General features: G+C 38.6%; 8 protein-coding genes and 1 pseudogene across 11 annotated transcripts; 5 read left to right on the forward strand and 4 right to left on the reverse strand.

The window, feature by feature from the left end:
* The first annotated feature begins 10418 nt into the window (after positions 1 to 10418).
* LOC104089918 (3-hydroxyisobutyryl-CoA hydrolase-like protein 5) lies at positions 10419 to 28375 on the forward strand (annotated as a pseudogene).
* A 7818-nt stretch (positions 28376 to 36193) lies between these two features.
* LOC104089919 (DEAD-box ATP-dependent RNA helicase 9, mitochondrial-like) lies at positions 36194 to 43240 on the forward strand. The gene is made up of 8 exons (XM_009594935.4): positions 36194 to 36643; positions 38112 to 38239; positions 38865 to 39276; positions 39379 to 39477; positions 39628 to 39852; positions 40882 to 41043; positions 41754 to 42193; positions 42808 to 43240. The coding sequence occupies exons 1-8, from the start codon at positions 36245 to 36247 to the stop codon at positions 42842 to 42844; spliced, it is 1902 nt and encodes a 633-aa protein (XP_009593230.1). The 5' UTR covers positions 36194 to 36244; the 3' UTR covers positions 42845 to 43240.
* Positions 43241 to 43489: 249 nt separating this feature from the next.
* On the reverse strand, positions 43490 to 58657 carry LOC104102373 (uncharacterized). Its single transcript, XM_070177135.1, has 12 exons — positions 58521 to 58657; positions 58131 to 58262; positions 55918 to 56000; positions 55751 to 55826; positions 55563 to 55630; positions 48729 to 48813; positions 48266 to 48384; positions 47993 to 48076; positions 47215 to 47361; positions 44884 to 44992; positions 44682 to 44801; positions 43490 to 43957 (listed from the first exon to the last, which is right to left on the reverse strand). The coding sequence occupies exons 2-12, from the start codon at positions 58216 to 58218 to the stop codon at positions 43884 to 43886; spliced, it is 1053 nt and encodes a 350-aa protein (XP_070033236.1). The 5' UTR covers positions 58219 to 58262; positions 58521 to 58657; the 3' UTR covers positions 43490 to 43883.
* Positions 58658 to 60674: 2017 nt separating this feature from the next.
* On the forward strand, positions 60675 to 70662 carry LOC104102372 (WD repeat-containing protein 26 homolog). 2 transcript variants are annotated; one of them, XM_009610074.4, is made up of 5 exons: positions 60675 to 60769; positions 63571 to 64454; positions 67478 to 67579; positions 68974 to 69603; positions 70307 to 70662. In XM_009610074.4, the coding sequence occupies exons 2-5, from the start codon at positions 63669 to 63671 to the stop codon at positions 70526 to 70528; spliced, it is 1740 nt and encodes a 579-aa protein (XP_009608369.1). In that variant the 5' UTR covers positions 60675 to 60769; positions 63571 to 63668; the 3' UTR covers positions 70529 to 70662. The 2 variants fall into 2 exon arrangements, with proteins under 2 accessions (XP_009608369.1, XP_009608368.1); XM_009610073.4 differs by having other exon boundaries at positions 60744 to 61020.
* A 21521-nt stretch (positions 70663 to 92183) lies between these two features.
* Positions 92184 to 195246, reverse strand: LOC104094997 (polygalacturonase). Of its 2 annotated transcripts, XM_070177136.1 has the most exons (5): positions 195169 to 195246; positions 96483 to 96566; positions 95436 to 95735; positions 94149 to 94664; positions 92184 to 92744 (listed from the first exon to the last, which is right to left on the reverse strand). In XM_070177136.1, the coding sequence occupies exons 1-5, from the start codon at positions 195211 to 195213 to the stop codon at positions 92496 to 92498; spliced, it is 1194 nt and encodes a 397-aa protein (XP_070033237.1). In that variant the 5' UTR covers positions 195214 to 195246; the 3' UTR covers positions 92184 to 92495. The 2 variants fall into 2 exon arrangements, with proteins under 2 accessions (XP_070033237.1, XP_009599317.1); XM_009601022.4 differs by lacking the exon at positions 195169 to 195246 and having other exon boundaries at positions 96483 to 96691.
* Positions 195247 to 208923: 13677 nt separating this feature from the next.
* LOC104096347 (polygalacturonase-like) lies at positions 208924 to 212437 on the forward strand. The gene is made up of 4 exons (XM_009602715.4): positions 208924 to 209129; positions 209723 to 210034; positions 210523 to 211038; positions 211688 to 212437. The coding sequence occupies exons 1-4, from the start codon at positions 208998 to 209000 to the stop codon at positions 211931 to 211933; spliced, it is 1206 nt and encodes a 401-aa protein (XP_009601010.1). The 5' UTR covers positions 208924 to 208997; the 3' UTR covers positions 211934 to 212437.
* A 2188-nt stretch (positions 212438 to 214625) lies between these two features.
* Positions 214626 to 229111, forward strand: LOC104096356 (reticulon-like protein B8). Of its 2 annotated transcripts, none has more exons than XM_070177137.1 (6): positions 214626 to 214768; positions 225131 to 225319; positions 225407 to 225587; positions 225717 to 225858; positions 227288 to 227357; positions 228662 to 229111. In XM_070177137.1, exons 2-6 carry the CDS (start codon positions 225136 to 225138, stop codon positions 228829 to 228831), a joined length of 747 nt encoding a protein of 248 aa, XP_070033238.1. In that variant the 5' UTR covers positions 214626 to 214768; positions 225131 to 225135; the 3' UTR covers positions 228832 to 229111. The 2 variants fall into 2 exon arrangements, with proteins under 2 accessions (XP_070033238.1, XP_009601019.1); XM_009602724.4 differs by having other exon boundaries at positions 214657 to 214764.
* A 297-nt stretch (positions 229112 to 229408) lies between these two features.
* Positions 229409 to 237059, reverse strand: LOC104096372 (probable transcription factor KAN4). Its single transcript, XM_009602738.4, has 5 exons — positions 236677 to 237059; positions 235854 to 235930; positions 230736 to 230806; positions 230052 to 230166; positions 229409 to 229752 (listed from the first exon to the last, which is right to left on the reverse strand). Exons 1-5 carry the CDS (start codon positions 236828 to 236830, stop codon positions 229603 to 229605), a joined length of 567 nt encoding a protein of 188 aa, XP_009601033.1. The 5' UTR covers positions 236831 to 237059; the 3' UTR covers positions 229409 to 229602.
* An 18682-nt stretch (positions 237060 to 255741) lies between these two features.
* Positions 255742 to 256656, reverse strand: LOC104096379 (uncharacterized). Its single transcript, XM_070178239.1, has one exon. The coding sequence runs from the start codon at positions 256654 to 256656 to the stop codon at positions 255742 to 255744; it is 915 nt and encodes a 304-aa protein (XP_070034340.1).
* Positions 256657 to 288358: the final 31702 nt, after the last annotated feature.

A 288358-nucleotide genomic window follows, 5' to 3' on the forward strand; every position in this document is an offset into this window, starting at 1 on the left:
TCGAGTGTAGATGTATGCCCTCTTTCTACCTTGCAAAGAATGAAGATCAATACATACAGGATACGACCCAGCAATGTTCTCATCCGGGCTTTTGATGGCTCAGCGAGGGATACCATTGGGGAGATCGACCTGACCATGACGATTGGGCCTGTTGATTTTGAAATTGTCTTCCAAGTATTGGACATGAAAACTTCTTATAACTTTCTTCTTGGAAGGCCATGGATCCATACAGCCCGACCTGTGCCATCCACTTTGCATCAGATGCTCAAATTCGAGCACGACAGGCAAGAAATTATTGTTCACGGAGAAGACGAGTCATCCATTTATAAAGACCCGTTAATCCCATGTATTGAGGCCAAGGAAGGATGCGAGTCCATTGTCTATCAGGCTTTCGAAGTGGTTGTTGTGGACCATGTTGAGGAAGGAAAACCCATTCTACATCCGCGTCTCTCTGCCACATCTGTAATGGTGGCTGCACTTATGATGAGACAAGGTTATGAGCCAGGAAAAGGTTTGGGGGTATCATTGCAAGGAATTTCAGAACCCATTTCTCCGTTCAGTAACAGGGGTACTTTTGGTTTAGGCTTCAGGCCAACACAAGCAGACAAAGACAAAGCCAAGCACTGCAAGAAGCAAGGGTGGGTCTTGCAGCAACCTATCCCTCACATTTTCTACACTTTTGTCAAGCCACGATTCAAATATGGTCAAAATTCCGAGGCGCATGCAAACATTGATGAAATTTGCCATGACCTCAAGCAGATGTTTTCTGAAGTGAACATGATCCAGGCGGGTGAAGGCACTAGTCGTGCAGATATGCAACTAATTGGCCCAGAAACCATGCTCAATAACTGGGAAATAACTCCTCCTCCCCACAAGGAAGGAGTTTTGGTAGTTGACTTTTGCAGCTTCTTTCTTTTGTACTTTGGGTTACTTTCAGGGTTGTAATCCGAATATCTTAGTATGATTGTTTTATTTTGACGTTAACCCTCCTATCCTTTCAAATTCAATGAAATGCAGTTCAGTTTTGTGTTAAACTTTGTATATTTTCCTTTTCCTAATTCCTGCCATTTTATTTCCATTTCAGTTTTGTTAATGCCGGCTTTAATAACATGACATGCATGCGGAATTCACGCCCAGATCTCTAAAGGCTGTCTAATTTCGAAATAATGCATCAAGAGGTCGAATATGATGAAGATAAGGTTTTTGATGAATTAAAAAGAGAGTTGGAACAATTTGAAAACAAGCCTAGGCCCAACCTCAATGAAACTGAGCCAATTAATATCGGAGGTCATGAAGAAGTCAGAGAAACAAAGATAAGCATCCACACTGAACAAAAAACCAGAGATGCCTTGATTCAACTTTTATTTGAGTATAGAGATGTGTTTGCCTGGTCTTATGATGATATGCCTGGTCTAAGCGCCGATTTAGTTGTTCATAAGCTTCCTACGTATCATGATTTTCCACCAGTCCAACAGAAGCAGCGTAAATTTAAAACGGACATGAGTGATAAAATCAAAGAGGAAATAATGAAGCAATTGAGCGCCAATGTTGTCAGAGCCGTACGATACACCACCTGGGTGGAAAATGTTGTGCCTGTGCCAAAGAAAGATTGAAAGACTAGAGTCTGTGTTGACTACCGAGATCTGAACAAAGCAAGTCCGAAGGATAATTTTCCTTTGCCGAACATCCATATTCTTGTAGATAATTGCGCAAAGCATGAGATACAATCGTTCGTGGATTGCTATGCTGGGTACCACCATATTCTAATGGATGAGGGCGATGCAGAAAAGACTGCTTTCACCACTCCATGGGGCACCTATTGTTACAGGGTCATGCCATTCGGTTTAAAGAATGCAGGGGCAACTTACATGAGGGCCATGACCACCATTTTTCACGACATGATGAACAAAGAGATTGAAGTATATGTCGATGATGTCATCATAAAATCAAAGACACAGACTGACCACGTGAATGATTTGAAAAAGTTCTTCGAACGTCTTCGAAGGTATGACCTTAAGCTCAATCCAGCCAAATGTGCGTTTGGGGTTCCATCTGGAAACTCCTCGGTTTTATAGTCAGTCGAAGAGGCATCGAATTGGATCCATCTAAGATAAAGTCCATTCGAGATCTGCCACCCCCGAAGAACAAAAAGGAGGTCATGAGTTTGCTCGGAAGGTTGAACTACATCAGTAGGTTCATTGCTCAGCTCACAACCACGTGCGAGCCCATCTTTAAGTTGCTGAAAAAGGATGTTGCAATCAAGTGGACAAACGATTGCCAAAATGCTTTTGACAGGATCAAAGATTATCTATCAAAAAACCTTGTACTGGTCCCACCTGAACCTGGTAGGCCTTTGTTTTTGTATCTATCAGTGATGGATAATTCTTTTGGATGCGTTCTGGGGCAACATGATGCGACATGCAAAAAGGAACAAGCAATATATTATTTGAGCAAGAAGTTCACAAATTATGAGGTTAAGTACACCCTTTTAGAAAGGACATGTTGTGCTTTGACTTGGGTCGCTCAGAAGTTGAGACATTATCTTTTGGCCTATACTACTTACCTCATATCCAGAATGGATCCTCTGAAGTATATTTTCCAAAAGCCAATGCCCACCGGCAGGCTCGCAAAATGGCAAATCCTGCTTACTGAGTTCGACATCGTCTATGTCACTCGCACTGCGATGAAAGCACAGGCTTTGGCCGATCATATGGCGGAGAATCCAGTTGATGACGAGTACAAGCCACTTACCACATACTTCCCAGACGAAGAGGTCAACTCAATAGAGGAAGTAGTTCCAGATGACAACCCTCTATGGAAAATGTATTTTGATGGAGCTGTCAATATCAAAGGAGTTGGGATCGGGGCAATCCTCATCTCACCTATTGGACAGTATTACCCTGCAACATCCCGACTTCGGTTCTTCTGTACCAATAATACGGCAGAATACGAAGCATGTATCATGGGTTTGAAAATGGCCCTTGATCTGGATGTGCATGAACTATTGGTTATGGGAGATTCTGACTTGCTTATCCGGCAAGCCCAAGGTGAATGGGAGACTCGAGACATCAAGCTTATTCCATACAGACAATGTGTACAAGATTTGAGCAAAAGATTCAAATCCATCGAGTTCAGGTACATTCCCAGGTTTCACAACGAGCTAGTAGATGCTTTGGCTACTTTAGCCTCGATGCTCCCTTATCCGGGAAACACCCATATCGATCCACTAGAAATCCAAGTTCGGAATCAACACGGTTACTGCAATACAATTGAGACAGAACCAGTTGGTGAACCATGGTATCATGACATAATTCGATTCCTGAAAACGAGAGAATACCCAGAGCACGCTAAGGGAGATCAAAAAAGAACTATAAGGAGGCTCGCCAGCGGTTTCTTCCTGAGTGGGGAAGTTTTGTACAAAAGGACCCCAGATTTGAACTTGTTGAGATGCGTAGATACAACAGAAGCTGAGCGGATCATGAGTGAAGTACATTCGGGGGTATGCGGACCTCACATGAATGGATATGTTTTGGCGAAGAAGATTCTGCGGGCAGGGTATTATTGGCTTACAATGGAGCGAGATTGCTTCAGTTTTGTTCGCAAGTGTCACCAATGCCAGATTCATGGTGACCTGATTCACTCGCCACCTTCAGAGTTGCATCCCATGTCCTCTCCTTGGCCTTTCGTTGCCTGGGGAATGGATGTTATTGGGCCAATTGAGCCAAAGGCTTCAAATGGGCATAGATTCATTTTGGTTGCAATTGATTACTTCACGAAGTGGGTGGAAGCTGTCACTTTCAAAGCAGTCACCAAGAAGGCAGTGTTAGACTTTGTTCATTCCAACATCATCTGCCGTTTTGGTATCCCAAATACCATTATCACTGACAATGCATCCAATCTCAATAGTCATTTGATGAAGGAAGTATGCGAACAATTAAAAATTATGCATCACCATTCTACCCCTTACCGGCCAAAAGCCAATGGAGCCGTTAAAGCGGCGAACAAGAACATCAAGAAGATTCTTAGAAAAATGGTCCAAGGCTCGAGACAATGGCATGAAAAGTTGCCTTTTGCTCTTCTGGGATACCGCACGACTGCTCGCACATCGGTCGGTGCAACTCCTTATCTGTTGGTATATGGGACAGAAGCTGTAATACCGGCCGAAGTCGAAATTCCCTCTCTTCGGATCATTGTGGAGTCGGAGATTGAAGATGCAGAATGGGTAAAGACCCGATTAGAACAACTAATGTTGATTGATGAGAAACGGCTAGCAGCAGTGTGCTTTGGCCAATTATACCAGCAAAGAATGGCACGCGCTTACAACAAGAAAGTGCGTCCAAGGTACTTCGAGGTAGGCCAACTCGTCCTGAAATGCGTTCTTCCACACCAGGTAGAAGCTAAAGGAAAGTTCGCCCCAAACTGGAAAGGACCCTACATCATCAAGAAAGTGTTACCAAAAGGGGCCTTGCACTTGGTAGACGAAGAAGGACGGGTACCAGATATGACTATTAATGCAGATGCAGTCAAAAGATATTATGTCTGATATATACCCACTGTGGAACTTTCGCCCATGATTTTCTTAGATCGAGATGACGAAGGCTACCATTGCTCGCTATTCCAAGAAAGTGTCACCCTTTTGTTACCCCTTTTAAGTTGTATTTTTCTTCTTCATTTGTTTTCCACCTTTTGGAACATGTGTACTTGAGCAAATTTTTTGAGTCATTGAACTACGTCCGACCTGATTCCGAAAGGATACGTAGGTAGCCTTACCCTAGGTTCGGTCCCATTGCAACAAAGATCCATATTCCCAATACTCCAAAACTGGGGCAGAAATTTATTGTTATCTTACGGTTTTTCCTATAGAAACAGTTCCAAAGGTTGTAATTCAGTTCAAGGTTCCTTTCACATTTTCCTGTTAAGAACTTCTTATCGATCTTTGAGAATACTTGAAGTCCCCATGCCAGGGGCATCAGCCAACCTTCCCGCGGGTCGTATCTTAGTGAAAAAAAAAAGAAGAAGAAGAAGAAGAAGAAATGAGAGAGTCTTATCGGTGAAAACCCGTATGGGCACTGTAAGGCGCCAGTGATTATAGAAATGAGAGAGGTGAGTTAGTGAAAACCCGCAAGGGCGCTACTAGCCGAATGAGGGTCTTCCATGCTCCGACATGAGCACAACTAAGACAGTTTCAAGATGAACATTTGCGACGTATTTTGAGAATTAGACAGCTCAGACAGATCAGGCGTCCAATCCAAAATGCATGTCATGATTCATTGAAGTCGGCACATGTCTTCAGATAAGTCTCCTTATTTCTCTCCGCGAAAGGGACACCTTTTATTTAGACACAATTCCTTTTTCATTTCCAATTGCTCTTCTATTCTTTTCCATAATTTTTCTTAGATTCTCTTTCGGTCTAATCTTGCATCAAAAGCAAAGCAAAGCAAAGATGGCTGCAAAATTGGCTACAGCTTTCCCGTAATACCAAGCATAATTTGGAGCATATACGGCATTAACGAAGGCAAGAATCCATATGTGATCTCTTTTGATAAGGCGGACAAAGTGTCTCAAAGAAACTGAAAAGGTCTCTTAAGCAAGACTTGCTTCATGGGAAAAGTTGATAAGCACTATAGACAAACATTGGTTCTAGGTGAAAGACCACTAAGTTTGATTTTAAAAGAAAATTTCCTTGACTTAGGGACAAGGATTAGCGGTACCATGGACATCCGGGTATGAAACAGCCAGGGGCACCGTCAGAAAGACAATGTCTCTAGAAAGTGATACAGAGTATTCGGGAACCTCGGTATCACACTGACAAAATCAGTTCTTCGACAGCGGAGGGGTGAATTCGAACAACTAAGGGCATCAAGGCCACAAACCGACCACCACTTTAAAAACTCATAAATTTTTCTTTGTTTGAAGCAGGATCAAAGCAGTGCAGAATGGGGATTTTCAACGGGCGAATGTTACCAAAGGTAAGTTTTCGCGAAATCTCAACTTTCCTTTATTTGCAGCATGCATCATTACTGTCCATACCTCCCATTTTCGTAGTTTAAACCGGGTAGAACCTTTTCGCCTATGGGGACCCAGTTCATATTTCCGGGTAGAAGTACCTTTCGCCCAGGTTACTTTTCGTAGCTTAACCCAGGTAGAACTTTTTTGCCTAGGGGGATCCAGCTCATAGTTTCGGGTAGAAGTACTCTTCGCCCAGGCTGTTTTACGAAGCTTAACCCAGGTAGAGCATTTTCACCTAGGGGATCCAGCTCATAGTTCCGGGTAGAAGTACTCTTCGCTCAGGATGTTTTTCGTAGCTTAACCCAGGTAGAACCTTTTCGCCTAGGGGGATCCAGCTCATAGTTCCGGGTAGAAGTACTCTTCGCCCAGGCTGTTTTACGAAGCTTAACCCAGGTAGAGCATTTTCACCTAGGGGATCCAGCTCATAGTTCCGGGTAGAAGTACTCTTCGCTCAGGATGTTTTTCGTAGCTTAACCCAGGTAGAACCTTTTCGCCTAGGGGGATCCAGCTTGTAGTTCCGGGTAGAAGTACTTTTTGCTCAGGATGTTTTACGTAGCTTAACTCGGGTAGAACCATTTCGCCTAGGGGATCCAGCTCATAGTTCCGGGTAGAAGCACTCTTCGCCCAGGTTATTTAGGTAGCTTAACCCAGGTAGAACATTTTCGCCTAGGGGAATCCAGCTCATATTTCCGGGTAGAAGTACTTTTTGCCCATGTTGTTTTTCGTAGCTTAACCCAGGTAGAACCTTTTCGCCTAGGGGGATTCAGCTCATAGTTCCGGGTAGAAGCACTCTTTGCCCAGTTTATTTTCGTAGCTTAACCCAGGTAGAACATTTTCGCCTAGGGGGATTCAGCTTGTAGTTCCGGGTAGAAGTACTCTTCGCTCAGGTTGTTTTATGTATTTTAACCTAGTTAGAACTTTTTCGCCTAGGGGATCTAAATCATAGTTTTCAGGTAGAAATACTATTCGCCCAGGATTGGTTTTTGTAGCTTAGCCCAGGTAGAACCTTTTCGCCTAAGGGGATTCAGCTATTAGTTCCAGGTAGAAGTACTCTTCGCTTAGGTTATTTTCGTAGCTTAACCCAGGTAGAACATTTTCGCCTAGGGGGATTCAGCTCATAGTTCCGGGTAGAAGTACTCTTCGCTCAGGTTGCTTTTCGTAGCTTAACCCAGGTAGAACCTTTTCACCTAGGGGGATCCAGTTCGTAATTCCGGGTAGAAGTACTCTTCGCCCATGTTTGCATAATTTGGTTTAATCCGGGTAGAAGTATTCTTTGTCCAGTCTTGTTTTTCATATTTTAACCCAGTTAGAACTTTTTCGCCAAGGGGATTCAACATTCTTTTTCCCAGTAATATAGGGCATCAACCTTTGGTTATATTTCCTTTTAAGTAATACAGGGCGCCCACCCCTGGTTATATTTTTCTTTTTAGTAATACAGGGCGCCAACCCCTAGTTACATTTCCTTCTCAGTTCTACAGGGCACCAATCCTTGGTTATATTTTCTTTTCAGTAATACAGGGCACCAACCCCTGGTTACATTTCCTTTTCAGTATAGGTTACACCAATCCCTAGATGTGTTATCCAACATAGGATACTTCATTCCCAAGTTGATTTGAGTTTAAATGCATGGTGCACCACTCCCTGATATCATTGCTAATATAGGGTTTCCCATTACCTTGCCACGTTTTCCCAACATAAGGTACACCAATACTTAGTTGAGACATTCTTTTGGGATCATGACTTTTTCAGGATACACCATTCCCGTTTTTTTATTTATTTATTTGCTTTCAATAAAGAAGTAGTTTAGAATTTTGTTACAATAACTCACGAAATTTTCCTAGTGAAAACTGGGGCAGAAAATTTTGTTCGTTTATTTGTTGTGATGTCTAAGCAGGTTTTACCTCGAGGCACATGGTTCGAGATGAACAAAAGAAAAGTCTCAATCCAAAATAAAGAAAAGAAAAGGAAAAGAAAGTGAATCCAAATGCAGAAGCAAATGTAAAGGATATGGACTGCTTAAAACCTGACTGATGTTACGAGCTTCACATTTCTCGCCTTGCTCAGAAGAAGCCGTAGAAGAATGAACTAGCACCTACAGCTAGCAAGCATCAAGGTTCATATCAGAGTCCGCATGAACAACCAGCCAAGACTCAAGATCAAAGTTCAGAAGACTTATAGATAGGAATTCTGTAACTCATAGTTGATAGGCTTGTCTAGTTTCTTTCAATTTTGATGTAATAGCAAGACCACAGACCGGAGCCTCGACGGAACCTCACTCGACACTCCAACTCATCATTCCATCACTATCCTTGAACTACACGCGACCTGATTCCCTTATAATCCGGGATATGTAGGCGGTCCAAAACCAGGACTCGGTTGCACCCTTACTTTTTTCTTCCTCTCTTGAATAACGATAGGGTCAAAACTTAAGTCACTCGGCTCACTTTATCTTTGCCCGAAAACCTTTAATGTTTCCAAGCAAAGAGGGGCATGCTATGAGCACCTAATTTTTTACCGTATTTGAATATTTCCCGCTCCCGTCTTTCCGCGCGTGTCTCCACCATACCGGTCCCCCATGTCTTGTCCCCCCATTATTTGTGTCCCCCATGTTTTGTCCCCCCATTATTTTTGTCCCCCATATTTTGTCCCCCTATTGTTTTTGTCCCCCATGCTTCCCCACTCACAACCCCCCATATCTTCCCTATTCCCTAAAGAAGAGCAGCGACCCCCACCTCTCGGAGGCCGAAGATAAAAGAGAGAGCACGGATAGACCCCCCCCCCCCAAAAAAAAGCAGGGGGATCCGCCGATTTCTTCTTATCCATTCCGTCCGAATAGTTGCTGACACTCTCACCTCAGTCTCAGCAAAGGGACCGAAAGCTCACACATACATACACACAAAGACAGACATGTTCACAGTCTCATCTTCTCGTCAGCTTTGCTATCCAAAGTTCCATTTCGACATTCCCTTCTAAGCTTCCTCTTTGGGTCACTCAATTGAAATCTGAAGATCTCATTTGGTCACTTTCTGTCGATTTCTTGTTTGAGGTACGCCATACTCATATATGACCCTTTGTCGAATTCATAATTGAAATATGAGTTTATTCTTGTTACATGTTTGTTTTGAATTCACAGAGCCATCATGTTTAGCTATTAAATTTGTTTATTGTTTTTTTTTTTCTGTTTGGTGTTTACTACTACCTGTGTGTTTGAAAAGCCAATTGTCTGTAATTTCAATTGTTGAATTTATGATATTTGGATTTGGATTTGCTGAAAGCAGTGTTACTATTATGATAGTTTATTTATATCACATGTAAGCTTTATGGCTCAATTTGTTTTGGACTATATGAATATAGGCAACTGGTCTTTGGCATTTTAAGAATCATGAGCCCAAAGTTAATTTCTACTGCATTTGTACATGATAAAGAGTTCATTTTGTGTATTAAAATGGAGGATATGTCGAATATTAGTAGTAGATTTCTGGCGAAACTAAATGACTATTATGATGAATGCACTGGTTGTGATTTCTTTCTTTTTTCTAATATCAAAATATCTGAATGGGATTGTGACCATGTATGCAAAGGTATTAAATTCGCAAAATTGAGATGTCGGTGCTCTGCTTTCAGGCACCGCTCTGAATCAGCCCATATTGGAGACTGATAATGATTAAGTCGAACACTGATTTTAGTTCAAATTAGATTATGTGAATAAAAATCAAACGTAGAAAGAAATAATCATGAACATCGTAGCTTTGCTTTAGACACGATTAATAAATCATCGTGGCCATGAGCTCGGTTTCCGTGGCATGGTCACGATACCTAAACCCCAACTCGAGTGTGTGTTTCACGTGACTCGACCACAACTTCTGATAATACATGTTGTAGTTCGCGGGTGCGTTTCACGTGGCGCGATTCGCAGTAAGTACAAAAAATAAACGAGTATGCGACATCGCGACTTGTTCAAACAAGTTCCATAAATTATTAAAAGCGGTTTTAAAAGGTAAAAATGAACAATATGTCTCAAATATGTATTAAATCAGATAATTAAGCCAAGTATTAATTGTTAAGCGACCGTGCTAAAACCACGGAACTCGGGAGTGCCTCACACCTTCTCCCGTGTTAACAGAATTCCTTACCCAATTTTCTGTGTTCGCGGACCATAAATAGAGTCAAATTTCCTCGATTTGGGATTTGAAATAAACTGGTGACTTGGGACACCATAATTATTCCAAGTGGCGACTCTGAATTTAATAAATAATTCCATTTCGAATATTGTCACTTTAATTGGAAAAACTTCCTTATCCCCATGTCCCCGCAGGAAAAAAGAGGTGTGACAAATATGTAAGTTGCACATGGCTACCAGGATTTTATTGATATTTCAAAAGCATATATATAAGGATTAAGGTCCTCTTCTTTTCTTGTGCATTTTCTTCTTTGTTTTACCAGCCAATTTCGAAGTTCTCATTTGAGCCAGCAAATGATATTCTCTGCAGTTAAGTATCCCATGGCTCAAGCAATGCTAAAACCAGATCAAGAGGTAATCTTTTATGTGTGTGAAATTTGAGCATTCGGTTCAAAATCTTAAGACATTAGTTGAAATGATCTAAGAAATTACTCTTTTGGAAATCTTTTTATAACTAATGAGGGATAAATGTATTTCTTTAACACCCTCCGGCAGGTGTAACCTAATTCTAGGGTTATAGGTGAAGTGGTCTAAGACATTATGTATAAACCCCTTTGAAAAGTCTTTCACAATCAATGAGAGACAACTATATTTATCTTACCCTGGTATATTAAAAATATAATTAAGTAAATAATTATGTGTTTTCTTTAACAACTTAACCTTTTAAATGAGATCATACTTCAACGGACAAAAAATAATTTTGTAATACAGATAAAAATATGTTACTTTACATCAATAACAGTTGCGCCTTAATCCCAAATAAAGTTGGAGTCGGTCGATATGAATTCTCACTTCTTTCTTTAAGCTTAATTAACTCATACCATCATCGTGCCAAAATTTTATTAATTTAATATGATAAAAAGTTAGTTTGTAGTAAGTTTATTAGTGAACAAAATTGGGTGACCATAGGTGAAATATATCTAAGATGTTCGTGTGCACTATCGTAAAGATTCAACTTATATCATGACTCAAGACAAGTAACTTTTTACCAGGTTGTTATTGCTGAGGAAATTGGTCGTGTTAGAGTTCTCACTTTAAATAGTTCTAACCGGTTAAATGTCATCTCTACAAAAGAAGTATGTTTTACAAAATAGCCAGAAGGAAATTAAATCTGATTATTCAATTCAAGAATTGTTTTAAATGGCCTCTTCCCAATTAACAAAAACACATTTTAATTTCCTTGTACAAGCCATTGGTTCTAGGTCAAAAACTCGAAAATTTGAGAAAGATGACAATGCACAACTTGTTATCATCAAGGTAAGTATCTTTTTTTTTAACCATGTTTTTTTTAATAATCAATCAGAGGTTGGTGACTCACGTTTTAAAACTCGATTTGTAATGAGTTCACTCATCTACCCTTCTTCATTTAAATTTCAAGTTATTTGTCTACAAAGGAGTTTGAAATTTCGGAACTGTTTGTCAAACTTGACCTATTTTTTGATAGGAATTGTTACACAAATAGCCAGTTATATTCAATGTTTACTTTTCTAGCCGGTATACATAGATTGTATATTAATTGTATACAGTTATATATATACTAGTCTTAGAGTACGCGCTTTGCACGGATACCCATATTACTGAGCACACAAGTTTTTTTTATTATGAAATACATATTTAAGTTATCTGATAACATTATCTAAATGTTATTAGATAATGTATTTGAGTTACTTAAAAATATATATCAAAAATTAAAGAAATTCCTGAAAACGATGAACGTTGTTCTTATTTAGCAAGTTTAATATATGAAGAAGTCATTTTTCTCCGAAGTTAAGAAAACTTATTGTGATTTATGAGAACTTAAAATATTTCATGAAAACTGTTGTTATTTTTGCGACCTAATACTGAAAATAAAAAAAATAAAAAAATTAATCACGCTTCTTTAAAGATTTGTCAAGTAACACAAATTAAAAATTAAATCCTTTGGTCATTTAGAGATTTGTGTATGAAAATGTTTGCCCTATATGTTTGTGAAGTTGTTATGCAACGCGGTTCAAATAATGAAATGATTTAGATATGATAATTGAAATCTTAATTGATTTTAAAGACTTCCTACCTACTTCAAATAAATAAGCATTTAATAAATAATTTTTCAGTTAATTTTGAAATATTAAATATTAAAAAAATTACCTTGGATGTATTACAGTTGACATGTTGATCCATCTTCACCTTTAAAAATACATTTTACCATTGAATAAAATTATATTTTATTATTTTTATTGTATTTAGAACTTTAAAATCAACTAAGATTTTACTTATTAAATGTTAAAAAGGTGATTTAACCAATTGAATAACAAATCAAGTGAAACACATTTATGTTATCTTTCTCACCATATAATATATATGCATATATAAAATATACTTAAATATTAAAAAATATCTGTTTTTGGCTTAGACGTCTTAATTAACTATTTATGTATGGTACAGACTCGCGTTAGTTTGGTGTTGAATCTTCTCGATCTCTTACAAACTTTAATAATTTTCCTATAAGTTGATTTTAAAATTCAAAAATTAACATGTAAAGTATTATATTTATATTACATTATTCAAATAGAGAAATAATTTATGACTTTAAAGTCCTTAATATTAGGACCTTTCTACCTAATTCAATAAGGAAAGATTTTAATAACCAAATTTTAAATGATCTTAAAGTCCTTCATGTTAGGAAAATAACTTAAATTACATATTTGTCCAATGTGAAATCTATTTTAGAAAGGTAAAAAGGGCGAACGATATTTTGCCAAAGGTATTCGTGTTTTTAAAAATATAGATATAGATAAATTATACATGTACTATAGTTACTTTTAGTTTGAGAGATTAGTTGGGCGGTTCTTCGGTTTAATTCTTCTTTTTGATATTGGGTTGTATGTAATGCAAAATAGGGAGCTGGCCGAGCGTTTTCTGCTGGTGGGGACTTGAGAATGTTCTATGATGGCAGAAAGACAAGTAACTGTCTTCTTTTTTTCAATTTTTGGGGTGACAAAATATGTTTAGTTGTATACTCTAAAACTATTAAATGATTGACATTGGCTATTTGGCTGCCTGTACTTCTTAGGGGATTCTTGCGTTGAAGTTGTTTATAGAATGTATTGGCTTTGCTACCACATTCATACATATAAGAAACCACAGGTACAAGTTGTGTGATGCTCCTCTACAATTCATTAATTAGTACTATATGATATGAACAAAAACAAAAGGAGAGATCATAGATTAGGTTAATATCACGTATGATTATTGGTCTTTATTCATCATAATAGTAAAGTCGTAAAATAATTTCTGTCACATTAAAGTAATTAAACATTATCCATTATAATAGTAGAGTCACAAAATTATTATTTGTCACGTCAAATACATTACCCATTATAATTGTAAGGTCAGAAAATTATGTTTGTCACATCAAACTAATTTTATCCTCTACAACAATAATGTTACCTTGATGGATATATAGGTTTGTTGACAGACTGTCATATATAGTTATTGGATAAAGTTTAGCGACTTTATTGGTAGAAAAAATCAGAGTAACTTTAATTTGAGAAAACATAGTTTTGACTTTACTATTACTTGGTAAGATTTGTTGAATTTACTAATAGTAAATAAAGTTCAGTTATTTTAACGTAACAAATGGAATGGTCATACAATTTTATCACTTTATTGTTATAAATAGATAAATTTGAATAATCATACGTAAAACTAACCCGGTCATAGAGAATTTACCCTTTCTAATTACTGTTGATAATATACTTGACAGGTTGCTCTTGTTCATGGAATGTGTATGGGGGGAGGTGGATCTTTAATGGTGTCAATGAGTTTCTCTGTTGTCACTGAAAAATCTGTTAGTATACACTATACACATACATCTCCATTACATGCAATATAATTCTGACTTAAATCTCATAAGTAAGAGAAGATATATCATAATATATATATCTAACAATTATTTCATTGGTATTATAGTATTTTTCGACTCCTGAAACAAGATTAGGATTCCATCCTGACTGTGGCTTCTCATATATGCTTTCACGGCTTCCTGGTAGACTTGGTAAGCATTCAAATATCAGTGGACATGTGCGAGCGAGCGCACATATATATATATATATATATATATATATATATATATATATATTATGTATAATCTTCCCATGTTTAAATTGATCATTACATATGTTCTTTTTCTTCTTAAAAAAAGGTCCAAATTTACCTATTACTATATGAAAAACTTAGAGTTATTCATTCGCTTAAAGTTAGTAAATTATCTTGTATTTGTCCTTGACTTTAACGGAGGACCAAGATGGACTAGATAGATGAATTTAACGTGTCAAAGTACTCTGGAAAAAGGTCCAAATAAATTTGCCCAATTACTTTTGACTATAGTTTAAAATTACCTCCAGTTATATATACTTCACGTAGGAACACAGTTAGGGCTCGTTTGGTACGAGGGATAAGGGATAATTAATCTCGAGATTAAATTTGAGATGAGTTTATTTCATATTTGGTTTGGGATAAAATTGCGGTATTATACCGTGATTGTAGTGTTATTTTTATCCCCACGGGAAGAATGAATAATAATCCCGGAATAATTAATTTTGGAATAACTTGTTTCCCAACCAAACGACCCCTTAAGGTATAAGGGAAAATATGAGATGATTTGCTAACACCAAAGGTACGAATGAACTTAAAATATAACAAGGATAAAATTAAGATATTTGTATAATAGGAGAGTATTTTTTACCTTTTTGCATTTCTTCTATGATGAACTAAGAGGAAAAGGTTGATATATTCAACTGATATTTTGTATATGTAGGAGAATACTTGGGCTTAACAGGGGCAAAGCTGAAGGGTAAAGAAGTGGTTGCTGCTGGACTTGCCACTCATTTTGTTCCTTCTGATGTCAGTTCAAGCTTCATTTTTCTCTGAACTTTTTCTTTTCTAGTTTCAATTGATAGCATAAGATAATCAAAATAGAGATGTTTGTTAGCCTTGACTTTATAGTATATGAAGATTGTACTTTTTGTTCCAAGTGTAAAGAATTTTTACACTATCAGTGTAATTTAGCGTTTGAGAAGGGAAGTCTTGGAACAACTGTAAAGTAGTCTCCGTGTGATATATAGGTCACGGATTTGAGTTGTGGAAGCAACCACTAATGCTTGCATTAGAATAGACCGGCTCTTTCCCGTACCCTGCGTAAACGCAGGATACTTCGTGCATTGCCATTTTTTAGGTATCATGCATATTAGGCTATGAAAAGTTACACCCATTATGCAAGTCAACTTTACCTGATAGTCGGTACAAAGAACATAAATATTTTATAATAATTTAATTTCTTTAGTCATTCTTTATGTATTTTCTGTTCTATGAATGTTAGAAATTGGTTTACTTGGAGAAGAGCTTGTTGAGCTTAAGAACTGGAGAAGAGAAGGCTATCAGATCAGCCATTCAAGAATTCTCAACAAAAGTTGAGATAGATGAAAGATGTATCTTGAACAAGTAACACATTTATATTAATTAATGCAATCTTTATTTATATAATAAGAATCTTTTTGAGGATATGATGCATTATATATATATATATTTAGGCTTTCCATAATCAATGAGTGCTTTTCCAAGGATTCCATGGAGGAGATTGTGAAATCACTTGTAAGATAACTCTTCAGCCTTACCAAAATATATATAAACTTACTCTGAGTTATGTGCCTTGTGATGACCAAACGATTTAAGTTATATATACTGATAGTGAAATAATTTTACACTATTTAATTTAAACCATAGTGATCTCATTAATTAGTTGATGCTTATTTCATTTTCAGGAATTTGAAGCAAGCAAAGTAGGAAATGATTACCAGTGCTTGGAAGCCTTAAAAGATCATCCGCAACAGGATTGAAAATAACACTGAGATCGGTAATTCTTCAGCTGACCAAAATAAACTTGCTTTGATATACACGTAGAAGACCAAAGGATTTAATTATATGCATTGACGGTATAAAGTTTTTGTACTATATTAGTGTAGTTAACCCGTAATAGTAGGGTAATTGTCATTTTCACGAGGTTGCCAATCACACCTATCCTAAAAATTTGTATATATGTAATATCTTATAAGTAACCTAATTATGTATAATCTCGAATATTTCAGATTCGAGAAGGAAGAAAACTAACGTTGTCTGAATGCCTCAAGAAAGAATTCAGACTTACAATAAACATATTAAGAACAATCATATCTGGAGATATCTATGAGGTAATTATTTGCATATTTCTAAATAATTTGTATGAAGAAAGTTGAATTCTAATATTCTCTCCCTTTTAAATCTAAATCGAGTTTATTTTCCCATTTATAAGGGCATACGGGCTGTCACAATTGACAAGGATAATTCTCCAAAGGTATGTTTTGTTGGGAATACCCCCCACAAATAATATTCACGGTAATAACAACGGAATAATAACGTAGTATCGAGATACGGTAATCAACAAAAAGTACAACAAGAACAAAAAGATTTTAACGTGGAAAACCCTTCTTAATAAGAGAAAAAACCACGAGCCCAAGAGGAGCAAAGTAATCCACACTCAAAAAAATAACCTTCTTTTGAGATTCCGGCCTCACTACAATATCGCTCACACGTACTCTTTATTTTTCCTCACATACTGCACCGCCTATGAATACCTCACACTGCTCTATATGCTCTCAGATATATTTCTCTATGAGATTGGTGTGTACAAATGAGAAGCTGAAGGCTTCTATTTATAGGAAGAAGTGTTGTAGCTCTTAACCAATCAGAAGTTGGTTTCCTGCAACTTGCGATTTGCAAATTGCAAATCGAGAACCAAAACCAATTTTGGCCAAAATTGGTTTTCGCATCTGTTTCCTCCTTTTTGTTTTCTTGATGGGGATGGACCCCACAATCTCTCCCTCCAAACCCATTCACCTGAAGGAGATAACACCGGACTTCTAGTTTGAGTGCATGCCGACAGGTTCTTTGCACAACTCGAACTTGTCTCTTGGTACCACCTTGGTCAGCATATCTCTTACTTGTGAAAATCTTCCGGACTTGCAGAGATTCACTCTCTACCATTTCTCAGATCCAGTGATATCTCACATCGGTGTGTTTGGTCCTTGCATTACATAGAGTTCTTGCTCAAGTCTATTGCACTTTGACTATCACAATAGACAACATACTCCTTCTGATGTAAGCCAAGCTCTTGAAGAAACCGTTTCAGACATATCATCTCCTTGCCTGCTTCAGTAGCGGCAATGTACTCTGCTTCAGTTGTAGAGAGTGAGACACACTTCTGCAACCTCGACTACCATGATATAGCTCTCCCTGAAAATGTAAACAAATATCCAATAGTGAATTTTCCGTTATCAATGTCACCTGCCATATCCGCATCTGTATAACCCTTCAAGACTAGATCAAATCCTCTAAAACACAAACAATCTCCTACGGTACCTCTCAGGTACCTGAGTATCCACTTGACTGCTTCCCAGTGTTCTTTTCCAGTATTTTCGAGTAATCTGCTGACAATACCAACTGCGTGAGCAATATCAGGTCTAGTGCATACCATTGCATACATCAAACTTCTGACGGTAGAGGAATAAGGTACTTTGGTCATGCTCTCCTTTTCCTCTATTATTGTAGGACACATCTTCTTGCTCAACTTCAGATGACTAGCAAGAGGTGTGCTGACTGGCTTAGCATTCTTCATGTTGAAGCATTCCAGTACACGTTCAATGAACTTCTCTTGAGACAGCCACAACTTTCTGCTTATTCGCTCTCGAACAATCTCCATTCCCAGAATTTGTTGTGTTAGGGCCCAAGTCCTTCATATCAAATGACTTGAACAAATCTCCCTTCAACTTTGCGATCAGCTCCTTGTCTTTTCTACAATTAACATATCATCCACATACAATAACAAAATAATAAAGTTATTATCAGAAAATCTTATGAAGTATACACATGGATCAAAATATGTCTTTATGTAAGTTTGACTTTTCATGAATGAGTCAAACTTCTTGTACCACTGCCTTGGTGCCTACTTCAACCCATAAAGACTCTTATTTAGTTTACACACCATGTGTTTCCTTTCAGCTACTTCAAATCCTTCTGGCTGCTCCATATAGATCTCATCTTCCAAATCTCCGTGAAGAAATGCAGTTTTCACGTCCAATTACTCCACTTCAAGATCTAGGCTAGCTGCTAAGCTCAAGATTGTTCGAATAGAAGTCATTTTGACAACGTGTGAAAATATTTTGTCAAAATCAATACCTTTCTTCTGTTTGAAGCCTTTTACCACCAATCGAGCTTTGTATCTGACCAGCTTGCCATTTCCATCTTTCTTGTGTTTAAAGACCCACTTGTATTTGAGTGGTCTTTTACCCTTTGGAAGTTCAACCAGCTTTGTACGTGCCATTTTTCTACAGAGATTCCATCTCTTATTGCATGGCTTTCATCCACCGTTTCTTTTCTGGATGGGACAACACCTCCTTAAGACTTTTTGGCTCCCCCTCATCACTGATTAGGACATACTCTGTGGAAGGGTACCTGCATGACTCTACCTTTGGCCTTTCTGATCTCCTCAGAGATTGAGGTTGTTCATCTTCTTGAGTGGCGTACTCCACTTGCTCGACATCATCATTAAGTTTCTCCCCCTACTCAATAAACTTACCAAGTTGCACCCCCTGCTCAATAACCTCACCAGGTTGCTCCCCATGCTCGGCAACCTCGTCGGTCCTACTTTCTGCACTTGTGGGATTGTTAGAAGTAGAAGGAATAGTAACAAGGTTAGTGATCATACCATTCTTGGCCTTCTTTGACTGATCATCCACTGCCCCAACTTCACTTTCACGGAAGATTACATCTTTGCTTCTAATGAACTTCTTCTTTATATGATCACATAATCTGTACCTGAACTCTTCATCTTCATATCCAATGAATATATAGGGAACATATTTATCATCCAGCTTTGTTCTCTGCTCCTTTGGTACATGTGCAAAAGCTCTGTAACTGAACACCTTCATATGTGAGTAGGACACCTCCTTGTTGGTCCAAATTCTCTCTGGAATGTCAAACTCCAATGGAATTGATGGACTCCTATTGATCAGGTAACAGGTTGTCTGAACTGCTTCACCCCGAAATGACTTAGGCAGTTTAGCCATTCTGAGCATGCTTCTCACCTTCTCAACAATGGTGCGATTTATTTTCTCAGCTACACTATTGTGTTGTGGGGTTCCAGGAACTGTCTTTTCATGTCTAATCCCACGGCTCGAATAATACTCTTCAAATTCCCTTGAAGTGTACTCACCTCCATTATCACTTTGAAGACGCTTTAGCTTTTGGCTTGTCTCCCTTTCCACCAAAGCATGAAACTTCTGGAAAACTTGAAACACCTGATCTTTGATTTTCAAAATATAAACCCACAATTTTCGTGAAGCATCATCAATAAAAGTAACAAAATATTTTTTGCCGCCCATCAATTTAATTTTCATTGGACCACAAATATCAGAATATACCAAATCAAATATATTCAATTTTCTTTCAGACGATGTCTGAAATTAGACTCTATGTTGCTTACCAAATAAACAGTAGTCACAAAGTTTTACCATTGTACCTTTGGCATAAGAAATGAGTGATTTCCTGGTAAGATTTTGCAATCCCTTCTCGCTCATATGGCTCATTCTTTTGTGCTACAAATATGCAGAAATCTCATATTGTACCGCATTCAATTCACCTTGGCATATTTCTGTATTTGTCCTGTACAACATGCTACGAGCAACTCCCTTTACAATCACCAATGATCCCTTGGTAAGTCTCCACTTTTTATTTGAAAAATAGTTATCGTATCCATCTCGGTCTAAATCAATTCCCGAGATCAAGTTCATTCGCAAATCAGGTATATGTCGCATGTCTTTTAGAACCAATATGCATCCAATATTTGTCTTGATACAAATGTGTCACGTCCCGAACTTGGGCCTGGACGTAACACGGCACCCGGTGCCTGACTACATGTGATCGAGTGAACCAACTGGCTGGCTGAATCAACATATGACATCATAACATACTGAATGCGGAAGATAAACTACACATGCCGATATACTGAAAGTCTGAATGATATAAATCAAGTGTGGAAATACTAATATAATTCTGAAACATATTTGTAGCCAACATAGCTTAACATGAAAAGTCTGCGACTCTATCTAACTATTACTCTAGTCTATGAAGCCTCTAATGAAGTACTGAAAACACTGACTATCTGTAATTACTGAAAGACTATTAAGTAATGATATTTCCCCAAAAGAATTGGGGCTCACCAAATAGCTGGTACGAGAATCCTAGCACTCTGAATCGTCAACTTGTAAATCATTACCTGCATCGTGAGATGCAGGCCCCGGGAAAAGGGGACGTCAGTACATTTGAATTGCACTGGTATGTAAAGCAACTGAAAGAAAGAATTATAAATGCTGAAACTAAGCTGATAATTGAGAATTGATGATTGATAACTGAAATGATAACTATTGAAATTGAAACTGAAATTATAACTGATAACTGATAACTGATAACTGAAATGATAACTGATAACCGAACAAAACAAAGGAAGTAAAGATATGAATACTCCCTCTTCTGAATGGAACAACCTGTTTATCTGAACAAACTATGGCCTCTGGCCCAATATATATGTGCACAAGCTACAGCCTCGGTCCCAAGTATACGTATACATAACTACGGCCTCAGGCCCAAAAATGTATAAAGCATAAACTAGGGCCTCAGGCCCAAACATGCATAAAACATAAACTACGGCCTCAGCCCCAAATATGCATAAAGCATATAAACTACGGCCTCAGGCATAAATATGCATAAATCATATAAACTACGGCCTCAGGCCCAATTACAGGTGTTCAACATTCAAGAATTTAAAATAAGGAACTGAGAATCATACTGCAATACATGATGATGAAATATTGAATCATATTGAGTTATATGATACTGGAATTATGAATATGACTAGACTAAGACAAGTATTCATGAACTGATTATGAGAACTAAAGCTTTAACTATTTATAACATGCTGAGTAATCTAGATTGAGACTCATGAGAATCAATCACAAGTCTACATTGATTACGCACTGAGCTCACAATGTTCAGAATGAAAGTCATGAACGAATTATGAAGCTAGAGAATAGAAGTTCTGCAACTATTCAAGGAACTAGGCTTAACTATATTTGTGAGACAATTAGTAACGTCGTAAAAGAAACGTAGTATAGGGAGAATCGTTAACACTCCCAAACATAGAGAGTTAGCCTCACATACCTTAACTTCGTACTCTTGAGCGTAATACAACATTCGCCAACCCTTTCAACTTTAATATATATCAATACAAGTCAAAGGGATTCCATACTAGCAATAATACTCATGTTTTGGTCACTTAGGCATTTTCTCAAACACTTGGTGGGCATAAAGCCTCATAGCCCTTATAAATGGTGTTTCTACACCCAACAACCCATTCTCTTGCTCATAGATAAATTCTAAAATCTCAATTTGCTATAATCAATACCATTCTTCATCACTCATAAGATAAACAACACCCTTAATAAATAATCAACAATCAACAACCCAAATCTATAATTGTTCATGCTTTTTTATCAAAACTATCAACCTATATCTCATGAACTTGTAGTCTATAATCATTAATCCAATTCTATAATCAATTAGAGGGTGAAGATATTACCTTCTTGATGTTCAATCTTCTTGAATTCGAGTTCTAGGGTTTTGTCTCTCAAAACTGATGTCCCTATCGAATATCTAATGATTTGGAGGGTTTACCCATGTTAATAAAGTGTTGGGAAATTGAGATTAACTTAGAATCACCATTAGAACTTACCTTGGATGGTGGAGGGACCTTTGAGGACTTAGGTTCTTGAGAGCTTCCCTTTCTAAAGCAAGTTTTTTGTGTTTTGGGGTGTGGGGACGAATTAGGGCTTTAAAAATGACCCCGCGGGTGTGCTCCCATGCTCCTGGATGCGCATCAGGGCAGTATCACTGCCACAAGTGCGCGGCCACGCACGGGACCATCTGGGCGCGTATTTTATGCATTGTCCAGTACAATGCACATAACATTTTTCTCAGAAATCCGTTCGAGTTCTATAATATATCGTTGGAAAGATATTTCAAAGTGCTACAACTTTCATGTTTTAAGTTTTCCCAAATTCCTTACATAGTTTCACGATATCCCACTGGAAGACAGACTTTTCGTAAACTTAGTCGATTTTATTGGATCTTATGCTCCTCACTCTCCGTATTGATTATAAAATAACTATTTCCACCCATAATCATCCCGATAGGACTTCACATGTCTAAAATATCAAATTAATACCCATTTAACATATCCACACCTAGTCTGAATGTACGTGGTGTTACATTATCTTCCCCTTGGGATCATTCGCCCTCGAATGATTGTCCTGACTGTAACTTCGACTAACTTTGGACCTTAAATGGGTTTAGTAAAAACATGAAATTTCATGAATACTTGTATACTAAACTGAATGAATACATGATTACTGAACTGCTAAGATACTGAACTGAAAGACTACTGCCTTGACTGAATACTGAGTTGATTGAATACTGAAGGATGTGGATATTATAATATAAGGTATGAAATGAAAAGGTTAGTTACCTTCAACATTTCTCCAAAACACATGCCAGCTATCATAGTATAACACAAGCCTCACAGTGCATCATAATGCGCATAACATGAAATATATATGTGAATACTGGTCTGCCATGGATACGTGAATACTGAACTAACATGGATATATGAATATTGAACTGGCACGAATATTTGAGCTGAACTGACATGAATATCTGAGTACTAAGCTGGCATGAATATCTGAGTACTGGACTAATATCTATCTAAGTATTGAACTGACATGAGTATCTAAGTACTGAACTGGCATGAGTATCTAAGTACTGGAACTTGAATGATAACATGATACGTGAGATATTGGTTGTAAAACCGTTAATTCTAGTGGCAACTACAACTCATAAGTTATTTGTTCGATCCTTCATAGGATCATATACGGCCCGATGTATCTGCGACTGAGCTTTCCTTCCTTCCCAAATGTTATAACACCTTGTATAGGAGAAACTTTTAGAAATACCCAATCATCAACTTGAAACTCTAGGTCTCTATGTCGCACGTCCGAATGGGACTTTTAGCAGCTTTGAGCCGTCTTCAAATGCTCTTGAATCAACTTGACTTTCTTCATAGTCTAATAGACCAAATTTGGTCCCAACAACTCAGCTTCACCAACTTTTAACCAACCAATTGGCGATCTACACCTTCGCCCATACAGAGTCTCGCACTGTGCCATCTTGATACTAGAATGGTAGGTGTTATTATTAGCAAACTCAATGAGAGGTATGCGATCATCCCAGTTACTTTTAACATCAAGGACATATCCTCAAGTGTCTGAGTAATGCGCTCTACCTGGCCATCTTTATGAGGATGAAAAACTTGTGCCTAATCCTTTCTGAAAGAACTTCTAAAAGTTCATTTTAAACTGAGCACCACGGTCTGAAATGACGGACAACGGGGTCCCATGCAATCAGGCAATTTCCTGAATGTACAAATTGGCATAATCTTCTGCTGAATCTATAGTCTTTATTAGCAAGAAGTATGCTGGCTTGGTAAGTCGATTTACAATCACCCAATCAAATCATGCGTTTAAAATGAGCAAGATAATCCTGTTATAAATTCCATATTTACCATATCCACTAAAAAATATGTGTATTCTATGGTAAAACAATGGGCTTTCTGTCGCTCGACTTTCACTTTCTGACAATTGGGACACTTGGCCATAAAGTTTGCGATGTTCTTTTTCATGTCGCTCCATCAATGAATCTCCTTAAGATCATGATACATATTTGTGGAACCTAAGTAAATAGAATACCTGAAATTCTGGGCTTCAGACATAATCTGCTCTTTTTATGTCTGAAACGCATAATCTGCCTTGGTACCTCAAAGTACCATCATCTCCCCCTTGTTCAAAAGCCATAATCTTATGCTTGTGAATCCTCTCTTTAAGCTGTAACCAGTAGGGATCATCAATCTATTTCTCTTTCACTTCAGCTACTAAGAAGGAATAAGTCCATTTCTGGACAACAACTCCACCATCTTCGGTGTCCGAAAGTCGAACTCCTAGCTTGGCTAAGCGGTGAACTTCTTTCACTATAGATCTATTGCCTGCCTCAATCATGAGTTGTACTTCCCATACTTGATTATATTTTTAAGATACTTCCTAAAAACACTTATAGAATTGTTGTGAGCTAAGTCTATACTCCGAATATTAGAGTCACGTGCAATGGCACTACCCTCGTGATACATAACTGGTCATGATTTTATAGTTTTTTTATATCCCATGCTAATTATGCGGGTTTCAAATCTCTGACTGGACTTACTGACGATTTTCACATCTCCCCATTAGACCAAAGGTTAAGGTCTTGTACATGCTGATCCTTCTCTTTTGTTGGGATCCGAACAACTTTTCTTATCTTCCGTAATTCTTTGCACTTTACGTCAATAAAGACTCACCTTCTGACTTACTTCTAAGCAATCCTTCTTACTAAGAAAAACTATATTACCTACGTAAATTACAGCTAATGTATTCACAACTATCATACACAATCTTAATGATTTAACTCTACTCATACTGTCAATCTTGGGGAGACCCCTTTTCGATAATTCTTAAAGGCTATTATTCTGTAGTTGGCTCTCTTACTACCTAGCTGATATTTTTTTCTCAATATCACTATACTTCGGGTTTAACTTAAACTCTTTGGGTTCTAACACGTGTTCAAAATTTCAAACTGTCATCCACTCACTAGAGTTAACCTGGCTAAGTAAATCAAATCTTACCTCTACTAGCTCTGCTGAAATTGCTAATTCACTGTATCTACTCAAAACTTACTTAAGGACTTAGAATCACCATTAGAACTTATCTTGGATGATGGAGGGACCTTGGAGGACTTAGGTTTTTGAGAGTTTCCCCTTTTAGGGCAAATTTTTGTGTTTTGGGGTGTGGGAGACGAAGTAGGGCTTTAAAAATGACCCCTCGGGGTGCTCCCATGCACCTGGACGCGCATCAAGGCAGTAGCACTACCACAAGTGCGCGGTCGTGCACGAGACCATCTGAGCGCGCACATGGGCGCGCATTTTGTGCATTGTCCAATAAAATGCACATAACCTTTTGCTCAGAAATTTGTTCGAGCTACATAATATATCGCCGGAAAGATATTTCAAAGGGATACAACTTTAATGTTTTAAGTTTTCCCAAATTCCTTACATAGTTTCACGAGATCCCGTTGGAAGACAGACTTTTCGTAAACTTAGTTGATTTTATCAGATCTTATGCTCCTCACTCTCTATCTTGATTCTAAAACAACTATTTCCATCCATACTCATCTCGATAGGACTTCACATGTCTAAAATATCAAATTAATACCCATTTAACATATCCACACCTAGTCCGAATGTTCGGGGTGTTACAAAATGTCACTGATCCCCGCAATCTTTGAGTAACTCGTGTTACCCATTATCACAGTGCCAAAATCACCTGCTACATATCTGCAAAAAATTTCTCTTACCGCTGTGGAAGAATAAGATGTTATTGTATCAACCACCCATTCCGACTCTGGACCTGCCAAGTGCATGCATTCCTCTTCCTCATTTACGAAGAGAAGAACATTATCATTATTTTTCACCATGGCGATTGTGTTGTCGTCATTCTTTTGGCCACTTCTTTCACCTTTGCCCTTTCTTAGATTTGGGCAATCTCTTTTGAAGTGCCCGGTTGATCGCAATTGTAGCAATTTTTGGCTTTTGATTTGGATCGGTTCTTGGACTTCCCACGACCTCCAGATCTACCATAGTTGCTTGAACTCCTTTGGTAACTCCTGCCTCTACCTTATGTGATAAGAGCATGTCCTTGATTTCCAGGCTTTATTCTCATCTTCTCATTGAGTAGAAGAGCCGATGTGATGTCCTTCAACTCAATAGTGGTTTTATCGTGCAGGATGGTTGTTGCCAAACTATCGTACGAAGATGGCAACGAGTTCAAGAGTAAGATGGCTTTATCCTCTTCCTCGATCTTTACTCCGAGGTTGGCAAGTTGCGTGATTAATCTATTAAACACATTTAAATGTGACAAAAAATTTGTACCTTCACCCATATGTAGGGCATATAACTGCTTCTTCAGGTACAATTTATTTGTCAGCGTTTTAGACATGTATAGGCTTTCTAACCTTGTCCAAATTTCACATGATGTATATTCATCAATGATGTTATTTACCACATTATCTGATAAATACAACCTGATTGCACTAGCAACCTTTTCATCCAAGTCAACCCAATCCTCAGCTTTCATGGTATCAGGCTTCTTGGCATCATTGTCTAATACCTTGTGTAATTCTTGTTGGATGAGCAGATCCCTCATCCTTCTTTGCCATGTTGAGAAACCGTTATCTCAGTTGAATTTTACTACCTCGTGCTTTACTCCGGACATTTTATTCACTGAGTATAGTACTACCGACCGTGAATATTATTTCTATGAACGAGCAGAACCTATTGTTATGAATACCTCCCCCCCCCCCCACAGAAATAATATTCACGATAATAACAACTGAATAATAACGTAGTAACGAGATACGGTAATCAACAAAAGAACACCAAGAACACAATGATTTTAACGTGGAAAATCCTTTTGAATAAGGAAAAAAATCACGAGCCCAATGGGAGCAAAGTAATCCACTATAATGAGAAATTTTACACACCGTATCCCCGAGTAAAGTACTCTAGGGACCACTACACACTCAGAAGAATAACTCTCTTTTGAGATTCCCACCTCACTACAATATCGCTCACACTCTCTATTTTTCTCACAAACTACACCGACTATGAATACCTCATACTGCTCTATATGCTCTCAGATATATTTCTCTATGAGATTGGTGTGTTCAAATGAGAAGCTGAAGGCTTCCATTTATAGGAAGAAGTGTCGTAACTCTTAACCAATCAGAAGTTGGTTTCCTGCAACTTGCGATTTGCAAATTGCAAATCGAGAACCAAAACCAGTTTTGGCATATGTTTCCTCCTTTTTGTTTTCTTGATGGGGATGGACCCCACATGTTTCTCTTCATCTTGAGGGGAGCCTTAGAGCGACAGTAAAGTTATTTCCGTATGACATGTAGATCATGAGTTAGAGTCGTTGAAGCAACCATTGATGCTTGCTTTAGGGTAGGTGTCTATATCATATCCCTTTGGGGAGTGACCATTCTCCGAACCCTGTGTGAATGCAAAATATTTTGTGCACCGCGCTCCCTGTCTACATCACACATCACACATCCATACTTGTTATTATCACCAACCCAATTTAAATGTATTATGCTACATCCAGTCTGTATTATCTGTATTATAAGGTTATTGCATACACTTAAGAAAGATATCTAATAGCCTTAATTATAATAGTATATGAACCAAACCACCTTTTGTCTCTCTCTTAAACATTTCACTTAATTAACACTCATTAATTGGACCAGTAACGGGAATCCAAAGAAGAAAAGTAACAAATACTTATTTTTCTAAGTCGTCAGATATTTTGAAACAAAATCAATTTGTCAAAACAACTAATGATTGCTGAGACTGGAGGAAGTATTGAGTCGTGCAACGATTTACGAAAATAAGAAAGAACAACAAACAAACCTGGTGCAATCTCATAAGTGGGGTTTGGGGGAGGGGAGGGGGAGGTTGTATGCACGCAGACCTTACTCATACCTTGAGAAGGTAGAGATGTTGTTTCCGATAGGCTCACGGCTCAAGGAAAAATGAGAAAGAAATGACAGAAATATGCAAACTATGGTTTGATGAATTATTCACTATAAAAGTGCATTAGAATGGATTTTGTCCAATCTTTTATTTAAACCATTACAGAAGAACCTTAAACTAACTTATGTTACTACTTCATTTGTCCTTAGTGGTACCCTCCAACTCTTGAGAAGGTGAAAGACGAGCAACTCAACTTGATTTTCAAGCCATTTGAAGAACATTTGGAGCTCCAAATTCCAGATAAGCAAGAGTTCAGGTTTGTAAGCATTCTAAATTGTTCTTTTACTTCTTTGCTTAAAAAAATCTCTTATTTACCTTACATTATATGATTGTGTAGTAATTCATATAATATGATTAACATGTGGGATGGAAAATATGAAAATTCAGTATATTATCAGCTTGATTAACCAAGAGAAGAATCAAAAGGAATATCTCAATCAATTGCTCTTGGAACTGGTCGTATACAATCTGTATTGTGAGAGGCTTCTATTTTATTCGTACAAATGTACGTTAGAAATTGTTGGGATTGTAAGTTTGTGTAGCTTAAAGAAGGTGAATGAGAAATGAAGGGAAAATGAAATATTCGGCTTCGGCTTCGGATTTGGATTTGGATTTGGTCAAAGATCGATTGATTGATTAATCTTTTTGGACAAAATTTCTTTCAATTATTTAATTAATTAATTAAATAATTAATGAAAAATTCAATCCGGAATAACCCGCGACCCGGTTCGGTCAGGCCCGTTTTCTTTCCCAGATTATTTTTAATATATTTTTCCCGCAATATTTCAAACACCCCTTTTTTAACAGCCATGGCTGTTTCTAAAAGGTTGCAAACCTTTTCAGAAACATTGCCAGCAACTCTATAAATAGAGTTTGAATCCCAGAATCTTTCCTTACAAAATTTTCTGAGCTTCTTCTTCTTCTTCTTCTTCTTCTGCACAATATTTTTCAGTGTGTTTTACGCCCATTGAGTGGTTCTCAGTTCATCAGAGTTTTTGGTACCAATACACTGGTGAGTTAAATCGTTCTATCCTGGGAGGATATATTCAGTGGGCTCGATTTATTCCTATACTGTTTTTTATTTTTCAGAATCTATTTCGTTAAACAAGTATTACTAACTTTCTGTTTTGTTTTTTCAGAAAGTTTAATTATTTATTACAGCAATACAGAATTTATAACATTCTTAAGGAAATTAACTTTTTTTTTTATATTCTGTATTTTGTTTGTGGAGATTAAAACCTGTATGGTTTTCTACTCCTTCTGAATTTTACTCTTCTGATTTGAAGATATAAAAAACTTCATCAGAGTATTGAAATTCGTAAAACTATTTGAAGAACATAACAGTATATAAAAACTTCGATTTTATTTATTATACATATTATTTTTGTTAATAACAGTATTGTTTACTGTTTTGATTTTGCCATTAATTGAACTCTTCTGTTGTTTACAGTGAGAAATGGCAATTGATAACGGAAATTCTTCTGTGACTATTGCGGCAACGACGATAGCCTCGTCAAGCCGGACTGTTGTTCCACCAACAGAGAAATCGGGGAAATTTTTCGGAGCCAACTTCAAAGGATGGCAGCAAAGGGTGTTCTTCTGGCTTACCACACTTGGTATGCAGAAATTCACTAGTGAAGAACCTCCAGTGCCTGCTGCGGACATGCCGGACAACGAGAAATTCATGATTGTTGAGGCGTGGAAGCAGGCAGATTTTCTTTGCAAAGGCTATATCTTAAGCGCTTTAGAGGATGACTTGTACAATGTGTACAGTGCGATGAATACTTTGAAAGAATTATGGGACGCACTTGAGAAGAAGTACAAGACTGAAGATGCATACTTGAAGAAGTTCGTGGTTGCCAAGTTTCTAGACTATAAAATGATAGACAGTAAAACTGTTGGAACCCAAGTTCAGGAGCTTCAACTTATTTTTCATGACCTTATTGCTGAAGGTATAGTCGTGAATGAAGCATTTCCAGTGGCTGCAATGATTGAAAAATTGCCTCCTTCGTGGAGAGATTTCAAGAACTATCTTAAGCACAAGCGCAAAGAAATGAAGTTGGAAGATCTTGTGATTCGTCTCAAGATTGAGGAAGACAACAAAACAGCCGAGAAGAAGTCTCGTGGAAATTCAACGATCATGGGAGCTAATATCGTTGAGGAGACTGCTCCAAAAAGTAAGAAGAGAAAGAGGTCTTCTGGACAGACTAAGGAGCAGAACAAAAAGAAATTCAAGGGCAGCTGCTACAATTGTGGAAAAACCGGTCACAAAGCCCCTGATTGTCGTCTCCCAAAAAAGTATAAGAAGAAGGGACACGCCAACATAGTGGAGAAGAATTATGACATTGATGATCTGTGTGCAATGCTTTCGGAATGCAACCTAGTTGGAAATCCGAAGGAGTGGTGGATTGACTCTGGAGCCACTCGACATGTTTGTGCTGTCAAGGAAGCATTTGCGACTTACTCTACTGCTGGTCCCGAAGAAGAGCTTTCCATGGGAAATACTGCAACAGCCAAGATTGAAGGTTATGTGAAGATATTCCTGAAGATGACTTCCGGCAAGGTATTAACGCTCAACAACATTCTTCATGTTCCTACTATTAGGAAGAATTTAGTTTCTACTTCTTTGCTTGTTAAGAACGGATTCAAATGTGTATTTGTTTCTGATAAAGTTGTTGTAAGCAAGAATGAAATGTATGTTGGAAAGGGCTACCTCACAGAGGGCCTCTTCAAACTAAATGTAATAGTTGTTGACAGTATGAATAAAATTGCAGCTTCTTCTTATTTATTGGAGTCAAATGATTTATGGCATATTCGTTTAGGACATGTCAATTACAAAACCTTGTGGAAGTTAATTAATTTAGAAGTGTTGCCTAAATTCGAGTGTAATAAATCAAAATGTCAAATATGTGTTAAGTCTAAGTTTGTAAAACATCCTTATAAGTCTATTGAAAGGAATTCAAACCATTTAGACTTAATTCATACTGACATTTGTGATATGAAGTCGACACCATCTCGAGGTGGGAAAAAGTATTTTATTACTTTTATTGACGACTGCACTCGATATTGTTATTTTTATTTGCTTAATAGTAAGGATGAAGCAATTGAAGCATTTAAGCAATACAAGAATGAAGTGGAGAATCAATTGAATAAAAAAATCAAAATGATTAGAAGTGATAGGGGTGGAGAATATGAATTTCCATTTGCAGAAATATGTTCGGAATATGGAATTATCCATCAAACTACTGCACCTTACACACCTCAATCCAATGGAATTACGGAAAGAAAAAATCAGACATTAAAGGAAATGATGAATTCTTTATTAATAAGTTCCGAATTACCGCAGAGTTTGTGGGGCGAAGCTATCTTTACAGCTAACCGAATACTCAACAGAGTACCCCACAGCAAAACGCAATCTATTCCATATGAAAAATGGAAAGGAAGAAAACCCAACTTGAAATATTTCAAAGTGTGGGGGTGTCTAGCAAAGGTACAAGTTCCTTTACCTAAAAGGGTTAAAATCGGACCAAAAACTGTTGATTGCATTTTCATTTGATATGCTATAAACAGTAAAGCATGTCGGTTTTTGGTTCATAAATCTGATAATCCCGAAATTCACATTAATACGGTAATAGAATCAGATAATGCTAAATTCTTTGAAAGCATCTATCCGTATAAAACTGAATGTGAGTCGTTAAGTGAAAGACCTAAACGACCTCGGGAAGAACCAAAGGAAAATACTCCAAGTATAGAAGATCCAAGGCATAGCAAACGTCAAAGAACATTTACTTCCTTTGGACCAGATTTTGTGACATTCTTGCTTGAAAATGAGCCTCAAACTTTTAATGCAGTTATGTCATCTTCTGATTCAGCATTTTGGAAAGAGGCAGTCAATAGTGAGATTCAATCAATTTTGGATAACCATACATAGGAATTGGTAGATCTTCCTCCAGGAAATAAGCCTTTAGGTTCGAAATGGATCTTTAAAAGGAAAGTGAAAGCTGATGGCACTATTGACAAATATAAGGCAAGACTTGTTGTCAAAGGTTATAGACAAAAGGAAGGCCTTGATTACTTTGACACTTACTCGCCAGTAACGAGGATAACATCTATTAGGGTGTTAGTGGCAATAGCGGCCGTGTATGGTCTTGAAATCCATCAAATGGATGTTAAAACAGCTTTCTTAAATGGAGAATTAGAGGAAGAGATTTACATGGAACAACCTGAGGGTTTTGTGGTAACTGGTAAAAAAAAGAAAGTGTGCAAACTTGTTAAGTCACTTTATGGACTTAAACAAGCACCCAAACAATGGCATGCCAAATTTGATCAAACAATGTTGGCAAGTGGGTTTAAAATCAACGAGTGCGACAAATGTGTTTACATTAAAAACACTCCAGGTCATGAAATCATTGTTTGTTTATATGTTGATGACATGTTGATAATGAGCAAAAACATGGCAGATATAAATTCTACTAAACACATGTTGGCTAGCAAATTCGATATGAAAGACTTAGGAGTTGCTGATGTGATCTTAGGAATCAGAATTCACAAGACTCCACAAGGTCTAGCATTATCACAGTCTCACTACATTGAAAAGGTACTTGACAAGTTCAACTATTTGGATTTCAAAATTGCCAAGACTCCAATTGACGTGAGTTATACACTTCAAAAGAATGAAGGTGAAAGTGACTCACAATTGGATTATGCAAGAGTATTGGGAAGCTTGATGTATATCATGAATTGTACACGACCAGATATAGCATGTGCTATTAGTAAACTGAGTCGGTTTACAAGTAATCCCAATCACATACATTGGATGGCAATGAAACGAGTTTTGGAGTATCTCAAACATACCCAAAATTATGCTTTGCATTATAACAAATATCCCTCCGTGATCGAGGGATATAGTGATGCAAATTGGATCACTGGATCATCTGAAGTTAAATCCACGAGTGGATATGTTTTCACAATTGGGGGTGGAGCAGTATCTTGGAAATCATCCAAACAAACATGCATCGCCCGTTCTACAATAGAATCTGAATTCATAGCTTTAGATAAGGCCGGTGAAGAAGCTGAATGGCTCCGGAATTTCTTGGAAGATATTTCATTTTGGCCCAAACCTTTGGCACCTATTTGTATACATTGTGATAGTCAAGCGGCAATAGGTAGGGCAGGGAGCGTTATGTATAACGGAAAATCTCGTCATATACGATGGAGACACAATACCGTTAGACAACTACTCTCTAGTGGTGTTATCACAATTGACTACATAAAGTCAAGAGATAACGTGTCGGATCCACTTATAAAAGGCCTATCTAGAGAGGCAGTTGAAAGATCATCAAAGAGAATGGGGTTAAGGTCTAGGACAAGTCATCATGACGGTAACTCTACCTAGCAGACTGGAGATCCCACGAGCTAGGTTCAAAGAGATCAAACAAAGTTATGAATGACGGTTCAACATTGTCAAATAACTCAACCCACTCTCGTGATGAAGACAATGTTCAGAAATCAAGGTAAAGCATTAAGGCTTTTTGATGAGTCAACAAAGCTTAAAGATTTTTTAATGATTTGCTAAGTCTGGCAGGATATGACCAGATAGTGTGTCTATAGGATTACACGTTTAGAAATCACCTATGTGAGTGTGAAGTGTAAGCCGCTTTAAGGGGAATGAAAGTAAAGGCCCATTATCTAAGCACTCATGAAACCAGGCGGTGTTCATGGCTGAAACGAACACAACCGTGAGAACCATAGATAGTTAAGGATTGATTGTGTGACTTATGTTGTCTAGGTATACAACAAAGCTCGACGGTTCAAAGATATCAAATCTACCGATTGACCGAGTATATCCGATATAAGTTTACTACGAAAAGTTCAAAGGGAAACCTACTTATCCGGATGCAATTAATTCTTGCATGTAAAACACACACGCGTCTGTGCATTCCTTTATTTTATAGCCATTCCCCATTCATGTGGGGGATTGTTGGGATTTTAAGCTTGTGTAGCTTAAAGAAGGTGAATGAGAAATAGAGGGAAAACGAAATATTTGAGTTTCCCTTGGGAAAGGGACATTGTCCCATATCGGAGAAAGAAAAGGCTTTTGATGAGTATATATATAATTGCTCTTCTTCTAGCTCTTAAAGAGTTAAGAAAAAGGCAAGCCTCGCGCCGTCGTCGTCGTCGCTCGCTCGGCTCGGCTTCGGATTTAGATTTAGATTTAGATTTAGTCAAAGATCGATTGATTGATTAATCTTTTTGGACAAAATTTCTTTCAATTATTTAATTAATTAAATAATTAACAAAAAATTCAATCCGGAATAACCCGCGACCCGGTTCGTTCAGACCCGTTTTCTTTCCCGGATTATTTTAAATATATTTTTCCCGCAATATTTCAAACACCCCTTTTCCAACAGCCATGGCTGTTTCTGAAATGTTGCAAACCTTTTCAGAAACATTGCCAGCAACTCTATAAATAGAGTTTGAATCCTAGAATCTTTCCTTACGAAATTTTCTGAGCTTCTTCTTCTTCTTCTTCTTCTTCTTCTGCACAATATTTTCCAGTGTGTTTTACGCCCATTGAGTGGTTCGCAGTTCATCAGAGTTTTTGGTACCAATACACTAGTGAGTTAAATCGTTCTATCCTGGGAGGATATATTCAGTGGGCTCGATTTATTCCTATACTGTTTTTTGTTGTTCAGAATCTATTTCGTTAAACAAGTATTACTAACTTTCTGTTTTATTTTTTCAGAAAGTTTAATTATTTATTACAGCAATACAGAATTTATAACAGAAATCAATGGCAAATTAAAGACGATTTGGCAGGGGTGTCATATGATATTGCTTCGAAAAAGTTTCTTTTGTGTTTGTGTGTAAATAATATTTTTCCCAAGAAACAGTTTGCTTATATGTACAATACGTCTAATTAAGATGATAAACGTTTGTAATTGTGAAGGGAAATGGAAAGTGCCTTATTGTGGATCTACCATGTAGACACAATTGTGACATTATATTGCTCGGTATAGTAGAGACTAGTATTTTCATTTTAGCTAACAACTTGGTTGGATGGTTGTTACCTATCGTATTGTTATTTTAAATATAATGTTTGTTTTGATTGTTACTTTAATTTTATTTTATCGTATCATTAAATCCATCGTTATGTAATGACGAAAAATGTCACTTTATGAAACAATAGATTTGGTGTGGTGGCGTCATTTCTTTACTTTTTTCCTCTCATCTTGCCATTCTTTATTATTAAATAATCATATTTTATTCTTCCTACTTTTTTATATAATAATTCTATTTCGTATCTTATTTTTTCTTAGTAATGTTGCAAGTTTATTTTTCATATTGTTAATGCGTGACATCATGAAACGACGGCAAACAATACAATCTATCTAAACATTGTATTCATTAAACAATACAATACAATACAATATGATACATTATGAAACAACATGTAACAACAATCCAAACAAGCTGTAATGTAGTTAGGTCATACGTTATTAGACTGAATTGGCCGAAACGGAGCAATATTAACTAGTCAAACAAAGAAGAAACTAGAAACCTGGATGAACAACTTAAGCAACAATTAATAAATTAGTTGATCGTCCAAAGAACGATAAAATAGAATCCAAGATATAAAGAAGCAAGAAGAAGATTACCTTCGAGAATATCAATTCTTCAAAACACTTAATTTGTGAGTCAAATTCAAACAAAGAGGTCCAATTCTCCAAAATAAATTTTCTAATATCTCAAAGAAATAACATAAGAATTCTAAAAAAGGTAGTAGTTTTGAAAAGGGAAGAAGTTGATGGTGGTTTACGGTCGAGAATGGTGGTAACACTGGCGATAAGTGGTGAAAATATAAGATTCGCATAACAGTTCAATCTAACACGTAATTTATCATGTCAGCACGAGGTGTTCACAGAAATAATATTTTTAATTAGAAGTGTCTATTTGATCACTAACTAAATCAGAATGTCTAACTGAAAAATCGTGTCAAGTTTAAGGGGCTATTTAAGTATTTCACCTTATATATACGATCATTTTGAATGAACTCCAAACTTGGGGGACTATTTTAATCTTTTCTCTTTAATACAGCCCCTTCCAACCGTATATAAATGTTCATTGGGGGGCTTATCTCAAACACTCTCTCTATTCTCATAAACCCTACCAAAAACCTTATCACCAAAGGGAAGAAAATGGCTTCCCTCTCCACTCCTTTAAGATACAGCAAAATGAATAGTCTTTTTCTACTGAGAAACACTTCATCTTCACTAACCTCAAAAAGGGTCACCTTAAATTCAGTTTCCCATATCTTTAGTACTGATAAATTCATTCCAAGAAATGCTCTTAAAGTTTCACAAATTCACAGCTTTACCACTTCTGTAACTCCATCAGCAGCAGTGTCGAATTGGGTTAGTGGTAATTTTGGGTATAGTGTGAGGGCATTTAATGTGGCTGCTACTGCATTTGCAGATTTAGAAGAAGAGTGTGATGTTGATAATGGGGTTGGGCTTGAGATATCAAAGCTTGGTATTTCTGAGGAAATTGTTTCTGCTTTGGCTCAAAGGGGAATTACTTCTCTTTTTCCTATTCAGGTGTTTTTATTGAATTGTTATAATTTATTTTTATGTGATAAAAAGACAGCACTTTTAGCTGCTGGTTTTTTCTATATTTGGCTGTCTATTGATTGATGATATTCAAGATTCTATAGGAAAAAATACAGCATTTTTTTAATAACCGTGGTGTCCGGGCTCGGCTCATTCTATGTGTAATTGTGTCCGCCAAGGCTTGGACAAATGGTGAAGAAATCACCTAGTGTTTCTGCGTTAAAAAAAGACAGCATTTTTAGCTCCTAATTGTGCTATATATGTCTGTTTTTCATTGATGGTATTCAAGATTCTATCTGAAAAAAGGCATCTTTAGCTCCCAATTTTGCTGTATTTGTGTGTTTTATTGATTGATGGTATTCAAGATTCTATCTGAAATGAGAAGGACAGCATTTTTAGCTCATGGTTTGCTATATTTGTGTATTCATTGATGGTATTCAAGTTTTTTGATAGAAAGAGTAGAGATTAGACTTAGAGGGGTTCTCTGCACATGCGTCATTTCCGTCTGAGGAAAAAAACATTTTTAACTCCTATTTTGATGTAAAATTGTGTGTTTATTGGTGGTGTTAAAATATCTTTGAGAGAAGAGTAATTCAGAATATGAGGCTCTCTGCACATGTGTCATTTTTTTTGGAAAAAGATAACAGCATTTGTACCTCCTAAATTTCTCTCTGTGTGTGTTTATATTTTATATAGAAAAGAGTAATTTAGAATTAAAGAGGGTTTTCTGCACATAGGTTTTATGCGGCTGTTCACTTCAGCACAGTATTAATGCAGTTTGCACTAAAATTTGTACAAAAATCTGTCCAGGATTTCCTATGACTTCCATGAGGTTTTGTTTTTGCGTTGGACAGTCTGAAGAAAGGGAAATGACTTGATGGAGGACACTCTCTCCGCATGTGAAGTTATTTAGGACCGATAAGTTAAAGTAGGCAATGACATTAAGCCTTTAGAAGATATTGTAGTATATTCTTGTAAAGAATGTTGAGGTGTCAAGTGGGGAAGATTGTTCCTTACTTCTTATCGTTATCGTTTTTTGGCGAGCTTTCTGTAATTCTGTTTAGTGTTTTGGTCTCCATATGCTTAGATTAATTTGGTCATATAGTGCAATGCAGGCCCTTAAACGCAGTGGCAGAGCTACCTTTAGTGAAGGGGTTTCAGTTGAATCCCCTTTGCCGAAAAATTGCACTGTGCAAAAAGGGTAAAGACAAATTCTTTTTTATACATAAACTACTGAATCCCCTTGACAAAGGTTTATATCTTAGGTGTGACATTTTTACATTTTTTTAATCCTCTTACTGAAGTTTCTGGCTCCGCTACTTTTGAACACACAAATGGGGAAATTTAAGTTTGTCTTTCCAGCATATGTATTTTCATTTGGTTTTGGTTTCTAGTCAAAAGAAAATCTGCGGAACAATTTCTGATTCTAGAATCTTTTCATTTTGGGTTGTATCAGAAAGCTGTTTTGGAACCAGCAATGCAGGGGTCGGACATGATTGGCCGAGCTAGAACTGGAACTGGAAAAACACTAGCTTTTGGCATTCCTATCATGGATAAGATCATCAAATTCAACAATAAAAAAGGGTTTGTTCCATCTGTTTTTCTTTGTAGGATTTATTTTGGTACTCCCTCTATTTCAATTTATATGAGTTAGTTTGAGTCGACACTAAGTTAAAGAAAAAAAAGAATATTTTTGAAACTTGTGGTCCTAGAAGCTTAATGGGTAAAACTTTGCGGGGCCATGAGATTTGTGTAGCTATAAATGCTTCTCACTAAGGGTAGAATGGGTAAAATAAAAATTATGAAGTTAAATTGTTTCCAAATATTGAAAGGGATTGTTACACAAATAGCTGGTCAGATTTAATGCTTTCTTTTTTTAGCCGGTATACATAGATTATATATAGTTATACATATATTGTACATGAATTACATATATATTATACATCCGCCGGCTATTTTAAGTTTAAGAGATTAGGTGGACAACTATTTGGGTTAAATCTTCATATTGAAATCTGTCATTTTTTGGAACAGACTAATAAGGAAAGTGTGTCATATAAATTGAAATGGAGGTGAGTAATAGTTAAATATGTAGCAGCATTAAATATTATCATGTCGTAAGTTTGTCAGAGAGTTATTGATGATTCTTTATTTGTTGAGAATGTGAAATTCGTTACAAGTGAAATCTTTTTGGTTATTCTGAACTATACAGACGGGGAAGAAACCCTTTGGCATTGATCTTGGCTCCCACTAGAGAACTTGCACGGCAGGTGGAGAAAGAATTTTATGAGTCTGCTCCTGTTTTGGATACGCTGTGTGTTTATGGTGGTGTCCCCATTCAACGCCAAATGAGTACTCTTCAAAGGGGTGCAGACATTGTTGTTGGGACACCTGGTCGGATCATTGATCTGCTTAAGAGGGGGTCCTTGAATTTATCAGAAATCCAGTTCGTTGTTCTAGATGAAGCTGATCAGATGCTTAATGTGGGCTTCGCGGAGGATGTTGAAACCATTCTTGAAAATGTTCGGCAGAAACATCAGACGATGATGTTTTCAGCCACAATGCCAAGTTGGATAATGAAAATTACCAACAAGTTCTTGAAGAAGCCAATTCACATTGATCTTGTGAGGCCGCTATTCTCACCATGTGGACAGGAACTTCTGTCTTATTTTTATTTGACCCTACAGGCTTTTATGCTAAATAATTATGTGTGAATGTGTGTGCAGGTAGGGGATTCTGACCAGAAATTAGCCGATGGCATTTCCTTGTATTCAATTGCTTGTGAGATGCGTCAGAAACCGGCAGTTCTTGGACCCTTAATATCAGTATGAATCTATAACCTAAGTCTCTTTTCAGTTCTACTTCATATCTAACCTATTGATCTAGTGTCATTGCATGTTGTTGCTATACCTAAGGAGTAAAGTGATTTCTTTTTTGTCTAAAATTTCAAGACTGAGCATATATTTGTTTTTCAGGAGCATGCAAAAGGAGGCAAGTGTATTGTCTTTACTCAAACAAAGCGTGATGCTGATAGGTTGGCGAGTTCAATGCAAAAAACTTTGAGATGTGAGGCTTTGCATGGGGATATCACACAAAGCCAGAGGGAGAGAACTCTGTCCGGTTTTCGACAAGGTCAATTCAATGTATTGGTGGCCACTGATGTTGCTGCTCGAGGGCTTGATGTACCTAATGTTGATCTGGTTGGTCTTTCATTCTTTTACTTGCCTGATTAGTTAACTATGCTTCAATCATTTCTCATTCCTTGTCTTCCCTTCTGTGTCCACTTTCTGATAAGCAGTGCACATAGATACTTACATATTTTAGGGTGAGCTACAGGGCATTGTATCTTGAGACAAATTTCACATCACGTACAGGAGTATACAGACAAAAGCATTTTTGAACATCCTTTGAGAAACAAACCAACCATTTTTTAAGAATATAAGTAAATATTTTATCAGCAAGAGAAGTGTGCACCAAGAGAGTGCTACGATGTCTTAACAAAAGCTGCTAGTCTAGCGAGCTCGAAAGGCTGTGAAATCCTCTTGGCCGTCTACCTTTTTCAATTTTAAACCAAACGTATGAGGTTTTGTAAGCATCTACATTTTATTCTTTGGCTAATCAAAATTCAAAACCAACCCCTCGAATCATATCCAATTCCTTTTTTCCCAAATTTTCTTCTCTCATACCTGTGGGTGGCTTACAAACAACAACAAGTATGCCTCAGCCCTAAACAAGTTGTGGTCGGCTATATGAATCCTCAAACCGGTGAGTGGCTTCCAGATGAAATATTAGTAGTTCTTCCTCTAAGGCATCCCTCCAATACTAGCAACTCAACTGTCGTCCGAGGCATTATCCACTCCATTCCCAGCAAAGATAGGATATTTCCACTGTTAATTAGTTATTTTACAGTGCCATAAAGCTAGTCACTGCCTCCTCCCTTGTTTCCCACTTGAAGAATTGATTTACGTAATGATCTGCCTCATTTGAAACACCCGTGTCGGATCCTCCAAAAATTCATTAATACTCATCCAATTCTTCATTCAGTGATTATTCAATGAGTATAAAGAAAAAAAGTCTTTTTGTGCAGTTATCAAAAACCGAGAGAGAGAGAGAGATAGAGAGAGAGAGAGAGGAATGTGTTCATGTCTTAAGTTTTAGAGTCTTCTTTGATTGCAGTTTGCTTTTTGTCTTTTGCTAGCTGAAGTTAAAGTAGAGATTTTGGTGCTCAGGTGATACATTACGAACTTCCAAACTCTTCAGAGATCTTTGTTCATCGATCTGGTCGAACTGGACGTGCTGGGAAGAAAGGAAGTGCCATTCTCATGCATTCCTCAAAGCAGCATAGGGATGTGAAAGGTATTGAGCATGATGCCGGATGCAGATTTACTGAGGTAAGGGTGCTTATACCTTACAGTTTTTACTTTTTAATATCTTCATTAAGATTTGTTAACATTTCCGCTTATGGAAACGGGGGGAGAATGCAATAGATGCATGTTGAACTGCTATAGCTGTTAGAGTAGATTGTTATACTTGTGTTCAAGGAGCCTGCTGTGGGTGTTTTTTTTGTTTTTTCTTTCTTGTCCCTTTGTTAATAAAGAAAGAATGGAGTTTGAACTTTGAGTCTTCATAGTTTTGTGTTTTTTAATGCATAAAAAAGGAATCTCCATAGCGTTGTGGGCGTTCAACTAAAAATATTTCAATTATTAACTTGTTTTATTACTTTTTTCTTCTATCTATATCGCTGGTTATTTAAAGTTAAATTATATGTATAATCCAATCACGGGATTATCTGAATTGGAAAGAATGCTGAAAATCGAATTATTTGTCACAGGATCCACTTATATCAATGTCTAATTGAGGGGACACAAACTTCTGACTTTACACTACCTTATCAGAAACTTCCTACTTTGAACTAATCTTGCAAAGGAGTTGCAATCATATTCCTTTATCTTAGCATTGCATTTGTGATAATCTTTGGTGCTTCTAATTTTCTTGAATTGCTGAAGTCGAACATGAGCCAGTTGGAATATTCTGTATACACTGGTATATAGAATTATTATCTCATCGAACTATCTTCTCTGCATGTACTTGCTTAAAATAGCTCCCAAGTATTAAAGTAGAGGCTGGAGCAGCAGACATGTATAGTGACATGGGCAAAGGCAGCGACCGCTTTGGTTCCTATGGAGGCACCATGCGTAGTCGATCTGGTGATTTTGGTGGAGGTCGTTCTGGTGGCTATGGAAATAAAGGCAGCAGGTTTGGTGGAGAAGGTGCTTCATCTTCTCGAACAGGTGGATACAGTGGAACTGGTTCAGGAAGATCAGGGGGTGGCTATGGTGGAACTAGCTCGGGCCGCTCAGGAAAGTTTGGTGGTTCTGGAGGCTCAAAACGTTTGGGTGGTTTCCGTAATTTTGGTTCGGGCCGTTCTAGTAGATTTGGAGATTCACAATCTGACCGCAATAACCGTTCAAGCCGTTTTGATGACTTCGGAGATGGCAAGGATAGTGGTGATCAGAGTTCAGGGAGGAACTCCATTTCAAGGCAAGTTTCATTCTCCTTTCTTGATTAATTTTAAATGGATCTGCTTAACGGTGACTTGTATACTCCGCAGAAGCATCTTCCAACACATGTAGATACTTTAACCACTGAACACAAAATGTTGAAAAGAAGATTGAAAAAGCCAAGTCTGTAGGATGTTACACTTGTAATGGGTGGTTTATTATAGGGTCCATTACAGTAGCGTAGCCACATAGAGTGAAGGGTTTGAACACCCTTCATTCGAAAATTATACTGAGTATATAGAAAATACTATGTATATAGGTCAAAAATTACTTTTTATAAATATATAATAAATCTTGAACACCCTTTGCAAATATCCAGGCTTCGCCACATTATGCACGTATTGGAGGGAACTAACATTGGTGATGTGATGCTATTAGGGCCATATGCATGTAATTGTTTCGTCTACTATGCTGTATTTCATTATACATTGGAGAGGAAAAGTAAATTGGGGGTGGGGTGGGACCCGAAGAGAAAATCTGATCCATAATACCACAGTAAAAATGATGTGATAATGTCATGCTGCCTCCATCATAGGCTCCTTAGGTTTTAAATGAAGGATTAGGTTTTCATGTAATTTGCTTTGGTTGGTTCAGGAGGCGTGCCCCCTGGGACTTCTCCATTAATAGATGAAGGTGCAGCTGAACTCCGGCTCTGAACTGTGTGTGTTGATTACAAAGGTGCTGTATTTAGAGTGCAGATGATACAACTCTTTACTATATTTGAAGTCCATATAAATAGCACTTTCAGTATCCACTTGGTCTCAAAAGGCACCCACGCGATCTATAAAGTAATGTTGTTCTTCGCTGTGTTTATGATTTTTTCATCTCAAGCTTGAGATGCATCAATTTTGCCAGAGTTCATGATTGGTACTAGGTAGTACTTATTGATGTTCTGTATTCAGTTTCTATAAATTCTGTACTAGCCTAGCCTTTGTAAAACTAACCATTGTATGTTGGACGTACTGAATTCTCATGTCAACAGGAGAAAAGGTTCACAGTGGAAAGTTTACTTTGAGTTTTTCTATTCTATTGGAATACTGACTATTGTGAATCTTTACACAGAGAACAAATTAGCTACCTACAATTTATATAGTTATCATGTCAAATTATGTTTTTAAAATTTATTTTTTTCCTGGAAGCATTTGTTTTTTTTTTTGCCTAACAAGTGTCTGGTAATTTTCACTTCAAAATTTGCCCAAAAAAGATTTATATTAAAATTTAGAATAAGAATGCTCATTCAACTGGACAAACTATTCTCAGTAACCCAAAATCGCAGTTAGAAAAAAGAGGGACATCATCTTTAGGAATTGAATGTACTCTCAATGCCACGTTGAGCACAATGGCTGTAGTAAAGCACAAAAATAGGTCAACATACTCATTTATGATAGTTCTCAACTAAGTTAACAAAAATGAGAAGAAACGTACAAAACCTTTGAGCGGCGTCCTAAATTTTTGTTACATTGACCAGTGAATGATTTTTTTCTTCTCAATCAGCCAGAATAAACTTGGGTATAGTAGGGTATTTGTTCTAGTGCTACCAAAGAAGCAGGAAAGCGCATTTGTACATAAACTTGCTGTTGATCTGCTTTGTTGGCTAAAAGCTCCTGTCCTAGTGCACCAGTTCTGCAATTCAGCTTGGCTGAACTATTAGTAGTGCAACGTCTCTACGTTTAGCGCAAAATAGTTCTGCCGTTTTTCTCTGTAACAGCTTCAAGAAGCTTGTACATCCATCTATCTAGCATGCCTATCACAAAATGAATACCGACATGTCAGTGTGTTTGATTATATGTAGAAGATTTCTGACTGAGGCTACTAACAGTTAAATTTCTTCTTCAAGAAACAATTTACAGGGTAAATGCCAGTCAAGAAAAGATTTTAAGACAGACGTACACCAAAAGCATTATGAAAAAGTGACTCGTCGATTCTTAATTAGTAAACGACTTCTTAGGTTAAGTGTAAATAAAGAGAAACACTGCATTCCCAAATCCATCACTGCCATAAAATCAGCAAAAAAATCTGTATCGTACTGGATAGCAAGAATGATATATAAACCTAGTCGCCTCCAGATGCTGTGGTCTATAAAAATATCAGGCAAATGATCACAACACAAAAAGTTTAAATACAGATTCCTTGCATGAGAACTGGGAAAAAGAGATCCAAACACTTGAGACTATTGGAGAGGGATTTCCCCTAGGAGTTAGCATTCAGCTCTTGATATATGGGTGGTGAGGAAGAATCAAAATAAAACCCAAGATTCACAATTTCTCACACCAAACATTGCTAAACACTTTTTGTACACCTGAGAAAATGATATTTAACTTCTTCAAAGATATTCAAGTCAAGAGCCTTCAGTTCAACTAAAGGAGGAGCATTTCAAAAAGAAGAACAAAACAAATTCGCAGGGATTGATGCCTTATTAGTGGGGTTTCACCTTATCTAAATCTTACAGCTAAGTGTTAAAGGCAAACCTGTTAAGGCAAATGTCCCACCCAAAACTGCACAGAGCCGAGTGATTAGGTGCAGAAAACTGCGACGTTCTTCTCTGATGGTCACAGTAATTGGTGATAAATCATATAAGAAGTATACAGCTGCATATAGTCACAAAAGACATTCAGCGAACTATAAACAGAGCAAGATGAAAAGGGAGAAGGGTATCTGAGGCTCACTCACCTGGCCAGGTCCGATCAAACTCATTGATGGGAGAAAAGTACTCCGTCACGGAAAATTGATTAGTTGGTAAAACTTCTTTTGATATATACCTATACTCAGTTGGAACAACCTACATGACAAAAACAAGAGTCAAAACATGCAAGCACGAGAGCACATCCAGAAGAAAAAATCATTGTGACTCAACACTAATCTTCTGGCCAAAACATTCACAAGGAAAATCAAGCCAACCAGGATACATGCTTCAACTAATGTTCCTTGTCAACACTGTCAGATTGTTTGAACCGTCTCATCCAAGTCTAAGCTTGCTAGGAAGGAGACAGTTTATTTTAAGTCTACAAACACGCTTACTGTCATGGGCTGCTTTCCATCATCGACCCATGACCCCTTGGACGCGCCCCGTGGCGTCTCAGCAAGCCTCCCAACGCCTAGCGCCACGGTCGGCCCCGTGGTCTCGGCAGCGCCAAGTGACAAGCGCACATGCGCCTCTGTCACCCCACCGATAATCAGTGCCAGCGCCTAGCGGTTGGCAAATGCCATCAGTGCCGCGCGCACCGACAATGCCGCGCGCACAATCCATCATGTTGCCAACAGCGCCGCCCGCACAGACAGTGCCCCGCGCGCAGACCCAATGCTAAGCACCAGCGCCCAGCCGCTGGCAGATCCAAATAGTGTCGCGCGCGCCAACAGCAATGCGCGCGCAGACCCTGATGCTCAAGACAAAGTTGCTGCCATCGGACTTACTTCCATAGAAGACTAAGTCCTTTTCATTGTAATTATAGAGTAGTTTTACTTCATTCATTTTCAGTGTGCTTCTACAGCTTTCTTGGGTCAACTCATGTAACTTTGGTTTATTTTTTTTAAGCATTATTATGGGGGACCAAAGCATTCAAACATTCAAGCATTCAAACAATTCTCTGTACTGGTGTCTTTCCCCCGACACCGCATTGCATCTTGTAATAGCTTTCATCATCATCAATACAATCATCAGCTTTCATCATCAATTGCTCATTTTTCGCTGCTCAATTGCTCACGACATTGGTTTTCCCGTACGACACTGACAATCTAGTCTAGCGTACGGCGAGGACCTCAGTTGGCGCATAGCAACCGCACTGACATCGGTTGCTTAGCCTTACATCGCCCTTCCAAGGAACTTCAGAAAGGCGCCGTGTAACATTACTCACGTTCAGTCTTGATTTTTTTTTCTTGACCCAACACATGGAAATATTTTTGTGGAGGAGCGGCAGTTATACTTGAAACCAAGCCCTCTCTCGATTTTGTAAATTGTCTCGTCTAAGATTTTAAGTCGCTAGAGAGGAAACACTTTATTTGTTTATCTTAGCTTTGCATCATAAAATCCCTAAATGGATTAAAGGGGGTTGGCCTACTGGAGAAGATCTTTCACCTCCAATCGTAAGGTTACTAGTCCAAGTCATCAATGCATAAAAAGTGGAAAAAATCACTGATGGCCCATGGGAAGGGAGGTTTGGGTGGGCTTTAACATTTCAAAAAGAAGTACAAAATCCACCAAATGAAAAAAATTTGGATGCTGAGGGAAGCTGGCAGCAGGAAAAAGTTCCCTAGTCATAAAACCGTGGCCTTAAACGAAAATAATAATAGACATTGTTAACAGTGACATACCCCGATGCCATAAGAATTGTCACCTTACTTTTTCAGTTGATAGTGGAATTTTTTTATTTTTTTGACGAGGTTGTGTAAAGCAGCAAAGCGGTGAATCTATGCACTAATTAGATGATCCATCGAGTATTTTTTTGCAAGGAATATTAAAGCTAATAAACTGCTTTGGACGGCATATTTCATGCTATGTAATTAATTATACAACAAGGTGCAATAGCATGATTCCTTTTCTTCTCTCATTTTGTTCTTATCAGTAAAAAAGCTATAATACAATTCATGCTATGTGATTATACAACAAGGTGCCATTTCATGATTCCTTTTCTTTTTTCTGTTTTTAGGATAGTAGGTTTGGTGCCATTTTAATCTTTAAAAGCCAAGAATTGCAGATATTTAGCCTTTGGTGGAGAACAAGGATAATTAGGTCCCTATTATAATGGAAAAGGATGCAGATTTACAGACTTAAATTCAAGTTACTCATATTCCACAACATAAACCAGACAAATAACTGAAGCATGCAACCATAAGTACAAGTTTATTCATCTCACCACTTTAAGAAAAATGGTCACGGGTCCATGCTAAAAAATAAAAAAAGAAAAGAAAGAAAGTATGTCAAGGCTATGTTTGAATGCTCTAAGAGTATTCAAACAAACACTAGATTAGATCTCCATAACTAACAATGAAGGCTATACCACAAACCTTAATGAAATATTTGAATGTGCCACTTGCTCCACGCAGAATTCGTGATGTTCCATCAAGCGGGTTATGAATACCTGGATATTTGGGCCCAAATGACAAATCATGAATGATATGGCTTACATTGACATGAGTAGACCCTTCAAAAATCTGCATTTTCAAAAGATACAATTAAGAGTGAGAACATAAACTGGAAGTAAGAAAAGAGAGAAAAAGGATCCTTTAAATGCCTCTGTAACATGCAAGCTTTGAGAAGAGCTTGATGTACTTCAGAACAGGGATTAAAATAAAAATGAAAAGATTTCTGCAATCAGACCCTTAAGAAATGTGGTATTCCTAATTTCTCTATACCTGTTTCACAAGCTATCTAGGAGCTCGTTGTACAACTAAATGATCATAGATCAAACCACAAGCAAAATCTAAAAAGTAGCTTCAGCACAATCTCCTTTTGTCATGCACCAGTACAAAATAACTAGCAAGTTTTATTGACAAAGCAGAACTTCCACTTTAGTTGAACCACCTATATAATATGATAGAACACCAACAACCGAAGTAAAAAACTCTCAAACGGAGGGTTATTGCTCCAGTTTCTTAAATGAACTCTAGCATCTTCCAACTATACCATCAAAATTTTACGGATTAAAACTTCTCACACTATTTAACCTGATAGCTGATACCTTATAATAGAACAAAGTTCAATGGAGTATGCACATTTTCCAACAGTAATCATGTGTGTCCATCAAATCTACAAGAAGAATTTTAAAATATCAACAGAGCTGACCATTTGAGCAACAAAAATGTTCAATCCGTGAACAGATATATGGAAATTCCCAGCAACTCGCTGTACATCCAAAACCCCATACACCTGCACAGAACAATGTAAGCATCAGTAAAATGCAACACCACCATCACTTAGTTGGCCGAAGTGGCAGCAGATTTTAAGGCGCAAAGAGAGAGAGAGAGAGAGAGAGAGAGAGAGAGAGAGAGAGAGAGAGGGGGGGGGGGGGGTTACAAATACGAGAACAAGCATAAAATAGAACTTCCAAAAACATACCCTGCATCCTTCCCCAACAGCCATTGCTTGCTTAACCTTCTTGATCATATTTTCAGATTCTTCATCAATGCCCTGAAGATGGATCTTATCCGAATCTTCATGATGGTCTTTGTGCGCATCTGGTAGAAATTGTTTCTTAAAACAATTTAATCAATATACTGAAATGTGTTAAGCAAGTTAGAGCACAAAAAAATCAACTGATATATCTCTATAAACGGAATTTCTGAAGTTATTTGTTTTTTGCAAGTTGGATCCATCTATCCACTCCCAGAAAAAGAAAATTTGATAAAAGTCATTGAGGTCTAACAAAAGAGAAATTAACATTAACATGATCAAGGGCCAAGGCCGCACTAAGCAGGTTTAAAGCATAAGCATACAAGCATACAACTTGGACTCAGATAAAGGAAAAGTGGACAGTTAAACTAGTGTTACGACCCAAATGCAGAAGAACCAAAGACATTACCATGTTTATGAGCTTCATGTTCCTTCTCAACAAGGTCTGACAAATATTCAGTGCCAATGATATGGCCATCACTGTTCAAGCGAAGCTGCAAAACGTTCAACCTTAATCGCCAGAAGAGCATGAATAAAAGGATATGCATGGACATGCATATGCTGTGGTCTGCATGTGAAAATAAATGCCAATTCGAGGAAAAAGAAAATTACAAAATCTTCTACTCCTATAATCTATGAAACAGAAGATAAATGCTAAATATTTTCATCCTCTCTTTCAGAGTTACAAAGCTTGCAAAGAAAAATTTGGTAGACTAACAGAATGAAACAGGGAAGGTGGGGAATGATGGGGCATGTCTTCAGATTTGTAAGTTTAGGACTTCCAGAAGCTCTAGACAGCTAATACCAACTACCAAGTTAAGAAAGAATGAGAAATGTTGGGTGAATTACACTGACATTCCTAATTGTGGGGTTACAACGAGAGACCAGGTGATAGAGAATCATAATAGTTGTCCTAATATATTGTGAGGCATCACGTTTTTCTTAGGAACAGTAAGGTTGTAATTTAATTACTAGAGTAAAGCCTCTACCACCTCTCTCATCTCCATATCTACACTAAACCAAGAATATTGGTGTTTTGGACAAACCTCCCACCCAAAAAATTTCTAGTTAGTATTGCTAGAAGATGCTTAAATCTTTTATGAATAAACTAGCTTAAGCTATTGACAACAAATATGAATTGTTAGTGCGAAATATAAGAAAAGTAAAAAGGTAAATATTTTTAACCTATATCTCTTTTTGTTACAGTATCAATACTACTTGAAGAAGCTACTAATCAATGTAACTTTAGTAGGTAGAAGGAAGATAAGTAACCTATATGTCTTTCTTTCTAGTAAAGTAAGATTGCTCTCTATATTTGCTTTTGAAATGCTCTCAGGCACTCTTTTCAAGACTCTTCTCTCTCCTCCCCTCTAGGAGGGAGAATCTCTCCTTCTCCGGTTTTCTCCCATCGGAGATACCTCTCTCTTTCTCTTTCTTCCCCTCCCTTTGTTCTCTCTTTTCAAGGAATCACCTTTTGTGGTTGTTTTCTCCATTCTTATCCCTATCCAAGGTTTTGGAATGGGCGAGAACAGGATTTACTTTAATGCTGGGTTCAAATCTTTTGATATTACAAGGTGGTCTGCTAGCAACTCAGAGTGGTACGAATGGGTTGAGAGAAGTCGCAAGATGATAAGGAGATCGACCATGAGCAAAAAGATCATGGAATGGATTTGCTTCACTCTTCAAGAGGCCTCAAAGGACCAAAATAGAGTGGTCAGGAGATGGAAAATTTCAGAGCAGGGCTCAGAGCACTTTTGCACCAGAAAATTTAACGAGCATGGGAGATACATGCGTATTCTGTCATTAAATGGTGGAGGAAGATCAATACTTATTATTCATGAACCAGTCTTTAATGCAGGTTGGAATGAGGTAGCATTTAAGATCAACAACTTCATTAAATACTCAAAAAAAGTAGCAGTAGTTGCTCCCCCAAGATTAACTGAGGCCAACTATCCTTGTAAGAAGGTTGTACAAGATAGTAAATGGCAGACTAGGAGTCTTCGAGTAGCAGAGGTGACTTGCAACAGTGGAAATATTGACATCTCTGAATTTGCTAATGCACAAGAGAATGGGCCTTTGAAGAGATGTTTAGTGGGGAGTTTCGGAGAAGAGGCGAAGGAAAAACCCACACTTGCTAACATAAGAAGGTAGTCAACTTCAACTTGGAAAAATGTTTTTGGGGTGAACATCTATGAGATGTACGGGGATTTGTTCTCATTCGAATTCCTTAATAGATACATGGCTGAGAGGACCATCCAAGGGTAATTGGGGCAACAGAATATATGGAGGAAAGAGAAGATGAGAGCAGGGGAATGGAAGAGCAAACTATGGAATTAACACAACAAAATACAATCATAGCTATAGAAAATTGGGAAGTGGAAGAGGCTGAACCTCTTCTCATTCAGCAACAACAAGTCATTCAAGTCACAGCAAAGGAAACATCACTATGGGTCCAAAAGAATTTGATCAAGCTGGGCAAATTACTTGGGCTAGATTTCCAGGGGCATGAAGAGGAGGCCTTGGAATTGTTGTTACAAGTAGATAGAGTCTGACAATGTGTGTAAGAAGACAAGATTCAAAGGGGAATAAGAATTAAAAGGTCTAGTTAATTTCGATGTTAAATTCAAAAGCGAGAGGGAAAAGAGTAAGGGGAGGAAGATGCTTACCTTGGATCCATGCAGTTCAAAATAGTTTCATGGAATGTAAGGGGATTGAATGACAAGGATAAAAGGAGAATTGTGCAGAGTTTGGTAGTTGACTGAAGGCATATATCATATGCTTCCAAGAGACTAAACTAGAGGGGGACATTAGAGAGATTGTCAAAGAAGTGTGGGGAGGAAGATGGATCAGATTTGCTCACTTGGAGGCTAGTGGCACTAGAGAGGGTATCATGATGATGTGGGATTGTAGAAGCTGGGAGGGGGAAGTTCTGGAAACAGGTTGCTACACTTTGACTTGCAAGATTGTGGCACATTTTCAGAATTTTTCATGTCATATAACTGGGGTATATGCTCCAAATAACTACATTGAGAGAAGGATAGTGTGGGATGAGATAAGTGCAGTAAGGGGATTGATGGAAGGGCCTTGGGCTGTGTGTGGAGACTTTAATGTCACCTGATTCATTTCAGAAAAAAAAAAAATTGTAGGAGGAGAACAAAGGGTATGGTGGAATTTTTTAATTTCATTGAAGACATGAACTTAATTGATCTACGATTAGAAGATGGTAGCTTCACTTGGTTTAAAGGGGATAATCAAGACATGGCTTCCAGAATCGATAGGTTCCTGATTTCTGAGTGGGATGATAGTTTTAGTAATATAAAACAGATTCCACTGCAAAGACTAGCATCTGATCACATTCCAGTAGCTCTACAGGGGGCACTTGGAACAGGAACAAAAACTATTTTAAATTTGAGAATTGGTGGCTAGGAACAGCTGGTTTCAAGGACAGAGTCAAAGAATGGTGGAGTTCTTTCAATTTTTCAGGCAAGCCTGACTTTATATTGTCCTGTAAATTAGAAGCTCTCAAATCAAAACTTAAGGAGTGGAGCAGAAGTGAGACGGGGAATCTGGGATATCAAAGGAAGAAATTGTTAAGTCAAATGGCAGAACTGGATGAGGTGCTTGGAGACAGAATTTTAACAGAGGAAGAAACTATCAAGAAGGCAGCATTATTCGTGGAGTATGAAGAGTTGATAAAAAAATGAGGAAATCTCACGGAGACAAAAATCTAGGGCTCTATGGTTGAAAGAAGGTGACAAGAACACTAAGTTTTTTCACAAAGTAGCAAATGCACATAAAAGATTCAACAATATTGACCAACTGATGATACATGGAGAATTAACAGAGGAGCCATCTAGAATAGAAGAGGAAATTATTGATTATTATCAGAAGTTGTACAAAGAACAATGGAGACCTGCATGCCACTATGACAATTGCCCAGTTTTAACTGAGGAGGATAAGGAAGCTCTACAGGGTAACTTTGAAGAGAATGCAGTGCTAAGGTGCTTGAAGCTATGTACAATAGATAAAACTCCTGGCCCAGATGGTTTTACTATGAGGTTCTTCATCAAATGCTTGGAAATAGTGAAGTATGATATCATGAATGCTTTTCAAAATTTTATGACAAAGAAGTTTTTGAAAGAAGCTTCAATGCAACATTTATTGCTCTTATTCCAAAGAAGAAAGGTGCTAAGGAACTAAGGGATTTCAGGCCTATCAGCTTGATAGGTAGCATTTACAAATTGTTTTCCAAAGTTTTGATACAGAGACTAAAAAGGGTAATTTCACAATTGGTGGACTATCAACAAATGGCTTTCATTAAAGGTAGACAGATCATGGATGCTGTAATGGCAGCCAATGAAGCAGTTGATTCTAGGTTGAAACAAAAGAAGCCTGATATCTTGTGCAAACTTGATATTGAAAAGGCTTATGACCATGTCAATTGGAATTTCCTCCTGACCCTGCTAGAAAGAATGAGTTTTGGCCAGAAATGGATAAATTGGATTAAATTCTGCATGTCAACAGCCAGATTTTCAGTTCTTATAAATGGATCCCCAACAGGTTTTTTTCAAAGCAGAAAGGGGCCTAAGGCAAGGTGATCCTTTATCACCTTTTTTGTTTGTGATTGCTATGGAAGGTCTTAACAATATGATTAAAACAGCCAATCAGTATGGGTGAATTAAAGGTTTTGATGTAGCTAGAAGGGGCAATGATAGTTTAGAAGTGACTCATTTACAATAAGTTGATGATACCCTCATATTCTGTGATGCTGAAGAAGATCAACTGAAATATCTCAGGGTGATTTTTGTTCTTTTCGAAGGAATCTCTGGTTTGCATATCAACTGGAGGAAGAGTTTTCTTTACCCTATCAATGAAGTCACAAACATGGATATGTTAGCTGTTGTTCTGGGTGGTGAAGTAGGGGCTTTACCAACAATATATCTTGGAATGCCTTTGGGAGTTAAATCTAAGTCAATAGGGATTTGGAACAATGTTATAGAGAAGTCTGAAAAGAAATTGGCCAGGTGAAAAACCCAGTATCTATCTCTAGGTGGCAGAGTGACTCTAATCAACTCAGTTCTTAATGCACTTCCAACATATATGATGTCCTTGTTCCCCATTCCAGCAGGGGTCATCAATAGGTTGGATAGCATCAGGAGGAATTTTTTATGGAATGGGAACAAAGAAAGGAAGGGCTACCACTTGGTGAAATGGAAAGCACTCACGTTTGGCAAGAACCTCGGAGGGTTAGGGATCAAGAACTTGAAGATTCATAGTAAAGCTCTTAGAATGAAATGGTTGTGGAGGCTCAACAAGGAGAATCAACTCCTTTGGGAAACATTATTAAAGTAAAATATGGACAGGAAAACAAATGGATGACTAAGGAGGTCACTACACCATATGGGGTTAAGTCTATGGAGATCCATTAGATCACTGTGGAGTGAGTTGAGGGATGATTCCAAGATCAAAGTATATAATGGGAATAAGACTAGCTTTTGGAAGGACAATTGGCATGAAGTTGGCAGATTGGATGTGGCTTTTCCAGAAGTCTTCAGTTTAGCTCTACATCAGCAAAAGACTATAGCAGAGATGTGGACACCTCAAGGATGGAACATCATTTTTAGATGACGTATCAACGATTGGGAAGCACAAAGAGTGGTTGAATTCTTGTGTGCACTAGAGCAGTTTAGTGGATTACAAGCAGGTGAAGATGTACTAGGGTGGCAAGGCAGCGCTAAGGGTTTATTCAAAGTTAATGCAGCTTACAAGAGGATGAATTACTCCAATCAGCACATAGCTAATTGGCCTTGGAAACACATCTGGAAAATAAAAATTCCTCACAAAGTTGCTTGTTTTGTGTGGCTACTGGCTAAGGAAGCAGTCCTTACACAAAATAATTTGATGAAAAGAGGTTTCAGTTTATGTTCTAGATACTTTTTGTGTAGGGAAACAACAGAGACAATTAACCATCTCTTCCTTCACTATATGATAACATCTCATCTATGGAGAAATATTCTTAACCTCAAAGGCATTTCCTGGACCATGCTTGGGAAGGTTATAGATACTCTTAAAAGTTGGGAGGAAACAGGACTACATGCAAAGGACAGGACCAGATGGAGAATTATACCTGCTTGCATTTGGTGGACAATTTGGAAAGAGAGAAACTCCAGATGTTTTGAGAACGTGGAGAATGGGGTGCAGAAGATCAAGTTAAACTTTATTTAGCTGTTGTGTTTTTGGTGTAATCAGATCTACACAAATGATACTGACACCATTATTGATATTTTACAATCAATATAGAGAGTGATAGTGATAGTTAGAGACTCTTGTATATATGGTTTCAGTACTACCTACGTACTGTTTTGCTACATATGAAATATAGAAAAGTTACCAGTTTCAAAAAAAAAAGTTAAGTAATTATGACAAACTAATGGACATCAAAGTATTTTACCCATAATCAAAAGCTTGGCACAGTCAATGCTACAAGTTAAACCATCAAGACATTTCGCATTCATTAACTAATTCACTAGATTGCCCTTTTCTGGATAAAGATAAAACCCGCCTCCAAAAACCTCCCCCTTTCACCCCCAAACCAATGACTAGATAGCGGTAAATTTACAAACATGTCTTTGAAGAAAATAGAAACAATAACAAAAGGTGAAATCCAAAAATACAGTAAAACAGAACAATTCTTTTCATCTTCCATTCCCCCAACCCCGTACAAAACTAAGAAAAATAAGAAAAAGAATTGCTACATGAAAAACCAAAAACAAGTTAATAATACTTTTGACTGGAAATGCACCAGAATAATCTATGTTGACTACTGTAGCTCCAATAACAAGATAACAAATTTATTCATCCCATAAAATTTAGTCCATCTATGCAGTGGCGAAGCTAGTAATTTCATCTAAGGTGTTCAAACCTGAAAGAAGTAAAAACAATTCCCGATAAAGGGTGTTCAATATATGTTATATACCACTAAAATCTAATATTACCTATATATAGTGTAATTTTTTACCACCCTTGGGGCTATGTAGCTTCTCCCCTGCATCTATGGTTTAAAAGTTTCTCTATTAGAATCCCTAACTACCTATGATCCTAATCTTTCTTTGAAACAGTAAGAACACAATATAATAATACTAAAAACTAAAGGTGTTATGCATTACCCGGTAGTGCAAAACATGGTCATATTGTTTTCAGTTTGATGGGCAGCAAAAGTTTTTCATCAATCTAGACCAATTACCTTCCATATGTTTGTATCAAGATCTACTTCATGCTTCCCCGACATATCAATAGCATCCACACTTAGAACTACCAAAAAGAAAAAATTGATCAACCGCCGAAACATTACGAGCAAAATATTAACTGAGAAAAGCGAAACTCGAATTAGAATAAACAAACATGGACAGCAAGTAGAAAATATTATCTTACCATCACAAGGTAAAGAGGGGAATGTCATGTTTATGTGAATGGGAAGAGTTTCTCCACGTCTCAAGTCAACAGCCATCTGCACAGACGAAGTCGAAGCACAAACTTACTTCAGATGAGCTAGACTAAGCTAAACCTGAAGAAATTATACTAAAAAAGACGTAAAATACCTGATGAACCGTATCTATATTAAGATAGTAACTCAGTTCATGCAAGAATAATGTTGCCATGATAACTAGCCCCACAACGGAAACTGGTAATGAAAAGGAGGAAAGAGTAAAGTTATTAAAAGAATCAAACCCAAGTAAAATACGGACAAAATAACCAAGAAATCTTCTAGTTGTTCATTCAAAAGTAATGCTAATCAATGAAAAGTTAGAGAGAATTGTTCATGATATCTCATGGTAAAGCTGGGCTATAGGTAAACAGATAACTCAGAAATATTTAGTGGTTAGCACCAGTCAGGTAAAGATTAAGTTCCAGTTTTCTCCTACAAAAACTTTGTAGCATGCACCATAGACAGGCTGCATTCTCATAATCTTTTACTTACGATATACTCTCCCTTTCCCAATTTATGTGGCACTGTTTGATTAGGCACAGAGTTTAAGAAAGAAAGGAAGACTTGATATTTATGTAGCTATAAATCATCTCATTAAGCGTAAACGGGAAACTTTAAAGTTCAATTATTTTCAAATATAGGAAGGTGACATTCTTTTTGGGACAGACTAAAAAGGAAAGAGTACCACATAAATTGGGATGGAGGGAGTAGTTATCTTTTTCTTTTATTTAACAGTCACATCATCACGATACAACAACAACAACAACCCAGTGAAATTCCACAAGTGGGGTTTGGGGAGGGTAGTGTGTACGCAGACCTTACCCCTACCCCGAGGGAGTAGAGAGGTTGTTTCCGATAGACCCTCGGCTCAAGAAGACGAAAAGAGAAAATATATCAGTACCAACAACAGAAACCAGAGAAATAATAGCAGCATCGTAAGAATCAGAAAATAGACGGAAAAGCAATAACAATAACCAGTAAATACGGCCCGACACTATGAAACGGAAGAAAAGGAATACTAACCACTAGCAGTTTAAGACAAAACACCAGACTATCCTCGCACCCAATACAAATTAGTAAAATGCATAACTACCTCCAAACCTACAACCCTAATACTCGACCTGCACGCCTTCCTATCAAGGGTCATGTACTCTTAACCTTCACGGGTTGGCCTGGTGGCAATTGACTTGAGCCTTGGGGTTTGCTCCCTTTCAAGGTCTCAAGTTCGAAACCCACTGGCTACAAACAATTTCTGAGGGCCATCGGACTGGGTAAAACTTGAATTAACCGTGGTGCACTTGCGGGAAACTCCTTGCCGAGGGCCTATGCACCTCGGGATTAGTCGGGGCTCAAAGAGACTCGGACACCCGGTGCAAATTAAAAAAAAAAAAAGGGTCATGTACTCGAAAATCTGACATGATCACCTCCCCCAATACTTCTTACGCCACCCTGTACCTCTCCTCGTACCCGCCAAAGCCAACAGCTCACACCTCCTTATCGCGACATCTAGGCTTCTCCTCCGCACGTGCCCTCACGATAATCGAAAGAAAAACAAATGCGGAGGGTGGCAGAAAAATCTATGCTAAAATAAACAACAACAACAACAACAAAAAAATCCAATGAGTTCCCATAAATGGGGTCTGGGGAGCGTAATGTGTACGCAGACCTTACCCCTACCCCGGGAGGGTAGAGAAGCTGTTTCCGATAGACCATCGGCTAGAGAGTAGATGATCTGTGCTAAAATAAATCTACCTAAAATCAGATGAAAGCTCTCCAATATCTAACTGTTTTCTCATCTTTTTGGGATTAGCTCCCTCGGGTATCAAAAATATAAAAACAATTAAGAATGAATACAAAGAATCAATCTACTATACCTCAATGAACTATACCTCATTCTCAGGTTAGTTAAGGTTGGCTATAAGAATCCTAATTGTATCCATTCCACTCACTACAGGCTCATTTTATACCCCAAAGAAGAGCAAAGAAATAAAAAATGATTTAAGTTATATACACCGATAGTGGTAAGTTCAATTTAACCGACCACAGGGATCCCCTCCTGTTTACCCACCCACCATAAACGATTACTAACGGACTCGGAATACGAATGAGATGAAAAAAGGCCATCATTGGGGCAAATGATACAATAGCTTCGGTTATGGCATAACCCATTAATTGTTTTGCCAATGATGGATTTCGCATCACCTAATGAATCGAGGAACTAAGGACGTTTTCGAAGAAATTTTACCTGTTATTGTGAATCAACTTAACCAATGTAACAAAACTATACACTGACAATGCGCAAAACTAAAGGTTAAGAACGAATACCGAGGGCGCCAGACTTGGTTTTCTGCAACAAATGATCTTCAGCACGTGGAAATGCATCAATAGCTCTTAATGCTTGCTTCACTCCCATCTTCTTCTTTTTTCTCTCCTTTTTGTTCCCAATATTTGATAATGCTGTTCAAATTAATCAAGCAATCAATTAACAATTGAACTATACGAAAACATTTTGGTCTAATCAAGCTCAATTCGTTACAACCCCTAGCTTTACTTGTAAATAACTACGTCATTTCAAATTAAAACTAATTTAGGAAATAAAATGAAGCTAAAATTCCATCATTTTATAAGAAATTGAAATTAATTAATTTGCAATAGCCAATGGACCAAACTCCGTTGAATTTTACACACAGAGAGAGAGAGAGAGAGAGAGCGCACCTGTAAGAGTGAGAGAGACGGAGAGAGAATGGGGGCCCGGGAAACAGAGTCCGATCTCCGACGGGAAATTCAGAAAAACGACGAAGACAGAGAGATTCGAAAAAGACTTTTTACTTTACTGGGCCCCTTTAGTGGCCACAGTTTTGGGAAAAAAGATATTTTATATTATATTCATTCTCAAAATAATAATAATAAAATATATATTTTATATATATATATATATATATAAATAAATTTTATATACTTTTATACTTATCGAATATAAATAATTTCTAGTGATATCTCGAAACTCTAAAATCCGTAAGCCCAATTGAAATGTTGTATGTTTGTATGATCATTTCTCACCTAAAGTTGGAATATCTAGAGACTCCCTAAACTTGATACATTTTATCTAATGCATTCTTGAATTAATTTTTATCCTTATTTTACCAAGAACTTGGCCATTTGATATAATGATGCCTACCAAAGTAAATGGTACATTCTATAGAATATTTATAAGACCAATAATGTTATATGTGATAAATATTAAATCGTTAAAGTTCAATTTATCCACCGGATGAATGTTGCAGTGATACGAATACTAAGATGAATATGTTCATATAAGATTAGATGGGATTATAAATGACCGTATTCATCAAGTGCAAATAAAGTGATAGAAGATCATTTGAGATGGTATGAAGATCTTGTGTTCAATCGCCAAATGCATTGATTAGTCCATGTGAAATAATAACGAGTGAAGGTATTATACGGGGACAAGATAATTAGATAAACATAAAATCCCATTGAAGGAATTTGTGGAATGACCCCTAAATTATAGGGATCCATTCATACTTAGAGCCCGTTTGGATTAGCTGATTGTAAATAGTTGATAAGCTTGTAGTGTTGAATTTTTTTTAAGTGCTGAAACTGATTTTTAAAATAAGCATTTACGTGTTTGGATAGAAGTGCTGAAACTGATAATAAGCAGTTTATGTGTTTGATTAAAAAGTGCTGATAAACTATTTTTTGTTAAAATGACTAAAATACCCTTGAATGTTTTTCAAAAAATTATAAATTATAAATTTCTTTGTAAAGAAAAGAATTAATAACGAATATGGAATGAAGAGAAAGTCAAGAAATTTATTTTGGAACAAGTATTTTGTGAATTAGAAAATATTATTAAGGATAAACTAGTAAAAGTGTTGGTCAAACTAAAAGTGTTTATAACCTGAAAAGCCATAAGTTGGAGGTGATCAGCTTATGATTTATGGCTGATTTTAGCTTATAAGCACTTTGAGTATTTACCAAACGCGTAGATAAGCCAAAATGTGCTTATAAGCCCGTTTGACCAACTTATAAGCTTAGCCAAACACTCTCTTAGTGAAAGAGGGACTTAATGAAAGAAGAATGTATATGTATAAAATACCTATTAGTTGGAAATATATTTTAGACATCTTAGCAAATTTATTGTATGTCCTATGATTTTTAGGAGTGGTTTAGTCTTTCTTATAATATAGAGAATTTCTCATACTCACTATTTGTATTTGCATAATAATATTGAGATAAGTTGTAATAGAGTAATATGGTCAGAGAAAAATTATATAAACGAGTCCAGCTTTTTTATAATTACAATTAGAAGAAATGCCTATTCAATTATCGTATAGAGTAAAACCAAAGAAAATTATCCCTCGTGACCACTTACTATTTTAATAAAAAAAATATAATCTTATAAAGTTATTTTGTATCTCGTGTTCATCGTTCATTCTTATAATTTTTTATTGATCTCCTATGAAAAATGATATATAACTAAAATAATATTTGTAACTGTCATAAAATTGATTACCCCTTAAACTACAATTCGAAAAATTAAGGAGAGGAGAGGAAGTATCCAACGGTAAAATCAATATTTCTTAGCACCAAAACTTGCATCTTTGTGATATTTATAGAAGTTTTTCACATAATTGACGTTAGTTCAATTCTTACAATTTCTTCCTTCTTAGATGTGTAATATAGATATCTTCTGTTCAAAGCAAACAAATAAGAATACCTTCCCTCTAGAGGTGGTTTATTGAACCACGCAAACAGTAATTGTAACAGTAATACTTTTTTCATTTTAATACTTACAAATAACATATTATATAGTAATAAATAGAATATTATACTACTACTATAATATAATACAAAATAAAAACCAACCCACCTTCTCCACCATTTCTCTTTACATCTGCCCCTCAACCCGAAACCGCCATTAGCACACACAGCTCCCAACAGTCAGTCATATTTCTCTTTACCCTTTTTTTCTTTTTTCTTTTTATTGCCCTATTCAAAATCCTTAGCTTTGTTTACTCACCTAATCTACTATAGTATTATTAACGTGCCTACAAATAAGGGGAAAAATTAATATTCTATTTTTTTGTTTCATTTTGGGTTTATTACAAATTCAGTGACTTTTATATAATTTTGTAAACCCATTTTGATCTGAAACCTCAAATCATTTCTGGGTGTTGGAGATTTCATTGTGGTAATTTCTATTTTTTTTTTCGTTTTATTTAATTATTGATTATCAATATTAAGCGAGTTTTTGGATAACTAAGTATTTATTTGTTGGATTTATTTAGTGGTATTTGGATTATTTGTAGTTATGTCTCTTTCCCAATTTGGATTATGGACTGATTACTGTAATCTGCTTATTAACTAAGTAAGATTATACTTTTGAAGAACTTAAATAGTTGTTTGTGCTAATTTGGAACTTTAGGATTTGGCCCGGTGCTTTGGTTTAGGGGTAAGAGCGCATCATGCGATGTGTGAGTTTGGCCATGTCACTGGTTTGAACCATGCCATACACAAAAAGCCCGGTATTTTAGTGGAGAAGGATAGCGCGATGGGCCCATTAAGTTTCCAACTGTGCGCCATTTGGCCCTTGGGGATTTATTGGTTAAAAAAATATTTGGAACTTTAGGAGTCTGCATACAGATGGATGTAAAGGATTCATATAGCCGATCCATACTACTCTATTTGTCCTAATTTATGTGATATACTTTCTCTTTTAGTATGTATCAAAAAAGAATGATACGTTTATGTATTTAGAAACAATTTAACTTTAAACTTACCATTTTACTATAAATGAGATGATTCATAGACTTCTCTGCGTCCACCGAAGCAACATTATATAAAATGGGATGGAGGGAGTAGTTTTGGGTTGAGGGGTAATTGAGCGATAGTCAATTAAAGTCCCTAGCAGCTGCTTTACCTTAATGAACTAGAATCTACAACGTGTTGCCTTTTTCTGAATATATCACTAAGTTTTATGAAGTGAACACTTTAGTCTGTTGTTGGATTGTTTGGTTAGCTCCTCATTAATATCTACAGTCTGATCACTAGCCGTTGTAGTTGCTGGAGTGGATTATGATTGACCTTCAAGCGGGGTGAAAATAAAGTTTTTTAGCAAGTGACACTAGATGCAACTGGAAATTAGAGAAGTATGTTTAACGAGAATTTATTCATTGTTGATATTGTTTCAAACATAAATAGATACATAAGGAAGTCCTGTCTCTAATAATTTTAAGCTTTTAAAGAGGCGGTACACATGATTCAATAGTTTAGAGCAAGCTAAGGTACTGGGTTGGAGTCTGACTGCCACTAATAAATAAAAACTAATCGTTAGGTGCTTGGTCTAAGAAAAAGAATCAAATCTACAAGTGAGTGGCCATGTTGCAGGCCTAATTGAAAAAAAATAAAAATGTCCTCTCTCTAACAGGTTAAGCTTCTAGATGAGGCGGTACACACAATTCAACATTCACAAAGCAACAAAGTTGCTTAAGACTAAATGCAGTTATTGTCATATGTTGCTGGAAGATGACTCAACTTTTTCTGCTAAAAGCTTGTTCAACAGAATTTTATATGGAATGTGGGGTATGGCTTTGCATGTGCAGCAATTGGGGAAATTGGCTGTGTTGTGCAGCCAAATATTGTAAAGCTCTGCACTTTAGATGTGTGTTTGTGCGCGCGCACGCACACTGCACACTTTCGAAATATGCCTTATTTTATGTATTCCCTTTAGGGGGAGGAATTGATGTTCTTTATTTTCATCTAGTTTCTTATTCTGGCTAGGGAAACGACAATAGTTGGGAATGCCACCTGTTTGGAGGCTGATAGTCCAAAGACTGATTATGCATACAATGCAAAGAGTGGAGAATTATGTATGAGAACTTGTTCAATAGATGAAGAAAAGAAAATGTAAGAATATAACTTTAACCAAAAAGAAAAGAAAAAAGAATCTATGTCTGAGAACTTATTAAAATAAAATAAAAGAAAAAAGTGTTGAGAGTGGGCATTTCATATTATGTGGACTTTGTGGAAGGAAAGAAACATGCAGGTTGTTAACAGTTCCATATTTATATTTAGATAATAGTCTCTAATAATGAAATCTTATAAAAAAAATAAATCTAATCGTTTGAATTAGGCTATTTGTTGGTTAAGCATTTAATTCAGTCTCCTTCGCCCTCTTTCTTTCTCCCCCATCACGCCCTCACAGGTGTGAATGCGATACTTTTTAACCTTGTTTACGGATCTATTTCTCTTGTTATTGCTTTGTACACAAGTGTCACGTTCTTGGCATTCAATTTTAGCTTAAGCAAGCTCGTACCTCAGAACAAGTGGTCAAGAGAATTTTGTTTGGTTTTGTAACGGCATTTTATTTAGTAAATCTCCTTAATTGCAATTTTGTCTTCGTGAGGGTAGGGGTTGGTGGGGAGGCTCTTTGCCATTCTGAACTGGTAGAAATATTGGATTGTAGTGAGAGTGTATTTGGCCTAAATGTAATATATATATATATATATATATTAGTATAAAATAAATGAGATTATGTGAATATAAGATGGTTTTTAATCTACGCTCTTGTTAAACGCAGTTTGTGTCTTTCACCTCTCTTTCTCCATCTCTGGCTCCAGCTTTTTTTCATTTTTCATATCTTGGATTCTTTAAAGCAAGTGATCCTATGCTTTGCTTTTTTCTCCTTCTGCTCTTTCCAACTTTGTTGATTTTATGTTCTTTCCTTTCTGATGTTATGCAGGTACAGTCGCGTTTTGTCCATTGAAGGATTGAGATTGAGATCTCATCTTCTCAGATCCATTTATCAACCTGTTATATATGGGCTGAGATATACATTTCATGGGAGGCGCAAAGGATGATGAACCACCCTCAAAACGTGTGAAAGTATCATTTGGAGAATCAGCTGATCGTTCGAACGGCACATTTCTTAAGGATCCTGCAAGTTGCTCGTTGAGTGAGTCGATGGCTCGTCCTCTAGCTGTTCAAGGGGACGATGAGATTGTTGGTACAAAAGGAATAGTCAAGAAAGTTGAATTTGTTCGAATCATAGCCGATGCATTATATTCTCTTGGCTATAAGAAGACAGGAGCGCTTCTAGAGGAAGAGTCGGGGATACCTTTGCACTCCTCTCAAGTACATTTGTTCATGCAGAAAATCCTTGATGGGAGATGGGATGAAAGTGTAGCCACATTACATAAAATCGGTCTCGTGGATGAAAACATCGTGAAGTTAGCGTCTTTTGTGATACTGGAGCAGAAGTTCTTTGAACTGTTAGACAGAGAAGAAGTCATGGATGCTTTGAAGACATTGAGGACTGAGATTGCGCCTCTTTGTGTAAACAGCGATAGAGTCCATGAGCTTTCGTTGTGCATTATATCACCTTCTGGTGTATCATCAGGTCAAGATATAGTGAAAACGAAGCCAAGGACAAAGCTACTAGAGGAATTACAAAGACTGCTTCCCCCAACAGTCATGATTCCTGAAAAAAGATTGATCCATCTTGTTGAACAGGCGCTTGAATTGCAAGTAGAGGCTTGTCTATTTCACAATTCATTAGTCAGTGAAATGTCATTGCTCACTGATCACCATTGTGGAAGAGATCAACTTCCGTCTCAAACTTTGCAGGTTAATAAATCCCCTAATAATTAATTCCTTCTGCATTTGAGTTTATATTGGTGATAGATGTGATGTGATGTGATGTGTGCTGATCAAGTTCCAACGTTGTGCTCTCTTTTGTTTAGTATTTTGGTTATTCCATTTCTAATTATGCTGTCATTGTGTCAGTAATGTTTTTCCTGTTTGTCTACTTCTGCAAGTACAAGTATGTGTATAAGGCTAATAAAATCACTGTGGCGCTCCAATTCAAAGCGTAAAAGGCCAGCCCGGTACACAAAGCATCCCGCGTTCACGCATGGTTCGGGGAAGGCCGCACCCCAAGGGGTGTGATGTAGACAGCCTACCCTAATGCAAGCATTAGTGGCTGTTTCCCAGTGTTGTTAAAGGCGCGCTTAAAGCGCACTTAAGCCCTGAAGTGAGGCTCAAAACACGTTTTAGCTTCTCCTCGCTTTGTGTGCGCTTTAGTGTCGCATCAAAGTTCTAAGGCACACTTTTCCTTGCCACTGAGTGTAATCCTGAAAAGGCGACCTTAAACAATTGATATTTCACTTTATTGTGATTTTTATTTTTAATTTCTTTGTCCATATATTTGTTATTCATGCTTATAATGATTAGTCTTGTACTACATGCATATTTTTACTTTTTCCCCCGTTGCGCCTTTCTTCATTAAAGCCCACGCTTTATTTGCGCTTTGCGCTTAAAGCCCCAACAGACCTTAGAGATTTTTTGCGCTTTTCACCTTTGATAACACTGCTGTTTCCACGGCTCGAACCTGTGACCTATAGGTCATCCGTGACCAGTTTAAGCGTGTATTACTATTGTAAATTTTTTACTATAATGAGGAATAAGAAAAATTATACTGCCTCCATTCTAATTTATGTGACACTCTTTCCTTTTTAGTCAGTCCCAAAAAGAATGTTACATTTCCTTATTTAGAAACAATTTATTTTTTAGAATTCCTACTTTACCGTAAGTGAATTGATTTACACACACAAATATCTATGATGTGTTTTAGATACAAGTTTCAAATTTTTTTATTTCTTTCTTAAAACTCCGTGCCGAATCAAACAACGCCTCATAAATTGGGACGGAGGGAGTATCAAGTTTTTACTACTCTATATCTCTTTTTGGTGGCTGTCATAGAAGTCTAGACATATTACTACCTTCCCTATGATATTCCTATATTTCTTATTTAATAATGTAATATCCCTCCTTGCCTTTGCTGGAATTTGTGCGTTTTTTGTTTTCCTTGAGAGAGGGGAGGGGGGAATGTGAAATCCTAAGATTCTAATAGTAAACAAGAAATGTATGTGTACGTCGTCTATGGATGAAAACTATTTAATAGCTTGTTTTGTGTTATAGAATAAAAGCTAGTCATTTTCTATTAAATACTCTCAAAATCATGAGCATAAGGTTTCGAGGTCCTCAAATTTTATCTTGATATAGTGCTTTCTTTAGGATTGAGATCGTTGTAACAGTTTGGGGTAGTAAGGTTTTAGGATCATGGGAATTGAATTGAAAAAGTACACGCTTCTTCCTCTTATTCCTTCTCGTTTGTCTCTTTTTGTCATTAAGATTTTGTTGTCCTCTACCTAGGCATGTTATTCATTTTACATTTTCTTACACTTATTTTGCTCATTTTTGACCATCTATTAGAAGTTCTAAATTTACAAGACTTGCCAAAGTGGATTATCGATTCTTCCGTTAATATCAAAAGAAAGTTGTATGCACATGTATCCATCTATTAGAAGTTCTAAATTTACAAGACTTGCCAAAGTGGATTATCGATTCTTCCGTTAATATCAAAAGAAAGTTGTATGCACATGTATTTCCTCCATCTTTGAAATAATGCAGAAAATTTCTTCACGTGTGACAACTTGGTTTGAGTTTTTCTAGTAGTGTCCTTGTCAGTAGCGGAGCCAGGATTATCCCTAAGGGGTGTCAAAATTTTAAAAAGTTAATACACGAAGAAGTCAAGAGTATTCAACACATAGTATGTATACATAAAAATTACTTTTACCTATCAGAACAGTGTAATTTTTTGGCGAAGGAGTGTCGATTGACACCCCTTAAAGCCATGTGGCTCCGCCACTGGTCCTTGTACTTGATTGCATATATTTTTCATATACGGAAATGAGGATGTTGAGATAGATGTGCTAACATACTAGGAGAGATATGATTAGGAATGAAGATATTCAGGACAAGGTGAGAGTGGACTCCCTGATTGACAAGATAGGGAAGCGAGACTGAGATAGTTCAGGCATGTGAAGAGGAGATGCACAGATGCTCTAGTGAGTAGGTATGAGAGGTTGGCTATTGTGGGTCTATGGAGAGGTAGAGTTAGGCCGAAAAAGTATTGTGGAGAAGTGATTAGACATGACATGACATATCTTCAACTTACCGAGGACATGACCCTAGATAGAAGGATATGGAGGTCGATGATTAGAGTAGAAAGCTAATAGATAGTCGAGTTTGGGACACCGTATCTGTTCTGTGTTTTTCATATCAGTATTATTATTATTATCATTCTCGTTTATCTTAGCCTTCGATTTCTATTACTACCCGTTGTTTCTCCTGTGTCGGTTTTCTTAGTGCTTTGTTATTTTGCCGTTGTTATTGTTCTTTTTTTCATTATTTTCAACATGGCTTCTTCACTATTATCTTTCTTTTTCAAACTTGCTAAGAATTTCTTTTCTTGAGCCGAGAGTTTATTGGAAACAACCTTTCTACTTCCACAACGTAAGGGTAAGGTTTGTGTACACATTACCCTCCCCAAACCCCACACTGTGAAAATTCCCACATACTGGGTATGTTGTTGTTATGTAGGGTTTTCCTTCTTTTAACAATGGATATCCAAATTGACTTGACTATGATTGGTACCCTTCTACCAATCTTTTTTTTTTTCTTATCAAAAAAAAGATTGGCAGAAGGGTTTGAATGAATTGTTAAATAATAAAAGAAAAAAGAAAAAGAGAAGGCTTTGTCAATTACGTTGTGCTCTAATCTTTTATCTGTTACTCGTAATACACCAGATATTACAAGAACACAAAGATGAAGTCTGGTTTTTGCAGTTTTCTCATAATGGGAAGTACTTAGCCTCATCATCTGCTGATTGTTCGGTGATTATATGGGAGGTAAGTTTAAGTGCTGTGAAATATTTCTCAATCGATTATTGCTTCGTCAAAGGTCTTCTTGATTATTGCTTGTTTAATCCTCTATTAATTCTCGTTTAATATCACTTCTTTCCGTTGAATTACTTCTCTCTTTTTGCATTTGACGCCGTCATTCTCTTGCATGACCTTTCTCTTTTTTGCTTTATCTACTAATTTAGGAGGAAAGCAGCACTGTTTTTGCTTCATTGTCCGATGTAGTGCCACGAATGAGGAATCTTTGTAGTTTCCCCTTACATATCTTTAGTACGATAGTAAAGTGTCCTTTAGTTTTTATAACTGATAAACAAATATAGAAAGTAGCTCCTCCTTGTGGGACTCCACTGGGTGTATTGTTGTTGTTGTCGTCGCTCTTCCTCCTATCTGGAATTCAGATAGTGCCATCTTCTTTCCTTTTCATCGTCGCACTTGCTATCTTTCCTAATTCCTTTCTGAATCAATGGTGGAAGCTACGTCTTGCACTGGACAGCTTGTGCTCTGAAGCTAGCTAGCTTCAGATAGCTCTAGTATTTTATGTTGTAGGTGGTGGAGACGGAGCAACTATATAAATAAACAAAATTTCTAGTTATGGAGGATTTGTTTTGAGTTAAAGCCTTGTAAGGGATTTAAAGAACTATTTTCATCCCAGAAATAATTTCCAAATGGGATAGGCTTTCCAATCAGGGAGGCTTGATATGGTATACAATGTGCAAACCTTCAGAATTCTATTATAGGTGCATATGATGTTTGGTAAAAGATCTAAAACAGATGAGTTCCCTGGGGAAGGTTAAGTTGCTTCGACTCGGGTGTAGGTGTCCAATACGGGTGCAGATCTAGAGGTCGCAAGATTCACGATTTAAATTTTAAGCTTTGGGGGTATGGATCTATGTATGGATACAAGTGCGGGGATCCGGCTAAAAATAATTCAAATATCTAAAAATAGAGTTATAATAATAAGTCTAAATTATGAGACATTATGTGGAAAACTTACAATCTATTCCGAGAAGGAGAAAATATTGACCAAGAGGATATTCGAGAAGGAGATAAAAGGAAAAGGACTGATGTAGAAATTTCTCTATACAAGATATTCCATTTTCTTTGATTTTGCTCTAGCTTTTATTTTGATTTCAGAAATCATTGTATCTGCCCGAATTTCTCCGTCGATTTTGGTCAAAATACCCAAAATCAGTTGATCAGATCCGGTACGAACCCCCACACCCACACCACGTCAATGTCGACACGGGTGTGGCACCGAAAGTGAAAAGTCTGAGAACCTGAATGTGGGGATAGAGAGCTGTTGAAACTGAAATTCTGAATTTTTATGATAGAATTATAAGGAAGATTTAAGTTCCACCTCTCAATTGTTTGCCTTTATGCAGGTGAAGTTGGACGGGAATTTCTGCCTGAAGCACCGGTTTTATGGTCACCACAAACCTGTGTCCTATATGTCGTGGGGCCCTGATGACCGTCAGCTTCTCACTTGTGGAGTAGAGGAGTTTGTTAGACGGTGGGATGTCGACTCCGGAGAATGTATACGTATTTACCGGAAAAACGGTGTTGGTTTGGTCTCATGTGGATGGGCTCCTGATGGCAAAAGGATATTTTGCGGTTTTACTGACAAAAGCATTAGCATGTGGGATCTTGAAGGGAAAGAGTTGGAGTGTTGGAAAGGCCATCGGATTAGTAGGATAGCAGATTTGGGGATTACTAGTGACGGGAAACACATGGTCTCTGTTTGTAAAGACAATATGATACTATTATTTGGATTGGAATCAAAAGCAGAGCGAATAATTCAGGAGGATCAAACAATAACATCATTTGAATTGTCCGCAGACAATAGATATGTATTGGTAAGTCTTTGGAACCAAGAAATTCATCTTTGGTATATAGAGGGAAGTGTAAAACTCGTAGCCAAATACAAGGGGCATAAACGTTTTCGCTTCGTTGTACGGTCTTGCTTTGGCGGATTAGATCAATCTTTCATTGCCAGTGGGAGTGAGGATTCACAGGTACTTCTCTTGTTGATTTAGAAGCTGATTTTTTTTTTAAAATTATGATTTTCATGCCTATTTTCACATTCAAGTATTTCGACAATTCTACTATCAACAGAATTGTCTGTCTGTACGATTATCATGAACATAAGAGAAATGTCTTCATACTTAAAGTTATTGTGAAGTCAGAAATCCTTGCGTGTGTGCGAAGCTTCATCCATAGGCTATACTGGTAAAAAGAAATCTGAATTTCGTGATGAATTTCTCAGCTATAGCTTGGAGTACGAAGTACTCTCAATTACTTGCCACCAGTTAACATGCTGCGGCCATAAGTTACTCTTATTTTTGTGGATATATAGATTCAAGTTTGTGCATTAGAACGCAACTGTCAATAACAGTTGAGACAGGTACTCCTATAAATATAAATCGCTGATTTGGAGAATCCAAGCTCATATTTTTAGAATTCTAAGTTTGAAGAAAAAAAGGAGTGTAATGTGAACTATTATTTGTTGTGCTTGAAATGTAATATTTGTGGAATCCATTGTTCCTTTAAAATTTACGATAGGATATGTAAACATGTACCAGTAAAAAGGTTCTTTTTGTCCGTTCCCAATTACTGGGCAAAGAACCCAGAAATACTTTGCGATATACTGGATCTTGTACTAATACAATTTCAGGTATATCCGTGAGAGAGAGTTTGATCTTGATCTAATACATTCAGGTATATATATGGCACAAATGCTCACAAGCACTCCTCGCAACGTTGGCTGGACATTCTGGTACTGTCAACTGTGTTAGTTGGAACCCGGCAAATCCTCATATGCTAGCATCAGCAAGTGATGATCGGACTATTCGCATATGGGGCTTGAATCAAGCAAACATGAAGCACAATGTTAATGGCGCTATTAGTAATGGTGTGCACTACTGCAACGGCGGAACTTGAAAACATCTCAAGATTTCTTTCCTTGACCATTTGCTTGTTCTGTACATTCTTTTACATCATCAAGCTATAACATTTGTGGTAAACAAGAAATTGCAATTTGCATTCAGTCCAGCAATAAAGTTCCATTTCTAGCTTTTTGCTTTTTATTGATTTCTGGTATGTTTTTCTGTTTGGTTTACTGGTGTTGTTGCTTGCTATTACTCCTTCCTCTCTATCTTTCCTGAGCCGAGGATTTTCCGGAAACAACCTTTCTACCTTCTTAAGGTAGGGAAAAGGTGTGTGTATACTCTACCCTTCCCAGATCCCACTAGTGGATTGCACTGGTTTTGTTTTTGTTGTTGTTGTTGTTGATTTCTGGTGTGTTACGGTTGTTTGCTAGTTAGCTGAGCAGGAAACCCGAAAGTAGACATTGGTTTGAACAAATTGGATCGATGGTGCTAACTTGTGACAGGGTCGTTTGGTTACTGGGATTAGGATACTAATATCGGTATAATTTTTACCAAAATTGTGGCATTAGCTATCCCATATTGATGTGGGATTATATCCCAGGATTGTAATGTTCCGAACCAAATGACAAGTAATCGCTAGTCTCTTTTGGCTGCTAAGAAAAAGGGAGGAGATGATGAGCTTTTCAGGTGAAAAAACTTACCGACACTTGGTGTTTACACCAAATCAATGAAATACATAATATGTTTTTTTACCTACAGTTCAATCATTTAACCATTGCTAAGTAATGTGTATCTTTACTTCAATATATCATGTAATTGTGATTAACTAATGTGATACAATGCATAGTGTGATTTTTTTTTCCTTTCAATTATTGACAAGCATGTTTCTGCTTAAGACCTTCCCTATGTGTTTCTTTGTCTCCTCGTTACATGTAATTGTCTTTTAGATGATCTAATTATAATTCAAAAAACTTTTGTATCAAAGCTCGCTTATGAATTAGCTTAAACTCGTTGTGTCTAGTCTAGATCCGCCAACGATGAAAATGCATAATTTTACACTTGACAATGCTGAGATTGAAAGAGAGATAATTATATAATTGACTTCAATTCAATGCTTAGGAGCTAGCTATGTCATGATCATAAATTCATAATTATGCATCACCATCTCATTTCGTGAAGGGTATTGACAAGGGATTTTTACGTTGTAGAGCACTAATTAAGAATTTATTTAATAAATAAAAATGCTTTTGATTTGTTTTAAAAATAGCAGATTTAATAACAATTGTAGCACAAGATGCGCACGTGCAATAGTTATCAGGTTTAGAAACTAATAAATACTAGCCCTCAAATTAAGGGGTGACTTTAGATTCTTGTCAATTTATTCCCCATCCTCTTTCATGATAACTCTATCACTTTTAGTATTTACATTTATTAACATAAGTAAATCTGCATTTTTTCTAAATAAACTGCACAAATAAACACAAATGAATATACATTATATCATTAACATTTATATATATATTATATATAATAATAATATTAAACTCTATGAAATTATACAACTATCATGTACTCTGAATATACAATATTCATAAAATAAATATATGATACATTTTGAGCAATACAATTTAAAATACTCCAAATATATATCGTATATATTCATGGCATTGATAAAATAATTATGTATATGTATATCAAAATATCATAATATTATATAAAATAATATTTAAATATACTTCATAATATATTTATTAAATAATTATTCATTATACCAGTTATATATAACGTATATAATAGGAGTAGTTATTTATTAGTTATTTATCCAAGTATGCATTATTATCCAAACATTCTCGTTTATAAATAAAAAAATCATTTATACAAATGATAAAATGTGTATAACCACCATAATAGGTAGAGAGGGAAAGTACCAATAAAATCATCATTTATGACAAAATCATTTTAGAAGAAAAAGATAAAAATCATCTGTTGAGTATTAAATTAGCAATAAAAGGCTATTAAATGCGTAAGGAAACGTGTGACTTCCTTCCAATTGAATTATGTTATATGTGCAAATATATAAATGCCAAAAATGTTAATAAGTAATTATGCTAAGATCCTGTAAAAGTTTTCAAAATACTGCCCAGTTATGTTCTTTTCCCTATTAACAACTCTTATAGTCTGTTTGATCAAGTTTCTAAAATCAGCTTATTTTAAAAAGTTTTTTTTCTTAAAAGTACTTTTCAAAAAGTGCTTTTGGTGAGAAACAAATTGTGTTTGAATAATTAATTTAAAAAATACTTTTGAGCATTAATTAGTGTTTGACCAAGCTTTTGAAAACTGTTTTTAAGTATATTTTTCTCAAAAGTTCTTCTCAAAAAAGTGCATTTTTAGAGAAGCTATTTTTTTCTGCTTCCCAAAAACTGCTTCTGCTTCTCCTAAAAAAAACACTTTTTTTTCATCTAAAAGTTTGGTCAAACACCTCAATTTTTGGCCAAAAGCACTTTTAGCCAAAAAGAAAGATGCTATTTGTGAGCACCTAATTTTTTACCGTACTTGAATATTTTCCGCTCCCATCTTCCCACGCGTATCCCCACTCTTTGTCCTCACTCCACTTTCTCTTGTCTCCCATATTTTCCCTCATGCTTGTCCCCCCCACTCTTTATTCCACTCCACTTTCCCTTGTCCCCCATGTTGGCCCCCCACTCACAACCCCCCACATGTCCCTCATTCAAGAAAAACGGACAGAACCCCCGAAATCCATTCAAAAAAGACTCCAAACCAGCCCCTATTTTCTGCTAAAAAAAACAAATGCAGCAAAAACAACTCTATAAAACTAGCCAAAACGTCACCAAAAAAAAAAGACAACGAAAATGACCCCCTTAAACCAGCTCATAAGCTCCACTAATTCGAGCTAAAAACTCCATGAAAAGGCAGTCACATAATATCTATAAAACTTCACTGTTCCAGCCGCGAAACGAGGCGAAAAACTTCACTAAAACAACTCCGTTTTCAACTTGAGACCAACCTCTAAGCTCACCGCTAACAACCTTGTCACCACCACTCAAACCTCCAAAATCAGTGTGAAAATCAGCCCGAAACCACAACCCGAACTCAGTTGATCTAAGTTCGTCCGGGGTTGCCGATTCTGATTCAAGTTTTTAGTTCCTAGCGTCGCTTGAGGATTACTGTTTGTGAGCTTCTTCTTCACTGTACCTGCTGGAAATTTTAGCAATAAAGGTCAAATCTCTTGTTCTACTATTTTTGTTAAGGCATAAATACATTATTTTAATGTTCTTAATGTTTATTTTAGCCGGATCAAATATTACTGCGATTATGTTATAATTCTATCTTCATTATCATGTGAATGATGTTTGAGTTAATGTTTGCGGATGATGTTGTTACGAGATTCTTGCTCAAATTGCTGAATATTGTTCTTGGTATCTTTATATGGAAATGAGAGTTCACGCAAGGATTTGCTACGCTGGTTTCTTCGTTATAATTGTTCCTCTTTTTATAGCTTTAGATTTCTTCTATAGGTATAAAGTTAAGTGCTAAATAGATTAGTTGAATAAGATTTATTTAAAATTAAAGGGTTTAGTGCCATATTAATGGGTCATGTTTAGACTTAAAACAATGATAATTGGACTTGACAGTAATTATAGATGAAACTGTTTCAATAAAGTGAGTAGGAGAATTTGCTTTCTTTCTTCTTGGATGATAACGAGAAATGATCTTTCTTTAAGTTTAATTGAGTCTACCTATAGCTAGCTCATATAACTAAATTACTTCACATTTCTCACAATATTCTTCGATAACTTTAGTCTTACAATAAAATTGATGTAATTAAAAAAATAAATCTTAATAATCGCTAGTATTCTTTAGGAGCGTATTAGTAAATAAATTATTGTAATTATGTACACGTTCGCATGACATAACTATGATTTTCAAAAATTAAAATTGAAGTATGTGTTAGCGCAACTTTGGGCAAAACAATCTTAGTATAATAAAATATTATTAATTGTGTACACGTACGCGAGACATGATTTTGGCACAATAAATAAAACGGATTCACACAAGTGATTTGTTTCAAAGATAATTCCATATTTTAATAATTAAAAGCGGATAGATAAAACATGGAAATCAATAAATTAGAGTTTATCCAAAATGAATTCAACCCAAGTTGTAGTCAATAAAACGGCCGTGCTAGAACCACGGGACTCGGGGAATGCCTTACACCTTCTCCCCGGTCAACAGAACTCCTTACCCTGACTTTGTTTTGCAGACTAATAATAAAAAAGTCAAATCTTCCTTTGACTAGGGATTCAAACAAAAGGTGACTTGGAACACCCAAAAAATCAATTCCAAGTGGCGACTCTGTAAATAAAATAATCCCTATTCAAGTTTGTCACTTTAATTAGAGAAACTCTTTAACCGACCATCCATAACACACATTATCGTTTTGGGGGGCATAAAAGGGGTGTGACAGCTCTGGCGACTCTGCTGAGGACCTTTAAGAATTCGAACTTGTACATTAACTTTATTTGGCTTTATTATCTTTTGTATATATTGTGATTTATTTGGGCCTAATGTGTTACTTGTCGAGTTTTTACCGTTTTGATATTGTTGAACTGTACATATAAATTGTATTTTCTCTCGCATTCCTCTGAGTCTTCTGATAATTAGTTATGTTGTGTTTGCCTACCAGCATCACAAAATTTCTGTCTTGAGATAAAGCCGGTTAGCCTACCAGCTTATGGTGAAGGATTTAGTCACACGTGTTTAGGCGGGAGAATCGTTAGCTAGTCAGTGTTGTTCTACTACTGGTGACGCTTGACGATCCTCGGCTCGGGTTATCCGCCCGGGTAAGCCAGGTCTAGATACCATCTCCTTTAGGATTTACAAACTTAGAAGAACAAGCCACAAACAATGAATATCCCTATTAGGCTACGCTTTATTTGCATCAAGTGCATTTGACTTAGCATCGCTCGACGCAGGGGCTGAGTTATGTTTTAGGACAGATACCTTATTGAGACCATTATGTCATGTTATGTGCTACATGTTGCATTATTTGGGAGGCTTGCATGTCGACCGACTTCAGCATAAATCAGTTGAATGAATAGAGAAAAAAATGATGTGGACTGGTGCATATGATTTTTAAAGATTAATTTTCATAAAAAAAAAATAGTCGGTTTTGACCGAACTACGCGGGTCTGATTCTCACCGGATGTGAGATACGTAGGCAAACCTCATCGGTTCCGGCTCCAATTTTCAAAAAAAAAAAAAATTCAAAAATATTTTCCTTTTCCTTAATTCCCTATTTACAATTTTTTCCTTAGAAAATCAAAACAAAAAAAATACTAAATCCAAAATATTTTTTTTTATAGTCCCAAAGTTTAGCTTTTATTTATTTATTTATATTCTTTTATAGAGTCAAAACCCGAGAAATCAGAATTTTTGTGTGTCAATAATATGTTTGATCAAAGCCTAACCCCGTGTCTGGGTAGACAGGTATACCATGAGTGGGGAAAGAGGTAAGTCTGGAAAGAGGCCCAGATCAGAAGGGATACCAGATTTTCTGATTGTCGATCAGATACCACAGTTGTTGTGGGATTGGTGGAGAGACTTTAAGGAATATGAGTGAAACTAGATAAATAAATACTTGGGATATTTGGTTCACATGATTATGATAAAGGCCAGGAGGGATGTGATTGAAGCTTTGATTCCGTACTGGGATCCTGAAAATAATGTGTTCCGTTTTACCGACGGTGAAATAACTCCGACCTTGGAGGAAATCGTCCATTTCCAGAGGTGGGGCCGCAATCTTCGCCGCCAGAGGCCCATAGTACCAAAACAAATGTGAACGAGGGTAGGTTTCTGAAGCTTTTGAACATAAATTACAGACAATATGAAGGTCTAGGAGGCAAATGGGTTAAGTTGGGCTTTTTATTTAAGTTGTATGGTCTAGAATGCAATTTCGAAAGGAATGTGGGAAAATTAAAATCAAAGGAAGATAAGGAAACATGGAAGGTACATAGAAGGTTTGCATTTATGGTCACTTTTTTGGGGCGTGTAGTTTTTCCGGAAAGAGAGGGACGCATTGACATCCGCTTGGCAGGTGTAGTTGAGGCTCTGACCTCAGAAGGGGGTGATTATACTTTGGTCCCTATGATTCTTTTTTGCATTTTTCGTGCTTTAACTAGATGTAAAATGGGGCGAAACTTTGATGGTTGCAACATTTTGTTACAGATATGGTTTTTGGAGAATTTCTATCGTCATCCTATGATCACTAATTTTAGTGAGCTATAGACCAATCATACTTATGATCACCAGAAAAGAATTGACGAATGTGACTTACCAGAGGGGATTGACGCCTGGAAAGAACTACTTCTTACTCTATCTGCCAAACGGATCACTTGGAACTACGATTGGTTCTCCTCTAAAGAGGTCATTTGTGAGTCAGCATACCATTCTTATTTGGTACTCATAGGATTGGATGGTGTTCAGTCTTATACTCCACTTCGGGTAATGCGCCAATTTGCACGACTACAGGAGGTGCCACCAACACGAGATATGAGCAAGTTCTGTTATGATTTTGGTAAAGATCAACCTCATGACGAAGAAGAAATTATAAATATTTGGTATGCAAGTAAAGTCTCGGAGTTGAATGATATGGTAGAAGACCGAGATCATGGAGAGGTGATCCCTGAATATATTACCTGGTTTCATGACCCTTCGTCGCTTAGAGATAGGCCTGAAGGATCTAACAGGAGGAGAAATGATCAAAGAGCTATAGAAAGGTTAAAAGAGGAATTGGTGCATTCCCGGATGACCATATATAAACAACAAGCCCAACTGCAAGCCGGAGTCGCTCAGATTCGTTTAAATATTGAGAAAGATTATCAATCGGCCTTACGGGGCATGGATAAAGATCTAAAGCATGCTAAAAATGAGGCGGCCCGCTTAGAAAAAGAATTGGCAAGCACTATTGGTTTAGTTAGAAGAGTTGAGGCAAATAAAAATACTGAAATGCATAAGCTGCAAGAAGACTTGAGTATCATTGAAAAGGATGCGCACCAATAACAATTGGAGTTTGATCATCAGAAAGAGCAGTTTGAAAGAGAAAGGGCCCATTGGATACGCTCAAAGGGTCAGTTTCTTGCACAATTAGAAGAAATAAAAAGGCATAAGGGAGGTCATCAACATGCAGATTTTGAGGAAGAGCGGCGTCAGTGGATGATTGAGAGATCTGTGCTAAACCGCCGTATTGAAGAATACGAGGGATGCGAGACTGAGATGGGTAACGCCCTCAACACTACCCAGATATGGTTGCAGAATTGTCACGTGAATATGGGGCAAGCTAGAGAGCAAGTACTTCAATTGGCAGAGAAAGCAGCATATATTCATGACGATCATCGTCATCTAACAAATGAAAAAGTTGGTCAACAGGCACGTGCCCTCGTTCCACAATTACCGGGAGTGTTTCAGAATTTGTACGAGATGTTGGGGGGGGGGGAGAGTGGAGGCCAAGGGATGCAGACCATTGATGATACCAGTTTAAGAAAGAATGTCATTGAAGACTAAAGTTTTAGTGCAGTCAATTAGTTTTTAGTTTCATTTTTCATTTGTTGTATTTGTAATTTTATATTTGTCGCATTTTCAGTCATATTTATGCCTTTAGAGTCAATTTGAATAATAATAATAATAATAAATAAAAAAAATCAAAATTGTTATTATTTTCCCCTGAACTACGTAATGATCTGATTCATGCGGCGACATGATACGTAGGCAACCCACAAAAAGTTCGATCAATATTGTTTCCCAATGATTCTAAGATGAGGGATCAAAATGAGGCGTAAGTGAAAAATAAAAGAAGAAGAAGAAGAAGAAGAAGAAGAAGAAGAAGAAGAAAATAAGAGCGTCAATAAGAAGCTACCTCATAAGCCGGAATGAAACATGAAGCTTCCTAAAGCATGTTAGAAATAGTCACAATGATAGGAGCACGACACATTATGTGTGATTCATATCTATAAAATGCTTAACCCTAACACGTTTGTTGTCTCTTATAAAGTAAGCTTAAGGTGGTTGGTTTGTGGTGAAACTGGCAACACACCATTACTTCACTAGATCTAAGGGAGCAGTAGTAATGGCCAACGATGATAAGATCGAGCTGATAAGTGACGACCCCTAGGGTCAATCAGTTGAACAAGAGTCAGAGGAAATAAGAAAATTTAGACAACAATTGTCTGATGTATATCAAGCTTGAGTGTCTGGTCAACCTCCACCCCGGGGTCCCTCAAAGGGAACTTCCACCGTACCCCTGGCTACTCAACCACCGCTCCATGCAACGAGCGACCACATTCTACCACTAGGGTATGTGCCAAATTACAGCCTCCACGTTGCTCCTGGTACCTCTAATGTGCGACCTCCAGTCGCACCGGTCAGGAACACTCCTCTAGTCGTGTCTGGCGCACCGACATACATAATCCTGCCTCCACCTCCTGTGACGAGGCCAATCAACGACCCACCATCTCATGCTTATGATGGCCAATACTACTCTCCAAATATGGCTTTCGGGGTCTCGGATCCATGTAATCAGACTCCTCAGTACGAGTCACCAGTGGAAAATGAAAAACCTGCCAAGACGGTTGAGCCGGATGAGATGGCCAGGAAAATGAAAAGTCTTGAATAGAACATAAAGAACATACAGGGACTAGGAGAGGGTCACAAAAGTGTTTCGTTCAGTGATCTATGCATGTTCCCTTACATCCATTTGCCACCAGGGTTCAAGACCCCAAAATTCGAGAAGTATGATGTACACGGCGACCCTATCGCCCATTTGAAAAGGTACTGCAACCAACTGAGGGGTGCAGGTAGAAAAGAAGAATTACTAATGGCTTATTTTGGGGAAAGTCTTGTGGGGGTAGCCTCCAATGGTTCATTGACCAAGATATCTCTCACTGGCATGTCTAGGACGACATGGCCCAAGCCTTCGTCAAACAATTTCAATACAACATAGATATTGCGCCGGATTGCAATTCCCTGTCCAATATGAAGAAAAAGCCTACTGAAAGCTTTAGGGAGTATGAAATCAAGTTGAGGGAGAAAATAGCTAGAGTTAAGCCACCCATGGATAACCATGAGTTGATCACTGTTTTTTTGGAGGCCCAAGAGCATGATTACTTTCAGAATATGATGTCCGCAATGGGTAGACCTTTTGCGAAAGCGATCAAAGTAGGAGAAATGGTCGAAAAGGGCCTCAAGACTGGCAGAATTGTAAGTCAAGATACTCTCAAAGCCACCACCCAAGCTATCCAAAATGGGTCGGGAAGTTTGGCAAAAAGAAAGAAGAGAGATGAAGGGTCCATGATGACTTCGGGATCCAGGGAAGTTCAAAGAGGGGCATCGCACCCTTATGTGCAAGTTTAGCAGGGGAAATCCAGCTACCCTCAACATTACTATGCCCCGCCAATTCCTCGTTACTCTATGGGACCGCCAAAATATACAGTGTTTAATGCTCAATCATATGCTCGTCCTCCCAATCAACAGGTACGGGCACCAACTCCAAGATTCCCCCGACCTCAGCAGCAAAATTTTCGGGCACCCTATAATACTCATCCTAGGCAGGATTATGGTCGAGAGCAGAGGCCGGTGGAAATATTTACTCCATTGGATGAATCATACTCTAGTCTGTTCCAGAAGTTGAAGCAGATGGGCGTGATTGGACCCATCACTCCCCACCAAATTCATCCCGATTCACACGGATTTCAAGCAAATGCTAGATGTGAAACATTGATTGTAGTCACGAATGGCGAGGACCCTCCTAATGTGACTAATAACCCGTTGCCAGTACACAATGATGTTCATTTTGTGGGAATGATTGGCCGAGGTCATGAATACAAGTCGGTTGGTCGAGCAAAAATGACAGTGGTAACGATTCAAGAGGGAACCGAACTGGAAGTAAGTCCAAGCCTAGATGCACCGTTTATTGTGAAAGGTGCCCAGAGCTCAGAGAGGGCAACTTTATTTGTTCCAAAAATCTCGAGGTTGGAAGTTCGCTCCAATGTTCCAAACCCAAAGTTATATGTCCTTAGAGGTCACCCCATCACAAAGCAAAATCAGGGCGATATGACAGGTATAATAGAACCGATCATAATCCATCCTGCCACACAACCCCATGTAACAAATACTAAAACCATCCCTTGGAACTACAACAAAACTGTAGTAACCTACAAAGGCAAGGAAATCATAGAAGAAGTGGGGGAAACTGGAGGTTTAACTCGATCAGGGAGGTGTTACTCTCCAGAAGAGTTGAGGAAGGATAAGCAAATCAGAGAAGGTCAAATTCCAATAAAGAAACCGGTCACTGAATAAGAAGCGGAGGAGTTTTTGAAAAAGATGAAAGTTCAGGATTACTCAATCATTGACCAGCTAAGAAAGACTCCTGCCCAAATGTCTCTGTTATCTATGCTCATACACTCAGGAGAGCATGCCCGTGTACTAATCAAAATCATGAACGAGGCACATGTCTCAGAGAATACCACCGTGAATCAGTTAGAGAAGATGGCCAATAGAATTTTTGAGGTGAACAAAATTTCCTTTACTGATGATGAACTTCCTGAGGAGGGATCCGGTCATAATAGGGTTTTGCACTTGATTGTCAAATGTGAGGGGAATTATGTGAAGCGAGTCATGGTTGATGGAGGCTCGAGTGTAGATGTATGCCCCCTCTCTACCTTGCAAAGTATGAAGATCAATATAGACAGGATCTGACCCAGCAATGTTCGCATCCGGGCTTTTGATGGCTCAGCGAGAGATACCATTGGGGAGATCAACCTCACCATGACGATTAGGCCTGTTGATTTTGAAATTATCTTCCAAGTAGTGGACATGGAAACTTCTTATAGCTTTCTTCTTGGAAGGCCATGGATCCATACGGCCCGAGCTGTGCCATCCACCTTGCATCAGATGCTCAAATTCGAGCACGACATGCAAGAAATTATTGTTCACGAAGAAGACGATTCATCCATTTATAAAGACCAGTTAATCCCATGTATTGAGGCCAAGGAAGGATGCGAGTCTATTGTCTATCAGGCTTTCGAAGTGGTTGTTGTGGACCATGTTTAGGAAGGAAAGCCCATTCTGCATCCTCATCTCTCCGCCACATCTGTAATGGTGGCTGAACTTATGATGAGACAAGGTTATGAGCCAAGAAAAGGCTTGCGGGCATCATTGCAAGGAATTTCAGAACCCATTTCTCTGTTCAGTAACATGGGTACTTTTGGTTTAGGCTTCAGGCCAACACAAGTGGACAAAGACAAAGACAAGCATCGCAAAAATTACGGGTGGGTATTGCAGCAACCTATCGCTCATATTTTCTAAACTTTTGTCGAGCCACGATTCAAACATTGTCAAAATTTCTCGGCGCATGCATACATTGATGAAATTTGCCATGGCCTCAGGCAGATGTTTTCTGAAGTGAATATAATCCAGGCTGGTGAAGGCACTATTTGTGCTGATATGCATCTAATTGTCCCAGAAACCATGCTCAATAACTGGGAAGCAACTCCTCTCCCCACAAGGAAGGAGTCTTGGTAGTTGACTTTTGCAGCTTCTTTCTTTTGTACTTTGGGTTACTTTCAGGGTTGTAATCCAAATATCTTAGTATGATTGTTTTATTTTGACGTTAACCCTTCTATCCTTTCAAATTCAATGAAATGCAGTTCAGTTTCGTATTTTGTATCTTTTCCTTTTCCTAATTCCTGCCATTTTTTTTCCATTCAGTTTTTGTTAATGCCGGCTTTAATAACATGACATGCATGCGGAATTCACGCCCAGATCTCAAAAAGCTGTCTAATTTCGAAATAATGCATCAAGAGGTCGAATGTGATAAAGATAAGGTTTTTGATGAAATAAAAAGAGAGTTGGAACAATTTGAAAACAAGCCTAGGCCCAACCTCAATGAAACTGAGCCAATTAATATCGGAGGTCATGAAGAAGTCAGAGAAACAAAGATAAGGATTCACAATGAACAAAAAACTAGAGATGCCTTGATTCAACTTTTATTTGAGTATAGAGATGTGTTTGCCTGGTCTTATGATGATATGCCTGGTTTAAGTGCCGATTTAGTGGTTCATAAGTTTCCCACGTATCCTAATTTTCCACCAGTCCAACAGAAGCAACAAAAATTTAAAACGGACATGAGTGATAAAATCAAAGAGGAAATAATGAAGCAATTGAGCGCCAATGTTATCAGAGCCGTACGATACACCACCTGGGTGGCAAATATTGTGCCCGTGCCAAAGAAAGATGGAAAAATTAGAGTCTGTGTTGACTACAAAGACCTGAACAAAGCAAGTCCGAAGGATAATTTTCCTTTGCCGAACATCCATATTCTTGTAGATAATTGCGCAAAGCATGAAATACAGTCGTTCATGGATTGCTATGCTGGGTACCACCAGATTCTAATAGATGAGGGTGATGAAGAAAAGAGCGCTTTCACCACTCCGTTGAGTACTTATTTCTACAGGGTCATGCCATTCGGTTTAAAGAATGCAGGGGCAACTTACATGAGGGCCATGACCACTATTTTTCATGACATGATGCACAAAGAGATTGAAGTATATGTCGATGATGTCATCATAAATCAAAGACACAGGCTGATCACGTGAATGATTTGAAAAAGTTCTTCGAACGGCTTCGAAGGTATGACCTTAAGCTCAATCCAGCCAAATGTGAAACTCCTTGATTTTATAGTCAGTCGGAGAGGCATCAAATTGGATCCATCTAAGATAAAATCCATTCGAGATCTGCCACCCCCGAAGAACAAAAAGGAGGTCATGAGTTTGCTCGGAAGGTTGAACTACATTAGTAGGTTCATTGCTTAGCTCACAACCACGTGCGAGCCCATTTTTAAGTTGCTGAAAAAGGATGCTGCAATCAAGTGGACGGACGATTGCCAAAATGCTTTTGACAGGATCAAAGATTATCTATCAAAACCCCTGTACTGGTCCCACCTGAACCTGGTAGGCCTTTGTTTTTATATCTATCGGTGATGGATAATTCCTTTGGATGCGTTCTGGGGCAACATGATGCGATAGGCAAAAAGGAACAAGCAATATATTATTTGAGCAAGAAGTTCACCAATTATGAGGTTAAGTACACCCTTTTAGAAAGAACATGTTGTGCCTTGACTTGGGTCGCTCAGAAGTTGAGAGATTATCTTTTGGCCTATACTACTTACCTCATATCCAGAATGGATCCTCTGAAGTATATCTTCCAAAAGCCAATGCCCACCGGCAGGCTCGCAAAATGGCAAATCCTGCTCACAGAGTTTGACATCGTCTATGTCACTAGCACTGCAATGAAAGCATAGGCTTTGGCCGATCATTTGGCAGAGAATCTAGTTGATGATGAGTACAAGTGACTTACCACATACTTCCCAGACGAAGAGGTCAACTCAATAGAGAAAGTAGTTCCAGACGACAACCCTCTATGAAAGATGTATTTTGATGGAGCTGTCAATATCAAAGGAGTTGGGATCGGGGCAATCCTTATCTCACCTATTGGACAGTATTACTCTGCAATATCCCGGCTTTGGTTCTTCTGTACCAATAATACGGCAGAATATGAAGCATGTATCATGGGTTTGAAAATGGCCCTCGATCTGGATGTGCATGAACTATTGGTTATGGGAGATTCTTACTTGTTTATCCAACAAGCCCAAGGTTAATGGGAGACTCGATACATCAAGCTTATTCCATACAGACAATGTGTACAAGATTTGAGCAAAATATTCAAATCCATCGAGTTCAGGTACATTCCCAGGTTTCACAACGAGCTAGCCGATGCTTTGGCTACTTTAGCCTCGATGCTCCCTTATCCGGGAAAACACCCATATCGATCCACTAGAAATCCAAGTTCGGAATCAACACGGTTACTGCAATACATTTGAGACAGAACTAAATGGTGAACCATGGTATCATGACATAAAACGATTCCTGAAAATGAGAGAATACCCAAAGCATGCCAAGGGAGATCAAAAAAGAACTATAAGGAGGCTCGCCAGCGGTTTCTTCCTGAATGCGGAAATTTTGTACAAAAGGACCCCAGATTTGAACTTGTTAAGATGCGTAGATGCCACAGAAGCTGAGCGGATCATGAGTGAAGTGCATTCGGGGGTATGCGGACCTCACATGAATGGATATGTTTTGGCAAAGAAGATTCTGCTGGCAAGGTATTATTGGCTTACAATGGAGCAAGATTGCTTCAGTTTTGTTCGTAAGTGTCACCAATGCCAGATTCATGGTGACCTGATTCACTCCACCTTCGGAGTTGCATCCCATGTCCTCTCCTTGGCCTTTTGTTGCTTGGGGAATGGATGTTATTGGGCCAATTGAGCCAAAGGCTTCAAATGGGCATAGATTCATTTTGGTTGTAATTGATTACTTCACCAAGTGGGTGGAGGCCGTCACTTTCAAAGCAGTCACCAAGAAAGCAGTGGTAGACTTTGTTCATTCCAACATCATCTGCTGCTTTTGTATCCCAAATACCATTATCACTGACAATGCAGCCAATCTCAATAGTCATTTGATGAAGGAGGTATGCGAGCAATTTAAAATTATGCATCGCCATTCTACCCCTTACCGGCCAAAAGCCAATGGAGCCGTTGAAGCAACGAACAAGAACATCAAGAAAATTCTTAGGAAAATGATCCAAGGTTCGAGACAATGGCATGAAAAGTTGCCTTTTGCTCTTTTGGGATACCGCACGACTACTCGCACATCTGTTGGTGCAACTCCTTATCTGTTGGTATATGGGACAAAAGTTGTAATACTGGCTGGAGTCGAAATTCCCTCTCTTCGGATCATTGTGGAGTCAGAGATTGAAAATACAGAATGGGTAAAGACCCGATTAGAACAACTAATGATGATTGATGAAAAATGGCTAGTAGCAGTGTGCTTTGGCCAGTTATACCAGCAAAGAATGGCACGCGCTTACAACAAGAAAGTGCGTCCAAGGCATTTCGAGGTAGGCCAACTCGTTCTGAAATGCGTTCTTCCACACCAAGTAGAAGCTAAAGAAAAGTTCGCCCCAAACTGGAAAAGACCCTACATCATCAAGAAAGTGTTACCAAAAGGGGCCTTGCACTTGGTAGATGAAGAAGGACGGGTACCAGACATGACTATTAATGCAGATGCAGTCAAACGATATTATGTCTGATATATACCCACTGTGGAACTTTCACGCATGATTTTCTTAGATCGATATGACGAAGGCTACCATTGCTCGCTATTCCAAGCAAGTGTCACCCTTTTGTTACCCCTTTTAAGCTGTATTTTTCTTCCTTGTTTTCCATTTTTGGAACCTGTGTACTCCATTTTTTAAGTCAAACAATACATTTTTTGAGTCATTGAACTACGTACGATCTGATTCCGAAAGGATACGTAGGCAGCCTTACCCTGGGTTCGGTCCCATCGCAACAAAAATTCATATTCCCAATACTCCAAAACTGGGGCAGAAGTTTGTTTTTATCTTACAGTTTTCCCATAGATTTTATGATCGATCTGTGAGAATACTTGAAGTCCCCATGCCAGGGGCATTTGCCAACCTTCTGCAAAAAAAAAAGGAAAAGAAAAGAAAAGAAAAGAAGAAATGAGAGAGTCTTATCGGTGAAAATCCGTATGAGCACTGTAAGGCGACAATGAGAAGATAAATGCAAGAGTCTTATTGGTGAAAACCAGATGGGCACCAAAAGGCAACGGTGATTAGAGAAATGAGAGAGGTCAGTTAGCGAAAACCCTCAAAGGGCGCTACTAGCCGAATGAGGGTCTTCGATGCTCCGGCATTAGCACAACCAAGATAGTTTCAAGATGAACATTTGCGACATATTTTGAGAATTAGACATCTCAGACTGATCAGGCATCCAGTCCAAAATACATGTCATGATTCATTGAAGTCGACACATATCTCCAGATAAGTATCCTTATTTCTCTTCTCGAAAGGCACACCTTTTATTTAGACACAATTCCTTTTTCACTTCCAATTTCTCTTCTATTATTTTCCATAATTTTTCTTAGATTCTATTTCGGTCTAATCTTGCATCAAAAGCAAAGCAAAAATGGCTGCAAAACTGTCTACAGTTTTCCCGTAATACCGAGCACAATTTGGAGCATATACGACATTGACGAAGGCAGGAATCTATCTGTGATCTCTTTTGATAAGGCGGACAAAGTGTCTCAAAGAAACTGGAAAGGTCGCCTAAGCAAGACTTGCTTCATGGGAAAAGTTGATAAGCACTACAGACACAAACTGGTTCTGAGTGCAAGACAATTAAGTTTGACTTTAAAGAAAAATTGCTTTGCCTTAGATACAAGGGTTAACGGTACCATGGACATCCGGGTATGAAACAGCCAGGGGAGACGTCAAAAAGACAAAGTCTCCAGAAAATGATACAAAGTATCCGAGCAACTCGGTACCACTCTGATAGAATCAGTTCTTCGACAACGGGGTGTCCGTGAACTCAAACTCCTCAGTGCATCAAGGCCACAATCCGACCACCACTTTAAAAACTCACAAATTTTCTTTGTTTGAGGCAGGAACAGAGCAGTGCAGAATGGCGGTTCTCAAAGGACGAATGTCACCAAATGTAAGCTCCTTAAAATCTTCAGCGTGCATCACTACTCTCCATACCTCTCATTTTCATAGCTTAACCCAGGCAGAACCTTTTCACCTAGGGGGATCCAGCTCATAGTTCCGGGTAGTAGTACTCTTCGCCCATGCTGGTTTTCATAGCTTAACCCAGGTAGAACCTTTTTCGCCTAGGGTGATGCAACTCATAGTTCCAGGTAGAAGTGCTCTTCGCCCAGGCTGTTTTTTTTCCCCGTAGCTTAACCCAGGTAGAACCTTTTCTCCTAGGAGGATCCAGCTCATAGTTCCGGGTAGAAGTATTATTTGCTCAGGCTGTTTTAGGTAGCTTAACCCAGGTAGAACATTTTCGCCTAGGGGGATCCAGCTCATAGTTCCGGGTAGAAGTACTCTTTGCTCAGGTTTGTTTTACGTAGCTTAACCCAGGTAGAACCTTTTATCCTAGGGGGATCCAACTCATAGTTCCGGGTAGAAATACTCTTCGCTTAGTTTGTTTTACGTAGCTTAACCCAGGTAGAACCTTTTCGCCTAGGGATATCCAGCTCATAGTTTCCGAATACAAGTACTCTTTGCCGAGATTGTTTTACGTAGCTTAACCCAGGTAGAACCTTTTTCGCCTAGGGGGATCCAGCTCATAGTTCCAGGTAGAGGTACTTTTCGCTCAGTTTATTTATGTAGTTTAACCCAGGTAGAAACTTTTCTCCTAGGGGGATCCATCTCATATTCCGAGTAGAAGTACTCTTCGCCCAGGTTTGCTTTTTGTAGTTCCCAGGTAGAACCTTTTCGCCAAGGGGATTCAGCATTTATTTTCAGTAATACAAGGCGCCAACCCCTGGTTACATTTCCTTTTCAGTAATGCAGGGTGCAAACCCCTGGTCACATTTCCTTTTCATTAATACAGGGCGCCAACCCCTGGTTACATTTTCCTTTTCAGTAATACAGGGCGCCAACCCCTAGTTACATTTCTTTTCCAGTAATATAGGGCACCAACCCTTGGTTACATTTCTTTCCCAGTAATACAGGGTGCCAACCCCTGGTTACATTTTCTTTTCAGTAATATAGGGCGCTAACCCCTGGTTACATTTCCTTTTCAGTAATACAGGGCGCAAACCCTTGGTTACGTTTCCTTTTCAGTAATACAGGGCGCTAACCCCTGGTTACATTTTTCTTTTTCAGTAATACAGGGCGCCAACCCCTGGTTACATCTCTTTTCCAAGAATACAGGGCACCAACCCCTGGTTACATTTCTTTCTCAGTAATACAGGGCCAACCCCTGGTTACATTTTCTTTTCAGTAATATAGCGCGCCAACCTCTGGTTACATTTTCTTTTCAATAATACAGGGCGCCAACCTCTGGTTACATTTTTCTTCTCAGTAATACAGGGTGCACCAATCCCCTGATTATATTTCCTTACCAGCATAGGGTACACCAATCCCTGATCTCCTTACCAGTATATGGTACACCAATCCCTAGCTGTGTTCTCCAACATAGGATACACCACTCCCTAGTTGATTTGATTTTAAATGCAGGATACACCACTCCCTGGTATCATTGCCAATATAGGGTATCTCATTCTTTGACCACATTTTCCCAACATAAGGTACACAAATCCTTAGTTGAGACATTCTTTTAGGAAAAAGAAAAAAAAATCATCATGACATTTTCAGTGTACTCCATTACTGTTTATTTATTTGCTTTCAATAAAGAAGTAGTTTAGAATTTTATTACAATAACTCACGAAATATTTCCTAAAGAAAATTGGGGCAGAAAAATTTTGTTCGTTTGTTTGTTGTGATGTCTGAGCAGGTTTTACTCAAGGCACAAGGTTCGATATGAACAAAAGAAGAAGTCTGAATCCAAAATAAAGAAAAGAAAAGGAAAAAAGTGAATCCAAATACAAAAGCAGATGGAAATGATATGGACTGCTCAAAACATGACTGAAGTTACGAGCTTCACATTTTTCGTTTTGCTCAGAAGAAGCCGTAGAAGAATGAACTAGTACCTACAGCTAGCAAGCATCAAGGTTTAGAAGACTTATAAATAGGAATCTTGTAACTTATAGCTGATAGGCTTGTTTAGTTCCTTTAGATTTTGATGTAATAACAGGGCCACAGACCGGAGCCTCGACGGAACCTAGCTCGACTTTCGAACTCATCACTCCATCATTTTTCTTGAACTACACGCGACATGATTCCCTTATAACCCGGGATATGTAGGCTGTCCAAAACCAGGACTCGGTTGCACCTTTTGTTTTTCTTCCTCTTTTGAATAGCGATATGGTCAAAACTTAGTCACACGGCTCACTTTATCTTTGCCTGAAAACTTTTAATGTTTCCAAGCAAAGAGGTATTCCACTCCACTTTTTCTTGTCCCCCATATTGGTCCCCCACTCACAACCCCCCACATGTCCCTCATTCAAGAAAAAACGGACAGAACCCCCGAAATCCATCCAAAAAAGACCCCAAACCAGCCCCTGTTTTCTGCTAAAAAAAATAAATGCAGCAAATACAACTCTATTATAAAACTAGCCAAAACGTCACCAAAAAAAATAATAAGACAACGAAAATGACCCCCTTAAACCAGCTCATAAGCTCCACTAATTCGAGCTAAAAAATCCATGAAAAGGCAATCACATAATATCTATAAAACTTCACTGTTCCAGCCGCGAAACGAGGCGAAAAACTTCACTAAAACAACCCCGTTTTCAACTTGAGACCAACCTCTAAGCTCACCGCTAAACAACCTTGTCACCACCACTCAAACCTCCAAAATCAGTGTGAAAATCAGCCCGAAATCACAGTCCGAACTCAGTTGATCTAAGTCCGTCCGGGGTTACCGATTCCAATTCAAGTTTCTAGTTCCTAGCGTCGCTTGAGGATTTACTGTTTGTGAGCTTCTTCTTCACTGTACCTGCTGAAAATTTTAGCAATAAAGGTCAAATCTCTTGTTCTACTATTTTTGTTCTGGCATAAATACATTATTTTAATGTTCTTAATGTTTATTTTAGTCGGATCAAATATTACTGTGATTATGTTATAATTCTATCTTCATTATCATGTGAATGATGTTTGAGTTAATGTTTGCGGATGATGTTGTTACGAGATTCTTGCTCAAATTGCTGAATATTGTTCTTGGTATCTTTATGTGGAAATGGGAGTTCACGTGAGGATTTGCTACGCTGGTTTCTTCGTTACAATTGTTCCTCTTTTTATAGCTTTAGATTTCTTCTGTAGGTATAAAGTTAAGTGCTAAATAGATTAGTTGAATAAGATTTGTTTAAAATTAAAGGGTTTAGTGCCATTTTAATGGGTCATGTTTAGATTTAAAATAATGATAATTGGACTTGACAGTAATTGTAGATGAAACTGTTTCAATAAAGTGGGTAGGAGAATTTGCTTTCTTTCTTCTTGGATGATAACGAGAAATGATCTTTCTTTAAGTTTAATTGGGTCCTCCTATAGCTAGCTCATATAACTAAATTACTCCACATTTCTCACAATATTCTTCCATAACTTTAGTCTTACAATAAAATTGATATAATTAAAAAAATAAATCTTAATAATCGCTAGTATTCTTTAGGCGCGTATTAATAAATAAATTATTGTGATTATGTACACGTTCGCATGACATAGTTATGATTTTCAAAAATTAAAATTGAAGTATACGTTAGCGCAACTTTGGGCAAAACATTCTTAGTATAATAAAATGTTATTAATTGTGTACACGTACGCGAGATATGATTCTGGCACAATAAACAAAACGGATTCACACAAGTGATTCGTTTCAAAGATAATTCCATACTTTAATAATTAAAAGCGGATAGATAAAACATGAAAACCAATAAATTACAGTTTATCCAAAATTAATTCAAGCCAAGTTGAAGTTAATAAAGCGGCCGTGCTAGAACCACGGGACTCGGGGAATACCTTACACCTTCTCCCCGGTCAACAGAACTCCTTACCCTGACTTTGTTTTGCAGACCAATAATAAAAATGTCAATTCTTCCTTTGACTAGGGATTCAAACAAAAGGTGACTTGGAACACCCAAAAAATCAATTCCAAGTGACGACTCTGTAAATAAAATAATCCCTATTCAAGTTTGTCACTTTAATTGGAGAAACTCTTTAACCCACCATCCATAACACATATTATCATTTTGGGGGAATAAAAGGGGTGTGACACTATTAACCTTGTCAATTCCCATAGAGAAAGTTTAATTCTTATAATTTGGGGTAATTTAACAAATGTTCTTCCGATTTTTATTTTATTGCACCAAAGTCATAAGCTAACTTTTGTAATGGAAAAAATAATTCGACTTTGCCTATATCCATAGAAAATATAGAATGCCAGAAAATGCTAAATTCGATCCTAAAGAGCATAAATAAGCAGCCATATGTGCAAAATTGCACGTAGTATAGTAACAACGGTAACTCACCTTACATGATATACACATGATATCCATTTAAAAAAACGAAAAAATCTATCTCCCGACCCGCTTAAAAAATAAAACTTCACGAAGTGCCATAAGGTGAGTTACTGACAACCTACTTATGTTTTTTTTGGACTGAATTCAGCAGTTCAAACTGTTTTTATTTTACGTAATACATGGGTGTAGTTGAGTTATTTAACTTTATTGACCTTATACGTAACCAGATCGTTTAAAAAATCAATGTCTATATGAGAAATTAAGTCGCGCTTACGACTAGGGAGAGCTAGAGTTCTAGGTACGTGTTCGACACAAAGACGAATCTAAGATTTAAACTTTATGGATTCAAATTCGAAGTTCTATCACATCGTGTCTAATTTACCGGGTTCAAACTCCATCTTTTATACTTATTTAGTTAGATTTTGAACACATATGCGGAGCCTAAGTCTAAGCTACTGGGTTCAGATGAACCCATAACTTCTTCATTGGCTCCGCCGCTGGTTCAACTTCGATAGAACACAATAACTTTGGCTAAAATTCTGTATTGTGTTAAATTATTTACTCATCATATATAAATAATTTATCCAAAAATCAATAACCTTTCTTTTATAAAATTCAAAATTCATAAACTTAAAATTCTGGATGGTAACTCTGTTTATAATAAGAACTCAACAATTACATGTTCAACAAATTGTAGTCCAATCATCAATCTACCTAACAAATAGCCAACAAAAAGAAGAAAAATGTCCTACAAAAATTAATCCATTTGTTAAGCCCTCTCGCTTTTCTTATTCAATTATAATTTTTGTTTTTTCACTTTATTTTTCAAGTTCATTTCGTAAACCTTAGAAGTACACATCCTATTTTATGGACAAGTACAAAAAAAGTGGGAGAACAAAATGAACAAAAATAGTAAATTACACTCTAATTAGAATGAATAAAGCTTAATTAAGAAGAGGAAGCAGCAGAGGCAGTACAAACAGGTGGATTTTGTTTGCCTTTTAAACTTGGCTTAATATTCTCACAACTTGATTTTGCTGGCCCTTCTTTTCCACTGTAAGTTATATCAATGTCTCCAACTTCAATACCCTCACAAGGTACACCTTTACTGCAGAGAAGTGACACTGCATCTTGAGTTCTTGATGTTCCCTTTATGTTTTGGAAACTCACTTTACTGATCTTCACTTGTGATGGCAACTGCAAATAAATAAAGAGTAGTGGTTAGTTTTGCAAAAAAAAAAAGGAGGAATTATGGTTAGGTTTGCAAACATTTCAATTTTCTTCAATTTTGGGTGATCCAAAGTTGTTTTGCTGGCTATAATAATAGATCCAATTATGTCAAGTAAACTAGGTATGGAAGATTTCCACAACTTTTTTTGGCCTATGATGGTTTATTTGCACATTATGGCATTTTTTCAGGCCACCTTTAAATTCTATCCCCCGTTAGATCACCGGGCTAAAATTTGTTTTTAAAAATGGGCGAGATTCAAAAATAGCCAGATTTATAAGTAGTAATTGAAAAATAGTCACAGTTTCAAAAGTAATCGAAATTTAGTCACTTTTCATGTAATGATAAATCTGAACGAAAACATTGTTCAAAATTCGAAAAATATTCCAGCATAATATACTGGAGTTCCAACATAATATACTGGTCTAGCATAATATGCTGGAAGTTCATACACAAGTGCTCCAATCTCCAGTATATTATGCTGAAACTTTCCGTGTGTTTGAGTTCTAGCATAATATGCTGGAAGTTCATACACAGGTGCACCAATCTCCAGTATATTATGCTGGAACTTTCCGTGTTGCAGCAAAATAGTAGCTATTTTTAATGACTTTACTGACTATTTTTTAATTACCAGTCCAACAACTAGCTAGCCCGTGCTATTTTCACTTTAAAAATGGTTGGATGAATTTTCTGTTTTGCAGACAAATTTAGCTCAGTACATAAACAAAGAACAAAATTTAAATAGTAGCCTCAGGTCATTTGTGCAAATACCCTGCCTATGAGTCTATGACTAGCTTGACTGGTTTCTAAAATTGCTCCTAGTAAGATTCAAACTTTTAGTTTCATCAACTAAGTTTTAAACCTACGAGGCTACGAACTCTAAAAACCTATTCAACTATGACTTAGTTTTTTTTTCTTTCTCAATTCTTGGAAGATAAACAATTATTTTTCCGTAGACATCCGATATTCGTAACTCATTTATCTGACCAATAAAATTTTGTGTCTAAAGATCCATTAAGAGGAGTAACACATTCTCTATCAAGAATTTTTTCATTCTTAAGACTCGAATCAAGATATTACTTATATCATATGACCACTTTTGTGGCCTTGTATTTAGTAATTAACCATATTTTCTTTTAAAATTAGACCAACAGATAGGGGGCCACTAACAAACTTCAGTGCTCCACTAGTCATATTTTGAAAAAGTGGTCAAATTCTAAATACTACCACAAAAGAGGCTATTTGTGCAAATCAGTTTGTCCCGAGACATTTGATTAAGGGAGAATGGATCCAATCACACCCCTTGGTTATAACTTAGAAGAAAACCAAAAAAAGAAACAGAAATAAAAGCAACAAAAGTGTGGGATACTTACATCTTTGTTGCATTTGTTGAATGGGCAATAAACTTGATCAATGACAACAGGATTGCTAACATTTTGCACAATAATATCCTCAAAATGAACATCATTAACAACACCAGGATGTGAAGCAGGCCATGTCTTAATTCTAACACCATTATCAGTGTTAGTAAAAGTGCAGTTCCTAACAAAAACTCCAACCACTGGTTTTTCATCTGGATTTCCACCTAGACTTCCAACACTAATACCATGTCCAGGCCCACATGTAACTCTAGTAATATAAAGTTGTTCTGTTTCATCACCAACTGAAATACAATCATCTCCTGTAGAAAAATTTGAATCTGTAATATTCACAGAGCTCGATCTCGAGACATGAATTCCATCTGTGTTTGGGCTGTTGGCTGGTGCACTGACGTTGAATCGAATGAATGTTAGATTCTTGCATTGGTTAACGTTGACATGGAATGATTTGCTGTCCAGTGTTGTTATGTCCTTGATTGTGGAATTTGTGAGGGAGTTGAAACTCAAATTCTACACACATGGAAAAATTAGAGAAAAAAAAAAAAACTCAAAAGAGTTAGTATAATTATTCAAAGTATTTTGCTTATGGAACAATTAGTCAGTTTGCCCAAACTTTGAGAGAGAAAAAATAAGTGTTTTTGAATAGCAGTAGAAGCCATTTTTTGTTGTTGTGAGGAAAATGATGAAACAAGTAGCTTCTCTTTATTAGAATCAGAAGCAGTTTTTATAAGTTTCGAGGCAAAAAGACAAAACACCTCCGAAAAATTTATATTTACATATATGACCAAAGTCTTGTAAACTTTCTCTATTGTATAGCCGTTCTCAAAATAATAGTTAAAAATTTGTAGTATATTTTTTGTATATATATATATATACACACACATATTTTTATATGTTATATACAAAAATATATAAATTTTATATAGTTTTGCGACTATCAGATGTAAATAGTTACTGTATTTCGTACATGTTAGTTAATAAAATTTAAAAAGCTTAATTAAAATCTCATATAAGAAATATTTCAAAAAAGTTAATTTAGTGAAAAAATACTAATTATTTTACTTAACATGTAGTGCCTTTTTTGGTCATTTGACAATCAAAATCACTTTTGGAAAGATTGACACCAAACATAGAATGCTTCTCAAGCATAATTTTTTAGTCAAACACAAACTGCTATCTTTCAACATACTTTTTTTAGAACTTCGTTTGAAACCTTTGACCAAACAAGGCTAAACATCTCAATTAAAGATTATATGCAAGCATTGTAAATATTGGACTTACATTGGGAAGTTTATTGCATTTTTTGGATTGTTTGCATTCCCAAGCAGCTGCAGCTTGACCATCAAGAATTCCACCACCAGACATGGTAAACTGATCAAGTTTATTTACAGTTAACCATTCACCAACCTTAAGTTGGCTAGGATCTGAAGGAGCTTTCAAAGTGGCTTGGATTTGAAGTTCAAGTGGGGATTTGCATGGACCTTCTAGTTTTACTTGATTCATTGTAAATGTTCCCTTTGGGATCACAATTGTGCTTGGGCTTGTTGATTGACATGCTTCTTTAAAAGCATTCAACAATGCCTAAACAATGTAAAAAAAATTCATCACAAAAATAGATATGAGAAAAGATTTTAAAGCACCAAAAAAGAAAAAGAAATAATAAAGAATTACAGTTACTTTTGAAGATATGCAAGGTGGTTTTTTTGTTATCTTGCTTTTATAATAGTAGTGTCCAGCTAGTTTTTGGGTGTATTTTAACTATTTCATCTGATACTTATTGCATTCTACCGGCACAAATATTGGGTAACTTTACCTTTTAAGGTTTAGGTAAATGGGAAGAATCTCCTGACATTTTTTTGATTATGTTGGGATTTAACTGTAATCCTGGTGTCCCGTGAATATTTTTACTCATTTCATTTACCGCTAAGCTCAACGACAAAGTCACGAATTTGAACAAGGAGATTAAAAAAAAATACAAGAATATCACACCTAAGATATGAACTTATGACCTAAAACAAATTGTAAATCTCATTTGTTACTATACTAGAATCTTTCCTTATGTCAAGAAGACCCAACGATTCATATATATATATATAAGACTATATTTTTACCTTATTTACGCAATATAATTTTCAGATTCAATTGAATCGCTAACCCTAGCTCCGGCCCTGGCTAGGCCACTCACTTCGATGCAATAAAGTGCTTATATTATAAGATATTTTTTCACTCAAAATTGTGTATTATTTTATTATTTTTTTGGTGAAAGTAGGTATAGTAAGTTACACAACGCGAATCAACCAAATAATGAGAAAGGAATGCATGACTTACCTCACTAATATCTGCATTGCTATTAGCACCATATTTAGTTATATCAAAAACTCCAGTTTGAGATTCCCCAAAGTGTGCTAGAAATAGCAACACCAATGCAAAGTGTACCTTGAATTTCAAATCCATCTTTTTATGCCCCTCCAACCTCTTTTTTTTGTTTTAATTTTTTTTTTGAAGTTTTTGGGGTAGTATTTCAAAGTTTTCTGAAATGTAAACTGAATACATTGAAGCCCTTTTATAGTGTCATCACGAAAAATTTGGTACTATACAACAACTTTGTACCTGTTCTATACCACAGATTAAGTTGCGGAGAAGACGTTGGAAATTAGTTATTTTGTTTTACTAATTAAGAGTTTCACCAAGTAAAACCACGGGGAAAGGAAATTCCATAACAATCTGTACCACAGTTTTGGATCAACATTTTTGTAATATCGACTCTCGAGTTGAAGAACTTTTAGTAAAGATTTGTTTTCCTTAATCTAGTTTCAAAATATAACACGTATGACTTTTTAGATCTTTTTATTACATATATAGGAGACTAGGAAAGAAAAGATGGAAGAGTATTATACTCGATCTTCTTCACCTATTCTATATATCAAATATTAAAAACATCATATATTTTTTAAACAAATTTTGCCAAAACGACTAATATTTAAGACTAGAGAAAGTACAAAATTAATAGCCTAATAAAACACTGAGGGGTCATTTGGTTGTAAAACAAGTTATCCCACGATTAATTATTCTGGGATTAATTATCCCGCGGGTCTTGTATGTGCAAAGCGGCTATCTTACCATGCCACCTACGGTCACTTTGTGATTCAAGGTGCCACTCGTTGCATAATAACTATTTTTTCGTGAATATATACTATACTATACTATATATACATCTTAAGATATATATATATATATATATATATATATATTATAATACATTGCTTTGAATATCTCTTTACAATATTTTTGTCTTTAAATTTGAATTAAAAATTTTAGGTCACAATTCTATAATATAATTTACAAGGAATTGATTTAGATATTTTTATTACCATATTTTTTTCCTAACTTCTATAAATTTTTAAAAAAATAAAAAGTATCTGTTGGGCTCACTTAGGTCAACTTGGGCCCACTTAGGCCCGGGACCGACCCACTTAATTCGGGACCGTTAGTTCGTGGTTTCGGTCCCGGGCCGGTTCCAACAAGAAGCCCGCGAAGCCCGGGACCACTTAGGACCGGGATCACGAAGCCCACTTAGGACCGACCCCGGCCCACATGCCACCCTTAATAAGGGTGGCATGTGGGCCGGTTAGTACCGGGCCCGGCCTAGGACCGCAAGCCCATATGAGCGGTGGGCCTAAATGGTCCTAACCGGATAGGACCGGGACCGTGGGGAGGTGGACTGGGTAGTGGGCCGGTCCCATAGGCGAGACCCACGAGATCGAGACTGGTTGGGACAGGGACCGACTGGGAAGTGGGCCGGTTCAAGCGGTCCTAAACGGGCCTCTCCGGGCCCAACGACTAATGTTTTTTAATAACAAAATCTGCCACATTATAACCGTTATGGTATTTAAAATCTAGCCATTTTCTCTGCCAAAATATCCGTTGGCTATTTACAAAATAGCCATTTAACCACCCAACTTTATTTTAACCCCAAACTTTTTATAATTATAACATCCTAAATATTAATATTCAATATTTAATATTGTCACGACCCAAAATTCTCACCTTCGGACCGTGATGGCGCCTAACATTTCACTTGCTAGGCAAGCCAATGTTAGAATGATATTAACCAATTTTTAAACAATCTTTAAATTTATTAATAACAAAGAAATAAACGCGGAAGTAAGGTCTGAAATATAGTTATTAATCCATAAAAATAACGGTGTCTAAATACCATCCCAGTATTGGTGTCACAAGTGCACGAGCTTCTAGAATAAATACAAATAAAGGTCTGAATAAAATAAAGCTGTCTAGAAATAAACACACAACTAAAGTAAAGTAGACGAGGACTTCAGAACTGCGAACGCCGTGCAGTTATACCTCAAGTCTCCTCCGAGTAGCTGAAATTTGAGTAAGTCTATGGTACGCCGCTGGGACTAACTCCAAAATCTGCACGAGAAGTGCGGAGTGTAGTATCAGTACAACCGACCCCATGTACTCGTAAGTGCTGAGCCTAACCTCGACGAAGTAGTGACGAGGCTAAGGCGGGTCACTTAAATTACCTGTACGCAACATTAGTAACAACAACAATAATAGAAATAAACCAGGTAACTCGTTTATAATAATTGAAGTCAACTCAGCAGTCATAACCAATTATCATTTCCATCAATTCTGTTGCAGCGTGCAACCCGCTCTCACAATATATTCACATTCAATTCTGTTGCAGCGTACAACCCGCTCTCACAATATATTCACATTCGGTTATGTTGCGGCGTGCAACCCGCTCTTCAAATATATTCATTTTAATCAAGTCTGTCGCGGCGTGCAACCCGATCCCCCAATATATATATATATGTCGACTTTTAAATAAGTGTGTTGCGGCGTGCAACCCGATCCTCCAATATGTACTTTTAATAAGTCTGTTGCGGCGTGCAACCCGATCCTCCAATATGGACTTTTTAATAAGTCTGTTGCGGCGTGCAACCCGATCCTCCAATATATTCATTATAATTAATTCTGTTGCGGCGTGCAACCCAATCCTCCAATATGGACTTTTTAATAAGTCTGTTGCGGCGTGCAACACGATCCTCCAATATATTTATTATAATTAATTCTGTTGCGGCGTGCAACCCGATCCTCCAATATATTCATTATAATCAATTCTGTGATCCTTCAACATATACATTTACCAATTCTTATAGAAGAAATTTTTCCAATAAATACAACAATTAATATAAATTTATAAGATAACAAACATACAATAATTATGATTTAATTATGAAACAAACAATGAAAAATAGCAAATTATTATGAAAATCAAAGAGAAAATATGCAGTTTAATATTTAATATGCTAAATGTCAAATAAAAATTAAGGCACATAATTCAAATATCATGTAACAATTAATGCAGGAATTCAAGAATTAATATTTGACAAAGAATAGGTGAGAAATAATTATTATAATAATTAATTCATGATTTAAAACAATTTATGATTTTTCAAGTAAGCAGGCAAACAATTAATTTGACGACGTATAGACACTCGTCACCTCGCCTATACGTCGTTCACATGCAATTCACATAACAAATAATTTAAGGTTTTTATTCTCTCAAGTCAAGGTTAACCACGACACTTACCTCGCTTTGCAAATTCCAATCAATTACTCAACCACATCTTTTCCTTTTAAATTTGTCTCCGAAAGCTTCAAATCTATTCACAAACAATTCGATATATTCAATACTAATCATAGGAATTAATTCCATATGAATTTACAAATTTTCCGGATAAAAATCCGAAATTTATTTAAATATTCGACAGTGGGACCCACGTATCAAATCTCAAAAAAACTCACGAAATTCGAACACCCGTTCCGATACGAGTTCAACCATACAAAATTATCCAATTCCGATGTCAAATGGACCTTCAAATCTATTTTTTTTTGTTTTTGGAAGATTTTAAAAAAATATGATTTTTCTTCCATAAATTCATGGATTCATGATATAAACAAGTATGAAATCATGAAATATAATCAATATAGGATAAGGAACACTTACCCCAATGTTTTCCGTAAAATTCACCTAAATATTCGCCTTAACCGAGCTCAAAACGACCAAAATATGAAAATAATATCGGATTCTTCGATATATACACTGCCCAGGCATTTCCGCACCTGCGGTGCCTGGGCTCGCACATGCAAGCTCGCATCTGTGAGAAAAATCTCGCATCTACGAAATGGGCTACCGGGCGAGGTCTCGCACCTGCATAAGAAAAAATGCGCACCTGCGCTGACCTCCGCTTGTTTCGATAACTGTGTCCGCTTCTGCGGACGCGCGGGTGCGTGCAGGTTTCCGCACCTGCAGACTTTTTCTCAGCCATGCCCGGGAGCATCTACGATGGAAGACTCGCTTTTGCGAGCTCGCACCTGCGGTCAAAAACCCGCAGGTGCGATTACAATAGAAGGCAAACATCCAGATTTTGCTTAAGTCTAGTTCTTGATCCGATTTCAATCCGTATCACTCTCGGGGTACTTGGGACCCCGTACGAATATACCAACAAGTCCAATAATATAATACGAACTTACTCGGGATCTCGTATCACGTCAAACAATGCTGGAATTACAATTCGCACCCCGATTCAACTTTGAGTTTTAAACTTTTTAATTTGCAAAACTCGTGCCAAAACATATTAAATGAATCCGGAATGACTTTAAATTTGGTACACAAGTCATAAATGACATAATAGAGCTATTCAAATTTCCAGAATCGGATTCCGACTCCGATATCAAAAAGTCAACCACGTGGTCAAACTTAGAAATCTTTAGCCTTTAAATTGCTAGTTCCGTTAAATGGTCACAACTTGAGCTAGGGACCTCCAAATTAAATTTCGGGCATACGCCCAAGTCTCAAATCACGATACGGAGCTACCAAAACTTTAAAAAAATTGACCCGGGTTTGTTTTGTAAACATGTTGACCAAAGTCAACTCACTTAAGTTTTAGAGCTTTATTTTACATTTTAATCCATTTTTCACATGAAAACTTTCCGAAATTTTTTTCGGACTGCGCACGCAAGTCGAGGAATGAAAATAGTACTTTTCGAGGTCTTTGAATACATAATTACTTATTAAATTTTAAGATGACATTTTGGATCATCACATTCTCCACCTCTAAAACAAACGTTCGTCCTCGAACGGAGTTAGAAAATTACCTCAGCTGGAGAAAAGGTGTGAATATTTACTGTAACGACCTGGCCGATCGTTTTGAGAGTTAGAGCCCCGAACCCCTATTAACTGCTTTCCCCATATCTATTTCTGCTATTGTGACTTGCTGGGATAATTGGTTTTGAGTTTCGGAGTATTTTGGGACACTTAGTCCCTAAATGAAAGCTTAAATCTTAGAATTTGGATCATAGTTGGAACTGTGTGAAGACAGTTTTGGAATGGAATTTCGTTGATTCCGTTAGCTCCGTTGGGTATTTTGGGCTTAGGGGCGCGTCCGGAATGTGTTTTGGGGACCCGTAGCTCATTTAGGCTTGAAATGGCAAAAGTCGAAATTTTGGAGTTTTGGACCGGTAGTGGAAATTTTGATATCGGGGCCGAAATCTTATTCTGAAAGTTGGAGTAGGTCGGTAGTGTTGAATATGACTTGTGTGCAAAATTTGGGGTCAATCGGACGTGGTTTGGTTGGTTTCGACATCGGTTGCCGAATTTGAAAGTTTCAAGTTCTTTAAGTTTGAATCGGAGGATGATTTGTGATTTTAGCATTATTTGATGTGATTTGAGGATTTGACTAAGTTGGTATGGTGTTTTAGGATTGTTGATATGTTTGGTTGAGGTACCGGGGGCCTCGGGTGTGTTTCGGATGCTCAACGGGTCATTTTTGGACTTAGAGAAGTAACAGATTTTTTCTGGTTTTTGTTGCAGAAGTTTGTTCTTCGCGTTAGCGAAGAAGAGCTCGTGTTCGCGAAGGTGTGGATAGTGGAAGCATCACGAACGCGAGGAGTAGGACGCGTTCGCGAAGAGTGTTTTCTGAGTGTGAGGTTTTGTTCTTCGCGTTTGCGAAGGGGAGGACGCGAACGCGAATGTATGGTCTGTGTGTGCATCGCGAATGCATGAGTAGTGTCGCGTTCGCGAAGAGGAGTGAGGCTTTAGGGGACCCAAGGTCCTTGTTCTACGCGTTCGCGAGGTGGTGGTCGCGTTCGCGAAGGTCTGAGCTGGTAAATCTTTGCGTTCTCGATGCCGTGGTCGCGTTCGTGAAGGGGTTGAATTTGTGGGCAACCGAGTTGTGCTTCGCGAACGCGAGGGACCTGTCGCGTTCGCGAAGAATAGAGGTCTGGACAGAAAGTTTAAGTTCAGATATTTAAAGATTTGGAGCTCGGATTGAGGCGATATTTGGGAGATTTTCAGAGAAAACAACGGGGTAAGTGTTCTTAACTCAATATAGGTTAAATTACTCGAATCCATGGTTGATTTTATCATTTAATTGGTAAATTAAGTTGGGAAAGTTTGAAAACCCTCTTGGATGAATTTGAGGATTTGAGGGCCGAATTATTATCGGAATTTAGTAATTTTGGTATGGTTAGACTCGTGGTGGAATGAGCGTTCCTATTTTGTAACTTTTACCTGATTCCGAGACGTGGTCCCCACGAGCAATTTTTGAGTTAATTTCGGAATTTTTGTTAAAATGTTGATTTCATTAATTAAATGAGTCTATTTTGGTTGTATTTATGATATGTAATTGCTCTTGGCTAGATTTGGGCCATTCGGAGCCGGATATTCATGGGAAAGGCATTGTGACCGATTGATTGAGTTTGGTTCGAGGTAAGTGGCTTGCCTAACTTTGTGTGGGGGAAACCCCCTTAAGATTTAGAATTATTGTGCTATGTGAGCGCCGTGTACGTGAGGTGACGAGTACGTAAACGAGCTAGTTGTGGAAAAAACCCGATTTTCTTACCGAGCAGCAACATGATTTCCTGTTATTTTGAGTTATACCATTTTAATGAGTACTAATATATTTTCATTCTTAATTGAGTTATTCCAATATGTGTAGCTATCATGTTTAGTCTAATACAACTTGTCTACGTGTCTTAATTGTTTATGTAAGTTATGTGCAGCATGCTTAGTGAATTTCCTGCTTCTTCCCTGACTGGTACTTAGTCTAAATTGTAAACATTTCGTGATGTAGTTGTATTTCTATCATTCGCGCTGCATATTTACTTTGGGATTACAGAACGGGATTCCGGGAGATCCCCTTGTACTGCATATTTACTTTGGGACTACGAAACGGTATTCCGGGAGATCCCCCTGTACTACATATTTACTTTGGGACTACGAAACGGTATTCCGGGAGATCCCCCATGTCTTGCATATTTACTTTGGGACTACAGAACGGTATTCTGGGAGATCCCCCTACACATTTACGTTTGAGACTACGAGACGGTATCTCGGGAGATCCTCTGTTGTGTTTCTGTGTACTGAGTTGTTACCTTCTATGATTTCATTGTTGTTAAATTTCAGCCTTTATTTTATTGCGGCATTACACTCTATATTGTTTTATTATATATTTACCAGTAGGGCCCTGACCTGACCTCGTTACTACTCGACCGAGGTTAGGCTTGGCACTTATTGGGTACCGATTGTGGTGTACTCATGCTACTCTCTGAATATATTTTTCGTGTGCAGATCCAGGTGTACCTTATCAGCCACACTATCAGTGAGCCGGGACAGCCTTGGAGACTTCAAGGTATATCTGCCGCGTCCGCAGACCTCGGAGTCCCCTTCTACTATTTCTCATGTCCATTATCTTCTGTATTTTTTCTTGTTAGACTCTGATATATAGAGACACTAGATTTTTCCTTCTATAGTTTGTGATTCACGATGTTCCGGGTTTTGGGATTTGTTGTATATTTTTGAATAGTTGGTTAAATTTTTATTTTTATTTTATTATTCTGCAAAATGTTAGGATTACCTAGTTGTAGAGACTAGGTGCCGTCACGACGTCATACGGAGGGGAAATTGGGTCGTGACAAGTTGGTATCAGAGCCATAGGTTCATAGGTGTCGTGAGTCACAAACCGGTTTAGTAGAGTCTTGCGGATCGGTACGGAGACGTCTGTACTTATCTTCGGGAGGCTATGAAACTGTTAGAAAAATTTCACTACTTTGATTCCTTGTCGTGCGAAAATATTTGTTGACTTCAAAGATTATAAACTTCTGTATTCTATTCTCTTACAGATGGTGAGGACACGTACAAGCGGATCTGATGACCAGGCACCCGCGCCCCCTACTAGAGTCATGAGAGGCCGGGGCCGGGGTAGAGGCCAAGGACGTCCACGTGCTGCAGCCAGAGCACCTGCATGAGCTGTTATAGAGGAGACCCCAGTAGCTTAAGCTGGAGGGCAGACACTTGAGATACTTGTTCCTGTACCATCCCTCTAGGAGACTCTAGCCCAGTTTTTGAGAATGTTCAGCACCTTAGCTTAGGTTGGATTGATTCTATTTGCTCCTGCCACATCTCAGGCCGGGGGAGGAGCACAGACTCTCGTTGCCGGTACTCCCGAGTAGCGGGTTCAGGTCGACCAGGTTCCAGAGATTGTACCAATGTAGCCGGTAGCTCTAGCTCAACCCGAGGTTAGGGCAGCAGCTTCCGAGGCGGAGCAACTCAGACTTGAGAGGTACAAGAAGTACCACCCACCTACTTTCAGCGGATTGGCTACAGATGATGCTCAGGGATTTCTGGAGGAATGTCATTGTATTCTCGGTACTATGGGCGTAGAGGAGACGAGCGGGGTTTCTTTTACCACATTCTAGCTTAGAGGAGCAGTCTATCAGTAGTGGCATGCTTATGAGTTGAGTAGTCCGGCTGAGGCAGCTTCACTTACATGGACTCAGTTCTCAGACATATTTTTGAGAGAGTATGTCCCTCAGAGCCTCAGGGAATCATGGCGCGCAGAGTTTGAGCAGCTGCGCTAGGGTGCTATGACTGTGTCAGAGTATGCAGTCCGCTTCAGTGATTTGGCCCAACATGCACCGGCCTTAGTTGCCATAGTTCGAGAGAGGGTTCGACGGTTTATTGAGGGTCTCCACCCCAGCATCCGGAGTAGTATGGCCAGGGAATTGGAGATGGATATTTCTTATCAGCAGGTTGTGGGTATTGCCAGGAGATTCGAGGGCATATTTGCCCGGGATAGAGAGGAGAGGGAGGCCAAGAGGTCTCGAGAGGATGGTTGTTATTTGGGAGCTCGTGCCCCAGCAACTCGCCATGGTATTATGTGAGCCGCCCTGTTCATTCAGCTCTTCCAGCTTCCAGTGGTGTTCCAGCTCCTTCTAGACCCCAGGAGCCTTATTATACACCGCCAGTATCTTGTATGCCTCCTGCACGGGGTGTTTCTAGCGGCCAGTCCAGCAGACCTGGCCCGAGCCAGTCACAACAGCCACGCCCTCCAAAAGCTTGTTTTGAGTGTGGCGACACTCGCCACCTGGTGAGGGATTGCCCCAGGATTAGGAGGGGTGCAACTCCACAGACTTTTCAGCCACATCGTGCTCCACCGGGTCCTTAGGCTATGATTACAACACCAGCTGCCACCCCACCTACTCGACCAGCTCGAGGTGCAGGTCGGGTGAGGTAGATGTCGCCCTAGAGGGGGAGGCGAGGCCAGATATTATTCACTTCCTGCTTGTACAAAGGTAGTTGCTTCTGATTCTGTCATTACAGGTATTGTTCCGGTCAGTCATAGAGATGCGTCGGTATTATTTGACCTAAGCTCTACATATTCTTATGTGTCCTCTTATTTTACCCCGTATTTGGGCGTATCACGGGATTCTTTGAGTTTCCCTATTTATGTATCTACTCCTGTGAGAGATTCTCTTGTTGTGGACCGCGTGTATCGGTCGTGTTTGATTGCTCTTAGTGGTTTTGAGACCAGAGTTGATTTATTATTGCTCAGCAAGGTAGACTTTGATATTATTTTGGGCATGGACTGGTTGTCGTCCTATTATGCTATTCTTGATTGTCACGCTAAAACCATGACGCTGGCTATGCCAGGTTTACCGCGGTTAGAGTGGAGAGGTACCTTAGAGTATACTCCCACTAGAGTTATTTCATTTCTTAAAGCTCAACGAATGGTTGAGAAGGGGTATGACGCGTATATAGCTTATGTAAGAGACGTCAATATTGATACCCCTACATCAGAGTCAGTTCCAGTAGTGAGGGACTTTACAGATGTGTTTCCAGCTAATTTTCCGGGCATGCTGCCCGACAGAGATATTTATTTTGGCATTGATTTGTTGCCGGGCACTCAGCCCATCTCTATTCCTCCATATCGTATGGCTCCTCCTGAATTGAAGAAGTTGAAAGAGAAGTTACAAGAATTTCTTGATAAAGGCTTCATTCAGCCCTGTGTGTCACCTTTAGGTGCTCCTGTCTTATTTGTGAAGAAGAAGGATGGTTCTATGTGGATGTGTATTGATTACCGCCAGTTGAACAAAGTCACAGTGAAGAACATGTATCCATTGCCTCGTATTGATGACTTATTTGATCAGTTACAGGGTGACAAAGTGTTTTCCAAGATTGACTTATGTTCAGGTTGTCATCAGTTGAAGATTCGGGAGCCGGATATCCCGAAGACTATTTTCAGGACCAGATATGGTCACTGTGACTTTCTTGTTATGTGTTTTGGGCTGACAAATGCCCCAACAACTTTTATGCACTTGATGCACAGTGTGTTCCGACCTTATCTTGACTCATTTTCCATTGTTTTTATTGAAGACATTCTGGTATAATCCCGAAGTTACAGGGTGCCAGAGTGTTTTCCAAGATTGACTTACGTTCAGGTTGTCATCGGTTGAAGATTCGGGAGCCGGATATCCCGAAGACTACTTTCAGGACCAGATATGGTCGCTGTGAGTTTCTTGTTATGTGTTTTGGGCTGACCAATGCCCCAACAACTTTTATGCACTTGATGCACAATGTGTTCCGGCCTTATCTTGACTTATTCGCCATTGTGTTTATTGACGACATTCTGGTATACTCCCGGAGTCGGGAGGATCATGAGCAACACCTGAGGACTGCACTTCAGACCTTGAGAGAAAAGAAGTTTTGGCTAGACTCAGTGGCATTCTTGGGTCATATAGTATCGAGTGAGGGGATTCAGGTGGATCCGAAGAAGATTGAAGTAGTGCAGAGTTGGCTCATGCCGTCCTCAGCTATAGAAATTCGGAGTTTTCTTGGTTTGGTAGGGTATTACCGTCGCTTTGTAGAGGAATTCTCATCTATTGTAGCACCTATGACCAGGCTGACCCAGAAGGGTGCTCCGTTCAGGTGGACAGAGGAATGTGAGGAGAGCTTTCAGAAGCTCAGGACAACTTTGACTACAACCCTAGTATTGGTATTACCTGCAGGTTCGAGGTCTTATACTGTATATTGTGATGCATCGCGGATTGGTCTCGGCGCGGTGTTGATGCAGGACGGTAGGGTGATTGCCTACGCGTCCAAACAACTGAAGGTGCACGATAAGAACTATCCTGTCCACGACCTTGAGTTAGCAGCCATTGTTCATGCATTGAATATATGGCAACATTATTTGTACGATGTTCCTTGTGAGATTTACACCGATCATCGGAGATTGCAGCATCTTTTTAAGCAAAAAGATCTTAACTTACGTCAGCGGTGGTGGTTGGAGCTACTTAAGGATTATGATATCACTATTTTGTACCACCCTGGGAAAGCCAATATGGTGGCCGATGCTTTGAGTCACCGGGTAGAGAGTTTGGGGAGTTTAGCATATCTACCAGCAGCAGAGAGGCCATTGGCATTGGATGTTCAGGCCTTAGCCAGCCAGTTTGTGAGATTGGATATTTCTGAGCTAAGTCGAGTATTGGCTTGTATGGTCTCTCGGTGTTCTCTTTATGATCGTATCAGGGAGCGTCAGTATGATGACCCTCATCTGCTTTTCCTTAAGGACACGGTCCAGCACGGTAATGCTAAGGAGGTCACTATTGGAGATGATGGTGCATTAAGGATGCAGGGCAGGCTATGTGTGCCTAATGTGGATGGTTTGCGTGAGTTGATTCTCCAGGAGGCTCACAGTTTGCGGTACTCTATTCATCCGGGTGCCGCGAAGATGTATCAGGACCTGAGGCAACATTATTGGTGGAGGAGGATGAAGAAATACATGGTAGAGTATGTGGCTAGATGTCTAAATTTCTAGCAGGTGAAGTATGAGCATCAACGACTGGGTGGGTTGCTTCAGAAGATAGAGATTCCGGAGTGGAAATGGGAGCGGATCACTATGGACTTCGTTGTTAGTCTCCAAAGGACTCAGCGGAAGTTTGATGCAATTTGGGTGATTGTGGACAGACTGACCAAGTCAGCTCATTTCATTCCTGTGATGACTACCTATTCTTCCGAGCAGCTAGCTCGAATCTACATCCGTGAGATCGTCAGGCTTCATGGCGTACCAGTATCTATTATATCTGACTGGGGTACACAGTTTACATCACGGTTCTGTAGAGCTGTAGAACATGAGTTGGGTACTCGGGTTGAGTTGAGCACAACATTTCACCCTCAGATGGACGGGCAGTCCGAGCGCACTATTTAGATATTAGAGGATATGCTCCGTGTGTGTGTGATAGATTTTAGGGGTGCTTGAGACCAGTTCTTTCCATTTACAGAGTTTCCTTACAATAACAATTATCAGTCCAACATTCAAATGGCACCATATGAGGCTCTATACGGTAGGCAGTGTCGGTCCCCAGTGGGTTGGTTCGAACCCGACGAGGTCAGATTATTGGGTACAGACTTGGTTCAGGATGACTTGGAAAAGGTGATGGTGATTTAGGATAGACTTCGCACATCCCAGTCAGACAGAAGAGTTATGCAGATCGGAAGGTTCGCGATATGGCATTCATGATTGGAGAACGTGTTTTGCTCCAAGTTTTGCTTATGAAGCGCGTTATGAGGTTTGGAAAGAAGGGAAAGCTGAGCCCAAGGTTCATTGGTCCATTTGAGGTGTTGCGTCGAGTTGGGAAGTTGCTTATGAGCTTTCCTTGCCTCCCAGTCTAGCAGGAGTTCATCCGGTATTCCATATTTCTATGCTCCGGAAGTATCACGACGATCCGTCCCATGTGTTAGACTTCAGCTCAGTTCAATTGGACAAGGATCTATCTTATGTTGAGGAGCCAGTGGCTATTTTAGGCAGGTAGGTCAGAAAGCTAATATCAAATAAAATTGCTTCCGTGAAGGTTCATTGGAGGGGACAACCGGTCGAGGAGGTGACTTGGGAGACCGAACAGGATATGCACAACCGTTATCCACATCTTTTCACCACTTCAGGTATGTTTTTATGCTCGTTCGAGGACGAACGATTGTTTAAGAGGGGGAGGATGTAACGACCCGACCGGTCATTTTGAGAGTTAGATCCCCAAACCCCTATTAACTTCTTTCCCCATATCTATTTCTGCTATTGTGACTTGCCGGGATAATTGGTTTTGAGTTTCGGAGTGTTTTGGGATACTTAGTCCCTAAATAAGAGCTTAAGTCTTATAATTTGGACCAAAGTCAGAACTATATGAAGACGGTTCCGGAATGGAATTACGTCGATTTCGTTAGATCCGTTGGGTTATTTTGGGCTTAGGGGCATATCCGGAATGTGTTTTGGGGGCCTGTAGCTCATTTAGGCTTGAAATGGTGAAAGTCGAAATTTTGGAGTTTTGGACCGGCAGTGGAAATTTTGATATCGGGGTCAGAATCTGATTCCAGAAGTTATAGTAGGTCCGTAATGTTGAATATGACTTGTGTGAAAAATTTGGGATCAATCGGACGTGGTTTGGTTGGTTTTAACATCGGTTGTCTAATTTGGAAGATTCAAGTTCTTTAAGTTTGAATTAGAGGATGATTTGTGATTTTAGCATTATTTGATGTGATTTGAGGTTTCGACTAACTTCGTATGGTGTTTTAGGACTTTTTGGTATGTTTGGTTGTGGTCTCGGGGGCCTCGGGGTGTGTTTCGGATGCTCAACGGGTCATTTTTGGACTTAGAGAAGTAGCTGATGTTTTCTGGTTTTTGTTGCAGAAGTTTGTTCTTCGCGTTCGCGAAGGTGTGGACAGTGGAAGCATCGCGAATGCGATGAGTAGGACACGTTCGCGAAGAGTGTTTTCTGAGTGTGAGGTTTTGTTCTTCGCGTTCACGAAGCGGAGGATGCGAACGCGAAGGTATGGTCAGTGTGTGCATCGCGAACGCGTGAGTAGTGTCGCGTTTGCGAAGAGGAGTGAGGCTTTTGGTGACCCCAGGTCCTTGTTCTACGCGTTCGCGAGGTGGTGGTCGCATTCGCGAAGGTCTGAGCTGGTAAATCTTCGCGTTCGCGAAGCCGTGGTCGCGTTTGCGAAGGGGTTAAATTTGTAGGCATTCGAGTTGTGCTTCGCTAACACGAGGGACCTGTCGCGTTCGCGAAGAAGAGTGGTCTGGACAGAAAGTTTAAGTTCAGAAAATGGGACTTCGTCCCATTTTTCATATTTAACGATTTAGAGCTCGGATTGAGGCAATATTTGGGAGATTTTCAGAGAAAACAATGGGGTAAGTGTTCTTAACTCAATATTGGTTAAATTACCCGAATCCATGGTTATTTTTATCATTTAATTGGTAAATTAAGTTGGGAAAGTTTGAAAACCCTCTTGGATGAATTTGAGGATTGGAGGGCCGAATTGTTATCGGAATTCAGTAATTTTGGTATGGTTAGACTCGTGGTGGAATGGGTGTTCCTATTTTGTAACTTTTACCTGATTCCGAGATGTGGGCCCCACAAGCAATTTTTGAGTTAATTTCGGAATTCTTGTTAAAATATTGATTTCATTAATTAAATGAGTCTATTTTGGTTGTATTTATGATATGTAATTGCTTTTGGCTAGATTTGGGCCATTCGGAGCCGGATATTCGTGGGAAAGGCATTGTGACCGATTGATTGAGCTTGGTTCGAGGTAAGTGACCTGCCTAGCTTTGTGTGGGGAAAACCGCCTTAAGATTTAGAATTATTGTGCATATTTAGCCAAAACAGTATTCCGGGAGATCCCCCTTATACTGCATATTTACTTTGGGACTACAGAACGGTATTCCGGGAGATCCCCATGTACTGCATATTTACTTTGGGACTATGAAACGGTATTCCGGGAGATCCCCCTGTATTGCATATTTACTTTGGGACTACTGAACGGTATTCCGGGAGATCCCCCCTGTCTTGCATATTTACTTTGGGACTACAGAACGGTATTCTGGGAGATCCCCCTGCACATTTACGTTTGGGACTACGAGACGGTATCTCGGGAGATCCCCTGTTGTGTTTCTGTGTACTGAGTTGTTACTTTCTATTATTTCACTGTTGTTAAATTTCTGCATTTATTTTATTGCGGTATTACACTCTATATTGTTTTATTATATATTTACCAGTAGGGCCCTGACCTGACCTCGTTACTACTCGACCGAGGTTAGGCTTGGCACTTACTGAGTACCAATTGTGGTGTACTCATGCTACTCTCTGCACATGTTTTTCATTTGCAGATCCAGGTGTACCTTATCAACCGCACTATCAGTGAGCCGGGACAGCCTTGGAGACTTCAAGGTATATCTGCCGCGTCCGCAGACCTTAAAGTCCCCTTCTACTGTTTCTCATGTGCATTATCTTCTGTATTTTTCCTTGTTAGACTCTGATGTATAGAGACACTAGATTTTTCCTTCTGTAGTTTGTGATTCACGATATTCCAGATTTTGGGATTTGTTGTGTATTTTTGAATAGTTGGTTAAATTTATATTTTTATTTCATTATTCCGCAAAATGTTTGGCTTACCTAGTGTTAGAGACTAGGTACCGTCACGACGTCACACAAAGGGGAAATTGGGTCGTGACATTTACTCAGCATGTCCGACTCTGACTCCCAGGTAGATGCCTCTACCGGCTGACCTCTCCATTGCACTCGAACTGAAGGATAACTCTTATACCTTAACTGTCGGACATGCCGGGCTAGAATAACCACTGGCTCCTCTTCGTAAGTCAAATCTTTGTCCAATTGGACTGAGCTGAAATCTAACACATGGGACGGATTACCATGATATTTTCGGAGCATAGACACATGGAACATCGGATGAACCACTGATAAACTAGGTGGTAATGCAAGCTTGTAGGCTACTTCACCCACCCTTTCAAAGGGTCCGATATACCTGGGGCTCAATTTGCCCTTTTTTCCGAACCTCATTACATCTTTCATAGGTGAAACCTTGAGCAATATTCTTTCTCCAACCATGAATTCAATGTCACGAACTTTACGGTCGACATAACTCTTTTGCCTAGACTGAGCTGTGCGAAGTTGATCCTGAATAATCTTGACCTTATCCAAGGCATCCTGTACCAAATCGGTACCCAACAACCGAGCCTCTCCCGGTTCAAACCAACCAACTGGCGATCGACATCGCCTTCCATATAATGCCTTATATGGAGCCATCTGATTGCTCGACTGGTAGCTATTATTATAAGCAAACTTCGCAAGTGGAAATAAATGATCCCAAGAACCTCCAAAGTCTATAACACAAGCGTGGAGCATATCTTCCAATATCTGAATAGTGCACTCTGACTGTCCGTGTGTCTGTGGATGAAATGATGTACTCAACTCCACCCGCGTGCCTATCTCACGCTGTACAACCCTCCAGAAATGTAAGGTAAACTGTGTACCTCGATCTGAAATAATAAACACGGGTACACCGTGAGGGCGGACAATCTCACGAATGTAAATTTCAGCTAACCTCTCTGAAGAATAGGTAACTGCCACTTGAATGAAATGTGCTGATTTGGTCAACCTGTCCATAATGACCCAAACCGCGTCAAATTTTCTCTAAGTCCATGGGAGCCCAACAACAAAATCCATAGTGATACGCTCCCACTTCCACTCAGGAATTTCTAACTTCTGAAGCAAACTGCCAGGTCTCTGATGATCGTACTTAACTTGCTGACAATTGAGACACCGAGCTACATATGCAACTATATCCCTTTTCATTCTCCTCCACTAATAATGTTGCCGCAAATCTTGATACATTTTGGCGGTACCTGGATGAATAGATTACCTGGAACTGTGTGCTTCTTCAAGAATTAATTCATGAAGCCCATCCACATTAGGCACACAAATACGACCCTGCATTCACAGAACTCCATCTTCCCCCACTACAACTTGTTTGGTATCGTCGTGCCGCACCGTGTCCTTAAGGACAAGTAAATGAGGATCATCATACTGCCTCTCTCTGATGCGCTCATATAAAGAAGACCGAGCGACTGTGCAAGCTAGAACCCGACTAGGTTCTGAAACATCTAACGTCACGAACTGATTAGCCAAAGTCTGAACATCTGTAGCTAATGGCCTCTCACCAACCGGAATATACGCAAGACTGCCCATACTCAAAACTTTTCTACTCAAAGCATCGGCCACCACATTGGCCTTTCCTGGGTGATACAAAATGGTGATATCATAGTCTTTTAAAAACTCCAACCATCTTCTCTGCTCCAAATTAAGATCATTTTGTTTGAACAGATACTGAAGGCTACAATGATTAGTAAATACCTCACACGAAACACCGTAGAGGTAATGCCTCCAAATCTTCAGCGCATGAACAATGGCTGCCAATTCTAAGTCATGAACATGATAATTCTTCCCGTGAACTTTCAACTGCCGCGACGCATATGCCATTACCTTGCCATCTTATATTAATACTGCACCAAGCCTAATGTGAGATACATCACAATATACTGTATACGATCCTGAACCTGTGGGTAATACTAACACTGACGCCGTAGTCAAAGCAGTCTTGAGCTTCTGAAAGCTCAACTGACACTCGTATGACCATCGGAATGGGACACCCTTATGGGTTAGTCTGGTCAATGGGCTTGCTATATATTAAAACCCTTCCACGAACCGACAATAGTAACATGCTAAACCTAGGAAACTCCGGATCTCTGTAACTGAAGTAGGCCTAGGCCAATTCTGAACAGCCTCTATCTTCTTAGGATCCACCTTTATGCCTTTTACCGATACAACTTCCCCAAAAAGGCAACTGAACCTAACCAAAACTCATATTTTAAAAATTTGGCATATAACTGGTTATTCTTCAAAGTCTGAAGCACACTCTGAAGATGCTGCTCATGCTCCTCTCGACTGCTAGAGTAAATCAAAATATCATCAATGAATACAACTACAAAAGAATCCAAATAGGGCTTGAACACCCGATTCATCAAATCCATAAATACTGCAGGCGCATTTGTCAACCCAAATGACATCACTAGGAATTCGTAATGCCTATATCGAGTCCGAAAAGCTGTCTTAGGGACATTAGATGCCCTAATCTTTAGCTGCTGGTAACCAGACCTCAAATCGATATTCGAAAATATCTTGACACCCTGATGTTGATCAAATAAGTCATCAATTCTTGGCAGCGAATATTTGTTTTTGATAGTGGCCTTATTCAACTGCCGATAATCTATACACATCCATATAGAGCAATATTTCTTCTTTACAAATAGTAGTGGAGCACCCCAGGGAGAGACACTGGGTCTAATGAATCCCTGATCAAGCAAGTCTTGTAACTGCTCCTTTAATTCTTTCAACTCCGGTGGGGCCATACGGTATGGTGGGATTGAAATGGGCTTAGTGCCCAGAGCCAAATCAATACAGAAGTCAATATCTATGTCGGGTGGCATTCCCAAAAAATATGTAGGAAATACTTCTGGAAATTCACGAATAACTGGCACTGAGTCCAGAGAAGGAACATCCGTACTGAGAACGCGAATATAAGCCAAATAGGCTAGACACCCTTTCTCGACCATACGCCGAGCTTTCATATAAGAAATAACCCTGCTAGCAGAATGACCAGGAGTTCCTTTCCACTCTAACCGAGGTAACCCCGGCATGGCTAGGGTCACTATCTTGGCATGACAATCCAATATAGCATGACAATCCAATATAGCATGATAAGGTGACAGCCAATCCATACCCAAGATGACATCAAAATCTACCATATCAAGAAGTAGAAGATCCACACTAGTCTCAAGATTACAAATAGTAACCACACACGAACGATAGACATGATCTACTAAAACAGAGTCTCCCACTGGTGTAGATACACACACAGAAACACTCAGAGAATCACAAGGCACAACCAAATATAAAGCAAAATAGGAGGACATATAAGAATAAGTAGATCCTGGATCAAATAGAACTGAAGCATCTCTATGGAAAACTGGAATAATACCTGTGATCACAACATCAGATGACTCGGCCTCAGGCCTAGCTGGAAAAGCATAAAATCGGGGCTGGGCCCTACCACTCTGAACCGCATTCCTGGGACGGCCTCTAACTGGCTGGCCTCCACCTCTAACAGCCTGACCTCCACCTCTAATAGCTTGACCTCCACCTCTCATGGCCTGACCTCCACCTCTAGCTTCCTGACCCCTACCTCTAGCTGGCTGAGCAGGCGGTGAAACAATCAGTGCCGATATGATGGCACGTGAATCCTGCTGAGATTTGTTACTCGCCAACCTTGGGTAATACCTCCTGATGTGACCAATGTTCCCACACTCATAACACCCATACAGATGCCATGGCTGCTAAAGCTGAAGCTGACCCAAATGGGCTGGATAACCACTGTAGTAACTCTGGAGTGGCGGTGCACTGATATGAGCTGAATGTGAACTGAATGTTGGCTGCCCAGAGTAAGGCATAATAGGACCGTGACTCCCTGAAGCATCGGGAGATGCATGAAGTGCTGAGTGAAACGGTCTGGGAGGATGACCCCTACCAAAATTACCCCTTCCTCCAGACGAGGCACCACTGAAACCACCGAACTGACCAGGCCTCTTATCAAACCTCTACTCTCTCTCTTGTGCAAGAACCATCTCGATTCTCCTCGTGACATTAGCAGCCGCCTGAAAAGATATTTCACTTCCGGTCTCCTTTGACATCTGAAGCCCGATAGGGTGAGTGAGTCCCTCAATAAACCTCCTCACTCTCTCTCCCTCAGTAGGTAGTAAAATGAGAGCATGACGGGAGAAATCCACAAAATGGGACTCATACTGAGTAACAGTCATACTGCCCTGCTGTAGACTCAAATTGCTTGAGGAATTCCTCTCTCAGTGTGATATGAAGGAACTTCTCCAGGAATAGCTGAGAGAACTGCTCCCAGGTAAGTGCAGGCGATCCAACTGGTCTGGTCAATGTATAATCTCTCCACCGCCTCTTGGCGGAACCCGTCATATGAAATACAACAAAATCAACCTCATTAGTATCAACTATACCTATGTTCCGCAACACCTCGTGGCAGCGTACAAGATAATCCTGTGGGTTCTCAGAAGGTGTACCACTGAAGTGAACTGGAAAGAGCTTAGTAAACTTATCCAGTCTTAATAAGGCCTCAAAAGACATATCGGGCCTATCACCGGTCTGTGCCGTAACAAATGGCTAAACTACACCAACCGGCGGGGCTGCTGGAGCCTGATTCTAGGTAGCCATCTGCTCTGGAGCGGGAGTAGTGGGAGTTGGTGCTCCTCCCCCAGCATGTGAGATGGCTGGTGCCACTGGAAATGTACCATTCTGGGCCACGCCCTCCATAAGACTCACCAATCGGTCTAGAGTGTCGTGAAACACTGGAGTGGCTATGAATCCTTCCGGGATCTGAACTGGTCCAACTGGTACATTCTGAATTGGAACCTCCTCCTGAAGGTCTACCTGAGGTTCTACAATAGGTGCAGCTGCTCGATCTCTGGACTGAGCTCTACCTCGACCTCTAGCACGACCTCATCCTCGAACTCTACCCCTGGCCATAGTTGCCACCGAGGGTTCTGGTCCATGTCCATCAGTAGAGGTATTACGTGTTCTCACCATCTGCGAGAGAATAAGAGTATAATGGTTCAATCATCGATGATAGAATAAATTCGCACGACGGAATAAGAAAGAAGTGATATTGTTCCTAAACTTCATAGCATCTGAGAGATAAGTACAGATGTCTCCGTACCGATCCTTTAGACTCTACTAAGCTTGCTCGTGACTCGTGAGACCTATGTAACCTAGTGCTCTAATACTAGCTGTCACGACCCAAAATTCCCACCTTCGGACCGTGATGGAGCCTAACATTTCACTTGCTAGGCAAGCCAATGTTAGAATGATATTAACCAATTTTTAAACAATCTTTAAATTTATTAATAACAAAGAAATAAACACGGAAGTAAGGTCTGAAATATAGTTATTAATCCATAAAAATAACGGTGTCTAAATGCCATCCCAGTATTGGTGTCATAAGTGCACGGGCTTCTATAATAAATACAAATAAAGGTCTGAATAAAATAAAGCTGTCTGAAAACAAACATACAGCTAAAGTAAAGTAGACGAGGACTTCAGAACTGCGAACGTCGTGCAGTTATACCTCAAGTCGCCTCTAAGTAGCTAAAATTTGAGCAAGTCTATGGTACGCCGTTGGGACTAACTCCAAAATCTGCACGAGAAGTGCGGAGTGTAGTATCAGTACAACTGACCCCATGTACTCGTAAGTGCTGAGCCTAACCTTAACGAAGTAGTGACGAGGCTAAGGCGGGCCACATAAATTACCTGTACGCAATATTAGTAACAAAAACAATAATAGAAATAAATCAGGTAACTCGTTTATAATAATTAAAGCCAACTCAGCAGTCATAACCAATTATCATTTCCATCAATTCTGTTGCAGCATGCAACCCGCTCTCATAATATATTCACATTCAATTCTGTTGCAGCATGCAACCCGCTCTCTCAATATATTCACATTCGGTTCTGTTGCGGCGTACAACCCGCTCCTCCAATATATTCATTTTAATAAAGTCTGTTGCGGCGTGAAACCCGTTCCCCCAATATATATATATATATTTGTATGTCGAATTTTAAATAAGTTTGTTGCGGTGTGCTACCCGATCCTCCAATATGGACTTTTAATAAGTCTGTTGCGGCGTGCAACCCGATCCTCCAATATGAACTTTTTAATAAGTCTGTTGTTGCGTGCAACCCGATCCTGTATTATATTCATTATAATTAATTCTGTTGCGGCGTGCAACCTGATCCTCCAATATATGCATTATAATCAATTCTGTGATCCTCCAACATATTCATTTACCAATTCTGATAGAAGAAATTTCCCCAATAAATGCAACAATTAATATAAAATTATAAGACAACAAGCATACACTAATTATGATTTAATTATGAAACAAACAAAGGAAAATAGCAAATTATTATGGAAATCAGAGAGAAAATATGCAGTTTAATATTTAATATGCTAAATGTAAAATAACAATTAAGGCACATTATTCAAATAACATGTAACAATTAATGCAGGAATTCAAGAATTAATATTTGACAAAGAATAGGTGAGAAACAATTATTATAATAATTAATTCAAGAATTAAAATAATTTATGAATTTTCAAGTAAGCAGAAAAATAATTAATTTGACGACGTATAGACACTCGTCACCTCGCCTATACGTCGTTCACATGCATGTCACATGACATAATTTAAGGGTTCTATTCCCTCAAGTCAAGATTAACCACGACACTTACCTCGCTTTGCAAATTCCAATCAATTACTCAACCACAACTTTTCCTTTTAAATTTGTCTCCGAAAGTTTCAAATCTATGCACAAACAATTCAATATATTCAATACTAATAATAGGAATTAATTTCATATGAATTTACAAATCTTCCGGATAAAAATCTGAAATTTATTTAAATATTCGAATAGTGGGACCTACGTCTCAAATCCAAGAAAAACTCACGAAATTCGAACATCTATTCCGATACGAGTTCAACCATACAAAAATTATTCAATTCCGATGTCAAATGGACCTTCAAATCTAAATTTTTTATTTTTGGAAGATTTTAGAAAAATCTAATTTTTCTTCCATAAATTCACGGATTCATGATATAAACGAGTATGGAATCATGAAATATAATCAATATAGGATAAGGAACACTTACCTCATTGTTTTCCGTGAAAATCGCCCAAAATTTTGCCTTAACCGTGCATGAAACGACCAAAATGTGAAAATAATATCGGATTCTTCGATATATACACTGCCCAGGCATTTCCGCACCTGCGGTGCCTGGGCTCGCACATGCGAGCTCGCATCTGCGAGAAAAATCTTGCATCTGCGAAATGGGCTGCCAGGCGAGGTCTTGCACCAGCGGAAGAAAAAATGCGCACCTACGCTGACCTTCGATTCTGCGATAACTGTGTCCGCTTCTGCGGACGCACGGGTGTGTGCAGGTTTCCGCACTTGCGGACTTTTTTCCAGCCACGCCCGGGCACATCTGCAATGGAAGGCTCACTTTTGCGAGCTCGCACCTGCGGTCAAAAATCCGCAGGTGCGATTACAACAGAAGGCAAAAATACAGATTTTGCTTAAGTCTAGTTCTTGATCCGATTTCAATCCGTATCACTCTCGGGGTACTCGGGACCCCGTACGAATATACCAAAAAGTCCAATAACATAATAAGGACTTACTCAGGGTCTCGTATCACGTCAAACAATGCTGGAATTACAATTCACACCCCGATTCAACTTTGAGTTTTAAACATTTCAATTTGCAAATCTCGTGCCAAAACATATTAAATGAATCCGAAATGACTTCAAATTTGGCACACAAGTCATAAATGACATAATGAAGCTATTAAAATTTCCAAAATAAGATTCCGGCTCCGATATCAAAAAGTCAATCCCGTGGTCAAACTTGGAAATCTTTAGCCTTTAAATTGCTAGTTCCGTTAAATGGTCATAACTTTAGCTAGGGACCTCCAAATTAAATTCCGGGCATATGCCCAAGTCCCAAATCACGATACGGAGCTACCAGAACTGTCAAAATACTGATCCGGGTCCGTTTGCTAAAAATATTGACCAAAGTCAACTCACTTGAGTTTTAGAGATCTATTTCACATTTTAATCCATTTTTCACATGAAAACTTTCCGGAACATTTTTCAAACAGCGCACGCAAGTCGAGGAATGAAAAATAATACTTTTTATGGTTTTAGAACATATAATTATTTATTAAATTTAAAGATGACATTTTGGGTCATCACAAATATCGAATATATATATATATATATATATATATACTAAGTGTATAGTATATATCTTTGATGACCCAAAAGGTCATCTTATGTTTTAAAACTCGAATCCGCACTCTTATGCCTTAAAAATCTCATTTTACCCTCCTCGATTTACGTGCGCAGTCCAGGCAGGTTTCCGGAAAGCCTTTATGTTGTAAACTAATGAAAATAAGTATTTTTGCCTTAAAAGTTAATTTTAGTTGACTTCGATCAACTTTTTTGGTAAAAGGGACCGGATCCGTACTTTGACGATCCCGGTAGGTCTGTATCGAATTATGGGACCTAGGCGTATGCACGGAATCGAATTCGGAGGTTCCTAGCTTGAGTTATAAATTTTTGATGAAAATTAAAAGTTTGGAAATTATTTGTTTTTAAGAATTGATTGATATTTAGCATTGTTAGTATCGGGTCCGTATTTTGGTTCCGCATCCCGGTACAGGTTCATTATGATATTTAAGACCTGTCTGTGTAATTTGGTGGGGAAGAAGTTGATTTGACGTGATTCGGACGTCCAGTTGAGAAAATAGAAATTTTAAAGTGTTCTTGAGAATTTCATTTGATTTGGTGCTAAATTTGTAGTTCTAGCTGTTATTTTGGCGATTTGATCACGCGAGCAAGTTCGTATGATGTTTTTAGACTTGTGTGCATGTTTGATTTGGAGCCCCGTGGGCTTGGGTGAGTTTTAGATAGGCCACGTGATGTTTTGGACTTTGAAAATCTGGTATTTTGCTGCAGCAGGTGTTCTTGCATGTCCTTCTTCGCGTTTGCGAAGGTACTCTCGCAAATGCGAAGAGTAAACTGGGCAGCTGAAGTTTTCTTCTTCGCGAACGCGAAATGATGAGGGCGTTACCCTTCGCAAATGCGACCAGCTCCTCGCGAACATGTAGTGTTAGGAACACCTGGGGAAGGGTTGGTCGTTCCTTCATCGCGAACGCGAGCAATGCCTCGCGAACGTGAAGGCCATGGGGGAGTAACCATCGCGAACACGAGCAGAATCTCGCGAACGCGAAGGCTTGGCAGCCAGTACCTTCCGCGAACGCGATGAACACTGTCGCATAGAACTTAACAGAATCCAAAAACGGGATTTTAGCCAAAAAATTAGTTTTCTCAAAAACCAAACGGTGAGAGGCGTTTTTTCAAGAGCCATTTCTTCCCCAAATTGTTGGTAAGTGATTCTAAACCATTTTCTTTCAATTACCCATTACATTTCTTGAATTATCAACCTAAAAACTAGAGTTTTCATGGTAGAATTAGGGGTTAGAGTAGAAACTAGGGATTTCGGGAATTTGGGGATTTAGACCTCGATTTGAGGTCGGATTCCAAAACCAAGTACATATTCAGGCTCTGGGGTGAATGGGTAAATAGATTTTGTTCTGAACCTCGAATTTTGACCAAGCGGGCCCGAGGTCGAATTTCGACTTATTGGAGGAAAATTTGGGATATATGTAATTATTCATTAAAGTTGATTCCTTTAGCAATGTTTGATATTATTGAGTCATTTTGGAATAGATACGAGTGGTTTGGAGGTGAATCCCAAAGGAAAAGCTGTGATTGAGAATTAAGTGGCCTTCAGAGCGAGGTAAGTGTCGTGTATAACTTTGGCTTGAGGGAATAGGTATTATTTATTCATTTGCTACATGTTTGGTTGTTAAATACGATGTATAGGCGAGGTGATGAGCATCTATGCGTCGTTGTCGAGTCATAACATGCGAGTGAAATTCTATTCTTGTCTATTTTGTAGGCTTAAATTCTATTATCCATGCTTAGCGGATTATTTGAAATGTTGGGTGACTCATATCTGGTTTCACTGAGATTTGGTAACTTTCGAATATTGATTCAAGTTTGAAATTACATTGTGCTATTGATTATGGGTGAAATACTGGTTTCTTTGTGATACTCTTATCTATCCGTTGTTATTGTTTCTGTGATTGGTGAGGATGAGTGTAAAGCACGAAGGGTGATGCCGTGCATGCATTATTTATATTGTGAGGAAGAGTGTAAAGCGCGAGGGGGTGATTCCGTGTATATTATGATAGGTTTAAAGCACGAAGGGTGATGCCGTGTATATTATGAGAGGTTTAATGCATGAAGGGTGATGCCATGTCGTTCTATTTATTTATTTGGTGCGGTTGAGAGTAAATGCACGAAGGGTGATACCGTGCCGTTCTATTTATTTATTTATTTATTTATTTTGTGAGGTTGAGAGTAAAAGCACGAAGGGTGATGCCGTGCAGGTTTCCTTCCTGTTTTAATTGCTCAATTCGTTTAAGGATTTTCGGTTTAATTTTGTCTTTTCATTATTCTCACTCTTTATGTTGTATTCCCCCCACTGTATGTCCCCTTCCCATTATTTCTGCGTTATTTCTCTATTTACTGTTGTTGCCACTAGCATGATTATACTGTTCAGGTCGTATGTGGGTGTCTTGTCCTAGCCTCGTCACTACTTCGCTGAGGTTAGGATCGACCTTTACCAGTACATGGGGACGGTTGTATTGATGCTGCACTCTGCACTTTCTGTGCAGATTTTGATACCGGCTGATGTTGATCGAGATTTGCTATTGGTCCGCTATCCGGAGACTCAAGGTAGATCTGTCGGCGTTCACAGACCTTGAAGTCCCCATCTATCTTTTATGTCCTACTATTTTCTTTCATTCAGACAGTTGTATTTCTTTCAGACTATTACTTGTAGTAAATTCTAGAATGCTCGTGAATTGTGACTCCAGATTCGGGTGGTAGTAATTAATATAGTTTTATAATATTCCGTATTTATTATATTTCATCTTAGTTAATTATTGTTATTTACTGAACTGAAATAAGGAATTGGTTTAACAATTTTCTAACGTTGGCTTGCTTAGCTAGTGAAATGTTAGGCGCCATCACGGTCCCGTCGGTGGGAAATTTCAGGTCGTGACAAGTTGGTATCAGAGCACTAGGTTGCCTAGGTCTCATGATTCATGAGCAAGATTAGTAGAGTTTGGAGGATCAGCATAGAGACGTCTGTGCTTATCTTCCAGAGGCTATGAAGTTTAGGAACAAGTTTCACTTCTATTCTTCTCTATCGTGCGATTTTGCTTTTTCAATACTGATTGAACTCTTCTACTCTTATTCTCTCGCAAATGGAGAGAACACGTACCGCTTTCTCAACTGAGTAGTAGCCAGAGCCTACAGTGACAGCTCCTACGCGGGGCAAAGGTCGAGGCCAACGCCGTGCCAGAGGTCAAGGCCGAGGCAGGGCTCAGCCTAGAGCCCGAGCAGTAGCCCTAGCAATGGAGCCTCAGATAGAGCTTGACAAGGAGGTTCCAACCCAGACTGTTCCTGCTAGACCAGCTCAGGTTCCGGAGGGGTTCATTGCTACCCCAGTACTTCAGGACGCTTTGGTCCATTTGATAGGCCTTATGGAGAGTGTGGCCCAGACTGGGTCATTTCCCATGGTACCAACAGTCTTTCAGGATGGAGGAGGAGCCCAGACTCCCACCACTCCCGCTCTGGAGCAGATAACTCCCCAGTATCAGGCTCCAGCAGCTCCGCCAGTCGGATTAGTTTAGCCGGTTATTGCAGCACAAGTCGGAGATAGGCCAACTATGTCTTCTGAAGCTTTATGGAGATTGGACAGGTTTATCAAGCTCTTTCTTGTTCACTTCAGTGGTGCTCTTTCAGAGGAACCCCAGGAGTATCTTGACAGCTGTCACGAGGTTCTATGGAACATGGGTATAGTAGAGACCAATGGGGTCGATTTTGCTGCATTTTAGATGACTTATTCCGCCAAGAAATGGTAGAGAGATTACTTGTTGACCAGACTAGCTGGGTCGCCTGCTCAACTCTTCATAGAGAAGTTTATGCCTATCACATTGAGAGAGGAGCGTCACCGTCAGTTTGAGCATCTTCAGCAGGGCAGTATGACTGTTACTCAGTATGAGACCCGTTTTGTAGATTTGGCCCGTCATGCTATTCTTCTGCTTCCCACCGAGAGAGAGAGAGAGAGAGAGAGAGAGAGAGAGAGAGAGAGAGAGAGAGAGGGTAAAGAGGTTTATTGATGGACTTGCTCAGCTTATCAGATTGCAGATGGCGAAGGAGACTGGGAGTAAGATTTCTTTTCAAGCAGCTGCTAATGTTTCCAGACGAGTCGAAATGGTTCTTACTCAGTGAGGTCAGGGGTCTGACAAGAGACCTCGTCATTGCGGTGAGTTCAGCGATGCCTCATCTAGAGGCAGGAGCACTTTTGGTAGAGGCCATCCTCCTAGGCCATTTCATTCAGTACTCCAGGCATTCCACGGTTCCTCAGGTGGTCGTGGCCCTTAGATGCATTATTTCAACCAGCTAGCCTATAGTACACCACAAGCTCCTATTAGTGTACCTCCACTCCAGAGTTATCAGGGTGGTTATTCAGGTCGACAGGATCAGTTTCAGGGTCAGCAGTCACAGCAGCCGAGGTTATGTTATACTTGTGGTGATACAAGGCACATTGCTAGATTTTTCCCTAGAGCAACGGGCAACTCACAGCATTAGAGTTCTCGTGCCATAGTTTTGGTACCAGTTGCTGCACCACCTGCTCAGCCAGCCAGAGACATAGGTCAGGCAGCTAGAGGTAGGGGTCAGACAGTTAAAGGTGGAGGTCAGTCCGTTAGAGGTGGAGACCAGCCAGTTAGAGGCCGTCTTAGGGACGTAGTTCAGGGTGGAAGGGCCCAACCCCGGTGTTATGCTTTACCAACCAGGCTTGAGGCTGAGTCATCTGACGCTGTTATCACAGGTATTGTTTCAGTTTGCAGTAGAGATGCTTCAGTTCTATTTGATCCGGGATCTACTTACTCCTATGTGTCATCCTATTTTGCTTCCTATTTGGTTGTGCCCCGTGATTGTTTGAGTGCTCCTGTGTATGTGTCCACAACAGTGGGAGATTCTATTATTGTAGATCATATTTATCGTTCGTGTGTGGTCACCATTGGGAGTCTTGAGACTCGTGTAGATCTTCTACTTCTCGACATGGTTGATTTTGATGTCATACTGGGTATGGATTGGCTGTTACCTTATCATGCTATATTAGATTGTCACGCCAAGACAATGACCTTAGCATTGCAGGGGTTGCCTCGATTAGAGTGGAAAGGGACTCTCGGTCATTCTACCAACATGGTTATCTCTCATGTGAAGGCTCGACATATGGTCGAGAAGGGATATCTAGCTTATTGGCTTATGTCTGCGATTCTAGTACGGAGGTTCCTTCCATAGATTCAGTGCAGGTTGTTCCTGAGTTTCCAGAGGTGTTTCCTGCAGACCTGCCGGGGATGCCACCCGACAGGGATATTGATTTCTGCATTGATTTGGCTCCGGGAACTCAACCTATTTCCATTCCGCCATATCGCATGGCCTCGCCAGAGTTGAAAGAATTGAAGGAGCAGTTGTAAAATTTGCTTGATAAGGGCTTCATTAGACCTAGTGTCTCGCCCTGGGGTGCACCTGTGTTATTTGTGAAGAAGAAAGATGGATCGATGAGGATGTGTATAGATTATCGGCAGTTGAACAAAGTCTCCATCAAGAACAAATATCCATTGCCGAGGATTGATGATTTATTTGATCAGCTCAGGGTGCCAAGGTGTTTTTAAAAATTGATTTGAGATCTGGCTACCATCAGTTGAGGATTAGGGCATCCGATGTTCCTAATACAGCCTTTCGGACTCGGTATGGGCATTATGAGTTTCTAGTGATGTCATTTGGGCTGACAAATGCCCCAACAACATTCATGGATTTGATGAACCAGGTGTTCAAACCCTACTTGGATTCCTTTTTGGTTGTGTTTATTGATGATATCTTGATCTACTCCCATAGTCGAGAGGAGCATGAGCAACACTTTCGGATTGTTCTTCAAACTCTGAAAGACAACCAGTTATATGCTAAGTTCTCAAAATGTGAGTTTTGGTTGAGTTCAGTTGCTTTCTTGGGTCACGTTGTATCAACCGAGGTTATTCAGATGGATCCTAAGAAGGTTGAGGCAGTTCAGAACTGGCCTATACCCACATCATCTGCAGAGATTCGTAGTTTCTTGGGTTTGGCGGGCTATTACCGTCGATTTGTGGAGGGGTTTTCATCTCTAGTAGCCCCGTTGACCAGATTGACCGAGAAGTGTGCCCCGTTTAGGTGGTTAGACGAGTGTGAAGCGAGCTTTAAGAAGCTCAAGACATCTTTGACAACGACACCGGTATTGGTGTTACCCACAGGTTCAGGATCTTATACAGTATATTGTGACACATCTCGTATTGGTCTGGGTGCAGTATTGATACAAGGTGGCAAGGTTATTGCATATTCTTCACGAGAAGAATTACCCTATTCATGATCTAAAGCTGGAAGCCATTGTTCACGCGCTGAAGATTTGGAAGCACTATCTTTACGGCGTTCCATGTGAGGTATTCACTGATCATCGGAGCTTGCAGTATTTGTTCAAGCAGAAGGAACTCAATTTGAGGCAAAGAATATGGCTGGAGCTATTGAAAGACTATGATATCACCATATCGTATCATCCCGGGAAGGCCAATATGGTGGCCGATGCTTTGAGTTGAAAGTCAGTCAGTATAGGTAGCCTTGCATATATTCCAGTTGGTGAGAGACCACTTGCATTGGATGTTCAGGCCTTGGCTAAACAGTTTGTGAGGTTAGATGTTTCTGAGCCCAGCCGTGTTCTAGCTTGTACAATTGCTCGGTCTTCTTTGTTTGAGCGCATCAGAGATCGACAGGATGACGATCCTCATTTACTTGTCCTTAGAGACATAGTACGACAGGGTGGTTCTAAGCAGGTTACTGTTGGAGATGACGGAGGTTTGAGGATGCATGGTCGTATTTGTGTACCTAATGTGGATGGGATTCGTGAGTTGATCCTTGAGGAGGCTCATAGTTATCGGTATTCTATTCACCCGGGCACTGCCAAGATGTACCAGGACCTGCGACAACATTATTGGTGGAGGAGGATGAAGAAAGACATAGTTTCCTATGTAGCTCGGTGCCTAAATTGCTAGCAGGTGAAGTGTGAGAATCAGAGACCTGGTGGTTTACTTCAGAGGTTAGAGATTCCTGAGTGGAAGTGGGAGTGTATCACTATGGACTTTGTTGTTGGACTCCCATGGACTTAGAGGAAGTTCGATGCAGTTTGGGTTATTATGGATAGGCTGACTAAGTCAGCGCACTTCATTCCTGTGGCAGTTACCTATTCCTCGGAGTGGTTAGCAGAGATTTATATTCGGGAGATCGTCCGTCTTCACGGTGTGCCCGTGTCTATCATTTCTGATCGAGGAACACAATTTACCTCGCACTTTTGGAGGGTAGTATAGCAGTTGGGTACGCGGGTTGAGTTGAGCACAACATTTCATCCTCATAAAGACGGGCAATCCAAGCGTACTATTCAGATCTTGGAGGATATGCTACACTCTTGTGTTATAGACTTCGGAGGAACGTGGGATCCGTTCTTGCCCCTTGCAGAGTTCGCCTACAATAATAGCTACCAGTCGAGCATTCAGATGGCTCCCTATGAGGCATTATATGATAAACGGTGCAGGTCGCCAGTTGGGTGGTTTGAGTCGGGGGAGACTCGGTTGTTGGGTACAGATTTAGTACAGGAGGCCTTGGACATGGTCAAGATTATTCAGGATCGACTTCGCACAGCTCAGTCCAGGCAGAAATGTTATGCCGACCGTAGAGTTCGTGATGTTGCATTCATGGTCAGAGAGAGTGTGTTACTTCGGGTATCACACATGAAGGGTGTAATGAGGTTCGGAAAGAAGGGCAAGTTGAGCCCTAGGTATATCAGATCTTTTGAGATTCGGGAGAGAGTGGGAGAGGTGGCTTACACGCTTGCGTTGCCACCTAGTTTAGCAGTTGTTCATCCGGTATTCCATGTATCCATGCTTCAAAAGTATCACAACGATCCGTCCCATGTGTTAGATTTCGGCTCTGTCCAATTGGACAAGGATTTGACTTACTAGGAGGAGCCGATGGCAATTCTAACTCGACAAGTTCGCCAGTTAAGATCAAAGAGTTACCCTTCAGTTAGAGTGCAATGGAGAGGTCAGCCTATTGAGGCAGCTACTTGGGAGTCCGAGTCCGATATGCGGAGTAGATATCCACACCTTTTCACCAGCCTAGGTACTTTTCTATGTCTGTTCGAGGACGAACGATTGTTTTAAAGGTGGAGAATGTGATGACCCAAAAGGTCATCTTATGTTTTAAAACTCGAATATGCGTTCTTAAGCCTTAAAAATCTCATTTTACCCTCCTCGACTTGCATGCACAGTTCGGGCAGGTTTCCGGAAAGCTTTTATGTTGTAAACTAATGAAAAGAAGAATTTTTGCCTTAAAAAGTTGATTTTAGTTGACTTCGGTCAACATTTTTGGCAAACGGGCCCGGATCCGGAAGTCCCTAGCTTGAGTTATGAATTTTTGATGAAAATTAAAAGTTTGGAAATTATTTACTTTTAAGAATTGATTGATATTTAGCATTGTTAGTATCGGGTCCGTATTTTGGTTCCAGAGTCCGGTACAGGTTCATTATGATATTTAAGACCTGTCTGTGAAATTTGGTGACAAACAAAGTTGATTTGACGTGATTCGGACGTCCAGTTGAGAAAATAGAAATTTTAAAGTGTTCTTGAGAATTTCATTTGATTTGGTGCTAAATTTGTAGTTCTAGGTGTTATTTTGGCGATTTGATCACGCAAGCAAGTTAGTATGATATTTTTAGACTTGTGTGCATCTTTGGTTTGGAGCCCCGAGGGCTCGAGTGAGTTTCGGATAGGCCACGGGATATTTTGGACTTTGATTATCTGGTATTTTGCTGTAGCAGGTGTTCTGGCATGTCCTTCTTCGCGTTTGCGAAGGTACTCTCGCGAACGCGAAGAGTAAACTGGGCAGCTAAAGTTTTCTTCTTCGCGAACGTGTAGCGATGGGGGCGTTACCCTTCGCGAACACGTAGTGTTAGGCACACCTGGGGGAGGGTTGGTCGTTCCTTCATCGCGAATGCGAGCAATGCCTCACGAACGCGAAGGCCATGGGGGAGTAACTATCATGAACGCGAAGGCTTGGCAGCCAGTACCCTTCGCAAACGCGATAGTGCTCTCGCGAACGCGATGAACAATGTCGCCTAGAACTTAACAGAATCCAAAAATGAGATTTTAGCCAAAAATTCATTTTTCTCAAAAACCAAACGGTGAGAGGCGATTTTTCAAGAGCCATTTCTTCCCCAAATTGTTGGTAAGTGATTCTAAACTATTTTCTTTCAATTACCCATTACATTTCTTGAATTATCAACCTAAAAGCTAGAGTTTTCATGGCAGAATCAGGGGTTAGGGTAGAAACTAGGGATTTCAGGAATTTGGGGATTTAGATCTTTATTTGAGGTCGGATTCCAAAACCAATTACATATTCGGTCTCGGGGGTGAATGGGTAAATAGATTTTGGTCCAAACCTTGGGTTTTGACCAAGCGGGCCCGAGGTCGATTTTCGACCTTTTGGAGGAAATTTTGGAAAATCTGTAATTATTCATTAAAGTTGATTCCTTTAGCAATGATTGATATTATTGAGTCATTTTTAATAGATACGAGTGGTTTGGAGGTGAATCCCAAAGAAAAAGCTGTGATTGAGAATTAAGTGGCATCCGGAGCGAGGTAAGTGTCGTGTCTAACTTTGGCTTGAGGGAATAGGTATTATGTGTTAATTTGCTACATGTTTGGTTGTTAAATACGATGTATAGGTGAGGTGACTAGCATCTATGCGTCTTTGTCGAGTCACAACATGCGAGTGAAATTCTATTCTTGTGTATTTTGTAGCCTTAAATTCTATTATCCATGCTTAGCGGGTTATTTGAAATGTTGGGTGACTCATATCTAGTTTCACTGAGTTTTGGTAACTTTCGAATATTGATTCAAGGTTGAGATTACATTGTGTTATCGATTATGGGTGAAATACTGGTTTCTTTGTGATACTCTTATCTATCCGTTGTTATTGATTCTGTGATTGGCGAGGAGGAGTGTAAAGCACGAAGGGTGATACCGTGCATGTATTATTTATATTGTGAGGAAGAGTGTAAAGCACGAAGGGTGATGCCGTGTATATTATGAGAAGTTTAAAGCATGAACGGTGATGCCGTGTATATTATGAGAGGTTTAATGTACGAAGGGTGATGCCATGCCATTCTATTTATTTATTTGGTGAGGTTGAGAGTAAATGCACGAAGGGTAATGTCGTGCTGTTCTATTTATTTATTTATTTGGTGAGGTTGAGAGTAATAGCACGAAGGGTGATGCCGTGCAGTTTTCCTTGCTGTTTTAATTGCTTAATTCTTTTAAGGATTTTCGGTTTAATTCTGTCTTTTCATTATTCTCACTCTTTATGTTGTATTCTCCCACTGTATGTCCCCTTCCCATTATTTATGCGTTATTTCTCTATTTACTGTTGTTGCCACTAGCATGATTATACTATTCAGGTCGTTTGTGGGTGTATTGTCCTAGCCTCGTCACTACTTTGCCGAGGTTAGGCTCGACACTTACCAGTACATGGGGTCGGTTGTACTGATGCTGCACTCTGCACTTTCTGTGTAGATTTTGATACCGACTCAGGTTGATTAAGATTTGCTATTGGTCCGCTATCCGAAGACTCAAGGTAGATCTGTCGGTGTCACAGACCTTAAAGTCCCCGTCTATCTTTTACGTCATACTGTTTTCTTTCATTCAGACATTTGTATTCCTTTCAGACTATTACTTGTAGTAAATTCTAGAATGCTCATGAATTGTGACTCCATATCTGGGTGGTAGTAATTAATACAGTTTTATAATATTCCGTACTTATTATATTTCATCTTTGTTAATTATTGTTATTTACTTAACGAAAATAAGGAATTGGTTTAACGATTTTCTAACGTTGGCTTGCCTAGCAAGTGAAATATTAGGCTCCATCACGGTCCCGTCGGTGGGAAAATTTGGGTCGTGACAATATCTTAAGATGTATATACAGTATAGTATATATATATATATATATATATGTATTACAATATTGCTTCCCCCTTTACTGCTCAAATTGTACTTTACATTTGTTGTGTGAATTGCCGGGGTAAATGGTTTGGGTCCGGTGAGGTTTTAGAATGAATTTGAACACTTAGTTCCAAGGTTTAAAGCTTAAGTTAAAATAGTGAGCGGATGTCGAGTTATGTATAAACGACCCCGTAATGAAGTTTTGATGATTCCAATAGCTCCGTATGATGAATTTGGAATTAGTAGCGTGTCCGGAAAATTATTTGGAAGTACGTAGTGGAATTTGGCTTGAAATGCCAAAAGTTAAATTTTTGGAAAGTTTAATCGGGGGAATGACTTTTTAATATCAGGGTCAGAATCCAATTCTGGAAATTTGAATAGGTCCGTAATGTGAAATGTGACTTGTGTGCAAAAATTTGAGGTCAATCGGACATGATTTGATAGGTTTCGGCGTCGTTTGTAGAAATAGAATCTTCATTGGAGAGAAAATTTTCCACACAACTTGGGGTAAGTGTTCTTAACTCCTTTGTAATTATATTCCATGATTTAATCTTCATTTTTGGTGTAAGATTATTGAATCTTCAAGAGAAATAGAAGGAAATTTCTATAATCGCACAAAACAAAATTTTCAAGTTTGAATACCGATTTGGAGTTGGATTTGAGTGAAATTAGTATGGTTGTACTTGTAATTAGACGTGTTGTCATATTTTGTGAGTTTCGTCGGATTTTGAGACGTGGGCCCCACTGGTATTTTTGGGGAGTAATTTTGGATTTTTGGAAAACATTAGTATTTTGATATGGAATTTAATCTTACAACTTGGGATAAGTGTTCTTAACTCCTTTGTGATTATATTCCATGATTTAATCTTCATTTTTGGTGTAAGATTATTGAATCTTCAAGAGAAATAGAAGGAAATTTCTATAATCTCACAAAACAAATTTTGCAAGTTTGAATACCGATTTGGAGTTGGATTTGAGTGAAATTAGTATGGTTGTACTTGTAATTGGATGGGTTGTCGTATTTGGTGAGTTTCGTCGGATTTTGAGATGTGGGCCCACTGGTGATTTTTGGGGCGTAATTTCGGATTTTTGGAAAACATTAGCATTTTGATATGGAATTTAATTCCTATAAATTGTGTGGACTGAATCAAATTAATTGTGGTAGATTTGAACCATTCAGGAGTTGATACGCGCACAATGGGATTTCTAGAGCATTGCTTAGCTTGCTCGACATTGTATTTGGCTTGCTCGAGGTAAGTAACTCTTCTAATCTTGAAGTTGAGGGTATGAACCCTGAATATATGTATTTCGTAAATTGTTTGGAGGTGACGCATATGCAAGTTGACGGGAGTGTGGACGTGCACTATAGAAATTGTGACATAATTATTTCTGTGGTATTTTGTAGTTAAATGATCTTGGCATTTTCCATGCGGTTTTATGAGTTAAAGAAATTGAGTTGAAAAGCATATTAAAATTCATGTTGAGGCTATGTGCCAGTATTATTGGGACCCACATAGGTCATATTGCTGTGAATTATTTATTTTAAATTAAAAATTCATACTCAATCATATTTATTTCATTGCATATCATATCTGAGTCTCTGTTGTTATTTATTGATACATCATATCATCATTTTTGGGCTATTCTCATGACATTGTGAGCCCATGAGAGAGAGACTGATGACTGAGGGAGGCCGAGGGCCTGATTATGATGATATTTTTGCCTATATATATATATTATACTATTGCACGTGAGTTGGCCGTGCGGGATCTATATATTATACTATTGCATGTGAGTTGGCCGTGCAACACGTGAGTTGGCCGTACAGATCCAGATATTATTATAGCACGTGAGTTGTCCGTGTAACACGTGAGTTGTCTGTGTGGATCCAGATATGATATTATAGCACGTGAGTTATCCGTGTAGCACGTGAGTTATCCGTGTAGCACGTGAGTTGTCCGTGCTTATAGCGCTTGGGCTATAGGAGCCCCTCATAAGTCTGTACACCCCCAGTGAGCGTAGTCGACTATAAACAGGGATCGGGCTGCATGCCACAACAGGTATTGTATAGCGCTGAGTGATTGAGTGTGCTGAGCACAGTGAGAGAGAATGCGACCCAGTGAGATTGAGTACTCTGAGAGTGTGAGTACATGAGTACAATCTCTGAGATACATTGCATTGACATGCACACATAACATATATGCATAGAGATGTGTTTTCCTCATGATGTACGGTATCACATTATTCATGTTTTCTCACACATTTTGATAGATGGGCATAGTGATGCATTTGTTTTACAAGGGTTATCCGGAAGGAAAATGAAACATATTGTTTATTATTGAAAAGATTTTTGGAGAAATTTATTGTTTTCAGACTATTCATATTATTGGCAACTTAGGCAAAAGATTTGAGTTTTCACTGATGGATTTGAAAGGAAGAACTATTATTTTTGAAATCATGATTTGGCTGAGCATTTTATCTCTGAGTTACTTCTGGTATTATTTGCTTATTGTTGTTATGGACTGTTGTGGACTATTGGATTTGGACCCGACCTTGGTAGAAGCTCGTCACTACTTTCAACCTACGACTAGGTTTGTTACTTACTCAGTACATGGGATCGGTTGTACTAATACTACACTTCTGCATATTGCGTGCAAATATTGGTTGTCGTAGTTGCTATGTTCGATGGTTGCCTTAGATTTATAAAAGGTTTCTTGTTGTAGCTGCCTCTTGTTCAGGGTAGCCTTAGATTTATAAAAGCTCTGTTTATGTATTATTCAAACAGACTATGTATTTATTTCATTTCTACTTTGTATACTCTATTCTTAGAAGCTCATGATTTGTACTACTAGTTCTTGGGGAAAAGTATTGGTTTTAGATATTTTCTTTTAATTAATTGCCTCATTAATTTCATTAGAATCGGATAGTTGGTAATTGGCTTACCTAACGGGTTGGGTTAGGTGCCATCATGACTAGTTGGATTTTGGGTCGTGACAAGGTGATATCATAGCTCTAGGTTCATAGGTTCTACAAGTCATGAGAAAGTGTCTAGTAGAGTCTTACGGATCGGTATTATGACGTCCATACTTATCTTCGAGAGGCTACAGGGCATTTAGGATATATACTTCTCATCTTTCCTTCCTTATCGTGCGTAATTGATTCAGCTTGAAATATAACCTTTTGAATTCCTTCCACGTATTCGTATGCGCACATGAGTGCTCAGTGTCAACTGTGCATCGCCGACTTGTGATTTTATGAACGAGGTTCAAGATGTGTATTCTGTGTTTTGGTAATGGGCCAGTCCGGAGGACTTGAGGCCAGGTTTAGACCACAGCTTAGGCTCGGTAGCTTCAGTTGTAACCTGCACATTTGGATTTATATGTCCGGTAATGTCCCTATATGTGGAATTTATGGCTCGATGAGTGGTGGAATGGCTTTGTGATGAGTATGATGCAACTGCGGAACGTGTTAAGACGTTTTGAATATGACGAGAAGTGTTTCCTTGAAATGTAAAGGAAAGGTCATTGGGTGCTTGATTTTCGTTTTTATGTGACGTACAATCCCGAGTGTGAATGTTTTGAAGGATCTTTCACGATTGTTAAATTTTGGGACAAACTAAATTTTCATGTCTGGTTAATAAGTTTGGACTCAGATAGACTAAGTGATTGCATAGTAATTGTGAATGCGAAAGGGTATAACAAGATACCAAATAGAGGCTAAGCAGGTGGATTATCCCCTGCAGAGTAATCTACGTAGGAGTATTCCTTATGATGTGAGTAGAGAGTTTCATTTTTGCCGACGGGGTGTATGGGTGGAGGTTTGAATCTGAATATTAGTTGAGAAAGTTGACTTGTGTGTTAAAAGGATGAATACGAGCTTAGCGGATGATTGAGTTATTTTTATGGTTGGCGTTGTATGAACTTAGGAAGAAGTTTCGTTGGACTGACTGTGGTATTATGGCAGCAAAAGAGTATTGGTATTGTGAGTTATGGAATGTTTTAATCTATGGCTTTGAGCCAAGTGGGGGAGTCTGCTATTGACAATTTGATTTCATGATTAGGTGTTAAATTTTAATTTTGGTCTGAGGCATACTTGTGGGTTAGCTATGACTTGCAGAAGTTGAGATCGAGGATGACTCAAATAAGAAAATTCCTGGTTAAGGATTATATTGCATGTATGAGTATACGAAATTCGTGGGATGAGTGAATTGTTATTGGTGAAAGACGTAGTGCACGCGAAGTATGAATTTGATTGGGGGTATTTGTCACGACCCAAATTAACCCTCTGTAAGGTGTCGTGATGGAACCTAGTATTTACGACTAGGTAAGCCTAATATTATGAAAAATGTAAAGAAAACACAACATCTTAAAGATAAATAGCATATTGTGAATAGCCAAAAGTAGTACCACTCGGCATATACAAAATAATTTTTCAAGACCCGAAATATCACTAAGTCACAAGCTGCTATAATATATGTAGCTCTATACAAAAGTATGAAGATAATAAAGAAAGTCTCTAAGCGAGGGTGTAGAAGGGGACTCTGAAGATCTGCGGACGCAAGCAGAAGTACCTTGAGGTGTCCTAGAAAAATGGCCTGGGGCTAACGCATGTGCGAAAGGTTTGCGCATCTGCGAGCCCGCAGATGCGAGGTTTTGAGAGGTTGGCATTGCCCGCAGGCGCGCAATTTGTTCCGCAAATGCGGATGCGCAGGTAAGAGCCCAGGCACCGCAGGTGCGGAAATGTCTGGGCAGTGTTTAAAACAAGGGTTCCGGGAATTTTTCTGATTTTCAGATTTTGGAGCACGGTTTGAGTATTTTGGAGAGGAACTTTTCCATAAAACTTGGGGTAAGTGTTCTTAACTCTCTTGTGATTATATTCCATGAATTAATCTTCATTTTTGGTGTAAGATTATTGAATCTTCAAGAGAAATAGAACGAAATTTCTATAATGTCACAAAACGAATTTTTCAAGTTTGAATACCGATTTGGAGTCGGATTTGAGTGAAATTAATATGGTTGAACTTGTAATTGGATGGGTTGTCATATTTTGTGAGTTTCGTTAAATTTCGAGGTGATGGACGTATGGGCATTCGCTATATAATTTTGATATGGAATTAATTCCTATAAATTGTCGTATTAGGGCGTAATTTTGGAATTTTGTGGAAAATATTAGAATTTTGATATGGAATTAATTCCTATAAATTGTGTGGACTGAATCAAATTAATTGTTACTAGATTTGAGCCATTCGGGAGTTGATACGTGCATAATGAAATTTCTGGAGCATTGTTTAGCTTGCTCGACATTGGATTCAACTTGTTCGAGGTAAGTAACTCTTCTAATCTTGGAGTTGAGGGTACGAACCCTGAATATATGTATTTTATGAATTGTTGGGAGGTGACGCCTATGCTTGGTGACAGACGTATGGGCGTGCACTATAGAAATTGTGATATAATTATTTATGTGGAATTTTATAGTTAAATAATCTTGACATTTTCCATGCGGTTTTATGTGTTAAAGAAATTGAGCTAAAAAGCATATTAAAAATCTTGTTGAGGCTATGTGCCAGTATTATTGGGACCCACATAGGTCATATTATTGTGAATTATTTATTTTAAATTGAAAATTCATACTCAGTCATATTTATTTCATTGCATATCATATCTCAGTCTCTGTTGTTATTTATTGATACATCATATCATCATTTTGGGGTATTTTTCATGATATTGTGAGCCCGAGAGACTGGAGAGATTGATGACTGAGTGAGGCCGAGGGCCTGATTTGTGAGGATATTTATGGGATCGGGCTGCACGCCGCAGCATGTTGCATATTTATGGGATCGGGCTGCATGCCGCAGCATGTTTCACATTTATGGGATCGGGCTGCACGCCGCAACATGTTTGATATCGGCCGAGAGCCTGATTGTGAGGATGAGTGTGGATCGGGGCTACCCGCCTGCAGCATACTTTATTATTATAGCACGTGAGTTGTCCGTGCAGCACATGAGTTGTCCGTGCAGATTATAGCGCTTGGGCTGAAGGAGCCCCTCCGGAGTCTTTACACACCCCTAGTGAGCGCAGGTACCTACTGAGTGCAAGTGCCAAGTGCTGAGTGACTGGGAGGCATGAGTGATTGTGAGGTATACCCTAGTGGCAAGAGTGATTGTGAGGTATGCCCGAGTGGCAAGAGTGATTGTGAGGTATGCCCGAGTGTCACAAGTGACTGTGAGGTTTGCCCGAGGGCCTGTTTATGATTTTATCATTGAGTTGCATCGCATTGGCATGTACACATGACATACATGCATAGAGATGTATTTCCTCGTATTGTACTGCATCATATCATTCATGATTTTTCACACATTTTTAACAGATGGGCATAGTGATGCATTTGTTTTTACACGGGTTATCCGGAAGGAAAATGAAACATCTTCTTTATTATTGACAAGATTTTGGGAGAAATTTATTGTTTTTAAACTATTCATATTTTTGGCAACTCCGACAAACGATTTGGGTTTTCACTGATGTATTTGGAAGGAAGAACTATTATTTTTGAAATCATGATTTGGCTGAGCATTTTATCTCTGAGTTACTTCTGGTATTATTTGCTTTATGTTATTATGGACTATTGGTTATGGACCCGACCTTGGTAGAAGCTCGTCACTACTTTCAACCTACGACTAGGTTTGTTACTTACTTAGTACATGGGGTCGGTTGTACTGATACTATACTTCTGCACATTGCGTGCAAATGTTGGCTGTTGTTGTTGCTGTGCTCGATGGCTGCAGGACTTGAAGATGTACTTGCGTTCTTGTTGTAGCTGCCTCTTGTTCAGGGTAGCCTTAGATTTATAAAAGCTCTTCTTATGTATTATTCAAACAGACTATGTATTTATTTTATTTCTGCTTTGTATACCCTGCCCTGCCCATTTAGAATGTCATTCATTTTTTAAATTTCTTCTTCATTGTGTAGATTCTATTTAATTTGTTTAAATTTTTTGACTTTTTTAATGAAGCTAAAACTCCTGACCTATTCTTGTTCTGCGCCATTTAAAATTGTCTAAAAATGTGTTTTGCCCCGCCCTGCCCTGCCACATCCCGTTTAAGTATTAAGCATTAATGCCCTGCCCTGCCCTACTATTGCCCTGCCCTTGCTATCACTTCAAGGCTTAAGCGTGCTTTAAGCTAAGCCTTAAACAATACTGTAGCAATTCACAAGAACCAAAATAACGAGCGTACTCTTTTTAGTTTATTATTATTGTCTGGAATAGGAAGATTTTATAATGAAATTATTACTTCTGGTGTGCTAGATCAGAATCCATTCACCTCATCACCTCACAAGTCCTACTCTACCAAACTACCTTATCAATCAATGGAATTATAATTGTGGTTCAAAAAATCTAACCTTGTTGAGAAAATCAACAGGAAAAGAAGCAGTCTTGTAAGCAATTGATGATTTATGTAGATTTATATTCAGATGTTCATTATAGTATTATCATTTGATATCATTTTATACAAGTTCTCCTAAAATTGCAATTTCAACTGGAATATTTTATAAAATTAGAAAAAAGAAACATTAAAGATTAAAATATAGTTTCAAATCCCTTTTTATTAAAGAAAATAGAAATTTGTTCAAATTGTATAGAAAAGGATTCCCTCTTTAAAACACGATTTGAGAAAAATCTAAACTAGAAATTAAGACAATTAATTTGGGGCACATTTTTTCCTTTTAATCCTTTAAGGTATCTACCAAAAAAGAAACTAATTCAACAGAAAATTAGATTCTAAATCCATAAGCAAACAAATAAAAGTGAGAACATGTATGTATGTGTTTGTCTGCTCAAGTAAATAATAAATCCAATGTATAATTTGTACACGATAAAGTTGCAGCAACATCATCTTTCTCTTTCATATGAATATCACCATCACCATTGTTTTCGGAAGAACCAGCAAGAAGATCCAGTTGCACCTTTTCTGACAATGTAACCTCCTTCTCTTCCTATGAAAAGGTTCCCTAGAAATTAAAGAGAAACAAAGAAAAAATAGGACACTACAGTTATAAAAAGTAAAGTAAAGAAAAAACAACTAGTTCAACACAAATCAAGGTTCCAATCAAAAGACAAACAAATAAAGTGAGATAGTAAGTTATCAGAGATAATATAGGAGTACGACTTTCATTATTGACTAAATACAGTTTTGGAAGTATTATTTCATGTTTTAGATCTTGAGAACAGGGGCGGAAGGCAAAATTACATTGTATATATAAGGCAAAATCTGTTTTTGTCACGATCCAATTTTTACCCAGAGGTCGTGATGGCGCCCAATACTACAACTAGGCAAGCCAACTTAATAAAATAAGCATATATTGATAAAATTTAAAATCAAAAAAAAAAAATAAAGCCCAAATTCTACCAATATGTGTGCTAGAACCTGGTGTCACAAGTGTATGAGCATCTAGTAGATTATACAAAACCTCAAATATTGTCTGAAATAAAATAGACAGAATAAAAAATAAAAGAAGAGACACTAGTAGCTGCAGAACGGCTCAGAAAGGCAGCTCACCACTATGCCCCTAGATAGCGTGGGTGTAAGACGATATGCCCCCCACTAGTACTTGCCTCAGGTCCTGCACAAAAAGTGCAGCAAGTGTAGTATGAGTACGTAAACAATGTGTACCCAGTAAGTATCAAGCCTAATCTCGAAGTGGTAGAGACGAGATAGCCGACTTTGACACTCACTATGAGTCAATAATAATAATTACACGATACTTTAATAGTTTATTTCAGCTTGCGAAACTAATTGATAAATTGAAAAATCCTCGGAATTTAATGAATTGTTATTCTTGTTTGTTAAAGAATTAATTGCTATTCCTGTAAATGATATTTAATTTATAAATTGGAAATTATTTGAATTGAAAGAATTTAATTAATATATTGAGAATTGTTGCATTTGAAGAAATTTGATTATTTCAGCTGATTAAATAAATTATTTTAAATTCTACAAACCATGTTGATTTAAATATCCTAGTTGTATTTCAATTATTATTATTGACCCATAGTGAGTGTCAAAGTCGGTCATCTCGTCTCTACCACTTAGAGATTAGGCTTGATACTTACTGGGTACACGTTGTTTACGTACTCATACTACACTTGCTGCACTTTTTGTGCTGGACCTGAGGCAAATACTAGTGGGGGACCTATCGTCTTACACCCACGCTATCCAGGGGCATAGTGGTGAGCTGCCTTTCTAAGCCGTTCTGCAGCTACTAGTGTCTTTCCTTATATTTTTCATTATCTCTATTTTATTTCAAACAATATTTGAGGTTTTGTATAATCTACTAGATGCTCATACACTTGTGACATCAGTTTCTGGCACACACATTGATAGAATTTGGACTTTATTATTATTTTTGGTTTTAAATTTTGTCAATATATGCTTATTTTATTAAGTTGGCTTGCCTAGCTGTATAGTTGGGCGCCATCACGACCTATAGGTGAAAATTGGGTCGTGGCAACATGGTATTAGAGCACTAGGTTCACGTAGGTCTCACAAGTTATGAGCAGACCTAATAGAGTCTTGCGGATCGGTACAGAGACGTCTGTACTTATCTTCGAGAGGCTATAGGGTGTTAGGAAACTACCTTTCTTCATATTCCATCGTGCAGTTAATGTAATACTAAATATCCTTCTCTTATTCTCTCACAGATAGTGAGAACGCGCTCTAATGAGGTTCCAGACCAGGGAAGAACTACTCCCCCAGTTGCTAGTTGCTAGAGGCCGAGGGAGGGCTCCAGCCCGTGGTAGAGGGCGAGGATGTCCCAGGACTGTTTCAGTTATGCCGCCAGTGGGTCCAACAGAGAATCCCATTATTGAGGAACAAGGTGAGGTGCTTGTGGTAGATCCAGCTCCGGTGGATTTCATATCTACACCAGGATTTCAGGATGTCATTGGTCGTATGCTGCGGTTCAGGGACAATATGACTCAGGCCGGTTAAATTCCGGCAAACCCAACCACATCACAGGCAGGCGGGGGAGAACACACCCCTACAACACAGGCCCATGAATATGCAGCTGTTGTATATCAGACCCAGGGTGCACTACCGGTGGGTGGAGCCCAGCCAGTGGCAACAGCTACACCTGAGCCCAGGCTAGCTGTAGCCGCCGATCCTCAGACACTATTAGACAGATGGACTAAACTACATCCTCCTGTCTTTGGGGGTGAGCGACATGAGGATCCCCAGGATTTTATTGATCGGTGCAAGGATAGACTGTACAACATGAGGATATTGGAGTCTCATGGGGTAGACTTTTCTACTTTTCAGCTAGAGGGCAGAGCCCGTAGATGGTGACAGTCTTATGCACTTGGCAGACAAGCAGATTATCCTCCCATGACTTGAGACAGGTTCACCCGTATCTTCCTGGACAGGTATATTCCACCCTCCCAGAGGGAAGAGTTGCGGTTTTAGTTTGAGCAGCTCCAACAGGGTCAAATGTCAGTGACTGATTATGAGGCGAGGTTTTCTAAATTATCTCGCCATGCACTTATGCTACTACCTACCGAGGCGGAGAGAGTGAGGAGGTTTGTAGCCGGTTTACATACTGGTATTCAGGCCACTATGGCTCGAGAGGTTGAGATGGGTACTTCTTATGAGCGAGTTGTGGAGATATCCCGGAGGATTGAAGGTGTGCGTCAGCGGAGCCGAGAGTAGATTATGAGAGAAAAACGGTTCAGGTACACTGGAGAGTTTAGAGGTGCTCCGTCTGGGGGCAGAGGTCAGTTCATGAGGGGGCAGTCCAGCAGACCTCCATTTCCAGCACCACCACCTCCTCGAGGTGCTCCAGTGCGACCTTATAGTAGTTATATACCAGAGAGTTCCTACCACCCACCAGCTATTCAGGGTCCTTCCAGTGGGTATTCAAGTCCCCAAGGCCAGACACTTAGTCAGCAGCCCATCATACCGAAGAGTTGTTACGAGTGCGGGGATCCCAATCACATGCGGAGGTTTTGCCCCAGGCTTCGGGGTAGACCAGTACAACAGGGTCAGCAGCCTATGCTTATCGGACCAGTTGCTCCACCAATAGTCCGACCACCAAGAGGTGGAGGACAGGTGGGTAGGGGTCGTCCTAAAGGTGAAGGTCAGCTAGGCGGAGGCTAGCCAGTTGGCACTCCAGCTCGGTTCTATGCTTTTCCGGCTAGACCAAATACAGAGGCCTTAGATGCTGTGATTACAGGTATTATTTCTATTTGCGGAAAAGATGCCTCAGTATTATTTGATCCAGGATCCATGTATTTATATATGTCATCTCTATTTTCTCCATTCCTGGGTGTTTCTCGTGAGTGTTTGAGTACTCCTGTTTATGTGTCCACTCTTGTAGGCGATTCTGTTATTGTGAACCGGATCTATCGGTCTTGTATTATTACATTCTGTGGTTATGAAACTTGAGCAAATCTTATATTGCTCGAGATGATCGATTTTGAAATTATTCTAGGTATGGACTGGTTATCTCCATATCATGCTATTCTAGATTGTTATGCCAAAACTGGTTGAGAAAGGTTGTTTGGCTTATCTAGCCTATGTTCGGGATACTACTGCAGAGACTCCGACTATTGATTCAGTGCCAGTAGTTTAGGAGTTCTCCGATATATTTCCTTCAGATCTTCCAGGTATGCCACTTGATCGTGATATTTATTTTTGTATTGACTTGGCTCCAGATACCCATCCTATATCTATCCCACTATATCGCATGGCTCCGAAAGAATTGAAAGAACAACTTGAAGAGTTACTAGCCAAAGGGTTCGTTAGACCGAGTGTATCGCCTTGGGGTGCACCGGTATTATTTGGGAAAAAGAAGGATGGAACAATGCGGATGTGTATTGATTTTCGCCAATTGAACAAAGTCACTATTAAGAACAAGTACCTGTTGCCGCGTATTGATGATCTATTTGACCAGTTGCAGGGTGCTAGGGTGTTCTCTAAGATCGACTTGAGGTCGGGGTGCCATCAGTTGAAGATTCGGGATTCAGATGTTCCGAAGACTACTTTTTGGACTAGATATGGTCATTATGAGTTTCTGGTGATGTCCTTCGGTTTAACTAACGCCCAGACAGCGTTTATGGATTTGATGAACATGGTATTCAGGCCATATATTGATTCGTTTGTCATCGTCTTCATTGATGATATCTTGATCTACTCGCGCAGTAAGGAGGAGCATGAGCAGCATATGAGAGTAGTGCTTCAAACATTGCGAGAACAAAGGCTATATGCTAAGTTCTCTAAATGTGAGTTCAGGCTTGAGTCTATAGCATTTTTGGGTCATATTGTATCGGGCGAGGGTATTTGTAAAAGGTGGCCTTATTTTTAGGCTTTTTATTTGTGAGCCTTGTGGGCACATTTGAAGCCTTTTATTTAAGGCCTTGTTGGCCAAATAAATGGCCTTATATTTTGAGAGGAAGTGGCCAATTGTTGTCCAAGCATTTTTTTCTTATCTACCTATATAACAAGGACTCTCTACTCATTTGGAAACACACCAACAAGACTTGAGTCTTCATTTCTTGTTTCTTCCTTTCTTCCTTTATTAAGAGTGTTTTGTATGAGAGTTAGTGTTGGGAAGAACTTGTGTGAACCCTTTCTTTGGAGTGATCTTGTGAGATTATTCCCTTAGGGTATTTGGGATTAATTAGAGTATTTACTCTAATTTTGTACTCTCTTTTGTACCTTTATTGTTATAGTAAATTGCCCCTCTCCGCTTGTGGACGTAGGTCACTTTGACCGAACCACGTTAAATTTGTGTCTTCTTTATCTACTTTAATTGTCGTTGTTATCAACTTTCATTGTCTTTGTTATTGCCATTATACCGTTATTTGGCTATATTTCGTACTACCCGGGTTCCCGATCCTAATAAATTGGTATCAGAGTCGGATCAAACCGGGTTTGTTTCAATAGTCAATATGACTCTAACAAAGACCAATGTTGAGAAATTTGACCGAAGTGCAAACTTCGGAATGTGGCAATTAAAGATGGAAGCTATCCTAATTCAGGATGGCTTAGACTTGACGTTGCAAGAAAAGGAGAAGAAGCCGGATAAAATGACGGATGAGGAGTTTGCCGTTATAGACAAAAGGGCAAAAGTAGGTATCATTTTAAATCTCTCAAATGAGATTTTACATGAAGTTTCTGTAGAAACCACAGCCAAAGACATGTGGGAAAAATTGAAAACTTTATATATGAAGAGGACGATGGAAAATAGACTTTACCCGAAGCATAAACTTTATACAATTCGTATGGGTGAAGGTACCTATATTCTCTCTCATCTTGACACCTTTGATTTCATTCTTATGGATTTGAGTAATATAGATGCTGAAATTAAAGATGAGGATCAAGCCGTGTTACTGCTTTGTTCTCTACCCTCATCTTTTAAGCATATAAGAGATACTATGCTTTATGCAAAGGATAATATCTCTTATAAGGATATTAAATCTATCTTAAAATCAAAAGAACATATAGATAGTGATATTACTGGGGAAGCTAGTGGAACTCAAGCGGAAGTTGGCTTATTTGTTAGGGGCAAATCCGACTCCAATTCCAGATACAATAATTTAGAGTGTCGCTATTGTCATAAGAAAGGTCACAATATTTCTGAATGCTATAAACTAAAAAATAAAGAAAAGCATAAAGAAAGAAAAAATGAGCACAAAAATACTGACACCGCCGAAGCTAGTGTAGCAATTGATGAGATTGAGGAAACTATATTTTTAGCAACTGAAACTAGTTTCAGATTAGACAATGAGTGAATTTTAGATTTCGGTTGTTCATATCATATGTGTCCTAGCAGAGACTTGTTTTCTACATATGATTCAGTTGCAGGTGGAGTTGTCCAACTGGGTAACAATGTTACTTGCAACATTATTGGCAAAGGTACAATTCGGTTCAGAATGCACGATGATGTGGTGAGAACTCTCACCGATGTTAGATATGTTCCTGAGTTGAAGAAAAATCTCATATCTTTCGGCACTTTAGAATCCCTTGGGTGCAAATTCACTAGTGGAGAAGGTGAATCAAATTTACTATATCAGCCAAAATTAGGCCAAGGTGGAGATTTGTAAAAGGTGGCCTTATTTTTAGGATTTTTATTTGTGAGCCTTGTTGGCACATTTGGAGCCTTTTATTTAAGGCCTTGTTGGCCAAATAAATGGCCTTGTATATTGAGAGGATGTGGCTAATTATTGGCCAAGCATTTCTTTCTTCTCTTCCTATATAATGAGGACTCTCTACTCATTTGGAAACACACCAACAAGTCTTGAGTCTTTATTTCTTGTTTCTTCCTTTCTTCCTTTATTAAAAGTGTTTTGTATGAGAGTTAGTGTTGGGAAGCACTTGTGTGAAACCTTTCTTTGGAGTGATCTTGTGAGGTTATTCCCTTAGGGTATTTGGGATTAATTAGAGTATTTACTCTAATTTTGTACTCTTATTGTTATAGTAAATTGTCCCTCTCCGCTTGTGGACGTAGGTCACTTTAACCGAACCACGTTAAATTTGTGTCTTCTTTTTCTTCTTTAATTGTCGTTGTTATCAACTTCCATTGTCTTTGTTATTACCATTATACCGTTGTTTGGATTTATTCCGCACTACCCGGGTTCCCGATCCTAACAGTATTAAAGTTGATCCCAAAAAGATTGAGGTAGTTCAGAATTGGCATCGTCCCACTTCGGCGACTGAGATCAAGAGTTTTCTGGGTTTGGCAGGATATTATCATCGGTTCGTGGAAGGTTTTTCATCTATTGCAACACCTTTGACCAAATTAACCCAGAAGGGTGTTTCGTTCCGATGGTCAGATGATTATGAGGTGAGCTTTCAGAAGCTCTAGACACCATTGACTACAACACCAGTGTTAGTGTTGCCTTCCGGTTCGGGGATATATACAGTGTATTGTGATGCTTCACGCATCGGCTTGGGTTGTGTATTGATGCAGGAAGGGCAAGTTATTGTATATGCTTCACGTTAGCTGAATCCCTCCGAAAAGAATTATCCGGTACATGATTTGGAGTTAGCTACGATTGTTCACACTCTTAAGATTTGGAGGCATTATCTTTATGGGGTGTCTTGTGAAGTTTACACTGATCATCGCAGTTTGCAGTATTTACTCAAGCAGAGGGACCTAAATTTGAGGCAGCGCAGATGGCTGGAATTACTAAAAGATTATGATATTACTATCCTATATCATCCAGGTAAAGCAAATGTAGTTGCAGATGCCTTGAGTAGAAAGGCATAGAGTATGGGTAGTTTGGCTTTCATTTCAGCAGAAGAGAGGCCATTAGCTTTGGATATCCAGTCCTTGGCCAACAGACTTGTGCGGCTAGATATTTCAGAGCTTAGCTGAGTTCTTGCATGTGTCGTAGCTCAGTCTTAACTATTTGAACAGATCAAGGCTCGTCAGTATGATGACCACACTTAATGGTTCTTTGAGAAACAATACTATGAGGTGGTGCCAAGGAAGTTACTATTGGTGCGGATGGTGTTTTGTGACTCCAGGATCGTCTGTGTGTTCCTAATATGGATGAACTGAGGAAAAAGATCCTGGATGAGGCACACAATTCTCAGTATTCTATTCATCCAGGTGCTACGAAGATGTATCATAACCTGAGGCGGCATTATTGTTGGCGACGAATGAAAAAGGACATTGTTGAGCATGTAGCTAGGTGTCTAAATTGTCAACAAGTTAAATATGCGCACCAGAGGCCAGGTGGCCTACTTCAACGGATGACTATACCGGAGTAGAAATGGGAACGCATCACTATGGACTTGATAGTTGGGTTGTCGTGGACCTTGCGGAAGTTTGATACAGTTTGGGTCATTGTCGACAGGTTGACCAAGTCAGCACATTTCATTCCGGTTGTGACTACGTATACTTCAGAGAGGTTGGCCCAAATTTATATCCTATAGAAGTTCTCTAGAGATTCCTGGAGGCAAAAGGTGTATCGGTTCCCTACATTATGGCGATTAAGGACATGTATGATAGGGCTAAGACTCGGGTTAGGACATTAGAAGGCGACTCTAAGCATTTTCCGGTTGTAATGGGGTTACACCAAGGTTCTGCACTTAGTCCATTCTTATTCGCCCTCGTGATCAACGCATTAACACACCATATTCAAGGGAAGGTGCCATGGTGCATGCTATTCGCCGATGACATAGTTCTGGTTGATGAGTCGTGGGCCGGTTTTACCGAGAGGCTATAGGTTTGGAGACAGGTTCTTGAGTCTAAGGGTTTCAAGTTGAGCAGGACTAAAACGGAATACCTGGAGTGTAAATTCAGTGCTGAGCCAGGGGAAGTGGGTATGGATGTGAGGATTGAATCACAGGTCATCCCGAGTAAAGGCAGCTTCAAGTATCTTAGTTCAGTTATCCAGGGGGGAGGGGAGATCGACGAGGATGTCACACACAGTATTGGCGTAGGATGGATGAAGTGGAGGTTAGCATCTGGAGTCCTGTGTGACAAGAGAGTTCCACCAATACTCAAAGGTAAGTTCTTTAAAGCGGTGGTTAGACCGACCATGTTGTATGAGGATGAGTGTTGGCCCATTAAGAACTCACATATCAAGAAGATAAAAGTAGCAGAAATGAGAATGTTGAGATGGATGTGCGGGCACACTAGGATAGATATGATTAGGAATGATGTTATTCGGGAGAAGGTGTGCATCGCTCCCATTAATGACAAGATGAGGGAAACGAGGCTTAGATGGTTCAGACATGTTCAAAGGAGAATCCCAGATGCTCCGGTACGGAGGTGTGAGTGGCTGGTTGTGGAGGGCACGAGAAGAGGTAGATGGAGGCCTAATAAGTATTGGAGAGAGGTGATCAGACAGGATATGGCGAGGCTCCAGATTTCCGAGGACATGACACTTGATAGGAAGATGTGGAGGTCGAGTATTAGAGTTGTAGGTTAGGATATAGTTGAGTCTTGACTTACTTCGTACCATTGTGGGACTGGCCACATAGAGTTTTTGTCTAGGATAGCTAGTGACAATATTGTGTTTTACTACTTCGCTTTTCAGTGCACGTCCTATTTACAAGCTATCGTTTTTGCTTTGCATCTTTCTTCTGCATTTCATGGTGTTCCTATTTTTTCTATGATTGTTGTGGTGATACTAATATTGTCTCTTCTTGTCGTTTTGTCTTTTTGTTTTGTTTGAGCCGAGGGTCTTTCGGAAATAGCCTCTCTACTCCTTTGGGGTATGGGTAAGGTATGCGTACACACTACCCTCCCCAGACCCCATTAGTGGGATTCTACTAGGTTATTGTTGTTGTTGTTGTAGATAATTCGGTTGCACGGTGTGCCAATTTCCATCATATCAGATAGAGGTCCTCAGTTTACTTCACATTTCTGGAGAGCAGTACAGAATGAGTTGGGGACCCGTGTAGAGCTCAGCACAACTTTTCATCCGCAGACCGACGGGCAGTTAGAGCGGACAATTCAGATTTTGGAGGATATACTCAGGGCATGTTTGATTGACTTTGGAGGTTAGTGGGATCGTTTTTTGTCTTTGGCCGAGTTTGCTTATAATAACAGTTACCAATCCAGTATCGAGATGGCTCCATTTGAGGCTTTATATGGTCGTCGATGCCGTTCACCTATCGGATGGTTTGAGCCCGGTGATGACTTATTTGAGGCTCCATTTGAGGATTTGTTTCGCATTGTACAGATGTATCTTCTACAGTATTTAGCTTAGGTTTCTGGTTTAGTGCTGCCTGTATTACGTTCCTAGCTTCTTGACGTAGTGCAAAGTTAACACCATTGAAGACCAGTAATTAACACCAGGAGGTCTTATCAGCATCTTCATTAGTTGTTCTGACCATAGGTTTGAGACTGAGGAACTTTGAAGATCCCCATGTACATTTTTAGAGCTGTGTATCAAACTGTCCCAGTCAGTTAGTGCTCCCAAAAAGGTTGATCGTAAAGGTAGTTTGAGGCCTGCACTTCCTAGGGATAATGAGCTTATGATAAGAGAGTAGAGGACCATATCTCTGCACAAGAAATTGGAGGTATAGAAACTCATATCAGCAATGTAACTCATCTACAATTTACTAAAATCAATAAGCCCTTAAGTTAAAAGTCAAATTACTAAATTACCTTTTTTGAAAAACCTAATTACCTTGCTTAATTAAAAAAAGTTTACGCCTACATTGAGAGCCAGCACTTCATACGTAGCTTCTTTTGGGTTGAAAAAAAGTCCGGTCTCTCTTTTTGGTTGCCGCAAGTTTTGGGGATTTGCAGTCATACCCTATGTTTATGCCATCTTTTAACTTGTACCATATTTTTAAAAATTATTGATTTGGTAGCCATCTCACAAAAAATCCGTAATAATATGACAATTACACCCCTAACAAAAGATATAAAACGATCTCCTCCTCTCCTCTCAGTAACTTTATAAAAAAATCAGAAACTTGTCCAGATTCATCTTCAGAATCACACTTGCATGAAATTGTTTCACCTTGAAGCTAAAACTTCATGCTAATGTAACATGAAGTTGTTTCATGTTGAACCTAAAACTTCTTGCTAATATAGCATGAAGTTGTTTCACATTGAAGCTAAAAATGTTGGGATATATACTATTAACCATGGGTTTGATTTAGAGATAGTATTTATTATGAAATAATTGTTTATTCAGTTTTAATAAAATTTTAAATAGATCATATTAGTCTGTATCTTTTGCTTATATAGTAGATGATTTAGTGTATAGAGTTTAGCTTATACACGAGAGATTAAATCATCGGTTCTTATAAGTATAAAGTTTGAGTTCACAATCTAATGACGGAATTGGACAAACCATTATGGATGATTGTAGCATAAGATTAAATATAATTTATCTTGATTATGAGAATGATTTAATTCCAACTTCTTGTGCTAGTACATTTTGTATGTATTGAACGTATCAAGTAGCGATAAGTATTTTATACTGACTTAATAAAATAAACTCTCTAGCCATTAAATGCACTTATACTCTTAATCTTGATATAATTATTATTAGCTGTGTATATTATTATTGTTTTGATTTATTAAGAGATGAGATTATTTTGTGGGTCAATATGCCTGGTAAATTGGATAATAATAATGTACATTGGCGAAGTAATAGTTAGTTGATATAATCCATGTCTCGATTTAGAGATTGATGATACACCTTTATGAAAACTTATAAGTTTTCATGTGTAAACCCGGCCGATGGATTTTGTATCCGACATATGAAATAAGTTAAGCGAAAGTCTAAAGAAAATAATCAATAAATTAAATTGTCAGTAATTTAATTTAATTGATTAGTATCTAAATTTTAACATGGGGAGTTAAATAAGATTTAATGGATGAATTTCGAAATTGAATAAGGAGTGAAATTATGAATTTTTAGTGGAATAATTCGTAATTAATTATGGTGGATATTAATTTCGAAAATTACAAATTAATTCCATAATTGAAAACCTTGTTAATTAAATTATGTGGTCCCTGTTGTGCCTAAATAATAGGAAATAAAGGAATCTCCTTTTCTGGTGGAAAGGAAACCTAACAGGTTTTGGAAAAGGGTTTTAACCCTTAAAACTTGTGCTATAAATACATAAGGTTTTCCACCTTGAAAAAAAGATGAAGGTGGCCGAAATTTTCAGCCTTTTACCTAAAAAAATTTACCCACACGAAATTACTATTTTCGGATATTATTTGGGTAACACAGTAGAAGACCGTGGAACGTTTGGAGATTTTGATTGTGGAGGTGATGCAGATTTCATTGAGTTGCTGTGGAATTGGAGGCTCACGTGATAGAGGAACTTTGTTCACGCTTCAAGAGGTAATCCGTGAAATTCTGTTTATACTAGTTGTCTAGATTACATGTGATTTTGATACCGGAATTGCTTCCGCTGCTTATGATAATCCAACAAAAACTTCATGCTAATGCATGCTGAAGTTATTTATCCTGCAGTCTACAGTTTTATCATAAATTTTATCCGAAATTTCAGTCTAAACATGCTGAAGTTATTTAGTTCATTTGCTAAACCTTTAGACTAAGCATGCTGAAGTTATGTAGCCATTTGCTAAAACTTCAGACTAAACATGCTTAAGTTATTTAGTTCATTTGCTGAAACTTCATACTAAAATGCTTAAGTTATTTAGTTCATTTGCTAAAATTTCAGACGAAACATGCTTAAGTGTTTTAGTTCATTTGCTAAAACTTCAGACTAAACATGCATAAGTTTTTGTCTTGTAGTATGTAATTTTTTAATGAGTTTTTGCTAATGCATGCTGAAGTTATTTAGTTCATTTGCTAAAATTTCAGACAAAACATGCTGAAGTTATTTAGTTCATTTGCTAAAATTTCAGACTAAAAATGCTTAAGTTTTTATCTTGCAGTATGTAATTTTCTAAAGAGTTTTTGCTAATGCATGCTGAAGTTATTTAATTCATTTGCTAAAAATTCATACCAAAACATGCTGAAATTTTATAACGCGGTCTATAGTTTTGTCCTGAGTTTTATCCGAAATTTCAGTCTAAACAAGCTAAAGTTTTTTAGTTTATTTGCTAAAATTTCAGCCTAAACATGCTTAAATTTTTGTCCTGCAGTTTGTCAATAGTCCTTTATTAAAGAAGGGTAAAATCATATTTTTAAAATGCTTTTAACAAAAAAAATGGGTACGGATGCAAACGAAAAAATAAAACAGGTATAAGTTAAAATGGGGGACAAATAGGGCGCCCCATGCAATTTTTACACAAGTTTTGCTCTTTTCGCAGGTATTCGTTAGTCTCTACGTATATTTGTTATCTATTACGATGATATATAGCACTATTGTCATAGTGAATTGGGTTGAATTGGTATTTCTATTATTCTCTGAAGGTTTTTGTACGGCCTACTAGAAACAGTCTCTCTAACTTTACCGGGTGGGGGTAAGGTCTGCGTACACACTATCCTCTCTATACCCCACTTGTGAAATTAAACTAAATTTTTGTTGTTGTTGTTCTCTGAAGGTTGTTGTTGATGACTCTTGTGTTTTAGGTTTATTTTTTCGTATATATGTTATATGTGGGTATAACAGTGTATATATATATATATATATATCGGCTGATGTAGTATTTTTCATTTTTTTGCTTCTCTGTTTTATTTTTTTACGGACATGTTATATGTGGGTATAACAGTATATATATATATATATATATATATATATATATATATATATATATATATATATATATATTGGTTGTCGGTTGATGTAGTATTTTTCATTTTTTGCTTCTCTGTTATTTTTTTTACGGACATGTTTGAGAATTAGTTGAATGGTAACGTTATGATATTTAAAACAAGTATTTTTGAGAAAAACACTACATGTATATGTGGGTGGCCGTTGCTTCTCTGTTTTCTCCTTTTTTCGAGTCATTGTCCTTTTTGCTTTTGTGGATGTTGGATGTTCAAGTTTGTAAAATTTAATTTTGCTAGCCAATTTTTGTGTTAATTAAGTGTCACCTATGGATTAACAAAAACACCTAGAAAATTTACTTTTATGTTAACATCTTGCACTATACCTGATTGTGAGTCTTTTACAAGGTAAAATTGATAGACAAAATGAAAGTGTAGAGAAGAAAAGATGCTAACAAAAGCAGAAATTGTATTAACTCTCCAATAGATGCTCCTACAGCTGTGCTACAAAGTATATAATAGGGAAATCATTCTCACAGCTCAGTCCACGTGAAGGTGACTGAGCTGGCATAACAAACTTCTCATACCGACTAGAAATAAAAAGAAATAACGGGCTTAATATGTAAATACAATAACTATATCTCTAGGCTAACTGTAACTACACATAAAAAAGATCCCACTAGCTAATACTCTTCCAAGGCCCAAAACTAGTATCAATACTCCCCTGTTGAAAACTTCCTTGTCCTCAAGGAAGGAAGTCTGGGAACTTGATCTTGATCGTGTTAGCATCTTCCCAAGTTGCCTGGTCTTCTGACATTTGATCCCAATGAATCAACCATTGAGATACAACCTTATTTCCCTTCTGTATCAATCTCCTATCCAACACTATAAGAAGGTGAGGGAAATAGGTACTAGCAAGGTTAATCACTGGAGGATGAGAAACGTGGGCTGAAATTTTATGACAAGGTTTGAGCAACGACACATGGAATGTTGGATTCAGCATAAGCTCAGCTGGAAGAGTTAACTTGTAGGAAACTGACCCCACCTTATGCTCCACCATATATGGACCATAATACTTAGCAATCAGTTTGTTGAAATGATGTTGAGACATGGTAACCTGCCGGTATGGTTGAATCTTCAAATAGACCCAATCCCCTACCTTGAACTGTCTATCTGTTCTATGTTTATTGGAATGATCTGTCATCCTCTTTTGAGCTTTAGTTAGATGATACTTTAGCAACTGGAACTTGAATTCTCGAGTGACCAAGCTCCTATCCATTTCTTCCACTTCAGATTCTCCAGCTATATAAGGGAGATGCAAGGGAGGAGGCTGCCCATACAATGCCTCATAAGGAGAGGTGTGAATGGAAGAATGTAAGTTAGTATTGTACCACCATTCTGTAAAAATCAAGTATTGTACCCAATCTGTTGGTCGGAGCTGTAACACCTTAAATAAGTCTCTAAACAACTATTGACCACCTTTGTTTGGCCATCAAATTATGGATGGTAAGTTGTAGAGGTGTTCAAGGTTACTCCTTGTATTGCAAACACCTCTCTCCAAACTTTGCTAGTGAAAATTGGATCCATGTCACTTATAATTTCCTCTGGCATCCCATGTAATTTGAAGATATTTTCCATATACAACTTAGCTATATCATTAGTTGTATATGGATGAGAGATGGCAATGAAGTGTGCATATTTTGTAAGTCTGTCTACCACCACCTATATCACTGATTTGCCCCTAGACTTAGGCAACCCTTCGATGAAATCCATGCTAATACTTGCCCACGCAATTGAAGGAATCTGCAATGGTTGAAGCAGACATGGGTAAGCAATGGTCTCATACTTGTTCCTTTGATATACATCACATGCCTTCACATGAGCTGTTACATCTTCCCTCATACCCTTCTAGTAGAAGAGTGTCACGACCCAAAATCCTACCACAGGCGTCGTGATGGCACTTAGTCTCTAAGACTAAGTAAGCCGATTATAATTACAATTCAAGCCAATTTTTTTAAAATAGATAATGGAAACCAAAAGCAGAAATAATTACAAATAACCTCCCAAGACTGGTACTACTGAGTCATGAACTCTAACTGAATACATGAAATGATCTCAAGGATAGAATACTCAATACTTTTTGATTAATAATTAACAGTACAATAAAATGGAAAAACTCCAAGGGACTGCGACGACCAAGCAGCTCTACCTTGAATCCTTGCGATCACACTCTAACTCTGTCCGAGTCTGATATCTCCAATACCTGGCTCTTCACAAAAATGTACAGAAGTATAGTATGAGTACACCACACTCGGTACCTAGTAAGTATCAAGACTAACCTTAGTGGAGTAGTGACGAGGTACAATCAAAACACTCACTAGTCTAATAACCTGTGCAATATAATATACAAAATAATAAAAAACAAATAACAATGATGGCAACAATAATCAATCAGTGATATACACAGCAGGGCAACAAGAACACCATAAATATTGCTCAACAAATAATGAATACAAGTACAATCAATTAATCAAGTTCTTCAAATATAAATCTATCGCCTATATATTTTTAAATAATAATCTTTAGGATATAATACTTTCAATAAATATATTTCGAATATACTCCCTTCAAATAAATATATTTCAAATATAATTCTTTCAAATAAATCTCTTTCAAATATAATTCCTTCAAATAAATATCTTTCAAATATAATTCTTTCAAATAAATCTCTTATAAATATAATTCTTTCAAATAAATATCTTTCGAATAAAAGTCACATCGTGACACCTCATTTTAAAAGCATAAAATACGGGTCTCAGCCCACTTTCATATTTACACGGCACCTCGTGCCAATTTCTCTATCACAACCGCATGGACAACTCACGTACCAATATCATCTTCATTTACTCATGGCATCTCGTGTCCACATTTCATATCATAACTGCGCGGACAATTCACGTGCCAATATCATCATTATTTACTCACGGCACCTCGTGCCCACATTTCATTTCATAGTCCACCGGGGAATAGCCACAAGCTTCCAATTTCAATATAGATCAAACTATTATCAATTTACCAACAACAAGACAAATTGCACAAGATATAAAAATAAACACAAGGAAAATCACAACACCACATGAAAATTACCAACGCAATAACCCCACATAATCACATAAAATTACCAACACAATAACTCCACATCATCACGTATCGTCCCTGACAATAGCCACCCTTATCTATCATATAGCCACCCTTATCACTCTTATAATAGCCTCCCTTATTCCTTCGCCTTGACAATATCAATAGCCACCCTTATCGCTTCGTATAATAGCCACCCTCATCACTCCGCCCAGACAATATCCCAACACACATAACCACAGTGAAATGCCACTCTTATACCCAAATAATATCAACAATGAAATGTTATCCTTATATCCTCATAATAATAACTCAAATTATACAACAATTTACACAGAATATTATCACGATAACACAACACAATCAATTCCTGTCACAATTATTTCAACGACCACAACCAATTCCAATGATATAGTAAAATTAATAAATTTCTCAAAAATAGCCCAAGGCTCCACACAACGTATATAAAACCTCAAAACAATCGACAGAGATGGAAAAACTCAGCATAGGACAACACCTTCTTTAATCTAGATTTTAATAAATATAAATTAATGCCTCACTTTAAACTTATTTAATAATTATTTGCAGATAAGGATTTCCATAATGAATTTAATTCCAAGAAAATATCAAATCAACAAGCACACGGAATTCACATAAAAATTCAAGTGACAATAACATCAAATTATCATATAAGATACAATTTCGACAAACAAGGAATGAGGCATGACACATAAAGGATTTAATAAGTGCCAACAATTTCTAATTTAATACATAAGGACGTCTATAATTTTAACCGATATAATTTGCACATATAAACCAAGTACGTACTCGTCACCTTGCGTACATGATTTTCAACTACACAATTTCCACATAAGACTCAATGCCTAAGGGGTAATTCCCCCACTCAAGGTTAGGCAAGATACTTATCTTTTTGAAGTTATGTCGATATTCCAAAATAGTCGTCTTGCTTGAATAAATCCTCTGGACAACTCAAATCTATTTAAATTAATTATATAACTTCATTAAAATTCATCAAAAATAATTTCGAATAATATAACATCGACTTAAAATTTTTACATTAAAATTCAATCAAAAGTCAATGCGGGGACCGCCTCTCAGAACCCGATGGAAGATTTACGAAATTCGAACACCCATTCCGATACGGGTTCAACCATACCAATTTCATTAAATTCCGATAACGAATCGGCCTCCAAATACTCAATTTAAAGTCTATAAAATTTCTACCATTTTAAACCCAAAACACTAATTTAATGATAAAATCAACAATAGATTCGGATAATTTAATCAAAATTGAGTTAAGAACTCTTACCCCGATGTTTTCCATGAAAATCTCTCGAAAATCGCCTCTCCCCGAGCTCCAAATCGTCAAAGATGGAAAATGGGACGAAGTCCCATTTTCAGAACTTAAATCTGCTCCCCAGTCATTTGCTCTATGCGATCACGGCAAAACACCCGCGATCGCGAAGCACAAAATTTTTCCAGCCCTTTTTTTATTCTATGCGATCACGGCAAAACACCCGCGATCGCGAAGCACAAAATCCCTAACAGCCTTATCCATCTTCTTTCGGATAGTCTCTACCATAACTATCATAACCTTTTGTACAGAACTCTAAATAATGAATGGTTTAACTTTCTGAAAACTAGACACAAAGAGCTACAACTTTCATGTTTTGGTCACTACCCAATTCTTTATAGATATCAATATATAAGCTTCCAAAACCAACCATATGCATCACAAATTTCTTCTTCGCGATTTCCTAACTCTTCCCGGACAACCTGTAGTGTATTAATCATAACTTTTGGTACACAACTCCAAATAACAATTGGTTTGATTTTATAAACACAAAGAGCTACAACTTTTATTTTTGGATCATCTCCAAATTCGTTATATAGATTGTGAGATATAAGTTTCCAAAGACGGGTCAGTGCAGCAGAAAATTTCCACTACGCGATCACGAAAGGCCTTCCGCGATCGCGATTCACTGGTCATTTCCCCCCATTTTGTTCTTCGCGATCACGGCCAATTCCATTATCACACTACTGTAGTAAAAAACCAGCAGCTATAAATGGCCTAGAAATGGTCCGAAACCACCCCGAAACTCACACGAACCACTCGGGACTCCGTCCGAACATACCAACAAGTCTCAAAATATATTACGGACTTAGTCGAAACCTAAATCACATCAAACAACACTAAAACCACGAATCATACCCCAATTCAAGCTTAATGAAACTAAAAAAATTTAACTTCTACATTCGACGCCGAAACCTATCAAATCAATTCCGATTGACCTCAAATTTTGCACACAAGTCATAAATGATATAACAAACCTATGCAAATTTTCAAAACTGGATTCCGACCCCGATATCAAAAAGTCAACTACCCGGTCAAACTTCCAACTTAAACTTTCCATTTTCCCCATTTCAAGCCTAATTTAACTATGGGCTTCCAAATAATTTTTCGGACACACTCCTATGTCCAAACTCACCATACGAAGCTATTTGAATCATCAAAACTCTATTTCCGGGTCATTTACTCAAAAGTTCAACTCCGATCAACTCTTTTCATTTAAGCCTTAGAAATAAAGATTGTTCTTCCAATTTAATTCCGAACCTTCCAAAAGCCAAACTCGACTGCACATGCAAGTCATAATACGTATTACGAAGTTGCTCGGGATATTAAGTCGCTGAATGGGGCATAAGTTCTTAAAACGACAAGTCGGGTCGTTACATTCTCCCCCTCTTAAACAATGTTTGTCCTCGAACGTGCCAAGAATTATTCTGAGGACATTAAATTACTGAGTGTATTCTTACACACATACGCGCGGGTGATTCTATGTCACCGTAAATTTAATTGGGGTCCAACAACACCATCTAAGTGGAGGTTATTTATTTTATCCACACTTATAAGCTTTAAAGTCAATTCCTTACTCTCCAATCAATTTCAAATGCCTGATTTTTCACATCAACACACGGTATTAGTCTCAACCGGATGTAGCAACTCGTGCCTACACACATATCATACGTATGCCCATAACCACATCTCTGGTCATAATAGCTGTATATAATTAATTTCAGCATCCTCAATTAATCTCATATTAACCAAAATCTCACATCAATTGTTATTTCGCAACACTGACAGCAACACATGAGGCTTGAAGACCTCAAAATTATTTATCCGAATTAATGAGTCGCATTTAACACCACATGGGCACTCATCTTATAGGCTAAAACTCAATATTTATAGCACGAATATGGCCAAATATGCACAGAAACATATAAAAGAATTATCAAATACGCCTAACATGCATGACTCTCTATTAATACTATAGTACAAAGTTAATTTCACAGAGGGAGAATTTAAACTCATAAAGTTTTTACCACAAGGACCTCGTCCTTATATAACTTCCATCGCGGCTTGTAGCCCAGTTTAAATATTTTATATCATATAAAAATGTGAGGATCTCGTCCTCAACTCCGAATCAGAAATATTTTGTACATTGTACCAATTGAAATTTTAAATTTCCTTTCTTTCTTCTTTTCAATAAATTTCATAAATAATTTTCACAACACATAATGAACCCACATACCAATATGGTATTTAATTCAAAAAATTAAAATCAATTATTCCGAAATCACATCAAAACCCACTGTAGAGAATAATAAAAAGTTACTTTTGGACTTATATTCCTCAATAGTTTACAAAATAAAAGTGATAGACATAGGTTAACATTATCGAATCTCCCAACAGGGATAAACAAATAAGTGGGTCACAAAATTACGAAGCTCACCCATAAGCGGAGCATAATAGGAGGACTCGCCTCAATATTCAGGACCGAATGAAATTAAGGAAAAATATCCTTTTATAACAAATTGGGATCGCACCTGTAACGACACCATTTGGTGTAGTGGCCTCAGCCACACCATAGCAAATATATCAATGGGCTGGGCCTCCCCCTCTAGGGCTCCCTTTACCCGCCTGTCCTCCACTCCTAACTGGATGTGCACGCGGGGTAGTAGTTGTACTGGGGCCTATAGCCTGAGTGTTCTGATAAAATCCACCTCTCCCAAGTTTGGGACAATCTCTCATGATGTGCCTAGTATCACGACACTCATAACAACCCCTCTGAGGTCGCGGTTGCTCGTACCAAGTATGTGCCGGATAATTGGAATAACCATTGTAAACATTTTGTGTCGGTGGTGTACAATAAGAACTTACTGGAGCACCCCGAGTAATCTTATGTGCGGACTAAGCTGGCCGACTGCTCGAGCCTCCGCCATAATGGATCATAGCTTAAGAGTAAAAACCATTGAACCCTCCAGAGCTTCGAGACCTTTTGGCCTCCTTAGACTCTCTTTCCTAACCTAGAACTGTAATGACCCGACTTGTCGTTTTAAGAATTTACACCCTGTTTAGTGACTTACGGTCTCGAGCAGCTTCGCAATATGTATTATGACCCGCGGGTGTGATCGAGTTTGATTTACTGAAGATTGGAAATTAAATTAAAAGAACAATCCTTAATTTGAAGCTTAAATGGAAAGAGTTGACCGGAGAGTTAATTTTTGAACAAACGACTCCGGAATGAAATTTTGATGATGTCAATAGCTCCGTATGGTAATTTTGGACTTAGAAGCGTGTCCGAATTTTTTTTGGAGGTCCGTAGTGGAATTAAGCTTGAAATGCCAGAAATTAAATTTTTGGGAAGTTTGACCGGGGGGTTGACTTTTTGATATCGAGGTCGGAATCTGATTCTAGAAATTTGAATAGGTCCGTTATGTCATTTATGCCTTGTGTGAAAAATGTGAAGTCATTCCGGATTGATTTGATACGTTTCAGCGCAAAATATAGAAGTTGAAATATTTAAAAACTTATAATTCGATTCGATTCGCGATTCGTAATTCCGGTGTTGTTAGATGTGATTTGAGGCCTCGAGCAAGTTCGTAATATGTTATGGGACTGGTTGGTATGATTGGTTGAGGTCCCGGCAGCCTCGGGTGTGTTTCGGGGTGGTTTCGGATCATTTGGAGTTGTTTTAGAACTGCTGATTCTGGTGTCTGGTTCCCTTCTTCGCGAAGGCGAAGGAAGTCCCGCGTTCACGAAGAAGCAATTTTGGGGGTTCTGGATTTGACCTTTGTGAATGTGAACACGAGTCAAGGTCTGGTTAATCTTACGCGAACGCGACGCAGAGGTCGCGAACGCGAAGAAGGAAGGGGAGTCGGGACCTTGAGCCATTAACCCTTCGCGAACGTGAAGCATGGACTGCGAAAGCGAAGAAGGAGAGTAGTTGGTTACCGCGAACGTGAGAGCTTGAACGCGAACGTGATGCTGTGCATGGTCAGGCCTTCGCGAATTCGACACTGGTCACATGAACGCGAAGAAGAAAAGCCTGGGCAGTGAGTTTAAGTTCAGAAAATGGGACTTTGTCCCATTTTTCATTCTTTTGACGTATTGGAGCTCGGGATGAGGCGATGTTTGGGAGATTTTAAGAGGAAACAACGGGGTAAGTGTTCTTGACTCAATATTGATTAAATTACCCGAATCCATGGTTATTTTTAACATTTAATCGGTGAATTAAGTTGGAAAAACAATTGTGGAAACCCTCTTGATTCAATTTAAGATTTGGAGGTCGAGTTGTTATCGGAATTGAATAAAATTGGTATGGTTGAACTCGTATCAGAATGGACATTCATATTTGGTAACTTTTGTCGGGTTCCGAGATGTGGGCCCCACGAATGATTTTTGGGTTAAATTTCAGATTTTTGTAGAAAATTTGTATTTTCATATGGAATTTATTCCTACAATTTGTATTGATTGAATCTAATTAATTATGACTAGATTCGAGCCGATCGAAGTTGGAAAATTGAGGAAAGGGCATACTACTTGATTGATTAAGCGCAGTTTGAGGTAAGTATCTTGCCTAACCTTGTGTGGGAGAACTACCCCTTAGGATTTGAGTCATCTATGCTGATTGTAGTCTCTGTACACGAGGTGGCGAGTGCGTGCTCAGACTTATTTGTGAAAAGTTGGCCTTTTAGGATTCTTATGCCCTTATATTCACCGTGTATGATGTTGTTCTTGATACTCTTGAATTCTTATTTGTTAGTTTCACCTTTACATGCTTTGATTAAAGATAATTGCTCAAGGATTCACTCTTACTGCCTATTTGACCCTTATTCGACGTAACCAAAGATTTTACCTCTTCTATCGTCGTGCTATGTTTTTCATAACTGCTTATCTTTAATTGAAATCATTATTTTCTCATCATATAATTGTTTAGTCTTAATTGGAGTTATGATTATCTTCCGTTGCATATCCTTACTTAAATTGTTGAATATTCCTCGTAATTGCTCAACCTCAAAAGGAGTTTAGATAACCTGTATCTTAGTTGACTTGCCATTATTTGGAATTATTTGACTCTTGTCGGTTTCTTATCGTTGACTTGAATATTGTGGAATCGTTGCTATATTTTGTTTTGTTTTCCCTTGTTAAATTGTTCTCCTTGTGCCTAGCATTCGTCATTGTGGTTATTCCTGGTGAATGAGTTATACCTTTCTTGTGATTTAAGTTCTTGAGTTGATTTGCTTGACATACCTTGCATCTTTGTCATTGTTACTTTTGTACTTGTTGTGGTGATGTACGAGGTTTCTGTCGTGTTATAGTTGTTATCTCTGTTGTTTGCACTGCATATTTAAATTGGGACTACCGACGTATTCTGGGAGTTCCACAGACGTATTTCGGGAGATCCCCCAGCAATGTATATTTAAATTGGGACTACGGACGTATTCCGGGATATCCCCCTATCTTGCATATTTACTTTGGGACTACAGACGTATTCTGGGAGATCCCCCTGTCTTGCATATTTACTTTGGGACTACGGGCGTATTTCGGGAGATCCCTCAGCACTGCATATTTAATTGGGACTACGGAATTATTCCAGGAGATCCCCCTGTCTTGCATATTTAATTCGGGACTACGGGACGGTATCCCGGTAGAATCCCCTGTGGTTATATCTATGTTCAGAGCTGCTAATATTCCATGCTTAGGTGTCAGAGGGTGACTTATACTCGAAAGATATTACTGGAAAAGTTTATATTTGAAAGGTTTTTTTTTATCTTGAAAGAACTATATTTAAAAGATATTTATTTGAAGGAAAAATATTTTTTTTTTAAAAAAAAATTTCTTATTGGAAAGGATTATATTCTAAAGACCTCAATTTAAAAACTTAAGGGTGAAAGTTTACACTTGAAGGATTTGACTAATTTATTAGGGTTTGTTGGCTGAGTCCTAATGTGAAAACTATTATAGTTGTTGAGTTACTACTTGCCTTTACTGTATTGTGATTTTCGAATTTGGGTTGTGCTTTGGTTCATTCTTCTGTATCTTATCATGGTGTTCCATTGTTACTTGCTGTTTTTCCTTCCTTATTACAGTTGTTAGGTCGTTAGCCATATCGTGGGGTCCTTAGATAGATGTCATGTTCTGTCATCCCTATACTTATACTTGTTCAGTTTATTAGACCAGTGGGTGTCTTGACTAGTCCTCGTCACTACTTCACCGAGGTTAGTCTTGATACTTACTGGGCACCGCTGTGGTGTGCTCATGCTAATCTTCTGTACATTTTTGTCCATATCCAGGTATCGATCGTTAGTAGCTGTGCGGATCCTTGCTGAGGAGACTCAAGGTAAACCTGTCGCTGCCTTCGCAGGCTTCGGAGTCACCTTCCTATTTTTTATTTACACTTTTTTTACTTACTTCAGAACAGTTGTATTTAGAAGTGATAGCAAACTCTGTAGAGCTTATGACTTGTACTACTGGGTTTTGGGAATCGTAAAGTTTAAGATATTTCTAATTCAAATTATTAGATGTTATTTAAATAATGTTGTTTCAATTAATACTAGGCTTACCTAGTCCCTAAGACTAGGTGCCATCACGTTACCCAAACAGAGGGAAAATTGGGTCGTGACAAGAACACCCTCAATACTCTTCGCAATCTTCACTACTTGTTGAAATGGAATATCAGTTTGCAACTCTCGAGCCATGCATATTTTAAGATCATAATCGAGCCCCTCAATGAATCTGCAGACCCGCTCTCTGACTGTAGGAACCAAGATAGGTGCATGATGGGCTAACTCACTGAACCTGATAGCATATTCTAACACTGTCATAGTGCCCTAACGCAACCATTCAAACTCTGTGCGCTACGCATCTCGAGAGTCTGGGGAATAAACTCTTTCAAAAATATTTTCAAAAATTGAGCCCAAGTTGGTGGTGTTGCATCGGCTAGTCTACCTTCTTCATAGATTTGCCACCATTGATACGCTGCGCCTAACAACTGAAATGTAGTAAAGGTAACTCTGCTGAGTTTCACAATACCCATGGTGCGGAGAATACAGTGACACTTTTCTAGAAATCCCTAGGCATCCTCTATAGCCATGCCACTGAAAGTAGGTGGACTATACCTCTTAAACCTCTCAAGTTTCTTTTGTTCATTTTCTGATGCCTCTAGCCTGACCTCAGGCTAAACCGGAATAACCGGTTGTACCAGTACTACACCCGGAACCTAACTAATGTGAAGTCGATGCTCTAGAGTACGGGCGGTAGGAGTCTGAGTTACTCCCCCAATCTGTGAAATATTTGGTGCAACAGAGATCAATCCCGCCTCAGTTAATGTACCAAACATATTCAAGAACTATGCTAAAGTCTCATGAAGTCCGGGGGTAACAACATGTGCTTCTGGTACCTGTCCCCTAACTGGAGCTACTGCTATCTCCTCAACTGCTGCTCTGACAGGTGCTTTAGTCGCGACACGTTCCCTTCCTCGGCCTCTACCTCGGCCCCAGCCTCTTGCAGCCCTAGCAGTATGTGTGGATGCCTGCTCAGCTAACCCGGTAGCACGTGTCCTCACCATCTGTGAGATAATAGAGATACAAAGGCTCAAATTCCACAATTAACAAATCCGCACGACAGGAATGAAAGAAGTGGAAATTTCCTGATAGCTCTATAGCTTCACGAAGATAAGTACAGACGTCTCCGTACCGATTTGCAAGACTTTACTAGGCTCGTTCATGACTCGTAGAACCTATGAACCTAGAGCTATGATACCAACTTGTCTCGACCCAAAATTCCACCACAGGCGTTGTGATGGCACTTGTCTCTAAGACTAAATACGCTGATAATAATTACAATTCAAGCAAATTCTTTTTAAAAAATAGATAATCGAAACCAACAGAGGAAATAATTACAAACAACCTCCCAAGACTGGTAATACTGAGTCACGAACTCTAACTGAATATATGAAATGATCTCAAGGATCGAATACTCAATACTTTTTGATTAATAATTAACAATACAATAAAATGGAAAGACTCCAAGGGACTACGACGACCAAGCAGCTCTACCTTGAATCCTTGCGATCACACTCTAACTCTGTCCGAGTCTGATATCTCCAATACCTGGATCTGCACAAAAATGTACAGAAGTATAGTATGAGTACACCACACTCGGTACCCAGTAAGTATCAAGACTAACCTTAGTGGAGTAGTGACGAGGTACAATCAAAACACTCACTAGTCTAATAACCTGTGCAATATAATATACAAAAATAATAGGAAACAAATAACAATGATGGCAATAATAATCAACCAGTGATATACACAACAGGGCAACAAGAACACCATAAATATTGCTCAACAGATAATGAATACAAGTACAACCAATTAATCAAGTTCTTCAAATATAAATCTTTCGCCTATATATTTTTAAATAATAATCTTCAGGATATAAAACATTCCAATAAATATATTTTGAATATACTCCCTTCAAATAAATATTCAAATATAATTCTTTCAAATAAATCTCTTTCAAAATAAAATTCCTTCAAATAAATATCTTTCAAATATAATTCTTTCAAATAAATCTCTTTCAAATAAATATCTTTCGAATAAAAGTCACCCCGTGACACCTCTATCACAACCGCACGGACAACTCACGTGCCAATATCATCATCATTTACTCACGGCACCTCATGCTCACATTTTATATCACAACTGCGCGGACAATTCACGTGCCAATATCATCATTATTTACTCACGACACCTCGTGCCCACATTTCATCTCATAATACGCCGGGGAATAGCCACATGCTCCCAATTTCAATATAGATCAAACTATTATCAATTTACCAACTACAAGACAAATTGCACAAGAAATAAAAATAAACACAAGGAAAATCACAACATCACATGAAAATTACCAACTCAATAACCCCACATCATCATATAATAATTACCAACACAATAACTCCACATCATCACGTATCGTCCTTGACAATAGCTACCCTTATCTCTCTTATATCTACCCTTATCACTCCTATAATAGCCTCCCTTATCCCTCCGCCTTGACAATATCAATAGCCACCTTTATCGCTCCTATAGCCACACTTATCGCTCCGTATAATAGCCACCCTTATCACTCTGCCCAGAAAATATCCCAACACACATAACCACAGTGAAATGTCACCCTTATACCCACATAATATTAACAGTGAAATGCCACCCTTATATCCTCATAATAATAACTCAAATTACACAATAATTTACATGGAATATTATTATGACAACGCAACACAATCAATTTCTATCACAATTTTTCCAATGACCACAACAAATTCCAATGATATAGTAAAATTGATAAATTTCTCAAAAATAGCCCAAGGTTCCACACAACGTATATAAAACCTCAAAACAATCAACAGAGATGGAAAAACTCAGCATAGGACAACGCCTTCTTTAATCCAGATTTTAATAAATATAAATTAATACCTCATTTCAAACTTATTTAATAATTATTTGCAGATAAAGATTTCCATAATGAATTTAATTCCAAGAAAATATCAAATCAACAAGCACAAGTAATTCACATAGAAATCCAAGTGACAATAACATCAAATTATCATATAAGATACAATTTCGATAAACAAGGAACGAGGCATGACACATAAAGGATTTAATAAGTGCCAATAATTTCTAATTTAATACATAAGGACATCTACAATTTTAACCGATATAATTTGTACATATAAACCAAGTACGTACTCGTCACCTCGCGTACATAGTTGTCAATTACATAATTTCCACATAAGACTCAATGCCTAAGGGGTAATTCCTCCACTAAAGGTTAGGCAAGATACTTACCTTTTTGAAGTTATGCTGATATTCCAAAATAATTGTCTTGCTTGAATAAATTCTCTAGACAGCTCAAATCTATTCAAATTAATTGTATAACTTCATTAAAATTCATCGGAAATAATTCTGGATAATATAACTTAAATCTGTTGCCCAGTCATTTCTTCTATGCGATCGCGGCAAAACACTCGCAATCGCGAAGCACAAAATTTTTCCAGTCCTTTTTTACTCTATGCGATCGCGGCCATTCTCCCGCGATCGCGAAGAACAAATTCCCTAACAGCCTTGTCCAACTTCTTCCGGACAGCCTCTAGTATAACTGTCATAACCTTTTGTACAGAACTCCAAATAATGAATGATTTAATTTTCTGAAAACTAGACACCAAGATCTAGTACTTTCATGTTTTGGTCATCTCCTAATTCCTTATATATTTCAAGATATAAGCTTCCAAAATCAGCCCTATGCATCACAAATCTCTTTTTCATGATTTCCAAACTCTTCCGGGACTGCCTATAGTTTATCAACCATAACTTTTGGTACACAACTCCAAATAACAAATGGTTTGATTTTCTAAAGACTAGACATAAAGGGCTACAACTTTTAATTTTGGATAATCTCCAAATTCCTTATAGATTGCGAGATATAAGCATCCAAGGTCGGGTTAGTGTAGGAGAAAATTTCCTCTACGCGATCGCGAAAGGCCTTCCGCGATCGCGATTCACTGGCCATTTTTCCCTATTTTGTGCTTCGCGATTGTCTCGACCCAATTTCCCCTCCGTATGATGTCATAACGGCACCTAGTCTTTATGAGTAGGTAAGCCTAACATTTGCATAATAATGAAATGAAAACATGAATTAAACAACTAACTGTTCAAAATACATAGTAATCCCAAAACCCGAAACATCATAAGTCACAAGCTACAGAAGGAAACTAGTATCTCTATAAACTAGAGTCTAATAACAAAAGTAAGGAAGGTAAATGACATAGGAGGAAATAGAGGGGGACTCCGAGGTCTACGGACGCGATAGATATACCTTGAAGTCTCCGTACAACAGCAAAAACTCTCAGCTAGTAGCCGGGCTGATAAGAAGTACCTGGATCTACACACAAAATATGTGTAGAAGAGTAACATGAGTACACCACAATCGGTACCCAGTAAGTGCCAAGTCTAACCTTGGTAGAGTAGTGACGAGGTCAGGTACGTGCCATATTGGAATATGATAATAAAGCAAGGAAAGAATGAAATATCACAGTAAAATAAAGACTGAAATTTAACAAGAATGAATTCATAGAAAGTAACAGCTCAATACACAAAAATACAATAGGGGATCTCCCGAGATACCGTCTCGTAGTCCCAAACGTAAATGTGCATGACGATCTCCCGGAATATCGTTCCGTAGTCCCAAAGTAAATATGCAAGACAGGGGGATCTCCCGAAATATCGTTCCGTAGTCCCAAAGTAAATATGCAGTACAGGGGGATCTCCCGGAATACCGTTCCGTAGTCCCAAAGTAAATATGCAGTACAGGGGGATCTCCCGGAATACTGTTCCGTAGTCCCAAAGTAAATATGCAGTACAAATAATAGAAATACAACTACATCACGAAATCTTATGATTTAGACTAAGTACCAGTCAAGGGAAAAGCAAGAAATTCACTAAGCATGCTGCACATAGTTCACATAAGCAGTTAAGACACGTAGACATGATGCATTAGACTAAACAGGATAACTACACATATTGGAATAACTCAATTAAAAATAAAAATAAATTAATACTCATTAAAATGGGATAACTCAAAATAAAAGGAAAATAGGTTGTTGCTCAGTAAGAAAATTGGGTTTTTCCACAACTAGCCCGTGTACGTACTCGTCACCTCACGTACACGGTGCTCACATATCACAATAGTTAAAAATCTTAAGGGGATTTCCCCATTCCCCCCCCCCCACAAAGTTAGGCAAGCCACTTACCTCGAACCAAACTCAATCAATCAGTCACAATGCCTTTCTCACGAATATCCGACTCCGAATGGCCCAAATCTAGCCAAAAGCAATTACATATCATAAATACAACCATAATAGATTCATTTAATTAATGAAATAAATACTTTAACAAAAATTCCAAAATTAACTAAAAAATTACCCATGGGGCCCACCTCTCGAAATCGGGCAAAAGTCACAAAATACGAACACTCATTCACTCACGAGTCTAACCATACAAAATTCACTCAAATCCGATACCAAAATCTCAATCAAAATCCCAAAATTCGGCCTAAGAACTTTTCTCAAATTTTCCCCTATTTCCACCCCAAATTCGAAATTAAATGATGAAATCAAGCATAGATTAGTGAGATTTAATCATAAAAGAGTTAGGAATCATTACCCAATAACTTCCTCCGAAAATCTCTCAAAATTTCCCCTTCTACCGAGCTCTTAATCGAATTTTGTGATATGAACTTAAGCCCTCGTTTTTTAACTTTAAATTCTGCCTAGTGGTTCCTTAATAGCGATCGCGGAAAAGGCCTCGCGATCACGAAGAACAACTTCGCTCCCTCAGAAATTTACTCGACGCGAATGTGTAACACCTCACGTGAACGCGATGCACTAGCTGTTCACACCTACAAGATGGCAATTGTCCCCACGCGACCGCAAAGAGCAACACTCAAACTCCACTGCTGCCTCACTTCTTCTTTGCGAACGCGGCCTAGCCCACGCGTTCGCGGTGCACTGCCTGATAACCTTACGCGATCGCATCTTCAGCTTCGCGAATGCGAAGAGAAATTTTAGATGACCTCTCAGATGACCTATGCGATCGCGAGATATCCCTCGCAAACGCGATGAAGAAAAATGTCTGCAATAACACCAGAAAATCTGCCAACTCCCTTAGTCCAAAAATGACCCGTTGAGCGTCTGAAACACTCCCAAACAACGCTAAAATCACATCAAACAATGCTAAAATTACGAATCTCCCTCCAATTCAAACTTTAAGAATTTGAAACTTCAAAATTCTACAATCGATGCCGAAACCTATCAAACCACATCCGATTGACCCCAAATGTTGCACACAAGTCATATTCAACATTACGGACCTACTCCAACTTCCAGAATCGGAATATGACCTCGATATCAAAATTTTCACTACCGGTTCAAAACTCCAAAAATTCGACTTTCGCCATTTCAAGCATAAATAAGCTACGGACCTCCAAAACACAATCCGGACACTCCCCTAAGTCCAAAATCACCTAACGAAGCTAACAGAACCAGTAGAATTCCATTCTGGAGTCGTCTTCACATAATTCTGACTACGGTTCAAATTCTAAGGTTTAAACCTCTATTTACGGACTAAGTATCCCAAAACACTCCGAAAACCAAAATGAAACCTCCAGGCAAGTCACAATAGTGGTAATAGATATGGGAGAAGCAGTAAATATGGGATCGAGGCTATTACTCTCAAAATGACTAGCCGGGTCGTTTCATCCTCCCCCTCTTAAAACAATCGTTCGTCCTCGAACGAGCATAGAGACATACCTGAAGTGGTGAAAAGATGAGGATAACAGTTGCGCATATCCTGCTCGGTCTCCCAAGTCACCTCCTCGAACGACTGTCCCCTGCACTGAACCTTCACGGAAGCAATGTTCTTTGACCTTAGCTTTCTGATATGCCTGTCTAAAATAGCCACTGGCTCTTCAACATAAGATAGATCCTTGTCCAATTGGACTGAGCTTAAATCCAACACATGAGATAGATCGTCGTGATACCTCCAAAGCATCGAAACATGAAATACCGGATGAACTCCTGCTAGGCTGGGAGGTAAGGCAAGCTCTTAAGAAACCTCCCCAACTCGCCGCAACACCTCAAAGGGGCCAATAAACCTTGGGCTCAGCTTGCCCCTCTTTCGAACCTCATAACGCCCTTCATAGGCAAAACCCGAAGCAGGACCCGCTCTCCAACCATAAATGCAACATCGCGAACCTTCCGGTCCGTATAGCTCTTCTTTCTGGACTGGGTTGTGTGAAGTCTGTCCTGAATCACCTCCACCTTCTCCAAGGCATCCTGAACCAAGTTCGTACCCAATATTCTAGCCTCGCCCGGCTCGAACCAACCCACTGGGGATCGACACCGCCTACCATACAAAGCCTCATACGGTGCCATCTGAATGCTGGACTGATAACCGTTGTTGTAAGCAAACTCCGCAAGTGGCAAGAACTGGTCCCAAGAACCCCAAAATCTATCACACAAGCATGGAGCATATCCTCCTATATCTGAATAGTGCGCTCGGACTATCCGTCCATCTGAGGGTGAAATGTTGTGCTCAACTCAACCTGAGTACCCAACTCATGTTGTTCAGCTCTCCAAAACCATGATGTAAACTGCGTACCTCGGTCAGAGATGATAGATACTGGTACGCCATGAAGCCTGACAATCTCGCGGATATAAATGCGAGACAACTACTTGGAAGAATAGGTAGTCATCACAGGAATGAAATGAGCTTACTTGGTCAGCTTGTCCACATTCACTCAAACTGCATAAAACTTCTGCTGAGTCCGTGGGAGTCCAACAACAAGGTCCATAGTGATCCACTCCCATTTCCACTCCGGAATATCTATCTTCTGAAGCAACCCACCTTTTCGCTGATGCTCATACTTCACCTGCTGCAATTTAGACATCTAGCTACATACTTTACTATGTGCTTCTGCATCCTCCTCCACTAATAATGCTGCCTCAGGTCCTGATACATCTTCGCGGCACCCGGATGAATGGAGTATCGTGAGCTGTGAGCCTCCTGGAGAATCAACTCATGCAAACCGTCTACATTGGGCTCACATAACCTGCCATGCATCCTCAATGCACCATCATCCCCAATAGTGACCTCATTAGCATCACCGTGATGGACCATGTCCTTAAGGACAAACAGATCGGGGTCATCATACAAACGCTCCGTGATATGATCAAAAAGAGAAGATCAAGAGACCACACAAGCCAATACTCTACTCAGCTCAGAAATATCAAATCTCACAAACTGGCTGGCTAAGGCGTGAACATCCAATGCCATGGGCCTCTCTACCGCTGGTAGATATGCTAAACTCCCCAAAATCTCTGCCCGACGACTAAACGCATCGGCCACCATATTGGCCTTCCCAGGATGGTACAAAATGTTGATGTTATAATCCTTAAGCAACTCTAACCACCTCCCCTGACGCAAATTAAAATCCTTCTGCTTGAACAGATACTACAAACTCCGGTGATCGGTATAGATCTCACAAGGGACACCGTACAAATAGTGCCTCCAAATCTTCAAGGCATGAACAATAGATGCTAGCTCAAGGTCATGGACAAGATAGTTCTTTTCATGTACCTTGAACTATCTGGACACGTAGGCAATCACCCTAGGGTCCTGCATCAACACCGCGCCTAGGCTAACACGCTACGCACCACAATAAACTGTATAAGACTACAAACCTGAAGGCAATACCAATACTGGGGTTGTAGTCAAAGTTGTCTTGAGCTTCTGAAAGCTCTTCTCACACTCCTCTGTCCACCTGAATAGAGCAACCTTCTGTGTCAGCCTGGTCATAGGTGCTGCAATAAAAGAAAATCCCTCAGCAAACCGACAATAAAACCCCGCCAACCCAAGGAAACTCCGAATCTCCGTAGCTGAGGACGGTCTGGGCCAACTCTGCACTGCCTCAATCTTCTTTGGATCCACCTGGATCCCATTACTCGAAACTATATGATCCAAGAATGCCACTGAGTCCTGCCAAAACTCACAGTTTAAAAATTTTGCATATAACTTCTTTTCTCTCAAGGTCTGAAGCGCATTCCTCATGTGCTGCTCATAATCTTCCCAAGTCTGGGAGTACACCAGAATGTCATCAATGAATACGATGACGAAAGAATCAATATAGGGCCGGAACACATTGTGCATCAAGTGCATAAAGCCTGCTGGGGCCTTGGTCAACCCAAATGACATCACAAGGAACTCATAATGGCCATACCGAGTTCTGAAAGCAGTCTTCGGGATATCTGGCTTCCAAATTTTCAACTGATGATAACCTGAACGCAAGTCAATCTTGGAAAATACTTTGACACCCTGTAGCTGATCAAATAGGTCATCAATACGAGGCAATGGATACATGTTCTTCACTGTCACTTTGTTCAACTGCGATAATCAATGCACATACGCACAGAACTATCCTTTTTCTTCACAAACAAGATAGGAGCACCCTAAGGTGACACACTGGGCCGAACGAAACCCTTATCAAGCAACTCCTATAACTGCTCCTTCAACTTCTTCAATTTAGGAGAAGCCAAACGTTATGGAGGAATAGAGATGGGCTGAGTGCCCGGCAACAAATCAATGCCAAAATCAATATCTCTATTGGGCGGCATACCCGGAAGATCAGCTGGAAACACATATGGAAAGTCCCTCACTATTGGAACTGACTTAACCGTAGGGGTATAAATACTGACATCTCTCACATAAGTTAGATACGCGTCACACCCCTTCTTAACCATTCGTTGAGCTTTAAGAAATGAAATAACTTTGCTGGGAATATACTCTAAGGTACCTCTCCACTCTAATCGGGGTAATCCTGGCATATCCAACATCACGATTTTGGCGTGACAATCAAGAATAGGATAATAGGGCGATAACCAGTCCATGCCCAAAATAATATCAAAGTCCACCATGCTGAGCAATAATAAATCGGCTCTAGTCTCAAAACTACTAGGAGCAATCAAACATGACCGATACATGCGGTCCACAACAAGAGAATCTCCCATATGAGTAGACACATAAATAGGGGAACTCAAAGAATCCCGAGACACGCCCAAATTCGGGGTAAAATAAGAGGACACATAAGAATATGTAGAGCCTGGGTCAAATAATATCGACGAATCTCTATGACAAACTGGAACAAAACCTGTAATGATAGAGTTAGAAGCAACTGCCTCTGTACGATATGGAAGGGAATAATACCTGGCCTGGCCTCCCCCTCTAGGGCGACCTCGACCTCCATCTCGGGCTGGCTGAGCAGGTGGGGTGGCAGTTGGTGTTGTAATCATAGCCTGCGGACCCGGTAGAGCACGTTGTGGCTGAGTAGTATGTGGAGGTGCACCCCTCCTAATTATGGGGCAATCCCTCACCATATGGCGAGTGTCACCACACTCAAAACAAGCTCTGGGAGGGTGTGGCTGCTGTGGCTAGCTTGAGTTAGATCTACTAGACTGGCCTCTAGGAACACCCCGTGCAGGAGGCACACTAGATACTGGCGGTGCATAATAAGGCTCCTGGGGCCTAGAAGGGGATGCAACACCGCTGGAAGCTGGAAGAGATGAATGAACGTGGTGGCTCACATAACCCCTACCATGGCGAGCTGCTAGGGCACGAGCTCCAGAATAATAACCAATCCCTCGAGACCTCTTGGTCTCTCTCTCCTCTCTATCTCGGGCAAGCATACCCTCCAACATCCTAGCAATACTCACAACCTGTTGATAAGAAATATCCATTTGCAACTCCCTAGCCATACTAATCGGGATACTGGGGTGGAGTCCCTCAATAAACCGTCGAACCCTCTCTCGAACTGTGACAACCAAGGACGGTGCATGTCGGGCCAAATCACCGAAATGGACTGCATACTCTGACACAGTCATCGATCCGGGAGCAGTTGCTCAAACTCCGCGCGCGATGAGTCCCTGAGGCTCTGAGGGACATACTCTCTCAAAAACATATTCGAGAACTGAGTACATGTAAGTGAAGCTGCCTCAGTCGGATTACTCAACTCATAAGCACGCCACCACTGATAGGCTGCTCCTCTAAGCTGAAAGGTGGTAAAAAAACCCCACTCATCTCCGCTACGCCCATAGTACAGAGAATACGATGACACTCCTCCAGAAAACCCTGAGCATCATCTATAACCAATCTGCTAAAGGTAGGTGGGTGGTACTTCTTGTACCTCTCAAGTCTGAGCTGCTCTACCTCAGAAGCTGCTGCCCTAACCTCGGGCTGAGCTGGAGCTATCGGCTGCATTGGTACAATCTCTGGAACCTGGTCGACCTGAACCCGCTTCTCTAGAGTACCGGTGATGGGAGTTTGTGCTCCTCCCCTGACCTGAGATGTGGCAGGAGTAAGTGGAATCAAACCAACCTGACCTAAGGTGCTGAAAATGCTCAGAAACTGGGTTAGAGTCTCCTAGAGGGTTGGTGTAGCAACAAGTATCTCAGGTGTCTGCCCTCCAGCTTAAGCTACTGGGGGCTCCTCTGTAGCAGCTCGTGCGGGTGCTCTGGCTGCACCACGTAGACGTCCTCGGCCTCTACCCCGATCCTGGCCTCTCGCGGCTCTAGCAGGGGGCGTGGATGCCTGTTCATCAGATCCGCTTGTACTTGTCCTCACCATCTGTGATAGAATAGAATATAGAAGTTTAGAATTTTTTGAAGTCAACAATTTTCGCACGACAAGGAATCAAAGTAGTGAAATTTTCCTAACAGTTCCATAGCCTCCCAAAGATAAGTACAGACATCTCTGTACCGATCCGTGAGACTCTAATAAACCGGCTTGTGACTCACGACACCTATGAACCTAGAGCTCTGATACCAACTTGTCACGACCCAATTTTCCCTTCGTATGGCGTCGTGACGACACCTAGTCTCTATGACTAGGTAAGCCTAACATTTGCGGAATAATGAAATGAAAACATGAATTAAACAACTAACTATTCAAAATTCACAGTAATCCCAAAACCCGGAACATCATAAGTCACAAGCTACAGAAGGAAACTAGTATCTCTATAAACTAGAGTCTAATAACAAAAGTAAGGAAGGAAAATGACATATGAGGGAATAGAGGGGGACTCCGAGGTCTGCGGATGCGGCAGATATACCTTGATGTTTCCGTACATCAACAAGCACTCTCAGCTAGTAGCGGGGATGATAAAAAGTACCTGGATCTGCACACAAAACATGTGCAGAAGAGTAGCATAAGTACGCCACAATTAGTACCCAGTAAGTGTCAAGACTAATCTCGGTAGAGTAGTGACGAAGTCAGGTACGGGCCCTACTGGAATATGATAATAAAGCAAGGCAAGAATGAAATATCGCAGTAAAATAAAGACTGAAATTTAACAAGAACGAATTCATAGAAAGTAACAGCTCAATACACAGAAATACAACAGGGGATCTCCCGAGATACAGTATCGTAGTCCCAAACGTAAATGTGCAGGGGGATCTCCTGGAATATTGTTCCATAGTCCCAAAGTAAATATGCAAGATAGGGGGATCTCCCGGAATACCGTTCCGTAGTCCCAAAGTAAATATGCAGTACAGGGGGATCTCCCGGACTACCATTCTCTTGTCCCAAAGTAAATATGCAGTACAAGGGGATCTCCTGGAATACCATTCCGTAGTCCCAAAGTAAATATACAGTACGGGGGAATCTCCCGGAATACCGTTCCGTAGTCCCAAAGTAAATATGCAGTACATGTGGATCTCCAGGAATACCGTTCCGTAGTCCCAAAGTAAATATGCAGTACAAACAATAGAAATATAACTACATCACGAAATCTTACGATTTAGACTAAGTACCAGTCAAGGAAGAAGCAGGAAATTCACTAAGCATGTTGCACAGAGTTCACATAAGAAATTAAAATACGTAGACATGCTGTATTAGACTAAACAGGATAGTTACACATATTGGAATAACTCAATTAAGAATGAAAATAGATTAATACTTATTAAAATGGTATAACTCAAAATAAAAGGAAAATAGGTTGTTGCTTAGTAAGAAAATCAGATTTTCCACGACTAGCCCGTGTACGTACTCTTCACCTCACGTATACGGCGCTCACATATCACAATAGTTCCAAATCTTAAGAGGATCCCTCCCCCCCCCCCCCCAAAGTTAGGCAAGCCACTTACCTCGAACCAAGCTCAATCAATTGGTCACAATGCCTTTCCCACGAATATTCGGCTCCGAATAATCCAAATCTAGCCAAAAGCAATTACATTTCATAAATACAACCATAATAAACTCATCTAATTAATGAAATCAACACAACTAGAAATTCGGCAAAATATTTTAATTTTTAATTTTTTTTTACGAAACCGACCAACTTTGGTCAGTTTTCTATGGCGCAAAAATATGGAAAACTATTTTTGAGTCCCGCAAAATTTATTTTTCAAGAACCAACTTTGGTCGGTTTTTCAATTAAAATAAATAAAAATTAAAATTAAAAAAACCGACCAAAATTGGTCGGTTAATTCGGCCGGTCATTTAAAAAAACGGACTAACTTTGGTCTGTAATTTTACTTTTTAATAAAACCGACCAACTTTTGTCGGTTATTTTCGTGCGAAAATATAATTAAAAAGTATAAATCAAATAAAAGACAATCTTAAAACAAAATGCATCAATGGTCTAGTGGTAAAATAGTATTTTGCAATATTTATTTTTTGAATTTAATTGACCGACCAAAGTTGGTCGGTAATTTCCGACAAACTTTAGTCGGTATTCCTTTCCAACCCCTAAAATACCGTTCACACGTAAATGGTCACGTTTTGGTCGGTTATTGGCCATTACTGACCAACTTTGGTCGTTTTTTACCGGATTTTTAGTGGTGCAACACTTTAACAAAAATTCCGAAATTAACTCAAACATCGTCCGTGGGGCCCATATCTCGAAATCGGGTAAAAGTCAGTAAATACGAATACTCATTCACTCACGAGTCTAACCATACCAAATTCACTCAAATCCGATACCAAAATGTAGATCAAAATCCCAAAATTTGGCATAAGAACTTTTCTCTGTTTCCCCTATTTCCACCCTAAATCCGAAATTAAATGATGAAATCAAGCATAGATTTGTGGGATTTAATCATAAAGTAGTTAGGAAACATTACCCAATAACTTCCTCCAAAAATATCTCCAAATTTCGCCTTCTACTGATCTCTTAATCAAATTTTGTGATATGAACTTAAACCCTCATTTTTTAACTTTAAATTCTGCCCAGTGGTTCCTTAATCGCGATCACGAAAAAGGCCTCGCAATCGCGAATAACAATTTCGCTCCCTCAGAAATTTACTCTATGCAAACGCATAACACCTCACGCGAACGCGATGCACTAGCTTCTCACACCTACGTGATCGCAATTGTCCTCATGCGACCGCGAAGAGTAACACTCAAACTCCACCGCTGCCTCACTTCTTCTTTGCGAACGCGGCCTAGCCCACGCGTTCGCGGTGCACTACCTGATAACCTTACATGATCGCGTCTTCATGTTCGCGAACGCGAAGAGCACTTTTATCTGACCTCTCAGATGACCTACGCAATCGCGAGATCTCCCTCGCAAATGCGATGAAGAAATATGTCTGCAATAACACCAAAAAATCTGCCAACTCCCTAAGTCCAAAAATGACCCGTTGAGCATCTGAAACACGCTCGAGGCCCCCGGGACCTCAACCAAATATACCAACCAATCCTAAAATACCATACGAACTTAGTCAAGCCCTCAAATCACATCAAACAATGCTAAAATCACGAATCAAATGTTACACACAAGTCAAACCACGTCTGACTGATCCCAAATGTTACACACAAGTCATATTCAACATTACGGACCTACTCCAACTTCTGGAATCAGAATACGACCCCGATATCAAAATTTTCACTAGTGGTCCAAAACTCCAAAAATTCGACTTTCGCCATTTCAAGCCTAAATAAGCTACGGACCTCCAAAACACAATCCGGACACGCCCCTAAGTCCAAATTTACCTAACGGAGTTAACAGAACCAACAAAATTCCATTTCGGTGTCGTCTTCAAACAATTCCGGCTACGGTCTGAATCCTAAGGCTTAAACCTCCATTTAGGGACTAAGTGTCCCAAAATACTCCAAAAACCAAAATAAAACCTCCCGGCAAGTCACAATAGTAAAAATAGATATGAGAGAAGTAGTAAATAAGAGATCGGGGATATTACTCTCAAAACGACTGGCCGGATCGTTACAGCGATCGCGGCCAATTCCATTAGCACACTGTTGTAGCCAAAAATCAACAGCTATAAATGGCCTAGAAATGGTCCGAAACCACCCCGAATCTCACCCGAGCCACTCGGGACCCGGTCCGAACATACCAACAAGTCTCAAAATATATTATGGACTTAGTAAAAATCTCAAATCACATCAAACAATGCTAAAATCATGAATCATACCCCAATTCAAGCTTAATGAAACTAAGAAATTTCAACTTCTACATTCGACGCCGAAACCTATCAAATCAAGTCTGATTGACCTCAAATTTTGCATAAAAGTCATAAATGACATAATGGACCCATGAAAATTTTTAGAACTAGATTCCGACCCCGATATCAAAAAGTCAACTCCCCAGTCAAATTTCCAACTTAAACTTCTTATTTTCATCATTTCAAGCCTAATTTAACTGCGAGCTTCCAAATAATTTCTCGGACATACTCATAAGTCCAAAATTACCATACGAAACTATTGGAATCATCAAAACTCTATTCCAGGGTCGTTTATTCAAAAGTCCAACCCCGGTCAACTCTTTTCATTTAAGCCTCAGAAATAAGGATTGTTCTTCCAATTTAATTTTGAACCTTCCAAAAACCAAAATCGATTGCACATGCATGTCATAATACGTATTACGAAGTTTTTCGGGATATTAAGTCGCTGAACGGAACGTAAAATCTTAATATAACAAGTCGGGTCGTTACAAAGAGGGTAGACATCATTCTATAAGTACTATCTATCCACGAGTGTCCTCCATGAGGTGAATCATGCCACAATTGGAGTATTTCTTTTCTCAGAGCCACATTTAGTCCAACTACCAGTTTACCATGTCTTTGGGGTTGTTTGTGTATGTAAGTGTACCCTTTAACCTCTGATCCAAGCTGCTACAACTATTTAATTAGTGCCTGAGTGTCAGGATCATTTTCCCAACTCTTCGTAATATCATGCAACAATTTAGTCCATAACCCTTGATAAATCTTCTATAGTACCCATCCAACCACAGGAATCCCCTTAATTGTTTGATATTGTTGGGTAGTGGTCACTCTGTCACAGCCTTCACCTTCTTGGGATGTGTAGAAACCCCTGCAACCGAGATATAGTGACCCAAATACTTCACACTTGTCGCAGCAAATACACACTTAGAATTCGTCGTATATAATTGATGTGTCCTAAGTATTGTAAAAGTTACCCGGAGGTGCTGCACATGTTCCTCCACACTTCTACTGTAAACTAATATATCGTCAAAGAAAACCAAGATGAACTTTCTCAGTTGCTCCCTGAAAATATGGTTCATCAAACTCTGAAAGATAGAAGGGGCATTAGATAGCCCAAAGGGCATGACTAGATACTCAAAATGACCAGAATGTGTTCTAAAAGCTGTTTTGTGAATATCATCAGGAGCCATCCTAATTTGATTGTATCCTGACCTTAAATCAATCTTAGAATAAATCTGAGAACCACCTAATTCACGTAGCAGCTCCTCAATAATAGGTATTGGAAACTTATCCTTAATTGTGATTTGGTTTAATGCCCTATAATCCACACACATCCTTCAACTCTCATCCTTTTCCCTACCAAAACCACTAGGGAATCAAAATGGCTACAACTATGTTGAATTAACCCTTGATCCAGTAGTTCAGCTACCATTTTTTCTATAACATTTTTCTGCATGGGAGAGTACCTATAAGGTCTGGTATTCATAGCCTTGGATCCCTCCTGCAATGGTATCCTATGGTCAAACAATGCCCTAGAAGGAGGAAGTTCCCGGGGCTCTCCAAAGAGTTCTGCATAGTCCAACAAAACTGCTTGGCTCTCTACAGTTTCTTGGGTCTGAGAAGTTTCCCCTTTCACCTTTGAACTATCATTCTCCATTAGAATTACTTTAATCATAAATAACTGAACATCTCCCCTTTTGATATTTTATAAGGACTCTGAGTCAATCATCTTTAACTGTGGTGCTATTCCCTGTAATGACACCAATTTCCCTTGATATTCAAACTTCATAGTTAATATTTTGAAGTTAAAAATAATATCTCCCAAGTCACTAAGCCACTAGATGCCCAATACCATGTCACAACTTACTATTGGTAATAAGAGGAAATCTTCTTTAAACACATTTCCTTGAAATAGCCATTCAAATCCCTTGCAGACCCTGTGAACCTGTATTGAATTGCCATCAGCTAAGCTAACTTCTGTGGGTGGGCATTGATCAATCTACCACCCCATACTCTCCACCAAGTCATAATCAAGGAAATTATGTGTATACCCACTATCAATTAGGATGTTAAGTTGTCTTTTATGACAATAACCAGTAACCCTCAAGGTTTTGTACTTCTTAGAGCCATTAAGTGCTTGAAGGGATATTTTACATGCCTCAGCTGATTCATCTGATTCCAAGACATCCTCTATAATAATCCCTTCTGTACTCGCATCTTCTAGTTCCAACAAGAACAAGTGCGTCTTGGCTTTACACACATGTCCTAGTTCGAATTTATCATCACAGGCATAACATAAACCCTTAGCTCTTTTCTCACTCAACTCCGCAGGGGACAATCTTCTCCTCCTTACCTTGGTATCTACTGGCTTAGGTAGGTGTATTTATGGGTTAGTGATGGTTTTAGTTTGAACATAAGTGGGATTGGATCTAGGAGTAGAACTGGTGTAAACAGCTGAATGCTTCATAGCTCTTGATTGCTTAAGAAATATGGATCCCTGCAACCTCGCCAAATGGTATGTTTGGGTAAAGAGAAGGGGTTATGAATTCTGATTGCATCCCCTAATTCTGTCTTCAACCCATTCAAAAATATACTTATAGCATGATTAGGATCCAAGTTCAATCTAGTCATAGCTCTATCAAACACCTCTTGAAATTCCTTGACACTCCCTATTTTCTTCCATTTCACCAGTTCTGTCATTGGATCATCATATTCTTCCCCAAATCGATCAGCCAAATCAAAGAGATACTCCTCCCAAGTAGGAAATGGAAGATGTGCTCTACTCCTCAAATAGGCTTGATGCCACTGAAACGCAAGATCGTCAAAGTGTATAGACGCCACAGTGACTTTTAGATGAGGTGGGACCTCATCTAACAAAAAATATTGCTCCACCTTATACCACCATCCTTGGAATCCCTTCCCATCAAACCTCAAAAACTCTATGCATGACAGTCTGGTAAGGGTCTGATTATTTGGTAGAGGTGGAGGAGTGTTATATAGAGTTCAATGGTAATAATAATAAGAGGGATTAGGTTTATATAATTAATATGGGTTATATTAAACTGGGTTATACTGATAGGTCAGATTTTGTGGGTATGAAGAATAGGGGTTCAGGAAAGGTGAGGTATATAGTGGTAGCTTGTGGGTAAAATAAGGACTATGCGCGGGAGCTGAGATTGGATTATAGACTGGCTGAGAACTAGGGATTTGGGTAGGGATTGGTCTATAAATTGAACGGTTGGGCAATTGGGGGGAGTGAATTAAGGTGGCATTAGATGAAGTCTGGGAAATGGGAAATTGGGAGGCTAAAAGCGGCAGAGTAATGTGATCTAGATTTGGCTTTGAGGTTGGTTTAACTAGAGGTTTTGGAGGTTGAATTGAATTACTAATATTGGAGTATTGTTGTAGGGAAGAAATGTTGTGAGTACGTGACAAACCCCCAGGTCCGGTGGTCGGAGAATAGAGCTCTTTCGACGCTTCCTTCGGCGATGCTCGTTCCTTGTCTTTACCCATGCTCTAATTGTTACCAATAGTTTCCTTCAACTCACGGAATGAACTCTTATTTACTGATTCGAGTTGGTCTTGTCGCAAAGCTAGGCGGTCAAGCCCATTCAGAACCTACGACATCTCGCCTCCCATGGAAGAATACCCATTGAGCAGATGTCACGACCCAAAATCCCACCACAGGCATTGTGATGGCACCTAGTCTCTAAGACTAGGTAAGCCAATTTCTATTACATTTTGAAGCCATTTTTTTTTTAATTAAATAAGTAACCAAAACTAACAGCGGAATAAATATGAATATACAACCTCCCAAGACTGGTAGTATTGAGTCACGAACTCTAACTGAATACATGGAATGATCACGATGACCGAATATACAATACTGTTTGATTAAAATTTAATAGTACAATGAAATGAAAGACTCCAAGGGAAGGCGACGATAAAGCAGCTCTACCTTGAATCCTTACGGTCCCGCTTTAACTCTTCTCAAGTCTGATATCTCCAATACTTGGCTCTGCACAAAAATGTGCAGAAGTGTAGTATGTGTACACTACGGTCGGTACCTAGTAAGTATCAAGACTAATCTCATTAGAGTAGAGACGAGGTACAGTCAAGACACTCACTAGTCTAATAACCTGTGCAATATAATATACAAAATACTAGGAAACAGATAGCAATAAGGGTGGGATAAAACAACCAGTGGTATGCGCAACAAGACAACAAGAATACCATAAATATCTCTCAATAATTAATAAATACATGTACACCAAGTTAATTCGAGTTTTTCAAATAAATATCTGTCACATATAATTCTTCCAAATAACTCTCTTTCAAATGTAGTTTTCTCAATAATTATTTTTCAAATATAATTCTTCCAATAAATCTTTTCAAATATAATTTCCTCAAATAAATATCTTTCAAATACAATCCTTTCATATAATTCTTTTTGAATAAAAATTGTTTCAAGTAAATATTTTTAATATAATTCTTTCAATTAAAATGTAACCATGTGACACCTCATTTCATAATCATAAAAATATGGGTCTCAGCCCATTTTCATATTTCCACGGCACCTCGTGCCCATAATTAAATCATCATATTTACTCGGCACCTCGTGCCCTCATTTCATATCACAACTGCACGGACAATTCATGTGTCAATTATCATTTCATCACAGCACCCCGTTCCCACATTTTATATCACAACTGCACGGACAATTCACGTGCCAAATATCCTCATTATTTACTCACGGCACCTCGTGCCCACATTTTATTTTATAATCCGCCTGGCAATGGCCACAGGCTCCCAATTTCAACATAAATTAGATTGTTATCAATTTACCAACAACAAGACAAATTGCACAAGGTATAAAAATAAACACAAGCAAATCACAACATTACATGAAAATTATCAACACCACAATCCCACATCATCACATATCGTCCCTCACAATACCCCCCCCCCTTCCCCCCTTATCGCTCCTATTGCCACCCTTATCACTCCTATAGCCACCCTTATCGCTCCGCCCAACCAATATCAATAGCCACCCTTATCGCTCCTATAGCCACCCTTCTCGCTCCACCCATACAATATTCCAACAAACACAACCACAGTGAAATGCCACCCTTATACCCACATAATATCAACGGTGAAATTCCACCCTTATATCTTCAAAATAATAATTAACACAACACAATAATTTTATCGAAAAATTATCACGGCAACACAATAAAATTAATTCATATCACAATTTGCCCAATGGCTACAAGCAAAATACCAAACATAAAACCAAGTCAATTAATTTTACAACAAATAGCCGAAGGCTCCACAAAATGTGTACAACACCCATAAACAATCAACAGAGATAGAAATTACTCAACATAAAGCAAAGTCATCATTAACTCCAAATTTTAAATAATTATATAAATACCTCTTCTTAAGCTTATTTAATTAATTATTTGGAGAGGAAAAAATTCATAATGAAATTAAATTCCAAAAATTATCAAACCAGCAAATTCACGGAATTACATAAATAATCAAGTAACAATCATATCAAATTGTCATATAAAAACAAATTCAACAATAAATATTTAGGCATGGCAAACCGATGATTTAATAATTTTTCACAATTTCTCAATTTACTACACAATAATACCTAAGAATTTAATTCAATGAATTTTGCACGTATAAGCTTGTACGTACTCGTCACCTCGCGTACACTGCTTTTCACATTTCACAAATGGCACATAAGACTCAATGCCTAAGGGGTAATTCCCCCACTCGAGGTTAAGCAAGACACTTACCCTTTTTGAAGTTATGCCGATATTCCAAAATCGCCTTCTTGCTTGAATTGACCTTCGGACCGCTCAAATCTATCCAAATTAATTGTATAACTTCATTAAAATTCATCGGAAACAATTCCGGATAGTAATACGTCGACTTAAAAATTTATTCCATAAAGTCAACGCGGGACTCGCCTCTCGGAACCAGACATAATTTTTATGAAATCCGAATACCCATTCCAATACGAGCTCAACCATGCCGATTTTATTGAATTCCAATAACAACTTGACCTCCAAATCTTAAATTTTTGTTTTTGGAAGATTTTGTAAAAATCTTGATTTCTTCCGTTTAAATCTGAACTAAATGATGAATATAATCATAGATTCATGAAATATAATCACTTTAGGATATATAACACTTACCCCGACCAAGCTTGTGAATAATTCCTCCAGAATCTCCCAAATTCGAGCTCTAAAAATCCCTAAACAAAAATGGCGAAATGACCATTTTTGGTCCTTAACATTCTGCCCAGTTTGCGCACCTGCTGACCATTTTATCGCACCTGCAAGCTCGCTTTTGCGAGCCAATTCTCGCTTCTGCGACATCTACTGGCGCTGCCCTCGCACCTGCGGAAGAGCTTCCGCTTCTGCGCTCACGCAGGTGCGAGAACTTCTTCGCCCCTGCAGCCTCGGTCCAGCCCATCCAATTTCGCTTCTACGAGCTTCATCTCTCTTATGTGATGGTCGCACCTGCGCTCAAATTTCCGCAGGTGCGATTCAAACAGGTCTGCCCAGAAACAACAGAAATCCCAATATTTTCAACAAGTCCAAATTCGATCCAAACCTTGTCCGAAAGTCATCCGAGCTACCCGGGACCTCGTCCGAATTTACTAATAAGTCTCGTAACACAATACGGGCCTACTCGGGGTTTCAAATTACATCACACAACACCGAAATTACGAATCGCGCGTCGAATCAAATTTTGAGTTTTCAAATCTTCCAACTTCTATATTTTGCGCCGAAATGTATCAAATCAATCCGGAATGACTTTAAATTTTGCACACAAGTCATAAATGACGAAATAGAGCTATTCAAATTTATGGAATAGAAATCCAACCTCGTTATCAAAAATTCACCCTTCAATAGGATTTTCCAAAAATCTTCTATTTTTCAACTTTAGCCAAAATGCGTCAAATTGTCCTACGGACTTCCAAATCTGAATCCAAAAATACGCCTAAGTCCGAAACCATCATACGAAACTATTGCCATCATCAAAATTCCATTCCGGGGTCGTTTTCTCAAAAGTGAACTCCCCGGTCAACTCTTTCCATTTAAGCTTTAAAATGAGAATTTTTCTTTAAATTAAATTATGAATCTTTCGAAAATTAAACTCGACCACACACGCGGGTCATAATACATATTGTGAAGCTTCTCGAGACCTGAAGCCACTAGACGGGGCGTAATTTCTTAAAACGACAAGTCGGGTCGTTACATTCTCCACCTCTTAAACAAACGTTCGTCCTCGAACGTTCTAAGAATTATTCTGAGGTTACCAAATTGATGATTTTACTTTTAAACATATACTCACGGTTTATTCCACGCTACCGCATTTGAGATAAGCGTGACCACATCATCTTATTTGAGTTTATTTCTTTTATCCATATTTGTAAGCTTTAAGATCAAATTTCTTACACTCCAAACATTTCAAAAGGTCTAATTTTTCACAACACACGGTATTAGTCTCAACTGGCTATAGCAACTCGTGCCTATGCACACATCAATTTTCTTGATAGTGTTGAAGTACTTCAAAAAATAATTCTGGGGTGTTACATTCTCACCCGCTTAGGATCATTCTCCCTCAAACACATAACATAACTTATCTCTTCCTTTGAAAATCTTAATCCTCCAAATTTTACTAACTCCCAAATTCTTTCAAAAATTTCGGCAGAGTCTCCCCTATAATTGGGCCTATCCACCTGCCAGAGTAACACCAAAACAACTCCTAACAACACATCTATAACTCAACAAAATACCACAAGATATATATCAATAATACCAATCTCAGCATTACAAGCACCGCATTATCATAATGATATCAAGACATGAAGCACATCATATGTATGATCATCACCACATCACTGATCTTAAAAGATGTTCATAATTAATTCCAGAATCATCAATTAATCTCATATTAGCCACCACCTCATTTCGAATTTTTCACAACACTTACAACAGAATGTGAGGCATGAAGACCTCATGATTGCTTACTCGGATTAATGAGTCATATTTAATGCCACCTGGGCACTCATCTAATAGGTTAAAACTCAATATTTACAGCACCAAAATGGCTGAATATGCACACACAAAAATACAAGAATTATCAAATAAGCCTAACAGGCATGACTCCCTATTAATACTATTGTACAATTAAATTTCACAAAGGGAAAATTTTAAACTCATACATATTTCACCATAAGGGCCTCGTCCTTACATAACTTCCATCGCGGCTTGCAGCCCGGTTTAAATATTTCACATAAAAATGCGAGGATCTCGTCCTCAACTCCGAATCACAAGGATGTTGCACATTGTGCCAACTGAAATTTTCAATTTCCTTTCTTTCTTCTTTTCATTATATTTCATAAATAATTTCACAACATATACTGAATCCTCCTACCGGTAGGGCATATAATTCATAAAAATTGGAATCAATTATTCCCCAACACATTAAACCCACTGTAATGAATAATAAAAATTACTTTTGGACTTAAAGCCCTCAATGGTGTACCAAAAATAAATGACAGACACGGGCTCACACCTTCAAATCTCCCAACAGGAATAAACATATAAGTGGTTCACAAATTTACGAAGCTCACCCATAAGTGGAGCATAATAGGAGGACTTACCTCAATATTCAGAACCGAATCAAATTAAGGAAAATATCCTTTTATAATAAAAATCAGGATCGTACCTGTAACGATGCTATCTGGTGTATTGGCCTCAGCCAAATCATAGTGACTAAATTAACGGGTCGGGCCTCCACCTCTTAAGCACCCACTACCTGCCTGTCCTCTACCTCTAGCTGACTCTGCACGTGGAGTATCAGCTGAATAAAGCTTGTAGCTAGAGTGCTCTAATGAAATCCACCCCTCTCAAGTCTAAGACAATCTCTCATGATATGCCTAGTATCACCACACTCATAACAACCCCTATGAGGTCGCGGCTACTCGTACTGAGTCTGTGCCGGATAACTGGAATAACCACTGTAAGAATCTCGTGTCGGTGGTGTACTATAAACTGGAGCACCCCGAGTAATCTGATGTGCGAACTGTGCTGACCGACTGCTCGAGCCTCCACTATAATGGGTTCTAGCTGAAGAGTAAAATCCACCGAATCCTACAGATCTTCGAGACCTTTTGGCCTCCTTAGACTCCATTTCCTCGCCCAAAACACCCTCAATCTTCCTTGCAATCTCCACTACTTGTTGAAATGGAGTATTACTTTGCAATTCTCGAGCCATTCATATTTTAATATCATATTTGAGCCCCTCAATGAATCTGCGGACCCGCTCTCTGATTGTAGGAACCTAGATAGCTGCATGACGGGCTAACTCATTGAACCTGATAGCATATTCTGACACTGTCATAGTGTCCTGACGCAACCGTTCAAACTCTGCGTGCCACGCATCTCTAAGAGTCTGGGGAACAAACTCTTTCAAGAACATTTCCAAAAATTGAGCCCAAGTTGGTGGTATGGCATCGACTGGTCTACTTTCTTCATATATTTGCCACCACCGATACGCTGCGCCTGACAGTTGAAATGTAGTAAAGGCAACTCCGCTCACCTCCACAATACCCATGGTGCGGAGAATACGGTGACAATTTTCTAGAAATTATTGGGCATTATCAATAGATGTGCCACTGAAAGTAGGTGGACTATACCTCTTAAACCTTTCAAGTCTCTTTTGTTCTTCTTTTGATGCCTCTGGCCTGACCTCAGGACAAACTGGAATAACAAGTTGTACCGGTACTACACCCGGAACTTGACCAACGTGAACCTGCTGCTCTAGAGTTGTGATAAGAGTCTGAGCTACTCCCTCAATCTGCGGAATGTTTGGTGTAACAGAGATCAATCCCGCCTGAGTCAATGTACCAAACATACTCAGGAACCGTGATAAAGTCTTCTGATGTCCTGGGGTAACAACAGGTGCTTCTGGTACCTGTCCCCCAACTGGAGCTGCTGGTAGCTCCTCAACTGCCGCTCTAGCTGGTACTCTAGTCGCAGCACGTGCCCTTCCTCGACCTCTACCTCGGCCCCAGCCTCTTGCAGCCCTAGCATTATGAGTGGATGCCTGCTTAGCTAACCCAGTAGCACGTGTCCTCACTATATGTAAGAGAATGGAGATACAAAGGTTCAAATTCCAAATTCAACAAATTCTGCACGACAGGAACAAAAGAAATAGAAATTTCCTAACAGTTTTGTAGCCTCTCGTAGAACCTATGAACCTAGAGCTCTGATACCAAATTGTCACAACCCAAAATCCCACCACATGCATCGTGATGGCACCTAGTCTCTAAGACTAGGTAAGCCGATTTCTATTACATTTTGAAGCCATTACTTTTTTGAATTAAATAAGTAACAAAAACTAATAGCGGAATAAATATGAATATACAACCTCCCAAGACTCATAGTACTGAGTCACGAACTCTAACTGAATACATGGAATGATCACGAGGACCGAATATACAATACTGTTTGATTAAAATTTAACAGTACAATGAAATAAAAATTCTCCAAGGGACTGCGACGACAAAGTAGCTCTACTATGAATTCTTACGGTCCCGCTTTAACTCTGCTCAAGTCTGATATCTCCAATACCTGACTCTGCACAAAAATATGCAGAAGTGTAGTATGAGTACACCACGGTCGTTACCCAGTAAGTATCAAGACTAACCTCAATGGAGTAGAGACGAGGTACAATCAAGACACTCACTAGTCTAATAACCTGTGCAATATAATATATAAAATACTAGAAAACAGATAGCAATAAGGGCGGGATAAAATAACCAGTGGTATGCGCAGCAAGACAACAAGAATACCATAAATATCCCTCAACAATTAATAAATACATGTACGCCTAGTTAATTCAAGTTTTTCAAATACATATCCGTCACATATAATTCTTCCAAATAACTCTCTTTCAAATATAGTTTTCTCAATAATTATTTTTCAAAGATAATTCTTTCAATAAATCTTTTCAAATATAATTTCTTCAAATAAATATCTTTCAAATACAATCCTTTCATATAATTCTTTTTGAATAAAAATCGTTTCAAATAAATATTTTTAATATAATTCTTTCAATTAAAAAGTAACCATGTGACACCTCATTTCATAATCATAAAAATATGGGTCTCAACCCATTTTCATATTTCCACGGTACCTCGTGCACATAATTAAATCATCATATTTCTCCGGTAATTCGTGCCCTCATTTCATATCACAACTGCACGGACAATTGACGTGCCAATTATCATTATCATTTCATCACAGCACCCCGTGCCCATATTTTATATCACAACTGCACGGACAATTCACGTGCCAAATATCCTCATTATTTACTCATGGTACCTCATGCCCATATTTCATTTTATAATCCGCCTGACAATGGCCATAGGCTCCCAATTTCAACATAAATCAGATTGTTATCAATTTACCAACAACAAGACAAATTGCACAAGGTATAAAAATAAACACAAGCAAATCACAACATCACATGAAAATTATCAACTCCACAACCCCACATCATCACATATCGTCCTTGACAATAGCCACCCTTATCACACTTATAGCCACCCTTATCGCTCCGCCAAGGCAATATCAATAGCTACCCTTATCGCTCATATTGCCACCCTTATCGCTCCACCCAGACAATATTCCAACAAACACAACCACAGTGAAATGCTACCCTTATACCCACATAATATCAACGGTGAAATGTCACCCTTATATCTTCAAAATAATAATAAACACAACATAATAATTTACACGGGAAATTATCACGATAACATAACAAAATCAATTCATATCACAATTTGCCCAATGACTACAACCAAAATTCCAAAGATTCAACCAAGTCAATTAATTTCACAACAAATAGCCGAAAGCTCCACACAATGTGTACGACACCCAAAAATAATAAACAGAGATAGAAATTACTCAACATAAAGCAAAGTCTTCATTAACTCTAAATTTTCAATAATTATATAAATACCTCTTCTTAAGCTCATTTAATTAGTTATTTGCAGAGGAAAAAATCCATAATGAAATTACATTTAAATAATTATCAAACCAGCAAATTCACGGAATTACATAAATAATCAAGTAACAATCACATCAAATTGTCATATAAAAACAAATTCAACAATAAGTATTTAGGCATGGCAAATAAATAATTTAATAATTTTTCATAATTTCACAATTTACTACACAATAATGCCTAAGACTTTAATTCAATGAATTTTGCACGTATAAGCCCGAGTACATACTCGTCACCTCGCGTACAAGGCTTTTCACATTTTACAAATGGCACATAAGACTCAATGCCTAAGGGGTAATTTCCTCACTCGAGGTTAAGCAAGACACTTACCTTTTTTGAAGTTATGCCGATATTTCAAAATCGTCTTCTTGCTTGAATTGACCTCCGAACCGCTCAAATCTATCCAAATTAATTGTTTAACTTCATTAAAATTCATCAAAAAGAATTCTGGATAGTAATACGTCGACTTAAAAATTTATTCCAAAAAGTCAACAAAAGTCAATGGGGGACTCGCCTCTCAGAACCGAAAATAATTTTCATGAAATCCAAACACCCATTCTGGTACGAGTTCAACAATACCAATTTTATTGAATTCCAATAACAACTCGACCTCCAAATCTTAAATTTTTGTTTTTGAAAGATTTTGTAAAAATCTTGATTTCTTCCATTTCAATCCGAATTAAATGATGAATATAATCATAGATTCATGAAATATAATCACTTTAAGATATAGAACACTTACCTCACCCAACCTTGTGAAGAATCCCTCCAGAATCGCCCAAATCCGAGCTCTAAAAATTTCAAAACGAAAATGGCGAAATGACAATTTTTGGTCCTTAACATTCTGCCCAGTTTGCGCACATGCGGACCATTTTATCGCACCTGCGAGCTCGCTTTTGCGAGCCAATTCTCACTTCTGCGACGTCCACTGGCGCTGGCCTCGCACCTGCAGAAGAGCTTCCGCTTTTGCGCTCACGCAGGTGCGGGAAATTCTTCGCACCTGCGGCCTCAGTCCAGCCCAGCCAATTTCGCTTCTGCGAGCTTCATCTTGCTTCTACGATGGTCGCACCTACGCCCAAATTTCCGCAGGTGCGATTCCAACAGGTCTGCACAGAAACAACAGAAATCCCGGCATTTTTCAACAAGTTAAAATTCGATCCAGACCTCGTCCGAAACTCATCTGAGCTACCCGGGACCTCATGTGAGTTTACTAATAAGTCTCGTAACACAATACGAGCCTACTCGGGGTTTCAAATTATATCACACAATATCGAAATTATGAATCGCACGTCGAATCAAATTTTGAGTTTTCAAATCTTCCAACTTCTATATTTTGCGCCGAAACGTATCAAATCAATCCGGAATGACTTCAAATTTTTCACACAAGTCATAAATGACGAAATGGAGCTATTCAAATTTACGGAATCGAAATCCGACCTCGTTATCAAAAATTCACCCTTCGGTAGGATTTTTCAAAAATCTTCTATTTTTTAATTTTCGCCAAAATGCGTCGAATTGTCCTACGGACCTCCAAATCCGAATCCGAAAATACACCTAAGTCTGAAATCATCATACGAAGCTATTTCCATCATCAAAATTCTATTCCGAGGTAGTTTGCTCAAAAGTCAACTCCCCGGTCAACTCTTTCCATTTAAGCTTCAAAATGAGAATTTTTCTTTAAATTAAATTTCGAATCTTCCGAAAACCAAACTCGACCACACACGGGTCATAATACATATTGTGAAGCTTCTCGAGACCTTAAGTCACTGGACGGGGCATAATTTCTTAAAACGACAAGTCGGGTCGTTACAACAGGAAAGTGCTCTGATACCACTGATAGACAAAATGAAAGTGCAAAGAAGAAAAGAAGCTAACAAAAGCATAAATTGTATTAACTCTCCAATATATGCTCCTAGAGCTGTACTACAGAGTATATAACAGAGAAGTCATTCTCACAGCTTAGTCCACGTGAAGGTGGCTGAGTTGGCATAACAAATTTCTCATACCGACTAGAAATAAAAAGAAATAACGGGCTTAATATGTAAATATAATAACTATATCTGTGGGCTAACTATAACTACACATAAAAGAGAGCCCACTAACTAATACTCTTTCGAGGCCCAAAAATCGTATCAAAACCTTCTATAAAAAAAGAGTAATGGACTGTACAAGCGTTATTAAGGCAACTAAAATATTTTTTAAGGCACCTAAAATATTTAGCAAAGGCTTTCACTGTTTTGGCATACAACTTTCTATTTTCGTACTAATAACTTACATCCGAAGAGAAAATTGTTCTCCACCTTATAATTACTTACTACTCCTAAAAGTTACTGTTTCTCTGCCGTTCACTTCCAAATCTTTAACATTATACTTAAAAGCTAAGGGTGCCTATATTTGCATTGAGAAAAATATACTTAGAAACAGTTTTCACAAGCTTGGTCAAACACTAATTACTGTTCAAAAGTATTTTTCAAATTAATTAGTCAAATACAAACCGATTCTCATCAAAAGTACTTTTTTGAAAAGTATTTTTTTGAAAGCACTTTTAAAAAAGTGCTTCTCAAAATAAACAGATTTTAGAAGTTTGGCCAAACATGCTATTAGTTAACTAACCTGCACATTCACGAGATGAGGAGGAGCAACTTCAGCCATATCAAGGGTGCCTGCAACAGACCGTCGATCGCATGTCCATTATAGGCCTGGATTGCTTGCGATAATCGCTTCGGAAATAATGAGGGGTTTACCTTTAAAACCCTAAAGTTTTTTTTAAGGTTTCGTTGTTTTACATTCTGTTCCACTTTTATCCCTATTTACAATCAAGTCCAGAAGTTAGTCAAGAAGTTTTGTGTGCACTTCGACTATTTTATTCGATACATGTTACATCCATCATCATATATATTGGAAAACTATGTTACTCGATAAATGTTACATCCACAATTAAGAGTGTCAAATGGGTGGGTTGGACTGATTTTGGGTAGGTCAAAATGGGCTAAATTAATAAATGAACGAATCATTTACTCGCTCAAAAGCTACTTGGGCTGGTATAGGTTGGGCCAAGATAGACTAAAATTTGGGTCATACCCCAACCCGCACAACTCTTACCAAGATTTAATTAATGTATTTATTTTCTTATGAATTATTTAATTACTAAATAAGACTTTTTTTTTCTTTTGTTATGGTCATATATAACATATCAAAAACATATTACTTTTTAGATGTTTTGACAAAATTACTTATGGATCAATTTGAGCTAAAAATCAGCCCAACTTTTGATGGCTTAGGTCAAGATGGATTGAGTTCAATAAATAAGTGGGTTAAAATGTGTTGAGTTCAATAAATGGACGGGTTGGGCGAGTCATATTTTCCGTGACCAATTTTGACACCTCTATCCACAACACATGTAAATGGACAACTAAGTCCTCCAAGGTTGAGACAGATAAGAAAAAATTACCATCGTATATTTTTATCTATGTTGTAGTTTGAATCGTGTTATCCCATGATTTTCGGTCAACTCTTTTACCGCTATACCTAGTTGAAGAATCGGGAACTTTAATAAGTGGATGCAGAAAAATACAAGGAAGTCACACCTAAGATTGAACCTATGACCTCTATCAATTCTTGAACTTCCTTTGTCACTATACTGGAATTTTGATATTTTATGCCTGAGTAGATTCAACAATTCGTATATAAACAGATGAATTTAATTTTGCCCTTTGTACGCAATATAATTTTTGGACAAAAGGATTCAATTGAATCGCCTTACATTCACCCGATAACGAGAAAAGAAATGCATGACTTACCTCACTAATACATGCATTGTTATTGGCACCATTTTTAGATATTTAGTTATGGTCAAACCTCTCTATAACAGTCTCGTTTGTTTCGATATGTTTTGGCTGTTATAGTGAAGTGTTGTTATAGAGTACATATATTATAACTAACATAAAAATCGATTCAATAAAAAAACTTAGCTTTTATATTGAATGACTATTATATAGAAATGGTATTATAGAGAGGTGTGAGTGTATATCAAAAACTCTAGTATGAGATTTTTAGCAACACCAATAATGCAAAATGTATCTTGAATTTCAAATCCATCTTTTCATACCCCTCCAACCTCTTTTTTTTTCTTTTTTTCTTAAAGGTTTGGGGTAGTATTTCAATGTCTTCTGAAATATAAACTGATTAGATTTACGGATTAACCTTGGAATGATATTTTCTTTTATACCTTTATATACTTCCTCTATAATTTATATTTCTTACAGAGCAATTTATAATTATTCCATTCATTACCATGGGACACTCGTTTCACAATTCGATTGTCAATTGTAGGGTAAATTTCACTAATAGCCATTCAAGTTAAGCTTTGTAATACAATATATTTTTTTTTTAGGTAACATAAAAGTCATTTTAGTATAGTCTAATTAACAAAAATATAAAGGTGACCGAGAAATGCAAATTTTGGCCAGAAAACTGACATGGTTATCCTAATCATCTAATAAATTAGTAAAATGGATTAACAACCTTTAATTGAAATGAAAGACGTAAATTTTGGTCGGAATTCTAACTGTGGTGTTTCTGAAAGAGGCATGAGTGTGAAGAGAAGAATCATGACTGAATATGTCACTACAGTTGCAATTGATGAGGTCTACAATTTGCAACTGTGTGATGCACTCTTTACTATTTATTTTGCTTATTAATTAAGTAGTATTTGTTTTAGGCTGATGCTGCTTAATGGGCTTATTTTATCAGTGAATTCAAGTATGAATTTAGTTTGTTAACTTTTTATACATCAATTGATGATTTTGAAAGTGAATTCAGATATGAGCAGCAATTTTTGCATTTAGTTGGAGCAGTAATTCAAATAAGCAGCAATTTTTGTCATGATCACAGCTTGCTAGCTGCAACGACTAAGTTGTTCATTCAAAATAGAAGATGACTTTGTGTAAAATTTTAATAAAATTAATTCGAGGATTAGGATAGCCATGTCAGTTTTCCGGCTAAAATTTGTATTTTCGGGTTATTTTTATATTTCTGTTAACTAGGCAATAATAAAATAACTTTTGTGTTAAAAAGAAAAGAATAATTTTACAAAGCTTAACATGAATGTCCATTAATGAAATTTACCCGTCATTTGACCAGATAAAGTGCGCTAGTCAGTTGAGCGTTTGTAGATTTGGTGACGTAGTAAATTCCAGTTAACATGGAGTTTGGTAACAATTTTCTTTCACCTATTCTATATATATAATATAAAAAACACTCATATATTTTGAAACAAATTTGCTAAAACAACTAATATATAAGTGTATGCGGTTGAAACCTATTAAGTCAGTCGTACGGACTGGTCGAGGTAACAATACTTCGATCGAAAGATATCTACGTAAGGTCAGGTCGAGGTCCGAAGAAAGGGCTTGAGGATTCGAGCTCCAAGTCCGATCAAGGATCAGTTCAGTATCATTATCGGGCCTATTACCAAATCGAACCACGAGGCAAAAGGTTGTCGGAGATGCACATACCGACCAACACTCACCCCTAATATCAAGACTCCGAGTCAGGATCGAGCTCGAGTCAAGGCCGATGGCTCGACCCGATATCGAGTTCGAGTCAGTATCGAAGCTCACAGACAAGGCCGTTACAGCCTCATTAAGGGAGAGAATCCTGACGGGAATTAGGGAAAAGATAATATATCATGAGCTCTCCATTACGTATTTTTTATTGTATATAAAGTAAGATCCCTCTACTATAAGGATGAGATGGATTGTAAGCAGAAAAAGACATTATAACAAAAGATTTCTTCTCATATTGAAAGATATCCCCTTGTGTTTATTTCCCTTTATCTTATTCGTTCTTCTTCTCACTATTCTCATTCTCATAGTCAAGAATACTCGTATTTCTATTTCTCTATACGATTTGTATCAAATTATATAATATATCCTTAGAACCATACACATATTTAACTATATCAATTTTTCGGGTAAACAGTTTGGCACCCACCGTGGGGCTAAGGATAACAGTGGTTATTTGATATGAATCTGAAAAAATACGCCATTGTGTTTTGTGCTTGTTTCCGAAAATATCTTGGATTTCGGATTAACAACAACTAACTACCAATCAAATGGCTTCACCAATCGACAACGAAGCCGGTCTTCAAGATGAGAACAATAACTTGACACCCAGTACCGAAAGACCATTTGTAAATGCCGTTGGAGCTTGAATCGGAGTGCCGATAGATATCAATTCGCATGTAGCTATTGAGGCGAACCTATATGTTGAATTCGAAAATAGCATTCGTGGTGGCACTCGGTCTGCAGCTCGAGATACCCATAACGTCAAGGAAAACAGCATTAGCTTGCGCATGATTTTCGAAATGTTACAAACCCAGCAAATAGCGTTAGCTCAGTTGCAGAGCCAAACCCAGGTACAAAGTAGGTCGGAGCCCAATCCGCTTCGAGAAATCACCCACAGAACGGAGCCAGCCATAGTGAAGTCAAACGAGCAAAAATTGGGGACTACTCCCAAAATTACGAAATTGCTCGAGGAACTCACAAAACGAGTCAAAGCCAACGATAAAAAAAAAGAAACATATAATTCCAGGGTCGATCAGATCCCGGGAGCTCCACCAATGATAAAAGGGCTGGATGCCCGAAATTCCCAAATATAATGGCACGACTGATCCCAACGAACACGTCACCTCTTACACATGTACCATCAAGGGTAACGATTTGGAAGATGATGAGATTGAATCTGTGTTATTAAAAATATTCGGAGAGACCCTCTCAAAGGGAGTAATGATTTGGTATCATAATCTGCCACCAAATTCCATTGATTCTTTTGCCATGTTAGCGGATTCATTTGTAAAGGCACATGCCGGTGCCATAAAGGTCGCAGCAACGAAATCAGACATATTTAAAGTAAAACAAAGGGGTAGTGAAATGTTGAGGGAGTTCGTGTCCCGATTTCAAATAGAACGCATGGAATTGCCAACGGTCACAGATGACTGGCTTGTCCAAGCTTTCTCCCAAGGGTTGAATGAGAAAAGTTCAATAGCATCACGTTGGCTGAAATAAAATTTGATCGAGTATCCAGCAATAACTTGGGCGGATGTACATAACCGATATCAGTCAAAAATTAGGGTCGAAGATGACCAGTTGGGAGCTCATTCCGGATCCATGCATCAAAACAGGATAGCTATTAAAAACCATAGGGACATCGACAGAGAGCAAAGGTCAAACAGAGACTGATGTCAATCGTACGTCGCGGATCGAATGAGTAACGGTTCAGTGCGCAATGCCGCTCAAAACAATCGAAAGAGTGATCGAGGACAAAATTCTCGGGGGCTTATGAGCAAGAGTGGCTTTGATAAATATGCCGATCCTATAGAGGCACCTCGGCTATCGGAGTACAATTTCAGCGTTGATGCATCGGGCATTGTATCGGTGATCGGAAGAATCAAAGATACTAGGTGGCCCAGACCCATCCAAACCGACCTTTCCCAAAGGAACCCGAATTCGATGTGCAAGTATCATGGTACGCATGGCCACATGACCGAGGATTGAAGACAATTAAGAGAAGAGGTAGCCCGCCTATTTGATGAGGGCCACCTTCGAGAGTTCCTCAGTGACCGAGCTAAGAATCACTTCAGAGAAAGGGACGCCAGCAAAAAAGATAAACGAGAGGAACCTCTGCATAACATTCATATGATTATCGGTGGGGTCGATACTCCACAGGGTTCCGTGCTCAAATACGAAAAGATACCGACCACAGGGGAAAAATGAACTCGAGGTTATGTACCCGAGGGCACTTTATCATTCAGAATTGAAGAAGCCGAGGGCATCTCTCAACCTCACAACAACGCTCTAATAATTTCTATCCTATTAAATATAGCTAAAGTTAAGCGTGTTTTAGTGGATCGAGGTAGCTTTGTGAATATCATCGAATCTTGGGTAGTAGAGCAGCTCGGTTTGCAGAATCAAGTCATGCCCGTAGCTCGGGTCTTGAACGGCTTCAATATGGCCAGTGAAATGACTAAAGGGGAGATTACTCTACCAGTGAGTGTAGCTGGAACCATCCAAAATACCAAAATTCCACGTAATCGAAGGATATATGAGGTACAATGCCCTACTCGGAAGGCCTTGGATCCACAATATAAAGGCAGTGCCTTCTACCCTCCACCAAGTAATGAAATTCCCTACGTCAGACGGCGTGAAAACAGTATACGGGGAGCAACATACTGCGATGGAAATGTTTGTGGTCGATGAGGTAACACCGATACTAACAGCCTCAGAAAGATCGAGCACTAAAGATAGACGAGAAACCAAATAACAATCACAGCCACCAGTCTCGACCGAACCGGTGAAATAGGAAATAAAGATTGACGAGGAAGAGTTTCTGACACCTCGAGCTTTCATCGTCCCCGACAACTCCGACGCCACCAAATCTACGATCGAAGAACTGAAGCAGGTTATATTAATCGAATATCTACCCGAGAGAAAGGTATACCTGGGAACGGGATTGACCCCCGAACTCAGGGAAAAACTTATTCAATTTCTTATCGATAACATATATTGTTTTACTTGGTTCCATTTAGACATGGCAGGGATCCCACCATTGATAACAACACACCAGCTGATCTTGGACGCTAGGTTCAAACCGGTGAAGCAAAAAAGAAGACCTCAGTCCGAGGTAAAACACGCATTTGTAAAGGATGAGGTAACTAAGCTTCTCGAAATAGGGTCAATTCGGGAAGTAAAATATCCCGAGTGGTTAGCCAACATAGTTGTAGTCCCTAAAAAGGGGAACAAACTTAGAATATGCGTAGATTATAAAGTTCTAAAAAAAGTATGCCCCAAAGATTCTTTTCCTCTGCCTAGCATCGATCGCATGATCGATGCCACAGCCGGCCACGAGATCCTTACTTTTCTCGATGCCTACTCCGGGTACAATCAAATTCGAATGAACCCGGAGGACCAGGAAAAGACTTCATTTATCACCAAGTACGGAACCTATTGCTATAATGTAATTCCATTCGGGCTAAACAACACAGGAGCTACTTACCAATGCCTAGTGAATAAAATGTTCGAAGAACAAATAGGTAAGTCGATGAAAATTTACATTGATGACATGCTAGTTAAGTCCCTGCGCGTAGAGGACCATTTGACCCATTTGCAGGAAACGTTCAAGATCTTAAGGAAATACAATATGAAGCTCAACCCCGATAAATGTGCTTTCGGGGTTGGATCGGGCAAGTTCCTTGGTTTCATGGTATCAAATCGGGGAATCGAGATCAATCCCGACAAAATTAAGGCCATCGAAGACATCACCATCGTGGATAGTGTGAAAGCAGTGCAAAGGCTAACCGGACGGATAACTGCCTTAGGCCGATTCATTTCGAGGTCATCAGATCGAAGCCACAAGTTCTTCTCTCTACTCAACAGAAAGAACGATTTCGCCTGGACCCTGGAATGCCAACAGGTACTAGAAAAATTGAAGCGGTACCCATCGAGCCCACCACTACTTCACACTCTGAGGACATATGAGAAGCTTTACTTATACTTGGCAGTATCGGAAATCGCGCTAAGTGGCATCCTAATTCGAGAAGAGCAAGGTACACAGTTTCCTATTTATTATGTAAGCCGGACCTTAGGAGAAGTAAAGACTAGATACCCTCACTTAGATAAATTAGTTCTTGCACTAATAAGTGCCTCTAAAAAGTTAAGACCATACTTTCAATGTCACCTCATATGCGTTTTAACCACTTACCCACTTCATAATATTTTGCACAAGCCCGAATTATCGGGTCGATTGGCCAAATGGGCCGTCGAACTCAGTGGATACGATATCGAATAGCAACCCCGTACGACTATCAAGTCCCAAATTTTAGCGGACTTCGTGGCCGATTTCACGCCAACCCTCGTACCCGAAGTTGAAAAGGAACTCTTGTTAAAATTGGGTACGTCGTCGGGGGTTTGGACCCTCTACACAGATAGAGCTTCAAATGTGATAGGGTTCGGGCTTGGCATCGTACTGAAACCTCCCACAGGTTGAATTATTAGGCAATCCATAAAAACCACTAGATTAACTAACAATGAGGCCGAGTACGAGGCCATAATTGCAGGTCTCGAGGTAACTAAAAGTCTGGGAGCAGAAGTCATTGAAGCCAAATGTGACTCTTTACTAGTGGTGAACCAAGTAAACAAAACTTTCGAGAAGATAGGATGCAAAGGTATTTGGACAAATTACAGGTAACTCTACATCGTTTCAAAGAATGGACCCTACAACATGTGCCTCGAGAACAAAACTGTGAGGCTGACGCACTCGCAAATTTGGGGTCGTCGGTCGAGGAAGTTAAGATCAACTCGGGGACTGTCGTTCAACTCTCGAGATCTATAACCGAGGAGGGGCATGCCAAAATAAATTCCACGAGCTTAACCTGGGATTGGAGGAATAAGTATATTGAATACTTAAAGAACGAAAAACTCCCATCGAACCCTAAAGAATCGAGGGTTCTACAAACCAAGGCTGCTCGATTCACGCTGGTTGAAGATGGAACATTATACAGAAGGACGTTTGACAGACCGCTGGTGGTATGTTTGGGAGCAGAAGACACCGATTATGTTTTACGAGAGGTCAATGAAGGCACTTGTGGAAACCACTCCGGCGCTGAACCATTAATTCGCAAAATCATCATAGCAGGGTACTGTTGGGATAGCATGGAGAATGACACTAAGGAGTTCGTTCGAAAATGTGATAAATGTCAAAGGTTTGCACCGATGATCCATCAACCTGGAGAGCAGCTTCATTCGGTCATTTCTCCATGGCCATTCATGAAATGGGGAATGGATATCGTCGGCCCTCTACCATCGGCCCTAGGTAAAGCTAAATTCATTTTGTTTATGACTGACTATTTCTCTAAATGGGTTGAAGCACAGGCATTCGAAAATGTGAGAGAAAAAGAGGTTATAGATTTCATCTAGGACCACATCGTGTGTCGATTTAGGATACCAGCAGAAATAACATGCGACAATGGAAAATAATTTATCGACGGTAAAGTGACAAAATTCTTCGAAGACCATAAAATAAAAAGAATATTGTCAACACCATATCATCCCAGCTGGAACGGACATGCCAAATTAACAAACAAGACTATCATCCAAAACCTGAAGAAAAGGTTGAGCGAAGCCAAAGGGAAGTGGAGAGAAATTCTGCCCGAAGTCCTATGGGCATACCTAACAACATCGAAGTCCAGTACTGGAGCAACTCCGTTTTCCTTAGTATATGGCTCTGAAGCCTTAATTTCAGTCGAAGTCGGAGAACACAGCGCAAGGTTCCAACATACATCGGAAGAGCCGAACCACGAGGCTATGAATACTAGCCTCGAATTATTAGATGAAAAATGAGAAACGACACTAGTTCGAATGGCTGCATAAAAACAACGAATCGAAAGATACTACAATAGAAGAACCAAACTCCGCCATTTCGAGGTCGGGGACTTGGTCCTAAGGATGGTCACCATAAACACTCGAGATCCTAATGAAGGGAAGCTCAGCCCGAATTGGGAAAGACCTTATCACGCCCTCGATATAGTCAGAAAAGGGTCTTATAAACTCGGAACAATTGATGGCAAACCGTTACCAAACAATTGGAATATATCACTACTCAAACGATATTATTATTAAGGTATGATTTTCTCCTTTCTATCATCTATACATATATTCGGCACTAACTCATTGCAGGAATTCGACAAAAGATATCAAGACCTCTGATTTTAAAGCATGCGTTTATCCCAAATGGGTTTTTCCGGCAAAGTTTTTAACGAGGCAATAATTATGTGCTACCTGAAGGCAATTCAACAGTATTCGTGGCTTCTTCATGATAAACCCCAAATACTGGGGGAGGGATACCATCAAATAAATCAAGTTCGACACAAGAAAGTTATTTCATATCAAATTCATATCGGCCAGGGTCTCGATAGAGAAAAGTGTAAGGGCCAAATGGTCAAAACGAACCATGCCCATGTAGTTTTGCTCGAACTCTAGCACAAGATACAAACATATGTATAATGACTTATAAAGGAAAACTTCTTCTTCTCAGATATATCTTACTTTGAAAAGATCTTCCTACTTCATGATTCAAACAGGCATAAGGGCCAACCATCATAAAAAGCCTACGGGCTAAGATACTTTGAGTTCGAGTTCGAAGAAAACACTCACTCAATCATTAAACCTAAGGGCTATCTTACATCGAGTTCGAGTTCGAAACAATCACTCACTCAATCATTAAAACTAAAGGCTATCTTACATCGAGTTTGAGCGAACTGCTCACCCGATCATAAAAAGCCTACGGGCTAAGATACTTTGAGTTCGGGTTTGAAGCAAACACTCACTCAATCATTAAGCCTAAGGGCTATCTTACATCGAGTTCGAGTTCGAAACAATCACTCACTCTATCATTAAGCCTAAAGGCTATCTTATATCGAGTTCGAGCGAACCGCTCACCCGATCATAAAAAGCCTACGGGCTAAGATACTTTGAGTTCGAGTTCGAATCAAACATTCACTCAATCATTAAGCCTAAGGGCTATCTTATATCGAGTTCGAGCGAACTGCTCACCCCATCATAAAAAGCCTACGGGCTAAGATACTTTGAGTTCGAGTTCAAAGAAAACACTCACTCAATCATTAAGCCTAAGGTCTATATTACATCGAGTTCGAGCGAACCACTCACTCGATCATAAAAGGCCCACGGGCTAAGATACACCGAGTTCGAGTTAGAAGCAATTACTCACTTAATCAATAAGCCTAAGGGTTATCTTACTCAAAATAATCACTCACTCAATTATTAAGCTTAGGTACCAACACGGCGAGAGTTTGAGGCTCTGTCCTTAGAACAGACCAAAAGGGTTCCATTATTCAAGATAACTCAGCTCGAAGAACCGCTGTAAAATTAGGTTGCAATAACAAAAGCTTCACAAAATCAAAAACACGTTCGAGCATGAAAATGAGAAGACATTCAAAAGAAGCTCTATTATTAACAAAAGGGGGTATGTACAAAGAGACCGGTCAAAAGTTTGCAAAAGAAAAACTAAGTCCTAACTGCGGCCGATGTCAATGTCTCCTTCGGGAGCTTCTTCTTCTTCAGGACTTTCATCGGACCCGCCCGGACTACCTTCTTCATCATCATCGTCGTCATCAAATGAGATAAGCTGCCTTGCTTCAGCTTCAAGTGCCTTAGCTCGGGCTCCTCGAAAAGTTCAAAACCTCGAGTGTGGATTTCCTAGAGGGTTTCCCTCCGAGATTGGCACTTTGCCAAGTCAGTAACTCGTTGCTCCCGATCAGAAGCCTCCCTTAGCTGCATTTGAGCAGCCTCGGCATTGGCCTGATACACAGCAATGGACTTGTCTACCATGACTTTTGACTACTCGATCTCCGCCTTGGCCTCAGCAAGCCCTATCTCAAGCTCCTCGATCCTCTGGCCTGGGCCAAACATTTTTGCTTGACACACCGAAGTTGAACATCGACCGATAATAGTTTGGCCAAGATGGTTTCTTTTTCTGCAGCTAGGCTGTCCATAGTCGCTTTCCACCGATCACACTCGGCCTTGATCTGATCGACTTCTCCTCGAAGCAACCCGATCGTCTCAACATTTTGTTGCAGCTGAGACAACGAAGGGTTAGCTTCCACAGTTGGGTCGAGTCCATATTCTAAGAGAACGATGCTCACCTGTTTATCCAGTTCGGCCTCTTCTTCACGAGCCTTTGCCAAATCTGCTTGAAGGTCCTTTATAACCTCTTCCTTTTGGCCACAAATAAGCTTCAGAGCGTCTCTCTCCCTCGAGACCTTTTAAAGCTCGGCCTCACACTGGCTGAGATCGGCTCGAAACTTGCGAAGGGCCTACACAAAAGGGAGAAAATGCAAGTCAGGTTTAGAAAAAGAACGAAGAAACCAAGCATAGTAAAATCATTACCCGAGAAATGAAACATTGGGCCTATTCTAGGAGAATAGAAACTTCATTAATATCGGAGGCATCATCGACTCCAGCAAAGCAATCCCGAAAAGGTTCCCCTGTACTAGAGCCTCTGCCCATATCGGGGGTCTTCAATTCTCGAGCTTCCCGTAACTCCTCCGCGGAAAAAGGTCGAAAGAGAAGGCAAGTGGCCCACTGTCATGGTCCCGAGCAAATTGTTCGGGACATGCTGATTGACCCTCGGGCTATCAGAACCGGCTCTGTCTGGTGTAGCTGTCATCGGCTCGGAAAGTCTGACGACATCGAGTACCAAAGCTTCCTCTTCTTCTTTTTCTTCTTCATCTCTCAGTCGTTGGACCGAGTCCATCGTAAGAGTGATTACCTTTTTCTTCACCCTTCGAGTTTTGGGTTTAGGGTCCTCAGACTGCGAGGCAGCTTTCCGTTTTCTATCTTTCCCGGTTTCGGAACTAGAGACTTGGTTCCTTCCTCACCACTCGAAAGCCTCAAAATGGCATCCTTGGTTATGCCTGCATGAAAGGAAGTCAATAGCGAATAGAGCATAAAAACCGTTTCGAAAAATATGAGAAGTGACCCTTACCGTGATTCTTGGCCTCCCACCTACCTTTCGCTAAATCACGCCAAGCACGTTCAGCATAAGAGGAAGTCGAGGCTAACTTCCGAACCCAATCCTCGAGGTCGGGTACCGCTTGTGGCATCCAAGGGGCAGCTGTATAGTGGAGGGAGATATCAGATAGAATCATAGAAAGATACGAAAAGCAATGCCTTATGAAAATCACTTACGGTCGAAATTCCATTCCTCAAGGAACAACATCTTCTCTTCCAGGATAAGGTCACGAGTCCTCACCCGAATATAACGGCCCATCCAACCCCGATCCTTATTTTCGTCGATGCTCGACATTAAAGTTTTCGATGCCCGACGATGGAGCCTGATTAGTCCTCGAAAGATTTGAGGCCGATACAATCGTATGAGGTGATTTAGGGTGAAATCCAGCTCCCCGGCCTTGTTGGAAAAGAAGCGAAGTAAGATTACTATGTGCCATAGAGAAGGATGAATTTGACCAAGGGTGACCTGATATCTTCTACAAAAATCAATGATCACAGGATCGACGGGACCCAAAGTGAAGGGGTAAGTGTAAACACTTAAAAACCCATCCACGTGAGTGATGATTCTCTCTTCAGGAGAAGGGATTTGAAGCACGACCTCGGGACCCCAGTTGTAGTTCTTCCTCACGACTTCGATATGGCCCTCTGTTATCGAGCACATATACATTGACACATGCTCACATCTGCCCGGAACCAATGAGGGATTCTCAACCTTAAAATCGGCCTTTAGAATACACGGGCCAGGAACATACTCATGGGGAAGCGGTTTCGTCAGCGCCTTATTGCCGGACGGCCGGAAAGAGGAAGCTTTCTCCTTCTACGGTATGATTTTTGAAGTTTTTGCCATAAGGTATAAGTAAAGGAAAAGCAAAGGAAGATAAAAGGATTATGGTGACAAACGCTGATGGAGGTGGATCTACCAACGGCAAAATAGAGGCGGAAAGAGTAAGAAAATTTGGGAATTTTTTTTATTAGGGTAACATATTAAGTTTGATTTGGGACGGGCTATTTATGGGCTAAACAGAGGCGGTTCATTCTCACATAATGGCCGACATCGACTGACACGCATTAAATACCTCGGTAAGTTGAACCGACGGGACAGCTACCTCGTACGTCTTGGTCAGACTCAATACTGATGTCAATATACGTCTAATCATACCGTGGGAAATCATGTCGTTTCTCGTCATATCCTCTCCGAGAAACAATGGGACTATCTGTATACGGTCGAAACCTATTACATCAGTCGTACGGACTGGTCGAGGTAACAATACTTCGATCAAAAGGTATCTACGTAAGGTCAGGTCGAGGTCCGAAGAAAGGGCTTGAGGACTCGAGCTCCAAGTCCGATCAAGGATCAGTTCAGTATCATTATCGGGCCCATTACCAAATCGAACCACGAGACAAAAGGTTGTCGGAGATACACATACCGACCAACACTCACCCCTAATTTCAAGACTCCGAGTCAGGATCGAGCTCGAGTCAAGGCCTATGGCTCGACCCGATATCGAGTTCTAGTCAGTATCGAAGCTCACAGACAAGGCCGTTACAACCTCACTAAGGGAGAGAATCCTGACGGAAATTAGGGAAAAGATAATATATCATGGGCTCTCCACTACGTATTTTTTATTGTATATAAAGTAAGATCCCTCTACTATAAGGATGAGATGGATTATAAGCAGAAAAAGATATTGTAACAAAAGATTTCTTCTCATATTGAAAGATATCCCCTTGTGTTTATTTTCCTTTATCTTATTCGTTCTTCTTCTCACTATTCTTATTCTCATAGTCAAGAATACTCGTATTTCTATTTCTCTATACGATTTGTATCAAATTATATCACATATCCTTAGAATCATACACAAATTTAACTCTATCCATTTTTCAGGTAAACAATAAGACCAGAGAAACTATATAATTAATAGCCTAATAAAATAGGCCAAACCCATAAGCGGCTCGCAAAAGTTTGCTCCGCTTTTCATTTTGATACCTTTACTCGGGACTTTTCCGTTTTGATACTTCTACTCATTACCTCATGTGCCACTTAAATACCAAACACTAACTTGTCATATTATATTGTGTGATTTGCACCTCTTTTGAGCTTGTGAAAAGTTGGATATTTTTGTTTTTTAATTTATTTCTCGTTTTTGCTTCCTACCTCTCTCTCAATCATCACCTCTGCTATGATAACTAAATGGCGAAACTGTGTACAAAGTCCTTGTAAATCTATTCCCCATTATTATATAAAAAATGAGCAAGTGTGTGTAACCTCTATTTATGATATCCAGGCACATTGGGGGCACAAAAGGACGTTACAAAATCCCATAATGTCAAATTGATTTCTCTTTCCAATTAAAGTTGGTTAAATTTATTAGTTATGTAGGAGTATCATCTTTGGTTTCGTGATGCAAATATGCAAAAGATCAATTCTCTATATATTGCAGTGAATCAACTAAATAAAAAATGATAGTCAAATTAGAACACAAAAACAAATTCGAGAAACGAGAGAAATTATCTAAGTGAAATGACAACTTGAAGCCAGTGATAGAAGATTTTCTATTGAAGCCAGTGAAGATTTTAGTGGTGAAAGCTTTGGTGGTTGTGGGAATATGATAGAACCAAAGGATTGGGTGAGCGGAGAAGATGACGGAGGTGGGGGTAATTGAAAAGATACTTTCTTTTTTTTCTCTCAATTTATTGTAAATTATTTGGGAACAAATGCCACATGTCATCGTTTAATTTGTTGTTTGCCACATAAGCCGCGTGTGAATTACACACTCTTCTTATTTTTGATTGGTCAGCGTTTTGTGTTTAAGTGGCACATGAAAAAATGAGTTGAAGTGTCAAAATGAAAAAGGTTTGAGTGAAGGTGTCAAAATGAAATGTGAAGCCAACTTTAAGGGCCGTTTATGGGTTAGGCCAATAAAACAAGAGAGTCTTGATCTAATTCCCCAACCATAAGCACTAGATTACTAAAGTTTCCACTACATTTACCACAATTTTGAGATTTTTAAGGTCAATGACAAATTGCTTTAGTGGTCTTTAATTAGGGTCTTCACTGTAAGACAAAAAGAAAATGTATTAAGAGAAGAACAAAACAGAAATAAGATAAACCACTAAATTTAAACCAATTATCTCAAACAAATGGTTGACATAAAAGCTGGTTTGAAAATTTTAATGGTGTCAAATTCTTCTTTATGACACTATAAAAAGCGTCAAACAATCAGTTACCTTTTAAAACACAAAAAATTATCCAAAAGATATATATAGAAACAGAAGAAAGATCTTATAATAAACAAGATGTATTTGAACTTCAAATTACCATTTGCATTTGCACTTGTATTTCTAGTGTACACAGGAGAATCTCAACCTGCAGTTTTTGATGTGACTAAATTTGGTGCAAAGCCTGATAGCAATGAAGATATTAGCAAGGTAAATCAACCATTTTACCTCTATCCATTTATCTCAAATAATACAACTAGTGGATATATGTAGTTTCAATGGTGAATTCAGAATTTAGAATCATTAGGATGTGCCCATTATATATCCGAGCTAGAAATAGTGAATTCTGTCAAATTCGATTCGCCCGGTTTAAATTCGCTACGACATTGTTTTTTGCTCATAACATTTACGTTGCTCGTACTCTTCAAAATGTCTCTGTGTGACCTATATGCCACAAATTCGAGTCATGGAAGAAGTCACTAATGCTTGCATGAGAGTGGTTGTCTACACCATATTCCTTCGGGTGTGGCTCTTCCCTGGAACCTGCGTGAACGCGGGATGCCTTGTGCATCGGGCTGCCCTTTTTGTACTCTTCAGAATGGCGTTGGGTGTGTGTCAAATCCTTCAAAAGTAGTGCATTTTTTGAGGATCCAATACATGTACGGAGTATTTTTAGAGAGTGTGAGGAACATAGCATGAAATATAGTATGCCAAACTTTTCTATTCTTGGTTGCATGTGGTCAAAGCTACTAATTACTCATTTACGTTTCATTTTTTTTTGGTGGTTTGTGAAACAATTATAGGCTCTATTAAGTGCATTTAAGGAGGCATGCAATTCAAAAATCCCAAGTAAAGTTGTGATCCCAAAAGGCATATATTTGATGAATCAAGTGAGGCTAGAAGGTAATTGCAAGGCCCCTATAGAACTTCAAATTCAAGCCACTTTGAAAGCTCCTCCAAATCCAAGCCAACTCAAGAAAGATATGGAATGGTTAACTATTAATCATATTGATCATTTCACACTATCTGGTGGTGGAATTTTTGATGGCCAAGGAGAACAAGGTTGGGCACAAAATGACTGTAAAAATTCAGAAAGTTGCGGTAAACTTCCAAATGTAAGTCGTATTCTGTCAACCTTTTCTCGACCTGTTTTACATGACATAAATCATTATTGGAAAAATATACGTATTTTTTAAGAAAAAGTCATTTTTTTTAGTGGTAAAATGACTTTTCTTACTTTGAGCAGAAGTCATTTTTCTTTCAACTATCTTAACTTTTAATTTCATATTATTTATTTCCTCCAACTAATGTCTAGCTAAATAATATTATTATTATTATTAATATTTCGTATCAGCAATATACTCATCAGATTTGTTAATATTACGCTTAATCATTTATAAATATTGTCTAAAAATATTTCTAACTCATCGACCAAACATGACCAGAAAGCAATTTATAGAGAAACTATTTGTCATGTTTTCTGAAAATCGATTTGACTTCCGTCATACCAAATACACTTGAAAGCCTGAGTTTATGAATTAAAGTTTAGACTTTTCAACCGAGTCCATCTTTCATCAATTTTTCTTTTTTTTTTGGTGTGCAGAATTTGAGCTTCAACTTTCTGACAAATTCCATAATCAGAGACATAACTTCATTGGACAGCAAATTATTCCATATTAATGTGTTAGGGTGCAAGAACTTAACCTTCATTGGAGTTAACATAAAAGCTCCAGCTCAAAGCCTAAACACAGATGGTATCCATGTTGCAAGATCAAGAGGTGTTAACATCACAAATTCAGAAATTGGCACAGGAGATGATTGCATATCAATTGGTGATGGAGTTCAACAAATGTACATAACAAATGTGACATGTGGACCTGGCCATGGAATTAGTGTTGGTAGCCTAGGAAAAACTCCAGGGGAATTGCCTGTGGTTGGAGTTTTTGTGCAAAATTGCACATTTATTGACACTGACAATGGTGTAAGGGTGAAGACATGGCCAGCTTCACATAATGGTGTTGTTAGAGATTTGCACTATGAGGATATTATTGTGCAAAATGTTAGCAATCCTGTTGTCATTGATCAACTCTATTGCCCTTATAATCAGTGCAAGAAAGATGTAAGTACCTTATCTTTAACTACGCTATTTCAGACTAACGCAATCTTCCTCCTTATTACTCGGAGTTATGATCGACTATACTTTACACATAAGCAAAGTCAATAACTATAAAAAAAATCAGTAGCCGATACACCCTTTTGTGGTGGTGGTGGGGGCATCCTCAACGGCGGAGTCAGGATTTTCACTAAGGGGGTTCAAAAAAGAAAAAGAGTTAAAAAATTTAATGAGACCGTAGTTAGTGGAATTGAACCAATGACTTCAAAAAGATTTTGGACCCACATGACCACTAAGTTATGCTTTTGGTTATATTAATGGAATTTAAAACATAATATATAGATATAAAAAATAGATTTTGACTTATATATAGTGTGTAATTTTTCGGGCAACTTCCGCCCCCTAAATCCGCCCTTGATCACCCCACCCATTTCGCATAAGATTTTTCTTATATAGTACTATATAATAGACTGACACTGTTTGAAATTAAATATATATTAGAACAAGAAAAACCTTGAAATCAACTGGACGTACGTCAGACCAAAATTTAGTTACAACCTGAATTGTGACAATAGATTGATGCCCTTTGCATGAAATCTTGGGAACGTCACTGTTAGTTAAATGCACCTTATATTTTAATTGATTTAATTTTCAGTTGCCATCACAAGTGAAGATTAGCAAAGTGAGTTTCAAGAACATAAGAGGAACATCAAGAACTCAAGATGCTATACAAATTAACTGCAGTAAAGGTGTGCCATGTGAAGGTGTAGAAGTTGGAGATATTGACATAACCTATAATGGAAATGAAGGGCCAGCCAAGTCTAGTTGCCAGAATGTTGACCCAAGTTTTGTAGGCAAGCAGAATCCACCAGTCTGCACTAGTTCTGCAGAGTCTTCTTGAAGTTCTTTATGCGTAAAAAAGACCGTCCGATGCACAAAATATGTTAACGCAAGGTTATGGCAAAAGTCACACCCCAAAGGGGTAAAATGTTGGCAGTCTACTCTGACGCAAGCATCAGTGACTGATCATTCCACTTGAAGTTCTGTTTTTTTTTTTGGTAATTCAGTCTTTTTTTTTCCATTATTGGGATCCCTCTTGATCCGGATCGTCTAGCGTGAGACCCATTAAAAGAAAAAATGCTCTCTACTAATAATTTTTTTTATTCATAGAACTTGAGCCCAAAACCTTTTATTAAAGGTAAGAGTAATTTAGTTTCTTGAGCTTTGATATAAAGCTCCCAGAAATTTGTCCCCATATCATTTGGGATTTTCCTTAGCTAGTAGTATTGGAGTTGTCTGTTAGGTAAGATGTAGACCGAGGAAATTGTACAGTGTTGAGAAATTACCAAGCTGTACACTTGAATTAGAAAAATAAATCACCTTTATAGTATGAGATTTTATCAGATATGCATTGATTGGATTATGTTTGATTTTTGGGCATTCTTTTTATTTAATCATATGGTATCCCAAGGCGTCCGACTAATTTGAATTTTCGAGAAGATTGTTTCCTACTAAAAAGTTTTATATTCTTATAATTTAAAGCCGAAATCTCTAATTAAGGGTAAAGAGTAATCTCTCGCACCCCATTTTTTTTTAAAGAAAAAGAAGAAGATAAAATCGTGGCTAAATTAGATTTGATGTTTCTTCCAAAGTCTATCAATAATATATCCAAATGATTCTCACTTGAACAGTATGATAAGAACTTTCTGTCCTTTTGTGAAATATTCGTTCTGATTTTCAGAATGTGATAAATTATTAGACAAAATAAAAGGAAGAAGATTGTCATTGATTTTGGTGAGTTTGCGTTTATTAGCGAAAGTATGACAATATATAGTCATCATTTATTGTGAAGAAATTTATTAAATTCGTTGATTAAGATCTTTATATTTTACAAGTTACCAAACGTGTGTTTTATATTCGTTTGTTTCATAAGTACGTGAAATATTTTTATTTTTTTTTTGAAAATCTTTTAATTTTTGCAGAGACAGAAAAAAATTTCGGAAAACTTTTTCAACTATAATGTTATAGAGAAAAAAGTTCTTTAGTTTATAGAAACTGAAAAACATTAAGTGAAATCATGGCTAGGACACCCGAATATCTTTTTTTCAACTTGACAAAAATAATACTCTATTACTCTAGTCCTACTTCCTACATTCCCAATTGTCACACGTTTCTACTTGATAGTCAATTTGACTAATTTTTAAAAATTAAATTGAATTAAATTATCTTAATATTTAAAAATTAAAATATAAATATTTGAAAACTATACCAAAAACACTACCCCTATTTATTATATTATATCGTAATATTGAATAATGTTCAATATAGTCAGACATGACAACTAAATGATAGCGAAAAGAGTACATTGGTAGTGGACAATGCAAAGTTTGGTGATATTGTTTGAAAATTTGGAGTTTTTGAGTTTACAAATTCAATTTTTCAGTTTTTGCAATAATTTTCGTTGAGCTATATTTTGTAAAATAAAGTTACAATTTAAATATAAAAAATCAAACTCAAATTCTCAAAATTTTAAAAAATTTATAAACTCCAAAAAAAAAAAACTGGTTTAGAATATCAATGAGAATAAATGTGCCAAGAACGAGAATTAAGGAGGGGTAGTTAGTGCTATTAAATACAAATGGCAATTTGATTCTGACTGTATATTCAGTCCACGTATGCAAGCTTTTAATATTTGTTTACCTTTCTCACGTTTCTCTTTTTTGGTTATGTTTCCAATGCAAACGCTAACACACAATTAGTTCATATTCTCCAATCCCCAACAAACAATCAAACACTCCCCCCTCACCCCCACCCCCTCCCCGCTTCCTACTGCATCATATTTTTTTTGGCCTAATTTATGTTATAATATTTACTCTATATTTAATATAAAGTATATAATTTTAAAATTTATAGTCTAAAATAATATTTAAATATTACTACTACCATAAAATTATTTTATTAAGAAAAGAAGCGGCAACCCGATGCATAGTCTAACCTAAGGCAGAGAGAAATTCAAAAATAGTCAGATTTACAAGTGATCATTCAAAAATAGCCAAAGTTTCAAAAGTCATCGAAATTTTATCACTTTTCATGTAAAGATAAATTTGAACAAAAACACTGTTTAAAATCCGGAAAATACTCTGGCATAACATACTAGAATTTCAGTATATTATATTGGAGTGAGCAAAGTATACCGGTCCAGCATAATATGGTGGAAGTTCATACACATGTGCACCGAACTCCAGTATATTATGCTAGAACGGTCTCTGTTGCAGCAAAATAGTGACTATTTTTCAATGACTTGACAAACGCCGACTATTTTTCAATGACCAGTCTGAAAACTGGCTAGTCCGTGCTATTTTAACAATACAAATATTAGTGACTAGTTTTATGGCTCAAATCCGTAACTTATATGTCACACCAAAATAACTTCACCGTTGCCCCAAAGCTACCCTTTAATTTTAAAATAAATTTTACGAATACATTGAAAACTTTAAAATTACTTTTTTCCTAAATATATGAAGATATTTTTTTTTGTCAGACTAAAAATGAAAATTTTCATTTAAATTAGGACTGACGGGATAAAATAAAACACGTGGTGGGGTGGGGTGGGGTGAAGACAGTGGACAAGCCAAAAATCCAAAAAACAGAATTATCTTCTTGATCAAAAGGAAAAAGGAATTTTCTGCTGAGTTTCTCTAGTTTGAGTTGTTGGGTTCATTCTTCAATCTGGTTAGTCCCTTCCATCACCTCAGTACTCCTCATCTTCCCTTTTTTTGTGTTTTTTTCTTTTTGGTGTTCCATTGCTATGATTAGTTTGTACTGTTACAATTTTGTGCATATAGGTACCAAGAAAAGAAAAGGGTATCATTATATCATCAAATTTATTTGAAAAATCTTAACTTTCCAGTAAATAATTATTATTAATGATGTTTAAAACTCGAGAGGAAGATACTTTATATAGAAAACAAGGATTAGTTAGAGAATTATGTAAGATAAGTTAAGTTTTGAAGAATATTACTATTCTCTGTTAAATAGTAGTTGAACTATGAAGAGTGCTGGATACAGCAAAATTATAGATCCATATACTTGACTATAACTAAATTGTTATGGAGGGATAATTTAATGATTCTTTGATTAGTTTGTATTTGTATACTCTTCAGAATTATTATTTGAACTTAAATGATGAAGCCTTTGGCTAAAAAAAATTTCTAGTTCAAGTTCGTGTTTTGTGTACGATTATCGGTTTCTCTCCTACAAAGATTTGAGCATTTTGGTTATGCATAAACTTTCTGAGTCGAGGTCTCTTGGAAACAAACTCTCTACTTTCACAAGGTAGTGGTTGTTGAAATTGTCAAAAGTCCCACATCGGTGGATGACAATTTTGAATGGGAATTTCACCCTATAAAAGGAGGCCTAATGTTTAGGATTTATAAACACCTCTCATTTGCCTTTTATATCTTCTTAAAGCATTTGTATCTTCTCTCTTTAGAATTATTTCACTTGTAATTTTGGAGTGGAATAAAATATTAATTGTGTCCGAGGAAGTAGGTAAAATTGGCCGAATCTCGTAAATTCTGGTGTTCTTTTATTGTTATCTTATTGTCTTGTTTATTATTTAGTGGTTGTCATAATTTTTGGAATAGTAGTTGTGACTCATTCACACTATATACATTTGGCTTCCGCAACAATTGGTATAAGAGCCAGGTTACTGTCTAAGTATGCTCTGTGGTTGCAGCATAGTCTGATCTTCCACATCAGAAAAGATCTATCTTGGTAACTGAGTCAAGGTTCTGTCTGAGTATGCTCTGTGGTTGCAGCTTAGTCTGATCTTCCACACCATAAAGGAAATAATCTTGATTAGTGTCGTCAGCTACTAAATAATATTTGTGTCAAAATGGGAGACAATAAACAAGAAGAATCTACATCAAGTGTCAATAATACGTCATCGTTGGCATCTTCGCTTATGACAAGAATTGTGTCAAATGCGAAATTTGCGGTAGAAAATTTTGACGGGTCAGGACATTTTGGGATGTGGCAAGGGGAGGTTCTAGATGTTCTTTTTCAACAAGGGCTAGATCTTGCCATTGAAGAAAAGAAGCCAGATGTTATTGGAGAAGAAGATTGAAAAATTATCAATCGTGTTGCTTGGGGTACCATTCGATCCTACCTTGCTAGAGAGCAGAAATATCCATACACAAAGAAAACTTCTGCAAGTAAATTATGGAAAGCACTGGAGGATAAATTTTTGAAGAAAAACAGTCAAAATAAATTGTACATGAAGAAGAGACTGTTTCGCTTCACCTATGTTCCTGGTACCACAATGAATGAACATATCACCAGTTTCAATAAGTTGGTCACAGATTTGCAAAATATGGATGCAACTTTTGATGATGGTGACTTGGCCTTGATGTTGTTGGGGTCACTTCCTAATGAGTACGAGCACCTTGAAACTACTCTACTCCATGGAAATGACGAAATTTCTCTCAGAGAAGTTTGTTCGGCTTTGTACAGCTATGAACAAAGAAAGGGAGAAAAACAGAAGGGCGGAGAAGGAGAAACACTAATTGTGAGGGGTCGTCCTCAAAATCAAACGAGGACTAAGAAGGGAAGATCCAAGTCGAGATCTAGACCCAGCAAAGATAAATGTGCCTTTTGTCGAGAAAAGGGGCACTGGAAGAAAGACTGTCCGAAGTTGAAGAATAAGGCCAGACATAACAATGGAAAGGCCATTATGGATTCAAATGTAGCTGATTGTGATGATTCAGACTTCTCATTAGTTACAACAGAGTTATCAACATCATCAAACATATGGTTGATGGACTCGTCTTGTAGCTATCGTATGTGTCCCAACAAGGACTGGTTTGTGAATTTTCAAGAAGGAGAATATGGAGTCATCCACACAGCGGATAACAGCCCTCTTACCTCATATGGCATTGGTTCAATAAGATTAAGGAGCCATGATGGAATGATCAGAACATTAACAGATGTTCGATATGTACCGGGTTTGAAGAAGAATCTCATCTCTGTGGGAGCCCTAGAATCAAAAGGGTTCAAAATCATTGCAGAAAATGGAGTGATGAGAATATGCTCCGGTGCACTAGTGGTAATGAAGGCCAATCGGAAGAACAATAACATGTACTGCTATCGTGGTAGCACAGTTATTGGGACAGCAACAGTGACATCCAGTGATGACAAAGAGGCAGAAGCAACCAGGCTATGGCACATGCGCTTGGGACATGCTGGAGGAAAATCCTTGAAAGCTCTATCTAAGCAGAGGAGGAAACTCATGAAGATTACCTTCTAGAAGAAGAGCCAGTAGAGAGGGAGATTCCAACTCAGGAACCTCGACAACAACTTGAATCAATAGCAACCAGCAGACCAAAAAAGACAATAACGAAACCTGTTCGTCTCATAGAGACGGTTGCTTGTGCAACCTCAATTGTAGCTGATGGTGTTCCTACCACTTATAAAGACGCAATCCAAAGTTCAAAAACTAACACAACATCTACAGTACCATGAATATACCGTAGAATCCATTTCACAGCTTGCCAATGCTCCTTTCCTGGATTATGCATATATCTGCTAATAACTCCAACGACTTGTGAAATGTCAGGTCTCGTACAAACCATTGCATACATCAAGCTACCAACAACATTTGCGTATGGTACCCTTGACATATACTCCTGTTCAGTTTCATCCTTTGGCGACATAGTAGTACTTAGCTTAAAATGGGGAGCAAGTGGCGTACTAATTGGCTTAGTCTTCTTATCTATGCCAAAACGCTGTAGTACTCTCTTCAAATATTCTTTCTGAGATAAACAGAGTTTCTTTGAACGTCTATCTCTTATTATCTCCATGCCAAGAATTTTCTTTGCCTCACCCAGATCCTTCATCTCGAACTCCTCCTTCAGTTGAATCTTCAACTTATCAATTTCTTCCGAATTCTTGGAAGTTATCAACATATCATCAACATATAGGAGAAGATATACAAAGGAACCATCATTAAGTTTGCGCAAATACACACAATGATCGTATTTGCTTCTCTTGTACCCTTGCCGCAACATAAACTTGTCAAATCGCTTGTACCATTGTCTAGAAGATTGTTTCAATCCGTACAACGATTTTTCAAGTTTGCATACCATATTTTCTTTTCCATCAACTTTGAATCCTTCTGGCTGATTCATGTAGATTTCCTCCTCCAAGTTGTTTTTACATCCATCTGAACTAGTTCCAAATCCAACTGTGCTATCAAAGCCAACATAATTCTAATGAAGGAATGTTTTACAACTGGAGAAAATACTTCATTGTAATCAATTCCCTCCTTCTGAGCATATCCTTTGGCCACCAATCTTGCTTTGTAGCGAACATCTTCTTGGTTAGGAAATCTTTCTTTCTTTGCAAATACCCATTTGCACCCAATTGTTTTCTTTCCCTTCGGGAGATTGGCCAATTTTCATGTATGATTCTAATGAAGGGACTGCATTTCTTCATTCATGGCAATCCTCCACTTATCATCTTCTTAACTTTGGATTGCGTCTTTATAAGTGGTAGGAACACCATCAGCTACAATTGAGGTTGCACAAGCAACCGTCTCTATGAGACGAACAGGTTTCGTTATTGTCCTTTTTGGCCTGCTGGTTGCTATTTATTCAAGTTGTTGTCGAGGTTCCTGAGTTGGAATCTCCCTCTCTACTGGCTCTTCTTCCAGAGGGTAATCTTCATGAGTTTCCTCCTCTGCTTCTTGTGTAGGAAATATAAATTTTCTCTCAAACTCCACCTGATTTGATGCACCACCAGTTTGTTTGACATCTTTAACTGTCACCTTATTTGTTATTACAGATTCATCAAAGGTAACATCTCTGCTGAATATAATATGCCTTGTCTCTAGACACCATAAGCGGTATCCTTTGACTCCAGAAGTAATCCCCATAAATATAGCCTTCTTTGCTCTCGGATCCAATTTTGACTCTTTCACATGATAGTATGCAATTGAGCCAAACACGTGCAAAGAGTCATAATCTACTGCAGGTTTTCCATACCATTTTTTAAATGGTGTCTTGCCATCAATAGCAGCAGATGGTAGACGATTAATGAGGTGGCATGCATATGTAATTGCCTCAGCCCAAAATTCTTTGCCCAAGCCAGCATTGGACAACATACACCGTACCTTCTCCAGTAAAGTCCGGTTCATACGTTCTGCCACTCCATTCTGTTGTGGTGTATTTCTGACAGTGAAGTGTCGGACGATGCCATCATTTTCACAGACCTTATTGAAATGATCATTTTTGTATTCACCTCCATTGTCTGTGCGAATACACTTGATCCTCCTGCCTGTTTGATTCTCCACCATCGTTTTCCATTTGAGAAAAATTCCCAACACTTCATCTTTCCTCTTCATTGTATACACCCACACTCTTCGGGAAAAATCATCAACAAAGGTTACAAAATAGTGCTTCCCACCCAATGAAGGTGTTTTGGAAGCACCCCAAACATCAGAGTGTACATAATCCAAAATGCCTTTAGTATTATGGATCGCTATACCAAATTTAACCCTTGTCTGTTTCCCTTTGACACAATGCTCGCAAAACTCCAAGTTGCAAGTCTTTACGCCTTTTAACAATCCTTGATTAGATAAAGCTTTCAAGGATTTTCCTCCAGCATGTCCCAAGCGCATGTGCCATAGCCTGGTTGCTTCTGCCTCTTTGTCATCACTGGATGTCACTGTTGCTGTCCCAATAACTGTGCTACCACGATAGCAGTACATGTTATTGTTCTTCCGATTGGCCTTCATTACCACTAGTGCACCGGAGCATATTCTCATCACTCCATTTTCTGCAATGATTTTGAACCCTTTTGATTCTAGGGCTCCCACAGAGATGAGATTCTTCTTCAAACCCGGTACATATCGAACATCTGTTAATGTTCTGATCATTCCATCATGGCTCCTTAATCTTATTGAACCAATGCCATATGAGGTAAGAGGGCTGTTATCCGCTGTGTGGATGACTCCATATTCTCCTTCTTGAAAATTCACGAACCAGTCCTTGTTGGGACACATATGGTAGCTACAAGCCGAGTCCATCAACCATATGTCTGATGATGTTGATAACTCTGTTGTAACTAATGAGAAGTCTGAATCATCACAATCAGCTACATTTGAATCCATAATGGCCTTTCCATTGTTATGTCTGGCCTTATTCTTCAACTTCGGACAGTCTTTCTTCCAGTGCCCCTTTTCTCGACAAAAGGCACATTCATCTTTGCTGGGTCTAGATCTCGACTTGGATCTTCCCTTCTTAGTCCTCGTTTGATTTTGAGGACGACCCCTCACAATTAGTGCTTCTCCTTCTCCGCCCTTCTGTTTTTCTCCCTTTCTTTGTTCATAGCTGTACAAAAGCCGAACAAACTTCTCTGAGAGTAATTTCGTCATTTCCATGGAGTAGAGTAGTTTCAAGGTGCTCGTACTCATTAGGAAGTGACCCCAACAACATCAAGGCCAAGTCACCATCATCAAAAGTTGCATCCATATTTTGCAAATCTGTGACCAACTTATTGAAACTGGTGATATGTTCATTCATTATGGTACCAGGAACATAGGTGAAGCGAAACAGTATCTTCTTCAAGTACAATTTATTTTGACTGTTTTTCTTCAAAAACTTATCCTCCAGTGCTTTCCATAATTTACTTGCAGAAGTTTCCTTTGTGTATGGATATTTCTGCTCTCTAGCAAGGTAGGATCGAATGGTACCGCAAGCAACACGATTGATAATTTTCCAATCTTCTTCTCCAATAACATCTGGCTTCTTTTCTTCAATGGCAAGATCTAGCCCTTGTTGAAAAAGAACATCTAGAACCTCGCCTTGCCACATCCCAAAATGTCCTGACCCGTCAAAAATTTCTACCGCAAATTTCGCATTTGACACAATTCTTGTCATAAGCGAAGATGCCAACGATGACGTATTATTGACACTTGATGTAGATTCTTCTTGTTTATTGTCTCCCATTTTGACACAAATATTATTTAGTAGCTGACGACACTAATCAAGATTATTTCCTTTCTGGTGTGGAAGATCAGACTAAGCTGCAACCACAGAGCATACTCAGACAGAACCTTGACTCAGTTACCAAGATAGATCTTTTCTGATGTGGAAGATCAGACTATGCTGCAACCATAGAGCATACTTAGACAGTAACCTGGGATAGAGCTCTATCTAATCAAGGATTGTTAAAAGGTGTAAAGACTTGCAACTTGGAGTTTTGCGAGCATTGTGTCAAAGGGAAACAAACAAGGGTTAAATTTGGTACAACGATCCATAATACTAAAGGCATTTTGGATTATGTACACTCTGATGTTTGGGGTTCTTCCAAAACACCTTCGTTGGGTGGGAAGCACTATTTTGTAACCTTTGTTGATGATTTTTCCCGAAGAGTGTGGGTGTATACAATGAAGAGGAAAGATGAAGTGTTGGGAATTTTTCTCAAATGGAAGACGATGGTGGAGAATCAAACAGGCAGGAGGATCAAGTGTATTCGCACAGACAATGGAGGTGAATACAAAAATGATCATTTCAATAAGGTCTGTGAAAATGATGGCATCGTCCGACACTTCACTGTCAGACATACACCACAACAGAATGGAGTGGCAAAATGTATGAACCGGACTTTACTGGAGAAGGTACGGTGTGTTGTCCAATGTTGGCTTGGGCAAAGAATTTTAGGCTGAGGCAATTACATATGCATGCCACCTCATTAATCGTCTACCATCTGCTGCTATTGATGGCAAGACACCATTTGAAAAATAGTATGGAAAACCTGTTGTAGATTATGACTCTTTGCATGTGTTTGGCTCAATTGCATACTATCATGTGAAAGAGTTAAAATTGGATCCGAGAGCAAAGAAGGCTATATTTATGGGGATTACTTCTGGAGTCAAAGGATACCGCTTATGGTGTCCAGAGAGAAGGAATATTATATTCAGCAGAGATGTTACCTTTGATGAATCTGCCATAACAGATAAGGTGACAGTTGAAGATGTCAAACAAACTGGTGGTGCATCAAAGCAGGTGGAGTTTGAGGGAAAATTTATTTTTCCTACACAAGAAGTAGAGGAGGAAACTCATGAAGATTACCCTCTGGAAGAAGATCCAGTAGAGAGGGAGATTCCAACTCAGGAACCTCGACAACAACTTGAATAAATAGCAACCAGCGGGCCAAAAAGGACAATAACGAAACCTGTTCGTCTCATAGAGACGGTTGCTTGTGCAACCTCAATTGTAGTTGATGGTGTTCCTACCACTTATAAAGACGCAATCCAAAGTTCAGAAGAAGATAAGTGGAGGATTGCCATGAATGAAGAAATGCAGTCCCTTCATCAGAATCATACATGGAAATTGGCCAATCTCCCGAAGGGAAAGAAAACAATTGGGTGCAAATGGGTATTTGCAAAGAAAGAAGGATTTCCTAACCAAGAAGATGTTCGCTACAAAGCAAGATTGGTGGCCAAAGGATATGCTCAGAAGGAGAGAATTGATTACAATGAACTATTTTATCTAGTTGTAAAACATTCTTCCATTAGAATTATGTTGGCTTTGGTAGCACAGTTGGATTTGGAACTAGTTCAGATGGATGTAAAAAAACTTGGAGAAGGAAATCTACATGAATCAACCAGAAGGATTCAAAGTTGCTGGAATAGAAAATATGGTATGCAAACTTGAAAAATCGTTGTACGGATTGAAACAATCTTCTAAACAATAGTACAAGCGATTTGACAAGTTTATGTTGCGGCAAGGGTACAAGAGAAGCAAATACGATCATTGTGTGTATTTGCGCAAACTTAATGATGGTTCCTTTGTATATATTCTCCTATATGTTGATAACTTCCAAGAATTCGGAAGAAATTGATAAGTTGAAGATTCAACTGAAGGAGGAGTTCGAGATGAAGGATCTGGGTGAGGCAAAGAAAATTCTTGGCATGGAGATAATAAGAGATAGACGTACAAAGAAACTCTGTTTATCTCAGAAAGAATATTTGAAGAGAGTACTAAAGCGTTTTGGCATAGATAAGAAGACTAAGCCAATTAGTACGCCACTTGCTCCCCATTTTAAGCTAAGTACTACTATGTCGCCAAAGGATGAAACTGAACAGGAGTATATGTCAAGGGTACCATACGCAAATGTTGTTGGTAGCTTGATGTATGCAATGGTTTGTACGAGACCTGACATTTCACAAGCCGTTGGAGTTATTAGCAGATATATGCATAATCCAGGAAAGGAGCATTGGCAAGCTGTGAAATGGATTCTACGGTATATTCATAGTACTGTAGATGTTGGGTTAGTTTTTGAGCAGGAAGGCAATCGGTCTGTAGTTGGATATTGTGACTCAGATTTTGCGGGTGATCTGGACAAACGAAGGTCAACTACTGGTTATGTGTTTACTTTTGCAAAGGCACCAGTTAGTTGGAAGTCTACTTTGCAGTCAACAGTTGCTTTGTCTACAACAGAGGCAGAGTACATGGCTATTACGGAGGCTGTGAAGGAGGCAATTTGGCTTCAGGGGTTGCTAAAGGAGCTTGGTATTGAACAAAAAAATATTACAATTTTTTGTGATAGTCAAAGTGCTATTCAATTAGCGAAGAACCAAGTTTATCATGCAAGGACGAAGCACATTGATGTTCGGTATCATTTCGTACGAGAAATCATAGAAGAAGGTGGAGTCACGGTGAAGAAAATTCATACTACGGAGAACCCTGCTGATATGCTGACAAAAGTGGTGACTGCGGTCAAGTTTCAACATTGTTTGGATTTGATCAACATTGTTGAACACTAAAGATTGAAGATGAAGACACAACCAAAATTTGTTATTGAGAGAAAATTGAAGATGTGGAATTTTGCCAAGGTGGAGATTTGTTGAAATTGGCAAAAGTACCACATCGGTGGATGACAATTTTGAATGAGAATTTCACCCTATAAAAGGAGGCCTAATGTTTAGGATTTAAATACACCTCTCATTTGCCTTTTATCTTCTTAAGGCATTTGTATCTTCTCTCTTTAGTATTATTTCACTTGTAATTTTGGAGTGGAATAAAATATTGATTGTGTCCGAGGAAGTAGGCAAAATTGGCCGAACCTCGTAAATTCTGGTGTTCTTTTATTGTTGTCTTATTGTCTTGTTTATTATTTAGTGGTTGTCATAATTTTTGGTATAGTAGTTGTGACTCATTCACACTATATACATTTGGCTTCCGCAACAATTGGTATCAGAGCCAAGGTACTGTCTAAGTATGCTCTGTGGTTGCAGCATAGTCTGATCTTCCACATCAGAAAAGATCTATCTTGGTAACTGAGTCAAGGTTCTGTCTGAGTATGCTCTGTGGTTGCAGCTTAGTCTGATCTTCCACACCAGAAAGGAAATAATCTTGATTTGTGTCGTCAGCTACTAAATAATATTTGTGTCAAAATGGGAGACAGTAAACAAGAAGAATCTACATCAAGTGTCAATAATACGTCATCGTTGGCATCTTCGCTTATGACAAGAATTGTGTCAAATGCGAAATTTGCGGTAGAAATTTTTGACGGGTCAGGACATTTTGGGATGTGGCAAGGCGAGGTTCTAGATGTTCTTTTTCAACAAGGGCTAGATCTTGCCATTGAAGAAAAGAAGCCAGATGTTATTGGAGAAGAAGATTGGAAAATTATCAATCGTGTTGCTTGCGGTACCATTCGATCCTACCTTGCTAGAGAGCAGAAATATCCATACACAAAGGAAACTTCTGCACCTTCTTGCCGGGTTGCGCCGGTCTTTAATATTGTGAGCCATATTGATGAGAGGTAAGATTTCAGATATTATATTCTAATTCAATCAGAGTTTTCCCCTGCTTCATTATTTCTTCTGAGATCCCTTTTTATTGGTAATGCTAATTTACAATGATTTGTGTGTTTGTCCAATATTCTTCTACTTTGAGATATTACTTACCAAAAACTCTTATTTTCTTTGGTTATGTTTTAGCAGTATTTTGCAGCTATCCATAATGACTTTGCATCACATGTTATTCCTCTGATGACTGACTTAGCTTCTTATGTGTCCAAAAAAAAAAAGAAACAATGCCGGAGGGAATAACAGCTGAGAATCTTTTGAACAACATTGTGGAATCTCTTTCTGATGGTGGGCCGAAACATAAATCTGCATCATTCTTTCAAGAGGAAGGTGCAAGCTCTGTTAGTGCTCAATTCAATAGGCTATTTGGACGTCAAAAACCAATACACCATTGTTTGGGTGGAGGCAAATGTACGGTACTTTTCTACATTCTTGCCTTTTTATCTCATAATGGCTGTATACTATAGCAATACTCAATTCGCGTCGGTGAATTTGTAGCTGCTGATGTGCTGTTGTGGAGAAACAAGAAAATCTCGGCCGGTGTTTTAGTCAGTGCTACAGCCATCTGGGTGCTATTTGAGTGGCTTAACTACAATTTTCTCTCACTTTTATGCTTTGCTCTGAGCATTGGTATGGTCGCTCAGTTTCTTTGGAAAAATGCTTCTGGGGTAATAAACAGGTAGTAATATAACCTATCCTTTGCGTTCTGAAGCAACGTCATTCTTTTCTTGTTCTTTCTTGTTCTCATTTGTCATTTAGTATGGCATTCTTGAATCAAGTTAATGGAAGTTAAATTCTATGGCAACAGGTCGCATTCTAAGGTTCCTCGTCTTGTCTTACCTAATGACCTCTTCATCAATATTGCCACGGCAATAGGCGCTGAAATAAACCATGGTTTGGGCTTCCTTCAAGATGTTGCATGCGGGGGTGATCTGAAACAATTCTTACTGGTATGTTAGATATCACTAATCATTATCTCTATGCTCAATTATTTTGAAACGGATAAGCTTAGAATAAGATGATGCTTCCGTATTTCAATTTCAAGAATTTCCGTTACAAAGTATCAAGTGCTTGATTTGAATTATGAGGCCTCTTTCATTTTATTTTTTAGAATATTTTGTTTGCTTTAACTGTATCAAATCATGGCTCACAAGGCATCAGAAGGGTGACTAAGTAAGGTTTTGCTTCATAGGTTTGTGGTACCATTAGAAAATACTGTAGAGTGAAGACAATTTTTGTACAAGTAAGAATTATGAGAAAAGATTCTTATAGTTATATTAAGGTGTGGTGGAGCCTCCTGTGTCACAGGAGGTGAGACTGGCATTTGATAATTAATTACTATAAAGGTTACAAATTATTGACGGAAGTTTTCGAAGAAGGTCTATTACTTTTCTTTTTGCTCATCTACCCTTCGCAACTTAAATACCAGAGTTCAAACCCGTGATGTGCGCCTAACCCACGTTTCACACTCTGTGCTCGTACCACTACACCAAAGCCTTGGGGTTAAGAAGGCCTTTTACTTTTCTCAACTCTCAAATGCGGCATAATATTCATAACATCCATTTTGGCCCCTGTAAACAACCTCAAAATGGAAGCAGTTAGCAATACACTCTTCCATATATTCTGTGCACATGTTTCTTCCTCAGAAGGATGGTAAAAGTTGCTTACGGAAGTAATCATTCCCCCACTTACTCTGTTAGTTTTGCTTTTGCTCAAGCATTTTCAGGTCTCCTTGTCCATTTGATCAGTGGCCTCCGGAAAATAATAGTACTGTACATATATTGTTTGTTAATGCAGTGCAAGGTGCTCTATCTGTTATTGTTTTATTTGATTAATTTTCCCTTTTCAGCTCAATTATGAGATGCCAAGGCTTCTGTCTTTGTTTGTTCAATATTCTTTGCTTGCTAACTTATTTTCACGACCTCTTCTGACATTGTTGAATAAGATCCATATGTGATGAGAAAATAGCAACTCTGGGATAGAGAATTAACCAAAAAGGAAAAGCAGATTAACTAATATGGAATGTCTATTAAACTTGCTGCATGTAAATTGTTGAAGTTGCTCTGGTCGCTCAATTTTGTTGCAGCCTTTTGACATTCAACCCGACACCTCCCCCTCCCAAAAGGCCGTTACCTAACCCGCCCTATCTTTTCTGTCTTCATTTCCTTTCTTGTCATATCCTATCTTTTTTCCCTTGTTTTCGGTTACAGGATTCTTCTATATTGACATCTTCTCTCCTCCCTGTGATGTCAAACTTGCAAACCTAAAAAAAAATTATGCTAACGATCTAATTAATCACTGAATCTTGTAGCTTGAGATTTCTATTACTGTAAAATACTGTTGCTGACTTTGAAGCTAATGTCTTCGGATTTGTCCTAGGTTGTAGTGAGCTTGTGGGCTGCTGGTATCATAGGAAGCTGGTGCAACTTCTTGACTGTTCTATATATTGGTAAGAGATCTCTTATTTTCAATGATAACAATTTTAATCCTCATGTAGTATTGTTTATGCCTTTGAGTATCAAACAAGAATTTTTTTTCATTTTCCACCGATATAAAGCTGTCTAATGTATGAGTATTAGGGGTGTCAATTTGAGCCCAAACTCATCCAACCCGCCCAGAGATTAATGGGTTGGGCTATAATATTTTAGCTCATGGGTCTAAATAGGTTGAGCCCAAGTTAACTCATTATTTTTTATAGCTCATTCTGAACCCACAAAATATTTTTCAACTTACACATTTTAAATACTAATTTGTTATTTAAGAAAATATATTTTGATTCTCAAAATACTAATAGTATTTATGTATAAAAGGTAAAAGGCTTTGTTTATGCAAGATGAACATGGTTCTAAAACATGGATCAAGTTGGGCGGGTTGGGCTATGACCCATTGTTTAGCTCATCTTGACCCAACCCATCTTAGCCCAAGTACACTTTGGGCTGGGTTGAGCAATGACCAATTTATTGACCTAACCCATCTTGACCCGCGAGTATCAACAGAATCACTTCTAGATGCATTTAGCGGTGTCCTATGATATTACCTTATAGTTATTATCTAGCACATATAAATTCCAAAAAGTAGAAATGAGTCCTTTGACTAACTTTATTGTCTACCGGAAACAGCCTCTCTACTCTCTCTATGTAGGGATAAGGACTGCGTACACACTATGCTCCCCAGACCCCACATGTAGGATTTCACAAGGTTTTTTGTTGTTGTTATTGACTAACTTTATTGGCTGACTTTTGAATGTCTGTGTTAGTCTAACACAAACAAGATCATAAGTTTTAAAGTAGTTCTATTTGTAGTGATTAGTCGTATAATCGTACTCGCACGGTTGAAATTATGACAACTACTGCAAGACTCAATCCCAAGCAAGTTGGGTTTGGCTAGATGAATCCAAACTGACCATGTTACTCCATTTTAAGCTCATCTCAGTCCGACAAAATAAAAAAGAAATAGTACTAGAAGTTTTAAATTCTTTCTACTTCCATATAAATCTATGATAGGAACTCGTAGAAAACTTAGGACCTAAAATGATCGTACTAACATGATTATAACCTAATCCCAACTAGTTTGTATCGGCTTGTACAGTTGAAGTTGCATTTCCAAAATATTGGATGTGTTTAACCTACTTTCAGTCAAAAGAGAAGGAACTGGTTTTGGATTAGTCGCATTTGATATGCTTATTTTGTTGCAAATATGAAAGAAGGACGTTGTCGTCTTGACTCTACTTTTGAATTTTGACTTGTGTATAAGGTTTCATTGCTGCCCACACGCTTCCAGTGCTATATGAAAGATATGAAGATGAAGTTGATGGTTTTGTCTATAATGCCCTCGAACAGTTACGAGGCAATTACAAGAAGCTAGATTCTGGTGTCCTCAGCAAAATACCAAGAGGCAACTTCAGGGGAAAGAAACTTGACTAGATCATAACGTTAGTAAATGTAATCGATCGATCTAGTAGAATGCCAACTTGTATGCTCAGAATACGAAACTCATTATTCGTGACAACTTTAGTAGATCAATAGAAATAAGTGTATTGGACCTTTGCTCACCTTATGTAAATGTTGTTTGAAAATAAATTGAGTTTCTGCAGAAAGTTTAATTGGTACTCTTTTGAAGAACCTACATGTGTGTATTGTAACCAAAAAAGTCACACGTTTGTCCAAGTATTATACGAGTAATATTATGTCCAATGTTGATGTCTCCTTCGTTTCCTCCTAGTGACTTTCTTTGATATTAGTATGCAGCAGTGTAATTGGAGCAAAGAGAGACATTCCATCACAAGTAATGAAAATCAAATTATATCAAGAATTGTGATGGATGGATGGATATGATCTCTCCACCCTTAATCAGAGATGTCGTGTTCGAGCTATGGGAATAAAAAATTATTGGTAAGGAGCGCTTCATTTTTTAATGGACCTTACACAGTACAAATTCAGATTAGTCAGGAACCAATGCGAATATCGCACACCAGATGAGGAACTAAAAAATAACGAAAATCTAAGTTATATCCACTAGAATCTCTTTGTTCACTTGGTCAAGAACTAGTTAATTGGTGCCTAAATATGCATATATATAGTTCTATTATTCTTATCACAAATACAATGTACATAAGTAAGCATAAGAAGAATGGCCTACTAGCTAGGGGGTCTTCTCTATACTCACATAATTAACAATAGAAAAAAAAAAAGGAATTAAGAGAGAGATAAATCTAGGTTAATGTGAGTGTTTTCCATAGTAGGGTCAAAATATTTATGATTATCCACAGGCCAAAAATTTATCTCCTTTTCACAGTATTGTTCTTCCTCCTTTGTCATTCCACTACTTATACTTCCTTCTGCTTCCTGTAAATCACCAAAAGAAAAAAGAATTTTAAATATGTATAACATTCACATTTTCTCGATCAGGCTAAAGTAAAGAGTTCAATTTATAAGTTCTATGTAATAATGGTGTAAAAAATATTACAAAAATCAGGTAACTTATTAGTATTTAATTACAAGTAAAGTTTTATAATAAATATTAATAGGTAACTTGATAAAAATAATAACTAATCTGCTATTGGCGGTTCAATTTCACTAATAGTGTAGTGTATATATATAACTTAACTTCAAAAATAAAGCACAAATTATGAAGACCATTTTACCTGGAAGTCATTGTAATGAATATTTTCACCATTATTTTCAGATGAATTTCTTTCTTTGCAACAGAATTGGCTTCCAGATTCTTTCTGTTTTCTACTCGATCTTTTAGACACAAGCCTGAAGGATGTACGGATAAGGTTAATGTCTTTAGTATATGTAACTGTGACTAGTAAACAGTAATAGATGATACACAGTAGTACAGTTAAATCTTTGGAATTTTTTCACTTTTAGCCCGCATCAAAACTATTTAAATTCTGTAGCCGAAAAAGTGTATGAAATTTGTATAATTTTTTTATATAACATAAAGAATGTATATATATATATAGTGTCATTTTTCCTTAAACCTTTCTATAACAACATCGTTACGATTATAATAAAGTGTTACAGAAAACATATATTATAACATAAAAGGAAAAATTGATTTCACATAAATCAACCGTTATGATAAAGTGCTATTAGAAAGGATGGTTATTATAGAGAAATGTGATTGTAGTTTATTCAATCAAAGCAAGTGTTGTTATCAGAAGTAGTTAAAATAAAGTATATGTTAGACCTATAATATATATTAGACTTGAGGGGAACTAATTAAAACATCCTGAAAAGTTCCGTTATGTAATATGATGCATAAGTAATATTAATAAAATTATCTTTTGAAGCTAAAAAAAATGTGTAAGAGTAAGACTTACAGTGTCGAAGACAAATTGAAATCTGGCATCACAACATGGAGGCTGAGGTGCTCCTTCATGTTTCTATACATCTGATTTCAGAAATTCAAATGGATGAAGATAAAATCAATATATGGGCAATAATTACAATCGACTAGCCAAATATACAAGAATATATATATATATTGTTATTACTTTTGAGAGTGGTTATACTGTGTAGTTTTTTCGATCAATAGCTTGTAATCCCTCATAAAACTAATAACACAGTAATATCTTTTGAGCAATACAAAATTCATAAGAAACAAACTAATTAAATTCCTGACAAAAAACCACAGGTTCACATACACCAAACAAATTAACTTAGTACTAACTATTTATTTATACATTTATTAGTCAGTTTCCAGGCCCTTTAAGATAAATTAATATTGTGAATGATTAAAGATAGAAAAGAAAAATAGAGCTAATTAAAAAAGGGTATATATGGATATTCAGAACAGTTTGCAAGAATTTGGATTTCGAGTTTTTCATCAATTATTATTCAACAATTTTATAACTCTAGGACTAACATCTAGCTGCATGCCTAACCTAGCTAGTTATTTATTTCATTTAAACATCATGCGCAAATTTTTTACTAATTTAGATTTAAAGTTTATGCGTTCCTACGTATAAGATGTATGTGTTCTAACTTCAATGTTCAAATGTTAGCACCCTAAACATTCCACCTCTCATAATCCATAATAGTTTTAGGATACCAAAACTTATCTAGAAAATCCCCATGTAACCGAAGAGTCATATCAATTTTGTTAATGATTTATTATTTCTAATATTGGGAGATGTAGTTTCAAAAACTAAAATAATAACGCAATTACACTAAATGAAGAAAATAAAATGAATAAGAAATAAAATATACGAGCAACTAAAAGGTAGAGAAATAAAAGTAAAAAATGTAAAAAAAAATAAAATTTAAAAAGAAATTAAAAAGTAAAAGTAAAATAAAAATAAAAATAAAAATAAATTAAAATAAAAACAAAAAGAATTCTTTTTTAAAAGTAACCTTGTAATTACACAGTGTAAATACCATCAATTCTCACCTCCCCCTTGAGAATTGGAGAGTGTAATTACACCTCTCCAATTATACCCAATTTCATGCTCACCAAGTAATTACTTGACGAGACAAACATGCCAAATTGTATAATTACACCCAAATCGAATTCCTATATGGCTTTCCAAACATACTCTAAATGTTACTGAACTTTAATTTGATGGGTGCAACCTTAAGGTTGTGATTATTGAATTTATTATACTTTTAAAATTATGAGTTCAAAATTTAATATTTATTAAAATTCTAGTAAATTTTAACATATATCTATATTCGTATCAAAAACGTCATGAGCTAGTACTTATACTCTCCCACCGCCATGCATACAACAACAATAACAACATCAACCCAGTGAGTCCCACAAGTGTGATCTGGGGAGGGTAGTGTGTACGCAGACCTTACCCCTACTCCGGAGGAGTAAAGAGGCTGTTTCCGGTAGACCCTCGGCACAAGAAGGAAAGAGACAATGTATCAGTAACAGCAACGGAATCTAGAAAGATAACACCAGCAACACAATAGCCAGAAAATAGAGAGCAAAGTAGTAACACTAAGTAGTAACAAAATCACAGTACTACAGACGCAATGGAATAATATGTACACAAAGGGTCACTAAACATACTACAGCCTAACTTACGACTCTAATGAAGTATTAAGAACATAACTAAAGCCACTAGCAGCCTAAAACAAAACACTATCATACTAGCCTCCTATCTCCTAACCTACAACCCTAATGCTCGACCTCTATAACTTCCTATCAAGGGCCATGTCTTCGAAAATCTGCATCGGCATCATGTCCTGCCTGATCACCTCTCCCCAATATTTCTTAGGTCGCCATCTACCTCTTCTCATACCCGTCAAGGCCAGCCGTTCACACCTCCTTACCAGTGCATCCAAGTTTCTCCTCTTCACGTGCCCGAACCATCTAAGCCTAGCTTCCCGCATCTTGTGTTCCATGGGAGCCACGCCCACCTTCACCCAAATATCTTCATTCCTAATCTTATCTAGCTTAGTGTGTCCGCATATCCATACCAATATCCTCATCTCTGCAACTTTCATCTTCTGGGTATGAGAATTTTTTACTGGCCAACACTCTGCCCCATACATCATGGCCGGCCTAACCACCGCTCTATAGAACTTTCCTTTAAGTTCTGGAGGCACCTTCCTGTCACACAGGACACTGGACTCTAGCCTCAATTTCATCCACCCCACCCCTATACGGTGCGTGACATCCTCGTCAATATCCCCATCCCCCTGAATAATTGACCCCAGGTACTTGAAGCTCCCTTTCTTGGGGATGACTTGAGAGTCAAGCCTCACGTCCATGTCAGCTTCACCCGGCACACTGCTGAACTTGAACTCCACAAAATCAGTCTTAGTCCTGCTCAGCTTGAATCCTTTAGACTCAAGGGTCCGTCTCCAAACCTCCAACCTCTCGTTAACACTGCCTCGCATCTCATCAATCATAACTATATCATCAGCGAATAACATACACCATGACACCCACCGCCATGCATATAGTTCAATAATTAACGACATCAGCGAGTTGCGGTAAATTGTGCTATTAAAATAGATATAGATTTTTATTCTTCAATTCTCTTACAAAACTTGGATGTATCCTTATTAAACTTGAAATGCCTAAACCAAACTGATAGTTACGGGATGATATCCTGTAATAGCATCGTAACGAAGACCAGATCCTTGCTTTAACAATGTTAGCCTTTGTATATTTATTTCAATCAACAATTTCACCAACCAATTTTTGGAGGTATCAGTAAGTTGTGGTCAATTTTATTCACGAGGCACTTTTCATAATGATATCAATTCAGATCATTATATCTTGATAATAGTGGATTGAATTTGAATTTTCAGTTTTCTTCTTTGTGTATGAATTAGATTAAGGGTTATAGTTACTTTTTCAATTCAAGTAAGAAAAGTTATATAAGTAAAGCTTATTCGATTTTAAATTCTTAATTAAATGTTAGCTTCAAAGTTATATACAGAAAATACTTGATATCCAAAATTTTAGTTAGCTTCAAAGTTCTATATATTAAGATTCTAATTAAATAAACAATTTATCTAATGTGTAATACATTTTTAAAGAGTAAAATTTCCTCGTATACGCGCGTAAATCTTGCATCAGTTACTACAAAATTTGTACCCAACAATATTAAAATTTTAACCAATACATATCCTAAAGAATTATCGAGTTAAAAAATAGAAACTAAATTAGAAAATTGTTGAGTTAAGAATACAAATTTAAGGGTACGAAATCTATCTAAAGTATAATATTATAATATATCTATTTTAGTTATCTAATTGAGAACACAATGATTTGATATCTTTTAAATCTCAAAGGATGACTGAAACTGCCGAAACATTTAAAAATTTAGAACGGAAGGATTGATGTACGGAAAGGATTTATATAAGGTTAAGATTTAATCAATTTTAAAGTTCTAAATATTAGACTTCCAAAATAATAGTTCAAATAAGAAAAGATTTAGTAAGCAAATTTTAATTGATTTTAAAGTTCTAAATATTAAAAAAATAATTAAATGACAATTTTGTCCAATATAAAATATATTTTCAAAGGGTAAAAGAAACGAACGACATTTCACTAAAGACTTTCGTGCTCTTAATATAGTATAAATAGATATAGATATAGATAATTTGACTGGTTTATTCTTATTAATTCTTTAATCTTTGACCGTATTAATCTTTTTAATAAATAAGGAAACTTTATTTAGGTGTTTCTTTATCTATCCATTTAAATTTGAACAATAATTTTTGGAAAATGCATACTTAATAATAAGTAATCGGCTCTTTTTATATACTTTCTAGAACAACTACATAAGGATGAAGTTGAAAAAAATAATTAATTCTTTTATGATCTTTTAAATTTATGCGTATTTATTGGAATAACTATTTTTAGTAAACATGATGATTAAAGTGGAATGAAGGGAGTAGTATTATCTTTTTAATTAGCCCGTTCAAAAATTACTGATAGCTTTCCAAATTTAAAATTTAAAGTTTCCATCTATCTTTAAGATACATTTTTAAAGCTGCACAAATATTTTGACATATTTAAAAAATAAATTTTAAAATATTAATTTTTATATGTTCAAACGCAACAATACTATATCAATTGAATAAGAGGGAGTAATAATTAAGGTATCATTTCCATGTGCCACAATGGCCCCCCAAGTCTTAAGAAATTAAATTAGAAATTCTATTAAAACAGGATTTAACTTATTTACTACACTATAATCAGAGAAAACTAGTGAAATTAAGAGGAAAACTTCCTAGATTTAGCACAATTCCAGTCTTTCGTAGAACTCGTCTATTCTATTTTTTATAAAAAGACCTAATCTATTTGATGAAAAAAAGAAGAAGAATGTTTAGAGATCATACTGATCATTTTCAAGGGAAAAATGATTCTGCTATAAAAAATAACACAGTTTTTCACTCATTATATATTTTATTTTCTTTTTCGTTTTTCTGGTGAAGTTCAATTTCCAAGTTAAAAATTGTTCTGGAAACTTTCTATCCAAGAATTATATGGATATAATGATAAACATTAACTAGCTAGATTACTCCCTCCGGTCCCTTTTTATTTTGGTTCAAAATAAGTGTCTTTTTACATAATCAAGAAAGGAATTAATTTTATTTTTTCAAAATTTGCCCTTATTTAATTACATATCTCAATGTGTCAAGGTAACAATTAATTAAAAATAATTTAGTAAATACATTTTTTTTATCTAGGAGTTTGTGTTTTCTTAACGGTTGTGCCAAAAACTAAAAAGTTACTTATTATAGACCGGAAGGAGTAATTAATAATTTAGATAGTGGGTGCAACCTGGTGCATAAGGTATCCCTGTTCACATAGGGTCCGGAATAGAGCTCACCCCAATGGGTGTGATGTAGACAGCCTACTTTAATGCAAGCATTAACAGTTTTCATGACTAGAACTCGTAACGTAGATAAATGTACCGTTGCTTAAAAGTTTCCCTTCTATTTAGATAGTGGGTGCAGTAAAACAATACCTGGAGATGGCTCTTAACATGAGAAATCTTCAATCCCTTTATGGCCATCATCTGCACAACTCTCTTTGGAGTTGCTTCTGTCAAAATACAATGAAACAATCATCATTCCTTTATCCTCTTATCAAAGTTCAAATACTTCTAGTAGATCATATTAACTCGAGCTATTAATATCTATCATTAATTACATAAGCCTTAACGTAGTCTCAACACTAGATGCGAATCTAGGGCGAATTCTACGTGTTCAATTTTCAGCCCGATCGAATTGTGTCTACACAATATACAAAATTCAAGATGTATACGTATAATAAGATCATACTTTATATTATGAAACCTCGACTCATATCTTGAATTCGCCTCCATTTAATCAGCCCCCAACCCACTAGTGGCGGATGTAATATATAGTCTACGAGTTTAACCGAACCTAGTAATTTAACATAGAATATCGATATACATGTAAAAAATCACTAAAATTTCAGAAAAAAACATTAAAATTTGGACCAGTAACTTTAAAAGTGTAATGAGTTTAAACATAAAGGTTTAACTCATCAAATTCAAATCCTGATCTTTTTGGGGATTTTTCAAAAACCAAAGAGAGAACAAAACAATGAATCAGAAAGAGGAAAAAGATAAACCACGAACAATAAAATGGAAAAGAAAAGATCCATGATCTTAGGCTGCATCTTAGGACAACCAAATGATACATTTTCTTTATCTTAGGGAAAAGAAAACCATGAAAATTGATATTAAATACTACATAAATTTCATAGAATTTCTTTTCTAATAATAGCTACTTTCTATTTTGATCTTTTATTCAGAAACTTACTGTTTCTTCCACCAAGGCTTTCAACAGATTGAAGGAAGAGCTCATGAAGTTGCGGAGTCCATCTTAGACGTGGAGCTAAAGATTTCTTGTATTTTCGGATATCTCTCATTTTTTTAGAGCTAATTCTTCTCATTTCTGGTGCATTATATGACATTTTTAGAGTTTGCCTAACTTGAGCATATATGTATGTATACAATGATTCCTAACTATAAAAAGAAAGAACAAAAATACAGATAATTAGGAGTCTGAGATTATGGACTTTTCTTGGTCTGTTTGGACTTTAGGAAACATCCTCCAATTCCTCGGCATTTCCTCATTATTTCCAAAAAGACAAAAAAACGCAAAAAAAAAAAAGAAGAAGAGAGAAGAACTAAAAGCCCTAGACTGGAAAGAAATTTTCTTGGTATAATGACTTTGGCAAATGGGCATTTACCGATTTAAGACTTGTAAATACAACCCACTTAAACCCTATTTGCTTATTTTTGGTTTTTCCTTTTTTGTTGAAGTTATATGCATTGACGAGCAGGAAAAGAGTCAGGATTTGAAATTTATGGGTTCAGAATTTGCAACGGAACCCATAGCTCATCTTAGTTATTGGGTCCGCAATTAAATTTTTATACATATTTAATAAATTTTCTAGTACAAATACAATATTTTAACAAAAGTGACTGGGTCCGAACCTCCACACCTAATAGGCTAGCCCCGCTATGTTGACGGAGTGTGAAATTTTTATATGTCCGGTTAAGTTAACATACAATAACAAGCAACCTTTTATATCACACCTGATATGGTAACTTCAGAATTAGAGTAATAACCTGCTATACTTGGTTAAGTTGCACTAATAGTACAAGATTAAGTTTTTTAACTAAAATTACTTTATCGTACAATTTTTTTTTATAATGTGGCATAATTTTCTTGATGTCATAAAGAAATGGAGGCAAAGGAATCTCAGAAATATCTAATTTAACCTTAAGGCTTAACATATACATTTAAGTAGGGAAGCTTGATCATCTTTGAAATTTTCAATTCAAAGAAGTTGTCTTGATTTCAATCGTCATACGAAAGTGTTTGTGTGATTTTATTCATCACTTTAACTTTGGTAAAACAGCGTGCTAATTTTAATGCGAGGACAATAATTCTAGTTGGGATCCAAAACTATGCTAACTACTTGAAATATGGAGTATTTAAGGATATTGGTTTTAGTCCAATTGGTGTAAGGAATTATATATAGGTGAAAACTGAAAACTTAACAACAATAACAACCCGGGTTAACCACTAATAATTAGTAGTGTAGGATGCTTACCACCAAAGCAACTCTCTCGAAAACTCAAAACTTAAAGAAGTGGAACTATAGTTAATATACGTTTGATGCCTTAAAAAGCATGATGATTAATAAATGATTACATATAGACCACTGCCTTTGAGAACCTAGGAACACTTAGTGTGTCACCTAATTTTCTAAGAAAAAGATAAGAAAAAGATTTTTAAACTATCGATACTTATACGAGAATTGTTCATAATAAGCAAGCTAATTAATTGGAAAGTAAAACCTGTTTGCTATAATAAGTTTTAATAAGTGAATTAGTTACTTGAGAAAGAGTTTAAATTATATACCGTCTGGTGTAAATTTTTTAATCCAAAGATATTTATATGCAAGTCTCCTTAAAATATGAGATTGTAATAGGAATAGTAAATAAGACAACTTAATGACATGTTACATGATGTAAATGTAATTTCCCTAAAAACATAAGTCATGTAGCGTGTAACAAGTTAAATTATACTTATAGTATAAATTATTTTTATATTTTTATTATATAATATTAGATTAAAAATTATGCAAAGTCAAACGTTTGAACCAAGAAAAGGTATGTTTTCTTTCTCTTCCTTTAATATAACCTAAACTCTCAATTTTTCATGTCAAAAAAAGGCGGTGCCTACTTTTGGACCCCACTTCTCTTCTGCCGTTTTCATTTTTTTCAACAGTTTGCCAAATTCGACGTGCATGGAAAAACCAAAAAGTTAGCCCTAGAATTTCATGAAAGCAACATATCTTTCTTTGCCGAGAAGCTGCGTCAAGATTTAGAGTTTATTCGTTCGAAATAATTATCCTTTTAAATTGTTGAATTTAAACTTAATAGTCTATATATGTTTAATAATTTTTTAAAAATATATAAAATGTGTGATTTAAAAATTATTAGATTTAACCAAATTAGTAACTCATATTCTAACTCTGCATCTGTTCAAAGAAAGAAAAGAATTAAAAAATGAAGTTCACTTCTTAGTGCATCGTCGTCTAAACCTATAAAGGAAATTTAGTAGCTAGGCTGTCAGGCGCCAACACAAACTTACATTGCGTTTCACATTTGGTTTCTCTTTAGCTTCGGAAAAGGAAGAAAAAATACTAACAAATTCCCTTATCTTGTCATTGTTTTGATTGATGAAAAAGACGGTTTCAAATTTGTGGTTGTTTTCCGATATAGGCATATTCATCGTTTGGTACATTAATGTTGAATTATGTGATTATATTATTTAAAAGTTTAAACATTTAAAGAGAATATATTATTATTTACTTAATTATATATTTTTAACGACTCTGCATGTGCGTACTTGATTTATATATTTTGATGCGCGCAGCGCAAATAAATTCTTTTGATAGAGCGTGACGGTATTTTTAACCTCTCCCTACTCCAATACAATATTAAAGTACATGATCATCTTATCAATTTGGTAATTCGGTATATGAATAGACCAATTTTGAGTTGGGACCTTGCACACAAACCATTCTAAATAATTAGGACTTCGTTTAATTATATCTGTAATTTATTGACTGGATAACTTGGGACTTTAAAAAAAAACGGCTTTCTCTAATAGGGTGACTTAACTTAAATCTATTCTTGTCGTTAAATACTGCTCTTGACCATTCATTAGTTGCTAGAAAATGAAAATAATATAAGAAGGAATTTATAAATTAGGTTATAAGAGCTTTGGCCGGTGAAAAGATATCATCGTACCTAAAATACATGTGATTGTTTATAGTGGCATACTAGGTATAAAAATGCAACAATATTACAACGACATCAAATGTTTTGTTGTACTGGAATTGAATAATTCTTTCAAAAATACTGTAAAAGTTGCAAATTAGAAAAATAAGTCAAAAGAAGTTGGCATAATCTAACAACTTTAAATGTGAATGTATCTTTATTATAAAATATACCGCATTTGTATCTTTTCTATTTTCAAACCCTTTCTTTAATGAACTTACGTAGAAATCCCATGCAAGTAAACCCAAGAATTGTCCCAAATAAGAAAAATGAAATAAAAAATATGCTTACTGAAAAACAAAGTAGAGCGGAAAAAGCAGTGAAATGTAGGGGCTTGAAACCTTCATTCCAAACTGAAAGACAAGGGAAAGTAATATCTTTGAACAATCTCTAAAAGGCAATAATGATGTTGATAACATATATATATATATATATATATATATATAGGAAAAGTACCATCTATCGGTACCTGCTGTAACTCTATCTACTCGGATTAAATAGATTTAAAAAATTTACCTAGTAATTTTTATCTGCTTATACCGTAATCTCTCATTATTTTAATCTGTAATTAAATTGACGTAGATTGGATTAAGACGAAGGTGTTTTATTTGTGCATTTATAATATCCGAAATAAAAGTCGTCTCTCTTCTGTTCGGAGCGGTAATCATTTTCTTTTTCAGCATAAAAGAAAGGTGGAGTAAGTCAGTAAATATCCGATGATACGTGCTTAAAGGTATAAAGTTAAGCGAATTTTACTATAGTGCATTTTAATTACTCATCTTTTTATAACCCTTATCCTTATTGCTGACAGATTGGTCCCCATTTTGAAAGCAAGATGAGGCCACATTTTTTCTACCATTCCACATATTCAAATATTTATGAATGACCTCTTTAGTCTTTTTTCAAGCTTAAGAAATTCAAATTCTTTAATTGTGATGAACACGAGTTTAATTTAATAATACGATGCATTCATTAATAATCAATATTTTTGTGACCTTTGAGCTGCCATTTATACCTATTTCACACAATAGCCTCTCAATATAATGTATCCACTTCAATTAGGCAAATATAGCATAGCTAGGTTACGTAGTTCTTCTAATACTAACCAGTCGTCGACATGTCATGTGAAAATAATTGTGAAAAAAGTCGAATTTGCAGCTCAATTAATATCTTTTATCTGAACTAATTAAATAATGGGTGGATTTAAAGATTTATTTTTTATTTCCCGTGACTTTTCCACAATTAACTATCAAAGTCCACAAACCATAAAAGGAAAATAAATAAAAGACTTGGATAGAAATTTTCAGTTTAATTTCTGAAAGTGGGGGCCAAAGCGGCTATGTCAATATTACCTCTCTTAACATAATAAGTTATGCCGAGAGGCTTTCGGAAATAACCTCTTTACCCTTCGGGTTAAGGGTAAGGTTTGTGTACACTCTACCCTCCCCGGTCCTCACTTGTGAGATTTTACTGGGTTATTGTTGTTATTAATTGTTATTGTTGTAACATAATAAGTTGTGCGGCAATTGAATAATTAAGAGAGTATAAAGATTACAAATTAAAAAAATAAGTCAAAGAAGTTTTCATATAACTACAACTATATATAGGACAAAACGCAAGAATTATCCCATAAAAAATGAATAACGAAAATAGTAAAGAAAAGGCTTAATTACTTTCATTTTCCTATGTATTTTCCACCATAAAGTAATTGCGGATGGAATTAGGTAGAAGTAGAATGGGAATGGCAGTGCAAGTTGCATTTTTCATTCCAAACTGAAAATGACAAGGAAAAACAGACCCCTGCAAGTGAGCAGAAAAGGGAGGAGGAAAGCGGCTCCGATGAACCGTCATAATTAATGAACAAGTATAAGCATCATTGTCCAACAGTATGGAAGTACTGACCAAGCCGAGGGGCGGAAACGAGTGAAATCAATGTGTTCCAATTTCTTGTCTTGCACCGACTATCCAATGGACCATGGACTAAACTACCACTGCCTGAAAGGATTATGTTCAGGAGACCGCCCTGTCCGTCCGTTCCCCCTCCTCCCCTCCCCCAAGGTGCATTTCGCGCCTATGGACCGCTATAACTATCCAAGAAAAAATCTTTGAATATAATCTCTAAAGGCAAAATGATGCTGATAACTTACTAATGGCTAATTCACAGAATGCATGTGTAATACAATTTGAGTTGTATACACCGAATAGTAATTTAATATGCAATAGCAGATTAATTACTAAAATAATTAAGTTAGTAATTAATATTTGTCACAAAATTTATCTTAAATTATTATATTATAAATGACCGTATAAATATATTGTGTATATAACTTAAAATTTCGGCAAAAAAATACAAGCATAGCTACAGCCATTCATATGGCTGGGACAATTGGTATCTTTGACTTGTTCATTCTTTCCTTCCCCTTATTCATATTTCGGCAAAATTATTGGTCCCCATTCTCAAACAAATGTGAGGCCACATTTTCTCTACCAATTCAATTAATTCTTTTCTTTTCTTTATCCAGTGTATTTGCATTATTGGCTTTTGATTAATTTAAATTCGCTTCGAAAAGTTTCACTTTATGAGTTAAAACCCACTCTATTAAAAGTGACTTATCTTTACCCTTAAAACGGATAACGATTAAATTTGTACGCGATTTTAAGGATAAATGGATTGCTTCAACACAATTAATAAAGAATGTTAGATAAACAAATTAAAGATAACATGAATAACCAAACCAGTTGTAATGTTAAGGCCGAGCTCGGATTTAAGCCGAACAATAGTTTTGTCTTCGACCTGACCCTCAATTCGAAGCCAAATGTATATGAAGAACTATGATTAAAATAAGAACTTTTCAATAGCTAGAAAGCACATAAATAAGTTTGAATTGCCTGGAAATACGTGTTACAATTTATCTATTGAATAAAAAAGTTTTTCCTTTATATAGTAAGAGAGTTTCATCATTGGCACAATTCTAAAAAAGGTAAAAATCCCCCTTTCTTGTCAATTACTGATACACTACCGACATCGGGGCGAGATCCGCATCGTAATATCCGGTTAGATGTGGATATCATGACCCTCTGTTAGTCGTGTGCAACCGTTTGTAGTGCTTTCCGAGGTCTTGGAGCTCGTTTTCGGTTCAGAGAGTGTTGTCTTGTCTGTACCGACGGCGAGTACCCCGTTCCAGCCTCGATCCAAAGAGTTCCTAACTTCGGTCTCGATCTCATACATTCATACTCTTACTTCGTTTGACTTGCCGGGAGGTCTAGGTGTGCACTAACCCCGAGTTCATCCGTATATAGATAGTCCCCTCATTTCTCAGAAAGTAGGTTTGCCGAAATGATGGAAAACGACAGATGAACCCAGATTCCTTCCTTCGTACATTACAACTGAGATGGCAAATAAGCCAAAACGTCCTATCAGTCGCGTCGTTCTGTCTTCGAACACATGTCGATCATCGGCCGGTCGCCTCCGAATGTGAAACGTCGCATATTGATTACATTTTCTCCTATAAAAGCTTCGACGTTTTGTACTTCTTCTACTTTCCGATCCTAGCTTTTACCTTCGAATTCTCTAGCGGCTTTCAACTCTTTCAAATATTCATATCTTCAAATCTTCATAATTGTTCTTAGGTTTCTACCTAGATCTTCTTCCTACCTTCAAACCTTCATACTTTTCCTTCAATTATTGATACTTTCCATACCGCGATGGCTAAGACTTTCAAATCAGTTCCTCATCAGGCTTCCTCTTCATCTTCCCACCCGGCCACAGATGCCAAGGTGGCGGTTCTGAGGTGGCTGCTCCCGAGGTGATTGCTGATGGTAGGCTATAATTGTGTATTTTAGTTACTTGTCGCACTCTAATTTAATGCACTTTAATTGAGTTTGAGCCTTAATTGCTAGCGTTTTGCACTAATTATATGTTTTATGTCTTGTAGGAGTGATTCAGAGTTATGTAGATGTTATAAGATGAATTCACGCTATTTTGGAGCTTTGACGTCTGAGTAAAAGCCCGAGGATTTAGTTGGGATCGAGTTCGGGGATCAATTGACACTAGTGCATTCAAAAAGAGAAACGAAGAATCGAGTCGGACATCACCCAGGTGCACGACCGCGTACTGGGCTCGCATGTGAGGCAGAACACTACACAAAATGCACGGCCATATGCGCGAACACCCTTCCAGGTGCGCGGTCACGCACGTCCTATCCGGGAAAAGTCCTATTTCGTGATGTATAAGGTGTGTTTGTTTGGGGCCGACCCTACTTGGTACATATACATGGGAAAATGGTATTTTTAGGACTTTTGACACACTTTAGACCTAAGGAGGCTAAGGAGAAGTGGGAGAAAGAATAGCACAAGGATTTCATCATTCAATCCTCACTCAAGACAAGAGTTTGGATCGTTGTATGTTTTCCTTTAACTTAACTTTATTTGTGATCAATTACTCCACATCTATGGAGTAATTTTTCTTTAGGGATTTATGGATTTGGTGTTTTGAGAATTGTTTGTGAATATTAACTCTAGTTTTTATGTATTGAATTGTTTTGGGTGTTTTAATTATTGCATCGATATTCACTAGTTCATGTAATTGAGAGAGGCATAACTTGTGATGTTCTTGCATTATCTTGTTGGTTAAATTCATTGATTCTTCTTAGTAATCGAAAAAGGCTAGTTGAATTATTGTTTAGACCTAGTTAGGAGAATAATCGAAAGAGGTTCTCCTAAAGACTAATTCACTACGAATTCTTGCATATCTTCCCCGAGCTTAACTTAGTTAATATCATGAGGTTGAGACTTAATCAAGAGAGGAGTTTCTGCTGAACGTTTGAACTATAATTGAGTTAATTTGAGAGACTCACTTGAACCTTAGAAGTGAATCAACTAGAGTTAATTCATAAACAAGTATCTTGCACCTATCCAATCAACCCTTATTTCCTCCTATTGATATCTTCTTTGCTAAATCTTGTGGCGATTGTCATTAGCCAATAGTTTAAACTTATAGTAAATTTTAGTTTTAATTCATACAAATATAAATTATTGATCATCTTGGATAGAAATTAACTAGAGGCTACAAAAATATTATTTAAATCCAATCCATGTAGATATGATATTTTTTATACTATATTCAACTAGCGAGCCTATGTTTTATACACCGGTTTTGCGATCGTCAATTTCTCCCGAAGTGGCCCTAGATCCCCCCATGAAAAGCTTTATACTCGGGGGATGCTCAATTCAAGGACGACTTCAAGGTCGGGAAGGCCTCAGCCAAACAAGACCGAGGTGAAGGAGCATGGAGATACATATGCTCAATTATCGAAGATACCCTTCCCATAGTCCGAGAGGACTGTAAATGGGAAGGCAGGGACGTGGTAGTCCCCAGGCCTAAGGATGATAGTACTACCCACGTTGAGGGGTATTTAAGTATCTAAACTTACCCCTTCACACTAGGCCCGATAGACCCAATAGTTCTGGCCTTATGTAAGAGGTAAGAGGTGTGCCTCGGGTAAATCCACCCGTCTCTTTGGAGGATCGTTATCCTCCTACGTTATTTTGTGAACAACACCAAATCTCCTCGGTTCACCCTCGATCACCTACACCGTCTATACAGCCCCTGAATTTTTCGAGGGGGACTAATCAAGCTTGTTTGCCGGACAAGGCTCAATTTTTGAGTATCGATGAGGATCAAGACTGAGGTTGCCACAAACATTTTGTTCAGGTAAAAGCTGAAGATCTGATCCCTCCCAAGTTTTTTCCATTCCCTGAAAAGTGGAATGCATCTCATAAGTGTAGTCTTTCATTAAATGTCAATTTTCCTTTATTTTCTTTCTCATCGCAAGTATTTATGGTCGTGCAGCTGTTGCCCAGGTTCTCAATGTGGTCCCCCGGCTCAAGGAAGGGATAGAAGAAATATGCAAGCAGATGTCATACTTCGATCGTGCATGAAGCAGGATTTCGAAGGGCAGATGGAAGGCCCATTCTCATAGTAAGGCTTTTCCCTGTATAGTTATTATTACGCCCCAAGCTTACACAATGCTGACTTTCTTTTTGCTTTCCTTCGTAGGTTTGCCTAAGACCACTAAACTTAAGCCGCTGGATGGTGATGACGATGTGTTCTTATCCACTGATCCTTCCGTTACGGGATAGACCGGGGCTGGCGGGGGAGAAAAAGAGGAAAAGAAAGTCCTCGGGCTCCCCGGGTCCCTAGGTGAAAATGAAAAAGAGGGCAGCTTCCCGGGCTTGTAAGCCCAAGAAGAACACTAAGTCTAGGGTACCGGACCCTGTCTTTCTTCACCGACTCAGGGATGAGTATGTAGAAGATGACATCTTTGTCTCCCATAGATCAACCCCTGTTGGGGAGCATGTGACAACCAAGGGAAGGGGCCACGAGGCCGATCCTCTTCCGATTCGAGGGGCCGAAGTGGAGGTAGATGTTGTGACCTCCCAAGAAACCGTTCCTATTTTGAAGGAGGCGATTGGTATGATTGATATCATCAGGAGTCCCTCATATATAGAGTCCATGCTTGAAGAGGCCCAAGAGGGAAAGGAAAAGTCAAGCGAAGGAGTTCAGGGTGTAGATGACCCTCTCAACTCTTTCTTCGATGGTATGAATGTGTCCACATTGGAAATATTTTCCGGCCTGGGCGACCTAGAGATCCTGAAAAAAAAATGTGCCCTGGGGAGATGGCGGGCCTAGTTCGAGCCCAAAACCGGTGAAACAGTTTCTCGCACCGAGCATGTATCCCAGCCGCAAGTGTACAGTCATTCTTACGGTCCCGGAGGATGCTCGGGTTCTATCCGCTACAGTGGGTATAGCCAGCGACCTCTGATGCTTGGTGATCGAGGAGGACCAGGAAAATATGAACGACGTGGGCACACCAAGTCTTTTCAATGAGGTGCAACAGGCGTTGAACCGGGTAAGGCATCGATGATTTTACACTCCCTCGTGAATTCCACTAAGGTTTCGACTTCTTTTACTATTTTTGTACTTTTGCAGACCTCGATGCTTCACCATGGGAGCTTTCTCTAGCACCTCTTTGAAATCAACCAGCTCGAGTTCGAGCTCAAGGAGAAGGTTCAGAAGAAAGACATGTACAGGCTTCTCAGTGAGCAACATGACGGAGCTGTCAAAGATATCCAGGCCAAGCTAGACAAGGCTCAGAAGGAAACTTCGACCCTCAAACGGGAACATGCTGACCTAGTTGAAACGGTAAAGGTCTTTGTACCTAAAAATGAGGAGCTAGTCGTGGTGACTAACAACACAACCTCGCATGTCCAACAGAAAATTGACCTGATCGACTAGTTCCGAGCCAAGATGAACGAGGTCCAGACCATGGCCGAAGGGTAGAAAGGCAGAATGAACCAGCTGGATTTGGATAAGGAAACCGCTAAGGCGGAGCTGATAACACCCGTAAAATGGTACATTTGAATTTATATATGGTTTATAGACAAGTGAATTAATTTTATCCAAAAATAATAGATGAATTAGACAGAAATATAAGACTTAGCCTTAAAATTAAAATAAACGGTAGATATCTTGGTTCCGGGAACAGAGCTACCACGAGCAATAAGAACAGTGCAAGTAAGCAAGAAAGTAAAATGTTATTTGAGATTTTGATAAAGTATAATATATGCTTGTTAGAAAATTCGTGTCTTTACAATGATGATAGAACTCACTATTTATAGTTACACCTAGGGAACAAGGTCCTAGGGTTAAGCTCCTCTTTAATAACAATTATGTGAGCCATTGAAGAATGTGTAACGATGGGAAGTGAATACCATATTCTCTGTAACATATCATGCACTTAATGTTGTAGAATATTCTTTATTGAATGCTACCGGATGGTGGTATGTATCTTGTCTTTATGAGTATCATTCTCTCCGATGACAAGCAATATCATTGCCTTCGGGTTTGGCTATCTTTTGTCTTCGGCTCCACGTGTCGCTTTCTCATGCGATCATTAAATATGAATATATCTTACCTCATATAGGTAGCCCCTTGCTTTCCGGTGGCATAACTTTGTGTCACCGGGAAGTTGGTAAAGATACCTTTCTTCGCGGGAAATTCTCTAACACCCTCTAAAATGTTTCTGGAGGTTGATTAGACGAACGTCTCTCCACATTTAATGCCTCTAACACGTGTCATCCCATGATTCAACATCACTTTTGTTGGTTATCGAGGTAATTATGGTCACAATTTTAGCCGCCTATTCCTTTACTTATACGCATTAAACTTCTTCATTTACATGTCATAATTTTATAGACTTTCACAAACTCTCTTTACTTAACTCGTACTTTGATCTTCAGCCTTTCTTTAATCTTCTTCTTGAGAAAAAACCTTCCTTTCTTTCTGATAAAAAATAGCCTCTTCTTCCAGAAACCCTAGTTCCTCAAAGAACAAAAGCAAAGCTGATGACAATGCTTCTCCTACGGTGAGCACCATCATCCCAAAGAGTCTTGTTACGATGAAGGACTTCAAAGAGAAGTGTCCTACCGCTTACCCCCGTACATGGTCCATTAGCGTATACCCTTCTTCCATTCGCCCTTCTAGTATTAGTGTTGTGAAGGAAGACTATCATTGCCAAGATCTAAATATTATCGTCCCTGATCTGGAATAGTGGGTAACCTTACCCCAAGAAGGGCTTTACGTATTTTTGTATGTATCCCTTCACTTTGGGGTCATTTTCTTTGAGTGGAGATCTTGACTTCATCATCGTGGAGTTATGCATCTGCTACTAGGTTTGCCTGGCACAAGTAAGTCCTTCTGTGTGGAAAACAGTCACATGTCTTCGGGATGATAAATTTCAATAAGCGTGGCCACCATGCTCTGCTATCTAGCATGGATGATGCTAATGACCGTGGGTGGGTGGAACGGTTTGTTATAGCTACCACCAGTGACATCATTCCATCCATAGCTTCATCCTTTCCGGAATTATGGAACCACACTCGTAAGTTTCCCATTTTCCTTTTCTTCCATTAAAGATCGTCCCATATAGTTATTAACCCCTCTTCTTTCATCCGTTTTAGAAACTCGATGGGTACTACCTATGGTTGAAAGCTTGGACCAGTGGTTCCAAAAAATCTTGGATGTTACTATGCCCGAGACCCGCAGGTGTAAGGAACTGGCTCTCAAATATGGGTGGAAGGCCAAAAATCATGATAAATTGAAATCACCTTGCTTTTACTTTTCATATAAGGAAATTAATTAATCTTTATTTCTTGCTGAATTCAGGTCTGTCCCAGGGCCCAGTTGTCGTCCTCGAGGAGGACATTTTGGCTAATCCCGCTGACGCAGCAAGGCTGTTGCTGGAGGCTTTTACACGAACAGGTGTTTCGGAGCCTACTTCTGCTGCAAGTGCTTCTTCTCGTAGTCCCCGACCGGATAACAAGTAACAAAAAACTAGATGCGCATTCGCGGACGGGGGAACAAATAAAAAGGCAAAGAACCCAGTACTCGAGTCATCTTCGGATGTTGTGGTGATGAGCGCCACGCCTGAGCCGATCCTAGAAATCGTGGTAATTGACGATGATGGAGAAGCCAGTGATGATGGGGCTTCTCTACATAGAACACGACGACCTTCATCAACTCAGTAGAATGCTCAATCTGTTGAGTTAACTACACCAACCGAGGACGATGCCTCGACACGCCCGGTACCTCAACCGAGGACGAGGCGGTGGAAGATACAACTCATTCTTCCAAGTCCCAACTATGACGCCCGGTACTATAAGGTTAAGTACCGGCCCTCTTCCGTATTCAGTTGACGAGAAATCATCAACCAGCACTGCACCTTCCATAACTGCTTCTTACCCTACAATGACATCCGCTTTATCTCCCTCTTCTCCAACTCTGTCTTCGCCACCAGCAACTTATACATCATTTTCGCCTGTCGCATCTGCCCGAGAAGAGGATGCCCCTCTTCCCCAGTCCCCAGTTCATGGGAACCTGGGGCAAAATTATGCTGCCCCTCAAAAGATCCTCAAATGAGGAGGATCGCCACCCTTTCGGTTTCCACCAGATGTAATCTGTTGTCCCAGTAAGTGGAACAAGCTAACTATATGAATCCTTTTACTTCAGATAAAGATTGGGAAAAGATACAAACTCTCTTGGGAGAGTGCTTGTTGAACAATGCCATGCACAACGCAATGGCAATATAGTCTTTATTTTTTCTGTTGTTTCTTCTATTTGTGTTATGGAAAGGTTTTGAATTAGCAGTCTTGTTTTGCATGCCAACCTCCTTGATTCTGAGGGCTTTCAAAGGATAATTCATGATAAGAAGGAACTTACCTCCGAGCGGGATCAGTTTTTGGCCGAGAGAGACCAAAATGCTACTCGCCTCTCATAAGTGGAAGCTCAAGCTACTGAGGCCATAGAATTGGAGGCTCGGTTGCAGCAAAAGGAATAAGAAGTAGTGACCCTTAGCCAAGAGGTGCCCCATTGAGGGCTCAATTTGAAGAGGCTAAAGCCAATTGTGTTGAAATCCATAATGTCGTTCTTGCTTCATCCGATCGTGAAACTGCCTCTGCTGAAAGATTGAATAATTTGGAGGCGGCCTTAAACTCCAAAGTTGACGAGCTTGTTTCTCCCGGGGCAAAGTATGCCCAGTTGGAGGAGAAGCTTAAGAGGACCATTGAGCATAATAGAATTTTTAGCTCTACTATCCGTGACCTCGATGTCAGCCTCCGGTTCGTTAGATACGCGTGGAAAAACCTTTCTGCTGAGGTTGGCCAGCTTAAAGAAGAACTTCAATGCCGAGCGACTTCCCTCATTATTGAAAAAATATATGTTATGTATAACATGAGGAGAAAAACCTTGGAAGAGGCCAAAGCAGGTGTCATTGAGTTTGATTCTGAAATAGTTAAGGCCAATAAACTGGAGTTAGCTGCAAAAAGGGGCCTTCTGGCCCGGCCTGATGCTACCAATTCTTCTGGTTCCGGTTCTGAGTTCTCTGGAACTGAAGAGGAATTGAAGAGGAACCGGAAGGCAATGATGCTGAAGGCCAAAATGATGAAGGCCAAATTATCAAACCGGCAGCCGATCCACACTTCTCCTAGGGACGTAGATGTTTCTCTTCCTCCGGGTTCCGGAGATGCAATAGCTTAGTTTTTGCTTCCAAACTTTTGTATTTGTGCATTTTGGCATATTTATTGATTACATAGTTTACTCCCGAAACTTAGGACCAAATCCCCGTGATACATTTTCTGAGCACGGGCAATCTATTTTACACCCAACCTTTCTAAAGTGTGCCTAAGATACACTATTTTTTTCTTGACTAATTTTTCAAAATATATGTGAGATCACACACTAATAAAATCATGACACGTGTCATTAACATAAAAAATAAAATAATATATATATATAATTATGCTTATACCCCCGAATTAAAATACCCTCTAACTTCCCATCTTCTTTTACCATCTGTTATCGTCGCCGGAGACCACAAGAAAAAGCCATAACCACCTCGTGATCTTCAAGAAAATTCAATTTTGCATTCCTCCATAACAAACTATAGACAAAGAGTGGAAGATATGAAATCTGAAATTGAAACTTCTCTGTTCTCTACCTTCCCCCTTTATTTACATATATCAGACCAAAATCAAACAAAGCAAATAAAAGCTAGTCCTACTTCATGAATTAAAAAACTCCATTGTCAATACAATAATATCTTCCATTGTATACATATACAAAATACAAAATAGGTTCGTAACAAGACTCTCTTGGTGAGACACATAAACATCTCTAGGTGATAAACATTGTGTATTACTGATGGAGCTTGAAGATAAAAGAAATGGAGTTGGGGGATTGTATAATTTCAGTCATTTTCAAGATATAGAAGAAAATAGTTGATTTATGTAAAGTGAATTTTAATGGTAGAAAAAGAAGCAAAATATTTTTGGTATGAACTCTTAAAGAAAATTTACAGCAAGTTGTATAAATTTCATATAATGGATTTGGTAAATTAGTTTATTACATGATAAGAAGATGAAAGGGAGGAGGGTCTTGGAAAAAGACAGAAAGGAAAATTGGGGATGGGTAACGAGGAAGAAGAAAAGAAGAAGGGGGAAGGGTTTTGGGGTCGGTCCATTTACTTAAAAAAATAAAAAATAAAAAATGTTCACATCTGACACTTAACAAAGGATTGGGAATTTTTTTTAAATGGTTCACGCTCTTATCATTTTGGTTATACACGCACCTTCCATGTATCAAAAGATGTGTGTCTTAGGCACACTTTGAAAAGGTTGGGTGTGTAATAGATTACCCGTGCTCGAAAAGTGTAGCATAGGGATTTGGTCCTAAGTTCCAGGGGTAAACTATGTAATTATACTTTTTTGTTCACGTATCATATAAGTTTTCCTTTCTGGGTACTTTCATTTAAATATTTGTGCAAGTTTGCTCTTTGCGTCTTTTTTTGTTTAAGTATTTGCGCAGGTTTTCTGCTTGCGTCTAATTGTGCAAGGATTTGGGTGTATTTCCCCTGAAAGTGTTTGGATTTCGGGCACATGTTCTTCCGAAATCAACCCTTTATCGTGAGGGTTTTCATAAGAGAGGACCCTCTTATGTTTACGGTGCTCTTGAAGAGGACGTCTTATGTTCATTACGGCATTAGCATTTGAAGTACTTGTTTAACTTTCAAATGATAAAATCAATCCATCGTTTAAACAAGAAATAAGATAGAAATGAAAGAACTTTACTATGTTTCTTCCATTTTCAAAAGTACATAAGCATTCATTGTGCTAAAAAGAAATTGCCATTTTTTGTGACTAACTTGTACAACTTGTTTCTACGGGGCAAGTGGCGCAGTCCCCGGTCCCGATGATACAACTATGTTTTCAGGTTTCGTATTCCGGTCGAAATGGTAGTCGTTGTGGCCGTATCCTCATATCATTTTCCCTAGTGTTCGAATGCGAAGAATGCAAATTTAAACATTGGAAGTTTTACACCTTCTAGGATTCCACTAGTGAATCGCTAGATAATCTTCAGTTTGGTAACAAACATCGCTTCCCCTTAGGATTTTATGCTATCGAGCCAAAGATTATCTAGCAATCCCCCAGTGGCTTGCACTTGTGAACGGTCAGATAATCTCTGGTCGATAGAAAGCTTAACTTCCCAGTAGGAAATTTGCTATCAAGCAAAAGACTATCTAACTACTCTATATTGGTTCTTTGCTTGTGTGCCTTGTTATTTAAAGTTCTTATTGCTGAAGCTTCCTTCATAGTAAGCTTTCCGTTACTACCTTGTTAAATACCTTGCTAGAAAAACCCATTTGGGACAAAAATTGGACAAAGGAAAAAAGAGTGCAGAACATACTTTCAGTACAAATGATGTTCATCAACAATAGTATCTCTTGAGGTGTGCCACATTCCAGTTTCTTAGCAACGTTTCTCCATCTTAATTCTCTAACTCGTATGACCCTTTCTCGGTGACAGCTGAAACCCGGTAGGGGCCTTCCCATGTTGGAACTAGCTTCCCCTCATTGAGTTCCTGGGTGTTTTAAGTTACTTTCCTTCAAATCAAGTCTTCTACTTTGAAATAATGGAGTTGGATCTTCGATTATAATATCTCTCTATTATCTGTTTTTGGGTTGCCATCCTTATATGCGCCAAGTCCTTGCGTTTGTCGAGCAAATCCAAATTGACTAACATTGCTTCATTGTTTGCTTCTTTGTTTGACCGAAAATACCTTAGGGTAGGTTCACCTACTTCTACCGGAATCAGGGCTTTTGTCCCATACACAAGAGAGAAATGAGTCTCCCCCGTCCTCAATTTGGTCGTTGTTCGGTACGCCCATAGTACACCTGGCAGCTCTTCGGGCCATTTTCCTTTAGCTTCTTCCAATCTCTTTTTGAGATTTTTTAAAATTCTTCTTGGCCATTTGCGCTCGGATGATAAGGTGATGTTGTGATCCTCTTGATTTTCAAATCTTCGAGAAATTTTGTGACCTTTACGCCTATAAATTGCGGCCCATTGTCGCAGGCTATCTCTTTTGGAATACCACTTTACGCTCGTCGATCTTCTCATAAGGACTTGCTTCAACCCACTTAGAAAAATAGTAATATAAAATCAAAATAAATCTTACCTTACCGGGGGCCGGGGGCAGTGGTCCGACGATATCCATTTCCCATTTCATGAACGACTATGGTGACAGAACTGAGTGCAATGGCTCTATCGACTGATGTACCAACGATGCATGTTATTGAAATTTATCACATTTTTGGACATAAGCTTTGGTGTCTTATTCCATCCGGGGCCAATAGTATCCTGCCCTTATTAATTTTAGTATTAAGGAATCTGCGCCTGAGTGATTTCCTCAATTCCCTTCGTGGGCTTCTCACATAACATAATTAGCTTCGGAGGCTCCCAAACATCGGGCCAATGGGCCTTGGAAAGATTTTCTGTATAGTTGACCTCTTTTGAAACTATATCACACTGCCTTAGTGCGTAACACTCGAATTGCCTTGGGATATTCAGGCAATTTCCCGTGTTTGAGGTTGTCAATAATTTCGTTTCTCCAGTTCTAACCCAAATCAGTCGCATTTACCTCGTAATAACTATCTGCGTCCAGTACCGGGTGCATAAGTTGTATGACCGTACCAGAGTCCGATCCTTTCATTTTCATAGAGGAGCCAAGGTTAGCTAGTACATCTGCTTCTGCATTCTCTTCCCTCGGGATGTGCGTGATTGACCACTCCCTAAACAGAGCGAGCAGATCCTGAACCTTCACTACTTATTTCCGCATGCGTTCCTCCTAGACTTCGAAGATCCTGTAGTCCTGATTTACCACCAACTAGGAGTCGTATTTGATTTCTATGACCTTAGAGTCCATTACCCGAGCCAATTCGAGCCCTACAATCAAATCTTGATACTCCGCTTCATTGTTAGTCATCAGAACAGTTCTTATGGCTTGCCTTAGGGTTTCTCCCAAAGGCGTGGTTAATACTATGCTGAGCCCGGACTCTTTCACATTGGAAGCTCCATCCATGAACAAGTTCCAAACTCCTGATGTCAATTCCGACACCATTACTGCTTCTTTAATAGCTAAAGGTATCAGTACCAGACTGAAGTCGGCCACAAAGTCGGCCAAAACTTGTGACTTAATTACAGTCCTAGGTTTATACTCTATGTCAAATTCACTCATTTCGATGGCCCATTTGGCCAGCCTACCTGAGAGTTCAGGCTTATGAAGGCTAAGGCCAATTTTTCCAGATGTGGATAGCGCGTTTCTACTCCCGTTAAAATTTTACTAACGTAGTAAATATGAGATTGTGTACCTTCGTCTTCACGGACTAAAACAACACTTACTGCAACCTCCCAGACTACTAAGTAGATCAACAGGTTTTTGCCTTTCTCCGATTTTTATAGTAATGGAGGACTCAACAAATACCTTTCCAAATCCCTCAAAGCATGTTGACATTCCGGGGTCCATTCAAAGTTGTTCTTCTTTTTGAGCAGCGAGAAGAAATAATGGGATTTCACCGAAGACTGGGAAATGAATCTTCTCACAGCGGCCAATCTCTACGTTAGCCTTTGAACCTCTTTTACTCTTGATAGCTGGTCCGGGATATCTTCGATAGCTTTGATTTTATCAGGGTTAACCTCGATCCCTCTTTGTGACACCAGGAATCCCAGGAACTTTGTGACCCCGAATGCACACTTCTCAAGGTTAAGCTTCATGTTATGCTTCCTTAGGATGTCAAACATTTCTTGCAAGTGTTTGAGATGATCACCTGCGTTCAAAGACTTAACAAGCATTTTATCTATGTAAACTTCCATTGTTTTCCCTATTTGCTTTTCAAACATCTTGTTCACGAGCCGTTTATAAGTGGCTCCGATGCTTTTTTGCCCGAAGGGCATCACATTGTAACAATATGTGCCAAAATTTGTTATAAACAAAGTCTTTTCCTGATCCTCCAGGTTCTTTTTGATTTGGTTGTACCCAGAATAAGCATCTAGGAAACTCATTAACTCGTGCCGGGTTGTTGCATCAATTATTTGATCAATGTTTGGCAATGGGAATAAGTCTTTTGGGAACACCTTATTTAACTACTACTACGTTAGCTAACCAATCAGGATATTTTACCTCTCGGACTGAACTGATATCAAGCAGTCGAGTTACCTCTTCTTTGACAAATTTGTTTCTGACCTCGGCAATAGGACCTTTTTTTTGTCTTACGGGAGGGAAGCTGGGATCCAAGCTTAGTTTGTGTATGACCACTTTTGGCGGGGTACCCGTCATATCCGTATGCGGCCATGCAAAACAATCAACAATACATTTTAGGAATTCAATAAATCCATACCTAAGCTTGGGGTGCAGTCCTGTCCTCAAGTGGAACTTCCTTTCTAAGAACTTTTCGAACAATGCGACTTGTTCAAGTTCCTCCGATGTAGATTTTGTGGCATCCGTCTCTTCTGGTACCTGAAAAATACCTTGGTACCTGATAAGATTCCGATGAATCTTCCCCCTGGTTGATTTCGCTTGGCTTGGAAGCAAGCGTTGGTTCCTGTAATTGCTATGCCGCAGTATCCTTCCCTTTGATGGCACAACCTGCATTTCATTCAACCATGGTCTCCCCGGGATGATGTTGTAACCCATATCTCCATCCACCACCTCAAAAAGGGTCATCTTCATCACCCCTTTGGCATTGGTGGGCAGCAAGATCTCTTCTCGGCTTGTCACACTTGCTAGGTTGAACCCGACGAGGAGCTTTGTGGCTGGAATGATGCTTCCGATGATATTGAATTGCTCCAACACTCTCCATTGTATGATGTTGGCCAAAATTCCCGGGTCCACCAAAATACATTTAATTTTAAAATCTAAGACATTTAAATAAATTACCAACGCATCATTGTGCGGTAGCAGCAATCCATTTGCGTCTTCCTCCGTGAAAGTGATGGCGTCTTCAACGTTTTCTAGGAGCCTTTTATTATGGGTCACTAATACCTTCATCATTTTTTCCGCCGAGAATGTAACTCTGCTAATCTCGTTCCCCCCGAAAATCATGTTGATCATCAAACGCGGGGAATCTTATCCTGCTATTGAAGGCTCTACTTTATCGCAATTGTGACCGTAGCTGTTCTTAGCCCTGTCACTTAAGAATTCCCTGGGATGGACGTTTTTCAACAATGTCACCACCTCTTCGCCAAAATGCTGACAGTCCCTAGTATGGTGGCCGTTTGTCCTGTGGTACTCGCACCACAAGTTAGGATCCCTTTGGATGGGATCAGATCTCATTGGTTTCAGGAATTGTTCTTATTTGTTGTTCCTCATGGAGGACACCAGCTCCACTACGCTGACATTGAAGTTGTATTTAGAAAGCCTAGGGTAGGAAGAATCTCGAGGACCTGATGTTTCCCTGTCCTGTAACGACCTGTTATTTTGGTCGAGGTCAGCTCTTCTATCAGTAGAGAATCTACCCGCCAATCAGAAAACTCTACCATGTCCTTTGACCCGTTCATAGGGCAATAACCGAATCCTCGAAGACCGTTGAACTATGTTGAAACCATCTTTCGATTTCTCTTTATTCTTCTCCCGGTCCCAACCCTTAACCGACACCGGGAAACTGAGCTGATCATCCTCAATCCTTATATTTGACTCGTACCGGTTGTCAATATCCGCCCAAGTTGTTGCTTGAAAATTGAGCAAACTTTCTTTTAATTTTCAGGAAGCGTCGGAGCTTCTCGAATTCAGGCCTTTGGTGAATGCTTTAGCCACCCATTCTTTCGGTACAGTTGGTAGCAACATCCTTTCCTTCCGCAATCTGGTTATAAACTCCCACAGCGACTCGGACTCTCCTTGCACAATCCTGAATATATCGGCATTTCGAGCCTATACCTTTCTGGCCCCGGCATGGGCCTTGATGAAAAAGTCCGCGTGCATCTCAAAGGAGTCTATAGAATGCCTGGGAAAAAGCAAATACCACGTCAGGGTTGCGTTCGTAAGAGTCTCCACGAATTTCATCAGCATCATTCACTCAATCTCGTGAGAAGCTAAATCATTTCCCTTCATCGTCGTTGTATAGGTGGTGATATTCTCCTGAGGATCTAAAGTCCTATCATACTTCGGCACGTATGGCATTTTAAACTGCTTTGGGATCAATTCTGGTGCCGCGCTTGACTTGTACGACAATTGTGTGTACTTCTTTGAGTCCTGCCCTTTCAGCACTGGTGATGCGCCCAAAATTTGATCCATTCGGGCGTTCACTTCCCTCATAAACCGCATGAGTTCGATTTTAAAGGGATCACTCTCGTTGTTGTGACCAGATCCATTACCCCTAGCCCCATCGGAGTCGATCTCGCCCCTCGGGGTGTTGTTGTTGACCCTCTGCGTTGTTTGATTTGTGGGAGCACCTGGAAGAACTGGACCTCGTCTATTTGCGTTGTTGGAAGCACCCGACAACTCCTGCTTCAGCTTCGTCATGATCTTATCTTGTCATGTGAGATGGCCTATAATGGCCTCCTGTTGCTCCTGCACGACCCTAACTACTTCGACTACATGCTCTTCTTCAGCATCATCAGGAGTTGCCTCCCGAACAGGTCACAGATATTGGCCGTCGTGGCCTCATTGCCCTCGTTGCGGATATTGCTGATTGAATCCTTATGCTGAGGCAGATTTCCTTGGGCCTCAACGTTGTGTGTGTTGTTAACACCGTTATCTACCATTTTTTATGAGTTTTTGCTAAGAACAAATAATCAAACAAATTAGTAATAGATGCAAGGATCAATTCAATTACACAACTGTCTATGCCCCACGGTGGGTACCAAACTGCTTACCCATAAAACGGTACAGTTGAATTTATACGTGGTTTATAGACAAGTGAATTAATTTGATCCAAATATAACAGATGGATTAGACATAAATATAAGACTTAGCCTTAAAATTGAAATAAACGACAGATATCTTTGTTCCGGGGAAGTAAGCAAGAAAGTAAAATGTCATTTGAGCTTTTGATGAAGTATAATATATGCTTGTTAGAAAATCCGTGTTCTTACAATGATGATAGAGCTAACTATTTATAGTTACACCTAGGGAACAAGGTCCTAGGATTAAGCTCCTCTTTAATGACAATTATGAGGGCCATTGAAGAATGTGTAACGGTGGACAGTGAATGCCATATTTTCGGTAACGGATCATGCACTTAATGTTGTAGAATATTCTTCATTGAATGCTACCGAATGACGACATTTATTTTGTCTTTATGAGTAGCATTCTCTCCGATGACAAGCGAGTTCATTGTCTTCGGGTTTGACTATCTTCTGTCTTCGGGTTTGACTATCTTCTGTCTTCGGTTCCACGTGTCGCTTTCTCATGCGATCATTAAATATGAACATATTTATAAAAGCACGAATGTTAAAATGCTAAATGTTGAACGACTAAAATATCCCTGAAATATTGATAGACTTTTATACCCCTTTGAAAAGAGAATTAAGCTCCACTCTATGTTGGATAAAATTGCAATATCTATTAGAATTTTAATACTAGATGAACTAATATTTAATATTTTCAAGTTGGCTAAGAATTCGTTACTTTCAGTCTCCTACCAAACTATATTTTTGAGTTTCAATAATAAATACTTAACCTACTTTAGAGAAACTATTATCATTAAGTTTTCCGTCCTATTTCAACTAAATTACTTATTGATAGGGGAGATGCCTCATGTTCCGTTTAGAATTTATGGTGAGGTGGTGCACCAATTCTATTTGAATTGCAATTGGAAAATATTTGGCAATGATCAAGTAATTTCATAGGCAGGACTAGCATAATTCTTGTTTGCTTCGATTTGTAGTGACATTGTAACTTTTTCATTTTGGGAGTTTGGGACAACCTATTGTAACTTGATTCCAAGTCAAAACGTCAGGTGCCCCAATGTTTCTACTGCAAACATATGTTTCTATTAATTTTTATATGATGAAGACTTAACTACTATCACCTTAGGTACATATTCTCTACCAATTATCATGGGATATATATATAAAACCCCTTTTTCAATTGAACTTATGTAGAACAAAACCCAAGAATTATCCCATAAAACAACGAACAACGAAAATAGTAAATAAAAGGCTTGGTTGAATCTTTCATTCCAAAGTCCAAACTGAAAATGACAAGGGAAATAATCTTTGAATATATTCTCTAAAAGGCAAAATGATGTTGATAACTCATTAATGGCTCATTCACGGCATGCAAGTACAATACAATTTGAGTTATATACACGGGATAGTAATTTCATATGTGATAGCAAATTAATCACTAAAATAATTAAGTTATTAAATAATATTTATCACACAAATTTATTAAATTATCGTATTATGAGTGATTTGACTGTGTAAATATATTTATATCAGTATATATAATTTGAATTTTCGTTCAAAAATACAAGCATATAGTTACTGCCATTCATATGAGTGAGACAACTGGTATCTTTGACTGTTCATTCTTTCCTTCCCCTTTTCCCTATTTCAGCTAAACTATTGGTGCCCATTCTCAAACAAATGCGAGGCTACATTTTCTCCACCATTTCACTTAATTCTTTTATTTTTCTTATGATCAGGTATACCTGCATTAGGGTTTGATTAATCTGAATTTGAGTCGGAGAGTCTCACTTTATGGGTTAAAACCCACTTTACTAAAGGTGACTCTATATATATACCCAAGACTTGATCTCAAAACATCTAATTAAAAATGGAAGGTACTTGTCATTTCAACACAGTCTTTGTAATCTTTTTAATTACAAGCCCAAGAAATTCTAATTCTTTAATTGTGATGAACAAGTAATATATAGTAGGATGCATCCATTAAAAATCAATAATTTGTATTGCCTTTGAGCTGCCATTTGCACCTATTTCACAGTAGCAATTCAATATGATGCTCTTTTAATACTAACTAGTGGTTGGCACTTCATGTAAACAAAAAAAAAACGAAAAAGATAAGTCAAATTTGCATCTCATTTTATTGCTTTGTTGTGAAAATAGGCTCCTTCTTCACCAAGAACATTATGGTGCTTCAATATTGAAAGCTTGAAATTATTGTTTGGGGGTGAAAACTGAAAGTTAATGATTGATGTTAAAATCGTTTGAATTTATACTTAAATGTTTAGTGCAAACATTGAATTAGTGATTTACCTTGAAAATTTCAAAATTCTAATGTTGTAACGATCCAACTGGTCGTATTAAGCTCTAGCATGTCGTTCGATGGTTTGAGACCTTGAGTAACTTCACTTCAGGTATTATGACTTGTACACGTGATCGGAATTGAATTTCGGAAAGTTCGAATTGATTTGGAAAGAAAAATTCTAATTTCGGAAGCTTTAAGTTGGAGTAATTGACTAAGGTTTGACTTTTGAGTAAACGACCTCGGAATCGGTATTTGAAGGTTCCAACAGGTTCGTATGATGATTTTGGACTTGGGCGTATGTCCGGATCGAGTTTTGGATGAACTAGGGAGTGTTTCGGCGCCTATTGTGGAAAGTTGGCATTTTGAAAGAATTTCATAAATTTGGATTGAAATATATTTTAATATTATCGATGTCTGTTTGAAATTCCGAGCTTGGGAATAGCTACGTATGGTGATTCTGGTCTTAAGAGTGCGTTGAGATGTGGATTTGAAGGTCTGTAGGTCATTTTGGGATCATTTGGCGAAAGTTGGAAGTTGAGGGTTTTTGGAAGTTTGAGGGGGAGTGTACTTTTATATATCAGGGTCAAATTCTGATTCCGAAAGTTGGAGTAGGTCCATAATGTCAAATGTGACTTATGTGCAAAATTTGAGGTCAATCGGACGTGATTTGATAGGTTTCGACATCGAATGTGGAAGTTAGGAGTTCAATGGTTCACTAAGCTTGAATCGATGCGCAAATTGTAAATTTGACGTTGTTTGATGTTATTTAAGGCCTCGAGCAAGTTTGTGTTATGTTATGAGGCTGGTTGGTGTGATTGGACGGGGTCCGGGGGCTCGGGTGTGATTCAGAGTGGTTTCGGACCAATTCTGGTTGTTTTGACTGTTGTTGTTGCTGGTTTTGTCCTTCACTAACACAAAGGGAGTCCTGCGTTCGCGAAGAAGGATTTTTGGGCGGTTGATTGTTGTTCATCGGGAACGCGACACAGGGGTCAGAACGCGGAGAAGGGCCTGAGGAACCTATGCGAATGCGAAGGGCCGATCGCGAACGCATAGAAGGAAAGGTGGAGCTGGGCCTGGAGCAGGTTGGCCTTCACGAACGCGACTCTTAGACCGCGAACGTGAAGAGAAATTTTGAGGCAGTGGCATTTGGCCTTCGCAAAATCGAAGCGTTTCACGCGAACGCGCAGAAGGGTCGCCTGGGTAGTGTATAAGTTTGCCAAAACGGGTTTTGACTTATTTTATCTCAATCTTCCATGGGAGCAGAGCTAGGGGCAATTTTTGAAGGAGCTTCGTCGTCAACCATCACAAGGTAAGTGATTCCCATCTATTACAAGTTAAATACTTGGTTTATATATGGATTTAAATATGGAAATTAGTAGAAATTTGGGATTTTGAAGAAAACCCTAGAAATTAATATTTTTGGAATTTGACCACGAAATTGGGCATGGAATTTTGAATAAATTATATATTTGGGTTAGTAATATTATGGGTAATGTTTATCTTCGAAAATTTTCGGAATTCGGGCACGTGGGTTCGAAGGTCGGCTTTATCGATTTTTCAAACAGAATTGGAAATTGTTATAATTTGATTATAGTATATATTTATGGATTTGCACATTGATTGACTAGTTTTGGAGCAATGGGCACCCGTTTGAGGTGTTAGAGCGGCATTGGAGCCAATTATGGAATTTTGGAGCGAGGCAAGTCTCCTATCTAACTCTGTAAGGGGAAAACTACCCCTAGGTGTTATAATTAATATGTGCTACTTGTTGCAGGGGCTACTTACGCACGAGGTGACGAGAGTTCATGCGTAGATAAATTTCATGTTATTGTCCGGGTAGACTCAGGTTCACGCCATGCTATAACTGTACTATTTGGGTTATCACTTGCTTATTAAAATCTTTTACTTCATATTACTACTTGAGACTAGATGGACGTAGAGAGATAAACTTGCTATTGTAGAGATTTGACGAGTTTCATGATTAACCGCGGAATAATTGTACTCCTCTTACGAATTTCTCCCGCGTTATGCATTCTCATCGAAAGGTTTCCTCAAAGCTCCTTATAACTCACATGTTCCTTCTTGAGTGAGGTCAAGGACCCGTCAAAACTTCTTATTCTAATGGGATCAGGTCGTTCTCCTCGGCATGATTATATACCACACTCTCATAGGAGCGGGTCGTTCGCCTCGTCAATATAATATATGTATCTATGGTTCGTGTCGTTCGACCCTCGGGATTGAACAAATTATGATGGGATCAGGTCGTATGTCTCGGCATTTCTATAAAATACTAGCATGGAAATAGTACGTAATATCTGACAAGAAGTCAGTGTTTCTATGAGTCATCCTGATTTGAATTATGACAACCTATCTGGTGAGGTCCATTATATATATATATGCTCCAGTTGAGGAGGTAATTGCTATTTGAGAGCTTGCGTATAATGTAGAGAGGAGGACAGTATCACGTATTTACACTTGTTTAAATTCGTTTATTTACTCTGCCCCATATATGTTTACTTCTCACTGTATTTGTCTTATTGGACCACTAGTAAGTGTCAATGTAGACCCCTCGTCACTACTTTTCTGGGGTTAGGCTAGATACTTACTGGGTACGTGCTGATTTATGTACTCATGCTACATTTGCTGCACATTTTTGTGCAGGTACATATATGTATGGTGATCTTTTGGGCGCTGAGGCGCGGCTATTGCAGGGACTTACCGTGAGCTGTATTTCATGTTACGATCCGCAACCTCTAGAGCCTCCATCAGAGTTATTTGTATTCTTTTGTCTAATTTGTATCTCAAACATATGTTGTATTTTATTTTATTTCCTAGTTGATGCCTATACATATGTGACACCGGGTTTTGAGAGTACTTATGGGTTGTCCTTTATTGTAGTTGTGAAAACATTATCAATAACCTTGTAATTCCTATTATTTAATTGATGGAAAATATGATTTCAAAAATACTAAAATGAGTAATTAAGTTAAATATTCACTGTTGGCTTGCTTGACGATGATGTTAGGTGCCATCACGACCTCTAGTGGATTTTGGGTCATGACAGCTTGGTATCCGAGACTTAGGTTCACTTAGGTCTCGCGAGTCATGAGCAAGTCTAGTAGAGTCTTGCGGATCGGTAGAGAGACATCTGTACTTATCTTCGAGAGGCTAAAAGGTTGTTAGGAGCACTTCCCTTTTTGATTCTTCATCGTGCGATTTGATTCCTTTGAGGCTTATGCCTTTATATCCTTCCTACTCATTCTTATACGATGTTTAGCGCTCGTGTCATTTGGGCATTGAGGAGTTACAGTGGTACTACAGACGAGGAGCAGGGTGTTTCTCCCTGCGCATTCGAGCTGGTTATTATCGTCTTCTTGTGGAAGGATGGTTCTGTTATTGCATCTCAGTAACTGTATTTTCGATAGTTTCAAGGCTACGCGCAGGTTGTTATGATGTTCAGACGTTGTTATCGTGTAGTGTTCGTGTAATGTTAGGGTGTTTGTCTATGTGCCGGGGCAGTGAATGACTTGAAAGGAGTTTTTTCTCAATGCATGATTCAAAGGTTCAACATTTTATTTCCAGCAGAGGAAAGGCAATTGGACTATGAATGTTCAAGTTTGGGAAAATGGAGTAACGAGACTTGGTATTTTCGAGCGTGATAGAATTATTAATTATGATGTGGTGTCATCGTCCTTGTTGAACGCGTTAAGGTTCGTCGGTGTTATGGTCTTCATCAATTTGCCTTCGGGGTAGGGTAATGTGAAATGGTGCCGGAGAAGTGGTTGTCCGAGATGGCGGAGTGTAGCGATTTCATAATTAAATGGGTATTTCTAATGTTTATGACTCGAGAAGGATGATCTTCTAGGGGGCTTGGAGTTGGTGGAAATTTATTAGCTCAAGTGTTACAGAGATGGATTCGGATTTTAGGCAACAATTGGGCAACGAAGGACGGGGAAGGACATGTGGGAGGTGTTTTGTGGTGGTTGAATTGCTAGAAGGTCAAGTATGAAAAGCAGAAGTCGAGGAGTTTCTTAAAGGAGAGGGTTTAACCAAAGTGGGAGAGTAGCAGAGTAGCATATGGGTTCTATGGTAGGATTGCCACACGCCTTGAGGAAAGTGTGGAGCCATTTAGGAATTCATAGTGGACAATGACTAGGTCCACAGATTTTATTTGGATGCAACATGACTTCGAGTTTGGAATGTATTGTTGGACTTTCAGCTGATGTCAAAGGGGAAGAAGGAATCTTGGTGGGTCCCAGGGTTATGTAATTATAGCTTTAAGCTAAGTGGGAAAGCCCTCACCATCTATGATTGGATTGCGTAGTTGTCTACTTGTGAGATTTCTGGTTATTAGTGTATTGGTAAATTATTATGACTGAGGAAAGAAAACATCAGTGGAAATTTGAGCAAAGGATTTGAGGAATGTGTGCTAAATTTGGCCTTATCGGTTCATGTTTAGATTTTGGGAAGACTCGGAGTCTATGCTTTGTGTGGATGTGATGTACAAGGAACGGAATTCATTCGGTTGCTTCTTTGAGAGGGAGTTCATGTTCTAGCAGGGCCTTGGAGTTTGATTATATTTGGGAACAAGTTAGAGTTGGTGACTCTCAATAACGGTCCTAGTGGGTTCAAAATTAAAGTGTGATACCTAAGGATTTCGGGTCTGTGGTATGGTTAAGTATCAAGCTTTTGCAGTGGATTATGAAAGGGGCTTGGAGTGTTCTATGTTATCATTGGTATGTGGTGTAGCATTGGAGGAATGGGAGAAAATAACTTCGGATTCGTAGAGGAATTATCAGAATGGGTGTACCAGTTGAAGATGTGAATGTGCGTACAAGGATGGTATGAGTTAGTTCGTGGGTTTTGAGGCAACGTGGTCTCGTGAAATAGGATCACTCAGGATGAGTGCGGATTGGGTTCGTTATATTTTGAATAGAGCTACTATTATTTCTAAGGCAAGTCTAGAGTAAATTAGAAGAAGTTTGTTCGGTCAGCAATGGTTGAATCGGCATGATCGTGGCAATGATCAGTTCCTTCAGCATGTTAAGTTATGCAGGTGATTTGTGGCAGTACGTGCGAGGCTTGATGGCCGCTGTAATTTGATTTATTTGGAGGTATTCGATTATAATGGCATGCTATGTGTAAATGGATCCCGGAAGAGTTATGGTGGTTTAGACCACTACTTGAGGATTGTATTTTTTGAGGTAATGGGAATTCATCCGCGTGTTGCAATGGTTCTCCTAAAATGAGTTAAGTGAAATGTTTCTAAATGATGGAATGTTTATTCTATTAGTGGTTCAGGAGTTATGATGGAATTCTTGTACTCTCGCGTATTGGCATGTTAGGTGTAGTGAGCGGCATGGGAGTTGGAAGTTAAGGATTAAGGTTGCTGTTCGATGTAGAAAAGAATATTACGAGCTCGGATGAGCAATAAAGAATTCAGATGTTTAGAGTAAGCTGGTATTGTCTTCAGCGTCACCTGAGATCGGTGTCCTGTGTAAGAGGCTTTGTGTACTGATTTGCGAATTCTCGATTTGCTTTACAACATTGTATGGCCGGTGGTATGGATGTGCAGACTTTGTTACCTGGTGCGGAAGGTCGTGGGAGCGTATCCCACGGGAAGATTGTATAAGTGTGACATGTAGTCACTTGATTGATTGAACATTGAAACCAAGTATGGATATTATGGTACTATCGTTAATATGAGAGCTTAGGCCTGAGAGACACTCTATTCATTTGGTTTTGAACTGTGGAAGTTTGTTCTGGATTGAATGTTTGTTTTTATGTGTCATGAGTAGGGTTGTAGTGTATCCTTGGAAGGTAATTAGCCTAGTGCGGTACGATCAAAATTTGCTTCATGTTCGTGTATGGATCTAGATCTGAATGTGTGCTCTATATCAGGTTAGATGTGTTCATTTCAGCATAGCGTTGCTTACGGAGCGGTCTTCGGGCTTTGGATGTTATTTTTGTTGTCAGCTATTCTGTGAAATCTCTATTGTGCCATGTGGGTTGTGAGACGGTATGATTATTCGCACTCGTATCAAGGTCCCATATAGTTTGTGGTGTTGTCAGAACTGGATGGCTCTCGAGATGCAGGTCATTTATTTCACCTTAGTCGTGCTTGAGTTTTCTAAGGTATGGCGCTATCTGTCTCCCCATGGATGATATTATACACTTGGCATACTTGTGGTCGACATTCGGGTATTTCGTAGGTATGAGCATTCTTGCTTGGTAGGTATTTCGTTATAGATTATTATGTTTTGATCGGGTGGCACGCCGCCACCATGGGTATATTGTTTGGATTGGGTGGCACGCCGCCACGGGTATCATGATTGGATCGGGTTACACGCCAAAACAGTATCATGTGTGGATCGGGTTGCACGCCGCAACAGTGTGATGTTGAGTACAGTTCCCTATATCTATTCTTGTGTGTTTTGTTTCTCATTTTCTAAGGAAGGTTCATAACATCTTATCGGTTGTTTAATTAGTTACGTGGGTTGAGTAGTTCTTTCCAGAGTTCATTTTCCTTATGTATCACATTCGAGTTTGTAGCTTGTTGGCACATTGTGGCATCATATGAGACTTTTGGCAGTGTCTGAGGTGGCTTATTGCCTAAGCAACTTGTATTGGGTGAGACAAGATTATTGGACCTATGATCGGTGCGATCGGATTTATATAAGGTATATTAAAGAGCAAATATCATTGTTCAGTTCAGAATGAAGTAATGGCTCTTGTCAGGATGAGAGACTTGATTTGTGATTCGGCAGATGTTCATAAGTTTCTACAAATCTCTTCTGTCATGGCAGTATTTCGAGAGTTGCATCAGGGCTTATATATGTTATGAAGTATACTACAGGCATCGGGTCAATTGAAATTTCAACTGTTGTGCTTGGGGGAGATTGCCTTGGGCAAATGAGTTATGTGGTGCATGGAATGATTTCAGCAGAGGAGCATGGTCACGTTGGGTTCAGTGTTTGGTGATTAATACAGTGTTCGTGTGTTAGAATATGGTATCGTGGAGAGACTCTGGATGTTGAAATTTGGCTCTAAAGCTTGCTAGCTAAGGTACCAGTAAGGATCTTCAGTATTGCTTAAGCTAATGTGCTCGACTGGGTTGTGGTGGCACGGGTAGGTGCACGAGGTGTTAAATAGTGATTTTGGATAACTCCGAAGCAGTTCTTTGCACGTTCAAGGACGAACGTATGTTTAAGTGGGAGAGAATGTAATGACCCGACCGGTCGTTTTGAACACTAGCACGCCGTTCAGCGGTTTGAGACATTGAGTAACTTCACTTCAGGTATTATGACTTGTACACGTTATCGGAATTGAATTTCAGGAAGTTTGGAGTTGATTTGGAAAGAAAAATTCTAATTTCGGAAGCTTTAAGTTGGAGGAATTAACTAAGGTTTGACTTTTGAGTAAACGACCTCGGAATCGGGATTTGAAGGCTCCAATAGGTTTGTATGATGATTTTGGACTTGGGCGTATGTCCGAATTAGGTTTTGGATGACTCGGGGAGCGTTTCTGCGCATATTGTGGAAAGTTGGCATTTTGGAAGAATTTCATAACTTTGGGTTGAAGTGTATTTTATTGTTATCGATGTTTGTTTGGAATTCCAAGTCTGGGAATAGCTCTGTATGGTGATTCTACTCTTAGGAGTGCGTCCGGATGTGGATTTGGAAGTCTGTATGTCATTTTGGGATCATTTGGCGAAAGTTGAAAGTTTGGTGTTTTTGAAAGTTTGATCGGGAGTGGACTTTTTGATATCAGGGTCGGATTCCGAATCCGGAAGTTGGAGTAGGTCCGTAATGTCAAATGTGACTTGTGTGTAAAATTTGAGGTCAATCGAACGTAATTTGATAGGTTTCGGCATCAAATGTGGAAGTTAGGAGTTCAATAGTTCACTAAGCTTGAATTGATGCGCAACTTGTAGATTTGACATTGTTTGATGTGATTTGAGGCCTCGAGCAAGTTTGTGTTATGTTATGGGACTGGTTGGTATGATTGGACGGGGTCCCGGGGGCCTCGAGTGTGATTCGGAGTGGTTTCAGACCAATTCTGGCAGTTTTGGCTGCTGTTGTTGCTTGTTCTAGTTTTGTCCTTCGCGATCGCAAAGGGAGTCCCGTGTTCACGAAGAAGATTTTTTGAACGGTTGATTTTTGTTCATCTCGAACGCGACACAGGGGTCGCGAACGTGGAGAAGGGCATGAGGAACCTACGTGAACGCGAAAGGTCGATCGCGAACGCGTAAAATGAAAGGGGGAGCTGGGCATGGAGCAGGTTGGCCTTCTCGAACGCGACTCTTAGACCACGAACGCGAAGAGGAATTTTAAGGCAGTGGCATTTGCCCTTCGCGAACGCGAGGCATTTCACGTGAACGTGAAGAAGGGTCGCCTAGGCAGTGTATAAGTTTGCTAACACGGGTTTTGACTCATTTTATCTCAATCTTCCACGGGAGCCGAGTTAGGGGCGATTTTTGGAGGAGCTTATTCATCACCCATAACAAGATAAGTGATTCCCATCTATTACAAGTTAAATACTTGGTTTATATATGGATTTAAACATGAAAATTAGTAGAAATTTGGGATTTTGAAAAATAATCTAGAAATTGGTATTTTTGGAATTTGACCACGAAATTGGATATGGAATTTTGAATAAATTATATATTTGAATTAGTAATGTTATGGATAATGTTTATCTTCGAAAATGTTTCAGAATCCGAGAAGGTGGGCCCGAGGGTCGGGTTTATCGATTTTTCGAACGAAGTTGGAAATTGTTATAATTTGATTTATAATGAGTATTAGAGTATATATTTATGGATTTGCACATTGATTGACTAGTTTTGGAGCGACGGGCACCAGTTTGAGGTGTTAGAGCGACGTTGGAGCCGGTTATGGAACTTCGGAGCGAGGTAAGTCTCTTGTCTAACTCTGCAAAGGGGAAACTACCCCTAGGTGTTGTAATTGATATGTGCTACTTGTTGCGGGGGGAAACTACCCCCTAGATAGAGCTCTGATACCAACTTATCAAGACCCAAATTCCCACCACAAGCATCGTGATGGAACTTAGTCTCTAATATAATTTCAATTCAAGCCAATATATATATATATATATATATATATATATATAAAATTGAAACCAACAACAGAAATAATTACAAACAACTTTCCAAGACTAGTAATACTGAGTTCACAAACTCTAACTGAATACATGAAATGATCTCAAGGATCGAATACTCAATATTGTTTGATTAATAATTAATAGTACAATAAAATGGAAAGACTCCAAGGGACTGCGACGACCCAACAACTCTACCTTGAATCCCTACGATCATACTCTTTGTCCGAGTCCGATATCTCCAATACCTGGCTCTACACAAAAATATGCAGAAGTGTAGTATGAGTACACCACAGTCAGTACCCAGTAAGTATCGAGACTAACCTCAATGGAGTAGTGACGAGGTACAGTCATGTACCGACCCGACCGGTCGTTTTGAGAGTAATAGCCGCGATCCCTTATTTACTGCTTCTCCCATATCTATTTCTGCTATTGTGACTTACCGAGAGGTTTCGTTTTGGTTTTTGGAGTGATTTGGGACACTTAGTCCCTAAACGAAAGCTTAAGTCTTAGGATTATGACCATAGTCGAAACGATGTGAAGACGACTCCGCAATAGAGTTTCATCGCTTTTGTTAGCTCAGTTGGGTAATTTTGGACTTAGGAGCGTGTCTGAATTGTGTTTTGGAGGTCCGTAGCTTATTTAGGCTCAAAATGGTGAAAGTCGAATTTTTGGAGATTGGGACCGGTAGTGGAAATTTTGATATCGGAGTCGGATTCCGATTTCGGAAGTTGGAGTAGATCTATAATGTTGAATATGACTTGTGTGAAAATTTGGTGTCAATCGTACGTGGGTTAGTTGGTTTCGGCATCGGTTGTCGAATTTGGAAGTTTCAAGATCTTTAAGTTTGAATCGGAGGATAATTTATAAATTTAGCATTGTTTGATGTGATTTGAGGGCTCGACTAAATTTGTATTGTGTTTTAAGACTTGTTGGTATATTTGGTTGAAGTCTCGGGGGCCTCGGATGTGTTTCAGATGCTTAATGGATTGAATTTGGACTTAGGCTAGTTGTTGAAGATTTTCTGGTTTCTGGTGTTTTCGCACCTACGGAGGGGAGACCGCAGGTGCGGGATCGTATGTGCAAAGAAGGAGTCGCAGATGTAGTCAAGAAAGAGCTGGGCAGGAGCCGCATGTACGAAGATTTTCTCGCACCTGCGAGAGTCGCATATGCGGGCAGCGGGGCGCATGTGCGATGCATTTCCGCACCTGCGATAGACGCAGATGCGGTCGCAGAGCCACATGAGCGGAACCTGGGATTCTAAGTAGAATCTGCACCTACGATGGCATTTCCGCAGGTGCAGCATCACAGATGTGACAAAGAGTCCGCAGGTGCGAAATTTCTGGACACAACACTTAAATGCAAAGGTTCTCGATTTTTGCTCATTTTCAACATTTTGAGCTCCGGTTTGGCGATTTCTTGAGAGCATTTTTGAGGGATTTCCTGAGGTAAGTCCCTTGTGCTTATTTTTTATCAATAATCTTGCTTCTCCATTTATTTTCCCACCTAGTTAGTGTATATTTAAGGTGGAAATTGGGAGTTGAAGGTTAGGGGTTAGGAAAGTTTGATTTGTGGATTTGAAGGACAATTTTGGTGTCGGAGTTTAGTAAATTTGATATGGTTATACTCGTGAGTGAATGGGCTTTCAGATTTTGTGACTTTTATCCGATCCTGAGACATCGGCCCGGGTTGACTTTTTAGGACGTATTTCGGAATTTTTATTAAAATCTTGATTTCATTAATTAGATTAGTCTATTATAGTTGTATTTATGATATACAATTGATTTTGGCTAGATTTGGGCCATTCAGAGTCAGATAATCGAGGAAAGGGCATTCTTACTGATTGATTGAGCTTGACTCGATGTAAGTGGGTTGTCTAATTTTGTGTGGGGAAAATCCACCTCAATATTTGGAACTATTGTGATATGTGAGCGCCGTGTACGTGAGGTGACGAGTACGTACATGGGCTAGTTGTGGAAAAAACTGATTTTTCTTACTGAGCAACCACATGTTTTCCTTTTATTTTAAGTTATACCACTTTAATTAGTATTAATATATTTTCCATTCTTAATTGAGTTATTTCAATATATGTAGCTATCTTGTTTAGTCTAATACAACATGTCTACGTGTCTGAATTGCTTATGTGAATTCTTTGCCGCATGCTTAGTGAATTTTCTGCTTCTTCCTTGACTTGTACTTAGTCTAAATCGTAAGATTTCATGATGTAGTTGTATTTCTATTGTTTGCACTGCATATTTACTTTGAGACTACAGAACGGTATTCTGGGAGATCCCTTTGTACTGCATATTTACTTTGGGACTACGGAACGGTATTTCGGGAGATCCCCTTGTACTGCATATTTACTTTGGGACTACAAAACGGTATTCCGGGAGATCCTCCCCCCCTGTACTGCTTATTTACTTTCGGACTACGGAACGGTATTTCAGGAGATCCCCCATGTCTTGCATATTTACTTTGGGACTACAGAACGGTATTCCGGGAGCTCCCCCAATGTCTTGCATAATTACTTTGGGACTACGAAACGGTATTCCGGGACATCCCCTCTGCACATTTACGTTTGGGACTAAGATATGGTATCTTTGGAGATCCCCTGTTGTATTTATGTGTATTGAGCTGTTACCTTCTATGATTTCTTTCTTGTTAAATGTCAGTGTTTATTTTACTGCGATATTTTATTCCTTCCTTGCTTTATTATCACATTCCAGTAGGGTCCGGACCTGACCTCGTCACTACTCTAACGAGGTTAGGCTTGGCACTTACTGGGTACCGATTGTAGTGTACTCATGCTACTCTTCTGCATATGTTTTTCATGTACAGATCCAGGTGCTCTTTATCAGCCGCAGTACCAGTAGGTCGGGATAGTTTTGGACACTTCAAGGTATATCTATCGCATCCGCAGACCTCAGAGTCCCCTTCTACTCTTGCCTATGTCCATTATCTTCTGTATTTTCTTTTGATAGACTCTGATGTATAGAGATACTAGATTTTCCTCTTGTAGTTTGTGATTCACGATGTTTCAGGTTTTGGGATTTTTGTGTATTTTTTTAATAGTTGGTTAAATTTATATTTTTATTTAATTATTTCACAAAAATGTTATGCTTACCTAGTTATAGAGACTAGGTTCCGTCACAACATCACATGAGGGGAAATTGGATCGTGATAACTTGGTATCCGAGCTCTAGGTTCATAGGTATCGTGAGTCACAAGCCGGTTTATTAGAGTCTTGCGGATCGGTACGGACACGTCTGTACTTATCTTCGGGAGGCTATGGAACTATTAGGAAAATTTCACTACTTTGATTCCTTGTTGTGCGAAAATTGTTGACTTCAAAGATTCTAAAATTTTGTATTCTATTCTCTCACAGATGGTGAGGACACGTACAAGCGGATCTGATGACTAGGCACCCGCGCCCCCCTTCTAGAGCCGCGAGAGGTCGGGGACGAGGTAGAAGCCGAGTTCATCCACGTGATGGAGCTAGAGCACCCGCACGAGCTGCTTCAGAGGATCCCCTAATAGCTCCAGCTGGAGGACATGCACCTGAGGTACCTGTTTCTGCACTAGCCCTCCAGGAGACTCTAGCCCAGTTTCTGAGCATGTTCAACACCTTAGCTCATGCTAGATTAATTTCACTTGCTCCTACCACATCTCAGGTCGGGGGAGGAGCACAGACTCCCATCACCGTTACTCCAGAGCAGCGGGTTCAGGTCGACCAGGTTCCAAAGATTATACCAATGTAGTCGGTAGCTCCAGCTCAGTCCGAGGTTAGGGCAGCGACTTCTAAGGTGGAGCAGCTCAAACTTGAGAGGTACAAGAAGTACCACCCACGTACCTTCAGCGGATTGGCTACAAATGATGCTCAGAGTTTTCTGGAGGAGTGTCATCGTATTCTTCGTACTATGGGCGTAGCAGAGACGAGCGGGGTTTCTTTTACTACATTCCAGCTTAGAGGAGCATCCTATCAGTGGTGGCGTGCTTATGAGTTGAGTAGTCCGGCTGAGGCAGCTTCACTTACATGGACTCAGTTCTCTAATATGTTTTTGAGAGAGTATGTACCTCAGAGCCTCAGGTACTCATGGTGCGCGGAGTTTGAGCAGCTGAGCCAGGGTTTTATGACTATGCCAGAGTATGCAGTCCATTTCATGGATTTGGCCCGACATGCACCGGTCTTAGTTGCCACAGTTCGAGAGGGTTCGACGGTTTATTGAGCGACTCCACCCCAGCATCAGGAGTAGTATGGCCAGGGAGTTGTAGATGGATATTTCTTATCAACAAGTTTTGAGTATTGCCAGAAGATTTGGGGGCATGTTTGCCCGGGATAGAGAGGAGAGGGAGGCCAAGAGGTTTCGAGAGGTTGGTTATTATTCTGGAGCTTGTGTCCCAGCAGCTCGCCATGGTAGGGGTTATATGAGCCGCCACATTCATTCAGCTCTTTCAGCTGCCAACGGTGTTCCAGCTCCTTCTAGACCCCAAGAGCCTTATTATGCACCGCCAGTATCTAGTGTACCTCCTGCATGGAGTGTTCCTAGCGGCCAGTCCAGCAGATCTGGCCCGAGCCAGCCACAACAGCCACATCCTCCCAGAGCTTGTTTTGAGTGTGGCGACACTCGCCATGTGGTGAGGGATTGCCCCAGGATTAGGAGGAGTGCACCTCCACAGATTTCTCAGCCATAAGGTGCTCCACCCGGTCCTCAGGCTATGATTACAGCACCAGCTGCCACCCCACCTGCTCAACCAGCTCAAGATGGAGGTCGGGGAGGTAGAGGTTGCCCTAGAGGGGGAGTCCATGCCAAATATTATGCAGTTCCTGCTCGTACAGAGGCAGTTGCTTCTGATTCTATCATTACAGGTATTGTTCTGGTCTGTCATAGAGATTCATCGGTATTATTTAACCCAGGCTCTACATATTCTTATGTGTCTTATTTTGCCCGGTATTTGGGCGTATCTTAGGATTATTTGAGTTCCTCTATTTATGTGTCTACTCTTGTGGGATATTCTCTTATTGTGGACTGCGTGTATCAGTCGTGTTTGATTGCTCTTAGTGGTTTTGAGAGTAGAGCCGATTTATTATTGCTCAACATAATGGAATTTGATATTATCTTGGGCATGGACTGGTTGTCGCCCCATTATGCTATTCTTGATTGTCACGATAAGACCGTGACACGGCTATGCTAGGATTTCCGCAATTAGAGTGGATAGGTACCTTAGAGTATACTTCCAACAGAGTTATTTCATTTCTTAAAGCTAAACGAATGGTTGAGAAGGGGTGTGACGTGTATCTAGCTTATGTGAGAGACGTCAGTATTGATACCCCTATAGTGGAGTCAGTTCCAGTAGTGAGGGACTTTCCATATGGGTTTCCAGCTGATCTTCTAGGCATGCCGCCCGACAGAGATATTGATTTTGGCATTGATTTGTTGCCAGACACTCAGCCCATCTCTATTCCTCCATATCGTATGGCTCTTCCTGAGTTGATGGAGCAGTTACAGGAGTTGCTTGATAAGGGCTTCATTCGGCCTAGTGTATCACCTTATCTTAACTCATTCGTCATTGTGTTTATTGACGACATTCTGGTGTACTCTTGGACTCGGGAAGATCATGAGCAGCACTTGAGGACTGCACTTCAGACCTTGAGACAAAAGAAGTTATATGCAAAACTTTCAAAGTGTGAGTTTTGGCTAGACTCAGTGGCATTCTTGGGTCATATAGTATCGAGTGAGGGGATCCATGTGGATCGAAGAAGATTGAAGCAGTGTAGAGTTGGCCCAGACCGTCCTCAGCTACCGAGATCCGAAGTTTTCTTGGTTGGCGGGGTATTACCGTCGCTTTGTAGAGGGATTCTCATCTATTGTAGCACCTATGACCAGGTTGACTGAGAAGGGTGCTCCGTTCAGGTGGACAGAAGAATGTAAGGAGAACTTTCAAAAGCTCAAGATAGCTTTGACTACAGCCCCATTATTAGTATTGCCTACATGTTGGGGATCTTTTACTGTATATTGTGATGCATCGCGGATTGGTCTCAGCGCGGTGTTGATGCAGGGTGATTTCCTACGCGTCCAGATAGCTGAAGGTGCATGAAAAGAACAATCTTGTCCATGACCTTGAGTTAGCATCTATTGTTCATGCCTTGAAGATTTGGCGGCATTATCTGTATGGTGTTCCTTATGAGATTTACGCCGATCACCGGAGTTTGCAGTATCTGTTTAACCAAAAGGATCTTAATTTGCATTAGAGGAGGTGGTTGGAGCTACATAAGGATTATGATATCACTATTATGTACCACCCTGGGAAGGCCAATGTGGTGGCCAATGCTTTGAGTCGCCGGGAAGAGAGTTTGGGGAGCTTAGCATATCTACCATCAGCAAAGAGGCACATGACGTTGGATGTTCAGGCCTTAGCCATCCAGTTTGTGAGATTAGATATTTTTGAGCCGAGTCGAGTATCAGCTTGTGTGGTCTATCAGTCTTCTCTTTATGATCATATCAGGGAGCGTTAGTATGATGACCCCCATATGTTTGTCCTTAAGGAAACGGTCCAGCACGGTGATGCTAAGGAGGTCACTTTTGGAGATGATAGTGCATTGAGGATGCAGGGCAGGCTATGTGTGCCAAATATAGATGGTTTGCGTGAGTTGATTCTTCAGGAGGCTCACAGTTCGCGGTAGCTCATAGTTTACAGTACTCTATTCATCTGGGTGCTGCGAAGATGTATCATGAATTGAGGCAGCATTACTGGTGGAGGAGAATGAAGAAGGACATAGTGGAGTATGTGGCTCGGTGCCTAAATTGCCAGCAGGTGAAGTATGAGCATCAACGACCAGGTGGGTTGCTTTAGAAATTGGAGATTCCGAATTGGAAATGGGAGCGGATCACTATGGATTTCATTGTTGGACTCCCACAGAATCAGCGGAGGTTTGATGTAGTTTAGGTGATTGTGGATAGGCTGACCAAGTCAGCTCATTTCATTTATGTAATGACTACCTATTCTTTCGAGCAGATAGCTCGAATCTACATCCGTGAGATTGTCAGGCTTCATGGCTTACCGGTATCTATTATCTCTGACTGGGGTACGCAGTTTACATCACGGTTCTGGAGAGTTGTACAACATGAGTTGGGTATTCGGGTTGAGTTGAGCACAACATTTTACCCTCAGACGGACCGGCAGTCCGAGCGCATTATTCAGATATTAGAAGATATGCTCTGTATGTGTGTGATAGATTTTGGGGGTGCTTGGTACCAATTCTTGCCACTTACGGAGTTTGCTTACAACAATATCAGTCCAGCACTTAGATGGAACCGTATGAGGCTTTGTATGGTAGGCAGTGTCGGTCCCCAGTGGGTTTGTTCAAGCCTGGCGGGGCCAAATTATTGGGTGCGGATTTGGTTCAGGATGCCTTGGAAAAGGTTAAGGTGAGTCAGGATAGATTTCGCACAGCCCAGTCCAGACAACAGAGTTATGCGGATCAGAAGGTTCGCGATGTGGCATTCATGGTTGAAGAGTGAGTCTTGCTCCGGGTTTCGCCTATGAAGGGCGTTATGAGGTTTGGAGAGAAGGGAAAGATGAGCCCAAGGTTCATTGGTCCATTTGAGGTGTTGCGGCGAGTTGGGGAGATTGCTTATGTGCTTGCCTTGCCTCCCACTCTAGCAAGAGTTCATCCGGTATTCCATGTTTCTATGCTCCGGAAGTATCACGGCGATCCATCTCATATGTTGGATTTCAGCTCAGTCCAATAGGACAAGGATCTATCTTATGTTGAGGAGCCAATGGCTATTTTAGACAGGCAGGTCAGAAAGCTAAGGTCATAGAACATTGCTTCTGTGAAGGTTCAGTGGAAGGGGCAGCAGGTCGAGGAGGTGATTTGGGAGACCGAGTAGTATATGCGCAGCCGTTATCAACATCTTTTCACCACTTCAGGTATGTATCTATGCTCGTTCGAGGACAAACGATTGGTTTTAAGAGGGGGAGGATGTAACGACCCGAACGGTCATTTTGAGAGTAATAGCCCCGATCCCTGATTTACTACTTCTCCCATATCTATTGCTACTATTGTGACTTGCTGGGAGGTTTCTTTTTGGTTTTTGGAGTGATTTGGGACACTTAGTCCCTAAACGAAAGCTTAAGTCTTAGGATTTTGACCGTAGTCGGAACTGTGTGAAGACAACTTCGGAATGGAGTTTCACCGGTTCTGTTATCTCCGTTGGGTAATTTTGGACTTAGGAGAGTGTCTGGATTGTGTTTTGGAGGTTTGTAGCTTATTTAGGCTCGAAATGGCGAAAGTCGAATTTTTGGAGATTTGGATCGGTAGTGAAAATTTTGATATTGGGGTCGAATTCCAATTCCGGAAGTTGGAGTAGGTCAGTAATGTTGAATATGACTTGTGTGCAAAATTTGGTGTCAATCGGACATGGGTTGGTTAGTTTCGGCATCAGTTGTCGAATTTGGAAGTTTCAAGTTCTTTAAGTTTGAATCGGAGGATAATTTGTGAATTTATAGTTGTTTGATGTTATTTTAGGGCTCGACTAAATAATTATAGTGTTTTAGGACTTGTTGGTATATTTGGTTGAGGCCCTGGGGGCCTCGACTGTCTTTCGGATGCTTAACGGATTGAATTTGGACTTAGGGTAGTTGCTAAAGGTTTTTCTGGTTTCTGGTATTTTCGCACATGCGGAGGGGAGACCGCAGGTGCGGGATCGCATGTGCAAAGAAGGAGTCACAGATGTGTCCAAGAAGGAGCTGGGCAGGAGCCACAGGTGCAAAGATTTTCATGCACTTGCGAGAGTCGCAGATACGGGCAGCAGGGCCAGGTGCAAGGAAAAGCCGCAGGTGCGATGCATTTCTGCACCTGCGATAGGCGCAGATGCGGTCGCAGAGCCGCGGGAGAGGAACCTAGGATTCTAAGTGGAATCCGCACCTGCGATGGAATTTCCGCAGATGCGACAGAGAGTCCGTAGGTGCGAAATTTCTGGACATAACACTTAAATGCAAAGGTCCGTGATTTTTGCTCATTTTCAACATTTTGAGCTCGGGTTTGGCGATTTCTTGAGAGCATTTTTGAGGTGTTTCTTGAGGTATGTCCCATGTGCTTATTTTTTATCAATAATCTTGCTTCTTTATTTATTTTCCCACCTAGTTAGTGTGTATTTAAGATGAAAATTGGGAGTTGGAAGCTAGGGATTTGGAAAGTTTGATATGGTTAGACTCGTGAGTGAATGGGCTTTCGGATTTTGTGATTTTTACCCGATTCCGAGACGTGGGCCCGAGTCAACCTTTTAGGACGGATTTCGGAATTTTTATTAAAATCTAATTTCATTAATTAGATTAATCTACTATAGTTGTATTTATGATATGCAATTGTGTTTGGCTAGAGGGCCATTCAGAGTCGGATAATCGAGGAAATGGCATTCTTACGGATTGATTGAGCTTGACTCGATGTAAGTGGCTTGTCTAACTTTGTGTGGGGGAAATTCACCTTATGATTTGGAACTATTGGGATATGTGAGTATCGTGTACGTGAGGTGACGAGTACGTACACGTTCTAGTTATGGAAAAACCCGATTTTTCTTACTGAGCAACAACATGTTTTCCTTTTATTTTGAGTTATACCACTTTAATGAGTATTAATCTATTTTTCATTCTTAACTGAGTTATTCCAATGTGTGTAGCTATCCTGTTTAGTATAATACAACATGTCTACGTGTTTTAATTGCTTATGTGAATTCTGTGCAGCATGCTTAGTGAATTTTCAGCTTCTTCCTTGACTGGTACTTAGTCTAAATCATAAGATTTCGTGATGTAGTTGTATTTCTATTGTTTGTGCTGCATATTTACTTTGGGACTACAGAACGGTATTTTGGGAGATCCCTCTGTACTACATATTTACTTTGGGACTATGGAACGGTATTCCGGGAGATCCCCATGTACTACATATTTACTTTGGGACTACTGAACAGTATTCTGGAGATCCCCTCTTGTACTGCACATTTAGGTTGGGACTATGGAACGGTATTCCGGGAGATCTCCCATATCTTGCATATTTATTTTGGGACTACGGAACAGTATTCCGGGAGATTTCCCCTATTTTGGATATTTACTTTGGGACTACGGAACGGTATTCCGGGAGATCCCCCCTGCACATTTAAGTTTGGGACTACGAGACGATATCTCGGGAGATCCCCTGTTGTATTTCTATGTATTGAGTTGTTACCTTCTATGAATTCTTTCTTATTAAATTTCAGTCTTTATTTTACCGCGATATTTCATTCTTGTCTTGCTTTATTATCATATTTCAGTAGGGGCCGGACCTGACCTCGTCACTACTCTAACGAGGTTAGGCTTGGCACTTACTGAGTACTGATTGTGGTGTATTCATGCTACTCTTCTGCACATGTTTTTGGTGTGCAGATCCACGTATTCCTTATCAACTGCACTATCAGTGAGCCGGGACAACTTTGGAGATTTCAAGGTATATCTGCCGTGTTCACAGACCTCGGAGTCCCCTTCTACTCTTCCCCATGTCCATTATCTTATGTATTTTCTTTTGATAGACTCTGATATATAGAGATACTAGATTTTCCTACTGTAGTTTGTGATTCACGATGTTCCGGGTTTTGGGATAGATGTGTATTTTTTGAATAGTTGGTTAAATTTCTATTTTTATTTCATTATTCCGCAAAATGTTAGGCTTACCTAGTTGTAGAGACTAGGTGCCGTCACGACGTCACACGGAGGGGAAATTGGGTCGTGACAAGTCAAGATACTCACTAGTCTAATAACCCGTGCAATATAGTATACAAAAATAATAGGAAATAAATAACAATAATGGTAACAATAATCAACTAGTGATATATACAACAGGGCAACAAGGACACCATAAATATTGCTCAACAAATAATGAATACAAGTACAACCAATAAATCAAGTATTTCACATATAAATCTTTTGCCTATATGTTTTTTCAAATAATAATAACCTTTAGGATATAATATTTTCCAATAAACATGTTTCGAATATACTCCCTTCAAATAAATATCTTTCAAGTTTAAATTTCTTCAAATAAACATCCTTCAAATATAATTCTTCAAATAAATCTCTTTCAAATATAATTCTTTCAAATAAATATCTTTCGAATAAAAGTCATCCTGTGACGCCTTATTTGAAAATCATAAAAAGAAGGGTCTCAGCCCACTTTCATATTTTTTGTAATGCGGGTCTCAGCCCACTCATATTTTCACAGTACTTCGTGCCCATAATTAAATCATCATATTTTCCCGACACCTCGTGCCCACTTTTCATATCACATCTGCACGGGCAGTTCACGTGCCAATAATAAAAATATCATATTTTCTCTGGCACCTTGTGCCCACATTTTATATCTGTTGCGGCGTGCAACCCGATCCCATATAACATTACCTGCCCAGCAATAGCCACAGGCTCACAATTCAAACATAGATCAGGCTATTATCAAGTTTACCGAAATAACAGTTTACCACAATTCCAATAATCAAGTTTACCGAAATAACAAGACAAGTTGCACAAGATATAAGGATAAACACAAGGAAAATCACAACATCACATAAAAATCACCAACACAATAATACCCCATCATCACATATAATCCTTGACACTAGCCACCCTTATCTTTCCTATAGCCACCTTTATCACTCCTATAATAGCCTCCCTTATCCCTCCGCCCTTACAATATCAACAACCACCCTTATTGCTCCGTATAATAACCACCCTTATCGCTCCGCCCAGATAATATCCCAACACACATAACCACTGTGAAGTACCACCCTTATACCCACATAATATCAACAGTGAAATGCCACCCTTATATCCTCATAATAATAACTTAAATCACCAACAATTTACACGGAATATTATCACGACAACACAACACACTCAATTCCTATCATAATTTTCCCAATGACCACAACTAATTCTAATGATATAGTAAATCAATAAATATCTCAAAATAGCCCAAGGATCCACACAACGTATATAAAACCTCAAAACAATCAACGAAGATGGAAAATACTCAGTATAAGGCAATACCTTCATTAATCCAAATTCTTGATAATTATATTAACGCCTTAGTTTAAACTTATTTAATTAATTATTTGCAAATGAAAAATCCATAATATAGTTATTTTCAGGAAATATCAAATCAACAAACTCACGAAAATTCACATAATTATTCAAGTGACAATCACATCAAATTGTCATATAAAAACAAATTCGACAAACAAGGATTTAGGCATGGCAAATAGAGGATTTAATAAATGCCAACAATTATCCAATTTACTACACAATAATTCCTAAGACTTTCATCCAATAATTTTTACACATATAAGACCGAGTACGTACTCGTCGCCTCGCGTACACGGCTTTTCACATTTCACAAATGGCACATATGACTCGATGCTTAAGAGGAAATTCCTCTACTCAAGGTTAGACAAGGTACTTACCTTTTTTAAGTTAGGCCGATATTCCAAAATAGTGTTCTTGCTTGAATTGACCTCTAGACGGCTCGAATCTATCCAAATTAATTGTATAAATTCATTAAAATTCATCGAAAGTAATTACGGATAATAAAACGTCGATTTAAAATTTTGTATTCAAAGAGTCAACCAAAAGTCAACGCGGGGACCGCTTCTCGGAACCCGACATAAGTTTTACGAAATCTGACACCCATTCCGATGCGAGTTCAACTATACCAATTTTATCGAATTCCAATAACAAATCATCCCCCAAATCTTGAATTTCCGTTTTTGAAAAGTTTTTACAAAAATCTCAATTTCCTCCATTAAACTCGAATAAAATGATGAATATAACCATAGATTCATCAAATATAATCACTTTAGGATATAGAACACTTACCCAAGTCAAAGTCGTGAAGAACTCCTCCAAAATCACCCCAAAACCGAGCCCAAAAACCCCAATCGAAAATGGCAAAATGATCAATTTTGGTCCTTAATGTTTCTATCCAGAACAACTTTTGCGGTCTCGCTTTTGCGAGACAAAATACGCTTCTGTGATGATCACTGCTCAGCCACAAAGCTCGCACCTGCGGAGAAATTTCCACTTCTGCGCAATCGCAGAAGCTAGGCCACATGCGCACCTGCGTCTCTGGTCGCTTTTGCGGTCCACCCTCCGCTTATGCGCTCCCGCAGGTGCGGAATATGCATCGCAACTGCGACCTCTGCTAAGGCTTCCCAACGTCACTTCTGCGAGGTCGCTTATGTGATGTGGCTTCCACAGTTGCGAAAATACCAGCAGCAGCCTTTCGGTAGTTCCTTCAAGTCCAAAAAGCAATTCGTTAACCATCCGGAACTCACCAGAGGCCCTCGGGACCTTAACCAATTATACCAACATGTCCCAAAATATAATACAAACTTAGTCGAGGCGTCAAACCACGTCAAACAACGGCGACATTACGGATCGTGCATCGAATCGAATTATGAGTTTTCAAATATTCCAACTTCTATATTTTGCGTCGAAATGTATCTAATCAATCCGGAATGGCTTCAAATTTTGCACACGAGTCATAAATTATGTAATGGAGCTTTTCATATTTACTTAATCGAAATCCGACTTCGTTATCAAAAATTCAATCTTCGCTCGAACTTTCCAAAAATCTTCTATTTTCCAACTTTCGCCAAAATACGTCGAATTGTCCTTTAGACCTCCAAATCCAAATCCAGACGTATGTCTAAGTCTGAAATCACCATACGAAGATATTGACATCATCAAAATTCCATTTCGGATCCGTTTGCTCAAAAGTCAACTCTTTGGTCAACTCTTTTCATTTAGCTTCTAAATAAGAATTGTTCTTTCAATTTAAGTCTGAATCTTCCGAAAACCAAACTCGACCACACCCGCGGGTCATAATGCATATTATGAATTTTCTTGAGATCTTTGAACGGGGCGTAAATTCTTAAAATGACAAGTCAGGTTGTTACATTCTCCCCCTCTTAAACATACGTTCGTCCTCAAATGTGCCAAGAATCTTTCTGAGGACTTAATTTACTAAATGTATTATTACGCACATACTTGCGAGTGATTCTACGTCACCGTAAATTTAATATGGATCTGAAGACGCCATGTTATAAACATTAAAACCAAATTTCTTACACTCCAAGCATTTCCAAAAGGCCTGATTATTTTTCACATCAATATACTGTATTAGTCTCAACCGGTTATAGAAACTCGTGCCTACACTTGCATGGCACAACCACATAACGTAGCACATCATACATAGACCCATAATCAATTATAGCACCATCAATTAATCTAATCTCAGTTCAAGCCTTGTTTCAAACCTTCACAATACTGAGAACGATTTGAGGAACATGAAAACCTCATAATTATTTACCCGAATCGTCGAGTCATAATTAACGCCACCTGGGCACTCATCTCAAAGGTTAAAACTCAATATTTATAGTACGAATATGGCTAAATATCCACATAAAATACATACAAAATTATTAAATAAGCCTAACAGGCATGACTCCCTTAATCTTTTTCAAAGGGAGAATTTAAACTCATAAATCTTTTTCACCACAAGGACCTCGTCCTTATATAACTTCCACCATGGCTTGTAGCCCAATTTAAATATTCACATCATATAAAAATACGAGGATCTCATCCTCAACTCCGAATCACAAGTATTTTGCACATTGTGCCAACTGAAAATTTCAATTTCCTTTCTTTCTTCTTTTCAATAAATTTCGTAAACAATTTTCACAACACATAATGAACCCCCATTCCAATAGGGCATATAATTCATAAAATTGAAATCAATTATTTCGAAATCACATCAAAACCCACTATAGTGAGAAATAAAAAGTCACTTTTGGACCTATATCCCTCAATGGTGTACAAAAATAAAAATGATAGACACGGACTAACATCATCAAACCTCCCAACATGGATAAACATATAAGTGGGTCACAAAATTCCAAAGCTCACCCATAAGTGGAGCATAATAGGAAGACTCACCTCAATATTCAGGACCGAATTAAATTAGGGAAAAATATCATGTTATAACAAATCAGGATCATACCTGTAACGACACCATCTGGTGTAGTGGCCTCATCCACACCATAGAAAATGTATCAATCGGTTGGGCATCTCCCTCTAGGGCTCCCTCTACCTGTATGTCCTCCACCTCTAACTGGCTGTGCACGTGGAGTATTAACTGGAATAAAACTCGTAGCCTAAGTGTTCTGATGAAATCCACCCCTCCCAAGTGTAGGACAATTTCTCATGATGTTCCTAGTATCACCAAACTCATAACAACCCCTATGCGGGCACGACTTCTCATACTGAGTTTGTACCGGATAACTAGAATAACCACTGTAAGAACCTTGTACATGTGATGCACTAAACGTATTAACTAGACCACTACGAGAACTCTGAATTGCAGACCGGGCTGAACGACTGCCCAAGTTTCCGCCATATTGAGTCATAGTTGTAGAGTAGAATCCACTAAATCCTCCAGAGTTTCGAGATCTTTTGGCCTCCTTAGACTCATTTTCCTCACTTCGAGCATATTCTAACATTCTGGCAGTCTCTACTACTTGCTGAAATGGAATGTCAGTCTGCAACTCTTGAGCCATACATATTTTAAAATCATAATCGAGCCCTTCAATGAATCTGCGAACTCGCTCTCTAACTGTAGGAACCAAGATAGGTGCATGACGGGCCAACTCACTTAACTTGATAGTATATTCTGACACTATCATGGTGTCCTGACGCAATCGTTCAAACTTTGTGCGCCACGCATCCCGAAGAGTCTGGGGAACAAACTCTTTCAAAAATATCTCTGAAAATTGAGCCCAAGTTGGTGGCATTGCATCAGCTGGTCTACCTTCTTCATAAACTTGCCACCACTGATACGCTGCGCCTGACAACTAAAATGTAGTAAAGTAAACTCCGCTCACTTCCACATTACCCATGGTGCGGAGAATATGGTGACACTTTTTTAGAAATCCTTGGGCATCCTCTGAAGCCGTGCCATTAAAAATAGGCGGATTATACCTCTTAAACCTCTCAAGTCTCTTTTGTTCTTCTTCTGATGCCTCTGGCCTGACCTCAGGCTGAACCGGAAGAACAGGTTGTACCGGTACTACACCCTAAATCGGACCAATGTGAACTCGCTGCTCTGGAGTACGGGCGCTAGGAGTTTGAGTTACTCCCCCAATTTGTGAAATATTTGGTGAAACAGAGATCAATCCTGCTTGAGTTAATGTACCAAACATATTCAAGAACTGTGCTAAAGTCTCCTGAAGTCCGGGGGTAAAAACAGGTGCTTCTGGTACCTGTCCCCCAAGTGGAGCTACTGGCGGCTCTTCAACTGATGCCCTAACAGGTGTCCTAGCAGTGACACGTGCCCTTCCTCGGCCTCTACCTCGGTCCTAACCTCGTGCGGCCCTAGCAGTATGCGTGGGTGTCTGCTCAGCTGACCTAGTAGTACGTGTCCTCACCATCTGTGAGAGAATAGAGATACAAAGGCTCAAATTCCATAATTAACAAATATGTACGAGAGGAATGAAAGAAGTGGAAATTTCCTAACAGTTCTTTATCCTCTCAAAGATAAGTACAGACATCTCCGTACCAATCCGCAAGACTCGTTCGTGACTTGTAGAACCTATGAACCTAGAGCTCTGATACCAACTTGTCACGACCCAAAATCCCACCACATGCGTCGTAATGGCACTTAGTCTCTAAGACTATGTAAGCCAATTATAATTTTAATTCAAGACAGTATATATATATTTTTTAAATAATCGAAACCAATAGCGGAAATAATTACAAACAACTTTCCAAGACTGGTAATACTGAGTCACGAACTCTAACTGAATACATGAAATGATATCAAGGATAGAATACTCAATACTGTTTGATTAATAATTAACAGTACAAAAAAATGGAAAGATTCCAAGGGACTACGACGACCCAACAACTCTACCTTGAATCCTTGCGATCATACTCTAACTATGTCCGAGTTCGATATCTCCAATACCTGGCTCTACACAAAAATGTGAAGAAGTGTAGTATGAGTACACCACAATCGGTACCCATTAAGTATTAAGTCTAACCTCAGTGGAGTAGTGACGATGTACAGTCAAGATACTCACTAGTCTAATAAGCGGTGCAATATAGTATACAAAAATAATAGGAAACAAATAATAATTATGGCAACAATAATTAACCAGAGATATACACAACAGAATAACAAGGACACCATAAACATTGCTCAACAAATAATGAACACAAGTACAACCAATTAATCAAGTCCTTTAAATATAAATCTTTTGGATATATATTTTTTAAATAATAATCTTCAGGATATAATACTTTCCAATAAACATGTTTCGAATATACTCCGTTCAAATAAATATCTTTCAAATATAACTCTTTCAAATATAATTTCTTCAAATAAATCTATTTCAAGTATAATTCTTTCAAATAAATATCTTTCGAATAAAAGTCTTCATGTGATGCCTTATTTCAAAATTATAAAAATACGGGTTTCAGCCTACTTTCATATTTTTCGTAATACGGGTTTCAGCCTACTTTCATATTTTTCGTAACACGGGTTTCAGCCCACTCTCATATTTCCTCGGCACTTCGTGCCCATAATTAAATCATCATATTTCCCCGTCACCTTGTGCCTACTTTTCATATCACATCTGCACGGATAATTCACGTGCCAATAATAAAACCATCATAGTTTCCCCTACACCTCGTGCCCACATTTCATATATGTTGCGGCGTGCAAACCAATCCCATATAACATTACCTGCCCGGCAATAGCCACAGTCTCACAATTCCAACATAGATCAGGCTATTATCAAGTTTACCAAAACAACAAGACTAGTTGCACAAGACATAAGGATAAACACAAGGAAAATCACAACATCACATAAAAATCACCAGCACAATAATCCCCCATCATCACATATAATCCTTGAGACTATCCACCCTTATCTCTCCTATATCCTCCCTTATCACTCCTATAATAGCATCCCTTGTCCCCCCGCCCTTACAATATCAATAACCACTCTTATCGCTCTGTATAATAGCCACCCTTATTACTTCGCCCAGATAATATCCCAACATACATAACCACAGTAAAGTGCCACCCTTGTACCCACATAATATCAACAGTGCAATGCCACCCTTATATCATCATAATAATAACTTAAATCACACAATAATTTACACGGAATATTATCACGACAACACAACACACTCAATTCCAAAAGGCAATTTGCCAATGACCACAACTAATTCTAATGATATAGTAAATCAATAAATTTCTCAAAATAACCCTAGGCTCCATACAACGTATATAAAACCTCAAAACAATCAACAGAGATGGAAAATACTCAGTATAGGGCAA

Source organism: Nicotiana tomentosiformis, chromosome 6 (genome assembly GCF_000390325.3).
Source record: "Nicotiana tomentosiformis chromosome 6, ASM39032v3, whole genome shotgun sequence".
NCBI classification, from domain to species: Eukaryota; Viridiplantae; Streptophyta; class Magnoliopsida; order Solanales; family Solanaceae; genus Nicotiana; species Nicotiana tomentosiformis.

What these genes read in the sequence shown, in the direction of transcription:
- LOC104089919 (XM_009594935.4), top strand. Translation starts at nt 36,245, where the DNA reads ATGGCTTCCCTCTCCACTCCTTTAAGATACAGCAAAATGAATAGTCTT. An exon ending in AAATTCAACAATAAAAAAGG is followed by an intron (nt 38,240 to 38,864) that starts GTTTGTTCCATC and finishes TGAACTATACAG; the next exon opens with ACGGGGAAGAAACCCTTTGG. An exon ending in TTCTTGGACCCTTAATATCA is followed by an intron (nt 39,478 to 39,627) that starts GTATGAATCTAT and finishes TTTGTTTTTCAG; the next exon opens with GAGCATGCAAAAGGAGGCAA.
- LOC104102373 (XM_070177135.1), bottom strand. Translation starts at nt 58,218, where the DNA reads ATGGGAGTGAAGCAAGCATTAAGAGCTATTGATGCATTTCCACGTGCT. An exon ending in TTGATACAAACATATGGAAG is followed by an intron (nt 48,814 to 55,562) that starts GTAATTGGTCTA and finishes AACGTTTTGCAG; the next exon opens with CTTCGCTTGAACAGTGATGG. An exon ending in CTGTTGGGGAAGGATGCAGG is followed by an intron (nt 48,077 to 48,265) that starts GTATGTTTTTGG and finishes TGTTCTGTGCAG; the next exon opens with GTGTATGGGGTTTTGGATGT.
- LOC104102372 (XM_009610074.4), top strand. Translation starts at nt 63,669, where the DNA reads ATGGGAGGCGCAAAGGATGATGAACCACCCTCAAAACGTGTGAAAGTA. An exon ending in TTCCGTCTCAAACTTTGCAG is followed by an intron (nt 64,455 to 67,477) that starts GTTAATAAATCC and finishes GTAATACACCAG; the next exon opens with ATATTACAAGAACACAAAGA. An exon ending in GTTCGGTGATTATATGGGAG is followed by an intron (nt 67,580 to 68,973) that starts GTAAGTTTAAGT and finishes GCCTTTATGCAG; the next exon opens with GTGAAGTTGGACGGGAATTT.
- LOC104094997 (XM_070177136.1), bottom strand. Translation starts at nt 195,213, where the DNA reads ATGGATTTGAAATTCAAGATACATTTTGCATTATTGGTGTTGCTA. An exon ending in GCAATGCAGATATTAGTGAG is followed by an intron (nt 95,736 to 96,482) that starts GTAAGTCATGCA and finishes TACATTGTTTAG; the next exon opens with GCATTGTTGAATGCTTTTAA. An exon ending in AATGCAATAAACTTCCCAAT is followed by an intron (nt 94,665 to 95,435) that starts GTAAGTCCAATA and finishes CCATGTGTGTAG; the next exon opens with AATTTGAGTTTCAACTCCCT.
- LOC104096347 (XM_009602715.4), top strand. Translation starts at nt 208,998, where the DNA reads ATGTATTTGAACTTCAAATTACCATTTGCATTTGCACTTGTATTTCTA. An exon ending in GCAATGAAGATATTAGCAAG is followed by an intron (nt 209,130 to 209,722) that starts GTAAATCAACCA and finishes AAACAATTATAG; the next exon opens with GCTCTATTAAGTGCATTTAA. An exon ending in ATAATCAGTGCAAGAAAGAT is followed by an intron (nt 211,039 to 211,687) that starts GTAAGTACCTTA and finishes TTTAATTTTCAG; the next exon opens with TTGCCATCACAAGTGAAGAT.
- LOC104096356 (XM_070177137.1), top strand. Translation starts at nt 225,136, where the DNA reads ATGCCGGAGGGAATAACAGCTGAGAATCTTTTGAACAACATTGTGGAA. An exon ending in TTGTTTGGGTGGAGGCAAAT is followed by an intron (nt 225,320 to 225,406) that starts GTACGGTACTTT and finishes GTGAATTTGTAG; the next exon opens with CTGCTGATGTGCTGTTGTGG. An exon ending in GCTTCTGGGGTAATAAACAG is followed by an intron (nt 225,588 to 225,716) that starts GTAGTAATATAA and finishes CTATGGCAACAG; the next exon opens with GTCGCATTCTAAGGTTCCTC.
- LOC104096372 (XM_009602738.4), bottom strand. Translation starts at nt 236,830, where the DNA reads ATGTCATATAATGCACCAGAAATGAGAAGAATTAGCTCTAAAAAAATG. An exon ending in AAGCCTTGGTGGAAGAAACA is followed by an intron (nt 235,931 to 236,676) that starts GTAAGTTTCTGA and finishes GTATTTTGACAG; the next exon opens with AAGCAACTCCAAAGAGAGTT. An exon ending in ATGTTAAGAGCCATCTCCAG is followed by an intron (nt 230,807 to 235,853) that starts GTATTGTTTTAC and finishes TTCTGAAATCAG; the next exon opens with ATGTATAGAAACATGAAGGA.
- LOC104096379 (XM_070178239.1), bottom strand. Translation starts at nt 256,656, where the DNA reads ATGATGAAGGTATTAGTGACCCATAATAAAAGGCTCCTAGAAAACGTT.